The following is a 280,171-nucleotide window of genomic DNA, read 5'->3' as shown; positions in this document are numbered from 1 at the left end:
ATTTTCCACCATGGATTTTGTTTTTACAAAATTTTAAAATCAACTTTTCAAAGCTCTTCTGGCTTCAGGGTGGGATTTGGGATCGGTGATGGGGTTTGGGATTGGCGATGGGGATTTGGTATCGTGGGTGGGATTTGGGGTCGGCATTGGAATTTGGGATCCACAATGGGAATTTGGGATTCACGGTGGGATTTGGGATTCTCAATGCAATTTGGGATTCTCAATGGAGTTTGGGATCCGTGTTGGAATTTGGGATCGGCTGTGGGATTGCGGATCAGCGATGGAGTTTGGGATCTGCGGTGGAATTTGGGATCGGTGATGGGATTTGGGATTTGACATGGAATTTGGGATCAGAGTTGGAATTTGGAATCACTGTTGAAATTTGGGATCAGCGTTGGAATTTGGGATCTGTGATGGAATTTAGGATTGGCGGAGGGAATTTGGGATCGGAGATGGGATTTAGGATTTGACATGGAATTTGGGTTCGGCGGTGGAATTTGGGTTCGGTGGTGGAATTTGGGATTGGCGATGGGATTTGGGATCGGCGATGGGATTTGGGATCAGCGTTGGAATTTGGGATCAGCGTTGGGATTTGGGATCCGTGATGGAATTTGGGATGGGTGGAGGGGGGAATCCCGGTGATGCTGTTCCCTCTCGCCACCACGAGGTGGCAGCATTGAACTGCCCGAGCTCCAGCGCCGCCCGAACTGGGAGAAACTGGGATGAACTGGGATGAACTGGGATGAACTGGGAGCACCGAGATCTGTGCTAAGAGTGCCGCGGGCACGGGGAGGGGACAATAAATGGGGTGACACTGAGGTATTTTAGGGGACACCCCGTGCCGTGCCCTGCTGTGATCCCAAATCCGTCCCAGGATGCGGCACCGTCTCTTAGCGTTCCTAAATCCCGGTGGAATCCTCGCTGGCACCCCAAAACCGCCCTATCCCAATAATTTCTGTAATTCCCATGGCAGCTCCAGCCCTGGCAGCTGCTCAGGGAGAAGTCAGCTCTGCTGGCGTTACCTCGCACTGTGCACAATCCGTTTTTCCGCCTCTTCCCCCCCTCCAGTCTGGGAAGTCTCTTCCCCCTGCGGATCACATGGTTGGAAGGAGAACTTTTCCCTAAAGATGTCTGATTGTCCAAAAAAATCAAAAAATCCTCTTTGCTGGCAGCGGCTGCTGCGCGCAGACCCATCCCCGGCTTTCCAGGAGTTTGAAGTTTCCCAGGGATGGATGTGGGCAGTTGTTTTTCCTTTAATTTTAGTCCTGGAAAGCAAAGCAGGGCCGGGAGAAGGGAGGGGACTCTCCGGGGATAGAACGCGGCTGTGGGAAGGATTTTGGGGAGCAGAGCCAGACCGTGCCAGGCTGAGCATCCCAGAATCCACAAAATCCACATCGCAGAATCCGCAGAAAGCAGGGAAGGCAGAGCCGGGAGCTTGGGGGTGGCACCTGTTTATTTTGGGCTGGAATTCCAGCTGTGCCTCGGGGGTGGCAGGTCCCCAGGGAGCCCCTGGCACGGGCGGCGGCTCCCGCTGGCACCGGGAGCGGCTCTGCCGAGGATTTGGCACCGATTCCTTCCGAGACATCTCGGCACATCTTGAGCTGAGGCGGCATCTGAGGACACGGGGCCCCGCTGCCTCCCGGGCTTTGGGGTGGGTTTCTCCTCTGGCCTTCCCCAAAAATGCCTCCCCAGCTCTGCACAGCTGGGAATGATCCAGCTGCAGTGTCCAGAGTTCATTCTATATAGCCTTAAACCCCCTGTCTCTCCTCAATTTTGTTTATTTTTAATAGAAATATACAATTTTTTTACTCCCGAACCCCTAAGGATGCTTTGGGATAATCTTTTTCCCTCCTAAGCTCACCCTAAATTGAGTGGGAACAAGAGCTGCGGCATGAGAGTTGTTTTTATGCTTTATGTGGGTATTTCTAAACCCAGGAAATTTGATTATTCCTAATTTATTCCCAAATGGGAGCGGGAAAATTTGGCAAAGCGAGGAGATCTCCATCTCCCTGTGGTGCTCCAGTGATCCTGGATGGGGTGGGGAGGGCTGGCTGAAGGGCTGGAGATGCTTTTCCCATCCAAATCAGAAAATCTCGGGGTTTGAGGATGCAAACTTGTGTAGGAAGTGTCGGCTCTCTGTGGAACACTTTGTCTCTTCAAGAAAAACAACCACCAAAAAAGCCAAATGCGGAGTGTTTGTTTTTCTCTCTAGAAATATTTATCAGTTTTCTGAAAGGAGGAGGGGGGAATGGGAGGTCTCCCATTCTCGTCCCAGATATTTGGGATGGGTTTGGGGTCACCTTTGTGCCCAAGGTCCGTCCCTGCAGCTCCTCGGGGAAGGGAATATCGCTGGTTTGGGGTGAGGAGATGAAAGTGGGGTGGCATCTTGCAAATCTGAGCTCTGACGGCAGCAAAATCTGGCCTGGGGGACTTCAATGCATCACTTTAGGGTGGATTTGAATATTTTGTCATGTTTAAACATTGAGCTGTCAAACCCAGCTTTATCAAACATCAATTTACTGCACAAAAAAATGCATTTTGGGGCAGTTTTTAGTGCCATGAGGGCACCTGGTGTGTGTGGGGGCATTTCAGTGAGCAAAAGGCTCAGGGAAGGGAGTCAGGGATGCACTGCCAGGGGCAGGAGAGGGGTTGTGGATGGATGGATGGATACCCTGGAAAACCTTGAACTGCCCTGTGCTGGTGGGCAGAGATCTGGGAATGTCTCTCAGGAGATCAGCCCTGATGTTCAGGATGCTGAATCCATGGGAGATGCAACCTTCAGATGTTTGGGATGTTCCATCCATGGAAGATCAGCTCTGAGATGTTCAGGATGTTCAATGCATGGGAGAGCAGTTCTGAGATGTTCAGGATACTGAATCTATGGGAGATGCAACCCTCAGATGTTTGAGATGTTCAATCCATGGGAGATCAATCCATGGGAGATCAGTCCTGGGATGTTCAGGATACTGAATCTATGGGAAATGCAACCCTCAGATGTTCAGGATGTTCAATCCATGGGAGAACAGCCCTGGGATATTCAATCCATGGAAAATGCAGCCCTGGGATGTTCAAGATGCTGAATCCATGGGAGATCAGCTCTGGAATGTTCAGGATGTTCAATCCATGGGATATCAGCCCTGGGTTGTTTAGAATGTTCAGTCCATGGGAGATGCAACCCTGGGATGTTCAATCCATGGGAGATCAGCTCTAAGATGTTTGGGATGTTCAATAAATGGGAGATCAATCCTGGGATGTTCCATCCATGGGAGATCAGCCCTGGGATGTTCAGGATGTTTGATCTGTGGGAGATGCAGCCCTGGGATATTCAGGATGTTCAATCCATGGGACATCAGCCCTGGCATGTTTGGGATGCTCCATCCATGGGAGATCAGCCCTGGGATGTTCAGGATACTGAATCCATGGGAGATGCAACCCTCAGATATTTGAGATGTTCAATCCATGGAAAATGCAGCCCTGAGGTGTTCAGGATGTTCAGTCCATGGGAGATCAGTTCTGGAATGTTCAGGATGTTCAGCCCATGGAAAATGCAACCTTAGGATGTTCAGAATGTTCAATCCATGGGAGATCAATCCATGGGAGATCAGCCCTGGAATGTTCAGGATGTTCAATCCATGGGAGAGATCAGCTCTGGAATGTTCAGGATGTTTGATCTGTGGGAGATCAGCCCTGGGATGTTCAGGATGCTGAATCTATGGGAGATTAGTCCTGGGGTGTTCTATCCATGGAAGATCAGCTCTAGGATGTTTGGGATGTTCAATAAATGGGAGATGCAGCCCTGGATGTTTGGGATGCATCATCCATGGGAGATCAGCCCTGGGATGTTCAGGATGCTGAATCTATGGGAGATGCAACCCTCAGATGCTTGGGATGTTCAATCCATGGGAGGGAGATCAGCCCTGGGATGTTCAGGATGTTCAGCCCATGGGAGAGATCAGCTCTGGAATGTTCAGGATGTTCAGCCCATGGAAAATGCGACCTTGGGATGTTCAGGATGTTCAGTCTGTGGGAGATCAATCCATGGGAGATCAGTCCTGGAATGTTCAGGATGTTTGATCTGTGGGAGATCAGCCCTAGAATGTTCAGGATGTTCAGCCCATGGAAAATGCAGCCTTGGGATGTTCAGGATGTTCAATCTATGGGAGATCAGTCCATGGGAGATCAGCTCTGGGATGTTCAGGATGCTGAATCTATGGGAGATGCAACCCTCAGATGTTCAGGATGTTCAATCCATGGGAGAACAGCCCTGGGATATTCAGTCCATGGAAAATGCAGCCCTGGGATGTTGAGGATGTTTGATCTGGGGGAGATCAGCCCTGGGACGTTCAGGATGTTCAATCTGTGGGAGATCAATCCATGGGAGATCAGCTCTGGGATGTTCAGGATACTGAATCTATGGGAGATGTAACCCTCAGATGTTTGAGATGTTCAATCCATTGGAGATCAGCCCTGGAATGTTCAGGATGTTCAGCCCATGGAAAATGCAGCCTTGGGATGTTCAGGATGTTCAATCCATGGGAGATCAATCCATGGGAGATCAGCTCTGAGATGTTCAGGATGTTCAATCCATGGGAGATCAATCCATGGGAGATCAGCCCTGGGATGTTCAGGATACTGAATCTATGGGAGATGCAACCCTCAGATGTTCAGGATGTTCAATCCATGGGAGAACAGCCCTGGGATATTCAATCCATGGAAAATGCAGCCCTGGGATGTTGAGGATGTTTGATCCATGGGAGATGCCACCCTGGGATGTTCAATCTGTGGGAGATGAGCCCTGGAATGCCCAATCCTCACTGCAAAACTCTCCTGAGCACATCCCAATCGCCCTTTGGGTCCCACTGCCCAGACCTGACCTCCAAACCCCAAACACCCAAATTCCCAGAGCACCTCCCAAAACCCCAAACCCAGGAGCTGCCGGGGGCCCTTTCCCAGCCCAGGGAAGCAGGAGAACATCTGGGAGAACGGGAAACGCGTCCTCCTTGTCCTGCCTCGATATTGCTTCGCTCAAGCAAAAATAAATTGGAAAAGAAAATTGGCCCCTGCACCAATTTGGGGCAGTTTCTGGATTGTGCAGCGTGGCAAAGCCCCCGACGGTGATGGATCGCTGCATTAACCCAAAGCTGCGTCCCCTGATTCCCTTTTATTACCACTCGTGGTGGCAGACAGAAAAACAGATTACACTGGAGATCAAATCGATAGGAACTTTATTTACTGGCCTTTTAAAAACATATTTCTGGGCTTTATAAAAACATACGGCAGATGCCAGGGATGGGCCTTGTCTCCTTGTTAAAAAGCAATTTACCTGGGCTGGAGCTGCTACCTTTTACCTGCTCCTCCAGATTTGTTTTCATCCCAAGGTTTGACAACTTCCTTAGAGCCTTCTTTAGGCCGTGCCATCACTTTTTTAGGATACAGGAAGGAATTGGATTTTTTTTTTTTTTCACAACAAAGTCTAGAAATAAAGTGTTTTTCTCAGGGTTTCTACCCCAAACTCAACTTTTTAAAACTTGTTTTTGCAAAGCAGCCGATTTGCACATCCTTGAGCTCAGCTCCTTCTTGCTGCCCCTCAGCTTTTTGGGATGAGGGCATTTCCAAGCTGGGATGAAATAGGGAAGGGGAAAAGCCCCCGAAGCTGTGTAACCCATGGGATGGGACCTTCAGGGTTGGCTTTGAGCTTTTTGTGCCTAAAATTGTGGCCAGCACCCAGGGGTGGGGCTGTGGGGCTGGAGAGGTGCTGGGAATTGGAGCTGTGCCCTTGGGAATGGGAGCCCAGGGAGGGAAGAGCAGGAGGAGTTGTTTCTCTCAAGAACCCACAGAAAACCCACTCTGCTTCTTTTCCCCGATTCTCCCCCTTGTGTGAAGCACTTGGTGGCCTGGTTGGGGACAGGCCTGGCTTGGGACAAGCCTGATTCATAAAGAGTTTTGTGATCCCATTATTTGGGTGCTCATTTGTGTGAGGAAATTAATTTATTTGCACAAAGGCAAGTTCAGCTTTGTTCCATCCCCTCCCGGGACGTGCTGCAGGGGTGGCAGGAGGGGACGTGCAGCTGGCTGGGGAGGGACCTTTTTGTGGCACTCAGGTTCCATCCCCGCCTTGCTGGAGAAGATGGGTTGGAAGCAGAAGATTTCTGACAGTTTGTGTATCCCTGCTGGCTCATGGAGCCGTCTGGAGCTGAGGAGCCACCAGCGTGGTTTTCTCCCTCTCTCTCAATCCTGTCTGGGCTCCTCAGAAACAATGGCCCAGCATTCCTCCCCGCTGCTGTCAGCCGAGATTGCCGGGATTAGCCCAAGCCCCCGGTGATGAGCCCCTCCCTGCTGGGTCGGTTCCCATGCCCCGGGATCGCTCGGTGGCATTCCAGCACCCCCGACTTCACAGGGGGAATGGTGTGAGGGATCTGAGCTTCCACAGGGCCTCTCTGAGGGCTTTGGAGCGGGGTGGCAAAGCCAAAATGAATGTGTGTGCTGAGGGCTCTGCGTGCTGCCTCAGCCCTGTCCTCTGCTGACCCGCTGCTGCCGTTCCATGGGGGATTTATTGGGGTGTGACCCCTCTGAGCCAAGCACTGCTCAAATTTGGGGAGCAGGAAGGTTTTTCCCCTTGATGGGAATGGCTGGAGTGGTTCACCAACATCACAGGGGGTGTTGTTCCCCCTGCGTGCTGCCTCAGCCCTGTCCTCTCCCACCACCGCTCCCATGGGGGATTTATTGGGGTGTGACCCCAACCACTCAAGCACTGCTCAAATTGATCCTTTTGGGGAGCAGGAAGGATTTTCCCCTTGATGGGAATGGCTGGAGTGGTTCACCAACATCACAGGGGTGTTGTCCCCTGTGTGCTGAGGGCTCTGCATGCTGCCTCAGCCTTGTGCTCTGCTGACCCTCTGTCACCGTTCCATGGGGGATTTATTGGGGTGTGACCCCTCTGAGCCAAGCACTGCTCAGATTCCCATCCTTTTGGGGAGCAGGAAGGTTTTTTCTCCTTGATGGGAATGTCTGGAGTGGTTCAACATCACAGGGATATTGTCCCCTCTGTGTGCTGCCTCAGCCCTGTCCTCTCCCGCCATCGCTCCCATGGGGGATTTATTGGGATGTGACCCCTCCGAGCCAAGGTCTGCTCAAATTTGGGGAACAGGAAGGTTTTTCTCCAACGACGTTGGAGAAAATTTGAGTTTTTCACCCCAACCACTCAAGCACTGCTCAAATTGATCCTTTTGGGGAGCAGGAAGGATTTTCCCCTTGATGGGAATGGCTGGAGTCGTTCACCAACATCACAGGGGGTGTTGTCCCCCCTGTGTGCTGCCTCAGCCCTGTCCTCTCCCGCCACCGCTCCCATGGGGGATTTATTGGGGTGTGACCTCTCTGAGCCAAGCACTGCTCAAATTTGGGGAGCAGGAAGGTTTTTTCTCCTTGATGGGAATGGCTGGAGTGGTTCAACATCACAGAGGTGCTGTCCCCTGTGTGCTGAGGGCTCTGTGTGCTGCCTCAGCCCTGTCCTCTCCCACCACCATTTCCATGGGGGATTTATTGGGATGTGACCCCTCTGAGCCAAGCACTGCTCAGATTCCCATCCTTTTGGGGAGCAGGAAGGTTTTTTCTCCTTGATGGGAATGGCTGGAGTGGTTCAACATCACAGAGGTGCTGTCCCCTGTGTGCTGAGGGCTCTGCATGCTGCCTCAGCCTTGTGCTCTGCTGACCCTCTGTCACCGTTCCATGGGGGATTTATTGGGGTGTGACCCCAACGACTCAAGCACTGCTACAATTCCCATCCTTTTGAGGGGCAGGAAGGTTTTTTCTCCTTGATGGGAATGGCTGGAGTGGTTCACCAACATCACAGGGGATGTTGTTCCCCCTGTGTGCTGCCTCAGCCCTGTCCTCTCCCGCCACCCCTTCCATGGGGCATTTATTGGGGTGTGACCCCAACCACTCAAGCACTGCTCATATTCCCATCCTTTTGGGGAGCAGGAAGGATTTTCCCCTTGATGGGAATGGAGTGGTTCACCAACATCACAAGGGGTGTTGTTCCCCCTGCGTGCTGCCTCAGGCCTGTCCTCTCCCACCACCCATTCCATGGGGGATTTATTGGGATGTGACCCCAATCACTCAAGCATTGCTCAAATTGATCCTTTTGGGGAGCAGGAAGGTTTTTTCTCCTTGGTGGGAATGTCTGGAGTGGTTCAACATCACAGAGGTGTTGTCCCCTGTGTGCTGAGGGCTCTGCGTGCTGCCTCAGCCCTGTCCTCTCCCACCACCGCTCCCATGGGGGATTTATTGGGATGTGACCCCAACCACTCAAGCATTGCTCAAATTGATCCTTTTGGGGAGCAGGAAGGATTTTCCCCTTGATGGGAATGGCTGGAGTGGTTCACCAACATCACAGAGGTGTTGTCCCCTGTGTGTGCTGAGGGCTCTGGGTGCTGCCTCAGCCCTGTCCTCTCCCACCACCGCTCCCATGGGGGATTTATTGGGATGTGACCCCAACGACTCAAGCACTGCTCAAATTTCGGGAACAGGAAGGTTTTTCCCCTTGATGGGAATGGCTGGAGTGGTTCAACATCACAGGGATATTGTCCCCGGTGTGCTGAGGGCTCTGCATGCCGCCTCAGCCTTGTGCTCTGCTGACCCTCTGTCACTGTTCCATGGGGGATTTATTGGGATGTGACCCCAATGACTCAAGCAATGCTCAAATTCCCATCTTTCTGGGGAGCAGGAAGGTTTTTCCCCTTGATGGGAATGTCTGGAGTGGTTCACCAACATGTTGTCCCCCACCAGGCCCTGGTGCCACCGGAGGGGACCGGGGGGCAGCTGGTGCCACGCGCCAGGAGAGCCTCGTTCCATGAGCAATCCTGGCAGGAATGTCACTTCACATCCATCTCCTGACCTCCCCGTTCTCCGGACCTTTAACCACCCTGGACAAACATCATTTTCCCGAAGGCAGAGGCCGGGAAGCACCTCCAGGTCATCCCCGTGCCTCGGCATCCCCCGCTCGCTCCTCGTTTTCCGCAGCAAAAAAAAAAATGTTTGAAGGCGCCGCTGATTTTTCCCTTTGATCCCTGTAAACACTATACAGTAATCAAAGTTTAAGCTGCTTTGGGTGAAATAATTGCTTAACAATCATATAAGACAAAGTGATTCAACAAATGACAATTAGGACTTGTGATCTACAGAACAGATGCATTCAGTGTAGCATATTATAATGTGCTAATAGGAGATTGACAGCACAATAATAGGAGAGAACAGCCACTCAGCCTATAATTCCCAACCAAATGTGAGGCTGTCCACAGAGCTCAAATCCGAACAGGCTGTAAAATTAGAGGTAAGAAGGCACAAGTTTCACAAAGACTCATTAGCAGGTTGGCTGTGAATTTCCAAGGAAGGGGGGAAAATTCCTGCTGGAGGATTTACTCGCGAAAGGAAGGAAGGGGAGGGGGGGAACCTCAACCTCCGCACGTCTTTGCGCTGGGAATGAGTAACCTCGATCACACTGGGCTCCAACAGGCTGGAGCTGCTGCCGGATGCCAGCCAGGTTTGGGAGCAGAGGGCGGATGCACGGAGCAGACGCCGGTGTGAAGGACCAAACGAGATGAGGATTGATATGAGCACGGAGCTCCACCGGGCGTTCCCGACGGGAATTGGGCACTTCCCAAGCCTTAAATGATACTGATGGGTGACAGGGGCACCCTTTAGCCCTGTCCATGGCAATTAAGGCTTGTGCTTTCTCTCTGTGGGGACATGGAGGGATGGGGACGTGTGGGGAGTGGAGCTGTCAATCTCCACACGTGCGGAGGCAGGAGCTGGATCCATCCCTGAACCCCTCCACACCCTGGGACAGCATTCTCTGTGTGCTGCTCTCTGCTTCCTTCCAGAGAGATCAAAGGGACTTTAAATTCCCAGCTCTGGTGACAAAACAGATTTCAGCTCGTCTCTGGTCCTTCCCGCGCCCCGCGCACGTGTTCCACCAATGTGGAATTTGGCCATGTTTTATTATTAAATAAACATGCCAGAAAATGCACTTTTTGTGCATGGGGGAGGATGAGAAGGTTTGGTAATTAAAACTTCCATCCGTCAACGCTTTGCTCCCAGAGATAATTGTGTGGCTCCCGCAGATGTATGTTTTGTGTGGAATTAACCAGTGGGAATTGGGGCTGCTGTGGCTGAGGGGATGGGATGTGCCAGGGGCTGCCCAGGATTCCAGTGGGACATCCTGGGGAAGGTGTGATCGTGCTCTGGTTGGGAATTTGTTGGGAATTTTGCTTTTTGTCTCAGTTTATTGCACGGGCAAGTGCTTTAGATCCACTTTATTTTCACCTGCAAATCCCAAAACTGCAAGGATGCACCTGCCATAACAAATATAGATTTCACATGAATTTTATTAATTGCAGAGCCAAACTGGGTTGAAAAAACAGATAAATCTGTTGAAAATAATAAAATTTTTCTTTCCCCTTGCCCCATCCTTGGATTTTCCCAGCATGTTTCCATGGATTGTCCCAGCCTGTGATGTGCCAATGTGGGCGTCATGGGGCGCTTGGAATTTCAGAGCCTTTAGCCAAGGTGACGCCGGAGAAAAAGCTGCAAAGATCCCTCCCCTCATCCCAACTCCAGGATTTATTTTTGAGGAGACCCTTAGGAAGGGCTGCCCCCGCAGAGGCTGGAGCCCATCTGGGTGTCAGAGCTTCCACGGGGTGATCGATGGCAGATCAATGAGCCCCAAGGGGATCTGTCACCCTGGTGGTGTCTCCTGACATGCCCTGGACCCGCCTGGGCTTTTTCAAAAGGAATTAATGGCATTTGGGGTGGGCAGGAGGGTTTATAGCAGCAGGCAGGTTCCTCTCGATGCTTGAAAATGGAATTTGTGAGGTTTATAATTGTGTTTAATTACGGGGGAGCCAAGTATAGCTCCCCTTCATCTTCCTGGCATCCTCCTCGTTCTCCCCAGCTTATCCTGATTCCATGGAGCTTCCCTGTTCTGGTTGTGGACATTTTTGGGCTGGGAAAGGCCCCAGACTCTTCTGGGATATTTCAAAAGGAATTAATGGCATTTGGGGTGGGTATGAGGGTTTGTAGCAGCAGGCAGGTTCCTCTCGATGCTTGAAAGTTGAAACTGTGGGGTTTGGAATTGTGTTTAATTCTGGGGGAGTTGAGTATAGCTCCCCTTCATCTTCCTGGCATCCTCCTCGTTCTCCCCAGCTTATCCTGATTCCATGGAGCTTCCCTGTTCTGGTTGTGGACATTTTTGGGCTGGGAAAGGCCCCAGACTCTTCTGGGATATTTCAAAAGGAATTAATGGCATTTGGGGTGGGCAGGAGGGTTTATAGCAGCAGGCAGGTTCCTCTCGATGCTTGAAAATGGAATTTGTGGGGTTTGGAATTGTGTTTCATTATGGAGGAGATGAGTGTACCTCCACTTCATCTTCCTGGCAGCCTCCTTGTTCTCCTCAGCTTCTCCTGATTCCATGGAGCTTCCCTGCTCTGGCCTTGGACATTTTTTAGGCTGGGAAAGGCCCCAGACTCTTCTGGGATATTTCAAAAGGAATTAATGGCATTTGGGGTGGGTATGAGGGTTTATAGCAGCAGGCAGGTTCCTCCCGATGCTTCTGGTGCTTGAAAATTTAATTTGTGAGGTTTATAATTGTGTTTAATTAGTGGGGAGGTGGGCATGGCTCCCCTTCATCTTCCTGGCATCCTCCTCATTCTCCCCAGCTCCTCCTGACTCTGTGGAGCTTCCCTGCTCTGGCCTTGGACGTTTTTTGGGCTGGGAAAGGCCCCAGACTCGTCTGGACTTTTTCAAAAGCAATTAATGGCATTTGGGGTGGGCAGGAGGGTTTATAGGACATTTTTAGGGCTGGGAAAGGCTCCAGGACCTCTGGAATTCTGGGCTGGGTGTGCTGGGAGGGTCTTTGCTCCATCACTCTCCCCACTCCAGGCAGGTGTGGCTCTCCCTGATTTTCAGAGGGCTCTGGGAGCAGCCAGGCTCTGCTGGGTTTCTCTGGGGTGTGACAAGCTGCTGGATGGATGCACGGCTGAAAAATCAGGGAATTGGGAATTGCCGGGTGCTGGGTGGAGGGCAGCGAGGTGTGGGAGAGGCAAACACAGCCTGACCCGGCTGCCACCCTCCCCTGGGATTATCCAGGCATCTCCCAGCCCTGCTCTGGCATCTGGGACGCCTCGAGCCTGCTCGGAGCCCGAATTTTGGCAGCAGACGCCCTTGAGCAGCCCTTGCCAGGTCCCTTGCTGGCAGGGAATCCTGCTCCGTCCTGCTCTGCCGCTCCAGCTGCACTTCCCAAACATCACCTCCCACTGCAGGGAGCATCCCGGGGAGCTCAGCCTCAGCCCCGGGCTCGGAGCATCACTCCCGGAGCCTTCCTTCCCTCCTCCCCTGCAGCATCTTCCTTCCCCGCCAGCACAGGAGCCTTTTTTCCATGGATGAGTAATTCTTCCCAATTTGGGGGCTCCTTCCTGCGCTGTAACAACCCCGAGCTCGCCTGCCTCTTTCTTTTTCCAGCTGCCATCTCCAGCAGAAATTCCCCTTTTTTTTTCTTTTTTTTTTTCGCTTCTTTTTTTTTCCCCGGCAGGAGGGGAGGGGCGGGGGGGATCTCGGTTATACAATCCGGGGTTGGGGCGACTATTTTGGATCCCTCCTTCCTGCCTCCAAATTGCAGCTCCGAATGTGACAAGTTACAAAACACTTGAGTCATTTCTCTCTCTCTCTCTGTCGAGCGCGCTGCCTTTTTCCCCCATAAGGGTTTGGGTTGGTTTAAATGGAAAAAAAAAAAAAAAATTAAAAAAAAAAAAGAAAAAAGGAGGATGGGGATGAGGATGGGGATGATGGGGATGGGGAGGGGGGAAAAGGCGGATCCCAGCCCGGGGGGCTGCGGGCAGCCCCCACGCAGGGGAACTCGCGGGGCTGTTTATGTAAGATGCTCATGTTCTGCTGAGCTGCAGCGAGAGCTGTTGTCGATTCCCAGGAAAACCCACGGCTGCCCACGTAGGATCTCCCGAGCAGGGTTGTGTAACGGGGAGCCAGGCAGCCGGGAGGGAGGGGGGGGTCGGGAGATCCTGCCTGGGGAGGGGGGAAAAGCAGAGATGGCTGCGTTGGAAGGAGTGGGAAAAGTCCTTGGTGCAGAAAATGCGGCTGCTGGGATGTGAAAATGTGCTGCCAGGAGGTTTTGGGGTGCTCTGGGCTGCTCTCACCTCTCAGCACAGATTTGGAATTAATTGAGTCACTGGGTGACTTCCCAGCATCCCTGTTTCCTTTGGATTTCTTGGGAGGAAAGGGATTTTTGTGATGAGATTCAGTGTTGGAGTGGAAGAAAACAGCAGCGGTGGTTTGGTGGAGGAGGTGGCCTGATCCTGAGCGCTCCTGCAGCTCCTGGGATCGTCCCAAGGGGATTTCAGGTTGGATTTCAGCAGGAATTTCCCTATGGGAAGGGTTGTTAAACCTTGGAAGGGGAGGTTTGGAGTCCCCATCCCTGGGGGTGTCCAAGGAACACCCAGATGTGGCACTCAGTGACAAAGTGGGGATGGGGCACAGCTGGCACTCGGAGATCCTGCAGCTCTTTTCCAACCTGAATGATCCAAGGATTTGGGAAAAAATCCCTCATTTCCCAGTGGATCTGCACCAGCAGCCTCAAAACCTGAGGGAGGGGCTCCAAACCAGCTCTGCACCCCACCAAAATCACCATTTTAATGCTTTTTTTTTCCCCTTAAATCCCAAAAATCGGGGAATGCTGGTGGCTGGTGCTGCTCCAGCCCGTGAGGAGAGGAGCCCTGTCGAGGTGCTGGGATGGGAGCTGCGTGTGTTACATTTTTATCCCTATTTATTCATGCAGAGCCGAGGCGCGGGGCGAGGCGCCCTGCTCTCCATGAGAATGCTCCTTCATTTACATCCTCCCTCCTTCCCCACAACTGAACTTATCCGGGTTATTTTTATTCTTCATGTGTATTTTTTTTTCCCTTTTTTTAAAATTTTTTTTTTAAGAAAGATTGGGGGAAGGGGAGGAGAAAAAAAAAAAAAAAAAACAAACCAAAAAACCCAAGCATCACCACCCGTCTAAATTCACCTTATTTTTACTTCTATTAAAATTTCCCCTCTGGAATTTTGATAAACCAGAAAAAAATGAGGCACACGAGCGAGCTTCACCCGAGGGGAGAGCCGAGGCCCGGGGATGAGGGGGAGGAATGTGTTTTGGGGCAAAGAGTAAGTTTAGAAGTATTTTTCTCTTAACTGGAGCACTTAGCTGCACTGCAAGCCATTCATCTTGTGCTTTAATAACTCATTCTCCCTGCGAGATGGGATATCACAGCCCTGGATATTGCTTTTCTTGGGATCCAGGATCAAAGATGAATCTGCTTCCTCTAATAAAATACATTGGAATTTTATTGGAATTGGAATTGAAATAGTTTTCTGCACCCTGATTTTCCCCCTGTATTTTGGGGGTTGAGCTCTTCTTTGCCCCAGATCCCCCTTGCTGGCCTGGTATTTATTTATTTCCCTTCCCTAACGATGGAAATACAAATTCCCTCATTTCCCTGCATCCCTGGGGAGCTCCAAGTGCTGCCATTTGCTTCGGGCTGTCTCTAATTGATTGATAAATCAGATATTTATGATTTATAGAGGACATTTCACATCCTGGGGTATCCCTTGCTGTGGGAGCTGATGCGGTTTTGGGGTGCCATGTGGTTTGTGACCATTTTATCCTTTTCCTGCCACTTTTTAATCAACAATCCATCCCCCTGGAGCAAACATTTCCCTGTGCAGCAGCTTGTGCTTGTCCCCTGGGGGTGTGCCGAGTGTGCAGGGCCGGGGAAGGAGGTTGGGAGCTTTAGGAATCCTGGAAGGTTTTTTCTGGGAGCAGAGGGAGCTCTCGGCTCGCAACTCGGCCGCTTTTTGCCGGCGCCGCCTCGCCGGGATGAAAAATGAAAAAACCCTGGAACAAAACTTCTCCCTTTCATGTTGCCTTTCGGCCCGGCTGTCTCTTAACTACGCATTTGATCTCGGCATCTCGGCGAGAAGGTTCAGAGCCTGATCAGGAATTAATGGGAAGCAGGAATGAAGCAGCGGATCAAAGCGCGGCGGTGGCCGGGGGGGACGCGCTGTGGTGGCACTAAAGGGACACGGGGGACACGGCCAGGGGTTGTCACCTCCAGGGCTCCAGGGGCTCGTGGGTTTGTGTCTCCAGGGGTTTTCCAGGGTTTGGGAATGCTGGAGGCAGCAGCGCTTCCTGCACGGATGGGAATTCCCTCGTTAAATAAATATTTGGTGATGGGGAGAGGAAGGGAGGCAGCAGCGCTGCTGGGGCCCCCGAAATGCTGGGCTCCCCAAAATGCTGGGTTCCCCAAAATACTGAGCCCCTAAAATGCTGAGCCCACCAAAATGCTGGGGTCCCCAGAATGTTTTACTCCCCTAAATGCTGCACTGCCCCAAAATGCTGAGCCCCAAAAATGCTTAACTCCTCCAAAATGCTGGGTTCCCCAAAATGCTGGGGTCCCCAGAATGTTTTACTCCCCTAAATGCTGCACTGCCCCAAAATGCTGAGCCCCAAAAATGCTTCACTCCTCCAAAATGCTGGGTTCCCCAAAATGCTGAACTCCCAAAAATGCTGAGCCCCCAAAATGCTGCACTGTCTCAAAATGCTGAGCCCCCAAAATGCTGAACTCCCAAAAATGCTGAGCCCCCCAAATGCTGCAGAACCCCAAAATACTGAGCCCCCAAAATGCTGCTGAGCCCCAAAAATACTGAGCCCCCCAAAATGCTGAGCCCCCACAAAATGCTGCACCCCCTCCAAAGTGCTGAGCCCTCCAAAATGCTGCAGCTCCCCAAAATGCTGAGCCCCCACAAAATGCTGCAGACCCCCAAAATACTGAGCCTGTCAAAATGCTGAGGCCCCAAAATGATGGTCCCACAAAATGCTGCAGCTTCCCAAAATGCTGAGCCCCTAAATGTTGCAGACCCCCAAATGCCAAGCCCACTAAAATGCTGAGCCCCCTCAAAATGCTGAGCCCGTCAAAATGCTGAGCCCTCCAAAATTTTACAGAGTCCAAAATGCTGCAGTTCCTTGAGATACTTCAGCCCCCAAAATGCTGCAATCCCTTAGGATGCTGCAGCCCCCCAAGATGCTTCAGCCCCCCAAAATTCTGCACCCCCAAAAATTCTGCACCCTGTAAGATGCTCCTCAGCCCCTTCCCCATCACTCACAGCCCAGAGGAGGACAAGGACAGAGCCAGGATTGCCCTGGGGTGGCAGCAGTGTCTTGCACCCACCAGATTTGCAAAATCAGAGGTTTTCTCCACTAAAACTGTTAAATTCCTGCCTGGACCCTGCTGTTTTGGGGGGATAACCCTGGATGGGAACGGGGGGCACCTGTGGGGTCCGGATTGAGTTGGGACTTTGCCCTGGTTTGTGGGGCAGCTGCTGGACCTCGTCCTGTCCTCGCTGCTCCCGGGAGCTCTCCCTGCTCACAGAGGGACGGGTCACAGCAGCCTGCGGATTTGCCAAATTTCTTCCAGCTGGAGTGAAAAGCCTGGGAATTTGGGTGGAGAGCTGGCCATGAGGGAGATCAGGGCTCCTGGTGGCTGGGGACTGGAACAGCTTGGCTGCTGGGTTGTGGCCAGTTTGGCCTTTTCCTTTTCCTTTTCCTTTTCCTTTTCCTTTTCCTTTTCCTTTTCCTTTTCCTTTTCCTTTTCCTTTTCCTTTTCCTTTTCCTTTTCCTTTTCCTTTTCCTTTTCCTTTTCCTTTAAATCCTTTCCCTTTCTCTTTCCCTTTCTCTTTCCCTTTCCCTTTCCCTTTCCCTTTCCCTTTCCCTTTCCCTTTCCTTTAAATCCTTTCCCTTTCCCTTTCCCTTTCCCTTTCCCTTTCCCTTTCCCTTTCCCTTTCCCTTTCCCTTTCCCTTTCCCTTTCCCTTAAATCCTTTCCCTTTCCCTTTCCCTTTCCTTTAAATCCTTTTCCTTTCCTTTTCCCTTTCCCCTTTTCATGGGATATCCATGGTCCAGGAGAGGCTGCTGGCAGAGGGAGCTGCTGTCTGGCACCTTTCCCTTTGGAAAGTGAAGGAATGTTTGGCAAACAGGACTTTTGTTACCTTTTGGTCTTCTCTTGTTGGAATGTCACTGTGGGGACAGAGAAGATGAGCAAAGCCACTCTGGCTCCTGCAGTGACTGCAGCCTTCACATATGTGGTTTTCCCAGCAAAATGCAGTATTTGGGACAGAGATACCTGCAGGTGGATGGGATGATCCCTGTGGGGTCCCTACCTGAGCAATGCCACCCATATCCCACCCAGACACCTGGAGTTTAAACCCCAACAAAAGCTGTCTTTCCAGGAAAATCCTTTATAAACCCTGTAAACACCCACATCCAGGGCAGGAATTGCACTTTTCCCAAGGGCTTGAGGCCACAAGGCAGAGCTGTGGCCAAGGAAAAGCTCAGCCTCCTCTTTGCACACCTCAACACACCAAAAAACCTCCTCCACGAGGCCAAGCGTGCAATTAAAACCCCGCTACCCGCACACACAAGCCCGTGGCAGCCTCCAAAGAATGAATTAAATTACAATGAAAGGCAAATGCCAGCTCTGGCAAAACCCTAGGAAAGGAGCCATCAGCTCTCCGCGGCGTCCTGGGAATTTCAAACCACGCCAATGGAATTTGGCCGCTCCATTTCATTCGCTGTCAATCAGCGTCGCTGCTACTGATGCTTCCTCCTCGTTTGAGATCCCCCATTTCTTTTGGCCATGCCCAGAGCGCAGTTGTATCCCAGCCAGGCAGCCCTCATCACCAAGCGATTAAATCAGCGGGAAAAAACCCAGGAGAGACATCTCCTCTCAGACATAATAGTAAAAAGGGGGCGGCAGGGACGGGAGGGGGGCGACGGCTCGGGGTCTATTTCTGCTCTGATGTGTCCTGGCGCCGCCGGAGCCTTCCCCGGGTGCTGAGCTGTGATCACCAGCTGCAGGTGGCAAAGCAGGGTGTGCAGGGAAGGCTCCTGCACCAAGCTGGGTTTTCCTGGTGTTCCAAAGTCCCTAGGTTGGAGGTTGGTTCTGTTTTGGGGCCTGTTTTGGGTTCTGTCCTGCTGCAGCTGTGCTGGGTTTCTGTGGGTGCTGTCGCTGGTGGAGGGATTGGGGTGTTGGGGAATGTGAGCGTCACAGCAGGGCCTGAGCATTCTGACAGGCATGGGTCCTGATCCCTGAACATCCTGATATCTGAGGGTCCTGATCTCTGAACATCCTGATATCTGAGGGTCCTGATCCCTGAACATCCTGATATCTGAGGGTCCTGATCCCTGAACATCCTGATCCTTGGGCATCCTGATCCTTGGGCATCCTGATCTCTGAGCATCCCAACCCCTGAACATCCTGATCCCTGAGCATCCTGATCCTTGAGCATCCTGATCCTTGGACATCCTGATCTCTGAGCATCCTGATCCTTGGGCATCCCAACCCCTGAGCATCCTGATTTTTAGGCAACCTGATTCCTAAGCATCCTGATCCTTGGACATCCTGATCCTTGGGCATTCTGACCCCTAAACATCCTGATCACCAAGCATCCTGATCTCTGAGCATCCTGATCCTTGGGTATCCCAACCCGTCAACATCCTGATCCCTGAACATGCTGATCCCTGAGCACCTTGATCCCTGGGCACCCTGATCCTTAAGCATCCTGATCCCTGAACATCCTGATCCTTGGGCATCCTGATCCTTGGGCATCCCAACCCCTGAGCATCCTGATTTTTAGGCAACCTGATTCCTAAGCATCCTGATCCTTGGACATTCTGATCCTTGGGCATTCTGACCCCTAAACATCCTGATCCCCAAGCATCCTGATCATTTAGTATCCTGATCCTTGAGCATCCTGATCCTTGGACATCCTGATCTCTGAGCATCCTGATCCTTGGGTATCCCAACTAGTCAACATCCTGATCCCTGAACATGCTGATCCCTGAGCACCTTGATCCCTGGGCACCCTGATCCTTGGGCATCCTGATCCCTGAGCATCCTGATCCCTGGGCACCCTGATCCTTGGGCATCCCAACTCCTGAGCATCCTGATTTTTAGGCAACCTGATTCCTAAGCATCCTGATCCTTGAACATCCTGATCCTTGGGCATCCCAACCCCTGAACATCCTGATCCCTGAGCATCCTGATCCTTGGGCATCCTGATCCCTGAACACCTTGATCCCTGAGTATCCTGATCTCTGCACATCCTGATCCTTGGGCATCTCAACCCCTGAACATCCTTTTCCCTGAAGATGCAGACATCCGAGGGTCCTGATTCCTGAGCACCCTGACCCTTGAACATCCTGATCCCCAAGCATCCACTCCTCTGAGCATCCTGACCCCTGAGCAGCCTGGCTCTGAGCATCCTTCTCTGCAAGCATCCTGACCCCTGATCATCCCAACCCCCAACCATCCCAGCCTCTGAGCATCCTGACCTCTGAGCATCCTGACTCCCAAGCATTCCATCCCCAGCTGTTGAACATCCTGCCCCGGCAGCATCCTGCCTCCAAGCATCCCTGGCCCCGAGCATCCTGGCCCCATGCCTTCCTCGGGGGCAGCTTCCTCCCAGCCTCTAAAATCAAGTGCTTTAATAACAGGCTGTAAAAGGACTGTGGAGAGAGGGGGGAAATAATTGTGTGATCCAGGGTTATCAGTTCACCGAGTGTTTCCTGGCCTGGATTTGGCCATACCCAGGATAACATTGAGTCATGAGGGCTGCCCTAATGAGAATGTCTGTCCCTAGGAAACACCAGTGGGACCATTCCAACCCTGTTGTGTCCCAGTGTTCCTGAACCCCTTTTTCCTGCAGGAATTGGCAGCAGCAGCATGACCCTGGCTTTGTGTGTGTCAGTCCTGAGCTGTTGGAAGTTACTTTTATTTATTTTATTGTTGTTTTTATTTATTTTTTAGGATTATATGTTTAAACATAAAGATTTAGGAAATCCCACACTTCTCATCACATCCCTGGGGCAGCTCCAGCCACTGCCACCACACCTGGGCTCAGATCCCAGCTTTTCCCACACAAAACAAAACCTCTGGGGCTGGGAATCCAAAACTTGCCATCCCACAGGACCATCCACGAGTGGCTGCACATCCGGGCTGGGGAGTGACGGCTCTGGGGGGTTGTTTGTTTGGGAAACAGGATCAGAAACAAGCCCTGGAGTTGTGGTGTGGCCCCAGCACAGGGCTGGGCCAGCCACTGCTTTTCCATTCCAGAAATGTCACTGAGTCACGAATGACTCAGAATTATAATGGGAGACATTTCCAACCCTGTGCATGACTCGGAGACGTCTTCCAGGGATATTAGAGCTGTTTGTAAAGTCCAGGCCTTGCCCTGGCGCTGTCCCTCCCTCCCTGGCTGCTCGGTGTCCCCCCCTTGGCCAAGGTGACAGCCGGGATGTGGCTGAGGATGCTCCTCCGTGTCCTGCAGGATCAGGGGGACGTTCTGTGGGATCAGGGGGATGCATTAACGCTCCCCATCAGGTGGCAGGTGTCTATTAACGTGCCTCCCATCGCCGCTGCCTCCAGCCTGCCCTTGACCCGGGGCTGGCCCGGCAGACAGCTCCGTGTCACGCGTGACCCCCGTGGGTGACCCCAGGGGTTTTGGCTGCCAGAGGGGGGGATCTGTGTCTGAGCATCATCAGGGCTCACTCTGCCGCCCTTCCCTCCCCTTCCCACGCTGGGAAATTTCCCTCCTGCTCCTTGGGGACAGCTCTATGAGGTGTCCCCCCCTCACGGATGCGGCGGCACCGAGGGGCAGCGCTCCTCTCAGAGATCCCTCAGCGCCTCCTCTTCCCACAGCTCACCTCATCCCGGCCTCCAGAGCCAATTAATTAATCAGGGATGAATGGAGGGAGGCATTTGATCCAGTCAGACCAGTTCAGGGCTCTGGGTGGCCAGTGTGGGTTCCCAGTGCGATGCCGTGAGCCGCGCGCTTCCCTCCTCGCTGGAAATACTTTCTCACCAAATAGCATTAAATATTCCTGAGCTGTGAACATCTTGGACTGATTTTATTTTCCATAAATAAACTTGTTGGGAGATATTTGGAGATGGGCCTAAGCTGCAGAGCTTGGACTGGCTCCCAAATCTCGCTGCTGTTTGGGCTCGAGGGGTTGGTTCAGGATTGTTTCGAGCTTTATTTCGGTTTCGTAGAGTTGGGATTAAAGAGGTGCCCCCCTCAAACAGGACCTTTCCCAAAATCCCTGATCCCATCAAATGCTGTTGATGGCAGGAGAGGGGATCACAAGTGTCCCCTCCCCTCCAGACATGACTTTAGGGTTGTATCTATAGGTGTGGGCATTTTGGAAGTAGCATTTCCAGTGGGATCAGCTGGATTCTTCCCAAGGTACCAAATCCCAGTTTATTGGGCTGGGACCATGGATGCTCCATGTTTTAGGCCCTGTGGGGTTTTGGGGCACAAATCCATCCTCATCACACAGACAAGGTGCCCCTTGCTCAGCTGGAGATGCCTCCAGCCTATCCCAACTGGAAATTTGTTGCTTCCCAGATTGGACAAAGAAAAGCAGAAAAAGAGAGATTAAAAAAAAAAAAAGGAAAAAAAAAGCCCCATACAATGATGTTTATTTATTTTCCAATGGGGAAATGAAGTGGGAGAGCTGCAAGGACATGTTTGCAAACCTGCTCCTGGCACAGCTCACCCAGAGGAGGCCGGATCCGGATCCGTGGGGCAGGGAGGTTTAATTCCCATCCTTCCCAGCAGGGCCGAGCGTTTCCCTGTGCCTGATTAACAGTGACAAGGACAGGATTGCTCTTTTGGTGAGCGCACATGCTCCCCAAACCCCCGGCCATCCCTCATCCTCGCCTTCCCTTCTTCTCCCTCAATGCCCAGGTTTACTCCGGGGAAGAGGAGTCTAATCCGCCCTGTAAACTCTGTCACATCCTCATTAATTTGGCCATGTCTCCCTCGCTCGCCTTAGGGAAGCATCTCATTTTTAACGAGGCTCCGGGGGGGGCGAGGGCTTCATTTTGACAGCTGAGGTGGGAAAGGTGCAGCGTCAGGGCTCGGGCAGCTCCGGGGGCTGCGTTCCTTCGGCAGCTCCGGGAACGTGGAATTTCCTCCGGCTTCTCCCCTCACCTGGGCTGAGGCCGCTGCTCCCGAATTTCCTGGGGGGTTAAAGCTGAGATGGGCACAGCCCCAGAGCCCAGGGCTGCTGCTGGTTTTCCATGATTTTCCACTGCCATCCCAGTGTGAGGCACTTCCCAACCTTTGGGAGAACCCCATGGCTCAGGACCTGCTGCCCTGGCTAATTCTGGCCAATTCTGGCTTTTTCCCCTCCATTATTCCTAAATTCAAACATTTTGTAGTGAAATCTCATGGCATGGTCTTAATTCCAAAGAATATTGTGGATATATTCCAAATAATCTTACGTGCATGACATATATCCCCAACTATTTTTATACACATATTATATATATATATATATTCCTAATATTTTATATATATTATGTATTTTCCTAGTATTCCAGAGATATAATATATATCATGTATATTCCTGATAGATTATATATATAATGCATTTTTCCAATATTACAAATATATATAATATATATAATGTATGTTCCCAATATATTATATATATAATGTATTTTCCCAATATTCCAAATACATATTATATATATTATGTATATTCCCAATATATTATATATATTATGTATTTTCCCAATATTCCAAATATATAATATATATAATGTATATTCCTGATAGATTATATATATAATGCATTTTTCCAATATTACAAATATATATAATATATATAATGTATGTTCCCAATATATTATATATATAATGTATTTTCCCAATATTCCAAATACATATTATATATATTATGTATATTCCCAATATATTATATATATTATGTATTTTCCCAATATTCCAAATATATAAAATATATATAATGTATATTCCTGATATATTATATATATAATGCATTTTTCCAATATTACAATTATATATAATATATATAATGTATATTCCCAATATATTGTATATATCATCTATTTTCCCAATATTCCAAATCTATATATAATGTATATTCCTGATATTTTATAGATATTATGTATTTTCCCAGTATTCCAAATATATTAAATCTATATTATGTATATTTCCAATATTATATATATTATGTGGTTTTCCAATATTCCAAATATATTATATCTATATTTTGTATATTCCTGATATTTTATATATATTATTTTCCCTATTCATTATATATAATATTTATATTCTCAATATATTATATATATTCCAAATTTATTATATATAATACTTATATTCCCAATATATTCTATATATATATAATGTATTTTCCCTATTTATTATATATAATATTTATATTCCCAGTATATTATATATATTATATATATTCCAGATTTATTGCACATAATATTTATATCCCAAATATATTACATATATTATGTATTTTCCCAATTTATTATACATAGTATTTATATTCCCAATCTATCATATATAACACAGCTTTCCTATATATTTATTTTCTATTCCATCTATTTAATGCCGTATCTGGCCCTGCATCCCTGGGTGGTTTTATGCTCAGGGCAAGGATCCGTGGCTTTTCTGTGTAAGGCCAGTGGCTGATCCGTGGGGATCTTGCTCCATCCTGGGAGCTCTTCTAACCCATTCTAATGCAAATGTGCATTAGCTGATAATCGGAATGTTGAGTGGATTATTTCACCCCCAGACGAGCTGCTGCAAGGCACTTTTTTTTTTTCCCTTTTAATATATTAAACCAAAAGAGAAAAAAAAAAATCCAAACTAATCCACCCTGCCACAAAGAAACCCAATTTGGGATTAGGATTGATCCCCGGGGATCTGGGCAGGAATCAGGATCGCTCTTTTTCCCTCTGGAGGCCATAAATAAATGAAGAGCCACGACCTGGTGACACCCTCTAACAGCTTTATGGCGTGTGCACCGTAATTGCACCAGCAAACATTTGTGTTGTAATTAAAGCCAGGAGCCACCAAACCATGAGAAATCAATTAAAAGGAATCCTGCCTGTGGGAGCAGCATCCCAGCCCTCCTGCCTGTCCTGCTAAGATGCTGCTTCATCCTTTCTCTCCCCACCCCAAAATAATCCCACTGGATGGGTTGGTCGCCCTAAATGTGGATTTTTCCTCCCAATCTCCTGGATGCTGGAGCATCCCTGCCCTGTGGTGTCCCAGCCTCGCTGCTGGTGTTGATTTTGGTGGATTTTGGGAGTGGAGGGGTGGCCCTGGGTGTGTCCCAATGTCCACATGAGATGTGGGGATTTTTTGGGAGCAGCCACATGTTGGATGGTTGGGTAAAGATGCTGGGCTCAGCTCCTGCCAGGAGAAACGAGCAGGAAATGGGCATTTTATCCAGCAGGATTTGAATTTCGGGGTATAAACAGGGAAGGGAGATCAGCTCTTAGGAAGAGGCCTCTGCCATGAGATCTCAGTAAAAAATATTTATGGATGATGGGAGAAATCCATGATCACACAATCCCACACCCATCTATCCCCAGAAGGGGCTTTAGGATTTTTAGGGTTTGGGTATAAACAGAGAAGAGAGATCAACTCTTAGGAAGAGGACTCTGCCATGAAATCTCAGTAAAAAATGTTTAGGAATAATGGGAGAAATCTGCACCCATCTATCCCTAGAAAGGGCTTTAGGGTTTTTTAAGATTTGGGTATAAACAGGGAAAGGAGATCAGCCCTTGGAAACAGGACCCTGTCATGACATCTATCAAAAATTATTTAGGGATAATGGGAGAAATCTGCACCCATCTATCCCCAGAAAGGGCTTTGGGGTTTTTTGGGGTTTAGAATAAAAAGGGAAGGGAGATCAGCCCTTAGGAACAGGAGGACCCTGCCATGAGATCTCATTAAAAAATGTTTAGGGATAATGAGAGAAATCTACACCCATCTGTCCCCAGAATGGGCTTTGGGATTTTTTGGGGTTTAGTATAAAAAGGGAAGGGCCATCCCACTGCAGGAATCTTGGAATGCTGCTGTTGCCTCTGCTCCAACCCCTCAGCATCCTCCCCAAACCCCCTCTCACCCCAGGAGCAGCTTTTGGCTGAACCCATCATCCCAAAAAGCGAGATTTGGCTGAAAACTTCCATCCCCCCCATCCTGGGACACTCCACCCACAGAGATCCAACTCCCCCCATGCTCCAGGAGCCTGGAGGAAGGAGCTGAATCCACCAAAACAAACCCTTTCCCTGCACGTGTGGCTGCTTCCCCCGGGAGAGGCTGAGAGAGAGACTGAAGCGCATGTGACAGATGTTAATCGCATCATTTAATGCACTCCTGGAAGGCACTTGGATACAGGGATGGGGAGGAGCAGCAGAATGGAGCATTGTCTCCCATTTCCTGCAGCATCCCCCGGGAATGGATCACCCCAGGATGCACAGCTCACCCAGGGGAGCGAGGGAGGTGGGAATGGCAGCGAGGAAATTTGGGAGTTTTCTGGTGGATGTGCCTGTTTTGGTACAACAGAGTGGTAAAAAAAGGCAGAGAAATCGGTTTTGTTTGGTTTCCAAAGGGATGTTTGGGGAGAAAGTGGAGAGGGTGAAATTGGGATGGTGGGATCACTTCTGACCCACAGCCTGGACTAAACATGGATACAGGAAAGGGAAAAATGGGGATACAGGGATTGTGGCTGGCCCACACCTGAGCATCCCTGAGAAAACAGGGGATACAGGAGAGGGGAAATAGGGATGGAGGGATCACACCTGAGCATCCCTGGAGCAAGCAGGGAATACAGAAGAAGGGAAATAGGGATGGAGGGATCACTTCTGATCCACACCTGAACGTCCCTGGGAATTCAGGAGAAGGGAAAATAAGGATTGCACCTGATCCACACCTGAACATCCTTGAGGTACACAGGGAATACAGCAGAGGAGGAAATAGGGATGGAGGGATTTCACCTGATCCACACCTGGGTATCCCTGGAGCAAATAGTGATACAGGAGAGGAGGAAAGAAGGATGGAAAGATGGTGGGATCATGTCTGATCCATATCTGAGCATCCCTGGAGCAAATATGGATACAGGAGAAGGGAAATAGGGATGGAGGGATCATATTTGATGCACACCTGGGCATCCCTGGAGAAAACAGGTAATAGAGAAGAGGGGGAAATAGGGATGGAGAGATCACACTGATCCACGCCTGAGCATCTCTGGACTAGAATTGGATACAGGAGAAGGGAAAGAGGGATGGAGAGATCAGATCTGATTCACACCTGGGCATCCCTGGACTAGAATTGGATACAGGAAGGGGGAAAATAGGGATAGAAGGATCAGAGATGATCCACATCTGAGCATCCCTGGAGCAAATATGGATACAGGAGAAAGAAAGAGGGATTGAGGGATCAGATCTGATCCACACCTGGGCATCTCTAGCCCAAACACGGATACAGGAGAAGGGAGATAGGGATTGAGGGATCATGTCTGATCCACACCTGAGCATCCCTGTACAGAATGAGAGATACAAGAAGGGAAATTATTGTGAAAGGATCACTCCTGATGCGCACCTGAGCATCCCTGGAGCAAACACCTCCTGCTTGGCCTGGGGAAATGCTGAAACCCCACCTGATATCCATCGTGGGTGGGTTGGAGAGGGGAATTGCATTTCCAAGGCAGGAGCAGCATCCCATGGGCTGCTTCCCTGATTGAATTCCCCCTTGGTGACCCGGGAAGGTAATTGAGGCTCAGGGGAGCCGGGGCAGACGGCACCCCCTGGAAATCAGCACCTCCAGGCACCCCCCTGAGCCGGGCAGCAATTGAGGCCAGCCGACTTCAAGGTGCCTAAAAGTAATCAACTTATTGCCTAATAGATTTCTCAGTCATGAATTCCCCGTGCTCCAGATGCCCCCCAATCAGAGCAATTACGGATTTAAATGGAGCTGGAATCCGTGGTGCAGAAAATGCCCGTTTTAGCGGGAGATTGGCCAGAGGTGAGGGACCTGTAACACCCCTGGTAATGAAAGCTCTTCACAGCTTGCCGTGTTCCACCCGGGAATAATTGCTGCAGCCTGTGATACGGATCCGGCTGCGTTAATGATGCCCTGTTCCTTTTCACAGGACTCATTTCAGCTTTCCCCCTTTTTTTTTTTTGTTTTGTTTTGTTGGTTTTTTTGGGGGTTTTTGGGGTTTTTTTCCCCGGGATTTCAAAGCGCCGAGGCGAGGTGGGAATTAACGCGTTAACGCTGTTGTGGGGCTCGGGGTGATTCCAAATGTTGTTCCCGGGATCCATTCACAAAGTGCCGGGGATCAGGGAAAGGGTGGCTGGAGGGGAATGGAATGTGACACGGGTGTCATCCCTCTGTCCATCCCAGCTGGAATTTATTCGCCCTGACAGGATGGATTTATCAGAACAAAACATACATCAGGAATTCAAAAAAAAAAAAAAAAGAAAAGAAAATTAAAAAAAAAAATTGGATTGGAAATAAAACTCCCATTAACTTCCAAATGAAAACCACATCCAAGGGAGACAGTTGGCTTCTCCTCTGAGTTTATTATTAAATATTTTACCAGGGAGGGAAGTTCTGAGCTGAGCATCTTTTCCCTCCTGTTCCTGGCAAGAGCAGTTTGTGAGGAGGGAGGGTGAGCTCTTGGTTGTTTTCCCGAAGCTCTTTCTGGGGGTAGCTGGGTGTAGATTTCTCCCATTATTCCCACATTTAAACAGCTTTTTAATGAGATCCGAAGGCAGGGTCCTATTCCTAAGTAATATCGGGAATATATCTTCCAATATATCTCTGTCTATCTGGAATATAATCTATATTTCCTTACAGTGCATATACAATACAAGTGAACATTATATAGATAACACATAGAGAATATTCAGAGAATATATAGAGAATATGGTCTATATTTCCATGTAGAATATATTTTTAAATTCTAGAAATATTTATTAAAATATATAAATATATCTATTATAGATGGAAATATAGACACAATATTTATTCCAAATATATATTATATATTATGTGTTACATAGTATGTACAATGTATTATGTATGATATATGGTATGTGATATGTGATATATGATATAAAATATATAATATTTTATATCTATATATTATATATTTTATGTATATTGTAGGTATATATATAATATATACAATACATAATACATAATACATAATATATAATATATTATATACAATACATAATATATTATATACAATACATAATGCATAATGCATAATATATTATATATTATATATTATATATCATATATTACATTAACCATTATATAATATTATATATAATATTGTATGTATAATATTATATATTATATCTGTTTTATAAGTTATTTTATTTGGTGCTTGGGGGTGGGAGAAGGGCCCTGTCTGTTCTTTTGGTCACTCACAACTCAGCAGCAGCAAACTCCAAGCGCTGGGAGGGGGTTCCAGCAGGTAAATGATGCCGTGGGCGGGTCGGCGCCGCATCCCCAGGGATGGAGCCGGACCGAGCAGCTCCGGCCGCTCCTGAAACGCTTTAATTTCCCCCCAAATGGAACCGAGATGTGTTTTTTCCCTCCGTATCTTTGCTCCCAAGGGGCTCCGGGATTAATTTCCCGGGGTGACCCTGGGGGCCGCAGCCGCCTGACCCTGCCCGAGGGGCCGCGGGGTCGCGGCAGGGAGCGGGGGGACCCGCGGCCGCTGATGGGGAGCGGGGGGCGCTCCCAAAATGGCATTTCCACCTCATCCAGCCCCGGATTCAATTACCGGCCCCGGCAGCGCCGTCCCTGGGGACAGCAGTGTCACCGTCCCCCCGGCAGCCCGGGACCCCCGGTGGCCTCGGGGGCGGCCTCGGGTCCCTGCGGAGGGGTCGGGGTGTGCTGGGGAATGAGAATGAGCAGGGGGTTGTGGTGTTGTGAGGTCCCCAGGACGAGGTGAGAGATGAGAATTTGACTTCATGTTGTCAGAAGGCTGATTTAATATTTTATTTCATTATTTCATTTAATATTTTATTATTTTATTTCATTATATATATTATATTATGTATTATATTATTATATATTTCATTATATACTACATATATTTCATTATATATATTATACTATTATATATTTCATTATATATTATATATATTTCATTATATTATTATAATATATTATATGTATTACATGATATTATTAAAGGAAATGGTATACCAAAACTACACTAAAGAAAGAGAAAGGAGACATCAGAAGGCTGGAAAATAATGAATAATAAAAACCCGTGACTGACCAGAGTCTCAGCACAGCTGGACTGGGGTTGGTCATTAAGTTAAAACAATTCACATGCTGGATGAACAATTCTCCAAATCACATTCAGGAGAGTTGAAGCTTCCCAGCTTCCCAGGAGAAGAAATTCTGGTGAAGGGATTTTTCATGAGAGGGGATTGTAGGAATGGGGATTTATCCCTGTAAGGAATCAGGTTGTGGATTTTGTCTCGGAGCAGAGCTGGGGTTCGTTACCCTGAGGATGGTCCCGTGTCCCCCTGTCCACACAGGGCATGGGCAGAGCCATAGGCCCTCTCCATGTCTGGGTGATTTTAAGGCAGATCCCAGTGGAGGAGGGGATGGGAGAGAGACTGGGGAAAGCCAGGGAGGCTCCTCTCAGTGCCGGGTGCTGCTGTGAGATCCCTCACAAAGAGCACAGGGACATCTGCAGGGACAGTGGCCACGTTCCTGACCTGGGCCATGCTCAGGGCACCTGCATTTCCCTCAGCCAGGTCTGTCCTCATCCCCAGATCCTCCTCCCTCAGAACCACGGAATGGTTGAGGTTGGAAAGGCCTCTGGGATCGCTGAGTCCAACCTGTGCCCAATCCCCACCTTTCACTGAGTGCCACCTTCAGGTGACCCCTCCAGGGATGGGCACTCCAACCCTCCCTGGGCAGTTCCTGAGCCCCCTTTCCATGGGGAAATTCCTGCTGTGCCCACCCTGAGCTGCCCTGAGCCCCCTTTCCATGGGGAAATTCCTGCTGTGCCCACCCTGAGCCTGCCTGAGCCTCCTTTCTGGGAATTCTGCTGTCCCCTGAGCTGCCTGAGCCCCTTTCATGGGGAAATTCCTGCTGTGCCCACCCTGAGCTGCCCCCTTTCATGGGAAATTGCTGCTGCCACCTGACTCCTGAGCCCCTTTCATGGGGAAATTCTGCTGTCCACCTGACTGCCCTGAGCCCCTTCATGGGAAATCCTGCTGTGCCACCTGAGCTGCCCTGAGCCCCCTTTCCATGGGGAAATTCCTTCTGTGCCCACCCTGACCCTGCCTACCCCTTTCCAGGGAAATCTGCTGGCACCCTGACTGCCTGGCAGCTGGCCGTTCCCTCTGCTCCTGTCCCTGTGCCCTCCTGGCAGGAGCTGTGCAGAGCCACAAGGGCCCCCTGAGCCTCCTTTGCTCCAGGCTGAGCCCCTGCCCAGCTCCCTCAGCCCCTCCTGGGGCTCCAGCCCCGTCCCCAGCTCCGTTTCTCCTTTTGGGACAGTTTGGGACACTGTGCTGGGTGTTTGGCACCATCCACAGCCTCCATCCCAGCCAGGATTGTGACACTGGGATAATTCCGCTTGTGCTGGAGACTGTGAAAATGCTCTTTCTTTTCACAGAGCAGAATCTAATCCAGAAGAGAGGAAAACACTCATTATTTAATTTTCCTCAGTATTTTTGTGTGCTCATGGGATTTTAATGGTATTAATTATTATTTAATTTGCACTTTGGCAATTCATTTGTGCTGAGCTATTCTGGTATTTGAGAGCCAGCGATGCTCAATCCCTTTTGCATCTCCATTCATGCTGCTGCTCTCCAGCCCTTCTTCCCAGGCATCCATGCCTCCCTCAATCCCATCCACCTTCCTTCCAAGAACTCATCCTGTCCCATCCAAAGCATCTCCCCATTGTACACCTCTCCCTTTATTTGATTTTCTTTATGATCTCCAGCTACCAGACCCCAGCTGGGAAAATCTGAGCAAGGATCACCAGCCTGGAGTCACAGCGTGGAGGAGCTGGTGGCTCCTGGGTGTTCCTGGTGCAGAGCCCCATCCATGGGGCCAACACCCTGCTGTCTCCATGGAAACATCCCTCCAACCCCTCTCTAAATCCCCATCCCTTCACTTTCATGTGAGGATCCCTAAATCCCCATCTCTCCATCTCCGTGAGGATCCATCTCTCAATTCCCCTCTCTCCCTCTCCACACATTGCAAAATATTCTTCCACCCACATTCCACAACATTCTCCCATTCCATTCTTCCATTGACAGCATCCTTCCAGCCCTCCATCCCCATGAGAGAATCCTTCCATCTCCTCCATTCCCGTCCCCCCAGCTCCTCACGAGCATCCCTCCATGTCCACAGAAGAATTCCTCCATCTCCGTTAAGCATTCCACCGTTCCCATCCCTCCATCTCCATGTGAGGATTTCTCCGTTTTTAGCCCTCCATCTCCATTGAGCATTCCTCCATTTTTATCCCTCCATCTCCATGTGAGGATTCCTCCATTCCCATCCCTCCACCTCCATGTGAACATTCCTCCATTTCCTCCATCTCCATGTGAGATGCCTCCATCCCTCCATCTCCATGTGAGATTACTCCATTCCCATCCCTCCATGTGAGGATTTCTCCATCCCTCCAGCTCCACAGGAGCATCCCTTCGTCTCCATGTGAGCACTCCTCCTTTTCCATATGAACATCCTTTCATCTTCTCCATTTCCATGTGCACACATCTATTCATCCCCGGTGAAAGTCCCTCCATTCCTCTCCATTCCCCTCCATTCCCCTCCATTCCCATCCTTCCAGCTCCACAGGAGCATCTCTCTACCCCCAACCCTTCAATTTCTTTGTGAGCATCCTTTGATCCCATATGAAAATCTCTCATCCCCATCTCCATCTCTCCATTTCCGTGTGCCCATCCCTCCATCCCATTCCATCCTCCCTCCACTCCATTCCAGCCTCCTTCCATCCCATTCCAGCCTCTCAATTCTATTCCAACCTCCCTCCATCTCATTCCAGCCTCTCAATTCTATTCCAACCTACCTCCATCCCATTCCAGCTTCCCTCCATTCTATTCCAGCCTCTCTCCATCCCATTCCAGCCCCCTCCATCCTCATCCTCACATTTCCATGCCAGCATTCCTTTATCCCATTCCAACCTCCCTCCACCCCATTCCAGCCTCTCTCCACTCTATTCCAGCCCCCCTCCATCCCATTCCACCCCCCTCCATCCTCATCCTCACATTTCCAAGCCAGCCTCCCTCCATCCCATTCCATTCTCTCCCCATCCCATTCCATCCTCACTTCATCCCATTCCAGCCTCCCTCTATCCCATTCCAGCCTCTCTTCATCCCATTCTAGCCTCCCTCCATCCCATTCCACCCCATTCCAGCCTCCTCCACCCCATTCCAGCCCCCTCCATCCTCATCCTCACATTTCCAAGCCAGCCTCCCTCCATCCCCCTCCATCCCCGCCACTTCCCCAGATAATGAGAGCGAGTTTAAAAAACTTAAAGCCTCTTCCTGCCCGCGGTGAGTGACACAAATGGAGTTCATATTTAATCATCTGTTAACTCGTTGTCTATTATAGCTCTTTAATAGCACCAGAGATATTCTTAATGAAGCATGATTTAAGGTATTTACAGCTCTAGGACCGACAGACATCACTCACAGTGTGCAGGTAATGAGGCGTAAAACAGCTCTGGAAACCGTAAAAATGGGAGAGAGAGAGCGAGGAGGGAGAGAAAGCAGGCGAGGAGTTCGGAGCTGAATTGTTCCAGGGTTTGTTTTAAAATGTTTAGGCATTTAAAGTCATTTCAGCTTCGCCGAGGTGTCTGGTAGCACCGAGTTCAGCAATTCCCAGCGCTGAGAGCCCCTGCCTTGCCAGGAGGGGTCTGGCCCCCCGATGCTCCCGAGCTGTCTCAGGAATCATGGGAGGGAGCAGGGAAAAAGCTTTTGAGGGTCCCCAAGGGCCTTGTGGGTGCATGGGAGCAAAGCTTGGAATTTCTGGGTGCAGTTTCCCCTTGGTGGCACAGCTCACTGAGGGGACACCATGACCCTTCCCATTGCTGGCCTGCAAATGCCACCCCTGTGCAACGCTTTTATTTTCTTATTTTTTTTCCCCCAGAAAAAAAAATAAAAAAAAAATTTAAAAACCCATCAGAACCCAAGCCAAGTTTTGCAAAATAATTTGTGACGGAGGTGCCATTCTGCATCAAAATATTGTGTAGAAAATGTCAAATGTCACCAATCCATGTGTCCCCCCGCGTGATAGTAATTGGGCTGGAAGGCTGCGCTCTGCCACCGCGGCCGCTGGCCGCCTCCTCCTCCTCCTCCTCCTCACTCTGGGCTCGGGAGATGTGTCGCTTCCCGAGTCCGTCCCGGCTGCTCCGGCCGCGGTGTCCCCAGCCCGGGGACGAGTGCGTGGTGCTCATTAGGCTGCAGCGGTGACAAACAGCTCCCGGGGAAAAGGGGGGCAGCTGGAGCGGGCTGGAGCGGTTCTGGGGGTGTTGGTTCCCTCCTGGATTTGGGATGTGCGGCCCCATTCCCTGGTGTTTCCCCTTTTGAGGATTTTGGTGGATTCACGTCGATTTGGGGAACCCAAAGCAGAGTGGGGTCTCTGATTGAGGAATCACAGCCTGTTGCACCCCTCCCTCCTCAAAAGTGCTCCAGAGGCATCATCACCTGCATTTCCAGCACCACGGACCCTTTGGAATATTTATCCCACTTTGTGCCTGGTTGTGCTGGGTGTGTAGCACCCCCACTGCTGTTTTATTGCTGCTACGAGGGAAAACAAACTGTTCTTTCAGAGCAAATAATCCATTCCTTAAAGCATCCCAAGCCCTTAATCTGGGAACAGACCTTTCACACACACTCCTTAACCACCCTGGATGAATCAATCCTCATTAGGACATTAGGCTGCATAAATATTTGGCCGGTGAGGGAGCCCCAAGGGAGAGCAGAGGGATGGGGAGAGCTGCAGTTGGAAATTCAATGAAGTTCCCTTGGGCAGCGGGAGCCAGGCCTGGGAGAGTTGGGTCCAGCCTTCAGCAGGTGCCACTTGTCCCCTTGGGCAAGTCCTGCGGAGCAGGGTTAATTTTGCTGACCTGGTTTGTTTTGCCCGTGGAAGTGGCGAGGTGCAGGTGGGAAGGGAGGAGGTGAAATCCTGCAGCTCCTTCCCCGAGCCACAGCACAACTCGGGCACAAACAATTTCTCTGCCGCCGAGGAAGGAGCTGGAATTTGTCTCTGGCGAGGCAGCAGCAGCAGAATTGCGAAGCCGGTGCCTGTTATAGAAACTTTTTAGTACTGGGGACAAGCCAAGAAAAAAGCCCAGATTGATCTCAAATCTCAGCTGGTGCTGGCGGCGCTTCCACCTCAACTCCTGCTCTGGTGGGACGTGAGCTGGACCCTGCGAGCATCCCTGAGGAGAGCTGGGATGTTTCCCAGCGTTCTGGGTGCTCTTCCCAGCTCCCTGTCCTGCTCTGGAAAGTGATTTTGGGACAGATTGAGGTTTTTTTGTTTGTAATTCTGTAAACCCAGCTCTTCCCTGGCTCCATCTCCTGTCCCATCACACCAGTGGGACCAGCCTGGATCATCTCATGCCATCAAAATCCTCCCCAGCAGGATAATGCAGGCTGGGGCAATGCCAGGCTGCAGCTCCCAGGGAGGTGAAAGTTTTTTGGCTCAGATACCGTCACAACCTGTCCCGTGATTTCCATGATTTCCTTCAGCACCCAGGGAAATTCCTTAGGAGCTGTCAAGGTGGCAATGGGGCAGCTGGAAATTTCACCTCATCCCTTGAGAGGTGAGGGGCTGCTGCAGGGAACATCCTGTGCTGAGGGTGGGGTGAGCTGGGAGGATCCAGCCTGGATCCATCCAAACCTGTTCATTCCCATGCTGGGAAGAAGGCACTGGGGCTTGGCCCAGTTTTGGGATGGAATTCCTACAGCAAAGCTTGGGCACCATCCATCTCCCCTGCACAGAATAAAGCCCATTTTAATCCATTTTATCCCTGGATAAAGGGATGCCAACGGGACGGACACACCGACACAGCCACCCCTGGGCTCACCCAGCTCCATGCCCTGCCCAAGTTGGGGATCCCTGGCAGGGCAGAGCTGAAAACACCCGAGCCCTGCATGTGTGCTGCTTCCATGTGCGCTGGTTTCCAAGGAAACCGCTCGCTCTACATGTGTGTCACTTAACACCCTATTTGCTTTCATTTGGATAAGTCTTTAATTCCTGAGCAGCCCCGGCTCGGCGGGATCTGTTGAGCTCCGTGTGTATCCTCAGCGCACAAAATCCCTCTCCTGCCTCTTGGAAAAGTCGCTGCCTGCTCGGAGCGACTTCCCTAAACCTGTGCCTAATTGGAGCAGCTAATGCTTTCTGCAGGAATAACTGGATATTTTGCTGCTGCTTCCCCCTCTAGAAACAATTAGCAGGGAAATGCAGGGCTCTTGTCACCTGCCACCAGCTCTGCTGCTCCAGCTTGGTGGCAGGTGGAGGAGCAGGGTGAGGACGCTCCTTCCCAGGGGTGTGGGGGCAAAGCTGGGTGCTGCAGGTGTGGGTTTGAGTGCTTGGGAAGGCAGCAGCTCCTGTGAATGGTTAAATGTTGATTTTAAAGTGTCCTGGGGTGGGGAAGCAGGGAAGGGTGGCCATGGAAGGGTGACCCGGTTGGTGTCACACATCAGCCTGGAGAAGGGAAGGATCCAGGGAGAGCTCAGAGCCCCTTCGAGGGTTTAAAGGGGCTCCAGGAGAGCTGGAGAGGGACTGGGGACAAGGGATGGAGGGACAGGACACAGGGAATGGTCCAAACAGGGAAAAGTGAGATTGGGGTGGGATTTTTGGAAGGAATGAGCGTGGGGAGGGGCTGGGATGGAATTCCCAGAGAAGCTGTGGCTGCCCCTGCATCCCTGGAAGTGCCCAAGGGAGAAGAGAAAGTTCCAGAGAGAGCTCAGAGCTCATTCTAGAGCCTAAAAGGGCTCCAGGAGAGCTGGAGAGGGATTTGGACAAGGATGGAGGGACAGGACACAGGGAATGGCTCCCACTGCCAGAGAGATGGGATATTGGGAAGGAATTCCTGGCTAGGAGGACAAGAAAGGGCTGGGATGGAATCACCAGAGCAGCTGTGGCTGCCCCTGGATCCCTGGAAGTGTCCAAGGAGCAACCTGGGATGGTGAAAGGCGTCCCTGCCCAAGGGATGGAACTGGATGGAGTTCAAGTTCTCTTCCCAACCAGACCATTCCACAATCCCATGACACCGATAGGACACACTGGGTGCTGCTCTCCAGCAGCTCCTCCACGGCTTGGGCCAAGCAGGAATGAGCAACAAAGCTTTGGGGGTGTTTTTCTCCCCCAAATTTTCATTCCAAGCGGCTTTTTCTTCCCTCTCGCCCTTCCTCCCTTCCCTTTGCACAGCAAGATGCCTCCTGTTCCTGTGCACGGGAGGAATTTTCTGATCTAAAGCCACTTTCCTCCTCTCCCAAAATCCCTGGGGGTGGCTCATGCTTGTAAAGCCGAGCAGCTCCCGTGTCACTCGGGGCTGGCTCCCGTCTGCAGCCCTGACAGCAGCTAATGCTGTTAGCCCGTGTAGAGGAGGGATTTCAGCATCAAAACCCCCCAAAATCACCACACTCGGGCTGCTCTGCTGCTTGCAAGCAATTCAAAACCATCCCCCCGTGTTTGGGGTGCCTGGCATGGCCTAGGGTGGTCACACAGGGGGTTTTGGGGTGGCTTTGGGGGCTGCTGCAGCCTTGGAGCGGCGCAGGATGAGCAGCCTGGATTAACTCGGCTCGGGGAGGGCTTTGCTATCTTTAGGTGGAAGGTGAGGGATTGTGGCTCTTAGGGTGGCCGGCAGGTGAGGAGAGAGAAAAATCCCCCGGGGCCAGCCCTGCTCAGGGCCCTGACCCCAGCTCCTGTCCCCAGCGGGGTCTGCCCTGCCGGCCCCGGCCGCGTGCGCCGTCACCTTTCTAGGCCACAATCTGTCCCCAATTCCAAGCCTGCTGTTAGCTTCACTTGCACTCTATTCTCGTGTTTGCTGTTATTTTTTAACACTTTTTTTTTTCTCCTCCCCGTTTTTTTTTCCTTTTTTTTTTAATTTTTTTTTTTTTTTTTTTTTTTTTTTTTTTTGCATAAAAACACTATCCTCTCCCCAGAGCCTGCCTGGAGCGAAGGCATGGTCTGTACAACTGCAATTATTTCGAAGAACAGATGGAGTGAGGAGCAGAAAGTCTGTTAATAGTAATAGAAATGCTACATGTTAACCTGGACAGCACACGATGACAGTCCCATGACTACACGTTCTGTTCCCACCAGCTGGGCTCCGAGCGGAGCCGAGAGATTCAGAAACGCCGAGCTCGGCTCCGCACCCTCCCCAAAGTTAGAGCTCAAATTCCTTCACACTTCCAGCGTAGGGTTTTTGGGTTGTCGGGCTTCTTCTCCCCCTCCTCCTCCTTGCTATTAAGCGCTGATTTCGGCGCTGTTAAGGAATTTTGCTGCTTTTTTTTTGGTTTTTTTTCCCTCTCAGCCGGCTGCAGCTGTGGGAGCGTGGTGGGGATGGAGGTGGCGGCTCAGCCTCGAGGTCCTGACCTTCAGCCTTACATGGTGATGCCAGCACGGCCCCTTTCCCATGCTCACATCTGCAGCCTTGGTGTCATTCCCCCACCCTGGGTGATGCCAGGCTGGGGTTTGTGGATCAGAGCACTTCTGGGTGGGGTGGTTTGAGGGAGTTTGGATTTTTTCTGCAACTGTTGCCAGCTAAATGGGTTGAAATCCTCATTTTCTGGTTAAAAGTGGTGTTGTCTGTGGTCTTCAAGAGGTTTATATGAGATGTGTGGGATGCCAAGGGATGCCTCGAGGTCCTGACCTTCAGCCTCACGTGGTGACACCAGCACAGCCCCTTTCCCATGCTCACATCTGCAGCCTTGGTGTCATTCCCCCACCCTGGGTGATGCCAGGCTGAGGTTTGTGGAGCAGAGCAGTGGCACTTCTGGGTGGGGCGGTTTGAGGGAGTTTGGGATTTTCTCTGCAACTGTTTCCAGCTAAATGGGTTGGAATCCTCATTTTCTGGTTAAAAGTGGTGCTCCCTGTGCTCTTCAAGAGGTTTATGAGATGTGTGGGATGCCAAGGGGTGCCTCGAGGTCCTGACCTTCAGCTTTACATGGTGATGCCAGCACGGCCCCTTTCCCATGCTCACATCTGCAGCCTTGGTGTCATTCCCCCACCCTGGGTGATGCCAGGCTGGGATCTGTGGATTAGGGCAGCGGGTGGGGTGGTTTGAGGGAGTTTGGATTTTTTCTGCAACTGTTGCCAGCTAAATGGGTTGAAATCTGCATTTTCTGGTTAAAAGGGGTGCTCCCTGTGCTCTTCAAGAGGTTTATGAGATGTGTGGGATGCCAAGGGGTGCCTCGAGGTCCTGACCTTCAGCCTCACGTGGTGATGCCAGCACGGCCCCTTTCCCATGCTCACATCTGCAGCCTTGGTGTCATTCCCCCACCCTGGGTGATGCCAGGCTGGGGTTTGTGGATCAGGGCACTCCTGGGCGAGGCGCTTTGAGGGAGTTTGGGATTTTCTCTGCAACTGTTGCCAGCTAAATGGGTTGAAATCCTCATTTTCTGGTTAAAAGCGGTGTTGTCTGTGCTCTTCAAGAGGTTTATGAGACGTGTGGGATGTCAAGGGAGGGGGACACAGGTTATGGCAATACCTGAGGGGGGTTTTGCCTCCTTACCCCAGCCAGAGGTTGGGAAACAGCAAAAATATTGAGTCAGCCCCAAAAACCTCACTGTGCAAATCCCTGCCAGGTCTCCCAGGGCAGCCACAGAGCTCCAGCCAATTCCAGTGGGAATTGCAGGGCTGGATCCCAGGGCTGTTGGTGACAGCCCAGCCCCCGGGGCGGCTGGAGCAGAGCCTGGCTCCCTGACAGACGCACCTGGAGCTTTTATTCGGATATAGATCCCTTAATCTGCGTGCTTGGGGGATAATCTGGTGCCTGAGGTCCTGCCAAATCCCTGGAGATCAGCAGGTTTTCCTTTCAGAGGTCACTCGCAAGCCAGCTCCATCCTCAGCAGACCAAAATATCCACATGGGCTCTGTGCAGGTGGCACCTTTGGGTGCTGGGTACCCTCAGTGGGGGCTCTCAAGGTTTCCTGGGGGCTAAACCAGTGTTATCCACAAATCCCAGCTCTCTTTGCCCAATCCCATCACCCAGGAGTGTTGCCTGACCCCCAGGTGCTGCTTGTTGCAGCATCTCAGGAACACCTTTTGGTTATTTTGGGATGTTTGGGGCAGAATTTGGCTCCCCACAGCCACCCCCATGGAGGATGGGGTACCCAGCTTGTCCCCAGCCAACTCTGAATCCCAAAAATACCAGAGGGGCAGCAATCCTGTGCCTCAGGGGGATGTGGTGGGAAGCAGAGGGAATTCTCCTTTGAAGGAGACAGAACTTACATTGTTCCTTTGGAAAGATTTGGGATTAAATCATCCCCAGGTGATTTTTGGCTTCCCCTGGTGCCCATTCCTTGCTCACCTCTGGGGTGATACCACCAGAGCTGGGGAAGAGTGGAAAAATGTGGATTTGGAGGCTTTTTGCTGTCACCCCATGATCACAACATCTCCCTCTCCTCTCTTGCAGAACAAGAAATACGTCCTGGTGATGGTGGACCCCGACGCTCCCAACAGAGAGAACCCCCGGCTCCGCTTCTGGAGGCACTGGCTGGTCACCGACATCCCAGTGAGTCCATGGGGGCCGTTCCCAACATCCAGGGAGGGCTGGGATCCCATGGGATGCAAACTCCTCCTGGGATCACTCCCAAGCACGCAGAAAGGGCTGGAATCCCATGGGATGCAAACTCCTCGTGGAGAAACCCCGGAGGGGAGGACGAGTGTTTGCCAGAGAAATGTAAATGGTGCTGGGCGTGTAGGTAGGGAAGTGCTTCCTCAGGCTATAAAGAGCCAGGCTGGTCCAAAAATATTGCTGCTTGGGTTTTTTGGTTTTTTTTTTTTTTTCCCCTCCTTCTCCTAAGGAAATGCTGGAAAAAAAGCCCAAAAAACACTTTGCCAACTCCCCACCACCGGTTTTCTCTGCGGAGACAGCGCGTCCTTCCAAACAGCTCCTGCTGCTGGTTGAGTTTTGGGTTTAAAAAAGTGAGTTTGGTGAAAATCTCAGTTAGTTTTCTAGTTTTTGATACTTTTTTTGGATTAAAAATGGTTTGAATTCAGTGAGAAAACAAGGGGGGAAGTGAGTTTGGGATGAATTGTGGCACTTCCCAGCGCTGTGTCCTTCTCCCTGTCCCAGTGTGTCATGGCTTTGCTCCCAGAAATATCTTGGAAAAGCAGTTTTTTCCCCTTCCTGCTTGTTTTTATGTCTTCAAAAAATGAGATGTTGCAGCCCTAAATCAATCTAACTGATAATCTGGGTACTAAAGCCTAATTAAGATATCAATTAATTTGCAGCGTGCATTTAACAAGAAATATCGCGTCGTTCTCCTCTATTATTCTCTGAAATTACTGCTGAGGGCTCTTTGTACAGATACCTTAATTAGACTTTTTATTGTTAATGGGCATATTAAGCAAATTAAAACAGGATATTAATACTTTCCATGAATTCCATAATTGGCTGAAAAATAGGAAGCATCGGGAATAATTGCAGGAATTTGTGTACAGGGCTTGGGGGTTTTTTTTCATGTTGTTTTGTGTTTTTATCCTTCACAGAAACCCTTCTGCATTTCTAACAACAGGGTCCTGAAAGTCTCTCATTAATTTTAATATTTACCAAACGCAAAGGAGCCCAAGCTCCTGTGTTTCCTTCTGTACACAGATCCTTCGGAGCCGTTCCCTCTTGCTAATTATTGTGGTTTTCCTTTTTTTTTTTTTGGAGTGTAAAATCCTTTAAGCAAAGAAGGGAAATGTGGGATTCAAACCTCCAGCACAAATGGAAGGTGGGATTTTTTCCCCCTGGTGTTTGAGTGTGACCTCTAAGGTAAAATATTCTGTGGTAGGCCATGAAAGAGGGCAGGAAAAAGGAGATTTTGGGGAGGGAAAAGGGTTTTTCCCTATCTGCCAGGGATAGGGTGGATCCCAGCCCCAACAATTCCTTAAGCTTTCTTATCACGAGATAAATACATTTATAAATATAAACACACATATCCAAGCAGGGATTTGGCCTCGGTGCTCTTGATGGTCCCTTCCAACGTGAGATATTCACTGACTCCATGCAATATTCTATATAAAACCTAGATATTGATATGATCCCTATAATGATGGGATAAATATATCCCCTCCATCTCCCGTGGGTGTGTGTATATGTATCTCTCCTCTACACACACAGAAACGCTTATAAATCCCCCAAATCCCACAAATGCCCAATAAACCACCAAAAAATCCTCCCCTATCCCATGAGGACACCGGGACCAAACCCCCTCAGCTCGGTGCCCGTGGCTGGGGGTGCAGTGGGGGGGTCCTGGCGTGTCTGGGAGGAGTTTTCCCGATCCCCCAGCCCCAAATCCGGGTGCGGAGCCGGCGGGCTCAGCCACATGGTGTCTCGTTGAGATGCAGATCCTTGGGGGGATATGGAAGTCTTGGCTCCGAGGAGCTTCAGCTGACAGCCTTATTTGCACACTGGCTCTAAAATAACCGTGTAGGCTTTACATGACACCTTCTGTTGCTTTGGTGCAGAGAGGGGCTTGCAAGTGCCTTTCTCTGGGAGGGATGGGGCGGCCGGTGCCGTGCCGGGGGGCTGGAGGAGCCCCCGCGCCCGGCGGTGCCCCGGTGTCACCCCAGTGTCACCCAGCGTGATCCCAGTAGCACCCAGTGTCACCCCAGTATCACCCAGTGTCACCCAGAGTGACCCCAGTAGCACCCAGTGTCACCCCAGTATCGCCCAGTGTCACCCCAGTGTCGCCCAGTGTCACCCCAGTATCGCCCAGTGTCACCCCAGTGTTGCCCAGTGTCACCCCAGTGTCACCCAGCGTGATCTCAGTATCACCCAGTGTCACCCCAGTGTCGCCAGCATCACCCCAGTATCACCCAGTGTCACCCCAGTATCACCCAGCGTCACCCCAGCGTTGCCCAGTGTGACTCTAGTGTCGCCAGTGTCACCCCAGTGTTGCCCAGTGTCACCCCAGTGTCACCCAGCGTGATCCCAGTATCACCCAGTGTCACCCCAGTATCACCCAGCGTCACCCCAGCGTTGCCCAGTGTCATGCCAGTATCACCCAGTGTCACTCCAGGGTGCCCAGCAGTGCTTGGGTACCACTCCAGTATCCCCCAGTGTCACCCCAGTATCACCCAGTGTCATCTCAGTATTGCCCAGAGTGTTTGGTACCACCCCAGTATCACCCAGTAGTGCTTGGCTACCATCCCAGTATCACTCAGCATCACCCAGCAGTGATTGGTATCACTCCAATATCACCCAGTGTCACTTCAGCATCACCCAGCAGTGCTTGGGACTTCCCCAGTATCACCCCAGTATCACCCCAGTATCACCCCAGTATCATCCAGCATCACTCCAGTATCACCCAGCAGTGCTTGAATATCACCTCAGTGTCACCCCAGTGTTGCCCAGCACCATGAGGGTATCACCCCAGCATCACCCAGCATTGCCCAACATCACTCCAGCATCACCCAGCATCCCTTGGGTATCACCCCAGTATCACCCAGCATCACTCCAGTATCACCCAGCATCATCTCAGCATCACCCAGCATCCCTCCAGTATCACCCAGCATCATCTCAGCATCACCCAGCATCCCTTGGGTATCACCTCAGTACCATCCAGCATCACTTGGCCGTCCCCCCAGCATCACCCCAGTATCACCCAGCATCACCTGGGTATTGCCCTGGCTTTGCCCCAGCATCCCCCAGGAATCACTTGGGTGTCACCCCAGCCTCCCCCCAGCATCACTTGGACATTTTCCCAACATCACTCCAGCATCTCTTGGGTATCAGCCCTGGCATCCCTTTGGTACCACCCTGGCATCTCTTTGGTATCACCTTGGCATCTCTTGAGTATCAGCCCAGCACACCTTGGGTGCCACCCCAGCATCCCTTGAGTGTCACCCCAGTGTCCCTTGGATACTACCCCAGCATCTCTTGGGTACCACCCCAGCATCCCTTGGGTATCACCCAGCATCCCTTTGGTATCACTCTGGCATCCCTTGGGTATCACCCCAGCATCCCTTGGGTACCACCCCAGCATCCCTTTGGGTATCACTCCAGCATCTCTTGGGTACCACTCCAGCATCTCTTGTGTATCACCCCAGCATCCCTTGGATACCACCCCAGCATCCCTTTGGTACCACCCTAGCATTCCTTGGGTGCCACCCCAGAATCTCTTGGGTGTCACCCCAGCATCCCTTGGATGTCACCCTGGCATCTCTTGGGTACCACCCAGCATCCCTTGGGTACCACCCTGGCATCCCTTGGGTACTACCCTGGCATCTCTTGGGTACCACCCCAGCATCCCTTGGGTACAACCCTGGCATGCTTTGGGTACTACCTCACCATCCCTTGGGTGCCACCCCAGCCTCCCCCAGCATCCCTTGCGTATTGCCCTGGCATCCCTCCGGCATCACCCAGGCTTTGCCATCCCCCAGTTTGGAGGGAGGCAGCTCCAGCAGCACCAAATGCCACTCCTGGGTGCTGCAGTACTTTGGCATGCCACCAACTTTGGGGTTTGGCTGGGATTTGCTCTCCCAGGTGGGTTTTTGGGATGGAACCATCCCATCCCCTGGGCGCCGCTCGCCGTTCCTTATCAGCCGCTGCTCCGTCGCCGCTCCGATTGTCAAACACGAGAGATGCTTTCACTCCTATTCAAAATAATTTAAATAAAAATGTTGCTACAAAGTGGAATAATATCTTTTGATGAATGTTTTTAAAGCCCTTTAGGTTTTCATGGTAATTTGCAGTGTAAAATTATTTAGAGATAAGAGCCAAATTAGCTCTTATAGGCGGAGGTCGATATGTCCCGTTATCCATGGAAGCAGTGTTTAAATATAATCAGCCTTTACTCTAATGCAGCATAATTGTTCATTTGAAATAGCTTTTTTTTTCTCTCTTTTTTTTTTTTTTTTACTCCATTCAATGAGTCATTAAAATATTCAAAGGATAATGCAGTGAATTGGAAATGAATTTATCACATTATCCTGTACATACTGTAGAGCATCAGGTAACCAGGCAGAGTCGGAACCGGTTTACAGCGAATCCCCGGTAAACAAGGTTTTCCATTTTGTATTCAGTGGGGAAAGAAAAAGAAGGGAGAAAATACTGCCCTTCAAATGGAAAGCTTTCCATCTTTATTCCCCCTCCTCGGAGAGGAGGAAGGGGGAGGGCGAGAGCAGCGAATTTGTACTCCACTAAAGCCTCGCCGCTTTAACTTTATTTTTATCAAAATATGTTTGTAACAGAAAGTCGTTATGGAAACGGGTTCTGCCAGCCGGGAGAAATCCTGCGCCAGGATGGAACCGAGCGGGACCCGCCGGGCTCTGCTGCCACCAGCACCGCCTGGATCAGCCCTGAACCCTTCCCAGGGCAGGGCACTGGGGAAACTGAGGCACGGAGCTGCTCTGGGGTGGCACAGGGGAAGCGCATCCAATGGTTTTGATGGAGAACCATTCCCACCCATGGCTCACCCCGGCCTTCCCCTCCCTGTGGGTGCAGCTCCAGCCCCTCCTGTGGCTTTGTAGGGCAGATGGGGATGCCAGGGATGGGCACTGGCGCATTTGGGTGCCCCGGGATGGTGGCACCGCTGTTCCCAGAGGTGCTGGCAGCGCCGCTGGCCTTGCCCACCGTGTGTTCCCTGGTGGTGGCCGCGCTGTCACCGCGCGCGGCGGCGCCGCTGATAAACAGGCTCCGGGTTGCAAGTGTCACCATAGAAACAGGTGCTGTCTTAAGCAAACAAGGGCTTTATTAACCTTAAAAATTATGGGGTTTTTGCACGAGGGAAGGATGGAAGTGGAGCTGCAGGGCGCGGGCTGCTCGCCCATGCCCGTGGCTCTGTCCCCTGGCTCTGTCCCCATCCCAAAGGGACGAGTGCTCTGCGGGAAACTTTTCCTCTGTAGCACATGGAACTCAGCTCCAGCTTCTCCAGAGGGCTGGATTTATCAAAAATCAGAGAGATATCAAAAATCAGAGAGATATCAAAAATCAGAGAGAGTTAATTGCTGGATGCTGCCGTTCCAGCTCCTCAGCTGCTGGGTGAAGAGTTGTAGGGACACCTTGGGGACACTTTTGCCGAGCATTTGTGATCCTGCTGCATTCACCATCCCAGCAGGAGAAAAAAGTCAGGGCAAGGAATGATTTTAATCAATTTATGCTAAAGGAGGGAAATATCAGCTTTTGGGTACCCTGCAGACAGGGGGTTGCACATTTTGGAGGTGCTGGGGCAGCTTTCCTTGGCTGTGCCATGCAGCATCCATGGTTCCCATGGATCCCTGGAATTGTGGGATCTCTGATCCCCTCCTCCCTGGGGGGGAGAAGGGGCAGATGTAGGAGTTGGTGCCCTGCTATTGTTCCTCCTCGCTGGAGCCCTCTCGACTCTGCTTTTTGGTGATGGAACCGAGGGTTTGAAAGGGAAAGAACAGAGGGAAATGTTGGTTTAATTGATGACTTGGCTCCTCAGAATACTCAGTTCCCTGGTGTGAGTTTCTGTCGCTGCTCGTTAATGATGCTTTTATTAATAAAAGAAATTAAAGGAAAAAAAAAACCAACACAAAGTAAGTAAAGAGAGTGCAGCTCAGGGGGAAGTTTTCTTTGCTCTCCAAGTTCCTGTGGAAGGAGTTCTTCCCTGTGAGGGTGGTGAGGCCTTGGGATGGATTTCCCAGAGAAGCTGTGGCTGCCCCTGGATCCCTGGAAGTGTCCAAGGCCAGGCTGGACAGGATTTGGAGCAACCTGGGACAGTGAAAGGTGTCCTTGCCCATGGAACTGGATGAGATTTCAGGTCCCTTCCCACCCAAACCACTCCAGATTTCATGAATTTCCCATCCTGAGAGATGTTTGGAAGGAGATTCTGTGCCTGGAAGGAGGTTGTGGACTGACAGGGACCAGTTTCTTCCCCCAGGTATCAAATGACAGGACAGAAGTTGTGCCAGGAGAGGTTTAGGCTGGATTTTGGGAAGATTTTTTCCCTGTGAAGGTTTTCCAGCCCAGGGCAGTGTGGTGTCATTATTCAGCAGGGATTTTAAAGCCGTGTGGATGTGGCATTTGGGGACATGGTTTGGTGCTGGCTCTGGCAGTGTTGGGGGATTGAACTCGATGATCTCAGAGGGCTTTTCCAAGCCAAACAATTCCATAATTCCATGATTCCCTCAGTGCTGGGGTGCTCTGTCCAGAGGGAAGTTCTGTCCTGGGATGCTGCATTCCCACCCCACAGGAGCTGCTGGCTCAGCTGCCCTGCTCAGCTTTGTGCTCACCTAGAGTGTAATTAACACTGCCAGCTAATTGCACTCGCAAAGCCCCTGAGAGAGCTGGCACTGAGCAATTCCCACTGGCACAGCAGGAGCTGGGAGCTCTGCTGGATTTTGGGAATGGCCATCCCAGCAATGGCTCTGCTGGATTTTGGGAATGGCCATCCCAGCCATGGCTCTGCTGGATTTTGGGAATGGCCATCCCAGCAATGGCTCTGCTGGATTTTGGGAATGGCCATCCCAGCAATGGCTCTGCTGAATTTTGGGAATGGCCATCCCGGCAATGGCTCTGCTGGATTTTGGGAATGGCCATCCCAGCCATGGCTCTGCTGGATTTTGGGAATGGCCATCCCAGCAATGGCTCTGCTGGATTTTGGGAATGGCCATCCCAGCCATGGCTCTGCTGGATTTTGGGAATGGCCATTTTGGGAATGGCCATCCCAGCCATGGCTCTGCTGGATTTTGGGATTGGCCATCCCAGCCATGGCTCTGCTGAATTTTGGGAATGGCCATCCCAGCCATGGCTCTGCTGGATTTTGGGAATGGCCATCCCAGCCACGGCTCTGCTGGATTTTGGGATTGGCCATCCCAGCCATGGCTCTGCTGAATTTTGGGAATGGCCATCCCGGCAATGGCTCTGCTGGATTTTGGGAATGGCCATCCCACAGCAGGGCCAGGGAGGATGGAGAGCGTTGCTTGCACCCTTTGGGGAGTAGGAAAAGGGGGAAAACACCCCAAAATCTCTTTTCCTTCTGGTAGGGCTGGCCTGGGACAGCAGCCATGGCTTTGCTCCCAGCTCATCCCTTGGGAATTCTGCTCTCTCCTCAGCACAAATGTGCCTTTTAGGATAATTATCATGGATCCCTGACGAATGGGGTGTTAACGAGGCTCCCAGGTTTATCCTCACCCCAACCTTGTCCTGACCCTGCCATTCCCTTAGGATTGATTGAAGCCACAGCACCTTCCAGGTTTGGGGGTTATTTGGGATTTTTCCACACTGGCCAGGAGTTGCTCCCTTTGCTCCATGTCCACAGCAAGGATCGTTATCCACCTGGGAATTCAGTTTTTTTCCCCCTCATGCTTCTGTTTCATTTAACATGCAGAGGCTACTAATTTGTCACAATTCAATAAAGCCAAGGTTACAAACACCCTGGCTGCTGTTTATTTAAACGATGGTTTGTTAATTAGCTCCTCATAACGAGATGAGAATAAATCAGATAAAACCTACAAAAAAAAAAAAAAACGGCAGGGAGAGATTTTTCAGATTAATTTCATTTTCCAGCTGAGGTATTCCTGGCAGCCAAGCTCCCACTTCCATCCCAAGCTGTGTGAGGCCTTGGGATGATTCTTGGCCTTGCTTAGCAGGGGTACAAAAAGGACTTTTCTGGCTCTTTTCTGGCTCTTTTCTGGCTCTTTTCTAGCTCTTTTCTGGCTCTTTTCTGGCTTTTTTTCTGGCTCTTTTCTGGCTTTTTTCTGGCTCTTTTATGGCTCTTTTCTGGCTCTTTTCTGGCTCTTTTATGGCTCTTTTCTGGCTCTTTTATGGCTCTTTTCTGGCTTTTTTGTGGCTATTCTATGCTCTTTTCTGGCTCTTTTCTGGCTCTTTTCTAGCTCTCTTGTGGCTCTTTTTTGGCTCTTTTCTGGTTCTTTTCTGGCTCTTTTCTAGCTCTTTTATGGCTCTTTTCTGGCTCTTTTCTGGCTTTTTTGTGGTTATTTTCTGGCTCTTTTCTGCTGTTGGTTTCTATACCTCTAACATGGTCACGGTGGGGAGTGACCCTCTGCCCTTTCTGTTTAATCTGAGGAAGTTTGGGATGGGATCAAAACTCATATCCTGAATAAGTTGATGCAGTTGGGAGTTGAGGGAAGGTTTATCTTATCCGTCACCATCAGCAGCGCCCAGCTCCGACCCCATCGCTGGCTCCTGTCACCAACCCGTCCCACCAGCAGGAGAAAATTCCATTTACAGCCTGCAAATCCTGTCCCGGGGATGGGATTCCTTACAAACTCCCGCCTGTGTCGCCTCTTTGGGGACACTTGTGAGCATCCAGGGAGCTCAGGAGCATCCTGGTGGCCGGAGGAGAGCGCTGGGCGTACCTTGAGGAGGAGACACTGATCAATGATTAATCGGGCATGTGTGGTTGTGTGGGAGCGATTTGTGTTGGAGGAGGGAACTCCTACAGCACCCCGGTCATGAATCATTTGAAGAGCAAATTTGTGCAGTTACCAAGGGAACGGAAGAAAGGAAGGGACTTCCCTTGCCGAAATGACTCGCGCTCTGATGCGGCTGAGAAAATCGCTCCAAAAAAAAAAAAAAAAAAAGGGAAAGGGAAAGGGGAAAAAAAAAAAAGAGTCGAAGCTGTGACTAAGCAGCAGAAGTTATGTAAAGTGCTCGCTGGGAAGTGCAGGGGAGGGACAGCACATCCTGCCGCTGCCCACGGCGGTGGCGGGGGGCGGCCGCCGGCCCCTTCTCGCCTCCCCGGGGAGCGGGGGCGAAGCCGCGGCTGGGCCGGGCTCAGGCAGAGCTTGCGAGGGCTGGGGGAGAGCCCCGGTGTCCCCCTGGAGCGGGGCAGGGTCGCCAGGCTGGGACTGCCAAGTGTGTGCCACCCTCGGTGTCCCCCTGGAGCGGGGCAGGGTCGCCAGGCTGGGACCGACACGCGTGTGCCACCGTCGGTGTCACCCTCTGTCACTGTCCCCCAGAGAGTGTCCTGCCCCCTTTGGCAGTTTCGGGGTGCTCGGGGAGCTGGGTGTGTGGATTTGGGATTTTCCATAGGGAATGGATGTGGGATGCGATGTTTGCATGGGGCTCACGGTGATGATCTCGCGGTGGCCGATTTGTCACAGCTCAGTCAGGACTGGAGCGGTGCTGGAGAGGGGGATCCACCCTCGGTGTCACCGTCTGTCGCTGTCCCCAGGGAGTGTTCAGGGCAAGGGGGGCAGGTTTGGGGTGCTCGGGGTGCTGGGTGTGTGGATTTGGGATTTTCCTTAGGGAATGGGAGGATGTGGGAAGCGATATTTGATGGGGTTGGTTCATGGTGATGACCTCGTGGTGGCCAATTTGTCACAGTCAGGACTGGAGCGGTGGTTGAGAGTGGGATCCAACCTTGGTGTCACCCTCTGTCACTTGTCCTGGGCAAGGGGGGAGTTTTGGGGTCCCCTCATCCAGATCAGTGCGTGGATTTGGGATTTTCCATAGGGAATGGATGTGGGATGCGATGTTTGCATGGGGCTTACGGTGATGATCTCGCGGTGGCCGATTTGTCACAGCTCAGTCAGGACTGGAGCGGTGCTGGAGAGGGGGATCCACCCTCGGTGTCACCGTCTGTCGCTGTCCCCAGGGAATGTTCAGGGCAAGGGGGGCAGGTTTGGGGTGCTCGGGGTGCTGGGTGTGTGGATTTGGGATTTTCCTTAGGGAATGGGAGGATGTGGGAAGCGATATTTGACGGGGTTCATGGTGATGACCTCGTGTCACAGTCAGGACGGGAGCGGTGCTGGAGAGTGGGATCCAACCTTGGTGTCACCCTCTGTCACTTGTCCTGGGCAAGGGGGGAGTTTTGGGGTCCCCTCATCCAGATCAGTGCGTGGATTTGGGATTTTCCATAGGGAATGGATGTGGGAAGCGATGTTTGCATGGGGCTCCTTGCGGTGGCCAATTTGTCACATCTCAGTCAGGACAGGAGCAGTGGTCGAGGGTGGGATCCACCCTCAGTGTCACCCTCTGTCATTGTCCTACCCCTCTGGGCGGTTTTGGGGTGCTTGGGGCCCCTCTTTCACCCGTGTGTGTGGATTTGGGATTTTCCATAGGGAATGGATGTGGGAAGCGATGTTTGCATGGGGCTCACAGTGATGACCTCGTGGTGGCCGATTTGTCACATCTCAGGCAGGACTGGAGTGGTGGCTGAGGGTGCAATCCTCTGCAAGGGCCAAATACTCATTTTGGGGGTTCAACACCCAAACTGAACGACGCTCACCCAAATTTGAGGATGCTCAGCCAAATACTCCTTTTGGGGCTCAACACCCAAATTTGAGGATGCTCAGCCAAATACTCATTTGAGGGTTCAGCACCCCAATTTAACAGCTCTCCCCCAAATTTGAGGATGCTCGGCCAAATGCTCATTTTGGGGCTCAGCACCCAAACTTAATGACGCTCACCCAAATTTGAGGATGCTCAGCCAAATACTCACTTTGAGGCTCAGCAGCCAAATTTATCAGTGCTCACCCAAATTTGAGGATGCCTGGCCAAATACTCATTTTGAGGCTCAACATCCAAACTTAATGACGCTCACCCAAATTTGAGGATGCTCAGCCAAATACTCACTTTGAGGCTCAGCAGCCAAATTTGTCAGTGCTCACCCAAATTTGAGGATGCTCAGCCAAATACTCACTTTGGGGCTCAGCACCCAAACTTATCAGTGCTCACCCAAATTTGAGGATGCCTGGCCAAATACTCATTTTGAGGCTCAACATCCAAATTTGAGGATGCTCAGCCAAATAACTGATTTTGGGGGGCTCAGCACCCAAATTTAATGGTGCTCACCCAAATTTGAGGAGCTCGTCCAAAGGGCACCAAAGCACCAACCTCCCCTCCAGGGCAGGGGATGCGCGGGGCACCTCCAAACCCCAGGAATGTGCTTTTCCCTGGGAAAACAAAGTTCCCCTGGTGCTGTGCGAGGCAGAGCAGCGAAGGCTGCGGCAGCACAGAGATCCGCAGCAGCAGCGGCGGCATCGCCGGAAAGATGCTTGGGATCTTTCCAGCTTCCGCCCGGGAGCCCCCGAGCCCGGCGGGGAGCCGCGATCGCTCCCGAAAAGGGAATGCAGAGGCAGCTGCACGGTGAAGGAAAACCCTGTGCCTGCCCTCCCCTGGTGCCACAGACACCCGGTGTCTGAGCGATTAGTCACCGCCGAGGCTTCCCTCCTCCACAGCAGAGCCTGTCCCCCCACACAGGGAGCCAGCGGAATGCTTAATTGGAGTTCCTCACACCTACCCGGGGGTAGCCTGAAACTGAAGTGACAGCGCCGAGAGAAGCGCTGGAGTCAGACCCCGGAGCTGCGGGTTGCTATGGAGTCCCCGGGTTTGGATTTTAGGAGGAAAGGAAGGGAATTGTGGGGATGGGTGTAGGGGTGGTGGTCCCGGGGGATGGGGAAGGTGCAGGGCTCGTCCCTGAGGGGTTCGGCTCCTTGAGGGGATGCTCGGCCACAAAAAGGTGTTTTGTGACCCATAAATGTGTCGGGATTTGGGATTGATGGGAAACTGTGTCAGGATTCTGAATCCTGGGGATGGCAGGGCAGGGAAGCTCATCCTTGAATGCTGGGCATGGAAAGGGGCAGGGAAACTTTATCTCTGAATTCTGCGGATGGAAAGGGGTAGGGAAGCTCATCCTTGAATCCTGGGCATGGAAAGGGGCAGGGAAACTTTATCCCTGAATTCTGCGGATGGAAAGGGTTGGGAAACTTATCTCTGAATTCTGAGTATGGTAAGGGGCAGGGAAGTTCATCCCTGAATTCTGGGTATGGCAGGGCAGGGAAACTTATCCCTGAATCCTGTGTGGGGCAGGGAAGCTCATCTCTTAATCCTGGGTATGGGAAAGGCTAGGGAAACTCATCCCTCAATCCTGGGGAATGGAATGGGTTAGGAAAGCTCGACCCTGAATTCAGGGGATGGAGAGGGGTAGGAAAGCTCATCCCTGAATCCTGTGTAGGGCAGGGAAACTCATCCCTGAATCCTGGGTATGGAAAGGGTCAGGGAAACTTGTCCCTGAATCCTAGGGATGGCAAGGGGTAGGGAAACTGATCCCTGACTTCTGTGGATGGAAAGGGGTAAGGAAATTTATCCCTGATTTCTGGGCATGGAAAGGGGCAGGGAAGCTCATCCCTGAATCCTGTGTAGGGCAGGGGTAGGAAAGCTCATCCCTGAATCCTGGGGATGGAAAGGGGCAGGAAATCAGGTCCCTGATTCTCGTGTGTGTGAAGGGGTAAGAAAGCTCATTCCTTCACTCTGCAACATGGGAATGGGTCAGGAAAGCTCATCCCTGAATCCTGGGGATGGAGAAGGGTAGAAAAGCTCCTCTCTGCCTTCCATACACAAGGAAAAGGGCAGGAAAGCTGATCCCTGCATCCCATGCTTGGGAAGGAGTAGGAAAACTCATTCCTTCCCTCTGAAGTCTGGGAAGGGGGCAGGGATCCCTGCATCCTGTGGGGGGGAGGAGGTTGGGAAGCTCAGCATGGTTGGGAACATCCCACGGGATCCAGGCAAGGCTTTTCCTTCCCAATGAACTTTGGAACTCTCAGAGGCATCAGGAAAGTGCCTGGTGACCGAGTCCTGGGGTTGGGATGTCTGTCCTGGGGTTGGGATGTCTGTCCCAGGGTGAGATGTCGGTCCCAGGGATGGCAGGACAGTCCCCACACAGCCTGGGTCTGGAGGAGGCAGCAGGGCTGGAGTTGGACCACAGGATTCATTTTCCTGCCTGGAATTCCCAGTGAGGATTTTAAACCCTTTAAAATCAATTCCTCCTCCCAGCAGGGCCAAGCACCACGGTCTGGTTTGATCAGCCAAGGGGACAGAGCAGCGCTGGGACCCCCCCCCCTAAATGTCCCATCCTCCTCTCATAGCATCCCATCATTTCATCTTCCTCCAAAATATGTTTGGCTTCAACTTCTAGGCGGTTTTTAAATTTAAAATGTGGAGAGTGGGGTCCCAAAACCAGAGTCCCCCTCAGTGCCCCTCACCTGGGGGAGCCTGGATGTTTGCCTTCCCTCAGGAGGGGGAAATTACAGCTTCATTCCCGTCAGGAACAACTTCTTTTCCTCAAAACAGAGCAGGAAAACAGGATATCGTTTGTGGTTTCATGAAAAAGTCATCTTCTTCTTCTTCTTTTTTTTTTTATTCTCGTCACTTTAGGTTCTATTTAAAATTTGGGTATTCTGAGATGGAAAGTTATTTCAAAAGGGCAAAAACACGTCAAGCTCCAGAAAACGGTGAAATCAGCTCCATGGTGGCTTTTTTTTTTTTAATTTTTTATGGTTTTTTTGGAAACACAGTTCTCCCCCAAACTCCCCCAGTGCAGGATCCTGCATTTGTCCCAGTGCTGCTTAAGGAGCATCCTGGTACCAAAATGCCATTTTTCACCCCAATCTCTTACCCAGTTGATGGTCTGGGTGTATTCCTGTGGGATTTTAATGCCTCTGGAGTAAAATCATTTTTCACCCCAATCTCTCACCCAGCTGATGGTCTGGGGTGAGAAATTGGGGTGAAAAACGGCATTTTTCCCTCAGGAATTCCTGAGGGATTTGAATCCCTCTGGAGTAAAACCATTTTTCCCCCCAATCTCTCACCCCAATCTTTCACCCCAATCTCTCACCCAGCTGATGCTCTGGGTGTATTCCTGAGGGATTTTAATCCCTCTGGATTAAAATCATTTTTCACCCCAATTTCTCACCCAGAGGATGGTCTGGGTGTGTTCTTGAGGGATTTTAATGCCTCTGGAGTAAAATCATTTTTCACCCCAATCTCTCACCCCAATTTCTCACTCAGCTGATGGTCTGGGTGTATTCCGGAGGGATTTTCCTCCCTTTAGAGCCTTGAACCCGACCCCGAACCCGCGGGGGTGGCGAGGCACGATCGCTGCAGCCCCATCGATCTGGCTAAAGGGCCCCTCATCGATAAGGCATCGACTCTCACGGGGCATTCCCACCTTAAAAAGATCATCGAGAAGCGAGAGTTTTCGCTTCGCACTGATTAATTAGTGCCTTGTAAAGGGCTGGCGAAGGAGGTGGCCGGTAAATGCGAGAGCAATTAAATCCTCAGAGCCCCGACGCCTCCGAGCCCTCCCCGCCACATCGATCTCCCTCTGCCGCCTCTGGGGTGGGCAAAACCGGGGTCGCATCCCCCAGGAATGGGGGAAAAATGACTTTTCCCGGCCTGGGAAGTGCTGCTGGCTCTGGGTGCAGGAGCAGCGGCCGGCTCAGAGCTGGGTTCGTTCAGCGAGAGGGATGGAACAAGGTAGGAGAGCGAGGGAAAACCCTCCGCTGGCTTCCCTTGATGAACTGAGCTAATTTCTCTCTTAATGGTTAGCTCCGGAGCTGAATGTGAGGCTTTCCTCCTGCACAGCAAACCCTCTCCCACACACAGACAAATAGGCTGAATATTTAATTGGAATTCCTCACACCTACAGGGTAAAGCCTTGTCAGTAGAAATAGAGCCCATCGCCAGCTGGCATCCCCGCACGCCACCCACCTTCGCTCGGAAAAAGAAATCCCTCCCCGTCCTCCCCTCTTTCCCACACACCCACAGCACCCCCCGGCCACGCAGGAGCTGCCCCAGCTCCCGGGATCCCTCCCTGGCATGGGGATGCCCGGGCAGCGCCCAGATCCTGCCAGGAGGAGATTCCGGTGTCTCATTCCGTGGTCAGAGCAGCCCCATGGTAGAGCCCCCCATGGAAAGTGGGGACCACAGGCTGGTGGCAGGGGATGGGGAGCACCAGAGCAGTCCCATGGAGGTCCCCCAAAGAGCCCCCCATGAAAAGTGGGACCCCAGGGCAGGATGGGGGAGCACCAGAGGGCACTGCCGGGCCGTCCTCCCCTCTTTCCCACACACCCACAGCATCCCCTGGCCCCACAGGAGCTGCCCCAGCTCCCGGGATCCCTCCCTGTGTTGGGGATGCCCGGGCAGCACCCAAGTCCTGCCAGGAGAAAATTCCGGTGTTTTCCCCTGCCTGGCACTGCCCTGGTCAGAGCAGCCCCGTGGAGGTGCCCCAAAAGGCCCCCCATGGAAAGTGGGGACCCCAGGGCAGGGCCGGGCTGGTGGCAGGGGATGGAGAGCACCAGAGCAGCCCCGTGGGGGTGCCCCAAAGGGCCCCCCATGGAAAGTGGGCACCTCAGGGCAGGATGGGGAGCACCAGAGGGCACTGCTGGGTTGTCCCTCCGTGCCATCCCGGCCAGCCCAGAGCGCTGGGAGAAGCAAATCCCAGCCCTGGGGAGCACAGAGAGGGTGGTGGCTGGAGGGGGATGTGGAGTCCCCCTGTTTGCCAGCGCCGGGGTGGTAAAAGCACAGCTTTCACTCCCCAAAATGACTTTGCTTCCTGTCCCCGTGCTGTCCTGGCTGCTGTGGGATGTGATCCATGTGGGAGCATTGCCATGGAGTGCCGGACCTGCAGGTTCCCCTTTTGGGGCAGGTTCTGGGGTCTCCCTTGGGGCTGCAGGTGTGGGTGACCCAGCCCGGAGGAATCCTCCAGTTCAGATTTTCCAGGGATGGATGAAGTGGGAGGAGGAAGGAGTCACCCCATGTCCCCTCCTGTGCCAGGAGGGACCACCCAGAGCCAGGCAGAGCGTGGTTGTGCTGTCCCCATGGTGGCACTGTCCCCGTGGTGGCACTGTCCCCATGGTGGCATTGTCCCCGTGGTGGCACAGCACAGCCAGACCCTTCCCTTATCTCTGGGCAGGTCAGGGATGGGGCTGTGTGCTCCCAGCTGGATGCACAGCCAAGGCCTACAGGATTTGGGGTGGGATGATGGCAGTGCAGGGACAGGGATGTTCCATCCTGATCCTTTGGGACCCCTGGGATCACCAGGATGGAGGAGCTGCTGGGGACAGGGATGTTCCATCCTGATCCCTCCTGACCCTTGGGATCACCAGGATGGAGGAGCTGTTTGGGACAGGGATGCTCCATCCTGATCCTTTGGGACCCCTGGGATCACCAGGATGGAGGAGCTGTTTGGGACAGGGATGCTCCATCCTGATCCCTCCTGACCCTTGGGATCACCAGGATGGAGGAGCTGCTGGGGACAGGGATGCTCCATCCTGATCCTTTGGGACCCTTGGGATCACCAGGATGGAGGAGCTGTTGGGACAGGGATGCTCCATCCTGATCCTTTGGGACCCTTGGGATCACCAGGATGGAGGAGCTGCTGGGGACAGGGATGCTCCATCCTGATCCCTCCTGACCCTTGGGATCACCAGGATGGAGGAGCTGCTGGAAAGTGGAATGATCCCGGTGTCCTGGCCCTGCCCGTTGCCACCTCCATCCCATGGGGCAGTTCTGGCTCCAGAGCATCCCTGGGCAGGAGCTGGGTTTGCTCCTCTTCCGAGGAATGTGGAACATCCTGGAGGAGGAGGAAGGCATTGGGTGATGACCCCTGGGACACTCCAGCACCACACTCTGCCTTTTATGCTCTGGGCTGTGCCTGGGAGAGCAGCACTTGCATCCCCTCACCTCCCCAAATTCCCTTTGCTTTTCCCAAGAACTGCTCTTTTCTCATCCCCCTCTTTTCCTTTCCTGCTCCTCTTCCCTCTCTCCATCTCGTACCTCTCTCATCCCAGGTTTCAAAGACCCCCTCCCATCCATCCCCTGCAGGGACCTGCCACCATCTGTGGTTTTTCTTTTCCCTTTTATTTTTCCCCCTCTTTTGAAAGTTTCCCATGTCTTTGTCTTAACGAGCCAGGTTAAATATTCTGTAATCGGTGTAATAATACACCTGGACCCGCTCAGAGATATCTGCCTTTTGTACTGCGACAGGACATTAATAGTAATTATTCTGCTTTGTAATTGGAGCTTTAAATACTAATTCAAACAGCCAGAGGAAAACCAATTAGTGCTAATTTATCTCTATGTGTTTTGGAGAGCCTGTGTCTGTCATACTGTGAAGAAATAGGTTGGTAATTAGTACAGTTGGGTGGTAGATAGAAGTAATTATCAGATTCTTTCATGTTCTTTAAAGGAAGAGGAAAAAAAAAAAAAAAAGAAAAAACTCTAAAGGCTGCATGACTCTTCCTTTCCGAGGAAGTTTGAACCTCGAAGGAAGGGCCCAGCCAGCGCCGGCTCCAAGCGACGTTCCCGATGTTCCTGCACGGATCTGTGGGCACCTGGAGAGAGATTGAGCATGGATATGGGGGGTGTGGGCATGGACAGGGCACCCACGGCCTCGTGGGGTGCTTTGGGGTGGCCTTGGAGTGACACAGCAGTGACAAAGTGTGCGTGGCAGGAGGAGCTGCACCCTCAGGATGGACAGAGGGACGGTCCTGGGGCTGAATCCAGGGAATGGAACGGAGCTGGGAAGGGGCTGGAGCTCCAAGAGAGGCTGAGGGAGCTGGGCAGGGGCTCAGCCTGGAGCAAAGGAGGCTCAGGGGGCCCTTGTGGCTCTGCCCAGCTCCTGCCAGGAGGGCACAGGGACAGGAGCAGAGGGAACGGCCTCAGGCTGGGCCAGGGCAGCTCAGAGTGGGCACAGCAGAATTTCCCATGGAAAGGGGCAGGCAGCTCAGGGTGGGCACAGCAGGAATTTCCCCATGGAAAGGGGGCTCAGGGCAGCTCAAGGTGGGCACAGCAGGAATTTCCCCATGGAAAGGGGCTCAGGGCAGGCTCAGGTGGCACACAGGAATTTCCCCATGGAAAGGGGGCTCAGGAACTGCCCAGGGAGGGTTGGAGTGCCCATCCCTGGAGGGGGCACCTGGAGGTGGCACTCAGTGACAAAGTGGGGATTGGGCACAAGTTGGATTTGGTGACCTTGGAGGGTTTTTCCAAGTGGAACAATTCCATGATTCTGTAATTCTATGGCCTCTGCTTTTGAGCTGTGACCTCTGCATGTGAATCCAGCTCCATTTATTTGAGCCATAACTCCTGTTTGTGACTCCTACCCTGTGCTTTTGGGCCAGGCCCCAGCCAGCCCTGGGCATTCAGAATCCTTCAATCCCAGAATGGTTTGGGTGGGAAGGGACCTTAAATCCCATCCCATCTCATCCTATCCCACCCCTGCCATGGGCAGGGACACCTCCCACCATCCCAGGATGCTCCAGCCTGGCCTTGGGCACTTCCAGGAATGGGGCAGCCACAGCTCCTCTGGAAATTCCATCCCAGGGCCTCCCAGGGAAAATTCCTTCCATAAATCTGAGCTAAAATTCCCCTCTTTCCATTTGAATCCATTATTCCTTGTCCTGGCACGAAAATTTCGGATGAAAAATCCATCTCCCTCTTCCTTGGAGCCCCTTAAGACCCCCTGGAATGTGCTGGGAGGCAGCAAAGTTGCTATTGGAGGCAAATCCTCTGTGTTTGCGCCATTTCTCACAAATTTCAGCCACACCTCGTGCTTTTCAGCCAGACCTTGAGGGTTTGGGGGAATATTTATGGTCCAACAGCCCTCGTGCCCCTCATCTGTGTCCCCACCAGCTCTTCCCAGCTTTCCCATGGTTTCCCAGGAGGAAGCAGCAGGTTCCTTGAGGACACCCAGGCCTGTCACACGCTGCTCTTTTTATTTTTCCACTTCTTGGATGAGAAGATCGCGAGGTTTGAGGATTTATTTGTGGTTACTTCAATCTCCCCCCTCCGCCCAAGTTGTGCTATTAAAAAAATAAATAATTCATGGAGTAGTTGTTCCCCCCATCAGGAATTCTGGCCGAGCCAGACCAGGAGTGCAGCAGGATCTGCAGGAATTCATTAATGGCCCATTCTGTGTTTCCTTTCCCCTTTAAAACCCCAGTGGAGTTACCTTGGTAATAATAAAGTGCATGATTCCAGGAGGGAGGGAACAGGTTCTTATTTGGATTAAACGGATTTCTCCTCCTCCCCTCTTTTTACCCCTTTTTATTCCTGCCAATTTAAAAAAAAAAAATTGTTTAGGGGGAAGAAAAAAAAATTATAAGCAAATGTTAACGTTGGAAAGGAGAAAAAAAAAAAGCACATTTTTTTCCAGGGAGGGGTGAAAATGCTTTTGGAAGTGTTCTATGCAAAGAGATGCCGGGGGGCACAATATATCAAAGAAAATATAATACACCCAGGTTAAAACTAATGATTGCCATATAATTAGATGTGAAGCATTGTGCTATAAATGTGTATTCTTCAGCGTGCTGTGATTTTACTGTAAGAGAGAGAGAGAGAAAGAAAGACAGAAAAACACAGAACCCAGCAACATACTATAAAAAGCACTCTGTTGACTTTTCGGCTGTTTAGTATTCCTTGCCCGTACTCCCCCGGGAGTATGTAATTAGTGCTTTATGAAGAGTGCATTTAAAGCAGTTTAATATTCACCTCATTCAGTCTGAAACAATGTGATCACTGCTTAGACAAATCACTGCTCCTCACTGACATCCTCTGTCAGAACATTACCTCTGAAAAGACCTTTCAAGAGGCTCCGATGTTAATTAGTTGTCTGTCATGGATAAACAGAGCAGTGAGCAGAAGGGCTGCGCCAGGCCACAGACACACAGGGAAATACTGGGAATGCTCTGGGATTTTTTTTTTTTTCTTTTTCATCCTCTCTCTCTCTCCTCCTTTTTGTGAGAATTCCTGGCTTTCTCTCCCGGCTTCGCGGAGTTTGGCACGGCCTGGAGTGGAGCCTGGGTTTTCCCAGGGTTGGGTGAAATCCTTGGGATGCTGAGCCAGGTTGGCAGTGCCAGAGAGGTGCTGGCACATCCCAAACGGATCCAGGAGCATCCTGGGCACATCCCAAACGGATCCAGGAGCATCCTGTGCTCTGGTTGGGCACCTGCTGAGCTGCCCTGCTGTGGCCCAGAGTGGGAACATCCCAGGCAGCATTTCAGTGCCACAACCCAGAGATGTATCCCAGTGCCACATCCCAGTGCCACATCCCAGTGCCACATCCCAGTGCCATATCCCAGTGCCACATCCCAGTGCCAAATCCCAGATCTGTATCCCAGTAATATATCCCAGTGCCACATCCCTGTTCCATATCCCAGTGCCACATCCCAGTGCCAAATCCCAGATCTGTATCCCAGTAATATATCCCAGTGCCACATCCCAGTGCTATGTCCCAGTGCCAAATACCAGTGCCAATTCCCAGTTCCATATCCCAGTTCCCTATCCCAGTGCCAATTCCCAGTTCCATATCCCAGTGCCAATTCCCAGTTCCATATCCCAGTTCCCTGTCCCAGTGCCAATTCCCAGTTCCATATCCCAGTTCCATGTCCCAGTGCCAATTCCCAGTTCCATATCCCAGTGCCAATTCCCAGTTCCATATCCCAGTGCCAATTCCCAGTTCCATATCCCAGTTCCATGTCCCAGTGCCAATTCCCAGTTCCATACCCCTCTGCTGTATCCCCAGATCATATCCCAGTCCTGAATCCCAGCCCTACATCCCAGTCCTGGATCCCAGCCCTTCATCCCATCCTGTGTCCTCTGCTATATCCCATCCCTGCATCCTGGCCCTCATCCCAATATTGCATCCCAATGCAACATCCCAATATTTCATCTCCACTTTGCATCCCAGTGCTAAATCCTGGCCCCTCATCCCAACATTGCATCCCAACCCTGTACCCCAATGCTACATCCCAATCCCACCCCTGCATCCCAGCCCTACATCCCCTTTTTGAGGCCCAAAGTGGCTCTTTAGCCATTCCAAGGGACTCTTGCCACTTTCTGTTGTGTGTAAAATGTTGGATTATGTGGTCACCTCATCCCGGCTGCTCCTGGTGTTCATTTCTCAGGAAAACCCAGCAGGTCTGGGACAGTGCTCGCCCTGCCGTGCATCCCTCATCCCCATCCAGCCCCATCCCTGCAGGATGCTCCCCCTGCCAGCCCTGAAGCTGGAATTGCTCCTTCCCTGAGTCCTTCCCATGTCCCCCTGAGGGTTCCTGGTGTCCTCTTGAGGGTACAAGGTGGATTCAAGGCATGGTCCCAGGAGCTGCTCCTGGCTCTGCTCGTGGCTCCTTTGGGCTCCATGGTTGGCATGGAGGGTTTCAAACCACAGGAATTCCATTATCAGCCCCCACCTGGCAGCTCCCAGGATTTTGGGAGCCAAATCCAGCAAATCCAACACTTCCCAGGGATGAGGGAGCCACGAGCTCCTCGCTGAGGGGTTTAAGGGGCACACAAGTCCCAGCCCCATCCTTTCCCTCTGGGAAGGAGCAGACACAGAATTCTGCTCCCTCTGCTCCTGGGAATGACAGCCAAGGCTTGAAATGTGGGGTGGGAGCCCATGAGGGACTCCATCCCCATGCACATCCCATCCTGCAGCAGGAATGCATGGAGCATCCCCATGGGACACTTTCCTGAGCCTTCCCATCCTCCAAGCACCCTCCAGCTCAGGGTTTTTCCCCTTTTCCCTCCCTTTTCCAGCAGTTTGTTTCCCTGGCTCTCTTAGTCACGAAGGTGAGGCCCTGACAGAGACACAGACATCAAAAACAAGAGGTGATGAAACGCCAGGAATAATTAAGTTGCACTAAATCACCGGGCCTGGCGGAACGCTGCCAGGGAGCTCGGGAAAAGTGGAGCACCACGAGTTATTATTAATAACCACCCTGGTGAACAACAACCTATTTCACACCTCTTTTTTGGGAAGGGGTTGGGATGGGGGCAGAACCTCCAGCGTGGGGGGCAGCAGGGTGAGGTTTTGCCCACATCCCAGGATATTCCAGCCCAGATCTATACTGGGATATTCTGGCACGGTCTGGGCTGAGCCCAGAGCAAGTCTGCTCCCGCCAGGGCTCCTCCACGCAACCCCAGGCCTTACGTAAGGGCAGCTTTATCCTCCCTCATCGGGGCCCAGCCTGCAGCTCCCGTTCCCAGTGTGTGGGTGAGCCACTCGCCCCGGGCTGGGAATTGCACAGCTCCTGCACCCCTGCCTTGCTCCATGCATGCAATTCCTGATGGGCAGCTGATAGCAGGCCAGGCTAGATTTGTGGGGTGTTTGGGTTGTGTTTCCTTCACACTCTGTCAGGATTTATGCTTGGGAATGCTTGGGAAGGGGTTGTTGGATGTGCAGGATTTGCTGCACAGCTCCCGCACCTCTGCCTTGCTCCATGCATGCAAGGGCTGCAATTCCCAATGGGCAGCTGATAGCAGGCCTTGCTGCCAGCCCTGGATTTGTAGAGTGTTTGGGATGTGTTTCCTTCACCCTCCATCAGGATTTATGCTTGGGAATGGGTTGTTGGATGTGCAGGATTGGCTGCCCCACAGCCTCACCTTGGTTGTGTGGTTTAAGGTTCAGCCATCCCTGCTGGAGGTGCTGGTGGAAGCGGCGCTCCAGCTCCCAAAAATCTGGAATGCACCCCTGCCTTGCTCCATGCAAGGGCTGCAGTTCCCGATGGGCAGCTGAAAGCAAGCAGGCCAGGCTGCCAGCCCTGGGTTTGTTGGGTGTTTGGGATGTGTTTCCTTCACACTCTGTCAGGATTTATGCTTGGGAGTGCATGGGAAGGGGTTGTTGGATGTGCAGGATTTGCTGCACAGCTCCCGCACCTCTGCCTTGCTCCATGCATGCAAGGGCTGCAATTCCCAATGGGCAGCTGATAGCAGGCCAAGCTGCCAGCCCTGGATTTGTGGGGTGTTTGGGATGTGTTTCCCTCACATTCCATCAGGATTTATGCCTGAGAATGCTTGGGAAGGGGCTGTTGGATGTGCAGATTTGCTACCTCACAGCCTCACCTTGGTTGTGTGCTTTAAGGTCCAGCCATGGTTGCTGGAGGTGCTGGTGGAAGCGACGCTCCAGCTCCCAAAAATCTGGAATGCACCCCTGCCTTGCTCCATGCATGCAAGGGCTGCAATTCCCGATGGGCAGCTGAAAGCAAGCAGGCCAGGCTGCCAGCCCTGGGTTTGTAGGTTGTTTGGGTTGTGTTTCCTTCACACTCTGTCAGTATTTGTTCTTGGGAATGCATGGGAAGGTGTTGCTGGATGTGCAGGATTTGCTGCACAGCTCCTGCACCCCTGCCTTGCTCCATGCATGCAAGGGCTGCAATTACTGATGGGCAGCTGATAGCAGGCCAAGCTGCCAGCCCTGGATTTGTAGGGTGTTTGGGATGTGTTTCCCTCACATTCCATCAGGATTTATGCCTGGGAATGCTTGGGAAGGGGCTGTTGGATGTGCAGGATTTGCTGCCCCACAGCCTCACCTTGGTTGTGTGGTTTAAGTCCAGCCATCCCTGCTAGAGGTGCTGGTGGAAGCGACGCTCCAGCTCCCAAAAATCTGGAATGCACCCCTGCCTTGCTCCATGCATGCAAGGGCTGCAATTCCTGGTGGGCAGCTGATAGCCAGCCAGGCTGGATTTATAGAGTGTTTGGGATGTGTTTTCCTCACATTTCATCAGGAATTATGCTTGGGAATGCTTGGGAAGGGGCTGTTGGATGTGCAGGATTTGCTGCACAGCTCCTGCACCCCTGCCTTGCTCCATGCATGCAAGGGCTGCAATTCCCAATGGGCAGCTGATAGCAGGCCAGGCTGGATTTGTAGGGTGTTTGGGATGTGTTTCCTTCACCCTCCATCAGAATTTATGCTTGGGAAGGGGCTGTTGGATGTGCAGGATTTGCTGCCCCACAGCCTCACCTTGGCTTTGTGGTTTGAGGTTCAGCCATCACTGCTAGAGGTGATGGTGGGAGCGACGCTCCAACTCCCAAAAATCTGGAATGTACTTGCTCCACACATGCAAAGGCTGCAGTTCCCAATGGGCAGCTGACAGCAAGCCAGCCCTTGATTGTTGGGTGTTTGGGATGTGTTTCCCTCACACTCCATCAGGATTTATCCTTGGGAAGGGGCTGTTGGATGTGCAGGATTTGCTGCCCCACAAATGGTAGCAGGAGGAGTAGGGCGATTTCTGGGTCGCATAGGAGGAAGAGGATGGCTGCTGGGAAGAAGCAGATTGAGAGGGGGAGTCAAGCAGATCCCAGGAGGTCAAATCCACACTCATATGGGGATAGTTTTTCTGAGTCAGGAGTTATTTGGGTGAGTCAAAATTTTAGTGCAGTTAGGAGAATGCTTAGGGTCAGTATGAATAGGATTATGTTTATTACTCTTCTCTGGGCTTAAACCAGATTCTAAGGATTGGAAGTCAATTGTAATTAATATATTAGAACAGTGAGATCCTCCTCAGTAGATAGAAATGTAGAGGAATAATCACACGACGTCTACAAAGTGTCAGTATCAGGTGTCTCACCTTGGTTGTGTGGTTTAAGGTCCAGCAATCACTGCTGGAAGTGCTGGTGGAAGGGATGCTCCAACTCCCAAAAATCTGGGATGCCCCTGAGATTTTTGAGGAGAGAAAAGACATTTTAATGCAAAGATTCCTTCTGAAGCAATGCTTTATTTACCTCATGCAGCTTTAGGGTTTGATCCCTCTTGGCTCCATCTCTGCAAGAGCCCAGACAGGTTCAGGCTTTTGGGCTGATTTCGGGTGCCACGTGGCCGTGGGTTAAACCTCAGCCCCAATTCCCACCACCTTTGCCACCGGGTTTCATCAGGAAAACCATCCAGAGCTGGTCAAAATCCTCGCTGGCGGGGTAAAGCCGAGGGTGTCGAAATTTGGGAGAGTTGTAAATCTCGTGTGTTTGTAAAATCTTTAAGCCTCAGTCTGCAACGCGCAGGTAAACCTTTAATTCTCTGACAATGCCGAGCTAACTCCCAGCTAAATCCTTAATTCCCGTGCACCTTAGCCCTGTGGATTCTTCTGCTTGTCTGCAGCCCAGGTTTTGTCTGTACTATCCATCTTTGGGTGTGGAAAAATCCCCCAAAAATGTTCCCAAGGTTCTGGTGCTGGAAAAATTCCCCAAAATTGCTGTGCCTAAAGTTCTGGTGCTGGAAAAAATTCCCCAAAAATTGCTGTGCCCAAGGTTTTGGTGCTGCAAAATTCCCTCAAATTGCTGTGCCCAATTTCTGATGCAAAATGTGCTCAAGGTTCTGGTGCTGGAAAAATTTCCCAAAATTGCTGTGCCCAAAGTTCTGGTGCTGGAAAAAATTCCCCAAAAATTGCTGTGCCCAAGGTTTTGGTGCTGGAAAAATCCCCCCAAAAATAGTTGTGCCAAAGTTGTGGTGCTGGAAAAATCCCCCAAAAATTGCTGTGCCCAAAGTTCTGGTGCTGGAAAAATTCCCCACAAAATAGTTGTGCCCAAAGTTGTGGTGTTGGAAATAATCCCTCAAAAATTACTGTGCCCAAGGTTTTGGTGCTGGAAAAATCCCCAAAAATAGCTGTGCCCAAGGATCTAATGCTGGAAAAATCCCCCACAAATGTGCCCAAGGTTCTGGTGCCAGAAAAATTTCCCAAAATTTTTGTGCCCAAGGTTTTGATACTGTAAAAATCCCTCCAAAATTGTTGTGCCCAAGGTTCTGATACTGTAAAAAATCCCTCCAAAATTGCTGCACCCAAAGTTCTGGTGCTGCAAAAATTCCTCAGCTGTGCCCAAGATTCTGGTGCTGGAAAAATCCCCCAAAAATGTGCCCGATGTTCTGGTGCAGGAAAAATCCCCCCAAAATATCTATGTCAAAGGATCTATGCAGGAAAAGTCTCCCCAAAATTGCTGTGCCCAAGGTTCTGATACTGTAAAAAATCCCTCCAAAATTGCTGTGCCCAAGGTTCTGATACTGTAAAAATCTCTCCAAAATTGCTGTGCCCAAGGTTCTGATACTGTAAAAATCTCTCCAAAATTGCTGTGCTCAAGGTTCTGGTGCTGGAAGAATCCCCCACAAATGTGTCCAAGGTTCTGATGCTGGAAAAACCCCCCAAAATAGCTGTGCCCAAGGTTCTAGGGTTTTTGCTCTGTTGACCAAAACATCTAAAATGCTCTTACAACTCTTAAGATTGGGAACAATGACAGATCCTGCATCCCTGAGGTCACAACGAGCAGGAGGACGGGGAAAAGGCACCAATTTGGGGTTCCAGCCCTTCTGAGGGACACTGGCAGCGACACGTGGGAACGCGGGGATGATCCCATTGCTGCTGGGGTGGCACCACAGCTGCTGACAGACCTTCCCCCTGATGCAGCCAGCTCAGATCGCGGCACAGGGCGCAGCTGTGGGGCCCCGTGCAGGTGCAGGGGACACCGAGGAGCCCAACGGGTTTGGGAGCTCGTCGGTGCTGACAGCCAGGCTGGGATTGGGATTGCTCCATGCGGGTCCCCGCCGCTGGCAGGACATTTCCCAACCTGGAGGAACCTGTACACACGACCACCCTTTCTTAGGCAATTTTCCTGACTCAAGATCCCATCCCAAATCAGCAGGAGATGGATCTGTGCTGCCTCTTGCAACACAACTCCATCCAAACTGGTTTTCCCATTAATCCTTTCTCCAGTGATTTTTTTTCACTTTTTTTTTTTGGGTGACTGCAGGTGCTGTTGGCTCTTTAGGAGCGTTTTTGGTGATGGTTTTCCTCGGATAGAGATCTGAGCCCACCAAGCACAGATGAGCCAAAATTGTGTCTTTTAGGACGCAATTCCTGAGGCAGGAGGGAAGGGAATGATTCCTCTTGGAACTGGGCAGGTGACACAAGGGAGGGACTGTCCAGCAGCCTTTTTGTTAATATTAACGTCCCAAATATTGATCTGGAACAACCCAGAGGACAGCACCGTGTTCATCCCCTTGGATCCACAGCTGATTTCTGAAGGGTGAATATTTTTATAGAGGAGTGAGAAACTGCTGATTTATTTAAGTGCCCAGCAAACCACAGAAATGTGGAATAGCCTGAGCTGGAAGGGACCCACAAGGATCAAGGACAATGATCCCAGCGGGCTAAAAACTCTTAATTACACTTCCCAAATATATCTGGCAGCATCTATTGTGATCTCCACCTATAAATTAATTTTAGGGGTCTTGTGCACCACCTCACCTGGGTCCTGCCAGGTGCTGCGCCAGGTCCTGGCAGCTGAAGGGTTACTCAGCCCCATCTGCTCAGCTCCCCATTTCACAAGGGCGGGTTCGGAGTTTTACTACAAGTTTCAGACAATGAAGGTGTGTCTGCGCTCCGAGCCTCGTTTGCCCGTTGTGTAGGCGTCGGGTTCAGCGCCGTCTTGTCAACACTTGAATATGTTGAGCATCACTCACGGGGCATTCTGTAAGAAACCTATTAAGTTAATTACCGAGGCTGTGTGTGAGAGAGAGAGAGAGCGTGTGTGCTGCTCCTCCTGTAAAAAATTTGGCTTTCTTCGTTGCAAGACACTTGTGATGCAAGCCCCGGGCTCTCGGTGTGATGACATCTCGTCTGCTGCTGTAACTGAGCCGGGGCTCGGGCGAGCTGCCTGCCGGGGAGGGGGGGGTCAAGGGAGGACCCCCCCACTTTTCCTGGCTTGGGGACACCCACACAAACACTGGGATCTGCTGTGGTGTCCTCGGGTCCAGCCCCGGGGGGGGATTGGGGTGTAAATCCCAAATCTGTGGGGTTTGAGCTCAGAGAAGTGTGAGGGGAGTTTGAGCATCTCAGCTCCTGGTGATGTTTCTGCTTTTACGTTTTTGCTCCGTCCAAATTCCTGGGAAAACGCAGTTTCACAGGGTCCTGGAGTGGTTTGGGTTGGAAGGGACCTTAAAACTCATCTTACTCCATTCCACCAGCACAGGGTGTTCCAAACCCCGTCCGACCTGGCCTTGGATACTGCCCAGGCTGGGGCAGCCGCAGCTTCTCTGGGAGACCCCTTGCTTTGGGATCAGGGCTGGGAAAAATCCTCTTGCTCTTTTATATTTGCACCACCATCCTCAAAATAATCAGGGCTGGAATTGGGGGGGGGGGGCTATTTTGGGGTGCTGCAAGCTTGGTTTGGGAAGGGGATGGAGCAGGAGGAGGCTCCATGTGGGGACACCCCTTGTGCTTCTCCTCTCCCAGCCTTTCCACCAGGGTGGGGAAGGAGCTCTGGGTCTCCCGGAGGGCAGCAGGGATGTTGGAGCGATGCTGGAACTCCGTGAGGAGCAGCACGTGCTGCTCCAACCCCTCCATCCCTTCCCGGTTTTCCCCCACATCCCTTCCCAGCCCGGCTGGAACGGGGCCGCCCCCAAAATACCTTAAAAAAGAAGAAAAGGAAAATAAACTTTTTTTTTTTTTTACCCACTCCAGAGCCCGAGCCAGGGCAGGGAGCGGGGCGAGCGCTGCCTCCCGGCACCCGAGGAGGTTTTTTTGGGTTTTTTGGGTTTTATTTTTTTGGGAGGGGCTGCACAAACAGCCCCCGGCGCTCACACGCGCCCCAGGTAGGGCGGCTCAGCCCCCTCCCTCCCGAGCATCCCACGGGAGCCGCATCCGTTGGACTTTTATGGAAGAAAGGGAAGTCCGGGCACCGCCGGAGCGGCTTTTGGCAGGCGAGAGCGGCAGCAGCGCTCCCGTTAACCCCTCACCATCCTCCTCCTCCTGCTGCTGTTGCATTTTTAGGGGGGGATCAGCATCTCCGCGGGCCGTGGGATGCTCAGCCGCCAAAAAAAAAATCCAAATAAAAGCGAATTTGGCTCCTGTTTATTAAATAAATCCATGCAAAGCGCTGCTGAGCATCCCATCCTCCCCCAGCACCCCCTCCCCAGGCGGGAGGGAAAAGTGAGGAGGGAAATTTGTGCAGCTCGAGAAAGTTTCCGGTTGGAGTTTGTGCAGTCCCAAGGGCAGCTCTGGACTCTCCCTCGCAGCGCTGCCAATTGCAGCGGTCAGGAAGCGGCTTTGGGGGGGTTTTGGGTGGGAGGAGAGGCCGAGCCCGCCCGGATGCGCTGGCGGGGCCCGGGCAGAGCCGTCCCCTCCCGGCCCGGCCGGGGCGGCCATCGGCGGGGGCGAAAGGGAGAAATTTGAATTTTTGGCCGGCGGAAGGAAGTGAAAAGCAAAAAAAAAAAAAAAACACCTTAAAAAAACAGCCATAACAAAAAAAAAACCAACACCCCAAAAAAAAAAAAAAAAAAGACCCAAAAAACCCAGAACAAAAAATCCCCAAAAACAAACACCACCCTAAAAAAACCCCAAACCCCCCCAAAAAAAAACCAAAAAAACAAAACCCCAAAAACAAACAAAAAAAACCAAAAAAACCCCAAACAAACAAACAAACAAAAAAAACAGAACAAAAAAATCCCCAAAAACAAACACCCCCCCAAAAAAAAACCCAAAACCCCACCCAAAAAAACCCAAAAAAGCAAAACCCCAAAAACAAACAAAAAACCCAAAAAAAACCCAAACAAACAAACAAACAAAAAAACCCAAAACCCAAAACCAAACAAATTCCCCAAAAAAACCTAAAAAACAAAAAACCCAAAAAAAACAAAAAAAACCCCCCAAACTCAAAACCAAACAAATTCCCCCCCAAAAAAACAAAACAAAAAAACCACAAGAAAAGGCCACCAAAAAAACAAAGAAAAAAAACCCCAAAAACCTCAAAAACAAACAAAAAATCCCAAAACCCAAAAACAAACAAATTCCCCCCAAAAAACAAAAAAGCAAACAACAAAAAAACACATCAAAAAAGTCCACCAAAAAACCAAACAACCCCCCGAAAAACCGCAAAAACAAATAAAAAACCCCAAAAAGCCAATAAACCACCCGCCCCCCAAAAAGCAAACAAAAACGCCCCAAAAATACTAAAAACAAACAATATCCCCCCAAAAAACAAAAACAAAAAACCCAAACCCCCCAAAAAACTAAACAAAAAACCAAAGAAAAAAAAAAAAAACAAAAAAATCCAAAACCAAACAACCCCCCCAAAGAAACCAAAACAAAACAAAGCAAAAAAAAGAAACACAAAAGAAACCCCACAAAGAAACCAAACAAAAAGAAACCCAAAAAACCCAAAAACGAACAAAATACCTCAAAAATAACAAAAAAAAAAAAAAAGAAAAACCAAACCACCCCAAAAAAACATCAGAGGAACAAATGAGCCTCCCCAAGCCCAAGCTCCCTCTCCCATCAGATTAGGGAGCCGAAATCGCCAAATTGGCCCAGACGGGAGCAGGGCTGGCACGCGCGGCTTTGATCCTCCCCCGCGCCCGGGACGGGGCCTGGGATGGGGATCAGACACCCCAGGCTGGAGGAATTTGCAGGGGAGGGGTTTGAGAGCACCCCCGGAGCCCCCCAGGCCGGCTCTGGGGTGGGTTCGGTGTCCAGGTGGGGTCTGGGTGCGACCCCAAACCCCACCGGGATCTGTTGGGGGTCAGGGCTGGGTGCAAGCCCAAAATCACCCCAGCATGGCCAGAAAGGGCAGGGAGGGGATTCTGCCCCACTCTGGGCACACCCCAACTGCAGCTCGGGGTCCCCAACATCACAAGGACGTGGAGTTCCCAAAGGGGAGCACGGAGCTGCTCCAGGGCTGGAGCCAGGCTGGGAGAGCTGGGAATGCTCACCTGGAGCAGGGAAGGCTCCAGAGAGAGCTCAGAGCCCCTTGCAAGGTCAAAAAGGACTCCAGGAGAGCTGGAGAGGGACTGGGAAGGAGGGGATGGTGAGAGGGGAGCAGGGGAAACACAGGGGAAGAGGAAAAGAAACATCAAATTCTCAAAAAATCCCGCTGTTCTTGGGGTCTGGGGGCTGCCATTGGTAATGGAGAACCTGAACGGGACACGGTGCTGGAGCCAGGCTGAGAGAGCTGGGAATGCTCCAGGAGAGCTCAGAGCCCCTTCCAGGGCCTAAAGGGGCTCCAGAGAAACCTCAGAGTCCTTTTCAGGGCCTAAAGGGGCTCCAGGAGAGCTGGAGAGGGACTGGGGACAAAGTAAAAGCATCAAATTCCCAAAGGCAAAATCCCTCTGCTCCTTAGGGTTTGGGAGGTGCATTGGTAATGGAGAACCTGAATGGGACACGGTGACTTTGTGCCTGATCCATGGGCTGGAGCCAGGCTGAGAGAGCTGGGAATGCTCCAGGGAGAGCTCAGAGCCCCTTCCAGAGCCTAAAGGGGATCCAGGAGAGCTGGAGAGGGACTGGGGACAAAATAAAAGCATCAAATTCCCAAAAGTGGGAAAATCCCGGTGTTCCTTAGGGTTTGGAAGGTGCCATTGGAAATGGAGAACCTGAATGGGACACAGGGATTTTGTGCTGGAGACCCTCTGGAGCCAGGCTGAGAGCTGGGAACGCTCCAGGGAGAGCTCAGAGCCCCTTGCAGAGCCTGAAGGGGCTCCAGGAGAGGGACTGGGGACAAGGATGGAGGGACAGGACACAGGGAATGGCTTCAAACAGGGAAAAGTGAGATTGGGGTGGGATTTTTGGAAGGAATGAGTGTGGGGAGGGGCTGGGATGGAATTCCAGAGCAGCTGTGGCTGCCCCTGCATCCCTGGAAGTGCCCAAGGAAGAAAAGAAAGTTCCAGGGACACCTCAAAGCCTCTTCAGGCCCTGAAGGAGCTCCAGGAGAGCTGGAGAGGGGCTGGGGACAAGGGATGGAGGGACAGGACACAGGGAATGGCTCCCACTGCCAGAGGGCAGGGCTGGATGGGATTTTGGGCAGGAATTGTTCCCTGGGAGGGTGAGATGGAATTCCCAGAGCAGCTGTGGCTGCCCCTGCATCCCTGGCAGTGCCCAAGGCCAGGCTGGAGCCCCTGGGACAGCGGGAGGTGTCCCTGCCATGGCAGGGGTGGGCACTGGGTGGGTGCAAATCCCTTCCCACCAAACCACGGTGGGATCCCAGCTTGGCTGTGCCTCTCAGAGGGATGTGTGGCTCAGAGGCGCCCCAGGGCCGTGGTTGTGGCTGGTGACCACAGCCGGGCTGGTGGCAGCACTGGGAATGTGCCATCCCTGTCCCCAAAGGTGACACAGCAGCAGCTGAGCCTCCCAGGGATGCATCCCAAGGGGAGGTTCCAGAGCAGGCTCTGCTCTCATCCACACAGAATTCAGGCTAAGGGCCTTTAAATGACTGAATTAGGCAAAATTTGGTGTTTCTCCAAGAATCCTCCGGAAATCTGCTGCTGGAAAAGCAAACTCATCTTAAAGCTACACGCACACAGGGCGAGCAAGTTTTCCACTCTGGGATGGAAAAGAGCTTCCCAGTGCTACCCAGCCCTTTTCTCTGGCCAGGTCAAGCTTGTTCCTCCTGCTGCAGTCTCAGGGGCTTTGTGGAGACCTCGTGTAGTTCACCTTTTTTGGGAGCTCTTGTGGCATTTTGGGGATATCCCATCAGAACTGGGGGTGATGGAGGGGGACCCAAGGGAGCCCAGATCCATGGGGTGGGTGAAGGGAGATCCTGGTGTGTGAGAGCCGAAATGAGGGATGTGGGACTCCAGGCAGGTCTCCAAAATGCAGTTTATTGTACACAGAATGCAGTTTATTGTACACAGAATGCAGTTTATTGTATCCAAAATGCAGTTTATTGTATCTAAAATGCAGTTTATTGTACACAGAATGCAGTTTATTGTATACAGAATGCAGTCTATTTTATCCAAAATGCAGTTTATTGTATCCAAAATGTAGTTTATTGTATCCAAAATGCAGTTTATTCCATCCAAGAGGTCACAGCAGCCCAGGGCTGTGGGTGACAGAGCTGTGCCCACAGCTGTCAGCTCCAGCTGCAGGCAGGCCTGGACACCATTTGGGTTTGGTTACATTGCATTATTTACTTTTCTTTGATAGAACCAATCTATACCTTAACTATTACCTATAGCCTATCATAACTGCTGTAATTACCATATTCATGTTACTGTTCTCCAATCACTCAAAGTCAGTACATCACAGTTTAAGCTAGAAGTTGTGTTTCAGTTTTCTTGCAGTGGAAAATTCTGAGACTTTCTTTGCCACATTTGCTGCCTTGTTTGCCTGTGCTCTCTTCCTGCTTGGTAAAAACATCTTCTTGTTTGGGGTGGGTTTATCCTTTGCTCTAAGTCCTAAAAACTCTTTCTAACCAACACACTCTTTGCTTCTTTGGTTAGCCTGTGAGATTGGCTCAGCCATTCTTTTATTCTATATCAAAACTTGCTTCCATCTCTATTCCTTCATCAGACTCTACATTTAAAAATCTTTCTGCTAAGCATAGATATCGGTGAGAATTTCTCAAACTTTCATCCTTCCCAGCACTGGTGGAGCTCCTGGGAAGGGCTGGGCTGGTGACAAAGCCCAGGGCACCAAACGCAGGTGTGGTCTCAGCTGGGTGTCACAGGTGGCGTTTGAGCAGTGAGGGGCACAAAGCGCCCTTGTCTTTGTGCCTGAGCCATCCTCATCCTCCTCCTCCTCATCCTCTCCTCCTCCTCCAGATCCAGCACCCCTTCCCATCCCGCTGAGGATGCTCCAGGGGCTCCGGGCCGGATCCAGAGCCGGACAAACCCCAGCCCAGCCGTGCCCCGGCCGGGCCAGCCCCGGGTCAGGGTGATTCATGCCGCAGCCAGCTCGGCCGGGAGCTCGCCCGGAATTGCGACACCGTGGGGCTGCTGAAGGCAGCCAGCGCCGAGCCCGGCATGCAGGCGGCTTCCTAACACACCCCTGGGGTTGCTATCAACAGCCCTGTTGTTCTTAGCGATCGCATCCCTCATTTATCATGCCGGCTTTGCAGCGGCTGCCCAGGGGCCGGGGTGGGACCGTGCAGGGCTTTGGGGTGCAGCCAAATCCCCCCCAATGCCCGGGGTCCAGAGCAGGGCAAGCAGGGAGCGCACAGCGCTCTCCACAGCCTGGGGCAACCACCATTTTATTCCACCGTAATTTTATTCAACTTCCATTTTATTCCACCACCATTTGTTCAACTTCCATTTTATTCCACCATCATTTTATTCAACTTCCATTTTATTCCACCACCATTTGTTCAACCAACATTTTATCCAGTTTCCATTTTATTCCACCATCATTTTATTCAACTTCCATTTTATTCCACCACCATTTGTTCAACCAACATTTTATCCAGTTTCCATTTTATTCCACCATCATTTTATTCAACTTCCATTTTATTCCACCACCATTTGTTCAACCAACATTTTATTCAACTTCCATTTTATTCCACCACCATTTGTTCTACCTTCATTTTATCCAGTTTCCATTTTATTCCACCTTCATTTGTTCAACCATCATTTTATTCAACTTCCATTTTACTCCACCATGGTTGGTTCAACGTTCATTTTATTCAACTTCCATTTTATTCAACTTTTGTTTTTTGTTTTATTCAGCCATCGTTTGTTCAACCATCATTTTATTCAACTTCCGTTTTATTCCACCGTCATTTGTTCAACCTTCATTTTATTCAACTTGTGTTTTATTCCACCGTCATTTTATTCAGCCATTGTTGGTTCAACCTTCATTTTATCCAACTTCCATTTTATTTAACTTTGATTTTATTCAGCCTTTATCTCACTCAACTTTCTCACTTCAGCCAACTCCTGGTGCTTCCCTGCTGGGGTGCAGAGGAAGGGGTAGCAGGGAAATTGCTCCGTGAAGTTTCTTGGCAAAGCCACCAGCTTCAACTCCCAAATCCAGCATTCCAACCCATGCCAGGAGTGTCCTGGCAAAGCCACATCTCCCCTGCCCTGCTGCATTTTTGGGAAGGCAGCCCAACATCCTGCATCCCATCCTCACCCCCAGCTGCTCCACAATCCTGCAGGTGTTTTATATTAAAAAAAAATAACCAAACCAACAAAATCTCTGTGCTTTTCCAACACAAATGTTTTGTCTGAGGTTTCAAAACCTTCCTTGGTGTCATCACAGCCTCCTCCTCCTCCCCTCTGGCACGGACCCCTCACCTATATCCTGCAGGAAAGGTGCAGATGGGCACAGCAGCCTGAGCTCGGCTGGAAATGCACCCAGCAGAGCCTCCCTGGTTGCACAGGGCAATGCTGGCACTGGCAATGCCATCCTGGGGCTGCCAGGAGCCTGGCAAGGTCCCTGCCAGGGATGGTTCAGGTTATGGAGTGCAGGGGTTTATTTCTAGATTAAGGAAAGCTTGCAAAAGGCAGGCACGGAGGTGATTTATGTTTATTTTGCTCAGTTAATAACCCGTGGCACGTCCTCCCCTGCGGCGTTAGGGTGGATCAGACAAAGCTGCGTTTAAATTACGACCATGCCCGATATTTATTTTTTAATATAGTTTTATGGTCGCCTTCCCCATTTATTGTGAGCTAGAAAAAGGTCCAGGCTGTGCCAAGAGCTGCCTAAGGATCCTAAAGGCTGCAGGGGCAAATCCTTGGAGTTCAGACCTTGGAAAAGTGGGAGAGGCTTTTCAGATCTGTGTTTTAGAGGTGACATTCCTGAGCCTCCCAAGGGTGACAATGGGACCCCTCCTGCTCCTTGGGACCCTCAGCACATTTCCCCAGGAGCTGTGATGAGCCTCAGGGAATTTTTTGGGATGAGGGTGTGCAGTCAGTGTTGGTCAGTGCCTGCTGGGACAGGGTGTCCCAGCATGATTTTGGGGTTAAAGTCACCCAGTGATGGTGCTTGTGGTTGTGTCAGTCCTCAAACACACAAATCCAACTCACCCAGGTGTGGTTTCCTGAGATTCTGAATCTGCCCTAAAAAGAATTCCCTGTAGAAGGAAAAGTGCTTTCTCTACGTTTTTTCTGCCTGGATGTGGCACAGATCATGGTGGTTTGTAATTTTTCGGGTGCAGAGTGACAGGGAACAAGTCAAATATGGCTTGGAATGGTGAAATTCCATGAGCATAAAATGTAATAAATTAAAACGATGAGCTCTGGGTGAGGGGGTTGGCAGCTGGAGATGGGAGGATTCCATGTGTCCCACCCTCCTTGAGGAGCCTGTGAGAGGAGCAGGAGGCTCTGGAGAGAGGATGAATTCCTGTTCCTTACAAAGCATCTGGGCAGTGAGGGTCCAGGTGGGAAGTTTGGATGGATGTGTGGGGTGCAGGGAAATTCTGGGAACCGTTCCTGCCTCAGGCCTGGGGTGGCCTGGCCACGTCTCCATCCATGCCCAGAGAGTGAAACCAGCTGGGAGCACAAAGCCAGGCCCTGAGTCATGGCAGGATCCAGGAACTGGGGCTCTGGGGAAGCACCAGAGGAGAAGGTTTGGCTTGGGAAAGCTGGGCTGGCTCCAGCAGGAAGGGGAGGTTTCTCTGGAGCTGGGTGTGATGGGATCCAACCCCTGTGGGGTCTCCTCCCTGCCCTGGGAATGCTGTCAAAACACTTTGGAGTGATGGAGCAGCCAGGAGAGGCCATTCCCAATGAAACCTTCCCCCCATCCTGGTTCTTGCATGAAAACCTTTTCTGTGTTTCTCCGTATTTTTTCCTCTTTCTCCCAATTTCTTCCCGGACGGAGAGCCCACGCCAATCCAGCGGCACAGCAGGGCTGGCATAATGGGATGTGACATTTCCCATCACAAAAGGCCTCTCAGGCTCGGGGCTGACAGGCTCCTTCAGGCACCAAACCCCGGGAAAAGCGAGGCTGGGCTGAGAGCAGGAGGGTCGTGGGCGAGCCAGAGCCCCTTGGGAGCATCCCCTGGCCCAGATGCAGCACCAGGATCCCACTGGAAGCGAGCTGCTGCTCAAACAGGCGGCTGAGCTGGGAAATGCCAGAGTTTGGGAGTGCTGGGAGCTGCCCAGGCCCTGCCCTGCTCCGTGCTGGCCTCCCTGAGCGCGGGGATAATTGGAGGGAGAGTTTCTCTTGGATGGCTCCAAGCTCACATGCTTCTTGTTGGAAAGCAGGACGAGCCTGGATGTTTTTGGGAGCTGGGGGAGGAGTGGTCCTCCCCAGGGCTGCTGGCTTTGGTGGGGAGGAGGAAACCCCAAAATCTTCACCTTCCTCTGCAAGGACACGGTGGAACAGATCCAGATCCACCTGCAATTAGCATCTCATCCTTTTATTCCCCGTTCCAGCCTCGCAGGGAAGCTGGGTTGCCATCCCAGCGGCTCTGCCTTTGCCGGGATGCTGAGCCAATTCCTCCATCCTGACCTCATTGCAAAGATCACAGGAACGGAGGAGAACAAACCTGGGCTCCCGCTGGGCCGGCTTTGAAGCCGCTCAAACCCCTGCTCGTGAGGAGGGTGTTTGGGATCGGCTTCCCCCCGATAATCGCTGCTTAACGCCGGGCCCTTCCCATGGGACGCAGCCCCGCACCTGGCGGAGCCCCCTCGGTGTCCCGAGGTCCCCGGGCCGGGCTGGGACGCGCTCCCGCTCCAGGAGCAGCCCAGCCCTGCTCGGGTCCCATCCGTCATCTGTTTGTCCTGGTGCCCTGCCAGCGATTGTGCCGATTTCCCACACCCACTTTCCATAAAGCCTCGGTCCTCGCCCGGGCGAATCGCTGGCGAGAGCTCGCCACCCATCCCTTTCCCCTCCTCTGCGATGGGATCAGACACGTTCTGGAGAGGGGGAAGAAAGGGAAGGGGGTGAAAAGAAAACAAAAAAGATCAAGAGGAAAACACAAGGTGACTCACACTGCCTTTAATTTATTTGTGTTTATTTATTTATTCCCCCCCACCCTCGGCTGCGACGTGCAGGCAAACAGCGAGGGCTGCCCGGGGAGCTTCGCTCGGTGCCCAGGGCACCAGAAATGACAGGGATCAAATTCCCCACTCCTTTGGCCGAGGAAAAGATCGCGGAGAGCAGCTCCTGGCGCTCGAAATGTGTGGCACAGATTTTTCCAGCCTTCCCAGGTCTCTGCACGAGCATCCCGTGCCCCGCCACAGACCGGAGGGTGGGAATATCTAATTCCACCTCCTACACCGTGTCCTCGGCAGGGGAAAGAGAGAAAGAGGAGATAAAAGGCTGGGAAGCTCAAATGGTGTCATTAGGAACTATTAATGCTCTCATAAAAGGGCATTAATAAAGGCGGCAGCTCATCAGTGTCCATTAGCTCGGCTCGTGGCGGGGATCTTCGGGAGCTGCCGGAGTGTGATGCTCCCCTCGCCCTCACCGGCGTGTCAGCAAAGGGGAAAGGGGCTGGAGGGGGGGTTATTCCCCCGACAAACCATTCCCCGAGCAAAAAACAAGGAGAAAATGTCGCAGGGCGTCACTCTCCACCTCAATCCCTCCCGAATCCCCGCAGCCGTGCCCAGAGTTTGCTCCTTGCTCCCAGGATTGCTGTTTACTATCAAAGAAAAAAAAAAAAAAAAAAGGCAGGCAGGGTTTGGAGTGCTCATCGCGACTTTCTCCCTCCCGCCCTCTTCCTGTTCTTGCCTCTTAAAAAGGAGTTTTATCCTTTGACTCTCCCATGCCCGGGGCTAGCGAGGAAGCCGCAGCATCTCGGGGCGAGCCGGCAGCGCTCAGCGGCGGGCAGGGCACGGGGAGGAGGCTCGGCCCGGCCCGATGAGCCCCTGGCAAAGCCAGGAATAGCAGCGCGGTCCCCGCACGGCAGCGGTGCTGCCAGGGAAACCCGCAGTCCGTGCCTTTGATGAGCCGGGGCTGGCAACGGGCCCGGCCGCGCGGAGAGCTCGGGATGGGCTGGGATGAGCTTGGAATGAGCTCGGGATGAGTTTGGAATGGGCTCGGGATGGGCTCAGGATGGGCTGGGATGAACCCGGGATGGGCTCAGGATGAGGTCGGGGCAGGCTCGGGATGAGTTTGGAATGAGGTTGGGATGAGCTTGGAATGGGCTCAGGATGAGTTTGGGATGAGCTCTGGATGAGTTTGGGATGAGTTTGGGATGAGCTCGGGATGAGTTTGGGATGAGCTTGGAATGGGCTCGGGATGAGTTTGGGATGAGTTTGGGATGAGCTCGGGATGGGCTCAGGATGAGTTTGGAATAAGCTCAGGATAGGCTTAGGATGAGGTAGGGACGGGCTCGGGATGAGTTTGGAATGAGGTTGGGATGAGCTTGGAATGGGCTCAGGATGAGCTCAGGATGAGTTTGGAATGAGTTCAGGAAGAGTTTGGAATAAGCTCAGGATGGGCTCGAGATGGGCTCAGGATGAGTTTGGAATGAGTGCAGGAAGAGTTTGGAATAAGCTCAGGATGGGCTCGGGATGAGCTCGGGATGCACCGGCAGCTTCCCCCCCGCCCCTGTGGGCAGCAGCGGCACATCTGGGGGAGAGCAGGCACAGCTGGAGGGCTCGGGCACGTGCGCACATCTGGGTGGAGGAGGGGCGAGCCCGTGTGGGTGGGTGGGCTGGCGGGGCACATCTGGATGGGCGCTGCCGAGCATCTGGGCAGAGCCGGTGTGCGCATCTGGACGGAGCCGGTTTGCACATCTGGATGGCACGGGTTTGCACATCTGGGTGGAGCGGGTTTGCACATCTGGATGGCTCGCGTTTGCACATCTGGGCAGGGCCACAGCAGCCCCACGGCCCCGTGTGTCCCCTCAGGCACTTCCCAGGTGTTTCTCTCCTCACATCCCGCCCTGCCTTCCCCTCCCGCTGCCATCCCAGGCACCCGGACCTGCCCAGGTCCTCACTCATCACCTCCCTGCCACTGGGAGATTTCAGCTCCAGCCGAGCCAGAGCCAGAGAGCCGAAATCCCAGGATCTGAGGGAGCCCTTGGCTCCCTGGTGACCTTTGGGGCAGCTGGCAGGAGGCTGTCCCCGGCCGTGACTCAGGGCAGAGCAGTTTCCTTTGGAGGCAAAGGGAAGCTTTGATCGCAGGGAGCCGAGGCACCAAACCCTGCTCCCCACGTGCACCTTTGCTGGGAGTTATCTGAGGCATCTTTTTTTTTGGGATAATAACTCCCAGGGCAGGTTAGGACGGAGGAGGCCTGGCAGAGGAGCGTGTGTGGGCAGGACTGGAATAACGGGTGCTGTAGGAGAGGATTGACGAGCGCTGGGAGGTTGGGAATGGCCGGGAATAGCACAGCAGGTCAGGGGTGAGGTGGGATGTGCAGGGCCAGGATGGGGGTGCAGCTCCTGGTGTTGTCCCTTTGTCACCCATACAGGACGGTTGGTGTCCCAGGAATGGCTCCTTGCTCCCGGGAATCATCCCAGGATGGGGATGGAGAGCCAAGCCTGCAGTATTGTCCCTTTGTCACCCATGGAGTCCCCACAGGGTGCTCGGTGTCCCAGGAATGGCTCCTTGCTCCCGGGAATCATCCCAGGATGGGGATGGAGAGCCAAGCCTGCAGTATTGTCCCTTTGTCACCCATGGAGTCCCCACAGGGTGCTCAGTGTCCCAAGAAAGACTCCCTGCTCCCCATTCCAGGATGGGGATGGAGAGCCAAGCCTGCAGTATTGTCCCTTTGTCACCCATGGAGTCCCCACAGGGTGCTTGGTGTCCCGGGAATGGCTCCTGCTCCCCATTCCAGGATGGGGATGGAGAGCCAAGCCTGCAGTATTGTCCCTTTGTCACCCATGGAGTCCCCACAGGGTGCTTGGTGTCCCGGGAATGGCTCCCTGCTCCTGGGAAGCACCCCAGGACAGGGATGGAGATCCAAGCCTGCAGTGGGACAATCTCTGTGAGCAGGAGTTTGTTGAGAGCAAAGCCAAAGCTTTGCCATGGGAATGATGCTGGAAATGAGCTCAGTCCCACCTGGAATGGGCCAGATCTCCCAAATCCTCGTGTGCTGAGCGTTTGGCTTTTAAGGGAATTATTGTGGCTTTCCCAGGGTGCCACAGCCTGGATCCCCGGCCTGGATCTCCACACAGTCTCTGTGTGCAGGTGACAGCAGTGTCACCTGTGCCAGGGCATTGTGGATCAAGCCCCTAAATCCCAAAGAGCCGAAGAAAAGCCCTGGCACACCCACTTAAAGAAAATTCCCTTTACAAGGAAATGATGAGAGAATGATCTTCACAAGGCAAACACAGAAAATGTTGGGAAATGAATCCCTGGGGAGAAGTGGGCACAGGAGGGGTCCATCCCTCTGTGTGTTTCTCCTGAGGATTCCAGTTTCACCTAAAACCTCTTTTTGTCCTTTCAGGGCTCGGATCTGAGGGTTGGGAAGATCAAAGGGAAGGTCCTGACAGGTGAGTGCAGACCCCAAATGAGGGGATGGGGTCTCAGGATGGCAGTGCTGGCTGGGGTGGGCACACCAGGAGGGAACACAAGGAGCTCCCTAGGGCACAGCTGGGCACTGTCTGAAACAGGAGCCACTTTTTCTCTAATTTTTTCTAGAGGTAAAAGTGGTTTAAAAACACCCCAGCGGTTGGAAAGGCTCCAAACCAGTGTAAAAAAGAAGGGGGAGGGTTAAACCCAAAAGAAAAACAGAAGATAAAAGCGGGTGAATCCCAACAACTCCTGTGATGTTGCAGGAACAAAGACTTTCAGTTCAGAATGGGCCAGACATGGGCCAGGGGAGAGGGGCTGGGGGCTCACCTGGCTCCTGGTGCAGCTTCAGCCCCTTGGTGTCACATCCTCCTGTCCCTGATGGAAGCTGTGCATCCCATGGATGTCCCTTTGTCCACAGCAGCTGGCCATGCCCTGAGCCAGCTGTGGGCCCCACATCTGGGCACCTCCAGCCTGGAGCACAGCGGGGACCCCAAAACCCCCCTGGGGCAGCCCAAGGGGTGCTGGCCATGCCCTGCTGGGGGCTGGGGGTCCCAAGTTTGTCCCCCTGCCCAGGGGAGGCTGCAGACAGGAGAAGGGGATGGATGAGGAGGGGTCAGGGTGGTCCAGGGTGTGCTGAGGAGCTGTTTTGGTGGAACCCCTGAGCTGCTCCACAGTGAGGGGTCCCAGTGCAGGGAGCTGCATGGCAGAGCTGATCCCAGCCTGGAGCAGGGCGTGGATAACTGGTTCTGGTGGGGCTTTGAGCTCAGATGGACACTGAGCCCTTCTTTCTCTTGTGCACCCCAGAATACAGCCGGCCCAAGCCCGCCCGCTACAGCGGCTACCACCGCTACCAGTTCCGCCTGTACCGGCAGTCTCAGCACCAGACCATCTCCCTGAGCTCCGAGGAGCAGCAATCGCTGGGTAAGGACCCGCCTGGCCTCGATCCCCGCCCCGAGGGGCCGTTCCAGGGCTGCGGGGCTGGGGATGCCCCGCTCGGTGCAAAGGGATCCTCGCAGGGGGACGTGGGTGAGGTGTGAAATCCTTGCCAGGCAGCAGAAAAACCCTTGGGAAAGGTCTGGTAACGGCCTGGCTAGCGGGATCGGCAGCAGGCAGGGATGTGGGCTGTGAAATGCAGCCCTTGCTGGCACATCCCCCCAGCCACAGCAGTTGCATCACCTCGGAGCGGAGCGGAGGATAAGGATCAAGGATTGCTCAAACCGGGCTGACACAACGCCCGCCAACTCCCAGCTCCTCCCAAAACCTTCCACGGAAGGGATGGAGCAGCGAGACCCCCAAAACACCAAGGGAAGCGTTGTTGGTGCTCCGTGCTGGGGCCGCAGGAGCCGGGATGGGCAGGGATCCATCCAAGCGTGGGTTCCTCCCTGCCCTGCCTGGAACTCGGGGCTCGGAGCCTCGCGTGGCCTCCACAAGGGAAATTTCCAAACTTTCCCAGCTGGGACCACATGAGCAGGGCCGGACGGGCAGGTCAGGTCGGTGTGTCTGGGCTGCTCTGCCGTGCCTGACTCACGCCGTGCCCGGAGCGGGGGCTGCCCCGGGGGGCTCTCACACAGCCCCAGCCCATGGCCGGAGCGCGATGAGGCTGCCACGAGTCTCCCCGCGGGCTGTCCCTGCCCTTGGCTTCGCTTTCTGGCTCATTAGCTCCGCTTCTTAATGACCCCGCCGATGTCACCCCCCTGCCAGCCCCGCATGGCCGTGGCTCCGCGTTGTCCCCACATTCCCACCGCAGCATCCCGGAGCAGAACCCACCGAGGAGCTTTTTCCAGATAAATCCTCTTTCCAGCAGGATTTGCAGCTCCAGCCCCCCCAGATGTCCCCCCGGGAATGTCCCCCCGCTGTCCCCGAGGCGGGGGTGGCCGGGCATTCCCCACCCCATCTGCGCTCCCCAGCCCTTCCCGCGCTTCCTGGGAAAGACCCAGCGGATATTTGGGATATTTTTCCGCGGGATCCGATGCCTCAGCATCGTTTGTCAGGCAGCTGTGGGGCTCGTGTTTAAGGAGCCGGTTAAAGGTTATTTTTAACCCTTTCACTGCTGCATCACATCCTCGGCTTGGCCGGGGGATGCTGCTGGATTCAGACACTGCCAGCCCATCATCTTTATTCTCAGGGAATGAGCCCTAAAAGCAGCCAAAGGATGAGATTTTGGTGTCTCAGGGGTTTTAAATAAATCCATCCCCAAGGCAGTGGGATGCACGCCGATGGATCTGCTGGTGCATCCAGCCCTGTGGTGCACAGGGGAGGAGGAGCAGACACCTTGGCAGAAGGTGGGAACGAGGAGGGGGTGACCCCAATCCCAAAGGATCCCAAAGGATCCCAAAGGAGGAGAGCCCAGCCCGGGCTCTGCCTGGTTCCTCTCCTGCAGTAAAAGCAATGCAGGTTCTCCCGGCGATGCCGCAGGCACAGTTTGCATCCTAGCTCAGAATTTCCCATCTTATTTGGCCTCAAATGAACCCTTCTTGCTGCTTTCACTCTGTCCTGCATCTGGTGACAGCGACATCTGTGTCTCACCGGGGCTGGGGACACCCTTTGTCCCCATCCCTGGACAGGGAGTGGCACTGGCCGGGCACAGGGAGTGGCACTGCCCATGCCAGCCTGGGATGTGTCCAGCCTCCATCCCTGTGCTGGGCATCCCTCCCCCTGGCAGAGCTGAGCCCCAGCAGTTTCTGTTCATTCAGCTCCCAGGAAAATCCAATTCCCTGCTGGCCCTGGGTGTGTGGAGGCGGCCGGGCCAGGCCGGGCCGGGCCGGGGGAGGTGACAGTGCCAGGCGGGATGGCAGCAGCTCGGCCCGAGCCTCCAGAAGAGGGCACTAAAGCAGGACCTGCCCGCGTCGCCTGTCCCTGCTCCTGGAACAGATCCCTGGGAATTGAAAACGCGAGGGGACGGCGAGAGAGAAAAACAAATCCCGGTTTATTCTCCCTCCTTGCCTGGCTGTGCAGAGGGAGCGGGGACGTTTCCACCCATCCCGGCTGGGATGGCACTGATGGGCACAGGTGGGTGCTGGAAGGGCTGCAGGACCTGGACACGTCCCAGGTCACTCGTGACAATGTGGAAATCTGTTGTTTATGGCTGAAGTGTTTCTCCAAGGCAACTCTTGAGCAAAAATCTCATTTCACCAGAGAAAAATCCACCATGGTCCTTCCCCGTGAGTGTTTCTGATCAATCCCAGCATCAGCCAGCTCTGTGTGACCTCGGGCAAATAACTCAGAGCCTCAGTTTCTCCTCTGAGTCTGATTCACTTCAGTTTTTGGCCGTGCCACCAAATTATCACTGAGCAGCAGCTCTGTCCCCGCTCGGTACCGAAGGTGGGGATGTTTGGGGTGTCCCCACAGCTCTTCCTGCCGCTCACCCCACTTCCCTCGCAGCCAGGAGTGTCACAAGCCGAGCCTGTGTTTTGGGGAGATGCAAGATAATCATTTGTGGTCTGTGAAATGTCACAGCCGCCGTCGCATCCCGAGGCCACCACAGGATCCACGGGAAATCCCTCAGCTGGGGAATTCAGGCACCAACCAGACCCCGCCTGTGGTGCTGGGCAATGAAAGTTCCCCCACAGCTTTCATCGAGGGGGATCTTTAATTAGCACAAAATCTTGAGGCTTAATTGCACTTGGGTTCATCCTTGTGCTTCCACCTCCGGGAAGCTGGGGAGATGTTCCCACATTCCCAAAGCCTCTCCTGACCTGGAAAGATGTTTTAGAACCGGGAATGGGTTTTTTCCTCCCAGAAATTTTACCTCCGGGAGCAGGGATGGGATGATGAGCCCGGCCAGCCCGTGGCTCCATTCCTCTCCAGCTCTGGATCAGGATCGGGGCCACATTGACTCATGAGCCGACCTTGTGCGCCTCCAACCCGATCCACCCAGCTGGAAAATCGGGTTGGACTGGGCCCCGGCGGGGAGGGCAAGGCTGCGGCCGGGACGGGAGGCGGCCAAGGGCTGGGGGGAGAGCGCGGTGCCGGCCCCCGAGTCCCCGGGTGTCGCTTAATGGTGACCAGAGCCGCTGCCGGCCTCCCGCCCACCTCCGCCGGGACATCATTAATCTTGGCATGGAAGCGTCAGGGAGAACATCGCGGCTGATGAGGCTGATAAATTACAGCCGGGGGGCCGGGGGAGGTGGGCAGGAGGCGAGGGCAGCGCTGGCAAAGCTGTGGGATGGCGGGGATGCCGAGATCCCGGAGCCCAGCGCTCGCCCCGTGCCTCAGTTTCCCCATCGGGCGCTCCGGGCTCAGGCGGCCGCGCACGTGTGGGTGTCAGCGGGCACTCCTCTTCCTCCGGCGGGTGTGCAGATAAGAGCCAAGTGGGATGATTTAATCCTTTGGGAAACGAGCTTGAAAACGGACCAAGCCGCGGATGAAACGCAGTATTGTTGTGGCAGCGAGAGGGGACGGTGGCACCGCGACCTCGGCCGCCCCCCTGCCCCTTTCCCCGCTCCGTGATCGCAGTGACTCAGAGTCCCCAGCTGGGTGGTTTGGGATGGCTGGCACAGGGATTTGGTCATGCCAGGATGGGGCGCCCGCTGTGGGGATTTGGTTGGATTTGGTGTAGGGGGACCCCAAATCTGGCACCCCCCGGTGCATCTCCCCCACCCTGACCACACCCGCGCTGCCCCGGGGCTTTCCCTGGCCAGACCGGGCACAATGGGTGCCAGGGCAGGTAGGAAAGTAGGTCAGGAAAAACCCCGGCCCTGCAGCCCCGCCGAGGCTCTGCCTCCCCCGGCTCCTTTTCATCCTCCCCTGCGGGGGCTCCGCGCATCGGCGGCAGCTCGGGCACCCCTGGGACTCGGGGCTGCCGCGTCTCGCTCGCACCCCGGCCCCGCGGGGCACCCGCGCCTCTCCCGGGGGCTTTTGCGGAGCTTTGAAAGCTGCGGATGAAAGGCGCCCACAGGCACAGCGGGAGCGGCCCCCCGAGGCTCCTTCCCCCGGTGCCACCTTCGTGGGGACCCCAGCACGGAGGGGGCTGGGCTGAGACCCCCCAAGGGAGGAGCGGCCCCTCCTGCCGAGGTGGAATTCGGGGCTCTGTGGCCCGGCTGGAGGTGACCCCAGTGCGGTTTGTGTCCTCGGAGGGTGGCAGGGACGCCTGGGATCCTGCAGGAGCAGCCTGGTGCATTCCAACTCTCATCCCAGCCGGAGTGTGGGATGCAGGTCCTTCCTGAGCATCCTGCGAGCTCCTTCACTGGCTCTGGAGCATCCCAAAACTCATCCCAGCAGAATGTGGGCTGCAGATCCTTCCCGAGCATCCTGTGAGCTCCTTTCTGGCCCTGGAGCATCCAAAATCTCATCCCACCCCGAATGTGGGACACAGGTCTTTGCTGAGCATCCTGTCAGCTCCTTCCTGGCCCTGCAGCACCCCAAATCTCATCTCAGCAGAATGTGGGATGCAGGTCCTTGCTGAGCACCCTGTGAGCTCCTTCCCTGACCGTGGAGCATCCAAAATCTCATCCCAACCGGAATGTGGGCTGCAGATCCTTCCCGAGCATCCTGTGAGCTCCTTTCTGGCCCTGGAGCATCCAAAATCTCATCCCACCAGAATGTGGGACACAGGTCTTTGCTGAGCATCCTGTCAGCTCCTTCCTGGCCCTAGAGCACCCCAAATCTCATCCCAACTGGAATGTGGGATGCAGGTCCTTCCCGAGCATCCTGTGAGCTCCTTCCCTGACCGTGGAGCATCCCAAATCCCATCCCAACCTGAATGTGGGATGCAGGTCCTTCCCGAGCATCCTGTGAGCTGCTTCCCGGTCTTGGAGCATCCTGTCAGCTCCTTCCCGGTCCTGGAGCATCCTGTGAGCTCCTTTCTGGCCCTGCAGCACCCCAAATCTCATCCCAGCAGAATGTGGGATGCAGGTCCTCGCTGAGCACCCTGTGAGCTCCTTCCTGACCCTGGAGCATCCCGCAGCTCCAGGGCGCGCTGCCGTCACCAGAGAATCTCCAGAGCTTTTTTTGGAGCTCGGAGCCCGGGGTGAGGAGCAGGTGGGAGCTCCAGCAGCTCCCCCCAGCCATCAGCACCCCTTGGAGGTGATGCAGCAGCTCAGGTTTTGCTCAGCACTTTTGCAAGAGCAAAGGGGACGCTGTGCTCCGGTCGGGGCCGAGATGCGGCAGCAGATAAACCTGCCAGGCCGCCGCGTGACATTACAGAGCAGCCAGGAAGAGGAGAGGACAGGTTTCAGATAAACAACGGGCCCCTTTGCCCACAAGGAGGGGCAGCGTGAGCTCTTTGGGCGCCAGGGAAAGCCCCCCCCGGTCAGGGCAGGATGCTCGCACAGACACAGGCTGGGAGCCCGACCCCGGCAGGGCACAGGGGGATTTCTGCCCCACAGGGGCCGGTGTGAGGGAATCCCTGCTGCCTTTGGACCTGCAGAGAGTTTCCCTGCTGCCCACGTGGGATAAACCACAGCTGGAGCCGGCAGGAGCTGCCCCAGAGCTCGGCGGTGCTGGGGCAGCGGGGGAGGAGGGTCAGGAATGAGGAACCCCCTGGGCTCCAGCAGCCTGAGGAGCAGCAGCGCAGTGAATGCCACTCCGGGGGACGGGGGATCTCCTGTGACACCCCCAGCGGGATTTCCAGCCAGGCCACCCCCGGTGGGCTCGTAGGAGGGTTTGCTGCAAAGGTCAGGGGGCAGCAGAGGAGCTGGTACCCCCGGGATGCTGAGATTGGGGTTCCTGTGGCTCCTCCTGTCCCTGGGGCCTCCGGGGTGTGCAGGATGTGGTTTGGGGCAGAGCAGCAGCTGCTCGGGGCTGCTCCCCTCTCCAGCCCTGCTCACCCCCTTTTCCTCTCTCTCCCCAGGCACTTGGGACCTGAAGGATTTCGTGGAGGATTTTCACCTGGGCCACCCCGTGGCCGCCACCCAGTTCCTCACCAAAAACTGCAAGGATTAACTCCGGCCATCCCACCCATGCCCTGCACATCCCCACAGCCCAGAGCCACCCCTGCCTGGAGCAGAGGGGACCCCAGACCCACCGAGGATGAGCCCACCCTGCTCCCAGCCCACAGCCCCAACCCCTCCCCTGCCACAGCCAAGTTGTCTCTCCCTCTGGGGATCCTCCCAGCTCGCCTGGTTATCCCAGGAATTTTGGCATCTCCCCTTCTCCCCCCTTCACCCCGTTTCTGACTTGACCCCTTGCATGTCCCCCTGGCACTTTGGGGACTCGGAGTTTGGTGCCTGAATAAAGTTTGGATGGAGCACAGGGGGCTCTGTGGTGGCAGCGAGCGCGGGCAGGGGCAGTGCCAGGTGAGTCTGGCATTTGGGATCTGTGGGCAATGGGAGCAGGGGTGGCCTGCCAGACCCTCGTTTAGGTGAGCCCAGGGTCACCCAGGAGGGGACAGGGACAGTGATGCCAGTCCAGGGGTCCCTGGGTGGCACCGCATGGGAACGGGCACTGCCTGTGCCCTCAGCCCGTTTCTCTTGGAAAGCAAAACCCAAATTAAAGGCATAAATCAGCAGAGCTCTGCCTACTGGCCACTTAGCCGGACCTCCCCTTTAATTAGCTCCTTAATTAGGCTTTCATCTAAGACTCAGTTTTCTCCAAGGCTCAGATTCACCTGCCTGCAGCTCCTCCTTGGAGCACACCCCGGTGTCTGCGCTGTGACAAAGCCACCTCTGGCCTGCCCGTGGCCAGGAATAATGTTCCTCTTGGAGCAAACCATGGAGAGCAGGAGCCCAGGACATTCTGCAGGCAGGGGAAACTGAGGCAGGAGGGCTGGGCAGGGAGGCCTGGGGTCCTTCAGAGGGGTTGTGATGCTCTGGTTGTGATGCTGCACCTCAGAACAGAGCAACCTGATCCCAAAAAAAACATCTCTGTGCCATCCTGCTGTCACCTTCCCTGGGTCCCCAACAGTGACAGCAGATTTCAGTCCTCCCTGGGGGCTTGAACGTGGATTTCAGTCCTTCACTGGGGTGTTAAACATAGATTTCAGTCCTGAACTGGGGGGGTTAAATGTGAATTTTCAGTCCTGCATTGGGGGGTTAAATATGGATTTCAGTCCTGCACTGGGGGGTTAAATATGGATTTCCAGTCCTGCATTGGGGGGTTAAATATGGATTTTCAGTCTTGCACTGGGGGGTTAAATATGGATTTTCAGTCCTGCACTGGGGGTTAAATGTGAATTTCAGTCCTGCACTGGGGGGGTTAAACATGGATTTCAGTCCTGCACTGGGGGGTTAAATATGGATTTTCAGTCCTGGGGTGTTAAACATAGATTTCAGTCCTGCACTGGGGGTTAAATGTGAATTTCAGTCCTGCACTGGGAGGTTAAATGTGGGTTTCAGTCCTGCACTGAGGGGTTAAATATGGATTTTCAGTCCTGCACTGCGGGGTTAAACTTGGGTTTCAGTCCTGGGGTGTTAAACATAGATTTCAGTCCTGCACTGGGGGGTAAAATATGGATTTTCAGTCCTGCACTCGGGGGTTAAATACGGATTTTCAGTCCTGCACTGGGAGCTAAATGTGAATTTCAGTCCCGCATTGGGGGGTTAAACTTGGCCGGGACTTTCCCTGCAGGAAGTGGCTCTGTGCCTCGGAGGGGCTGAATCACACGGGGTCCTGCAGAGCTCCGTCCCCTCCGGGCAGGATCAGGGTGCCCGAGGGGGTGCAGGAGCAGGATCCAGCCTTGCCCTGGGCGCACAAGGCTGGGTGAAGCTGCAGGAGCTGGCGGGAAGGAAAGCAACAAAAAAAGGAAGCTGGGTAACACCACAAGGCAGGGAAAAAAAAACACGAACCCCGCTGCCACTGGCGCTAAGATTAGCAGCAGAGGAAATGACACTGAGATGTCATGGAAGTCTGCTAAAGTTGGATTTCTCCTTTTTCTCTCCTGCCCTCGGAGCAGGGTGTAATTGGCCCGGCAGATGGGAGAGAGGCTCGGTGTAAATGAGAGGTCAGGGCTGGGCTGACATCCTGAGCCCGGCCCCAGCAGCCTCCCCTCCCTGTCCTCGTGCCTGCCCTGGTTATTCTGGGGGCAGGAAAGGCAATGGGGGTTTGTCCTTCTAGGAAAGGATCACTGCGGTTCCTGGGCTTAACTGGGGATGGGACAAATTGAGCTGGGCTGGGATTGGGATCGCTGGGAGCCAGAGTGATCCATGGCGCTGTGGGATGGGATGGAGAATGGGAATGGGATGGGGAATGGAAATGGGAATGGAATGGGATGGGGAATGGGGATGGGATGGGATGGGATGGGATGGGATGGGATGGGATGGGATGGGATGGGATGGGATGGGGAATGGAAATGGGAATGGGATGGGAATGGAAATGGGAATGGGGATGGGATGGGATGGGATGGGATGGGATGGGATGGGATGGGATGGGATGGGATGGGATGGAGAATTGAAATGGGAATGGGGACAGAGGGGGAGAATGGGGATGGAGAATGGAAATGGAATGAGAATGGAATCGAGAATGGGGACAGATGGAGAATGGAAATGGGAATGGGGACAGAGATGGAGAATGGGGATGGGATGGGATGGAGAATGGAAATGGAATGAGAATGAGGTGGGATGGAGAATGGAAATAGTATGGAGAATGGAAATGGAATGAGAAGGGAAATGGGGATGGGATGGGATGGGATGGGATGGGATGGGATGGGATGGGATGGAGAATGGAAATGGGAATGGGAATGGGAATGGGATGGGATGGGATGGGATGGGATGGGATGGGATGGGATGGGATGGGATGGGATGGGATGGAGAATGGGAATGGTAATGGGGGCAGAGATGGAGAATGGGGATGAGGGGACAGATGGGGTGGAGATGGAAATGGATGTGGGGATGTGGATGGGACAGGTGGGAAATGGGATGGAGAACAAGGACTGGAGTGAGGTGAAGATGGAGAAGGAGAGGGGAGATGAGATTGGGGATGGGGGTGGGATGAAGATGGTGGAACATGAATGGAGATGAGGATGGGGATAAGATGGAGATGGAGATAAAATGGGATGGGATGGGGATTGAGAATGGGGATAGGGATTGAGAGTGGGAGCAGAGATGAGGATGGGGATGGAGAATGGAAACGGGGATGAGATGGAGAATGGGAATAGGGATGAGGATGAAGGTAGGCATGGAGATGGAGGTGGAGATGGAGATGGAGATGGAGACAGGAATGATCAGGTCAGGAATCTGCCCAGCTGGCTGCCATATCCCTGTGCTGGGATTGTCCCTGCCAGGACACAGCACCGTGGCCTTGTGGGGGCACTCAGGGCTGCAAACGCAGCAGCCCTGGCCAGCCCTGCACCACAAACTCTCACTGGGATTGCACACGAGGCCTCCACGGCGTGGAAAATATTAATTGTGGTTTTCTGGTTCACTTTTCGATTATTTAGAAAGAGTGAAGGAAAAAACTGCCAGGGAGGAAGCCACGTAGAGTCACTTGGTGCTGGTCCCACCCCCTTTATCTCTCCTTCCATTCGCTCACCATGGGCGCGAGAGAGAAAAGAGAAGCTGAGCCTCTCAGCTGCCTAAATGTAGAAAGTTTTGCTTCTAAATCAGTTTGTGATGGAAAGGAAACACGTCACGTCCCTGGGGAAGTGGCTGGTTTTGAGCAGCCACAACCCCAGCGCCGAGTGCTGCAATGGAACAGCCCAACACTGAAATAGCTCCACGCTCTGTTATTGTCACCCAGAGAAGTTTTTTTTTTCACTGTCTAGGTGTCATTTTTAGCCTCCAGAGGAAGTTTTATTTGTATTTGTTACCTCGACTTTCCACTGTCGTGGCTTCATGAGTTTTTTGTGTGAAGGGCTGAGAGAAAACAGAGTTGGGTGAGTTCAGGTGTGGGACCCACAGGACCAAGGGCACATCCCAGGAATTCCAGCATGGATTCTGCAGAGCCCAATGGATTCCAAGGCCACAAACCCACGAAAACACAGAATCCCAGGGATTTTGGGGGGCTGTGAGCTGAGCTGAGCCCAGGCATGGCTGTGGGATGGACACAGCTCCCCTTTGCTCACCCGGTTTGGGGCTCTGAGCTGGGTTTGGGTGCAATTCCAGCCCCTCCCCAAAGCAAACCCACCCACTCCATGGCATGACTGAGGGAGAAGAGGACGTGGAGTTTAAAAATTAACAATGAACTCGTGAAAATTGAGTGTTGCTGGTGAGGCACAGCAGCACCCAGCAGCACATGGGGGGTGTTCCTTGCCAAAACTGGGCTGGAGGCCAGGAGAAGCTCGTGCTGAACACGAGCCCTAAGCCAACAGGATAACAATTACCTGGTTTTAATAATCACTGAAATAATTAAGGGGAGAAAGTCTCAACCCCTGGGTCTGATGCAGAGGGCTCACACCAGGAAAACGCAGATTTAAGGCCAGAGCAGGTACTGGGGGACCCCCAAAGCCTCGGTGGCACCTGGGGATGGCACAGAGCTGGCAGGAGCTTGGCAGCAGCTCCCCCTCCGCCAGGGACTTGCTCAAGAAGGGATTAGCAGGATCAGCTGATGATGATCTAAGCGCATAACTATATCAACCTGCGAATTAATTCTGATATCTCACACCTCGGAGCTCCTCTATCTGCACATCTCCGCGCTCCCCAAGCGTTGCCTGAGCTCAGCCCGGCTGCACCCCCCGGGAAATAGGTCAGGAGGGATAATCCCCAAATCCCCACGTGCTGCTGCTGGGGCCGGGCAGCGCTGCCCGATTTGGGAGCCGACGTGGGAGAATCCCGCGGCCAGCTGAGCCCCACGGGATGCTGAGGCACCCGGATCGCACGTCAGCCAGGGGTGGGCGACGCTGGGATGATCCAGGGAGGAGCTCCAGCCTTCATCCCCGCGCTGGGCACTCACAGAGCCCCGGGCTGGGGGTCCCCTCCTGCGCTGGAGCTGCTGCTGGGCCTGGGCGGGCCCTGGGAGGGGCAGCTGGGCCGTGGCAGGAATTTAGGGCTCCTGAAGTAATAGGTGAGGCAGGAAAGGTGAGCACAGGGATGTGTCCCCACCTCTGTGTCCGTGCAGTGATGGTTTCATTAGTTTGCAATAATAAATTATTGTTGGGTTTCCAAAATGCTGTATAATATCAGAGGAGCTTTGTGGGGCTGAGCTGGTTTGGTTTTGGGGTCCTGGACCCCCATGCTGCTCACTGGGGCTGGTGCTGTCTCTGGCAGCACCCTGGGATGCAAATTCCAGCAGTTCCTGAGGGAAAGCAGCAGCTCAGCCGTGCCCAGAGGCGCTGCCAGGCATCCCGGGATGAGCATCCAAGGGATGCTCAGCGGGGAGAAACTCAGCGCAGGTTTTGTTTCCTCTTTCAGCTGCTCCCGAGTCGCTTTGAGCCGGGTTTGTCCGCGGCTGTGGGAGGCTCCCAGCCTCTCCCACTCCTCCGGGAGCCACGAGCACCCTCAGATGTGGTTTGCCTCAAAACGCTCCTCGGCAGAACAAAACCAACCAAAGTGTTTGTGATATGGGGGTCCCAGCCCAGGAGCTGCCGTGCCCCCATGCCTGGCACTGCCCGGTGTACCCCGGCGGGCTCTGCATGCCCAGGTGTGGTGGGAGGAGGCGATGCTGGCTCTCCCCTCCCCGGGCAGCTCGGACGGACTCGCCCCGCGGCCCCGGCCCGGCCTGTCCTCACTTGCCGGCTGCTCTCGCTTCCCATTCCCTGCTCCTCAGCCAGCAGCCTCCCATTTCCTCATTGCTAGGAAATGGCAAATTCCCCCCGGGCTGGTTTCAATGGCTCACGGATCCCTCGCCTTTGGCCTCTCCCCAGTTTCTCCTGGGCTGGTTGGAGCTCAGCCTTGGGGAGCAGGCTGAGCTTTTTCCCAGGCACGCAGCCCTTGGAATTCTCTGTCTGGGAGGACACCCCGCCCTCGGACCAGGCCGGATTCACCCCTCTGTGCTGACACAACACCAACACCGAGCCCTTTTTCCACTGGACGTGGTGGATTTGGGGGTTCTGACGTCCTCTGCTCCTCTCCGTGCTCACTGTCATGGCACAGCTCTGCGAGCTGCAATTCCAGGCTCCAGTTCCTCTTCTGTTTCTTGGTTTCACGTTAAAAACGCCTTTGTGGTCTCCCTCTGCAAACCCCTCGGGGGGTCACTCCAGGGCTCCTTCCTGGGGTCACCACGCTGAGATTACCACTGGTCCCATAAAATCACCCTTGGGTTTGCAGCCTGCTCTGCTCCTGATCCCTGGCTGGAATCCCATCCTTCCCGCCCTCGGGACCACTTTCACTGCGGGCCTGCTCTGCAGTTTCCCTGTTAATCAGCTGTCTCCTTATCTCCAGGTCACACCGCGCCAGCTGCCGCCGCTATTGTTCCCCAGCTGGATAATAACAGGAAGGGCTTGGAGAGCCAGACCTGTGTGGGACTGAGGCGACCCAGAGGTCCCAGCTCCTCCAGCAGCTCCTTGCTGGCACAGCCTGGAGCCCCCTCCAACCCCTGGGAGCAGCCAGGGTTGTGGGGTTGGAGTCCCTCAACCCAGAGTTGTGGGGCTGGAGTCCATCATCCCAGAGTTGGGGGATTGGAGTCCCCCACCAACCCCTGGGAGCAGTCAGAGTTGTGGGGCTGGAGTTCCCCACCTCAGAGTTGTGGGGTTGGAGTCCCCGACCCCCAGGAGCAGTGAGAGTTGTGGGGTTGGAGTCATCCACCCCAGAGTTGTGGGGTTGGAGTCTCTCACCTTTGGGAGCAGCAGGAGTTGTGGGGTTAGAGTCCTTCAACCCAGAGTTGTGGGATTGGAGTGACTCAACCCAGAATTGTGGGGTTGGAGTCATCCACCAGCCTTTGGGAGCAGTGAGAGTTGTGGGGTGAGAGTTCCCCACCCCAGAGTTGGGGGATTGGAGTCCCCCATTCCTCGGAACAGTGAGAGTTGTGGGGTTGGTGGGGGACTCCACAAGGATGAAGGCTGGGACCAGTGAGAGTTGTGGGGTTGGAGTCCTTCATCCTAGAGTTGTGGGGCTACAGTCCCAGAGTTGTGGGGCTGGAGTCCCCCAAGCCCTGGGAGCAGTGAGAGTCCCCCACCAACCCCTGGGAGCAGTGGAAAGTTGTGGGGTTGGAGTCCCCCACCCCAGAGTTGTGGGGTTGGAGTCATCCACCAACCCCTGAGAGCAGTGAGAGCTGTGGGTTGGAGTCCTTCATCCCAGAGTTGTGGGGTTGGAGTCCTCCATTTCTGGGAGCAGTGAGAGTTGTGGGGTTGGAGTTCCCCACCCCAGAGCTGTGGGCTTGGAGTTCTTCATCCCAGACTTGTGGGGTTGGAGTCCCCACCCCTAGGAGCAGCCAGAGTTCTGGAGTTGGAGTCCTTCTCCCAGGAGTTGTGGGGTTGGAGTCCCCCATTCCTGGGAACAGTGAGAGTTGTGGGGTTGGTGGGGGACTCCACAAGGATGAAGGCTGGGACCAGCCAGAGTTGTGGAGTTGGAGTCCCTCACCCCCAGGAGCAGTGACAGCTGTGGGGTTGGAGTCCCTCAGCCCAGAGCTGTGGGGTCGCAGTCCCCCATCCCCAGAATCAGCAGGAATTTGTGGGATGCTCTTTGGGAAGAGCCTCCCCCCCCGCCAGCAGCTCCCACCCTCCTGCAGGTGCATGCCTGGCCTCCAGCCACCTCCCAGGGCTGTTCCCTCCAGGAACCAAGCCTGGCCACCCAGAACCCATTTCCCAGCATCAGCAAGGTGTTTGGGGCTCTGCTCCAAAGGGCTTTTCCTCCCCATCCCAAGATTCTCATCCTGCTGCCACACAGGGTGAGGCAGGGCCGATCCCTGCCTTGCCACGGGGGAAACTGAGGCAGGAAATGGCTTCCCACAGCCACCCACAAGGCTCCCATAGCTGCCCCCAGCAGCCACCCTGGGGTTTGGCTTGTGGGGATCCATTCTTTGGGATCTACCCAGGGACACCCCAGGGCAGCAAGTTCTGCCTGTGGGTCCCCTGCAGGAGGAGGGAGATGCCAGGCTCCCTTTCCAAGAGGGAGATGCCCATCTCCTTTTCCATGAAGGAAATGCCCCTCTCCCTTTCCAAGAGAGAAATGCCCATCTCCCTTTCCTAGAGGGAAATGCCAGTCTCCTTTTCCAAGAGGGAGATGCCCATCTCCTTTTCCATGAGGGAAATGCCAGTCTCCTTTTCCAAGAGGGAAATGCCCATCTCCTTTTTCTAGAGGGAGATGCCAGTCTCCTTTTCCAAGAGGGAAATGCCCATCTCCTTTTCCAAGAGGGAAATGCCCATCTCCTTTTCCATGAGGGAGATGCCCATCTCCTTTTCCATGCATATTTCAGCTCGAGTGTTTCCAAATATTTCCGGAGGAGGAGGAGGAGGGTGTGGAGTTTTCACAGGCAAATCAGGAAAACCAAGGTGAGGCAGGAGAGCTGGGAGGGTGTTGCTCTGGGATCAGGAAGGCTGCCCAGCAGTTTCTCCTGGCTGAAGTTCCCTCAGTCAGAGTTTGGCCTGAAATGAGGATTTCCCTCACACAAAGTCTCTCCTCCCCCAGAAATTCCAGATTGCCCTGAATCCCATCCCTGCCAGTGCTGAGCATCTCTTTCATGCCAGGCCATGGAATGCCCAGAGAACAAACTGCTGCTGCTGCAGCCACATCTGGGCAGCTGTTGTTTGCCCTGAAGTGCCACAGCAGCTCAGCACCTGCAAACAAAACGAAACAAAACAAAACTAAACTCACACCCTGGCTTGATCAGACACCCCCGCGACGCCCACCCCGTGGTTCGGGGTGTGTTTTTTTGTGTTTTTTCCCTCTCCAAGCCGCTCGAGCGGAGTTTGCGCTGCCGACCATCCCGGCAGCCGCCCACACATCCCTGGCACAGCTGTCCCCCGGGGCAGGAGCCCGCTGACCTTTCGGGTCCCCAGCAGCCACACTCTGTTTACGGCTCCGCGACCTCACCAGCCCCGGATCTGCATCTGAACCCGAGGAGCGAAAGCTCCGGGTTCTGCTTTGTGCCTCGGGCTCCGAGCCTGAGCATCCTTTGTGATCCGGGATGAGGTGACAATGCCGGTGATCATCGCCATCGTTACAGATGATCCCTCTGTCGGGTTAAAAGCCTGAAACACAGAGCCCAGCCCCGTGTGGGGCTTCCCAGAGCTCCTGAGACCCCGAGCAGGAGCAGCCCGTGATGTCCTCCAGCCTTCACGGCTCAGCTCAGGTGAATTTTGGGGAGCGAGCAGCCCACCAGCCTGGCCACAAGGCAGGAAAACCGGGCTGGCCCTCCCTTCTCTGTAAGTACAATTAAGCTGCCGTTAATTAGGTGAAAAACCCTGACGAGTTCCCCTTTTCGGGGCCCGGGGGTCCCCCAGGATGTGCAGCCCGGGGCACCTGCAGGGTTCCCGCATGTGAATCAGGGCCCGGTGGGTCACAAGACCGAGAGGAGCGGGGAGATGTCGCCCGTCAGGTGACAGCACCCAGGGGGACAGCGGGACAGGTCCCGGTCCCACGGGGGCCAGCGGGGTTTTGGGGATGGGGTGGGGCTGCTCTGAGCCCCGAGGGAGGGTCGGGGTGGGAGTTGGGGGCTCTCGGTTCCTTCCCAGCGCTTGGGGAACAGGGCAGGGTGGGACATGGTTAAATAATGTCACCGTTTGTCACAACCCCTGCAGGGATGCTGGGAGGTGAGGGGGGATGGGGCAGCGCTGGTGTGGGGCACGGGATTGAGGAGGGAAGGCAGCGTTTCATGGAATTCTGGAATGGTTCGGCTGGGGAGGGACCTTAAAGCTCACCCAGTGCCACCCCTGCCATGGGCAGGGACACCTCCCGCTGTCCCAGGCTGCTCCAAGCCCTGTCCAGCCTGGCCTTGGGCACTGCCACAGATCCAGGGGCAGCCACAGCTGCTCCGGGAATTCCAAGCCAGCCCCTCACCACCCTCACAGCCAGGAATTCCTCCCCAATGTCCCATCCATCCCTGCCCTCTGGCAGTGGGAGCCATTCCCTGGCTCCTGTCCCTCCATCCCTTATCCAAAGTCTCTCCTGGAACCACTTCAGGCCCTGCAAGGGGCTCTGAGCCCTCCCTGGAGCCTTCTCCTGTCCAGGTGAGCACTCCCAGCTCTCCCAGCCTGGCTGCAGAGCAGAGGGGCTCCAGCCCTGGGGCAGCTCCATGTTCCCCTCTCCAGCTCCAGGTCCTCCCTGCGCTGCCGGGACCTGGATCCAGCACCGCCGGTGGGGCAGGGGGACCATCCATGGGCATGGAATGCCAGCAGCGATGATCCAGGTCACAGAAACACCTGGATCAGGACGGGGTTCACACGGGGCAGGTGTGTGGGATGACGAGAAAAAGAGTGAAACCTCTCGGCTGCAGACTCCATGCAGCCTGGGCTGTAATTTAAAACCATCCGGAGCCATCCCAGGTGAGTCTCTCTCTGTTTCCCTCCCTTGGGTGAAGAGCTGTGCTCGGGATGCTCTGACCCACTAAGCTGAGCTGTAACTAAGCCAGCCCAACCCCCATGGGCCGTTCCCGTGCCAGTCTGAGTCTGCCTCGGTTTATTTTGGCTCCGGGCCGTTCCCAATCAAACCGCTGTCAGTGCCTGACTGTCCCGCTCTCCCCAGCCGGGTTTAGCGGCAGGTCCCCGTGAGTCAGGAGCTTTAAACCCAGCCTAAACCCCGCTTTGGGGTGCACCCACAGCCCCGAGCGGGCGGGAGGCACTGCATTCCCAGCGGGCAGCAGGTGCCACTCCCGTGTCCCTGTCACCCTCGGGGGGCAGAAACCCACCCGGGCCGGTGGGGCTGGCACCCACCCGTGGGGATGCGGAGTTTTCCAGAGCAGGGCGAGGAGCAGGGATTCCCCACGGGACCCTCACCCGTGGGTGCCGATAAGGCTGAGCCAACCCGCACCCTCCGCTATGGACCGGGACGAACCGGGTGGTGATGTTGGTACCGGACAAAATTAAGGGTTGAGGAGGGGTGGTTTCATTTTGGGGGGGGTCCCTGCTCTGATCTACGGGGCCGGACCCGCAGCATCAACTGCAGGGTTGAGGAGGGTTGGTTTAATTTTGGGGGGGTCCCTGCTCTGATCTGCCCCGGACACGCAGCGGGGACCCCGCAGCATCAACCGCAGGGTTGAGGAGGGGTGGTTTAATTTTGGGGGGATCCCTGCTCTGATCTGCGGGGTCGCAGGGTTGAGGAGGGGTGGTTTAATTTTGGGGGGGGTCCCTGCTCTGATCTGCGGGGCCGGACACGCAGCGGGGCCCCCGCAGCATCCCCGGCGCTGCGGCTGCGGCCGCGCTCCCACCGTGGGAATGCGGTGTCGGGGGAGGACCCCCGGGGGCCGGGGGTGTCAGCGGGGACCCCTCCTCACCCCCGCGCCCCGGGGCGGTGCTGCCCGGGGGGGCGCGGGCCGTGCATCCCCCTCCGCGCCCCGCGCCCGCCCCGCGCCTCGGCAGCGCCGGGGGCGCCGGAACCGGCGGCCAAAGAAGGGAGCGGAGGCGGGGCCGGATCCAGGCCTTGTATGGCGCTTCCCCTCGGCCGCCCGCCCGCCGCCGCCCCGCGCTCCCCCCGCTCCCCTCCCGCCGCCGCCGCCGCCGCCGCCGCCGCCGCGCTCCCCCCGGGCCGCGCCGGGCCACGGGCGGGGGATGCGCTGGGCAGGGGGGGCGGCGGGAGGGGGCGAGGTGGGGTGAGAGACCGAGAGAGAGGGGGGAAAACAAGGAGAGTGTCCTGCCCAGGATGGGGGTGAAGAGGGTGCGAGGGAGGGGGGCTCTGTGCAGGATTTGGGGGTCTAATAAGGGTGGGGGGCTCTGCACAGCATGGGGGTCCTGTGCAAAGTGTGGGGGCTCTACAAAGGGTGGGTGCTCTGCACAGGATGGGGGTTCTGCACAGGAAGAGTGTAGGGGGAATTTCTAGTGGAAAGGGGGATCGGTGGATGCAGGGTCGAGGTTGCAGTGCCGGGGGGGCTGCAGTGAACGATCGGCCCTGGAGCGCACGGCGGCCCTGAAGTGAATGTGGGGGGCCCTGAAGTGAATGCGGGGCGCTCCGAAGTGAGTGGTGACCCTGAAGCTGGTGGAACACACACAGGCCCCTCCTCCCCCCGCGGTCACAAACAGCCCAAGCCGGGGCTCGCTGCCCCCCACCCAGCCCGCCCAGCCCGCCCCCAGCGGCTGCCGGTGCCCCTCCAGAGCCCCCGGTGCCCCGCGGCCCCGCGGCCATTGCCCGGTCCCCTCCCGTAGCCCGGATTTCACTCCCATGGCAAAGCCGGCCCTGCAGGAATTGGGTAAGTGGAGCTATTGCAACACAGCATTTTTCCATACATTTGCTATATAACTCGGAGGGTTTTAAAGATAGCATCAGTTGGCACACTTAGCACGAAACCACCTAATTACTGACGCCTTGGAAGTGCCAAACTTTTAAAGGGGGGAGGTGAGGTTAAAATCACAGGCGACCAACAAGTGTTACCTGTTTTTAAAGTATTCCAAGCTCTGTTCTCCACGGGAGATGGGACGTGGGGAGGGGGCGGCTCGGGGCAGAGCCATCCCCTCTGTCACCTCTGTCACCACTGCCACCACACCGAGGGGCTGGAGGCTTCTGCAGCCCCCCCACTCTGACCCTCTCCTTCCCACCAAACTCCACTGCCTGGCGCTGTGGCTTTCCCTGCGCAGCTCCCATCCCGTTCGTGTGCCAGCCCGGGCTGCGGGATGGGGTTTGCGGCCGGTCCTGGCCTCCACCGGAGGAAAAACCCCTCCCGGTAAGAGGCTGGCTGTGAGCAGCGCCGGGGGCGGCCGCAGGGTCGGGCCGGGCGGGGGCGGGCTGGCCCCGCGCCCCCGCTGCTTCCCGGGGGGACGATCCGGGCTGGAAGCGCTGGAGCCGCCGCCGCCCGCCCTGCGAACGGGGACGGCACCGCTCGGCGCGGGGGATGCAGCGCAGACGGGGAGACCCCGGCCCGGTGCGCTGTGCCCGGTGCCCCGTGCGGGGTGCCCCGTGCAGGGTGCCCGGTGCGGGATGCCTGATGCACGCCCGGTACCCCGGACTCGGTGACAAGTGCAGGATGCCCGGTGCCCGGTGCCCTACACAGTGTTCCTTCCTGGTGCCCACTGCCCGGTGCGGGCAGCCTGGTACCCCGTGCAGGATGCCCGGTGCTCGCTGCAGGCAGCCCGGTACCCCTTATCCGGTGCGGGATGCTCAGGTCCCGGTCCCCACTTCCCCATGCAGGATGCCCGGTACCGGGTACCCCTTCCCCGATGCCAGCATGCCTGCTGCCCGCTCCCCTTTGCCCGGCATCCGGTGCCCCGTCCCCCTTGCCCCGTTGCCGCTTCCCCCAGGCCGGTATCCGGTGCCCGGCTCCCCTTGGCCGGTGCAGGGTGCCCGGTTGCCCCGGTCCGCTCCCCTGTCCCCCGTCCCCGCGCTCGCCGGCCCCGCTTCCTGCTCTCCCCAACGTTCCATTGTGCGGAGCTTCCATTGTGACGTCTCGGCCTCGGCTCGGCTTTGTCTGTCCATATATGGGCAGCTACGTCACGGAGCGCTCCCGCATAAAGGCCCCGCGGAGTCCCCGGCGGAGCAGTCGGGCGGCAGAGAAGGAACCGGCGAGCGGAGCGGGGCCGAGCGCGGGGGAAGCGGGGCCGGGGCCGGGAGCCGGCGAGAGAGAGCGAGAGATTGAGAGAGAGCGAGAGAGGAGGGGTTAAATCCTCCCCCCCCCACCACCCCCCAGCTTCTACAACCACATCTGCCAGCCAGATCGCCCCCTCCCCCTCGAGGAAACACCACCAAGGGACCCACGGAGGACCGCGCCCCCCCCGCGCCCCCTCCTCCGCGGCCACCCCCAGCCCCCCCCCCGCCTCCTCCTCCTCCTCCCCCCCGCCGCCCCCGCCCCAACTTTTCTTCTTGCATGATTTCCCTCGCACGGATTTGCCACTCGGATGTTGTTTCCTCGGGAGCCGAGCTCGGAGCCACGTTGAACCAGCCTTTTCCTCCAGTGCTATGACAGGCAAACTACTGGAGAAGCTGCCGGGGACCATGAACACTTTGATGAACCAATTGCCTGACAATCTGTACCCAGAGGAGATCCCCAACTCTTTGAATATCTTCTCCAGCACCAGCGACTCGGTGGCTCACTACAACCAGATGGCTGCAGGTAAAGCGGGAGGGGAAGGAAAATGGGGAAAAAGCAGGAGCAGGGGGGGAGCCGGTGGGGCGAGGAGGAGGATGCTGTGGGTAGGGTGTCATGGAGCCTCGGAGGGAAGGGAAGAGCTGGGGCTGGGGAGCGTCCCCCCCCCGCACCCACCCACCCCTTTCCCTTTCCTCGCCGTGTCTCCGCGCGATCGCTGCAGGGCTCCGCCGAGCGCTGCCGCCGCCGAGCCGCCGCCGCAGGTACGGGGACGGCGGCCGCGCTCCATGGGGAGGAGAGCCCGGGTGGAAAAGCCGGAGGGCCGAGGGGACCAGGGGAAGGCCGGGCACCCCCGAGTCGCGCAGGGGCCGCCCGCCCGCGCCGGGATCCGCGCGGGTGCGGAGGCGCCGCGGACGCGCGTGGCCGTGGCAGCCGCCCCCCCACAGCCCGCAGCGGCGGCGGCGGCGGCAGCGTGGGCTCCCCGGGACGCGGCGCCGACTTTCCCGGAGCGCGGGGCTGGGGGAAACGGGGCGGGGGGGGGAACGGGAGAGAGGGAGGGTCTGATCTGGGGGGCACAGGTGAGCGCCGAGGGCGGCGGGGGCGGGTGCTCCCCGCGTGTCCCCGCTCCCACGCGGAGCCCCGCCAGGCTAAACCCCCCCTCCCCATCCCCATCCCCGTGTTTCTCCTCGCCGGGGCTCGGCGCAGGGAAGGCGGCGAGTTGGTAACGGCGTCGGCGGCCGCAGCCCCGGCTCCGCGGAGTGCCCAGCGCTGCCGGGGCTGGACGGGGAGGAAGCCTACCTGTAGCCGCAGGTACCTCCTTCCTCCGGCGGCGCGGCGGTGGGGTGTCCCCCCCATACACCCACCCACCCACCCACCCGGGGCAGCTCCTCGCGGGGGCGGCGCGGGCGGCCTCGCATCGTCGGGACCCCCGGCAGCCAGCGCCGCATATGCGGGGTGGAAGCGGCGAGGGGAAGGGGGGGAGCGAGGCGAGGGGGAACTGGCGCATCCCCGCTGCCCGGAGCATCCCCCGGAGCATCTCCCGGTGCATCCCCGGGCCCTCCCGGCTCACCCTGCCCCGCTTCTCTCGCACTTTGCAGATAATGTTATGGACATTGGCTTAGCGAACGAAAAGGCCGGTCAGGAATTGTCCTCCTACTCGGGCACTTTTCAACCCGCCCCGGGCAACAAGACTGTCACCTACCTGGGGAAATTCGCTTTTGACTCGCCCTCCAACTGGTGCCAGGACAACATCATCAGCCTGATGAGCGCCGGCATCCTGGGGGTGCCGCCGTCCTCGGGCGCGCTCACCAGCACGCAGAGCTCGGCGGGCAGCATGGGGCCGCCGCAGGGCGAGGTGGACCAGATGTACCCCGCGCTGCCGCCCTACTCCTCCTGCAGTGACCTCTACCCAGAGCCCGTCTCCTTCCACGACCCCCAGAGCAACCCCGGCCTCACCTACTCCCCCCAGGATTACCAGGCGGCCAAGCCCGCCTTGGACAGCAACCTCTTCCCCATGATCCCAGACTATAACCTCTACCACCACCCCAACGACATGGGCACCATCACGGAGCACAAACCCTTCCAGAGCTTGGACCCCATCCGCGTCAACCCGCCCCCCATCACCCCGCTGGAGACCATCAAGGCCTTCAAGGACAAGCAGATCCACCCGGGTTTCGGGGGGCTGCCGCAGCCGCCGCTCACGCTCAAGCCCATCCGACCCCGCAAGTATCCCAACCGGCCCAGCAAGACGCCGCTGCACGAGCGGCCCCACGCCTGCCCGGCCGAGGGCTGCGACCGCCGCTTCTCCCGCTCCGACGAGCTCACCCGTCACCTCCGCATCCACACGGGCCACAAGCCCTTCCAGTGCCGCATCTGCATGCGGAGCTTCAGCCGCAGCGACCACCTCACCACCCACATCCGCACCCACACCGGCGAGAAGCCCTTCGCCTGCGAGTTCTGCGGCCGCAAGTTCGCCCGCTCCGACGAGCGCAAGCGGCACGCCAAGATCCACCTCAAGCAGAAGGAGAAGAAGGCCGAGAAGGGCTCGGGGGTGCAGCCCCCCGCCGCGCCCCCCGCCGCCACCGCCACCACCTCGCCGCCCGTCGCCCTCGCCCCCGCCGTCACCACGTGCGCTTGAGGGATTGTGGGGGGCGGCGCGGTGGCACCCCTTCTCCTCCCCTTGCCCTCGGCACCGCTCCGGGGGGAACCCCACGGTGTTCAGGATACCGGGCTTGCGCTGCGACGGGTCCGCTCTGCCCGCACCCGGATTGACCGGGTCCAGGCTGCCCGCACCTGGATCCTGCCTGCACTTGGATCGATGGGACCCGCACCGCCCGCACCCGGATTGCCCGGACTCTGCGCTGCCCGCGCTGGGATTGCTCGCAGCACCTGGATCCCGGCTGCCTGCTCCTGCACCTTCCACATCCCGGCTGCTTCCACCTGCCCTGCCCGGGCCCGGGCCGCCCGCCCTGCCCGGATCCCGGCCGCCTGCTCCCGCACCTCCCGGATCCCGCCCGGGGCCGGGCCGTCCGCACCCTCCTTGCCCGGCTCTCCCGGCTCCTGGATTACTCGCACCGCCCGAATCCCGGCTGGATTGCCCCATCCCGGCCCTCACCCGGCACCTCCCGGCTCGGGGCTGCCCGGGCGGCCGATCCCGGGGATGCTCCCGGCTGACCCGGATCCCGGGGCTCGGTCCGGGTGGCTGCTCCAGGATCTGCCCCCATCCCGGTCCCGTCCTGCCCGGCTCCCCCGGGGCTGCGCGCTCCAGGATCCGTGAGGGGATGGATGGATGGATGGATGGATGGATGGATGGATGGATGGATGGATGATGGACTGATGGATGGATGGAGCTCATCTGGCTCCTCTCCTCGCTGGGCCTGGCGCTCCCGCTGCCCTCCCCAGCCCCGTGTCCCCCCCGTGTCCCCAAGCACCGGCTCCCCGTGCTGGAGGTAAGAGGGCTCAGCCCCCCGAGCCAGGCTGGGGGGGCGGGGGGCGGCTCTGCGGGTCCCCCCAACTCTGGGGAGCGATGTCCCGGCAGCAGCTTTTGGGTTTGTTTTCTTATTTTTGGTTTCTTTTCCTTTTTATTATTATTTTTTTTTTCTTTGTTTTCAGCAGAAGGGAAATTCTTTACAGAAATACAGGGAAAAAAAAAAAAGCACCCCAGTATTTTGCTGAATACTTTTTATAATGTGAGATATTTTTATTTTATTTTATTTGGTCACTTTAAAACAACCACCCAACTATGGAGGAGAAAAATCAATTAGTCCTCTATTTTATTATTATTTTTTTTTTTCTTTCTCCTTCTGGTATGTGCATGTCATTGCATGACTGCTCTGATTTTTTTCTTCTTTTGTTTTAATAAAACTGTGCTCAGACATTTAAGCTAAACTAAGCAAAAATAATAATGACTTAAAAAGAAAAAAAAATCTTTGTTGCCAAAAGGTCGTGCTATCCAGGTTTGATGTCTGCATGTGAAAAAAAAACACAAAAAAACACATTAAAAACGTACAAAAAATAAAGAGAAGAGGAAGAATGCAGTCTAATTTATGTGAACTGAAAGGAACAAAAAAAAAAAAAAAAAACAAACCACAATCAGGTTTAACCACACAAACCTAAGGGAATGATATTTTTTGAAAGACTTTTGTATAAAGTTGAGTACTTAGAGAAAAAAAATCATACCAGATGTAATATATTTTGTGGATGTTTTTATTTCTTGGATTTATAGTACCTTATACTAAGGTTAAAAAAAAATTATGCTTGATATTGTGAAAAGGTGATAATTTTCACACACATTTCATTTGCTCATTTGTCATGTTGTAATGCAAATATGATAGTTAATGCATACAGCATTTTTAAGGGAAAAAATCAGAAATATTGAACTGATGTATTGTTGTACCATTTGCACTGTGAGCAAATGCTAATGCAGTAAATATATTGTGTTTGCTGACAATCAAAATCTGTAGTAAATATCTTTATTTGCTTAAATTGATCTATATTGGTTTGGAAAGTAAAAAACACAAGGTTTTAATGTGTAAGGGGAGTGTAAAAAGGGCTGAAATGTGCAGGGAAGTGGGTGCTGTTTCTCTTTACGGGCGACTTTGAAACCTGTCTGTACAGAATTTTTTTTCCTAGTGCTGTATTTCCTTAAATATTATTTTTTGTATGATTTTTTTTAAAAAAAGTAACCCACTTTTTTTTCTCAGTCCCCCTCCCTCTGCTTCGGTTCTATCCACAGGACGGCACAGCGAGACCCGGCTGGGTGACCCCGACGGCGACCGGCTCCGTCCTCGCGTCCCGTCCTTCCCGGGATGGGGGCACCAGGCTGGGATGGGGGAACCCCACAGGGATGGGGGAACCCAAAATGGGGGAACTTAACTGGGATGGGGGAACCCCACCAGGACAGTGGAACCCCAACGGAATGGGGGAACCCAACTGGGACTGGGGGAACCCCACCAGGATTGGGGGAACCCAACCGGGATGAGGGAACCCAAACAGGATGGGGGAACCCAATCTGGATGGGGGCACCCAAACCAGGATGGGGATCACCTGACTGGGATGGGGAGAACCCCACTGGGATGGGGGAACCCCTCCAGGATGGGGGCACCCCATTGAGATGGTGGAACCCCACCAGGATGGGGGGAATCCAACCAGGATGGGGAAACCTGACCAGGATGGGGGAACCCAACCAGGATGGTGGAATCCCAGCAGGATTGGGGGAACCCAACCAGGATGGGGGCACCCCTCCAGGATGGGGGAGCCTAACTGGGATGGGGGCACCCCACCGGGATGGGGGGAACCCAACCAGGATGGGGGGAACCCAACCAGGATGGGGGAACCCAGCTAGGATGGGGGCACCCCATTGAGACAGGGGAACCCCATTGGGATGGGGGCACCAGACTGGGATGGGGGCACCCCACCAGGATAGGGGCACCCCACTGGGATGGGGGAACCCGACCTGGATGGGGGAACCCGACCAGGATAGGGGCACCCAACCTAGATGGGGGTCACCTGATTGGTATGGGTGCACCCAACTAGGATTGGGGCACCCGATCATCATGGGGGCACCCAACCAGCATGTGGGGCACCCACCTGGCATGGGGACACCCAACCAGCATGGGGGCACCCACCCTCTCCCCAAAAATCCGCCGTGTCCTTGCTTTGCCCTTGACCCCCCATCGTGTTTCTCCCCGCTCGTGCCGCCGCCGCCCTGACCCCGTCACCATTTTGCCGGGATAACTTTGGGCCACCAAAGAGGATCCAAAGAGGATCGCGCCGCTTCAGCCGGTAATGCCCCCGCGCCCTCCGCCGCCAAATCGCCCCGGGGACAGCGCCTGCAGGGGATTTTTTTCCCAGCCTGGATCGCTGGGGATAAAAATAAATCGCTGGGTTTCAGCGCTGGCGCTCGCACGGGCACGAGGAACGAGTGGGAGAAGGAGTTTGGAGGCGCTCGCATGTTTGGAGTGGTGGAGTGCGGTGGTTGGATCCTTCCCCAGGTTTGGGATGGAGCCGGAATTTCGGAGTTGGGATTGTGCTGGAGGATCCCAGACGGGGTCTGGGGGTCCCTCGGTGCTTTGCGTGACCGGTTGAGTGTCCCACAAGCGTCCCCTTCCCAGGGCCTTGCTGGCAGTGCTGCTGGCTGGCATTGGCACCGTGGTCTCTCCTGGTGTTCCCAGGGTATGAAAGTGTTGGCATTGTTGTCAGATTTCCTGATTTTGATTTGGATCCGCAGCCGGGCCTGGAAAAGCTGCTGTACTGGCCATTCCAGGGGGTCTGTTGAGCTCCCTGGCTTGGAAAGGCTTTAATTTTAGGGACAATCCAGGCTCTGATGGTGACTCAGGGCACAGCTGGCCCAGACAAGGGATGGCATCTCGTGCTGTTGAGGACTTGGCTTTGGTGCTGCACCAGATCTCTGTGATGATTGTTGGAGTGTTTGGTGGCCACGTGAGGCTGGATTGGGATGAGCTGGGATTGTCCTCCCCTGTGTGCTCTGGAGGTCCTGCAGCCAGCAGGGGCTGCGGGATGGTTTGGGAGCCATCGGTGTCCCCGTGGTGTCCCCACGTGTGGCTCAAGTGGGCAGGAACCAGAGCTGCCACACACAGGGAGAGCCACCAGGGCCCCCAGCACCACCTGAGGGTGCTGTGCTGGTGCTGGTGCTGCTGGAGGTGCCCATCTGCCCATCTCCACTTGTGGCTCATGCTGGAAAACGCTGGAGATGCTGGGAACGGGCACAGCAGAGGAGCTGCCCCAGTGAGGAACCACCCAACGTTCCACCAACGCTTTGGGCTCCTTCTGTGGGCGAGGAGCAGGGCAGGAGCCCAGCAGGCCCTGGGGACCCTCTGTGGCAGCCAGGCCTGGGCAGGACCCCCCTGGCACGGAGCAGGAAGGTGAGGAGCACCCTTGGGTGGCAAAGCGCGGGGAGTGCGTGCAGCACCTTGCACGAAAAATGTTGGTTGCTACGGAAACACGGCACTTTCCATCCCCGTTCTGGGCTATCTGTGTTCTGGGGAGGAGGGAAGGGCTTCCAGTCACGTACCAGCTCCACACAACTTGCTGCCTTCGCCTCTCAACGGGAGCAGCGGGGTCCTGAGGAGGCCACCAACACCTCGCTCCTCCCTGCTGAGGGTCCTCGGGGCTCTGCAGGATGTGGTTGGATCCAAGAGCTCTCCACGGGATGGGATTTGCTGCTCAGGAGGAGCACCAAGAGCTGGGACCCCGTCCCTGGGTCAGGAGTGAAGAGGACCCACAGCCAGAAGCTCCTGGTTTGCAGCTGGAGTACAGATGTTGGTGGGATCCTTCCCTGATCTTCTCACCTCTGGCTCAGCAGGAGACATCACCCACAGAAGGCCTGGATGGATCTGGATCGTCTGCCCTCATCTCCCGCCCCGTGGGACTGTGTGGATCCATCCCCATCCCCTCTGGAGGAAGGAGCCACACTCATCCTCCCCCTGGGACGGGGACAAACAGCAGAGCCTGCACAGAAGGTGCTCCCTGTGGCCACCAGGATGTCAGACCCAGGCTCGTCCCAGCTCTGTCTTGTCCCATGCCCGGTGACAGTGAGGGGCACCACGGTGGGGACAGACCCAGGAGCAACAACCTGGCCCAGCAGGCAGCAAAACCTTCCTGACCCCAGCCTTCCTCTTCCTCTTCCTCATCACTTGGATGGGATGTGGGGACTGTTGTGGCTGCCTCCCCTCGGGGTTTGCTCTGACAAACACCAGCACCCCAAAACCCATCCCTTCCCCTCAGCCCCCCTCCCAACGTCCCCTCTGCACCCACCCTGGCACAAAACGGGACAATGGTGGCAGTTGCCACCCTGGCATGGTGCCCACCCCGCCCGGATCTGCCCCCTCCCTGCTCCTTTTGGGCTAATCCCTGTCCTCAGCGGTGTCGGTAACACCTTCCCAGTTTAGCATCATCCTCCCTGCCTGTAATTACCGTGCTGTTTACCTCCACCTGCTAATTGATAAAGCCAGCCCTGGCGCCCGGCCCGGGGCCGCCGCCCCGTGCGCTGGCATGTGGCTGCTGTCACCAGCCCGGTGGCACCAGGGCTGTCCCCACCCCAGGATGGCACCCCGATCCTGGGGGGCTCTGCTGCATCCCGGGGTCATGGATGGATCCCGGGGCTGATGGGTCAGTGCTGAGGGCACGGTGGGTTTGTGGTCACCAAAAGGACTTTGCTGTCCCTCCCACCCCTGTCCAGCCTCCTCAAGATGGGTTTGGGGCGTTTCTGCCCAAAATTGGGGGCTCCTGCTCTTCCAGTTGGATTTTCCTGACTGAGGGAGTTCTGCTCCTCCCCCTGCCCTCGCCCACCCCAGGGTGTCCCTGGGCACCCCCTGCCCCCTGATCATCCCCTTCCCTGTGCCCTGGCCCACCCCAGGGTGCTCCTGGGCACCCCCTGCCCAAGCCTATCCAAGGAATTCCTTCCCTGTGCCCTGGCCCACCCCAGGGAATAACCCTGGGCACCCCCTGCCCATTCCCTTCCCTGTGCCCTTGCCCACCCCAGGGTGTCCCTGGGCACCCCCTGCCCATGCCCATCCCCTTCCCTGTGCCCTGGCCCACCCCAGGGAATGCTCCTGGGCACCCTCTCCGTGCCCTCATCCAGCTCAGGATGCTGCCAGGCAGTTCCTGACCCTCGCCCACCCCAGGAATGCTCCTGGGCATCCCGTCCCTGTGCCACTGCCAGACTGGGCTAGATCCAGGCAATTCCTTCTTGCCCACCCCAGGGATGATCCAGGCAATTCCATCTTGCCCATCCCAGGGATGATCCAGGCAATTCCTTCTCCTTGCCTATCCTGGGACTGACCCATTAAATTCCTTCTCCTTGCCCACCCTCGGGTTGATCCAGGCCATTCCTTCTTGCCCATCTTGGGGCTGATCCATGAAATTCCTTCTCCTTGACCATGCCAGGGCTGATCCAGGCAGTTCCTTCTCCCGGCCCACCCCGGGGACACTCCACAGCTCCCAGCGGTTTATCTCCACCCCCTCCCGCCCCATTTCCAGCCCTTTTCACCGAAACCGGGCGAATTTCGGGGTTTTCTCCCCGCGCGCCTTCCCCGTGACGTCACGCTCCCCCCGCCGTGTGACGTCACGCCCCCGCCACGTGGCGTCACCGCAGCGCGCGGCCCCGGCGGGTGAGCGCTGGCGGAAGGGGCGGGGCTAAAACCGGCGGCACTTCCGGGAGCGGCGCGGGGCGGAGGTGGAACATGAGCTGGTGAGTGCGGGGGGAACCCGGGGCACCGGAACGGGACCGGCGGGGAACCGGAACCGGGACCAGGAGCGGAGCTGGGCGGGGGAACGGGAGCGCCGGGAGCGGCTCCGGGAGGAGGAACCGGGACCAGCGGGACCGGGAGCGGGGCAGGGCAGGGGGAACGGGAGCGCCGGGACTGGGACCAGCGGAACCGGGACTGGGTCAGCGGAACCTGGGACCCCGACACGGCGGGGGAACGGGAGCGCCGGGACTGGGACGAGCGGGGCCGGGAGCGGGGCAGGGCAGGGGGAACGGGAGCGCCGCACCGGGACTGGGTCAGGACGGAGGAGCCGGGAGCGGTGCTGGGGGAACGGGAGCGCCGGGACCGGGTCAGGGCGGAGGAACCGGGACATGGAGCGGTGCAGGGCAGGGGAACGGGAGAGCCGGGACTGGGTCCGGGCGGAGGAACCGGAACCGGCACCGGGGCAGGGCGGGGGAACCGGAACCGCCTGCCCGGTCCCGGCTCCTCACCTTGGGCGCTGCGGGTGAGGAGGAGCCGGGGACGGGCCCGGGGCGGCCCCGGTGCTGAGCGGCTTTGGCCCGGTGGGAGCCCCGGTGCAGGCCCTGGAGCGGAGCCGGTGCGTTCACAGTGCTGGCCCGGTGCTGGCCCGGGAGTGGGTCCTGGTGCTGGCCAGGCTTGGCCCCACTGCTGGGCCTGGAGGGGCCCCGGTGCTGGTCAGGTTTGTCCCGGTGCCGGCCAAGTTTGTCCCAGTCCTCGCCAGGTTTATCCTGGTGCTGGCCCTGGTGGGATCCCCAGTCCTGGCCAGGTTGTCTGGTGGGATCCCAGTCTGGCCAGTTTGTCCTGCGCAGGCCCTGGTGGGTCCCAGTCCTGGTCAGGTTTGTCCCAGTGCTGGCCCTGGTGGGATGCCCAGTGCTGACCAGGTTTGCCCCAGTCCTGGCCAGGTTTGTTCTGGTGGGATCCCCAGTCCTGGTCAGGTTTGTCCCAGTGCAGGCCCTGGTGGGATGTCCAGTGCTGACCAAGTTTGCCCCAGTCCTGGCCAAGCTTGTCCCAGTCCTGCCCAGGTTTGTTCTGGTGGGGTCTCCAGTGCTGGCCCTGGTGGAGTCCTCAGTCCTGGCCAGGTTTGTCCCAGTCCTGGCCCTGGTGGGGTCCCCAGTGCTGACCAGATTTGTCCCAGTCCTGGCCAAGTTTGTCCTGATGCTGGCCCTGGTGAGGTCCCCATTGCTGAACAGGTTTGCCCCAGTGCTGGCCAAGTTTGTTCCAGTCCTGGCCAGGTTTGTCCTGGTGAGATCCCCAGTCCTGGCCAGACTTGTCCCTGCTGTCCCTGCAGTCACCCCCACAGGTGTGCACCCCTCCCACCCCTCACCTGTGACCCCACAGCCCCCCTGTCCCTGCCCAGGTGCTGCTGCAGGTGCATGGAGGGTCCCCAATGTCCTCATTGCCTCTTCAACTCCATGAAAGTAAAAGTTTTTCCTTCAAAAAAAGAGGAAAGAAGAATTCCCTTGTGTTTGAATCAAAACGATGAGGTCTCAGTATGGACACACTGGTGCTCATTTAATTGAATTGTATTAGAAATCAATAACATTAGAAATTAATAATATTAGAAATCAATCTGGACTGTTGTGTGTGATTTCTCACCCTGGGTAGTTCTGGAGATCGAGTGCTGTTGTGGGAGGCAAGGATGGGATGGATCAAGAGCTCAAAGGGCTTTTCCTTGCCTGGCAGGTTGAGTTCCACAGTGACAATGGAAAGTTTTTTGGGTTGGGAGCTGTGGAAGTTGTGGTTTGGAAATGTACTGCAAGAATGTAATGAGGCACACAGAGGTACTGATTAAAACCTGGCATTTGGGCTAAAAATACACATTTATCCACTGGAATGGCTCTGGACTCGTCTCAGAACAGCAACAATTATGGACAGCGTTGGCTAACAAGGTTTTGGAGCCAACTTTTCCCAGGGAATCTGAGGGAAGGGACTTTGGAAGGGACCCTCTGGTCCAGGAGGGGCTTCAGAGCCAAAATGTGAGGAATAAATCATCCCTTCATGTGGGGATGAAGGAATAATTTGGGTGCAGGGTGCTCACACTTCCCTGTGTCCGTCCATCCCCAGGGACTGTCCCTTGTCACCACAGCACACGTGGCTTTTTCTGGGAGCCTTTTCTTAGGGAAATTGGGTATTTTCACCTCTTTCTGGGGAGGAATCTGAGGTTGCTGCCTGCCAGGTTTTGGCTCTTTTTTTCTACCTCTGTTGAGGTCAGGATTGAGATGATAATTTAGACTCAGATGTTTATTATTTATTATCAGTTACAGTCTCACAGCAGTGAGTTTTGTAGCCTTTCATTAACAAGGCACAAAATGGTTAACTATCTCTTGGTACAAAGTCTTTTAAGGCTGAACTATGCAATTAAGAAATTACACCTAAACTATTTTCACTTTTAACCCAATAACTGATCACTTGAAATCCGCACTGAGGACTTTTCTGTTCAGTTACAAAATACCACCCAAACCCATGAAGATGAAGGTGAAGAAGAACAACCTGCCTCAGCCCTAAATCCCCCATCTTGCTCCATATTTATTCCTATATTCTAAAACCCCAAACTCTATCTTTCCACCCTGTGATATCACACACTTCTGACCAACTCCACACCTGTAATCCCAGTGTTATCAGTCAATTTTGGAAGCCTTTTCCACAGCCTGAGGTCAAATGCAGCGCTTCTCCTGGGAGTCAGAGTCTGTCTGTACAGAAAATCTGAAATTCTCAGCATCCAGAACTCCAACAGTTGCCTGGTGAGCGGAAGTTTGGAATATAGTTATATTGCAAATAGTTATATAGTTATATAGCTATATTCCAATATAGTTATATTCCAGATAGTTATATAGTTGTATTCCACTATAGTTCTATTCCAACTAGTTATACAGTTATATTCCAATATAGTTATATTCCAAATAGTTATATAGTTATATTCCAGATAATTATATAGTTATATTCCACTATAGTTATATTCCAAATAGTTATATACCAATATAGTTACAATCCAAATAGTTATATAGTTATATTCCAAATAGTTAATGTAGTTATATTCCAAATAGTTATATTGCCGATAATTAACCATTTTGTGCCTTGTTAATGAAAGACCACAAAAGCCTTCTCCACAGCCTCGGGTCAGACGCAGTGCTCTCCTGGGAGTCACAGTCTGTGTGTACAGAAAGTCTGACATTCTCAGCATCCAGAACTCCAAGAGTTGCCCAGCGAGCGGGGGGAACTCCGGGGGAATTCTGAGTCTCTTTCTTCTCTGGCTGCGTCACCCTCCGGAGCGCGGCTGACGCACGAGGGGCTCGGAGCCCGCGGGGTTCCAGTGTGGCAGCACAATTGTCCTCAGTGCAGCCTTGGGTGTGTGCCCTCAGTGCAGCCTTGGGTGTGTGCCCTCAGTCTAGCTCTGTCTGTGTGTGTGCCCTCAGTCCAGCCTGGGTGTGTGTGCCCTCAGTGCAGCCCTGTGTGTGTGTGTGCACCCTCAGTCCTGCCCTGCGTGTGTGTGTGCGCCTCATGCAGCCTTGTGAGTGTGTGCCTCAGTCATCCTGTGTGTGTGTGCCCTCAGTCCAGCCCTGTGTGTGTGTGTGCCCTCAGTCCAGGCCTAGGTGTGTGTGTGCCCTCAGTGCAGCCTTGTGTGTGTGCGCCCTCAATCCAGTCCTGTGTGTGTGCGCCCTCAGTGAAACCGTGTGTGTGTGTGTGTGTGCCCTCAGTCTGGCCCTGAGTGTGTGTGGTGGTGTGGTGTGTGCCCTCAGTGCAGCCCTGTGTGTGTGTGTGCCCTCAGTCCATCCCTGTGTGTGTGTACCCTCAGTCCAGCCCTGTGTGTGTGTACCCTCAGTGCAGCCATGGGTGTGTGTGTGCCCTCAGTCCAGCCCTGTGTGTGTGTGCCCTCAGTCCATCCCTGTGTGTGTGTACCCTCAGTGCAGCCCTGTGTGTGTGTACCCTCAGTGCAGCCATGGGTGTGTGTGTGCCCTCAGTGCAGCCTTGTGTGTGTGCACCTCATCAGTCCCTTGTGTGTGCCCTCAGTGAAATCGTGTGTGTGTGTGTGCCCTCAGTCTGCCCTGAGTGGTGTGTGTGTGTGTGTGCCCTCAGTCGGGCCCTGTGTGTGTGTGTGTGTGCCCTCAGTCTGGCCCTGAGTGTGTGTGTGCCCTCAGTGAAACCATGTGTGTGTGTGTGCCCTCAGTCGGGCCCTCTGTGTGTGTGTGTGTGTGTGCCCTCAGTCCAGCCCTGTGTGTGTGTGTGCCCTCAGTCCGGCCCTGTGTGTGTGTGTGTGTGTGTGTGCCCTCAGTCTGGCCCTGAGTGTGTGTGTGTGTGCCCTCAGTCTCGCCGCTCCCTCCCGGCTGCTCCGTCCTGGCTCTTCCCTCCCGGAGCTGCCCTCAGTCCAGCCGCCCCTTCCCGGGTCTGCCCTCCCGGCCGCTTCCTCTCGGGCCTGCCCTCCCGCAACTGCCCTCAGTGCAGCCGCTCCCTCCCGGCGCTGCCCTCCCGGTTGCTCTGTCCCGGGGCTCCGTCCCGGCCTCAATCGGGCCATTCACGGCTGCAGGGCCCGGCGTGGTGTCCATGACGTCCATGGCAGCGCTGACACACGTGGGGTCGTGCCCCACTGCTGAAATGTCACAGTTCCGGCCCTGGCATCGCTCCGGGGAGGGAGAGCTTTGTTCCAGGCCTGGCTGCTGTGGGAAGTGTTGGATCATGCATACATACATTATGTGAACTTTCTGTCAAGCTTTAAAAATGCTCTACAAATTCATTTCCTTCAGGGAAGAAGGGACTTTGCTCAGCTTCCATGTGTGTCTCTCTGTCTTTGGGTACCATTAGTCCTGGGTTGATCCCTCTTTTTCCAGGGTTTAGATGCTGCAGCTGAGGAAGAGGATGGAGCTTTGTCCTCAGCTTTGTCTTGCAGAGCTGGAAGTGGCACAAACTGCCACCATTTGAGCTCCTGGGCACTCATATCCTTAATTTATTTGTAAGGGAAATCCCCAGAGATTTTAGGGCTGTTGGCAGGTTGGTGCTTTGTTGAGTGGCGTGGAGTTAATCCTGGGCCATCCCACATTCCTTGTGAACTCTCTGTGCTGCATGAGGGCTGGGAATGCTCCCAGGAACACAGGGGATGCTCCCTAGAATAGGAGGACTGCTCCCTGGAACATGGGGATCACTCCCAGGAACACAGGGAATGCTTCTTGGAACATGGGGATCGCTCCTGGAACACAGAGAATTTTCCCTGGAACCCAGGAAATGCTCTCAGGAACACAGGGGATGCTCCCAGGAACATGGGGAGCACTCCTGGAACACAGGGAGCACTCCCTAGAACACAGGGATCACTCCAGAGGGCTCCAGCTGGTGACAGAGCCTGGATTAAACCCCCAAATTCCCAATTCCTGCACCCAGGCAGTGAGGCAGCTCTGCTTTTCTAACCTTGCATGGACAGCTGGGGTGTTTTTGGAATCTCAGCTGAGCTCCATGGCTTCCTTTGGGCTTTGGATTGGGGCATCCTCATGCCCCTCTTCTTCATGTGCAACCCAGTGATTCCCTTGGCCATCCCTCCTTCAAAAAATGAAGGGAGTGGAGTGCTGGATTTTACTGCCCTGAGTGCTCCATTTTTTATTTATAAAGTGTTTTTTAAGGTTTCTGAGACTGCATCAAACCAAACCTCATAACCAGACTCCCAAACATCCCCTGCTCCAGTTTCCCACTTTCCTCCAGGTGAATTCCCACAGGAAAAGGAGGTTTTCTTTGTTTCTCCCAGAGGATGGGAGGCTGGATTGGTTTGCACAGCCTCAAAAGTGGGGTTGTTGGTTATTCCTGGTGTTTTCTGTGCACAGGTTGTTGGTTATTCCTGGTGTTTTCCACGTTATGGATTTGCACAGGTTGTTGGTTCTTCCTGGTGTTTTCCCTGTCATGGATTTGCAGAGGTTGTTGGTTATTCCCAATGTTTTCCACGTTATGGATTTGCACAGGTTGTTGGTTATTCCTGGTGTTTTCCATGTTATGGATTTGCACAGGTTGTTGGTTATTCCTGGTGTTTTCCACGTTATGGATTTGCACAGGTTATTCCTGGTGATTTCTGTTAAGGATTTGCAGAGGTTGTTGGTTATTCCCAGTGATTTCTGTTATGGATTTGCACAGGTTGTTGGTTATTCCCGGTGTTTTCCCTGTTATGGATTTGCAGAGGTTGTTGGTTATTCCTGGTGTTTTCTGTTATGGATTTGCACAGGTTATTCCTGGTGATTTCTGTTATGGATTTGCACAGGTTGTTGGTTATTCCTGGTGTTTTCTGTTATGGATTTGCACAGGTTGTTGATTTTTCCTAGTGTTTTCCATGTTACAGATTTGCTCAGGTTGTTGGTTATTCCCGGTGTTTTCTATGCTATGGATTTGCACAGGTTGTTGGTTATTCCTGGTGTTTTCCACATTATGGATTTGCACAGGTTGTTGGTTATTCCCGGTATTTTCCCTGTTTTGGAGCCTTGGCCATGCTGGGCAGGTGCAAACCCAGCCCCAGGCTCTGTTTTCCTCCCTCTGAATCAATATTGATGTTTTTTGGAGCCCGACGTGGCCGATGGCACCGCTCCCCCTTCCCTGCAGGTTTCAGTGATACTGGGATCAGGAGATGAGCATGGATAAAATTACCTGGGATGAAGCAAGCGGATACCAGAGCAGTGAGTGAGGCTCCCAAACACCTCCCTGTTACCTGTGCAAGGTGCTTTGCACATCCCAAAGTTTTTATCATGGTGAAACTGGAGCGCCAGCCGGGCATTTCCCGGGGTGGAGCAGCTGGGAAGAGCCACCTGCCACCTCCCCTGCCACCATCACAGGCCTCAGAGTGCTTATTCCTTAATTGTTCATTTTTCCACCTGTTTTGTCCAGGTAGCTCCAAGCCAATGCTCTGGTTGAGCCACAACCGTGTTTCACAACCGTGCTTAAAATGGATATTTTTGTAGCATAGTCAGGGCCTAAAACAGCCCTGCAAAATTCTGCTCGCCCACGCGCCTGGCGTGAGTAATTTTCTTTTGATGGGTGAGTAAAATATCATTATTTTTTTCATGCTCCTCTTGGAATGGGTGGGAGAGAGGATTCTGACATTATTTTTGATTTGCTTAACACTGACACCGCGCCTGGCTCCGTGCAGGATGCAGAGGGACCCGTTCCCAGGAGCTCATCCCTCCGCTGCCAAACTTCAGCAAGGTGCCTTGTTTTCCCTGGCCTGACCTAAAATCCAGAAAATCGATGTTTACACCTCTTTTTTTGCCTCTTTTTACACCTCTCTTTCCCTTCTCCCCCGCTGCAGCGGCTCGCCCTGACATCCCTGCGTGCCTTAAACCTCCGAGTTCCCAGGGATGGGGCTGAAATCCAAAATCCAGGTGGGAGCACTCACCTGGTTCATCCCGAGGGATCCCATCCCCACATCCCTCCTCTCTCTCCCCACCCTGTGACCTCCCCTCTCATCTCCTCGAGGAGAGCACCCAAACGGGGATTTGGCGCAGAGTCTCCCTCGACAGAAGCTGTTTGTGATCCTTTGGAATAATTTTTTTTTTCCTTTTTTTTTTTTTTTTTTTTTTTTTGCCTCGGCGCTGTGTTTGGAGCGGTTGCCATGAGTTCCCGGGAGGGGGGAGCGGGGTGGGACGGTGCCTGCGGTTTCCATGGACACGCCTGGAGCACAGCGAGGAGGAATCCGGGAGATTCACGCCTAACCTGAGCCTGCCCTCCTGCCTGCCTCACCTGGGCACGGCTGCCATCCCCTCCTGGCCGGGAATTTGGGTGCTTTTAGGGAGCCCCAATCCAGGTTTCCAGGATTTTGTTGTGTTGCCTCTCTTTGTGCAGGCTGCCATGAGAAATGCTGCTCAGGAAAGGTCTCTCTGCTTTGCTTTGAACTTCCTATCATGGAAAAGTCCTTCCTTAACACCTCCATCCTCAGGGAAGCCTCACACAAGTGGAGAGGGAGAAGCTCAACCAAGTTCACTGTGTGGCAAAGTGGGAAAGTGAAGGTTCACATCCTTCCTGGAGTGCTCCCGACCTTCCTGTTGGAAGTGTTTGCAGGAACTCTTTGATCTCTCTGGGACAGAGCTGATCCCATGGCCAGGCAGCTTTTCTGGATGCAGCTGAATCCATTCCCAACCCAGCAGCTTCCAAAGGGAAGGACCCAATTCCTGTGCTAGCTTTGGGATGATTTTTGTCTGCACAGGTGTAAAGGGATGGCTTTGTAGAATCCCTCATCATCCCACGTGCCAAAATCCCTGGGAAAACCAAGCTTGGAGGGTCAGGGTCAGCCTGGCAGCACGGGAGGCTGGGTGTCATCCTCCTGCCTGCAGGCACTGAGAGGTTTCTTTCCGGTGAAGGAATTGAGATTTTTGGTGGAAATTCAAAGAGTGAGAAGCTCTGGCGGGCATCCAGGCTATGCTGGCGCTTGGGGTTTCAATGAGAGAGAGAGAAAAAGGGAAAAAAATCCCTGAAACTTTCCACGGGAAGCGGGCACTTCCCACAGAACGTGGATTTAGTCGGTGGTCTGGCAGTGGTACCAGTACAAACCAGTTTTGGCCACCAGTTCATACCAAAGTGGGACCTGTGGGTCCCCTGCAAACACCACTCGTGCCCACCTGGGGCAGGAATATTGAATTCAGAGGCTCAGTGTCACTTTTCCCAAATTAATTATCATCCAAACTGCCCCAGCCTCTGCTGTCCCCATCCCTGCCTGTCCATCTGTCTGTCCGTCCTTCCCTCCCTTCCCAACCCTGCCTGGCAGCTCAGCATCCCCAGGGAGAGCATTTTATCAAAAATATTTGGTGTTTATCCCTTGCTTATGTGCCAAGGGTCTTCTGGGGCCTGATTAGGGGTGGCAAAGCCGCGTTGAGCTGGAATGAGCTGGGAAAAGGAGCACATCCCACAGGGAATTTATCCCTCTGAGCTCCATCCCAGCTCCCCACAGCCAGGGGTGACGCCAAGGTTTGATGTCCACCCTAGCAAAGGAGCATTCCTCCCTAATTTAGCAGGGATTGAGTGATTCCTGCTGGCAATTCCTGCCTTCCAGGAATGCTGGGGAGAGGGAGCTCCACGTTTTAAGCCGCAGCTCCCCACAGACCTCATGGAGCTGCGTCCCCCCCCTCTGCCTGGGAGGTTTGTTTCCAACTCTCCTGTGCATCCAGAGGAGAATTAACTGCTTTGGTGTGTGTGGCCCTGCGTTTGCTCATGGAAAAGCCAAGTAAATAGATGAGATTGCTGGGGAAACTTCAGAGAAAAAATCAGCCACAGCTTCTCCCACCTTCCCCTCCCTGGGGTTCCTGAGCATCCCCGAGTAGAGCTCGCAGGATTCTCTCCACCCACACTTTTTTTTCCCTTACTTTGAGCTCTTCCCACCCTCTCCCTGCAGTGTTTCACCCTCCTCCCTCCCTCCCTTCCTCCCTTCCTCGCCCCTGAACCCTGCTGCTGTGCCGAGCTCCGGGTGCCCTGGCAGGGCCGTGAGGGGCCCACCTTCCCCTCCCTGGGGTTCCTGAGCATCCCCGAGTAGAGCTCGCAGGATTCTCTCCACCCACACTTTTTTTTCCCTTACTTTGAGCTCTTCCCACCCTCTCCCTGCAGTGTTTCACCCTCCTCCCTCCCTCCCTTCCTCCCTTCCTCGCCCCTGAACCCTGCTGCTGTGCCGAGCTCCGGGTGCCCTGGCAGGGCCGTGAGGGGCCGGGGCGCTCCCGCAGCCCCGCGGGCTGGGAACGCTCCGCCGGTGACTCAGCGCGCTCGGCTCTTCAGGAACGGGATTTCAAGGGATTTCACACCCCAAACACAACCCCAGCTTTCTCTCGCTCAGCAGAAACGAGACATCAGCAAAGAGGAAAAAAAAAAGAAAAAAAGCAGCACCGATTCTGGTTTTTCTTTAGTGTTTATAGAGCTTTGAAGGTACCAGGGAGATCCGTGGAATTCATGGCACTGATGGATATGGATCCATATGGATCCACCTTCCCCTCAGTTTATTTGTATTATGCCCATCATGCATTTTTTAACCTCTTGATTTTGAAGCAAATGGTTGTGATGGTGCTGTCTGAACTGCGCTTTGTCCCCCCACAATTTTGCAGGCAGGGACACAACTCCCAGAGGGACAAAACTTCGGTGCCAGCAGCGCTTTTGAGGCGTGGGGTGAATCCATTTGGTTTAAAAGCTCCAATAAAATCCATACCTTTCATTTTTTTTTTTTTCTTCCTTCTTTCCTGCTCATCCATCTTTTCCCCCCCACCCTCCCAGAGAATCATATTAAAAGGCAGTGATTTAAAAACCAGGAAAATTATGTAAAATTGTAAAATAGAACAAAAACCTCCAATAATTGAGGAACAGACCTGACTTGCACAGGGTTATTTTTTTAGAGGTTTTACTGAGACAGACATAATTACCAAGTGGCATCACGATGCTGATAGAGATATTTACTGCTGCACTGGAGATTTGCAGCACTCCATTGACTTCCCTTTGTTTCTGGGAGAAGAAAAGGGATTTTTGGGGTTCCTTGGTGGGGTGAGGATGGGGAATGGGATGGAGCAGCACCCCCTGTGCTCCCTCTGCCTTCCCTTCCCAGCTCTGATCCCCAACCAGTGGCTTTTCCTATCCCAAATTCCCTGGATTGAACCATTTTTCCGGTTTCAACACCACTTTGGGATGCTCTCTGTGCCCCCCACAGGGGCAGGTTGTGCACAGGTAATTCTTTAATCACCTTTTTAATTGTCCTTTCCCATTAGGAACCAACCAGGCTCCAGCTCCTTGCTTGTTCCCACCCTGCAAACTGGTTTTAAGTGGGATAACGCTCCCCTGAGTAAAATCCTCATTTTTTTTTTTATCCTTTCACCACCAAGTTGGTGCCATCACTTCCAAAAACATCAAGTGACAGAGAGGTGCCTCATTTTGGTTTATATTTGACCCACAGAGGAAAACACAAAGGAAAAAAAAAAATCCATATATTTTTGTTTTCTTCCTGTAAGGCACCACACCCCCGGTTATTGACAGGGAAATTATACAGCAGAGTGATGTTTGTTTATAAAAGAAGGGTGATTCACACTGCCACAGGAGCTGGAAAGGGTTAAACCCAAAATTGCACCGGTCCTGCTGGAGAACCATAAACAGGAAGTTCTCCTGAAAAAAAAAATTTAAATTTAAACCTGGTGACTCAGGTTGGCTCCAGAGCTGCTCACGGAGGGTCACAGGGGGTGCAGCCCTGGATTATTCCAGTGGGTAATTACAGCCTTGGCTTGAAAACACCGGGGAAAGTGGGAAGAGCAAGGGTTGGAGTTTGGATAATCAGGTTTTTTTGCTTCGTCCTGCCCCTTCTTCCACTACGAATTCCTTCTCACAGTTGGATTTTCCAGCAGGTTACACTGATAAAAATATTTCCTGGAGGTCAAACTGTTGTTTGGAGCAGTACTGGGGGCTTGGAAGTGGAGCTGGTGGGAAAAAAAATGGAAAACCAGCAGTGGGAAAAGCCAGACTGGGAGGCAGCAACACAAAATCCCCAAATCCATGGTTTTATCTCAAGTTTTGTGTAGCAGCATGAGAGTTTGGGCTGGTCCAGTCCAAATTCTCAGGAAGGGACTCAGACACTTTCCCAGGAGCTCCTGGTGCAGATTTGGGATGGGAAATTGGAAGTGGAAGATTCCATTGGAATGGAATGGGATGAAGCTGAGCTGTAGGTGAAACATCTTTGGCAAAAAAACACTTTAATGTCATTATGACCTCAATTTTTTCTATTTATTTAAAGCATCACAACCCAGAAAACATTGGGAGGTTTTGGCTGAGATGCTTTAACCAAGCAGCACCTCTTTAACTTAATTAAATCCATTGACAACAGCAGTTGAATTCCTGGATTTTCATTATACTGATAGGTGAAAGAAATCCAATTATTTTCAGGCTGCCTGCGTGGTTGCTCCCAGCTGACCCAGCCACCCTTACATATGTTGTGTAATTTATTTAGAGTACTCTTCTCATTCAGGTAACCCAGATTTTCCTGGGAATTAGGGATTTTAAGAATGAAGGCTGTGCTGGCAGGTGAGCCTCTCCTCCAGCTGTTGGAGCAGAGGAATCCTTTGAAGCAGCTCTCAGCAGCTCCAGACACCGGCTTGTTACTTTTTTTAATATCCTCTTTCTAAATATTTACAGGCTTTGTTTGGGATTTTTTTTTTTTTTTTTAGTATTATTTTATCCTCCCCAGCAGATTTGCTTTGAAACAGAGTGGGTTCTTCAGCTGCTTGTGGAGCATCCTTGCCTTGCTTTGGGGTGCAGGGAGGGTGTGTGGGGCTGACCCCAATCGAAGGGACCCACAAGGACCATCCAGATGCCCCAAAATCCCACCCTGGGGGCGTTGTTCAAGTGCTCCTGGAGCTGTGGCAGCCTCAGGGCTGTGCCCATTCCCTGCAGAGCTGTCCCAGTGCTCATCCCAGCCTTTGGGGGAAGAATCTTTCCCTAAAATCCAACCTGGCTCTCCCTTGGTGCAGCTCCAGCCTGGGTGCCGTTCCCTGGTTCTGTCGCTGTCACAGATCAGAGCTGCCCCTCTGCAATGCTGAGAGGTCTCCCCACAGTCTCTCCCACCTTTCTGGGGGTGCACAGTGCCCAGGATGAGGGGCTGCCAGCCCGGGACACCCCTGCTGCCCCCCAAAGCCACCCCCAGCCCCAGCGCTGCTCACACATCCCCTTCTCCTCTCTCTTTTGCAGGATCCCGTTCAAGATCGGGCAGCCCAAGAAACAGATTGTACCCAAGACAGTGAGTAAACCAGTTCCCCCTTTTTAGCTCCAGCCTTGGATCATGTGGCTGATGAGTCAAGCCAGCACTTTGACTCGTCCCATTTTGCAGCGTGTGGGAGGGAGCTGGAGCAGCAGAACCTGTTGCCGCGTGTGACCAGCGCTCGGCTCCTCGTGCGAGGAGCGAGGGGGAGCCCCATGCAGGCAGAATATTTTGGTTTGGGAGCTGTTGAAATTAGAATTTTTTCAATTTTTTTTTTTTTTTCAATTTTTTTGGGAGGGGTGTGAGTGTGTGCGGGGTAGGGGAAAAGAGCTCTCTTGGTCTGGCACAGTTTTCCTCGGAGATGGCTGAACGGGTTTGCTTCCTTCCTTCCTTCCTTCCTTCTTTCAGCAAAGGCTTGTTTGTTCATCCTTTCGGAGCAGATGGAGGAGGAGGAGTGGTTCAGATCGCTGAATATAACTGTTTCCAAAGAAAGGCTTATAAGCTGAGATGCTTAGTGCTCGGGCGTGAATTAATTTGTGCTGCACAGCATTTGCTTTAAAAGCAAATTAAAAAAGCATTTTGTATTCCCGTGGATTTGAGGCTCCTACCCCAAGTGCTGCTGCTTGCAGCTGGCTGTGGTATTTTCCCTTCTTAAGCAGCTTGGCTTTGCATTTGTCCCATGCCAAAAGAAAAGCTGTGGAACCTCCCAGGAGCTGGCCCTGCAAACTCACCTGGACACCTGCTCTAAAAAGGGAGCCCTGAGAGGCAGAGTGGGGCAGAGCTTGTCCCTCTGGTGGCACTGGTGCCCTAATCCCCTGCCCAGCCTGACATCCCTGATCCTTCCTCTCCGGGACACCCAGCTAATTCCGCAGCATGCGTGGGCACCCGTGTTTGTGGGGCAGTTTCTCCTTGGGACACGACATTTCCCTGGAGGCAGAGGGCTAATCCCACCACTCCCTTCAAGCCTTGATTGTCATGTTTTATTTTAAAGGATTTGGTGCTTGTCTGCTGCCGTGGAGCAGCAATTTTCTGTAACGGCTCCAAACTGTCAGTACAGAATTTAAGCCAGGCAAGCAACGAAGACGAGGACTGGTAAAATTCCTCTGTGGTTTTCCTGTGTTTTCAGCTGCCCTTTTCCAGGGGCTGGTGATCCACCAGCAAGGTGCTGCTGCCTGTGATCCCTCAGGTGAGGCAGCCCAGCCCCAGCCCTTCACAGCTCTCCCAGCTCGTGTCAGGAGCTCCCACATTCCTTGCCCTACAATATTTTGCTTTTTCCAGTGCTCCCAGTGCTGATTTCCTTCCAGGACTGGAGCAAAAAACCAACAGCTCTGCAGTTCTGGGTGTCTTGGCCAGCTCTGCTGGGCATCTCCAGCCCACCCATTCTCACATCCCAGTTTAATATATTCCATTTTCTTGCTGTTTCCTTCCCCTTTTAGAGGTTTTTCTCCCCTAAAATCAGCCATCTCTGTGCTCAGGCTCCCTGCAGATGAGTGGTGGCACCTCTGAGATCTTCCCTTCCCCGGAGCTGCTGGAATGTGCTGTTCTGAAGCAGTTGGCAGCCTTTGCTTATATATACATGTGTGTGTATTAAATAGAACAGCTCAGAATATCCGGCAGGCAGAGGTTCATTCAGCACCCAGAGCCTTTCCAGGCCTTTTCCTTTTCCTTCCTTCCTTCCTCAGCTCCCTAGGAACAAGGAACAAGATTCAATGTCAACAAAGTTGATTTCTAAAAGGCTTCCACTTGCCCTGGAATGATGATAATGATGATGATGATGATGGTGGTGGTGATGTTGCTCTCCAGGCACCAGATACAGGGAAAGCAGAAAACAGGAAGCCCAAAACCTTGGAACTTCACACCCAGTGTGGAGTGCAGCTCTTCAAAGGAGAACAAAGGGCAGGAAACCACGGATATCCCCCAGGATCAGGCATCCCATGTGCAGTGGTGTGCAAGGGATGGGGCTGCTTTGATGGTGTGCAAGGGATGGGGTTGCTTTGAGCTGCAGGGCCCCAAATTTACCTCCCAGTTGCAGGCTGAGCCACTCCATCTGTGCAGGCGTTGGGGAACAGCAGCAGCAGCAGCCAAGGGCTGGGATGCTCCAGATGTTGGGCTGCAGGAAGTGGGAAGGTGTGGCATCTCCAGGGCTGCATCCCAAGCCCATCAGAAGGGAAGTGGTTGTGGGGAGAGGATCTCCCACTCACAGAGACCGGACCACAAAAGAGGAGGTGAGGGGGAAGGATAAAAAAAAAAGCAGCATTTGTGAGGATGTAACTTCCTTGGCTCTCCATGAGGCCTGGGCTGCAGTCAGGAGCAGGGGGTGGCTTTGAGAGAGGCTCAGCGAGCCAGAGAGGCTTTTTTGTTGTCTCAGTGCTGGGGCTGGTGTCAGATCTAGGCCGGGAGTAGTCCTGAAAAGCAATTTGCCTGGGCTGCCGAGGAATTAGTCATGACTCGCTGTGCCCACTCGCCTGTGATCCTTTGGAGAAGGGCACGGTGTCAGGCACAGTTTAGCTCCAGAGGGAGAAGGAAACCCCGGTAAGAAAATATCAGCTGGTGAACTGAGGTGATCTCCCCCTCCCCAGACATGGCTGTGCTTTGTTTCCACCTTAACCTGGGCAAATCCAATTCCAGACAGCCTAATCTCTCCCCTCCTCTTGCCTGAAAAGAGCAGCTGTCACCGGGCTCGGGGAGCCGGGTGGGAGGATCTAATGCTCCGAGAGGACCTGCTGTCAGCAGGGCCACAGGCCCACAGCCCAATTAAACTAATGCCCAGTGATAGGAGTTAAACCTGTTAGAATTATATCTCTGCATGTTTATTGCTCAGCCACGAAGCCTCTTATGGCAGAGATGTTCTTCCCTCCCTCGGGACAGCTCCGCTCCCAGCAGAGGCTGCGCCGCCGTCGGAGCTGTCTCGTCTGCCCAGCTCTCCTGCAGCTGCTGCTGAAGTTCACCTGTGTCCCCCCAGGTTGTTCCCTGCCCTTCACCGGGGCTGGGATGATCCAAGCAGGCAGGAGCTGGCCCTGCATCCCCCGGTGAGGTTTTATCTCCCTCCCTGCTTCGCTCGGCCCTGCTCTGGCCTGGGCTGACTCAGAGCGCTCGCCCTCCTCCTCCTCCTTGCTGGCCTGAGTCAGCTTGGCAGGGAGTGGAGACCTGAGCTGCCAAACCTCCTTTCCTTGACTCATCCCAGCAGCTCTGCCTTCCCCAGGGGTGTCGGACAGAGGAGCCCTGTGAGCAGCAGGATTCCACTGCAGCCCTTTCCATTGGGCTCCAGCGGCGAGCTGGAAATCCCAACACAGTGGAGTGAATGTCATGGGAACGGTGGGGTGAATTCAAGTGATGCCACTTAAATAGTTTTGCTGGTTTTCCTTCAATCTATTCTGGCCAAATTGGTCTCTGCATTTGGGAGATGTCTCCTTTTTCCTTTTGCCACTTTTCTGGGAAGTTTCTTGCAGGATGGGGATGTGGAGATCTTGCTGGGTGGAGTCTGTGACATCCCAGATCCACCTGCACTCTGCAGCTCTGGCTCAGAATATTCACCCATGGCACTTACCTTGAAATTCTTGATGGGATGGCAGGAGCTCAGCAGAAAATCTTAGTTCTAATTTCTGTGGGTTTCACTTTTTTGGAGAAGAGGAAGAAGGAAACACTTCCCTCTTTTCCCCAAGATCCACAACGATGCTGAGACCACTGGGAGATGCAGAAATCAGCTCATCTTCCTCCTCCAGGGAAAAACATGAACCCCAGGGGGATAGGAAGGTTCCTCACAGTCCCTCATTTCCATCTCTTTGTAGTGTTGGCTTCAGCCTTGCTCCATTGCCTCATAACCAGGCTGGTGATGCTGATCCTGCCCTTCAAGCAGGAGGGATCTGATCACAGGTGGGAGGCCCAGTGTTTGCAAACAAAAAAAAAACAAAAAAAGAACTGGGTGAAGGAGAGAATGTTGTTTTATTTCAAAGCTTTCGAGAGCTCGTCGCTCTTGATGTAGATTTAAATAAAAACCCCGAGACGAGCGATTTTTGCATTACCCAGCCCCTGTGCCTGGAAGAAGAAAAAAAAAACCTTCAATACAGAAAGTGTGGTTTGATTTGGAGTTTTCAGAAAGAGGCTGCAGAGCAGTGGGATTATTTTAATAATACGGAAACTTCCCTTCAGGATATTGTAATTTTCTTGCCTGTACTTCTTGTTCTCGTTACTCTTAACGTGATAATCCTCTCCGCAGCCTCTGTCGGCTGCGTGTGACCGTGGAGAGCTGCTGGGAGTGGGAATTACTGTGTGCTCTGCAAAATGTTCCCAGCTTGTCCTCCTTGCAGCTGGGAGCACGTGAGAGCAGCTTTTCCCTGTGTTTTTGTGGGATAGCCGGGCTCCAGCCACGGCTGGGAGCCTCCCTGAGCTCGCAGACTGTGGGGACTGGGAGCCAGTTGCTGCCTGTGGGCGTGAAAAATAAGAGCAATCCTTGGGCAGCTGTCTCAGAGAGATGGGGCTGGGGATGTGAGTCAGGCTGGGCAGCTCAAGTGTGTCTGTGTGGAGTCACCTCGATGCCATGTGGATCCTGCTCCGGCACTGGGGTGGGGGCTTGGGGGAGCTGGGGAGGTTTGGGGGGTTCACAGCACCCCGAGGGTCGCAGGGTGGGGAGGTTTTGTCTCTGTGGAATGAATCCTAAAGTCCCAGAATGGTTGGGGTGGGAAGGGAGCGTTAAACTCATCTTGTTCCACCCCCTGCCATGTGCAGGGACACCTTCCACTGTGCCAGGGTGCTCCAAGCTGGCCTTGGGCACTGCCAGGGATGGAGCAGCCACAGCTTCTCTAGGAATTCCATCCCAGCCCCTTCCAGAAATCCCACCCCAATCTCACTTGTCCCAGTTTGAAGCCATTCCCTGTGTCCTCTCCCTCCATCCTTGTCCCCAGTCCCTCTCCAGCTCTCCTGGAGCCCCTTCAGGCCCTGCAAGCTGCTCCATATCCATTAAGGCACAGTGCCTTTTGCTTATTGCACAGAAACAGGCAAATCTGACAGCAAAAAAGGGCCAGAAACCCTGAATATTCACAGGTATTCCACAGCCAAAGCTTTTGGAGGAGCTGGTTGCTGAGCAGATCCTCCTAACCACAGAGAGGCAACAATAAAGGAACGACACCCCCAGCCTTTCAAAGGGGGGCACATTTTCGAGTCGTGGTTTGCAACCAAAACAATTCACACCTAAGGCCTATTTATAGAGTGCAATAGTCCCTGGGGGATTTTAGCAGCCGGAACAGGCACGGGGACGGAGGGTGAGCTTTACTATGTGCTGGTTACCTGACCTGCAGGGCGCCAGCTGCCGCGCATTTCTGCGCTCCCCGAACGCCAGGCACAAGTCGTGTGAGCTGCCCCCACACTGCTCCCTGGCTGTTCTCTCCAGCACCCAATTTTAGCAGCACGAAAAGGGAGCTGGAGCTCCTGGGAGGGTTTTTTGGAGCAGAGGGATGGGAGGGGGGAGAGAGAGAGAGAGCCCAGCTCGCATCCCCCGGATGGTGGGAGCGGATGGTGAGGACAGCTGGGAGCTGGGATGGGGCTGGAATGTGGCTGGGCACTGCCTGCCCTCAGATCAGGCTGCTGGAGTTCAAGTGCAGCCCAAAAAGATGTTTAAAGGAGGAGATTTTAAGAAAATCTCCATCTTTAACCCCCTCAAGCTTTTAGCAGCAATTCTCCTTGGAAAGCAAACATCCCCGTTAAATTGTGGTGCTGCATCAAGGCTGGGATTGAAATCTCAGGGCCAGCAGGAAGAATTGGAACAAACCTTTGGATCCTTCTAGTCCTGGCTGCTCCCAGCACTCTGCATTTCCTTAATAGCACGGGAGCTTGACAACACAAGTGAACCCAGCGCTGATCCCATGACAACAAACGCGCACGGATTTACTCTTGGCTGGTCAATTGAAATCCATTTGCTTCTCTGGTTGACGAGGTGTGGAATGAATGTTTTAAGTGTGTTAAAACAGTCAGCATGGAAAGAAAGTTCCTTAAAATATCTCCTATCACTGGAGGTTTGCTGCCAGCTAGCAAGTAGGAGGGAGCAGGCGCTGAGGTAGCATCGGGAGAAGGCTGTGCTGGAGCTCAGAGCTCGGAGCTCAGGGTTCCCCTCCCTTTTGGAGGTGTCACAGTGCACTGGGATTGTGCTCCAGCCCAAGAATCTCATGGGAGGGAGCTGCTGTAGGGGTAAGGAGTGTGTGTGGGGGGTAATGCAGAGGGAGAATTTCACCATCCTGATGAGGATGAGGAAGGAGGAAACAGCCAGACCCACCTCAACGGGGCTGGAGGAGCAGCAGCTCCCCTCAGTTTTTGGGGGAGAGCACAGGTTTGTCCCCCAGCACTGAGCCATGCTGGGTTGTGACCTCCCTGCTTTTCTAGCATTCCCATTTATTCCATCAGCTCCCAATCCCTGTCCTGGAGCACGTCCTTGGCTCGAGCTGTCATATTTGGTGCTGGCTCCAAGAGAGTCTGGTGCTCCAAATCCCCAAGACTTCCTTTACTTTTGAGGTGTAACTCCCATGAAAGCTGCAGCTTGTGCTGGGCTCAGCTCAGCATTTCCCAGGGACAGCTTTCCCTGCGTGCTCCAGGCTGCCCTGCAGTCCCCTGGAGCTGATTTCCATCTCTTCTTTCCACAGGTGGAGAGAGACTTTGAGAGGGAATATGGGAAGCTGCAGCAGTGAGTATCAACCACACTGGTCAGACAGGACTGGCCACATGCTTCCCTCCTCCCATTGCATCTTCCCAGGGAATTTTAGCCAGGGATGCTCTTCCCAGTGAGCAAATCCCTCACTGCCCTGTAATTTCCAATTCTTCAGGGTTTCTCTGACTGTTCAAAGGTGTCCTCAGAAGTATTTGCAGATTCTGGCAGCTTAAAAAAAAAAGAAAAAGTGTAAAATTGCCAGAAAACTGCGGGGTCCCTGTAGAGGCCAACAGCTCAGAGGACCAGGAGTGGCTTTGCCATCCTGCCTGTGTCACAGGAGCTCACAGGGATCATCTGGAAGCATTTGGCTTTACCATTTGTGCTAAGTGTGAGAACTTTCAGGAAATATGCGAACTATGAATAAGAGATCACCAACTTGAAAAGGTTAAAAACCATCTGAAAACAACCCGAAAGGGTTGAGCTGCTCTGAACTTCATCAAGCCTTGCCTGGATATTTTTAACTCCCACCAGAAGCCAGCATATTCAGCCCGTAAATGATTTGTTGCACGTATGATACACTTGGGTTTCTTTCTTTCCAAGATTCCGACTTTGCCTTCTTTCTCCCATCTTTCAGATTGGAAGATCAGACCAAAAAACTTCAGAAGGATATGAAGAAAAGCACAGATGCAGATTTGGGTAAGTGACTGGAGGATACATAGACTGTGAACTTGGCCACAGAGAGATGAAGTGACTTTTCTCGAGATCACATGAGTAATGTGTGACAAGTCTGGAAAACAAATCCAGAGCTCAGTCCCACTCAGTTTGCTTAGTTACAAGGCCATCTGCGAGAGGCAGCTCAGCCCAGGGAACACAGGGAGTGCTGTGGGCTCAGTCCCCCTCTCCTGAGCTCCATGGCCTTGGACAAATCCCTTCCTTTTGTTTGCCTCAGTTTGTGCCACTGAAAAACCCAGGAGTGGTTGTTCTGCCTCAGATTATCCAGCAGGAGCAGCTCCAGCTGAGCCCATTGTGCCAGCAGTGCTTTTTCACCTCCTTCAGTCCTCCTTTCACCTCCCTCTCTGGAGCCCCAGAAGGTCTGGGATGGGTCTGGGGGCACAGCTGGCCACATCTGGCCGTGTTTCCCGTGGGAAATGCTGACCTGGCAGCTCTCCTTTGGGAATAACCCAGCTCATTCCCTCGCTGCCTGCCTGTTTTGGCTTCCCCTCGTGGCAGTGGGCGATGGAGGAAGCAATAAACAGCTCTGCCTGCACGTTTGGGGTGACATCTGCCCTTTGCAGGTGTCCTGTGCCATGTCCCAGCTGCCTTCACATCCCTCTGGTTGGAGCCTGCTGTGCCCAGAGAGGGATCCAGCAGAGGGGAGCCGGCTTGGTTGGATGCTGGTTACTGAACCTGCAGGAGGGAGCTGTTCCAAACCCAGATGGTTTTTCCCTGTGTGGTTTGGAGCAGTCCCTGCCAGGCCCCCACAGCTCCGGAGCCAAGGCAGAGGCAGCAGCACAAACAGGTGTGGGCTGTGCTGGGCCAGCGCTCAGCCCGTGGGGTCACTGCAGGGCAGGGCAGGGGAAGGAGGCAGAGCTGGGGCTTTCTGTGCTCCAGGCTCCCACCTGTGTGTGAGTGTGAGTGTGAGTGTGTGTGTGTGTATATCTGTGTGAATATTGCCTGACACAAACACAGATCCAGCCTCTCACCTCTGGTTGTGTGTGTGTGTGTGTGTGTGTGTGTGTGTGAATATGTGTGACACAATATGCCGACACAAACACAATCAGGCTCTCACCTGTTGTGTGTGTGAAATGTGTGAGTGTGTGTGTGTGTTTTGTGGATATATCTGTGTGAATATTGCCTGACACAAACACAGATCCAGCCTCTCATCTCTGGTTGTGTGTGTGTGTGTGTGTCTGTGTGTCTGTGTGTGTGTATTATTGCCTGACACACACAAACACGATTCAGGCTCTCACCTCTGTGTGTGTGTGTGTAGTGTGGAGTATTGTGTGTGTTGTGTGTGTGTGAATATTGCCTGACACAAACACATATCCAGGCTCTCACATGTGGTGTGTTAGTGTTGTGTGTTGTGAATATTTTTTTGTGTGTGTGTGTGTCTGTGTTGATCTGTGTGAATATTCCTGACACAAACACAGATCCAGGCTCTCACCTTGTGTGTGTGTGTGTGTGTGAATATTGTGTGTACGTATGTGTGTGTCTGTGTCTCTGTGTGTGTCTGTGTGAATATTGCCTGACACAAACACAGATCCAGGCTCACCTCTGTGTGTGTGTCTGTCTGTATGAATGTGTGTGTATATTTGTGTGTTTGTGTGTGTGTGGATATTGCCTGACACAAACACAGATCCAGGCTCTCACCTGTGTTTGTGAATATTGTGTGTGCATGTGTGTGTGTGTGTCTGTGTGTGAATACTGTGTGTATGTGTGTGAATATTGCCTGACACAAACACCGATTCAGGCTCTCACCAGTGTGAGTGTGTGTGAATATTTTGTGTGTGTGTATATCTGTGTGAATATTGCCTGACACAAACACAGATCCAGCCTCTCATCTCTGGTTGTGTGTGTGTGTGTGTGTGAATATTGCCTGACGCAAACACAGCAAACACAGATCCAGGCTCTCACCTGTGTGTGTGTGTGTGTGTGTGTGTGTGTGTGAATATTGTGTGTACGTATGTGTGTGTCTGTGTCTCTGTGTGTGTCTGTGTGAATATTGCCTGACACAAACACAGATCCAGGCTGTTCCTCTGTGTGTGTGTCTGTGTCTGTGTGAATGTGTGTGTATATTTGTGTGTGAATATTGCCTGACACAAACACAGATCCAGGCTCACCTGTGTGTGTGTGTGAGTGTATGTATGTGTGTGTCTGTGTCTGTGTCTGTGTGTGTGGATATTGCCTGACACAAACCCAGATCCAGGCTCTCACCTGTGTGTGTCTGTGTGTGTGTCTGTGTGTGTGGATATTGCCTGACACAAACCCAGATCCAGGCTCTCACCTGTGTGTGTATGTATTTGTATTTGTATTTGTGTGTCTGTGTGTGTGGATATTGCCTGACACAAACCCAGATCCAGGCTCTCACCTCTGTGTGTTTGTATTTGTATTTGTATTTGTGTTTGTGTTTGTATTTGTATTTGTGTGTCTGTGTGTGTGGATATTGCCTGACACAAACACAAATCCAGGCTCTCACGTGTGTGTGTGTGATTGTGTGTATGTGTATTTGTATTTGTGTGTCTGTGTGTGTGGATATTCCCTGACACAAACCCAGATCCAGGCTCTCACCTGTGTGTGTGTGTGTGTGTGAATGTGTGATTGTGTGTGTGTATTTGTGTGTGTGGATATTCCCTGACACAAGCTCAGATCCAGGCCCTTCCCCTGCTCTCCCACCCTTCCCAGCCCGGGCAGAGGGCTGGGAGAAGCCCCAGCCACCCAGGACTCCTTTCCAGGGTGAGATCTGCCCTTCCTGAGGACTCTGGTCATTGTCAGGGATCCTTGGTAAGTTTTTCCTTGTTCAGGATTCCCCTCCCTCCCTTGCAGTGGGCGTTGTTTATATGGAGCATTTCAAGTCCCAGAGGAGCTGTGGGAGGACTTTCTTTTTCCGTTCTGTTCCATGGCAGAGTCACAAATGAGCCTTGGCCGGAGCCAGGATGATCTGATTTCTCATTTAAAGGCTTGAAATGGTGAGTGGAGGGAGAGGTACAGCACACAGCCTGCTCAGGGAGGGCTGGAGGAGAAGGAGCTGGATCACATCAATCCTGGCAGTGCCCATTCCCAACATCCAGCCCCCAAATCTGGTGAGGATGGCAGAGTTTTGCCCTCCTGTCTGGTTCCTCCAGGCTCAGGGGTTTGGTTGGTTCTTCACTCTCTGGCAAAGTGGGACTGGTGGCTCCAGTCTCCACCTTCTTCCCAAAAAGCTCAGTTCAGAACAGGAGAATTCCTGTGCACAGAAATATCCCAGGCAGGCTGCACCAGCAGCCAGGGAATGGGCTGATAGCAGCACTCCCTGCCCCAGGACTGGACAGCACTCACCCCTTCCCCACCGTCTTTCCAAACAAAATAGATCTTAAGAAGCAGGAGGATGTTCTTTGACTGGAGGTGAAAGCTCTCATTTGGAATAATTAATTGGAGTTACATCTCACATGTTTAATGAGCAAAAGAGCAGTGCAGACCCCCCTGAAGGCCACGCTGAGGGACAGGAGATCCTTTCTCCTCCTCCTCTTCCTCCTTCTCCTCCTTGTCCTTGTCCTTCTCTCTCCTGCCCTGGCACTCTCAGACCCCACTATTTCAGCTCTCTCAGGTGATCCCACTGATGCAGAGGAAATTCCTGCCCCAAATTGCCCCTGAATGCACCCAAACCCTCCCTAATTCCCAACCTCCCAGCGTGACCCTGCCACTCCCTCCCTCCATTCCCTTCCAATCCTTTCCTGTCAAGGAAGATTTCATTTTTCCTTCCAGCCAAAGGAGTTGTGCTGTTCTCAACTCCGTCCTGTTCTGGCACAAATCCCTGCTCAGATGTGGTCACACATATGGATTCTATCCCATCTGTTTCAAGGTTTAAATGCCCAAAGCCTTCATGTTTGGATAATAAATGGATACAGTGGCTTTGTTATCCCAGAGTGAGAGGCTTGTTCTGCACTGAGCTCCCCAGCTCTGCAGCTTCTGAGCTCTCTCTGGTATAATTGTGTGTAACCTTTCAATCAGAATGTTTAACCCCTTGATTTATGATCTTAAGCCCCATTATTGGGATGATTTTAACTTTTAATATCTAAGGGAGTCTTTCCAAAGCTCCTCCAAAGCACAGCTCAAGCATCTGGCTTTGTGATCTCCAACTGGAATAGCTTCCAGCACTGAGGAAAAAGAACATTTTTTTTTAGTACCTCTGGCCTTTTTTTTTTTTTCTTAGTCTATTTTATCCCTGTTTATATTTATGCTTTCCTTTTTATTAGTCTTTTTTTCCATTCTGTACCTTCCCTGATTTCTTGCTCATTTGTGTAGTGGCTCTGTCATTGAATTTTCCCTTTGCAGAGCAAGTGTTTGGATAAAGAGGGATGTGGCTGATGGAAAACAAGTGGAATGCTCAGTCAGAGCATGACCTGCTGCTTCTGGATTTCTTGGTGGCACTCCCAGGGCCTGTAGGGACTTCCTATTCCCCCTGGCTCCTTCTCCACAGGCAAAAAAATTCAGCTTATTGAGAGGGAAATACTTAACTTGTGTCCCTGCTCTTTGTGTTTGGAGAGGGAAAGAGAAACCTTCGTCTCCCAGTCCTGTCAGTCTGGTCCTTTCCCACTAAATCCACTTCAAATACATGGGGTTTTTTTTGTAAAGCCATTTGAAAGACTTAATGGACTGTGATTTTTCTCGTTGTGGAAGAGCTGTAGTGAGGCTGAGAGTGACACTTAATAGTCTGTCGAGAGAAGATGTATAAAAACCCCCATCTCTGGGTGTTTTTTTTTAAGAGAACAGTGCTTTTGTTAGTCTGGGATTATTTCTGGCAGCATCACAAGCCTCACATTGGAGTGCTTCAGGCTTAACTTATATAAAAACACTTCTCTGGCTGTTTACATGAATGAATTGGTGCCTTTTCCTTGCTTTTCTCTCATCCTCCACCGCCAGCTTGTGTGACCCCCTCCTGGCTGCCTCAGCTCCCTGATGTTTGCCCTCCTGGCAGTGGGAAATGTGACCCTGTCTGGTTTCTTTTCCACCAGCCATGTCCAAATCTGCAGTGAAGATCTCCTCAGACCTGCTGTCCAACCCCCTGTGTGAGCAGGAGCCCTCGTTCCTCGAGATGGTCACGGCCTTCGACACGGCCATGAAGAGGATGGACGCCTTCAACCAGGAGAAGGTGGATTGGCTTTGGCTGGAGATTGGGAGTGCTGGGAGTGTCCTGGAGGCTTGGAATGGTGGGAGGGTCCTGGAATCATGGGGTGGTTGGGGTTGGGGGGGATTTGAACCCATCTCATTTCACCCCTTGCCATGGGGAGTGTCCCAGGGGAGACTTTCTGAATTTCCACAATGTCCCAGGTTCCTCCAAGCTGGCCTTGGACATTTCCAGGGATGGAGCAGCCACAGCTCCTCTGGGAATTCCATCCCAGCCTCTCCTCACCCTCCTAGGGAAGGATTTCCTCCCAAAATCCCATTTAGGGATGGGGCAGCCTCAGCTTCTCTGGGAATTCCATCCCACCCTCCCAAGGAAGGATTTCTTCCCAAAATCCCATCTAGGGATGGAGCAGCCTCGGCTCCTCTGGGAATTCCATCCCACCCTCCCAGAAAAGGATTTCCTCCCAAAATTCCATCTAGAGATGGGGCAGCCTCAGCTCCTCTAGGAATTCCATCCCAGCCTCTCCTCACCCTCCTAGGGAAGGAATTCCTCCCAAAATCCCATTTAGGGATGGAGCAGCCTCAGCTCCTCTGGGAATTCCATCCCAGCTTCTCCCCACCCTCCCAGGGAAGGATTTCCTCCCAAAATCCCATCTGTGAATGAAGCAACCTCAGCTCCTCTGGGAATTCCATCTCACCCTCTCAAGGATGGATTTCCTCCCAAAATCCCATTTAGGGATGGAGCAGCCTCAGCTCCTCTGGGAATTCCATCCCAGCCTCTCCTCACCCTCCCAGGGAAGGATTTCCTCCCAAAATCCCATCTAGAGATGGAGCAGCCTCAGCTTCTCTGGGAATTCCATCCCACCCTCCCAAAGAAGGAATTCCTCCCAAAATCCCATCCAGGGCTGGGGCAACTACAGCTGCTCTGGGAATTCCATCCCAGCCTCTCCCCACCCTCCCAGGGAAGGATTTCCTCCCAAAATCCTATTTAGGGATGGAGCAGCCTCAGCTCCTCTGGGAATTCCATCCCACCCTCCCAAGGAAGGATTTCTTCCCAAAATCCCGTCTATGAATGGAGGCAGCCTCAGCTGCTCTGGGAATTCCATCCCAGCCTCTCCCCACCCTCTCAGGGAAGGATTTCGTCCCAAAATTCCATCTAGAGATGGGGCAGCCTCAGCTTCTCTGGGAATTCCATCCCACCCTCCCAGGGAAGGAATTCCTCCCAAAATCCCATCTCTGAATGGGGGCAGCCTCAGCTTCTCTGGGAATTCCATCTCACCCTCTCAGGGAAGGATTTCTTCCCAAAATCCCATCTATGAATGGAGAAACCTCAGCTTCTCTGGGAATTCCATCTCAGCCTCTCCTCACCCTCCTAGGGAAGGATTTCCTCCCAAAATCCCATTTAGGGATGGGGCAGCCTCAGCTTCTCTGGGAATTCCATCTCAGCCTCTCAGGGAAGGAATTCCTGCCAAAATCCCATCCAGGGCTGGGGCAACTACAGCTGCTCTGGGAATTCCATCCCAGCCTCTCCTCACCCTCTCAAGGATGGATTTCCTCCCCAAATCCCATCCATCCCTGCCCTCTGGCAGTGGGAAGCCATTCCCTGTGTCCTGCCACTCCCTGCCATGTCCAGATTCCTCATTTCTCACCTCTTTCCCTTTTTATCATCATCCCCAAGACTTTGCCCACAGGAATTTCTCTGAGCTCCCATGGGAGAAATTCCCTCTCTTTTGGTTAAAGGACTTGGTGGTTGTGCTCAGGGTCTCTCCCCAGCCTATGGTGGGATCCCTACAAACCCAAATGGGATTTTCCAACAATCCTGACATGCAATCCTCCCTTTTTTGCTTCCCACAGGTGAATCAGATCCAAAAGACAGTCATAGAGCCTTTGAAAAAGTGAGTACCAACCATCATCTCCTGGGGTTTGTCCTCATCTGGAGCTTTAGGGTTCTGGAGAGAGGCTGGAAATCATCCTCAAACAATCCTGCCCTGTCCTGCTGGCCACACTGCTTTTGGTACCTTCATTAATAATAATTTTAACCTTTTCTGCCACTTTGATCCACTGCTGCCTTCACCTGTAGCTTAAAGAACTCCTGAGATATAAAATCATGGAGCATCCTGGGCTAGAAGGGACCCCCAGAGGATGAATAATTCAATTTTCTCTGTTTATGTGTTGGTTTTTACCTCCAGCAAAGGAACAAAACCACCTGGAGATCATCCAGAGGGGTCAGAAATTGGCTGGTTGAACAAAAGTTTCTTTCATTTAGAAATTTTCCTAAATAAAAGAGGAGAAAGTGGAAGTTCCTGCATGTTTATAAATAATATTTATAAATAGTATTTATATTATTTGTTGGATAATGAGGGGTTGGAAATGAGGGGGAAAAGCCTAAATCCCACAGTTCTGTCACATCTAGCCTGCAAAATTTCCACCTTTCCCAGGGTCACAGCCTGTACCCCCAAACCTTTCAGGATAATTCAGTTCTCTCCCAAATATCCCCTTAAATCCCAAGATTTGCTGTTTTGTTACAGGAACAGAGCCAGCGAGCAAAAATAAAATGAAATTACTTTAATATGACAGTAAGTGTTGCAAATTGCTGAATAACAATTTCAGTTTAGGTTTGACACACACAGGGGTTGTCGTGGTTTAGTTGGTTTGGGTTTTTTTTTTTCCTCCTGAAGTTGTTGTTTCTGCCCAAATCTGAAAGTAAAATCTCATGGATCACTTAACACCTGAGGTTACAGCGTGTTCCTGTCTGGGGGATGTTTGGTGACTCAAGTTTTACCTTGGTCCTCTATCCACAAGCAGAAATTCCTGCTTATTTAAGGGAAAAAAAAAAAAAAAAGAAGAAAGAAAGAAAGAAAAAGGAAAAAAAAAATCCCAGCCTTTTGCTGTGGAATTGTGTTGCTTATTATCTAGATTGTCCTCATGAAAGATACATTAACTTTTTCTTCCAGCATTCTGTTAAAATTGGAAGAACTTGTGTTTCTGAGATATTCTGGGTTTTTTTTTTCCCCTCAGCTTGTGTTAGTTGATGAAATGAAAGACAAATCCCTTTCCCTGCAAACCAGCCTTGGGTTTGAAATCCTGGGGTGGTGAATTCAGGACAATAAATCCATTTCCATGTGCCCATGGGAGATGCTCCGAGGGCTGAAAATCTCCAATTTTGGAACAGGAACCTGCTGCAAGGCAAAGGGATGTCCTGGTCACCATGCCAGGAACCTGTTCCTTTGCATGGAGGACATGCCAGGGTGACCAGGACATTCTCATGGCCAAACCTCTCCAGTTTGGGATGTCCTGGTCAAAGGGATGTCCTGGTCACCATGCCAGGCTGGCCAGGACATTCCCATGGCCAAACCTTTCCAGTTTTGGGATGTCCTGGTCAAAGGGATGTCCAGATCACCATGTCAGGGTGACCAGGACGTTCTCATGGCCAAAACTAATCCAGTTTTGGGATGTTCTGGTTAAAGGGATGTCCTGGTCACCATGCCAGGCTGGCCAGGACATTCTCATGGCCAAACCTTTCCAGTTTGGGATGTCCTGGTCAAAGGGATGTCCTGGTCACCATGCCAGGCTGGCCAGGACATTCCCATCTCCAAACCTTCCCAGTTTGGGATGTCCTGGTCAAAGGGATGTCCTGGTCACCATGCCAGGCTGGCCAGGACATTCCCATGGCCAAACCTTTCCAGTTTTGGGATGTCCTGGTCAAAGGGATGTCCTGGTCACCATGCCAGGCTGGCCAGGACATTCTCATGGCCAAACCTTTCCAGTTTGGGATGTCCTGGTCAAAGGGATGTCCTGGTCACCATGCCAGGAACCTGCTCCTTTGCATGGAGGACATGCCAGGGTGACCAGGACGTTCTCATGGCCAAACCTCTCCAGTTTGGGATGTCCTGGTCAAAGGGATGTCCTGGTCACCATGTCAGGGTGACCAGGACATTCCCATGGCCAAAACCTTTCCTGTTTTGGAAAGAGGAAATGCTCCAAGTCAAAGGGATGTCCTGGTCATCATGTCAGGAATCTGCTCCAAGGCAAAGGGATGGTGGCATGCCAGGATGACCAGGACATTCCCATCTCCAAACCTTCCCAGTTTGGGATGTCCTGGTCAAAGGGATGTCCTGGTCACCACGCCAGGGTGACCAGGACGTTCTCATGGTCAAAACTAATCCAGTTTTGGGATGTTTTGGTCAAAGGGATGTCCTGGTCACCATGTCAGGGTGACCAGGACGTTCTCATGGCCAAAACTAATCCAGTTTTGGGATGTCCTGGTTAAAGGGATGTCCTGGTCACCATGCCAGGAACCTGCTCCTTTGCATGGAGGACATGCCAGGGTGACCAGGACGTTCTCATGGCCAAAACCTTTCCTGTTTTGGAAAGAGGAAACTGCTCCAAGTCAAAGAGATGTCCTGGTCATCACGCCAGGGTGACCAGGACGTTCTCATGACCAAAACTCTTCCAGTTTTAGGAACAGGACCTGCTCCAAGTCAAAGGGATGTCCTGGTCACCATGCCAGGCTGGCCAGGACATTCCCATGGTCAAAACTAATCCAGTTTTGGGATGTTCTGGTTAAAGGGATGTCCTGGTCATCATGCCAGGAACCTGCTCCAAGGCAAAGGGATGGTGCCATGCCAGGGTGAGCAGAACATTCCCATGGCCAAACCTCTCCAGTTTTGGGAGCAGGAACCTTCTCCAAGGCAAAGGGATGTCCAGATCACCATGCCAGGGTGACCAGGATATTCCCATGGCCAAACCTCTCGGGTTTTGGGATCTCCTGATCAAAGGGATGTCCTGGTCACCATGCCAGGAACCTGCTCCTTTGCATGGAGGACATTCCAGGGTGACCAGGACATTCCCATGGCCAAAACCTCTCCAATTTTGGAACAGGAACCCGCTCCAAGGCAAAGAGATGATACCATGCCAGGATGGCCAGGACATTCCCAATCTCCAATTTTGTGTGAGAGAGGAAAAGGCTCCAGGGAGACCTCACAGGGCCTGAAGGGGCTCCAGGAGAGCTGGAGAGGGACTGGGAACAAGGGATGGAGGGACAGGACACAGGGAATGGCTCCCACTGCCAGAGGGCAGGGGTGGATGGGATTTTGGGAAGGAATTCCTGTCTGGGAGGGTGAGGAGGGGCTGGGATGGGTTTCCACACATTTCTGGAAGTGTCTGAGGCGAGTTTGGATCCACCTGGGACTGTGGAAGGTGGGGAAGGGGGTGGATGTGGGTGATCCTTCAGATCCCTTCCCACCCAGCCCATTCCCTGTTTCCCTGACTCAGGACACTCCGTTATCTGCCCAGTCCTCAGTTCCACACCAGGGTGTTTACTCCAACCTCCTGGCTGCTTTCCATCCCAGCAATTCTCTCCAACTTTCTGAATTTCCACGATGAGAGGTTCATTTTTCCCCTTTTCCTGCCCTTTGGCACATGCAAAGCTTCACCCTGTGTGCCTTTAACCAGCTTATGTTCCATGCTGGGGGGGCTTCATCCCCACTCCAAGAACAAAACTGCTCCTTCCCTTCCCTCCTCCTTCCCTTTGTAGGTGCATCCCTGCCCAGGAACATTTCTGAGGAGCCCAAGGGTCCATTTTGAGGCTAATGAGATGCAGGAGAGAACTGCAGAGTTTGCACCTCCCTCCCTTTGTCCTGCTGGCAGATAAACCCCAGCACCAGTTCTGGCAGAAAAGTTCCAGATTAATGAAAGCTGCCTTGAGGAGCTCTTCTTATTTCCAGTTAGGTTTTCCTTCCCCTCTCTAAGGCAGCTCTCCCAAGCCTCTCCCAACTTTGCTCTGACCTAGAAAAAAAAAGGCTTTTTCAATTTCTTTTTTTTTTTTTTTTTTTTTTTTTTTTTTGCTCCAACAGCTGCACTTTATTACATCTTCACTGGTGGTCTTTTATAGTTTATTAGCCAAAGAAACAGATAAGTATAATCCAGACAATTATCATTAGTGGTAATATATTGTAATCAGAGGCACATGGGCAGTAAAATCTCCATTCAGTTGTCCAGGGATTGGAGTTTCCAGGCAAATATTGGGGAATTTGTTAAACCATGTTGAAAAAAAGCAGTAGTAGATTTAGTTGGGGGGGTGGAGGCTTTGTATTGTTTCAGTCCTTCTGCTTCTGGGCTCGTAGGGTTATTCACAATTTGGCTTTTTGAGCCCCAAGAAGCCTTTGGCTGCGAGTGACTCATTTATTTTCAGGGAAAGAGCAGAGCTCCAGTGAGAATATTGCATTTTTCAGGGGATGGGTTGGGCGAGGAGCTGGGCAGGAGGGATGGGCTCCTCTTTGGGAGCTGCCTGTGGAATCTCACACCAGAGCAGTGGGTTTGGGGCAGAAAGGGACAAAATCGGGTTTGGACTTCACTCTCCCAGCTCTTCCCAGTCAAGGCAGGGTCAGGGATTGGGGATGGAGTCTTAGTGTTCCATATTGTGTCCGTATTTAAGGAAGGAAGCGGCTTAAACGAGCCAGGTGGTTTGGAAATCCACAGGATTTAGGACCTTTCACGTTGGGAGAGGATTTCCAGGGCCACAGGTCTCAGTTTAACTGACTCTGTCTGACTCCATCAGAGCAAGGGGGTGACCTGGTCACCTTGGCTTGGTGCCATTCCCTCAGGGCATTGTCCTGCTCACAAATCCAGAAAGGTTTTGGCCATGGGAATGCCATGGTCACCTTGGCTTGGTGCCATTCCCTTGGAGCATTGTTCTGTTCCCAAAATTGGAGAGATTTGGCCAGGGGAATGTCATGGTCACCTGGAATTGGTGCCATTCCCTTGGAGCATTGTTCTGTTCCCAAAATTGGAGAGATTTGGCCATGGGAATGCCATGGTCACCTTGGCTTGGTGCCATTCCCTTGGAGCATGTTCCTGTTCCTAAAATTGGAGAAATTTTTGTCATGGGGATGTCCTGGTCACCCTGGCACAGAATCACCCCCTTGGAGCATTGTCCTTCTCCCAGAATTGGAGAGATTTGGCCATGGGGATATCATGGTCACCTTGGCTTGGTGCCATTCCCTCAGGGCATTGTCCTGCTCACAAATCCAGAAAGGTTTTGGCCATGGGAATGCCATGGTCACCTTGGCTTGGTGCCATCCCCTTGGAGCATTGTTCTGTTCCCAAAATTGGAGAGATTTGGCCATGGGAATGTCATGGTCACCTGGAATTGGTGCCATCCCCTTGGAACATGTTCCTGTTCCCAAAACTGGAGAATTTTTGGCCATGGGGATGTCCTGGTCACCCTGGCACAGGATCACCCCATTGGAACATTGTCCTTCTCCCAGAATTAGAGAGGTTTGGCCATGGGGATGTCATGGTCACCTTGGCTTGGTGCCATTCCCTTGGAGCATGTTCCTGTTCCTAAAATTCGAGAACTTTTGGCCATGGGAATGTTCTGGTTACCCTGGTACAGAATCACCCCCCTGGAGCATTGTCCTTGTCCCAAAATTGGAGAATTTTTGACCATGGGGATGTCCTGGTCACCTTGGTAGAGGATCACCCTATTGGAGCATTGTCCTTGTCCCAAAACTGGAGAATTTTTGGCCATGGAGACGTCCTGGTTACCCTGGCACAGGATCACCCCCTTGGAGCATTGTCCTTCTCCCAGAATTAGAGAGGTTTGGCCATGGGGATGTCATGGTCACCTTGGCTTGGTGCCATTCCCTTGGAGCATGTTCCTGTTCCTAAAATTGGAGAACTTCTGGCCATGGGAATGTCCCGGTCACCCTGATACAGAATCACCCCCCTGGAGCATTGTCCTTGTCCCAAAATTGGAGAATTTTTGACCATGGGGATGTCCTGGTCACCTTGGTAGAGGATCACCCTATTGGAGCATTGTCCTTGTCCCAAAATTGGGGAGATTTGGCCACAGGAATGTCATGGTCACCTGGAATTGGTGCCATCCCCTTGGAGCATTGTTCTTTTCCCAAAATTGGAGAATTTTTGGCCATGGGAATGTCATGGTCACCTGGAATTGGTGCAGTCCCCTTGGAGCATGTTGCTGTTCCTAAATTCTCCTAATTCTCCTAAAATTGGAGAATTTTTGGCCACGGGGATGTTCTGGTTACCCTGGCACAGGATCACCCCACTGGAGCATTGTCCTTTTCCCAGAATTGGAGAGATTTGGCCATGGGGATGTCATGGTCACCTTGGCTTGGTGCCATTCCCTTGGAGCATGTTCCTGTTCCCAAAACTGGAGAATTTTTGGCCATGGGAATGTCCTGGTACCAACCCTTTGACTTGGAGCATGTTCCTGCACCCAAAACTGGAGAGGCTTTGGCCATGGGGATGTTGTGGTCACCCTGGTACAGAATCACTTCACTGGAGCATTGTCCTTGTCCCAAAATTTTGAGAGTTTTGACCATGGAGATGTCCTGGTAACAACGCTTTGACTTGGAGCATGTTCCTGTTCCTAAAATTGGAGAATTTTTGGCCATGGGAATGTCTTGGTCACCTTGCCACAGGATCACTTCACTGGAGCATTGTCCTTGTCCCAAAATTGGAGAGGTTTGGCCATGGGGATGTCCTGGTCACCTTGGTAGAGGATCACCCTATTGGAGCATTGTCCTTGTCCCAAAATTGGGGAGATTTGGCCACAGGAATGTCATGGTCACCTGGAATTGGTGCCATCCCCTTGGAGCATTGTTTTTTTTTCCCAAAATTGGAGAATTTTTGGCCATGGGAATGTCTTGGTCACCTGGAATTGGTGCAGTCCCCTTGGAGCATGTTGCTGTTCCTAAATTCTCCTAATTCCCCTAAAATTGGAGAATTTTTGGCCATGGGGATGTTCTGGTTACCCTGGCACAGGATCACCCCCTTGGAGCATTGTCCTTGTCCCAAAACTGGAGAATTTTTGGCCATGGAGACGTCCTGGTTACCCTGGCACAGAATCACCCCCTTGGAGCATTGTCCTTGTCCCAGAATTGGAGATATTTGGCCATGGGGATGTCATGGTCACCTTGGCTTGGTGCCATTCCCTTGGAGCATGTTCCTGTTCCTAAAATTGGAGAACTTTTTGCCATGGGGATGTCCTGGTTACCCTGGTACAGAATCACTTCACTGGAGCATTGTTCTTGTCCCAAAATTTGAGAATTTTTGGCCGTGGGGATGTCCTGGTCACCTTGGTAGAGGATCACCCTATTGGAGCATTGTCCTTGTCACAAAATTGGGGAGATTTGGCCATTGGGATGTCCTGGTCACCTGGAATTGGTGCCATCCCCTTGGAGCATTGTTTTTTTCCAAAATTGGAGAATTTTTGGCCGTGGGAATGTCATGGTCACCTGGAATTGGTGCAGTCCCCTTGGAGCATGTTGCTGTTCCAAATTCTCCTAATTCTCCTAAAATTGGAGAATTTTTGGCCATGGGGATGTTCTGGTTACCTGGCACAGATCACCCCCTTGGAGCATTGTCCTTGTCCCAAAACTGGAGAATTTTTGGCTATGGAGACGTCCTGGTTACCCTGGCACAGGATCACCCCACTGGAGCATTGTCCTTTTCCCAGAATTGGAGAGATTTGGCCATGGGGATGTCCTGGTCACCTTGGCTTGGTTCCATTCCCTTGGGGCATGTTCCTGTTCCCAAAACTGGAGAATTTTTGGCCATGGGAATGTCCTGGTACCAACCCTTTGACTTGGAGCATGTTCCTGCACCCAAAACTGGAGAGGCTTTGGCCATGGGGATGTTGTGGTCACCCTGGTACAGAATCACTTCACTGGAGCATTGTCCTTGTCCCAAAATTTGAGAGGTTTTGGCCATGGAGATGTCCTGGTAACAACGCTTTGACTTGGAGCATGTTCCTGTTCCTAAAATTGGAGAATTATTTGCCATGGGAATGTATTGGTCACCTTGCCACAGGATCACTTCACTGGAGCATTGTCCTTGTTCCAGAATTGGAGATATTTGGCCATGGGGATGTCCTGGTCACCCTGGTGCAGAATCACCCCATTGGAGCATTGTCCTTGTCCCAAAATTGGAGATATTTGGCTATGGGGATGGCCTGGTCACCCTGGCACAGTACAGTCCCTTTGATGTTGAGCATTGTCCCACTCCCAAAGCTGGAACATTTGCCACAGGGATGTCCTGGTCACCCTGGCTTTGGCAGGGGTGGCACAGAGGGCGCTGCCACCGAGGTGCCACCACTCAGGAGTGGGTGTCAGACCTGTGGGACATCCCAGAGGTGCAATCCAGGAGCTGCTCAGAGCACTGAGGGATAAATCCCACCAGAGCTGCGTGTCACCAGCATCTGCCAGCAGCACAGCTGGGAGGAGTCACTGAGTGAGTGAGGATCCCTCACTCCATCCCTCCCACCATCCCACCATCCCCATGGTGCCTCAAGCTGCCAGGCAGAGGCAGCCCAGGCTGGCCAGGAGCAGCTCCAGGGGTGCAGGACCAGAAGCAGGGAAAGCCATGCTCTTCCTATGCTCAGGCTCCATCATTCACAGCCTAAATGGCGAGCAAGACATCCGAAAAATAGGAGGACTCCAAAAAATACTGCCCACAACCACTGCATGCCTCACCATCGGCAACCTCGCCCTAAAAGGAACACCATTCCTAGCAGGGTTCTGCTTAAAAGACCAAATCATTGAAAGCCTAAACACATCCTACCTAAACACCTGAGCCCTACTTCTGACCCTTCTGGCCACATCATTCACCACAGGGCACACGATCCACATGACTGTATTGGTACAGACCGGCTTCGTTTGAATTCCGCCCTTAACCCCAGTAAATGAAAGCAATCCTGCAGTAACTTCCCCCATCACTTGCACTAGGAAGTATCCTGGCAGGATTCCTCATCACCTCATTCATCAGCCCCACAAAAACCTCTCCAATAACCATGCCACTTTCCATTAAAATAACTGCCCTGATCGTAACAGCCCTAGGCATCGCTTTAGCCCTAGAAATTTCAAAAATAGCCCAAACACTCATCCTCACAAAACAAACTCCTCTCTCAAACTTCTCCACATCCCTTAAAGGATACTTTAAGCAGGGAGGAGTCACTCAGTGAGTGAGGATCCCTCACTCCATCCTTCCCACCATCCCCATGGTGCCTCAAGGCAGCCCAGGCTGGCCAGGAGCAGCTCCAGGGGTGCAGGACAGGAAGCAGGAAAAGCAGATTTCATGTCCTTAACGAGCCCTTAATGAGGATTTGGAGCAGCCACATGGCCCCCTAATCCCCCACGCTGCTTCCTCATCGCAGCCTCTCCATCCCTGCACCTTTTCCCTCCAGGAGGAGGGGCTGGGTTTAATTTCCCCCTTCCTGGTGGGTGGATGGGCCCCCACGGATGTGTGGGCACGAGCACAGGAATGGCAGGAATGCCCTTCCCTGCTCCTGCCTCTCCTGGTGCCTCTCCAAACTTCCCCCCTCCTCATCCACACTCCCTTCCTTTGGCATCTGATGCTTCCCACCTCTGTCATTCCTTTTTTCTTACCTGTCCATCACCAACTGCAGATCTTGTCCACTTTTATCCACTTCCTTTTGGTTTCTTATCCAAAATACCCCAAAAAGAGCCCTAGGGAAGAGCCACGTCTGTGCCAGCCAGGTCCAGCTCACAGGTGCCAGTGTTTGAGGGTGTTTGAGATGCTTGGGAACAAGGAGAATTAAAGATTTTACCATCTTTAAAGCTCCAGCAGCCCTTTGCCACTACAAAAGGGGCTGGAGGGAGCAGTGGGATGAGGATTTGGGATGGAGAGGGTGAGAAGACAGAGAAGTGACAGAATGTTCCCACTCCTCCTCGAGCATCCCCACCATCCCCAGGGCTTCCCAGCAGAGAGATGGGAAGGAATTTCCAATTTCCAAGCCCCAGATTTGTCAGCTGTGCTGAGTAAGAGGCAAATCTGGCAGCACCAGGAATCCTGGGGCACTTTTATCTCCCCAACCCCATCTTTCAATTACGGGGAGCTGAAGGGAGCCTGGCATGGACACAGGATGGGAACATGATTTGGAATGCAGGGAACAGGGTGATTTAGGTGTTTTTTCCAAGGATTTAGGTGTTTTTTTCCAACCTGTCATCCTGTGAGGAGTTCACCGCCAGGTTTCCCCTCTCCCCCCACAGCCACGAGCAGAGTAATTTGTGTTTTCTTTTCGTTATCCCTGCGGATCTCCCCTCACCTGCTCCTCCTAAGCTGCCTGGGCTGTAATCCCCTCTCAGAGCCTTCCCTGAAAAGTGACAGGGAACAACAGCAGCTTATTGCTCAAGCTGCTTTCGTGGCAGGCCCTCTAACAGCCCCTGTGCTGCTTCACCTGCACTTTGCCACCATTCCCACCACGTTTTCTTTGGAGTCGGCTTTGATTTTCTTGGCTTTGCATTAAAAAAGGAAGTCTTGGATTACAGAGGGTGGTGAGGGGGATTTGGGAGTGGTTTTGGCTGTCACAGCCCCTCATTCCCTGTGGAAGAGGATGGTGTTGGGATTATTGATATCCGAAATTAGGAATATTTTTTTCATGGTGAGAATTGTCAAACCCTGGCACAGTCTGTCAAGCCCAGGAGTCACCATCCCTGGAAATGCTCAGAAAATTCATGGATGTGGCACTTTTGGACTGGGTTTTAGGCTGTTTTCAGCCTTGCTGGTTCCATGATCTGTTACAAACCCCACAGCTCCTCTGGGGTTTTCCTCTGTGCATCTCACAGGGACAGGAATTGTTCCCTTGCCCCAAGTGTGAGGAATGGATGAGTGAAACATCCAGGATTTCCTTGTGGGGCTTCCCTGCTCTTTCCCCATGTCCTGAAATTCTCTGTGGACCAGACTCCATTTCCCAAGGGTTCCCTGGCTGCTGCTCCCCTCCCACTTGATCCCAGTTGCTGCCAGGAGGGGTTGGTGGTGCTTCTCCAAATCAGGAATATTTTTTTCATGGTGAGAATTATCAAACCCTGGCACAGTCTGTCAAACCCAGGAGTCGCCATCCTTGGAAATGCTCAGAAAATTCATGGATGTGGCACTTTTGGACTGGGTTTTAAGGCCACACTTGCCCCAGGGTTCACAGGGACAGGAATTGTTCCTTTGCTCCAAGTGCATGGAATGGATGAGTGAAACATCCAGGATTTGCTTGTGGGACTTCCCTGCTCTTTCCCCATGTCCTGAAATTCTCTGTGGACCAGGCTCCATTTCCCAAGGGTTCCTTGGCTGCTCCCCTCCCAGTTGATTCCGGTCCCTGCCAGGAGGGGTTGGTGATGCTTCTCCAAATCAGGAATATTAGGAATATTTTTTTCATGGTGAGAATTGTCAAACCCTGGCACAGTCTGTCAAGCCCAGGAGTCACCATCCCTGGAAATGCTCAGAAAATTCATGGATTTGACACTTTGTGGCTTAGAGGTGGTTGGACTGGGTTTTAGGGCCCTTTTCCAGCCTTGCTGGTTCCTTGATCTGTTACAAACCCCACACCTGCCCCAGGGTTCACAGGGACAGGAATTGTTCCCTTGCTCCAAGTGTGAGGAATGGATGAGTGAAACATCCAGGATTTGCTTGTGGGGCTTCCCTGCTCTTTCCCCATGTCCTGAAATTCTCTGTGGACCAGACTCCATTTCCCAAGGGTTCCTTGGCTGCTCCCCTCCCAGTTGATCCCAGTCCCTGCCAGGAGGGGTTGGTGCTGTTTCTCCAAAGGCTTTGGGAATCTCTCCTGCTCCTTGCAGGGGTGTTCTTGGAGGGCTTGGCTGTGCCTGTGGATGGCAGAGGCTCTGCAGAGCCTTGGTGCCAGGCTGTGCAGCAGCAGCATTTGTCAATAACGTGCATGAGATGGTTGTGGAGACACTGGGGCCACGTGTGGAGGCAGGAATTCCTCGGAATAACTTGGCACCGACAGGAGCCCAGCTCTCCCTCTCGCCCTGCACGGGTGTTTGGCACCCCTGGGATTGTGTTTCTGTCCACACAGGGAGAAAATCCTGGGCAGGACTTGAAACCCCTTCTCCTTGGATCCCAGGGCAGTTCAGAGCTGCTGGGCCCACGGGGAATTCAGGATTCCTTGGTTCCTTCAGGAGCCAGAGATCCAGAGCAGTCCAAGCAGGTCCTTCCCTGCCTGAGCTGAGCTGATCCTGCCTGGAAATGGAACCTGGGACAGTGTGGGAAGGGTTCAGTGGGCACAGGGAGGGCTCAGTGGGCACAGGGAGGGCTCGGTGGGCACAGGAAGAGTTCAGCTGGAATAGGGAGAGCTCAGTGGGCACAGGGAGAACTTGGCTGGCCCAAGGAAAGCTCCTTGGGCACAGGGAAATCTTGGTGGGCACAGAGAGAGCTCAGCTGAACTAGGGAGAGCTTGGTGGGCACAGGAAAAGCTTGGTGGGCACAGGGAGAGCTCAGCTGGAGCAGGGAGAGCTCAGTGGGCACAGGGAGGGCTCAGTGGGCACAAGGAAAGGTTGATGGGCAGAGGGAGGGCTTGGTGGGCACAGGGAAAGGTTGGTGGGCACAGAGAAGGCTCAGTGGGCACAAGAAGAGCTCAGCTGGAGCAGGGAGAGCTCAGTGGGTGCAGGGAGAGCTCAACTGGAGCAGGGAGAGCTTGGTGGGCACACCAAGAGCTTGGCTGGCCCAAGGAGAGCTCAGTGGGCACAGGGAGGGCTCAGCTGGAGCAGGGAGAGCTCCTTGGGCACAGGGAGAGATTGGTGGGCACAGGAAGAGCTCAGTTGGACTAGGGAAAGCTTGGTGGGCACAGGGAAAAGTTGGTGGGCACAGGGAGAGCTCCTTGGGCACAGGGAGGGCTTGGTGGGCACAGGGAGGGCTCGGTGGGCACAGGGAGGGCTTGGTGGGCACAGGGAGAGCTCCTTGGGCACAGGAAGAGCTCAGCTGGAATAGGGAGAGCTCAGTGGGCACAGGGTGAGCTTGGCTGGCCCAAGGAGAGCTCAGTGGGCACAGGGAGGGCTCAACTGGAGCAGGGAGAGCTCCTTGGGCACAGGGGAAGATTGGTGGGCACAGGGCGGGCTCAATGGGCACAGGGAGAGCTCAGCTGGAGCAAGGAGATCTCCCTGGGCACAGGAAAAGCTTGGTGGGCACAGAGAAAGATTGGTGGGCACAGGGTGAGCTCAGCTGGAGCAGGGAGAGCTCAGTGGGCACAGGGAGGGCTCAGTGGGCACAAGGAAAGGTTGATGGGCAGAGGGAGGGCTTGGTGGGCACAGGGAAAGCTTGGTGGGCACAGAGAAGGCTCAGTGGGCACAAGAAGAGCTCAACTGGAGCAGGGAGAGCTTGGTGGGCACACCAAGAGCTTGGCTGGCCCAAGGAGAGCTCAGTGGGCACAGGGAGGGCTCAGCTGGAGCAGGGAGAGCTCCTTGGGCACAGGGAGAGATTGGTGGGCACAGGGAAAGGTTGGTGGGCACAGGGAGAGCTCCTTGGGCACAGGAAGAGCTCAACTGGAGCAAGGAGAGCTCCCTGAGCACAGAGAGAGCTTGGTGGGCACAGGGAAAGGTTGGTGGGCACAGGGAGAGCTCAGCTGGCACAGAGAGGGCTTGGTGGGAACAGGGAGAGCTCAGTGGGCACAGGATGAGCTTGGCTGACCCAAGGAGAGCTCAGTGGGCGCAGGGAGAGCTCAGCTGGCACACAGAGAGAGCTCAGTGGGCACAGGGAGAGCTCCTTGGGCACAGGGAGAGCTCAGCCACAAATGACCCAACCCTTCCCTGCTGGAGGACAGCCACACTGAGGGAACCTCCAATAGTGATGGGGTTGGCTTTGAACTAAAAATGGGGAGATTTAAAGAGGATATTGGGGTGGAATTGTTCCCTGTGAGGATGGGGGTGGCACAGGTTGCCCAGAGAAGCCGGAAAACTCTTCCTCATCTCTGCAAGGCCAGATTGGATGGGGCTTGGAGCACCTGGGACAGTGGAAAGTGCCCTGCCCATGGCAGGGGGTGGACCAGGGTGATTGAAGGTCTCTGCCCAGGCAGGGCAGTGTGGGATTCCAGGGTTCCCAGTGGCCAGGCTGGAGCTCAGGGCACTCAGAGCTCCATGGCTGCGGCTCTGGGGAGCTGGGCCCCCCCTGCAATGGGAAATGCAGCGTATAATCTATGCATTAAAGTCCTTGTGAGACAGGAGCTGCTGTGCCTACACACTTCCAGCCTCTTCAGATCCAGCCCTGTAGATATTTTTTAAAGCTCTGCCTGAGCACAGTGTCCTTCCATTAGGGGCTGCGAAATTGCACCGAGTCGATACCGAGAATAAAAAAGGGTGAAAAAATATTAAAATAAAATTTTTCCTCTCTTTTTAAAGCCCAGATTTAACTTCAAAGTGAATGGAAACTGCGTTGCTGATTGTCTTGTGAGCCCTCCCTGGCTGCTTTTTCCAAGGGGAAGGGTTGGGGGTGGAATTCAGAGTCCCGTGGCTCTGTTCAGGCAGGAGCCCTGGGAAGTGCCAGGGAAAGGGCAGCAAAGCACCACAAACAGCTGGGTTTGGGTGCCAGCACGAGCCTCAGTGCTTTGGGGACGTCTCAGGAAGGTGCCCAGCAGGGAAGGGAGGATTTCCCAGCCTGGAATCTCCTCTGGCATTGCCATGCCTGCATTCCCAGCGTGGAGGAGCAGCTCAGCTCATCCCCGTGGTCTTTATTCCCTGCTTTAGGTTTTGTGTCCTTCCCAAACCTCCCCCAACCAGGGGAATAATATAATAATAATTAAAATTAACCAGGAAAGCCTCTGGGCTGATGGGATCCTCCTTCCCATCATTAATAACTGGGAGAAATTCCTGCAGGAGCTGCGACCTCGAGCTGCTGGCACTGTGTGTGTGCCATGTTGGGAAAGGCACAAAAACATCCCTGGCAGTGCCCCAGGCCGGGCTGGAGTGGCCTTGGAGCCTCCTGGGCCAGTGGAAGGTGTTTCTGCCCCAACTGGAGGGTCCTGAAGGTCCTTTCCAACCCAAACCATTCCCTGATCCTGTGAACCCAAACCTTGAGGCCTCTCAACCTGGCCACCCCTTCCTCCATCCCTATTTCCCTGCCCCTTCTCCTGGCAGGTTTTTGGACTTTACAGAGAGGTAGGAGAGATTTTAGCAGCCCAGGAGCTGGCGGGGCCGTGCCTGGAGCCTGCTGCATGCAGGACATGGCTCCCATTTAAATAGAATGGGATTGTGTGGGATGGTGCCCATAAAAAGCAATGTCAGGGCAGAGCATCTGATCCTCTCCGGGCAGCTGGAGCAGCTCCCTGATGACTTTTCCAGGTTGTTCCTCATCCCCAATCTGTTGCAACAGAGGGAGAATATCATGGGATATGTATTTATATTTATATTTATATTTACATGGATTTGTTCTGTGCCAGCCTCGGGGGATAGGCAGGATTGAAGGATCACATCCCCAGCTCAGGGATGCTCCAAAACCTCCATTCCAAACCCTTGGAATACAAAAATTCCCATTTCTCCCTGCTCCTGGCATTTGCCCTTTGCAAAATGAGGCTCAGGGATGAAAGTTTTCTCTCAGCACCCACCAGCCCAGCCCATCAGCACCCTCCAGAGCGAGCAGAAAATGGGATTTTAATAGGGCTGGAGTGGCTGGGAACACCCATGGTTCTGCCTGAACCCTGGATTTGGGTCACATCCAAAGCAAATGACACTTGTCAAGTGACATTTGTGTCTTTTCTTTTTGCTAATGGCCCCCCAAGTTGGATTTCTATTTCTATTTTGGTTTTTTTTCTCCATTTTAAGAGGTGGGAAAGCTGTTTGTTCCCTCATGGAAGTAAAATCCATCACCAGGCTGCTCAGAGAAAATTTTCACCACCAATTCTTGGCCTCAACCTCCCCAAAATCACCCTGGAATTGATGAATATTAAATTATTATCTCCAGAAGGAGCATCACCTTTTTGATCCCAACCCACAGCCCTGGTATCCCCTGGGATAATTTGATTTCCTGGAATTAAGAGGCAGGAGCAACGTTCCAGTTCCTGCTTTTCCCTTTTCTGTCACATTCAAAAATATTCTCCATCAGATGTTCATGTTTCCTCAATTTGTAACACATTTTAATAATAGGAATCTTTCCCATCGCCTGGGTAAATTGTTGGATGCTGTGAATCCTTCTGGGGAGGGCTCAGGGCTCCTCTTCAGCTGGGTTTGTGACCCAAAAAGAGCAAAAATTTGCTGAAAAAAGAACAAAAAATTAATCAGAAAAAGCAAAAAAATTAACCAAGAAAGCACAAAAAACTATAAAACAAACAAGGAAAAAATAATAGCCAAAAAGGAACAAAATGTGTAAAAATAATACAGTTAATATTTAATTATTAACTGTAAATGAACTGTATTAATTTAATCTGCAGTTAATATTTATTTTGCACTCATTGTTTATTTTTCCTGGACTTTTATTTCAACTTCTCTACCTCTCCTTTCCCTTTCCAACCAGGAATCACAACATTAATTAAGAATATTCAGAATTCTGGGATGGTTTGGCTTGGAAAAATCCCACCCAGTGCCACAGCAGGGAACTTCCTGCTGGACCAGGGTGCTCCACAATTTCCTTGGATGCTTCATCCACCCAAAATATCCCATCCCAAGCCTTTTAAATCTTTTTTTTTTCCAGGTTCAGCAGCGTTTTCCCGAGCCTGAACATGGCAGTGAAGCGCCGGGAGCAGACGCTGCAGGACTACAAACGCCTTCAATCCAAGGTGGAAAAATATGAGGAAAAGGAGAGAACTGGCCCTGTCCTGGCCAAGCTGCACCAGGTATTGAGGTGTCCCCAGAGCCACAATCCCGGCAGCATTCCTGGGAAAACTCAGCAAAAGCTTTTCCCTCCTCTCCGCCATCCGTGCCACGAATAGAACATTTTGGGAGGATGTCTTTTATCCGTGTAAAAATCACATTTTTTGACAGCACGACGCTGGTTTGGAGTGCTGGGTGAAGGGAAGGAGCTGCTTTTCTGAGAGAAAATGGAATTTTTTTTCCAAGAGAAAATGGAATCAGAGCCCTGGGAGCTCTGGGGGAGCTCGGAGGCAGCGCTGAGGTCGAGGTTCCCCCCGACCTCCGCGTCTGAGCGAGCAGCTGGATGGGGAAGGGAACAGATCCGAGCATTTCCCAGCTTTATGTTTGCCACCTGTTCCCCAAAAAATTCGCCTTGGAAAATTGCAGTAATTGGTTAACAGGAAGTTTTGCCAGATTCTTTTTGCTCTCTCCCGAATTTTAGCGAAATCGCGATGGGTTTGTTGGTTTTGTGGTTTTTTTATTTTTTTTAAATCAAATCTTCCCCGGCGTTTTTTCCCCAAAATCTGTCGCTCCAGCAGCACGTGGCTTGATCCTCCCAGGAACAATTGATTCTCAGAGTCAAAGAAAATGTGTTTTTCTGATGAATTTCCCCCCAAAAATGAAGTTTTGTGTTAAATAACAGCCTGAACAAAAGACACCTCTGGTTTAACAGTAAGCAGCTTATTTTGCTCAGCCTCAGCGACTAAAGCTGGGGCTGGAAAAATGGGAATTCTTTTGTCCTGGTGATTAAGCAGGGTTTAGTTATTTCATATATTTTTTCCTCTTAATGAACTTTTGATCTAATTCCCCCCTCCTAAAAAAAATAAATTTAACCAAATACTGAGTTTAAACACCTGTGAGAGGGAGCCTTGAGCAATCCTGAACCTGGGGTATCCAGAGGGTCTGGATTTGATGGGAAAGGGCCTCATCTCATCCAGTTATTTTTAATTATTGAGCTGCAAATTTACATCCATTGTTTGCTCCAGCTTTTCTGCTCTTCTGCCCTCTGTGAAGTCCATCCTGGGAGTTTCCCCTGTGAGCACCATCTAGGAAGGTTTTCCCCCATGAACTCCATCCCAGGAGTTTCCACCTGGCTCCGTCCCAGGAGTTTTCCCCATTAATTCCATCCTGGAAGTTTTTCCCATGAACTCCATCCCAGGAGTTCTCCTCTGGCTCCATCCCAAGAGTTTCCCCCATGAACTCTGTCCTTGGATTTTTCCCCCATGAACTCCATCCTGGGATTTCCCCCCCATGAACTCCATCCCAGGAGTTTCTCCCCATGAACTCCTTCCCAGAAGTTTTTCCCTGGAATTTTCCCCATGAGTTCCATCCTGGAAGTTTTCCCCATGAATTCCATCCTGGAAGTTTTTCCCCATGAACTCCATCCTGGGATTTTTCCCCCCATGAACTCCATCCCAGGAGTTTTCCCCATGAATTCCATCCCAGTGTTCCCCCAGGGGTTTCCTCCCATGAACTTCACGCCAGGAATTTTCCCCAATGAACTCCATCCCAAGAGTTTCCCCCATGAACTCTGTCCTTGGATTTTTTCCCCATGAACTCCATCCCAGGAGTTTCTCCCCATGAACTCCATCCCAGGAGTTTCCACCTGGCTCCGTCCCAGGAGTTTTCCCCATTAATTCCATCCTGGAAGTTTTTCCCATGAACTCCATCCCAGGAGTTCTCCTCTGGCTCCATCCCAAGAGTTTCCCCCATGAACTCTGTCCTTGGATTTTTTTCCCCATGAACTCCATCCTGGGATTTTCCCCTCCATGAACTCCATCCCAGGAATTTCTCCCCATGAACTCCTTCCCAGGAGTTTTTCCCTGGAATTTTCCCCATGAGTTCCATCCTGGAAGTTTTCCCCATGAATTTCATCCTGGAAGTTTTTCCCCATGAACTCCATCCTGGGATTTTTCCCCCCATGAACTCCATCCCAGGAGTTTTCCCCATGAATTCCATCCCAGTTTTCCCCCAGGGGTTTCCTCCCATGAACTCCACCCCAGGGATTTTCCCCAATGAACTCCATCCCAGGAGTTTTCCCCCATGAAGTCCATCGCAGGAATTTTCCCCATGAGTTCCATCCTGGAACTTCCATCCTGGAACTTTTCCCCATGAATTCCATCCTGGAAGTTTTCCCCCAGGATTTTTCCCCTGTGAACTCCATCCTGGAACTTTTCCCCATGAATTCCATCCTGGAAGTTTTTCCCATGAACTCCATCCGAGGAGTTTTCACCTGGTTCCATCCCAGGAGTTTTCACCTGGCTCCATCCCTGGAGTTTCCCCCATGAACTCCATCCTGGGAGTTTCCCCCCAGGAGTTTCACCCCATGAATTCCATCCCAGGAATTTTCCCCATGAATTCCATCCCAGTTTTCCCCCAGGGGTTTCCTCCTGTGAACTCCATCCCAGGAGTTTTCCCCTGGCTCCATCCCAGCAATTTTCCCCATGAGTTCTATCCTGGAACTTCCATCCTGAAAGTTTTCCCCATGAACTCCATCCTGGAAGTTCTTCCCATTAACTCCATCCTGGGAGTTTTCCCCCATGAACTCCATCCCAGGAGTTTCCCCCATGAACTCCACCCCAGAAGTTTTCCCCTGGCTCCATCTCAGGAGTTTTCCCCCATGAGTTCCACCCCATGAACTCCATCCTGGGAGTTTCCACACTCCCAGCCTCATGGCCAATGATGAATTTGCTCCTTTGCTGGGATGATTCCAGGCCTTTCCAGCCTGGAGCCCGGTCCATGCCATGCCCTGGCACGCTGTCCCTGTCCCCAGGGCCGGCGCCACGGCCGGGCCGGGCTCTCCCGCTCCCCCCTCCCGTTGGAATGGCACTGGGATTAAGTGGCAGACTTGAACTGGTCTAATATTTCACAGCCCACCCCCTCCTGCCCTTTTCCACACCATCCCAGAGACATTTCCCGTTCTCCCCACGCTCTGTTTAAAGGAGCCAGTTGGAAGCACCGAGCTGAAGGTCACGGTGACGGTGGGGCAGGATCCTGGAGCGCCGCTCCTGGGAATCGCAGCGTGAGGGGACGTGGATTTGGCCAGGGACGTTCTCCAGCCTGACTGAGCTCGGGGAATGGGTTTGGGCCGTGTGTTTCTGTAGGAGAGAGGGCACAATCTCTCTGGGTGTCCTGTGGCTTTCCAGGGTCAGAGCATGGGACCATTGGATAGTCCCATCAGGATCCATCAGCTGCTCACTTGGGCCCCACCAGGTTTTGTTGAGAGGTCACTTGGGTCCCACCAGGGTCTCTATTAACTGGTCAGCTTGGATTAACTGTTTAACTTGGATCCCACCAGGGTCCACTGAATGGTCTCTTAGATCCCACCAGGGTCCACTGAATGGTCACTTGAGTCCCACCAGGGTCCATTGAACGGTCTCTTGCATCTCACCAGGGTCCATTGAATGGTCACTTGAGTCCCACCAGGGTCCATTGAATGGTCACTTGAGTCCCACCAGGGTCCATTGAATGGTCTCTTGGATCCCACCAGGTTCCATTGAATGGTCCCTTGGATCCCACCAGAGTCCATTGAATGGTCACTTGGATCCCATCAGGTTCCATTGAATGGTCACTTGAGTCCCATCAGGTCCCTTGAATGGTCACTTGGGTCCCATCAGGTTCCATTGAATGGTCCCTTGGATCCCACCGGGTCCCACTGGATGGTCACTTGAGTTCCACCATTGAATGGTCTCATGGATCCCACCAGATTCCATTGGATGATCCCATGGGTCCCACCAGGCTGGTCACTGCTCGTCCCCACAACCAAGCAAAGCATCCCATTGTCCTGGAGTGGCCTCCATGCCAGGGGGACCCTTGTCCCAGGAGTGTGACCCGCTGTGTCCCTCCCCAGGCCCGCGAGGAGCTGCGCCCGGTCAAGGAGGACTTTGAAGCCAAGAACAAGCAGCTCCTGGAGGAGATGCCCAAGTTCTACAGCAGCCGCATCGATTACTTCAAACCCAGCTTCGAGTCGCTGGTCCGGGCACAGGTGAGACATTGTCCCTTCCTGCTGCCTGTGTCGTGTCCTGTCCCACATGTGCTTCATCCACTGGAATTCCATGGCCTTGTCCACCTGGCATTGCCATCTCCTTGAGTTTGGAGTCCTGAGCTCAGCGCTTGAGTAGGTTTGAGGTGTTTGGGCTCATCTTGTGGCTCCTGGGACATCTCCTCACCAAAGATCTGCAGGAAGAGATGCCCTGAATAACCCCCAGCTTTCATTTCCATCCTCCAGCTTCCTCCAGAACGTGCTGCCACTCCTCCTCCTCCTCCTCCTCCTTGGGCTGCCCAGGGGCAGGTTGGGATCTCCCCGAGCTTTGAGAACCTGCGGGCGGCTCCCGGCGCGGGCCGGCGGGCGGCACCGGGCGGTGCCCGCTCCGTGGGCGTTTCCTGCGGCATTTTTGGGGCCGGGAGCTGCCGCAGGGCCCCAGGTGCGCCACGGGGGGAGGCGCCGGGAGCACGTGTTCCATCTCACCTCCGACTTGGGGGGGCCTCTGCGCCGAGCTGCCAGCGAGTTGTCTGCAGGCTGATTCACCTAGCAGATGGTGCCGATGCTCCCTGCGCCGCAGGGTGGGTGCTGGGGATGCTGTTCCTGCTGTTCCCTTAGCAATCGGGCGCGGGGCTCCCTGTTCCAGCCCGGAATAACCACAATTCCCGCAGCCACCGCAGGGTCCTGCTGGCCCTGTCCTCCTGTGGACCCCCTCGGTGGGTGAGATCTTGGAACCTGAATGTTCTCTGCCCTTTTTGGGGTTTGTGATCCGTGAGTTTCCTCAGCTTCTCTGCCCTCTCCGGGGTTTGTGATCCGTGAGTTTCCTCAGCTTTTCCACTCTGGCTTCTTGCTCTGTTTGTGTCCCGATTCCCAAGAAATTTGGGGTGAGGAGGACGTTGGGATAGGTGTGTGCAGAATGGCCAGGGTGTCACTGCTGGGGCTGTTTGTGACACTCTCCATCCAAATCCCTCTTCTTCCTTGGGAATCCTGTGCTTTCTCTCTGCCCTGCCTCTCTTCAGGTGAGGAATTTGTTGGGAAAACCGAGCGAAATCCCGTCTTTAACACCCAAAAAGGCAGCGTCACAACAAAGCTGATGCATCCCCCGTAGGCTGGACTTAAAGCTGGTCCCAGATGGATGCAGCTCCTCACAAACCTCCCTCCCTCCCTGCCAGCCTCCATGGAGCTGCATCCCTCTTCCTTCCCAGCCCTGGCTGCATCCTTCCACCCCCAGGGAAGGAGGGCTTGGGATGTTTGTGCCCCCCTGGCTCCGGAGCTCTGTGAAGCGTTTTCCCACTGAATTAACTGAAATCGAGTGGGAAAGGGATGTGACTTGCCCAAGGTAATGAGTCAGTGGCAAGCCAGGAATAGCAGCCAGAGCCCTGAGTCAGCTCAGCACTGCTCACCTGCAGGCACCTGGCTGGGAAGGGCAGGCAGGAGCATCCCCATCCCAGCTGGAAATATTGCTCAGCTTTCCCTCCCTCTGTGCCTCCCTGAGCTGATTAACAGCTGGGGGGGGGGCCGTGTTCCTCGAGATAATTCCTATTTTCAGCCTTTTCTGCAGGTACCTCTTTAGGAGTGGGATGAGGCTGGAGGTGAATCCCACAAGGAAAGGCTGCATGGGGTGGGACTGGGATGCAGGGTGCTGTGACTTTGGGGTTGTTTCTCCTTGGGTCAAACCCACCATCCAAAGGCAAAAACCACATTATTTTCCTGATTTTTCAGGCCTGGAGGCAGCAAGACAAATGGTGTGACAGTGACACCATGCAGTGCCACGCTGGGCTGGGGAGGGAGCAGCTGCCTCTGGGGGCAGGGGAAGGACCCTGCTGCCGAGCACCTCCATGGCTGTGACCCAAGGAGACCCTGCCAGAGCCTCCCCAGGCTGTTCCCATGGCACAGCTGGCTGTGCTCCCGGGCCTGGGTGGCTCCTGACGCCGGGACATGTCCCGAGCTCGCAGGGCTGTAACATTCAACACCAAATTCTTCTCTCCACCCACGGGCCCGGGCCAAGCCAAGGGAGGCAAATATTTCCCTGGCTGGGGGCTTTGAAGTGGCCACATGGAGATGAAAGGGGGAGATTTTGGAGCTGTGGCTGGTGTGAGGCGTGAACAGCACTTCCTTCCCGCTCTGGGCTTTATTTTCCAGCTAGAAAACACGAGATTCCTTTGGGTTTGAATGGAATGGGGGGAAAGATGGGGCTGGCAGGCAGGGATGGTGCTGTGGGCAGGGGGAGCCCGGCCCTGGCAGCGCCCCTGGGTTTGTTTTGGGTAGGGCTGCCCCAAACAAGCAGCCACGGGGCCATTGTGGCCAGGATCTATAGAAAATCCACAGAACACAGCGTCCCCAAACAGAATTAGTTCAAGACAGGTGGACTCGGGGCCCTTGGCTCGGGCTCAAAGGCGAGCTGGAGCTGGGATTTGATGGGATGGGGACACAGCATATGGCATCCATAGCTGGAAAAGTACTGGGCTGGCAGAGCAGGTAGGGCAGGGGGAGCTGGCTGCCCCCTGGCACTGTCACCATTCTGGGGTGCATCCCCTCCCTGGGGGGTTTTCACCCCTGTTTAAACAAGAGAAAGCATGAGGGGGATCAGTGCCAGTGGGATTTTGCTGATGAAGCTCAGGAGACTCGGCTGGTAAAGCACTGGGTGGTGCCAACTGGTTCTGAACTGGGGCTGCTGGGGGAGAGGAGCGTCCCCAGGGACACCCACCAGGGTCTGGGGACACAGAGGGTCCCCAAGGACACCCACCAGGCCCTGGGGACACGGAGGGTCCCGGGAAACGGCTGGGGACATGGAGGGTGGAGGTGGGAAGGGGAGCCGGGCACCAAGCGGACGTTCAACCCTGGCTCTGGCATGGATGCAGGCACAGCTCTGGGGACTGGTGCCGGGACACACCCTGGGACAATCCTAGGAAACATCTGGGGGGAAACAACCGGCCGGGACAAGTCCTGGACTCCAATCCTGGGGACAATCCCAGGTCACACCAGTTGGGCACAATGTCTGGGGACAATCAGCTGGGATGGTCAATCCTGTGGCATGCAAGGATCTGGGGGACAATCCTGGGGGTCAGTCCACTGGGGACAATCCCAGGCTCAATCCATTGGGCACAATTCTGGGGGACAATCCTGGGCTCAATCCTGAGGAAAATCCTGGGGGACAATCCTGGGGGTCAGTCCATTGGGGATAATCCTAGGGGTCAATCTATTGGGGACAATCCTGGGCTCAGTCCTGAGGAAATCCTGAGGAAAATCCTGGGGTCAGTCCACTGGGGGCGATTCTGGGCTCAATCCTTAGGAAAATCCTAAGGCGCAATCCTGGTCCTGCAGGAATCCTCAGGGATTTCTGGATCCTGGTGGGGGAGGGAATTCTGGATCCAATCCTGGGGTACAATTGTCCCCAAATCCTAGGGAGCAATCCTGGAGGACAATCCTGGGACCAATCCTGAGGGACAGATGTCCCCCAAATCTTGGGGAACAGCCCTGGGGACAATCCTGGGGGCAGCATCTGCCTGCAGGCCTGCCACCCTGACAAGATTCAGCTTTTTCCGTGCTGGAGTTGGCAGTGCCACTTGGCCATATGTGCCTGAGCAGAGCCCAGCTGACTGCAGGCTGGGGACAAGGGACATGGAGGGCTGCTCCAGGGCTCTGGCACCCCCTTGGCACCCCTGCCCCCCAGATCCCTGCCCACCTGTGGCATTGCTGAAGGATTTCAGGTGTTTTTGGCATCTCTTCATGCAGGGGGGTTCAGAGGATGCTCGGGGTGACCCAGCTGTGGGTTGTGCTTTTGGGGGGCGTGCAGGGATTTTTGGGGAGCCCCTGCCAGCTCAGCCCTGTGTGGGGTTCGTTAGTCACTGTGTAAATGAGCATTGCTGTGACTCAGCCAGCCCTGCTGCGTGGGGAGCCCCGGCCACAGCGCAGCCCCCGAGCCCCCAGCATGGCCAGGCTGCCTAAGGGGGGTTCAGGCAGCCAGCACTGCAATGTGGGGCTCCACCAGACCCCCTCAGGCCTCCCAAAATCAGCATCGTTCTGAGCAGGATTAGGGGAGCTGTCTCCATGGAGACCGTGCATGTCTCAGCACCGGGGCTGCTGGAGATGCCGGGCCCTTGTGGGAAACGGGGACAGCGCTGGCACTGCCCAGCCTGGGGGGCTGCGTGCCCCAGTCCCTCCCTGAGGGCTGTGGGGGCACACCCAGGACAGGGGGCCCGGGGGTCCTGCAATGCAAGGAGCCAGAGGTTCTGTGGTTCTGGGGGTCTCACTGGCAGCACTGGGCTTCCTGCAGCACCACGAGTGCCCCAAGCAGCATTTGGGGGTCCCGCAGTCAGGGCTGGGAGTCCCTCAGCACTGAGGGTCCCACACTTGGGGGTCCCACAGTCAGGGCTGGGCACCCTCAGTGCTGGGGGTGCCACAGGCAGGGCTGGGGGTTCTGCAGCACCGAGGGTCCCACAACACTGGGTGGGGGATCCCACAGCCCCGAGGGTCCCACAGGCAGGGCTGGGGGTTCTGCAGCACCGAGGGTCCCACAACACTGGGTGGGGGTCCCACAGCCCCGAGGGTCCCACAGGCAGGGCTGGGGGTCCCTCAGCACTGAGGGTCCCACACTTGGGGGTGCCACAGTCAGGGCTGGGCACCCCCAATGCTGAGGCTCCCACAGGCAGGGCTGGGGGTCCCACAGGCAGCATCAAGGGTCCCACAGACAGCACCGAGGGTCCCGTGACACCGGGGGGAGGGGGGTCCCACAGCCCCGGGGTCCCTCAGCACCGAGGGTCCCACAGGCAGGGCTGGGGGTCCCAGTCCCGCACTTGGGGATCCCACAGTCAGGGCTGGGCACCCCCAATGCTGAGGCTCTCACAGTCAGGGCTGGGAGTCCCTCAGCACCGAGGGGGTCCCACAGCCCCGAGGGTCCCACAGGCAGGGCTGGGGGTCCCCACAGGCTGGCCCAGCTGGTCCCCGAGGGTCCCCAGGCAGCACAGGCCCACAGCAGCACCGGGGTCCCGTGACACCGGGGGGAGGGGGGTCCCACAGGCCCGGGGTCCCGCAGCAGCGAGGGTCCCACAGGCAGGGCTGGGGTCCCAGTCCCGCACTTGAGGTCCCACAGTCAGGGCTGGCACCCCCATGCTGAGGCTCCCACAGGCAGGGCTGGGGGTCCCTCAGCACCGAGGGGGTCCCACAGCCCCGGGGGTCCCGCAGGCAGGGCTGGGAGCCCCCCTGTCCCCGCTGGAGCAGCCACCCCGCTGCCATCTGCGTGCGCTGACCCACGGGCTCCCGCGCCGGCAAGCGCTGCTCGCTGCCGGAGATAATTGGCGGTGCTAATTAGCACGTTATTAACACACCCCTCCCTCCTCCTCCTCGCCGTGTTTCGCACGGGGCACGGCTCTCCCGGGCGTGCCCCCTTCACCGAGCCCAGCCAGCCCTGGCCGCGGGCAGCGTGGGCCGGCGGCTCGTGCCGGTGGCACCGGTGACAAAGGCGGGGACGGGAGGGTGGCGGGGCCGGTGGCAGCCCCGCACGCGCGGCTCGCAGATGGGAAGCGAGCGGAGAAGGGCAGCGCGTTATTAAAATGTGTTGAGTTGTAATAATCCGAGGGGGCGGCACGGCCAACGTGGGCGGGAGCTATTTCAGACACCAACGCCGCGGAGAGGGGCTGAGGGCACCCACGGGGGGGGGTGAGTGGGGAGGAGACCCCCCCAATCCCCTCCCTCCCCAATCCCCCCCCTTTTATCCAACAGGTTGTCTACTACACGGAGATGCACAAGATTTTTGGGGACCTGACGGCGCAGATCGACCGGCCCGGGCTGAGCGACGAGCAGCGCGAGCGCGAGAACGACGCCAAGCTCAGCGAGCTGCGCGCCCTCTCCATCGTGGCTGATGACTGAGGCCAGGCTGGGCACGGGGAGGGAGTAGGGATGGGGATCCCCCCGTTTTCAGCCCAGCTGCCCCTCCCAGGGATGGACTTGTGGGGCTGGAGCTGCTCCCGTCACCCCACGGCTCTGCGTCGTCTTTGTCAGTGCACGAATGAGTTTTGCCTTAAAGGTTGGGGTGTGGAGGAGCAGGAAGGGGAGCGATACTAAAGATGGGGAGTGGGATGGGGGGGGCTGGATTTTGCCAGGTTCCAGCCTCCCTTGGCACCCCCAGAGCCCAGAGGGTGAGACCCCCCACTCCTTCCCCTCATTTTGTGCCTTAGTAGCCCAGTGGGACTCTCAGGGGAGGGTAAAATCACTCAAATGCCATTTTTTGAGGTACAGGGAGAGGGGGATGCTTCTCATGGTGAGCATCCATCCCTCTTTTCCCAGGCTCCAAAGAGCCTGTGCCCCAGAGCTGGGGGTGCAGGGTGGGGACAGGGGACCCCAGACACCAGAGCAGGGACGGGTGGGGACATCCCTAAGGGAGACAACCCAGCCAGGAGCAAACCTATGGAAAACTGAGGGGCTTCAGCCCCTCCTCAGTGTGTGGGAAGGGCCGCAGGGACTCCATAGCGTGTCCCCAATAAAGTTTTCGGCAGCGTGGCCGGGGCTGTGTCGGTGCCACCACCGGGGCCGTGTCGGTGCCACCGCCAGGACTGTGCCGGTGTCGGTGTCGGGGCCGTGTCACTGTCACCACCGGGGCTGCATCACTGTCGGTGCCACCACCGGGGCTGTGCCGGTGCCACTGCTGGAGCCGTGCTGGTGTCAGTGTCGCTGTCACCGCCTGGGCCGTGTCGCTGTCGGTGCCGTGCCGGTGTCGCTGTCACCGCTGTCGCTGTCACCGTCACCGCCGTGCCGCTGTCGCCCTCTGCCGGCGCCCGGCCGCCACTGCAGGGGTTCGCGGGGGGCTCGGGGTGTCCCTGGAAAGGAAAACTGGGATGGAACATCGGCGCGGGAACGAAACGGCCTCAAATCACCACGAATGGAGAATTCCAGCACAATTTGGGCCTGTAAGGATAAGGAGAGGCCGCCTGCTGTGTCCTGGGGGGGAGCAGGTGCTGCTTGGGATCAGGGGTTGGGAGCCCACCCTGGAGAGGTTCTGGTGGAGATGATGAAGGTCCCTTCTCTGCCTTGGGGTGGCTCCTGCTGCTCCAGGTGAGGGCACACGGCTCCAAACACCAGGGAAACCATCACCACCTCTTCCTGCCAGGACCTGGGCTTGGCAAACCTGCACGAGACAGGGAACAGGGCTCGGGGTGTCCTGGGAAGCCCAGCAGAAAATGGGGATGGAACCCCTAAAAACCAAACCTTCCCTTGGTTTGGAGCCATGGGAATGCTGGTGGCTGTCCCCAGTGCAGGGACACAGCGAGGTCCCCCCCAAGATCATCCCGTGCCAAGGCTCCTCCCCAGCTCCCAGCATGGAGAACTTCATCCCTCCCTCTCCCCTTGGCTGTTCCTTCCCAACCACATCACATGCCAGGCCAGGTTTAAGCAAAATAAACCCGGTTGCCACGGTTACCCAGAGCAGGGATGCTAAATATACAGAATATAGATATTTTTATAGATATTTAACAGCCACGCACGGAGCCCGTGAGCCCGAGCAGGGGGCACGGGATCTGAGCCCTGCAGACCTCAGGGTGGGCAGAGATCCCTCTGTGGCCTGGAGGTGTTGATTCCTCCTCAGATTCAAGCCCACCTGGTGGCTTTGTCTGCATTAATGTCACCCTGTGTGGCACAGCCAGACCTCCCCAGCCACCTCATCCCCATCACCCCACCTGTCCTGCACTCAGAGCCCCCCAAATCCCAGCTCTGGTCCCTGCCACCAGCTCCTCCTGCCCTCCCAGCACTCAGCAGAGGGATGTCACCCATGGAAGCTCAAACCCAGGCGTTCCCAGGGATTCACTCTGCCTACTCTCCGCAGCGCTCGGGGAGGAGAATTCCATCTTTTGTAGTAAAAAGTGGATAATGAGCGGGTTTTGCACCGCCCACAAGGTGCCAGCGTTAATAGGGAGAGCTGGCAGGAGGGGAAAACTCACTCTACAATGAGGAACGTGCTGAGGCACCCCTGGGTGAGTTCATCAGCGCTCAGACCTCCAGGAGCAGAGGGGAGGGAAACACCACCCCAAAATGAGGGGCACTGGGGCCATCCCAGCATGGGGAGCATTCCCTGCTGATGGACAAATCTTCCTCCTTTTTCCTCCTCATCAGGAATTCCAGGTTAGCTCAGTGGCATTGCAGAAATCCCAGCTGTTCCCTTTCCTCCCCAAATCCCCTCAGGATGGGTTTAGCAGGTGCCAGCCCACCACCAATCCCAAGGATTTTCCTCACAACCCTCTCCAGGCCGGCCAGCACCGGCACACATCTGGATCCACACCTGGATTTTCCTTGTCAGGTATTCGGGAGCTTCCCCTCGTTCCAGGTGATTCAGGGGTGGCACAGAGAGGCTCGGAGCTCCTTCCTCCTCCTCACCTGGGCTCTGGAAGGAGAATCAGCGTCCCCTGCACCATCCTCAGCCATTTCCTGGGGATCAGCCATGGGGTCCCAATGAGGGGGAGGGTGGAGGTGGCAGAGGGGCAGCAGGGCAGGGGGTGCCCAGACCCCCCCACCCCCCAGCCATGCCCTTCCCCACCTTCCCGAGCCCCTCCCCATTGCTCCTCCCGCCGGGGGGCTCAGGAGAGCAGAGGGGGTTCCATGGGAAGGGTTTGATGCTGGAAAGGGAGGGACAATGATCAAACACTCCCCAGCCCCAGCTGTGCTCCGGAACCCCTTCAGCAGCCCGGGTCAGGCCGTGACCCAGCCGGGGGCACTGCCAGGGACCCCCTGTGCCCCCAGACCCTGCCGTGAGCGCGGGCACGGCGGGAGGAGCACTCGCGGTTCCGGGACGGAGCGCTGGGACGCGGGAGCTCCGGGATGTGCCCAGGGCGGGAGCGGTGCCGGGAAGGAAAAACCCCAAGTGACGGTAGGAAATCGGCAGGAGAGGGGGGAAAGGGAGGAGAACGGGGTACCTGATGGGAGAGCGCCTGGCCGCGGCTCGGGGCAGCATCTTCATCACCCGCGGCACAGGCAGCGTCTTCCTCAGCGTCCCGCGCAGAGCTGGCGACGCCAGGAGGGGCTCCAGCAGCGCCAAAACAGCATCGAGCGCCCTCCTCATCCTCACCCTCATCCTCCTCTGTCCCCCAAACTGGGGAGCCCCTCGCGAGAAAGCCGCGATGCTCCCGGGCAGCATCATCCCGGGACCCCCGGCGCCCCCTCCCCACCAACCCCGCGGAGCAGCTGGAGGGGCCCGGGGGGCTCCGGAGGGGAGGTTCGGGGGTCGAACGAGCATCACCTCCACCCCCCCAGGCAGCGGGACCCGAGCGGGGCTGAGCGGGGAGAGGGCTCGGGGGTACCCAGGGCAGGGGGAGATCAAGGGGATGCCCAGGGGAGGGGGCCCGGGAGCCGCTCGGGCCGTCCCCGGGTCCGGGCCCGGCGGGACAAAAGGGGCGGAAAAGCCGTCGGAAGTGATGCGGCGGTGACGCGCCCTCGCGTGACGTCACGCCGGGTTTAGGGACGTGACGTCACGGCGCGCCAGCAAGCACCTCGCTCAGAGCCGCCTGTTTGTGGGTGAAAATACTTTATTGAGGGAAAAACAAAAAACGTGAAGGGGTGCGCCAGGCCGGGGACCGGCCCCGTGCTGGCGTGACGTCATGGGGTGAGGTGTGACGTAGTTCCTCCATCCAGGTGTGGCGGTGGGACCCCCCCGGTCCTACCTGCAGCGGCTGCCGCGTAGGGAGCGGCGGGTCAGGCGGGTGAGCAGCACCTTCACCCGGCCCCAGTGCGAGCGGCCGTCCTGCGGGACAGGGGGGGATCAGAGGGGGCACCCAAGGGACCCCCCGGCACCCCCAAGGCTCCTTCACCCGGCCCCAGTGCGAGCACCCGTCCTGCAGGACAGGGGGGGATCAGCTGGGGGACACCCCAGGGACCCCCCCGGCACCCCCCGACCCTCCCCGGCCGTACCTTGTCCGGTGCCGGGCCAGCCGCGCCGCCCTCGGCGGGCTCCAGCAGGCTGGGGGAGCTGACCGAGTGTCCCCAGAGCCGCCGGCACGGCCCGGGCTCGGCTGCTGCGAGGGGGAACAGAGCTGGTCAGGCTTGGGGGGCCGGGGGGACATCGTGCTGCCATCATCACCTGGTGCCAGGTCCTGCCATCCCACCCCGCTCACCTGGCACCGGTGCTGCCATTCCCGCATCCCCCAGTGCCCACCTGGCCCCAGGTCCCGTCACTCCCGAGCCCACCCCGCTCACCTCGTGCCAGGTCTGGCCATGCCAGCCCATTCACCTGGCACCGGCGCTGCCATTCCTGCAGCTCCCAATGCTCACTTGGCACCGGTGCTGCCATTCCCGCATCCCCCGTGCTGACCTGGCCGCAGATCCTCATTCCCAGGCCCACCTGGCCCCAGATCCCATCATTCCCGAGCCCACCCCTCTCACCTGGCCCCAGGTCCCATCATTCCCGAGCCCATCCCGCTCACCTGGTGCCAGATTCTGCCATCCCAGCCCATTCACCTGGCACTGGTGCTTCCATTCCCGAGCCCACCCCTCTCACCTGGCCCCAGGTCCCGCCATCCCACCCCTCTCACCTGGCGCCTGGCTGTCGGAGCAGGAGCGCTGCCGGAACCCTTCACCCCTCCAGGTGCCCAAATCCCTCCTCGGGTGCTGCCGGCCGGGCTGGGGGCGAGCAGAGCACAGGCTGGGTGTGAGCTGGGACCCCCGCGCCCCCTCCCCGCCATCCCCCTCCCCGTGCCCTCACCAGGGTGGCCGTGCGGGCTCCGGCCGCCTGCTGCCGCAGGGCGCGGTTGTCCTGCTGCAGCCGCGCCAGGCGCTCCAGCATCTGGCACACGTGCTCCAGGTAGCGCAGCCCCTGCCCCGGCAGCTCGGGCACGGCCCGGGGGTCCCGAGGAGACCCCTCGGCCCTCTCGGGGTCCCGGGGGGGCTCGGCCAGGTCGGCGGCGCTGGCGCTGCGCCGGCTGAGCTGTCGCGGGCAGCGCTGCCTCCGGCTCCGCTGCGCTGCCTGCAGCAGCCTCCGGCTGCCCGGGCGGCTCTTGGGGGGCTGCTCCTCATCTCCGGGGGGCTGCTCCAACGAGAAACCATCCAGGGAGAAGCGGCTCTCGGAGCCCAGCGGGCTGCAGGGCGAGTGCTCGTTGCTGGTCGTCTCCACGCCGGAATCCTCGGACTCGGACTTGGGGGGTCTCCCTGCGGCCGGAGGGCTGCTGGGGGGTCCGCGGGTGCTCATTCCCCGCCGGGGCTGCCGCGGGCTCTCCTGCAGCCGGCGGTAGACGCTGGCGGAGGTGCGCACGATGCAGCTCTCGGCCGACTCGCAGGGACCATCTGCGGGGCAAGGGAGGATCGGGGGGCTCAGCTGGGGGGGTCCCGGGGCAGAAAACTGGGTGCCCACCACCCCTGCAACACCCTAGAGCAGCTCCAGCCGTGCCCAAGATTGCTCTCCCTCTGCCCACCAGTCCATACACTCCTACAACCCCAGTGTGTTGTCTCTGCTCCCCAAAAACACGGCCCTGGCCTCCACCATCCTCCTCCTCCTCCCAAGCTGAGCTGCTGGGGGGCACCCACGGCCCTGACCGTGTTTTGAGCCGGGCTCTTCCTCGATCCCGCTCGAGCTCGGTGCCAGCGACCCAGGACAGAGCACAGCCGTGGGATCCCGGATCTGGGATGGCTCCAGGGCCACCAGCTTGTCCCCATGGCGTGGGTGGCATCGCCAGCCGGGATGTGCCCCCAGCGCCCCGCGGTTCCAGGTGGGATTTTGCTGCATCCACGGCAATCTCGGCATTCCTCGCTCCCTTCCCCGCGGGCTCGGCGAGGTGACAGCGGAGCTTTGGCACCTCCTGCAGGCCGCCCACCCCCCAAATCCCGCTCAGCACCCCTCGCCCGCACTCACAGCAGCTGAACCTCCTCTTCCAGCCGGCGCGGGAGCTGCCCCACATCGCCGAGAGCCGGAGCCGGGCCCGCGTCCCGGCGCTCCCTTTTAAAGCCACCCCAGCCGGGCCCTGCACCCAGAGCGCCTCATTACAGGACCGGTTCCCAACTGGTTCCTCGCAGGGCTTGGGATGGGCGATACTGGCTGGGCCGGTGGTTAAGGAGTGGGGAGGAGAGAGGGTTTGGGCGCCGGCAGGCAGCCAGCGCCGCCTGCATCCCACCGGATTCCGCAAAACTCACTCGGGGCTCCGGCGTGGGCTGAATTCACCGCACGGGGGTCCCGGTGCTCCCAAACTCCTGCCCCTGCTGCAGCCTCAGCACTCACCGTGCATCCCTCGGGGGCTGGGGAGGCCGAGGGGAGCCGGGGAGCCCCGGGACAACCCGCATTCAGTGGGATTGAATCCCAGCCATGCCCGGAGCAGCCCGTCCGCCCCAGCACGATTGAATCCCAGGAATTCCGGGGGGCAGCCCCTCCAGCGCAGCTCCCTGGCCTCTGCCAGCAGCCCGGATCCCACACGCCGCAATTCCACAGGCTCCAGGAGCCCACGTGCCGAGGGGCACCACCACGGGGGTGGCACCGCAGCCCCACGGGCGTGGGGGTCCCATCAGCTCCTCCTGGGGTGCCCCCCGCGCTGGCAGCTCCAGCTCAGCCCCTGGTACCTCCCAGACGCTGCTGCTGTGTCCCGGCACACACGGAGGTGGGCCCTGGGTTTTGGGGATCCCCGCGCCGCATTTGGGGACACCAGCCCAAACATGAGAAGGGAAAACCTGAATTCCCAGCACAGCCGGTAGACTGAGCCCCTCCCAGCAGGGAGTGGGATGAAAACCAGAGCTCCGGGGACCCCCTTTAGCACAAACTGGGGGGTCCGGGGAACCCCCAGATCCTTCTCAAGCACAGACAACACAAACTGGGGTTCCACGGAGCCCAGGCTCCCTCTCCAGCAGAGACACCTCAAGGCAGAGATCCCTGAGGATCCAGCATGATCCGTGCAGGCTGGAGACCCCGAGGGACCCCCCCAGCCCAGCCAGACGCGTGGGGGGGCTCCACAGCCCCGGGGGCTCCGACTCACCGGGGTCAGCACGGAGCGGCTGCACCGCGAAGGCTCCGCGGCGGCGCAGCATCCTCGGGACGTACGGGGAATAGGACCGGGCCGGGAGCACCGGGAAAGCACCGGGAACGGGGCACGGAGCACCGGGGCTGCTCCTCCGCTGCTTTATGGGGCAGGGCCGGGGGGCGGCACAGCCCCGGGGCGGGGCGGGGGTGCGGGGCCGCCCCCTGCCCGCGCAGCCCCTTCGCCCCCAGCCTCAGCTGTGTTATCCCTGTAGGGCTCCGAGCGTTTATTCCTCTTTTTCCTGCGTGGAGAGGGCGGGAGGAGGGCAGGACCATCATCATCATCATCATAATCATCATCATCCTCCCTGCCTGGGTGTCACAGAGCCATGGAATGGTTGCGTGGGGACCTTAAAGCCCATCCAGTGCCACCCCTGCCATGGGGCACCTTGGACACTTCCAGGGGTCCAGCTGCTCTGGGATGATTAATTGGGAATTCCATGGTGGAATGATTAATTGAGGATTCGATGGTTGAATGATTAATTGGGAATTCGATGGTGGAATGATTAACTGGGAATTCGATGGTGGGATGATTGATTAATTGGGAGTTCGATGGTGGGGTGATTGATTAATTGGGAATTCGATGGTGGGGTGATTGGTTAATTGGGAATTCGATGGTGAGAGCTCCATGTCCGAGCCCGGGGTGCACGGGGGGCCGTGGCCCACCCCAAACGGTCCTGGCTGTCCCTGCTGCAGAGGGACAGGGGAAGGGACAGGGGAAGGGACAGGTCTCTCCCAGGCCGCTGATAACAGCGAATCTCAGATAACAGCAAAGCCCTGATAACAGCAAAGGCCAGATAACAGCAAAGCCATCTCCGTGCAGGCGGGCACGGAGGGCGGGGAGCGGCGATAAGAGCACCTGGAGCGGGACAAAGGCCTCGGCCAACAGCCCCCAATAAACCCGGACACCTCCCAGGGCCGCAGGGAGGGGCAGCCAGCCCTGAGGGCAGCCCTGACCTTCTGGGAGCAGCACAAGGAGCGGCACCGGAGCACCCGGACCCCACCCCGGGTACAGGCAGCAGCGCTGAGGGGTCTGGGGGTCCCTGTCTGCACCCCGGGTTTGGGTCTGGGGGGTCCCTGTCTGCACCCGGGGTTTGGGGGATCCCTGTCTGCACCCCAAGTTTGGGGCTGAGGGGTCTGGGGGTCCTTGTGTGCACCCCGAGTTTGAGGGGTCTGGGGGGTCCCTGTGTGCACCCCGGGTTTGGGTCTGGGGGCTCCCTGTCTGCACCCGGGGTTTGGGGCTGAGGGGTTTGGGGGATCCCTGTCTGCACCCCAAGTTTGGGGCTGAGGGGTCTGGGGGGTCCTTGTGTGCACCCCGGGTTTGGGGCTCAGGGGTCTGGGGGACCCCTGTCTGCACCCCGGGTTTGGGGCTGAGGGGTCTGGGGGTCCTTGTGTGCACCCCGAGTTTGAGGGGTCTGGGGGGTCCCTGTGTGCACCCCGGGTTTGGGTCTGGGGGATCCCTGTGTGCACCCCAAGTTTGGGTCTGGGGATCCCTGTCTGCACCCCGGGTTTGGGGCTGAAGGATCTGGGGGTCCCTGTGTGCACCCCGGGTTTGGGGCTGGGGGATCCCTGTGTGCACCCCAAGTTTGGGTCTGGGTGTCCCTGTGTGCACCCCGGGTTTGGGGCTGAGGGGTTTGGGGAATCCCTGTGTGCACCCCAAGTTTGGGTCTGGGGGATCCCTGTGTGCACCCCGGGTTTGGGACTGGGGGGTCCCTGTGTGCACCCCAAGTTTGGGTCTGGGGGTCCCTGTGTGCACCCCGGGTTTGGGGCTCAGGGATCTGGGGGTCCCTGTGTGCACCCCGGGTTTGGGGTCGAACCCCCTTCCCCCTGCCCTGGGGTCCCCGCACAGAGCAGACACGGCAGTGGAGCAAATATATATTATATTTAAAGAGAACCTGGTTTAATTCCTCGGAGAAGCCCTTTGCAGTCAGTGCACAAGCGGTGCCAGCCCCTCGCGGTCCCCACGTGCTCAAGCGACCCCTCCCCAATGTCCCAAGCTGAGAACTCACCCAGCTCCTCGCACACACCCACCAAGGGGTGAAGATGGGCGGTGGCGTCGCGTCCCCCCAAATCCCATCCATCCCTCAGCCCGGTGTGGTGGGACAGCCCTGGGGACATCGGGGTGACCCCACTCGCGGGGCTCAGGAGCGGGGGGACACCGAGGGGGACACGGGCGCCCCCGGGGGTCCCTGGTAGCGCAGCCGCGCGTGTTTCTCGCAGAACAGCTCGTCCCCCACCCAGAAGTGGCCGCGCATCTTGAGGCTGAGCCCGCAGTCGGCGCAGGTGTAGCAGGAGGGGTGGCGGTAGCGGCCGTCCTGGATCCGCACCGCCTGTGTCCTGCAGGGGGGGGACACGCGGTCAGCAGAGCCACCCCCGGTGTCCCCAGGGTCCCCTCCCAGCCGGGGTCAGGCGGGGGTGGATCCTGCCCTGACCCCGGGATCCTGACACCCCGGACCGACCCCATTTTCACCCTGAAGGAACAATGGCAAGGATGGATCCTGCCCTGGGACCCCGGGATCCTGACACCCCGGACCGACCCCATTTTCACCCTGAAGGAACAATGGCAGGGATGGATCCTGCCCTGGCCCTACGTACACCCCAGGACCGACCCCATTTTCACCCTGAAGGAGCAATGGCAAGGATGGAACCTGCCCTGGGACCACCCTGGCCCCACTCATACCCTGGGACTGCCCCTGTTTTCACCCTGAAGGAGCAATGGCAGGGACGCATCCTACCCTGGGACCACTCCCACCCCAGGACAGCCCCATTTTCACCCTAAAGGAGCAATGGTGAGGATGGATCCTACCCTGGCCCCACTCACACCCCGGAATCGCCCCATTTTCACCCTGGAGGAAGGATGGTGATGATGGATCCTGCCCTGGGACCACTCACACTCCGGGACCACCCCATTTTCAGCCTGAAGGAGCAATGGCAGGGATGGATCCTGCTCTGGGCCCCCAGTCCCATTCCCACCCCACAATCCGCCCCATTTTCACCCTGAAGGAACAATGGCAAGGATGGATCCTGCCCTGACCCCACTCACCCCGGGACCACTCCCATTTTCACCCTGAAGGAGTGACTGCAGGTATGGATCCTGCCCCGGGACCCCACTCAAAGCCCCATTTTTACCCTAAAGGAACAATGGCAGGGACGGATCCTGGCCTGGATCCATCCTCACACCCCAGGACAGTCCCATCTTCACCCCGAAGGAGCAATGGTAGGGATGGATCCTACCCTGGCCCCACTCACACCCCGGAATCGCCCCATTTTCACCCTGAAGGAGCAATGGCAGGGATGGATCCTGCCCTGGGACCACTCACACCCCAGGACATCCCCATTTTCACCCTGAAGGAGCAATGGCAAGGATGGATCCTGCTCTGGGCCCCCAGTCCCATTCCCACCCCACAATCCCCCCCATTTTCACCCCTCCGGCAGTGACAGCAGGGATGGATCCTACCCTGACCCCATTCACACCCCAGGACGGCCCCATTTTCACCCTAAAGGAACAATGGCAAGGATGGATCCTACCCTGGGACTGCCCTGACCCCACTCACACCCCAGGACTGCTCCCATTTTTAGCTTGAAGGAGCAATGGAGAGGATGGATCCTGCTCTGGAACCATCCTGACCCCACTCACACCCCGGGATGGCCCCATTTTACCCTGAAGGAGCAATGGCAGGGACGGATCCTGGCCTGGATCCATCCTCACACCTCAGGACATCCCCATTTTCACCTTGAAGGAGCAATGGCAAGGATGGATCCTGCTCTGGGCCCCCAGCCCCATTCCCACCCCACACTCAGCCCCATTTTCACCTTGAAGGAGCAATGGCAAGGATGGATCCTGCTCGGGGCCCCCAGCCCCATTTTCACCCCTCCGGCGGTGACAGCAGGGGTGGGTCCCGCCCCAGCCACACCCCGGATTATTTTATCCCTGCCGGGGGCAATGTCAGGGACAGCTCCTGCCCTGCCTGAGCGCAGCCCCTTTTTGGCTTTGCCAGGAGGGCTGGCAGGGACAGCCCCACCCCCGGGACGCCCCGGGACCCCCCGAGCCCCCAGCCCCACTCACGCGATGCTGCTCCCGCATTTCTCACAGACGTGCAGCTTCTGCACCCCGGCCACCGGCCTGCGGGCCCCGGCCGAGAGGCGGCTGGGGAAGGGGGCTGCGGGACCTGCTGGGGGGACACGAGGCCATCAGAGCCGTGCCACCCCCGTGCCAGCCCTGCCCGCGCCCCCCGTGCCCCCCTCACCTCCTTCCTCATCCTCCAGCGCCTCCTGCAGCAGGCGGAAGGTGCTGGATTGCCGCGGGGCCGCCCGCAGCTCCCGGTTCTCCTGCAGCATCTTGTAAACCTCCGAGTCCTCCTCCAAGCGCCTCATGGCCGGCTCCGAGCCTTGGCTGGGGGTGGGGAGATTTTGGGGGGGTTCCCAGCGCCCGAATTCCGGGATCCACCCCAGAGCCCGCCCGCCACCTGCTCCCTCCACCCCGGGAGCTGCCCCGGCCTGCCCGGCCCTCCCTCGGCCCCACCTGCCTGCAGGTGAGTTAACCCTTTCCCCGGGCTCCCTGAGCACCCACGGGTGACAAACCCGCGTGGGGACACGGGGCTGGGCCCCCAGAGCCCCCAGCCCGCTCCGTACCTGAGGCAGGCGCTGGAGGAGGGGGAGGAGAGGCGCCTCTCCCGGGGGGCTGCCCAGGGGCTGTGGGGGGCTCCGGGCTCCGGTGAGGGTGGCCGGGGAGGGGGAGGCAGGACGGGCCCCTGGGAGCTGCTCTGGCGGCTCGGGGGTCGCTCCTGGTGGGGGAGAAGGGAGGGATGTCATGAGGGGGGCACACAGAGCCTCCCTGTCCCCCCAGGCACCCCAAGGACACCCGGACAGCCCCAAGAGCTGCCCCCAGGCCACAGGGATGCTCCGTGGGGCTGCAGCTTCTCCTTCCCACCCCAAATGCGACCGGTGGGACCCCCAGAGGGGCCAGGGCAGCGCCCCCAGCCCATAACCCAGAGCCTGAGCCCGTCCCCTCCCCTCATCTGCTCCTGCTTAGCGGGCCGGGAAGCGGAGCCCTCCCCGGCTAAGTGGAAGCCGATGTTCCTCCTGTTCCCGATGTTTGTTCCCGATGTTCCCGGGAGCAGCTGCCCCGCAGATGGGAACGAACCCCCCGGGGTGGGCACAGGGCACGGGGACCCCCTGGCTGGACCCGCGGGGAGGGAGAGGGGAGCACCGAGGCTCTGTGGGATGAGTTAAAATGAGTTAAAATGAGTTAAAATGAGCTAAAATTAGGCATGGGGGGAACCGGGCCTCGTCCTCATCCAAGGCGAGGAGATGCGAGGAAGAGCGGGACGGACCCAAGGGCCGCCATCCCCTCACCATCCCTCGGGTACAGGGCATTGGGTGAGGGCTCCGGGCATGGCACCCTCGTGTCCCCAACCCTGCGGACCCTGCGGGGCAGGGAGGGACCCCTCGGAGCCGGCAGCGAAGCAAACAAGGAGCTGGAACGGGAGGAAGGAGGGAGCGGCGGCCGGAGCAGCCAAGGGGCGGCCGGGGCTGCGGCCAAAGGCAGCTGGGAAGGACCGCGCTGCTTCCCAATTTGGGCTTGAAAAACAAGAAAAAGAGAAAGCGGGGAGGGAGGAAAGGAGGGAGACGCCAAGGCCGGAGCCAGCGGCTGCCCGCAGGGAGGATGGGGCGGCCGAGGGCACCCTGGCACTGAGCTCGGGGCTGGAGGAGCCACTCGGGGCATCTCCATCCCCATCCCGGCGCATCCCGACCCCATCCCGGGGTGTCCCACGGGCCCGGGTCCCTGCCCGGCCAACACCCCAGAGCCCCGGGCTGGCGGCACCGGGGCTGGGCCCTCCCAAACTGGTTTGGCCTCCCCAGGCTGGCGCCGCTGCCAAGAGGAGCAAAACATCCCCGGGCAGGTGCGGCGGTGCCCGCGGGGCCGGGGGCGCTGCCAGCGCGGCGGGGAGGGGACACCCGCGACAGCCACCGCAGACGGGGACAGCGGGGACAGCGGGGACAGCGGGGACGGGGCCGTGGGGAGGCAGAGGGTGTTGGGGCAGAGGGGGTGGTTTAGGGGTAAGACAGTTTAGGGCGAGTATGGGGTCAGGGGGGGCTCGGGGGTTTGTGGTTAGGTTTTTTTGTTTGGCTCAAAGGAGGTTGGTTTAGGGGCTCAAAATGAGGTGATTTGGGGGCTCAAGGGGGGAAGGTTTAGCAGTGCAAAGGGGCAAGGTTTGGTGGTTTAAAGCAAGGAGGTTTGGGGCTTAAAATGGGGGTTCAGAGTGGGGTGGTTTTGGGGCTCAAAATGAGGTGGTTTAGGGGTTCAGTGGGGGAAGGTTTAGCATCTCAAAGGGGCAAGGTTTGGTGGTTCAAAGCAAGGAGGTTTGGGACTTAAAATGGGGGTTCACAGAGGGATGGTTTTCGGGTTCAAAGGGTTTTGGAGCACAGATGCTCCCCCAGCAGCTCTGCCTGGCCCCTGCAGCCCCCCCAGTTCAAGCTCACCTGGCTCAGGCCGGGACAGGTGAACTCCTGCTCCAAGGGCTGTGAGCTGGGGGACAGAACGGAGCCATCAGGGGGGTCCCTGGCCCTCCCCAGCCCCCTCCTCACCCCCAGCCCCTCACACAGCCCCGCGCAGCCGTACCTGGCACTGAGGGATGCCAGGCTGGGGTCGGGGCTCCTCAGGGCCCTTTGGCTCTCACTCGGCACCTGCAGCGTGTCCTGGGGAGGGGAGGGTGACACCAGCAGCTGCCACCAGCCCTGGCTGTGGGGCTGGAGCGTGCAGGGGCTCCCGGGGCTCACCTGGAAACGCGTGGCCAACCCCTCCAGCGAGGCGTCCCCGTTGGTGACGCTGGGAGATGGCACCGGGCACCTGAGAGAGCAGCAGGGTTTGGGATCTGCCCCAGGAGCCCCAAAACGCCGAGCACAGCACGGTGAGACCCTTCCTGCAGCCCCGGAGCTGCAGAAGCAGCAGCTCCATCCCCAATTGGCCTCAGGTAACCACTGCCAGCGCTGCCCGGCCTCGTTAGCACCCGACTCATTAATTAGAGAGCCAGGACGGGCTCTCATGGGGATGGCACCACCCCAAGAGTCACCGAGGGGGGGAACAAGTGACACACGCGTGGTTGGGGACCCCCAGACACCGCTGGCACCCGGGGCTGCCCCAGCACCCACCTCTGCACCTCCAGCCGCAGCTGCCCCGCGCTCCGCTTGATCTTGTTCTGCGCCTCCACGTTGAGCATCTCCGCCGTGCTCTCCCCGTTGATGGCGACAATGACATCCCCCGGGCGGAGGTCACCCGCGGCCGCCTTCCCGTGCTCCGTCACCTCCACCAAGGGGACAAGGGACAGTGACACACCGGTGCAGCGCAGCATGCCCCGAACCCCGCCCTGCTGCGATGGGATGTTCCCTCCCTCTGGAATGGCCAGGGCCTGCCAGAACAGCACCAGCCCCTCTGCCAGGAGGGGACCACGGCCTTGGGGACAACACCCGGGAATTTGGCACGGCCCGGCCCGGCCCAGGGGCTGCGGGAGCCGCTGGGGCCGTTCCTACGGAGCGGGATTCCCCAGGGATGGCGAACAGGATCCCCCAAACAGGATCCCCCAAACAGGATCCCCCAAACAGGATCTCCCAAGGACACCAAACAGGGTCCCCCAAACAGGATCCCCCAAACAGGATCCCCCAAGGATGGCAAACAGGATCCCCCAAACAGGATCCCCCAAGGACAGTGAACAGGATCCCCCAAACAGGATCCCCCAAGGACACCAAACAGGATCCCCCAAACAGGATCCCCCCAGGGACAGCAAACAGGATCCCCCAAGGACACCAAACAGGATCCGCTCCCCAGGCCAGCCCCGAGCCCCTCGGCTCTCCCCGGGCCGGGGGACACGGGGGGTTCCTACCTTGGAGACGGCGATGGGCTTCCCGAAATCTCTGCCCCCGCAGATGCGGAAGCCCCACGGGGCCGGGCCGGGCAGTGTCACTGTCGCTGTCGCTGTCACCGGCATGGCAGCGGCGGCTCTGGGCGGGCAGCAGCGAGGTGTCAGCGATGCCGGGTGCTGAGGGGATGAGGCAGAGGGACCCCCCCTCCTCCTACCCACAGACCACACAGCGAGGGCCTCCCTGTCCCCGCCGCACCCCGAGGGTGCTTTCCTTCCGGGGAGGGGACCCAGGTCCTCGCAGGGTGACAGCAGCCACCGCCGCTTCCTCCTGTCCCCAGCGCTGGCGCCTTCCTCCCCGGGCCCGGGGGGTCCCAGGCACCCGGCGGTGCAGCTGAGACAGCCAAGGTCGTTCCCAGGAGCTGCAGCAAGGCAGGAAATTGGTGAAGCCTTGGCAGCAAGGCCGGCGCTGTGGCCTGGCAGAGCTGAGCGGGGTTTGGAGGGGAGGATGTGGCAGCGAGGGACGGGTCCTGCTGCTCCACAGCAGCGCCCAGCGAGGACCGGCAGCGCCAGTCCTTCATCCCACAGCAAATGCACAGCGGTGAAGGACGCTGAGGGTCCCCGGGGGTGGCACAGGGTCCCCGTGGTGCCCCGGTGAGCGGCGCAGCCCTTGGATCCCATGGGATGGGTGGGAATGGGCAGCAGCATCCCCTAAATCCACCCCAGAGCCCATCCCACCCATGCCGGCACAGCCTGGGGGAGCTGGGCACCCCATCTGGGACCGGGCACCCCATCTGGGACCGGGCACCCCGGCCGCAGCCGCCGGGAATGTTAAAAATCCCAAGAGCACAAAGAGGGGCTTGAGAGGCTGCCCGGAAGAATTTCCTGGGCTGGGCTTCCAGCGCCGGGAGGAAACCCCAAACCCCAAACCCCCTCCCCATGCCCAGCCCCGCTCGGCATCCCTGGGCAGCCCGGGGACCCCCACACGCAGCTGGGCACCCCTCGACAGCCCTGAACCTCTTCTGTGGACCCTGCAGCCCTTCTTTAGACATTGCACCCCACCTCTCCCTTATGCTCCCCTTCCCCACCTTCTGCACCCCTTCTCCATCCCTGCACCCCTCCTCCAGTCCCAGCACCCCTTCTCCATCTCCGTCCCCAGCTCTCTCCGTGCTCCCCTCCTCGGTCCCCGCTCCCCACCTGTGTCCCCGCTGCCTCCGGGCTCTGTCCCCGCCGCACAGCGATGTCTTTGTGCCCGCCGTGTCTGGCGGTGCCGCCTGGCACCCGCGGGGCGAGCGGCGGGGACGGGCGATGCCAGGAGGCGCGGGGACCCGGGGACACGAGGACTTGGCACTGGCGAGGATCCGGGGACACAGTGGGGACCTGCCCGCGCACCGGGACCCCCGAGGGACGGACGGACGGACGGACGGACCCCCCCGCGCCCCCCGCGCACTCACCGGGGCGGCCGAGCCGGGCGGCCCCGCGGGGCTGCGGAGCCGAGCGCGGCCCCGGGACGGCGCCGCCTCCTCGGGAGGAGCCGGGCCGGGCTGCGGGCACAGCTCCCTCCCTTCCCCGACGGGGCGCACGGCGGCGCCGGGCCCGCCCCGGGCCCGCCCGTGGGCGTGGGGGGATCCCCGCGGCCCCAAGCAGCGCCCCCGCCCACGGCTCCGGTGGGACGGGTCCCGGAGCGGCTCCTCCCCAATCCCGGCACTCTCAGAGTGGCGATGAGCGGAGCTTTAATGACGGAAAAGAAGCGAAGGCGACTCCCGGACACGGACCCGCATGGCGGGGCGCGGCCGTCATGGTCAGGCCCGGCACCGGGCAGAGCCCGGGGCGATCCCGGGCCGGTGGCACCGGCAGCGGTGGGGAGGGGGCGCGTTAAGGCACTGGGGCGGGGGAGACACCCCGCGCTGGGGGATCCGTCCCTGTTAGAAGCAGCCCCATAGGGGCGGGAGGGAGCTGGAGGCGCTTCATCCCCGTGCGGGGACACGGCGGGGACACGGCGGGACACGGGGAAGCCCCCGCGGTCCCCACGGCCGCGGGTCACACCGGCGCCACGTAATTCCCGGGGAAAGTGCCGAATTTCTGCGTCCTCCTGGACACTCCTGCGGGTACAAAGACGCGGAGAGGCGGTGAGCGGTGAGGGGGGCACCTTGTCCTCATCCCTGTCCCCAAGGAGGTCGCCACGCACCCACGAACCAGCCGTCGTCGCATTGCTGCATGACATCCACCCTGTCCCCTTCCAGCAGCTCCAGCTCGTCGGCGTTTTGGGGCCGGTACTGGTACAGGGCCCGGTACCTGCGACACAAACCATGGGCAGAGCCCACCCCACGCATACGGGTGGGACCCTCGTGGGGACACCGCGCCCGGGGCCGCCCCTGGCTCTGCTTACGGAGTCCACCGGATCTCGGAGCCGTTGTAGGACGGGGCGGGCTCGGGCCGGGCGCTGCTCTGTGCCACCGCCGGGGTCGGGCGCTGTGGGGACACGGGGGGTCAGGGTGGCACCCGCAGCCCCAGCGGTGCCAGGGCGGGGGGCACAATGCCAGGGCAGGGGGCACAATACCAGGGCAAGGGGCACGGTGCCAGGGCGGGGGGCACAATGCCAGGGCGGGGGGCACTCACCTGCTCGGGGCTCCAGCCAGGACGCCGCGGCTCCGCAGGGTGTGGGGGGCTGGCAGAGGCCACCAAGGGGCTGGGGGTGCCAGCGTGGGGCAGCTTTGGGGAGGGGGGGAAGGTGGCACCGACGCCGGGACCCCGCTTGGCTTCCCGGGGGGACCCCGCGGGAGCCTGGGGGCTGCGGGGGCCGGGCGAGCGCTGCAGGGCCGGGGATCGGGGGCTGGCGGGGCCGGGGGAGGCGGGGATGTCCTCGGCCGTGGCTTTGACCCGCGGCTCCTTCAGCACCTGCACGTAGGTGGCGGGGAAGATGCCCTGGCGGCTGGTGCCCGAGATGCGCCCCTCGTACCAGTTCTCGTTCACCCGGCGCACCAGGCAGATCCGCTCGCCCTGCCGCGGGAGCAGAGGGTGCGTTAGCGCGGGATGGCCCGGGATGAACGACCCGGGATGGCACGGAACGGGCCGGGATGAACGGCCCGGGATGGCACAGCATGGCCCGGGATGGCATAGCACAGAGAGGCACGGAATGGCCCGGGATGAACGACCCGGGATGGCACGGAACGGGCCGGGATGAACGGCCCGGGATGGCACAGCATGGCCCGGGATGGCATAGCACAGAGAGGCATGGAACGGTCCAGGATGGCACAGCGCAGAGAGGCACGGAATGGCCCGGGATGAACGGCCCGGGATGGCATGGAACGGGCCGGGATGAACGGCCCGGGATGGCACAGCATGGCCCGGGATGGCACAGCACAGAGAGGCACGGAATGGCCCGGGATGGCCTGGAACGGCCCGGGATGGCCCAGAATGGCCTGGGATGGCACAGCACAGAGAGGCACAGCACGGCCCGGGATGGCCCAGCACGGAGCCGCCGTACCTTGCGAAAGGAGAGCTCCACGTGCACATCCCCTCGGAAGTTGTAGAGCGCCAGCGCCTCGCCGTATTCCAGCACCTGGAGCGTGGGAGCCTTGATGGGCTTGGGCACCTCGGTGGGCGGCAGGATCTGGGGGGCACACGCGGGTGAGGGGCAGCGCCAGCGCCCCCCGGCCCCGCTGCCCCCGCACGGCCCGCGCTCACCTCCACGTAGTTGGAGGGGAAGATGCCCACGCGGCCGTGGTGCTCCCCCTCCAGCCAGTTCCTGTCCACCTCCTTGTGGATGTACACGATGTCGCCCTTCTGCAGCGTCAGCTCCCTGCAAGGGACACTGTCACACCTGCCCGCGGGCACAGACCCGGCCCCGGCTCGGCTGGCAGTGCCAGGGCTCCCCCAGTCCCCCTCTGTCACCGAGGGACCCCAGGGGTGACCCCGGCGCTTACTTGGGAGACTCAGCCTGGAAGTTGAACTTGAGGCGAGCAGCTTTCATCTGGGGAGGGACAGGAGGGGTTACAGGGGACACCCCCAGTCCCACCACCCCAAACCCCCCATGGCACGGCACAGCCCAGCCTCACCTTCTTCTCCTCCCTCCTGACGGCCTCCAGGGGCTCCCCCAGGTCCGACAGGCTGGGCAGGGTCCCTGGCCTGAGGGTGTCTGTGAAGAGTGGGGTGTGGGGGTCTCAGGGAGGCTCAGGGGGGCTCAAAGGGGGCTCAAGGAGGGATCAAAGGGGGCTCAAGGGGGGTCTCACCTCTGCCAGGGCTCCGGTCACCGGCCAGCCCCAGCCCAGCCCGCTCCATGCTGGGGGTGGCAGCTGAGTGGTGGGTGCCAGGGGGGCTCCACAGCCGCTGGGGTGACAGGGGGCTCCTGAGGGGGGACAGTGGCTCAGGGCAGGGCCGTGAACCCTCCCTGCGCTGACCCTGCTGCCCTTAGGGGTGAGCAGGACCCCTGTGTCCCACAGAGCAGGACATCGGGGTCCTGTGCATTGCATGGACCAGCACATCAGGGACCCTCAGGATCCTGTATCTCATGAACCCCTGGGTCCACAGACCAGGAATTCGGGGTCCACCAGGATCCCTGAATTCCATCAACCAGGATATTGGGGTCCCCCAGCACCAGGACCCCAGGATCCCACGGCCCAGAACCACCGGGTACCCCAGTGTGAGAGCGCTGGGGTCCCCCAGAACCAGGACCCCGGCTCTGCTCTCTGCAGCGCTCCCGGGGCTCCTCCCGGGGCAGCCAAGCGGGACCGGTGCGAAGTTTTCCGGCAGCGCGGCCCCGCTGCGGCCGAGCAGGAAACGCCGGGGAGGGCTAATGAATAACCGCGCTCCGGGGGGCGCTGAAAGAGCCCAAATGCGCCCCCCAAAGCCGGAGGAGGGGCTGGGGAGGGGGGAGAACCCCCGCCCTGTGCGCCCCTGGGGGTTACGGTGGGTCCTACAAGCGGAGGGACTCGTTGGTTTGTTCGTTGTTTGTTTGTTTGTTGGTTTGTTGGTTTGTTTGTTTTGCTGGCGGGGCACAGAGGGGTCTGTGGGGACACCCTGGGGTACCCACCCCATCCCGGTGTGCCCACCCCATCCCGGCGTGCCCACCCCGGGGTGCTCCGGCACAGCTGTCCCCTCCCCGTGCCCGCGGGGACACAGCGGTGGGAATTGGGAACCCGAGCGCCGTCACCTCCCCTGGGACGGAGCCAAAGGCCGGGACACGACGTTCCCTGCTCGGGGCCGGGGGAAAGGCTGAGCCCCGCTCCGGCCCCGTCCCACCCTGCAGGCAGCCGGCCCGGCGCCGCTCCCACCCGTGCGGGGATCCCGTGGGGATTCCGGGGGGCTCCCACCCCGCGGGGCGCTGCAGGGACAGCCCGACCGCCACCCCCAGAGCGGGGTCCCGTCCCTCGCCCCCTCGGTTTGGGGGTGGGAGCGGCGCGGAACTCACCGAGCAGCCGGGGAGGCCGGAGCAGGGGAGCGAGCGGTGGGAGCAGCCGCCGCCGGGCTCTGCCGGGAGGAGCGGGAGGGGGTGGGAGAGAAAAATTAATCATCCAGGAGGCCGAGTCTCGGCGGGAAGCGAAGGAGTCCAGCTCGGCTGCGCCAATAAAGCGCCGGACGGACGGACGGACGGGCGGGCTGGGTCCTAAAGCCCCACGGCCGCGGCTGCAAGGGCTGCTGAGCAGCCGTGCGTGGGGCCAGATGTGCGCGGAGCCAGCCAGGCAGGCACCGGGGTGTGCGCACATCCAGATGTGCATGCAGCTCCGTGCAGGCATCCAGATGTGCAGGGCTCCAGCCGTGCACTCATCCATCCATCCAGTTGTGCACACATCCAGTTGTGCACACATCCAGCCGTGCATGCACCCAGATGTGCATGCACCCACCCGGGCATTAATCCAGATGTGCATCCCACCATGTGCGTGCCCAAGCCTTGCACAAAGCCAGCCCACACCTGGATGTGCTCACAGCTGGATGTGCCCACCGTTGAATGTGCCCACACCTGGATGTGGCCACAGCTGGATTTGCCACAGCTGGATGTGCCCACACCTGGATGTGCCCACACCTGGATGCCCTGGGGTGCCCAAGGGGCAGCAGGAGGGCCCGGGGGTACCTGGCGGGGTGCCCGGCGCGTCTCCATGTCCCTCATGTCCTTGTCCAGCTCCTCGCTGAGCTGCTCCAGCTCCTGCTCCAGCAGCACCTGCACGGCCAATTCGGGGCTGTGGCGGCCAGGCTGGCACTGCCCGCGGGCACCGGGCCCCGCTGCCACCCCCAGCTCCTCACCTCGATGGACTGAGCCCGCTTCGGCCGCGCTGCTGCCGGGCTCTGAAAGAGCAGGGGGGGCTCAGGGTGTGCCCACCTCGGGCCCACCCCTCACCCTGTGCCAGCCCTGCCTACCTGCTCCCGCGGACAGAACTCCCCTGGTTCGTAGTCAAAAATGCTGCCGGGCTCGGCGGTGGCAGCGGTGCCGCCCCAGCGGGTCCTGTGGAGGACGGGGGGGTTCAGCCAGCGCAGCCCCACTCACCCTGTGGGCACCCCCGTCCCTGTGCCAGGCTCACCAGTCCATCCCGTTGGGCATCCCGGGGGGTTCAGCCGGGGCCGAGCCCCTCCTGCGCGGCTTGGGGGGCGATGGAGGCGCCGTGGTGGGGCAGGAATGGGTGTCCCAGTCGGGCTCTGGGGATGGGGAGGTGAGCGGGGGCCGGGCCGTGCCAGCCCCTTTGTGTACCCCGCTCCGTGCCCACCCGCGCAGCCGGGCTCACCTGGCAGCTTGCGGTGGATCTGCCGGAACATGCTGCGGTACCAGTCCCGCGGGCTGTCCACGCTCTGGGGGGACACGGTGGGGTGGTGAGGGGGTGACAGCGGGGTGACACCCCCGCCCTGCGCCCCCACTCACCGAGCGAGAGGCCAGGGGCATCCCCGTCTCGTCCACGGGCCCGATGCCATCGTACTTCACCCAGCGCCGCTCCCGCCGCTTGCTGTCCTTGGTCCAGGTCGCCGACCAGCCCGGGGGCCGCGGGCAGGCGGGGGCGGCCCTGGGGCTGGGGCTGGGCTGGGCGGGCGCCTGGGGAATGGGGGCTTTGGGCTCCTTGGCTGGCCAGGTCTGGTACCACTCATTCACTGCGGACAAGGTGGGCACGGCTCAGGCGGGCACAGCCCGGGGGATGTCCCCAGGTGTCCCCAGGATGCTCGGGGCTCTCCGTACCTGAGCTCTTGGGAGCTCCCGGGCTGTTCTGGGCGGTGCCGCGGCTCTCCGGCTCGTGGAAGTGGAAGTTGAGGGTGTTGGAGCCGCGGTGGCGGATGACGGGCACCTGTGGCACAGGGAGGGGCTGGCACAAAGCATCGGGGGCTGCAGCCCCCCCGGATCCCCCAGCATGTGCCAGCCCCACTCACCCTGTGCTGCGGGGACACCTGCGGGGCCGGGAGGAGGCGGGGAACGTCCTCCACCCCCAGGGCCGGGCTGGTGTCGGGGGGCAGGAGCCGGCCCGCCATGGCCGGGGGGCGCGGGATGGTGCCCAGGGGATGCCCTGTGGGAAAAGCGGCTGTGGTGCTCATGGCGTCCCTGCTTTCTGGGCATTCCCAGGCTTTGGCGGAGAGATGGGAGCTCGGAGGAGCCGCAGCCGCCCCGCTGGGAGCGTCCCCGGTTATTCCGAGGCACAGGGGGTGACAACCGCGGTGGCAGCGTCCCCAGCTCAGCGAAGGGGCTGTTCCTGTTCAGAACCAGCCCTGGCACGGTCCCCACCTCATTCTCCATGCCAATCCAGACCCCCGCCCCTCGGCCTGCCCCGGCTGGGCAGGGATGGATCAGCCCGGAGCGGCTCGGGGGGCGATGGCAGCGCCGCGCTCCCATCCCATGCCGGGCATCCCGGAGCGCTGCCCTCCCGCCCGGGCACGTGGCGGCAGCAGCGTCGCCCGCCCGGGAGCGCTGCCAGCGCCGGGAACACGACAGGGCAGAAATATTTCCCCGCCCTGCAGCGCAAACAGAAAGGGAGAGGGGACGGAGGAACGGGGAGCCGGGAACGCGCGGCCGGGCTGTGACTCAGCGGGAAGGGGCCGGGGGGCGGCTGGGGGGGGACGGGACCCCCGGAGCCCCTCCCGACACCCCAGGGAAGGCTCCGGGGCCTTTGGGGGACACGCGTGCTCTGGGCTCCGTCCCCACCGCGGCACCGGCGCTCGCAGGTGCCAGACCCCGCCTCAAACGGGGGGTCCTGGGGGCTCCCGGGCGCCCTCTGTGTGTGTGGCACCCCCAAATCGGGCTGGCGACCCCTCGTTTCCCGCACCGCTGGAGGCTCGGCAGCCCCGAGGTTGTAATTAACGTTAATCACCTTCGTGGGGAAACTGAGGACCCGGGGCACACAAAGTGAGGTGCAGGCTCCCCTCCCCACAGGGCACCCCAAAACCTCCCCGCCATTCCCAGCGCAGCCCCACACGGGGCTCGGCCCCATCCTTCTCCTGTCCCCCCAAACCTATCCCGGGGGTCCCCTGGGGGTCCCCCATCCAGCTCTTACCTCGTGGGCGGTGCCAGCGGTGCCCCCCGAGAAGCTCCGGGGTTTTGGGGAGCCCCGGGGCGAGCGGGCCGGAGCTGCGAGCGGCACGGAGGGAAAACCCACGGCACGAACTTGGCCGGGAGAAGGAGCGGGGGGGCCCTCAGCTCATGGAACTCCAGGAGAGCCCCCCAGGAGCATCCCCCGGGAGGGTCGGGAGGCACCGGCTCCGTCCCGGCCGCCGCTGGGTCCCCGTGTGCCCCGGCCCCCCCCGGGGTGCGCTGCCCCCCCAGCTCTGGAGCGGGGCCGGCCCATTCAGAGTTTCCAGTGACATTTCCAGGGATGGGATCCAGGGAATGGGGCCAAGAGGCTGAACTCATCCCACGCCCCGCGCACGCGTTCCCGCGCACCCGGCCCCGCTTACGAAACGGGGCGAGCCCGGCGCCGCCGCCCCCCGGCGCGATGGAGACGCGGGCTCGGGGGGGTTTGGGGAAAGGACCGGGAGGGAATTCCGGGTGGAGGTCGGGACTGAGGGGAGGAGCGGGGTCTGTGCTCCTGAGCGCCTCCGAGAGCCGGGATGGGGCATGGGGAGAGCAGAGCCCCATCCCCGCTGCCGGCCGCTTTCCCACGGGTGACCCTGCATCCCCTGCATCCCTCCATCCCCTCCGTCCCCTCCATCCCTCCATCTCCTGCATTCCTCCATCCCTTCAATCTCTTCATCCCCCAGGGATTTGGGCGCTGGGGACCCCCATGTAAGCCCCCTGTGTCCCACTTCATCCCCTCCAGGGTCACCGGTTCCCCACGGATGGAGAAGGGGATTTTGGGGGATTTTTGGCAGAGGGTGAGGAGGGAAATGCTGAGAGGTGAGGGCTGAACAGGGGAGTGGGATCTGTGCTCCTGGGAGTGGGATCTGTGCTCCTGGGAGTGGGATCTGTGCTCCCGTGCCCACCCAAGCCCTGGTGTGGGGCACAGTCAGAGCAGAGCCCCCATCCCCACTGCACCATCCCCTCCGTCCGCCCATCCCTGAGGAACCCGGGCAGGGTCCCCCCCAGAACACCCCCGTGTCCCCCCGCACCCCCCACTCACCCGCCGGCCGCTTCCTGCTCCCCTAAAGTGCTGACACCCCCAAAACGGGGCCGCCCCAGCCCTTCCTCATCCCGTGAGCTCCCACGTGAGCTCCAAGGGCGATGGTGGCTCCGCTGCCACCCCTCGGTCCCCACCAGGCCACCGCCCCCCGCTGCTGCTGGGCACGATGGCAGAGCCCCGGCTGGCTGCGATCCTGCGCCCGGGGACACCGGGGACACGGGACACCGGGGACACGGGACACAGGGGACACAGGGGACACAGGGGACACGGGACACAGGGGACACAGGGGACAGGGTGTCCTCCCCCGCCCCAATGCCTGGGAATGAGGCAGCTCCTTGCTGCCAGCTGGGGACACCGTGGCGAGGACAAGGAGCTGATCCTGCTGGCAAATCGCGGGGTGACGAGGGCAGGGATGGCAGCGGGGCCGGGGAGGGTTAAACCCAGCGAGAGGGGACCCCGAGCCCATCCCTGCTGCCAAGGGGTGACGAATCCCCTCCAGCCCACCCAGTGACACCTCTCGATGTCGCAGCGATGCCAGGAGCGGCCCCCTCAGCCCAGCCCCCCTCGGGGTGCCCAAATCCCCGCTCACCTCCCGCTCCGCACGCAGCGCCCCCGTGCCCGGCCAGGAGCCTCCAGCGCCGGCCCTGCCTCGGTCCCTCCCTCCCTCCCCGCGGCTCCCAGCACCAGCCTCCGCTCACAGATAAATATTTAACGCGCAGCCCGGGCCGGGATTAACAAAGGGCGAGTGTTTCCTGTTTGCTCAGCGGCGATGCCAGCCGGGAACGCGCGGCCGGGCCTGGGGATGCTCCCAGGGATGCTGCCCTGGGCAGGGATGTGCCCGGAGCCCCCCGGTGCCCAGTGCGGGGGTCTGGGAGTGGTGCCGGGGCTTGGGGGCTCCCCGGTTTGGGTGGGAACACCCAGGAAAAGGGTGGGAGAGCCGGAGCGTCCTGGCCAGGGCGGGCCCTGGATGCATCCGGAGCGGGAATGCTGCAGGTGGGAAACGGGAGCACGTGGTGAGCTGAGCTCGAGGTGGCGCTGAATTCCCAAAGGAATTGGGATGATTGATTGGGATCACGCCCTGGAGTCCTCCAGAGCTCATCCTGAATATTCTGCTGGTACTTGGGAACAGGGGATGGATCCCAATGTAGAGGCAGAGTGGGAGCCACAGCAGCTCCCAGGGAATGATGCAGGAGGGGATCCCTGAGCAGGATCTGTGGAACTTTGGGGTTGGATCCACTGGGTGTTGAGTGTGGGGTCTGCCCGTGGTGCTGGGGCTTGGGGGCTCTCCAGTTTGGGTGGGAACACCCAGGAAAAGAAAGAGTGGGAGAGCTGGAGCATCCTGACCCAGGTGTGCCCTGGGAGCGGGAATGCTGCGGGGAGGAGCAGGTGGGAAAAGGGAGCACGTGGTGAGCTGAGCTCGAGGTGGCGCTGAATTCCCAAAGGAATTGGGATGATTGATTGGGATCACGCCCTGGAGTCCTCCAGAGTTCATCCTCAATATTTAGTTGATATTTGGGAAGAGGGGATGGATCCCAGGAGTGGAGGCAGAGTGGGAGCCACAGCAGCTCCCAGGGAATGATGCAGGAGGGGATCCCTGAGCAGGATCTGTGGAACTTTGGGGTTGGATCCATTGGGTGTTGAGTGCAGGGTCAGTGAGTGGTGCTGGGGCTTGGGGGCTCCCGGTTTGGGTGGGAACACCCAGGAAAAGAAAGGGTGGAGAAGCTGGAGCGTCCTGACCCAGGTGTGCCCTGGGAGCGGGAATGCTGCGGGGAAGAGCAGGTGGGAAACGGGAGCACATGGTGAGCTGAGCTCGAGGTGGCGCTGAATTCCCAAAGGAATTGGGATGATTGATTGGGATCACGGCCTGGAGTCCTCCAGAGCTCATCCTCAATATTCTGCTGCTCCTTGGGAAGAGGGGATGGATCCCAATGTGGAGGCAGAGTGGGAGCCACAGCAGCTCCCAGGGAATGATGCAGGAGGGGATCCCTGAGCAGGATCTGTGGAACTTTGGGGTTGGATCCATTGGGTGTTGAGTGCGGGGTCAGTGAGTGGTGCTGGGGCTTGGGGGCTCCCCAGTTTGGGTGGGAACACCCAGGAAAAGAAAGAGTGGGAGAGCTGGAGCGTCCTGGCCAGGGCGGGCCCTGGATGCATCCGGAGCGGGAATGCTGCAGGTGGGAAACAGGAGCACGTGGTGAGCTGAGCCTGAAGGAATTCCTACATGGGATGACAGCCTGGAGTCCTCCAGAGCTCATCCTGAATATTCTGCTGCTCCTTGGGAAGAGGGGATGGATCCCAATGTGGAGGCAGAGTGGGAGCCACAGCAGCTCCCTGGGAATGATGCAGGAGGGGATCCCTGAGCAGGATCTGTGGAACTTTGGGGTTGGATCCATTGGGTGTTGAGGGTTGGATCCATTGGGTCTTGAGTGCGGGGTCAGTGAGTGGTGCTGGGGCTTGGGGGCTCCCCAGTTTGGGTGGGAACACCCAGGAAAAGAAAGGGTGGGAGAGCTGGAACGTCCTGACCCAGGTGTGCCCTGGGAGCGGGAATGCTGCGGGGAAGAGCAGGTGGGAAACGGGAGCACATGGTGAGCTGAGCTCGAGGTGGCGCTGAATTCCCAAAGGAATTGGGATGATTGATTGGGATCACGGCCTGGAGTCCTCCAGAGCTCATCCTGAATATTCTGCTGCTCCTTGGGAAGAGGGGATGGATCCCAGGAGTGGAGGCAGAGTGGGAGCCACAGCAGCTCCCTGGGAATGATGCAGGAGGGGATCCCTGAGCAGGATCTGTGGAACTTTGGGGTTGGATCCATTGGGTGTTGAGTGCGGGGTCTGCCAGTGGTGCTGGGGCTTGGGGGCTCCCCAGTTTGGGTGGGAACACCCAGAAAAAGAAAGGGTGGGAGAGCTGGAGCGTCCTGGCCAGGGCGGGCCCTGGATGCATCCGGAGCGGGAATGCTGCAGGTGGGAAACAGGAGCACGTGGTGAGCTGAGCCCGAAGGAATTCCTGATTGGGATCATGCCCTGGAGTCCTCCTGAGCTCACCCTGAATATTCTGGGAAGAGGGGATGGATCCCAATGTGGAGGCAGAGTGGGAGCCACAGCAGCTCCCAGGGAATGATGCAGGAAGGGATCCCTGAGCAGGACCTGTGGAACTTTGGGGTTGGATCCACTGGGTGTAGAGTGCGGGGTCTGCCAGTGGTGCCAGGGCTTGGGGGGCTCCCCGGTTTGGGTGGGAACACCCAGGAAAAGAAAGAGTGGGAGAGCTGGAACGTCCTGGCCAGGGTGGGCCCTGGATGCATCCGGAGCGGGAATGCTGCAGGTGGGAAACGGGAGCACGTGGTGAGCTGAGCCCGAAGGAATTCCTGAATGGGATGACAGCCTGGAGTCCTCCAGAGCTCATCCTGAATATTCTGCTGCTCCTTGGGAACAGGGGATGGATCCCAATGTGGAGGCAGAGTGGGAGCCACAGCAGCTCCCAGGGAATGATGCAGGAGGGGATCCCTGAGCAGGACCTGAGGAATTTTCAGGATCCACCCAGATCCTGACCCCAGGGCTGCTCCCTGAATCCTCTCTGTGGAGGAAACACCCCCAGAAGGGACAAGGAAGGAGCTGGGGTGGAACAAGAGCTGGCACATCCCGTCCTGTCGCTGCTGGCACCGCGTTGTTTACCCAGGGAAGGACGAGGAGCAGGAGCTGAGAGCTCTCCAAATCTCCAAATGCCTCTGCTGGGGGCTGGGAGATGCCCTGGAGAGCCTCTAAAAGCCCCCAAATCCTCCCTTCTGACAGCAATGAACCCCCTCAGCCACCCAAAAAATCACAGTGGAGCGCAGTGACTGTGTCAATTTTTAACTTTTTTTTTCTTTTTTTTTTCCTCCTTAAAGATGACTCCGATTTACATCGAGACAGTTCTAACAAATTCATTCCTTGTTTCACAAAAAAAAAAAAAAAGAAATTATATTAAATAATTTCTGCCAATAAATAACATTTTCACCATTTTTTTTCTCCTTTCAACAGAACTAAAAAAAAAAAACAAAACAAAACAAAAAAAAAGCAAGAAATAAAAATAAAAATTAAAAAGGAGGCAGTCTCCAGGCAACGGGCGTATGATCCTTCAGCATCGAGAACCCTAAAATCACCATCACTGCACCCCTGGAGGGCTTCAGGTCCTCCCTGGCCGAGGTTTGGTGGGATCTGCATCCCTGCCAGCTCCCCTGGCCAGGTGGGATCTGTGCCAGAGGCAGCCAGAGGGGTTCTCCCAATCCCAAAAAAGAAAATTAAGCTTGAACTCAACCCACCACCCGCCCCATTGCCGACTCCCCTCCTTGGACATGCACCTTGCTAGAACATGCAAAAAAACCCAGGCTGCGGGGAGGTGGGGGCTTTCCCTGGATTTGGGGGCTCCCTCGGCTCGGGGGTCCCCTCAATCCCGGATGTCCAAGCTCCAGGTGGCAGCCGGGGAGGGGAAGGGACGGGCGGGAGCTCGGAGAGGAGGGGTCAGAGACAAGCCCAGCCCCGAGGCGCTGGATTTGGGGGGAAAAGGAGGAAAAGAGGGGGAGTTTGGGGGCGTTTCTGGATTGGTTTTTTTTTCTTTTTTTTTTGGTTTGCTGTGGTGGGGATCGGGGCAGGGAATTCTGCTCCCAAGTTGTCCCCAAAAGAGGGGAGGGGGGATCTCGGCTGGGGGCGGTGGCAGGGGAAGCCCGGCATGGAGAGGGGGCGTTAATTAATTGAGGGGGTAATTAGCACCCAGAGCCCCATCGCTGCTCCTCACCCCCTCGGGAAGTGCTTCAAAGGGAACAGGGGAGCTGGCAGTGTGACAGCCACACGTGTGGGTGCCACAGGGACACAGGGACGACACCCAGCCCTTGGCCACCGTCTCCAGGGTGGCACAGTGCAGCTCCAGGGATAAGGGGGGATAAAAATTCCACCCCTTGGCCACGTTCTCCAGGACCAGGACAATGAACATCCAGCCCTTTTCCAGAGCTGGGACACTGGGAAGCTGCAGTTCCACCAGCTCCAAGAATCATTAGGGGGTGGGATCTGAGCCCCCAAACCATGAAGCACAAAGACCAAAAAGATTTTGAGGAGGGGGAATTGGTGATGCCAGAGCAGGAGAAGAGGGTGGGGGGACAAACTGCCAGCAAAGCAAATCCCCCTGTGTGATGGGCAGGGCCCTGCTGACCCCCCCACGCTGGGAACAGGGGGGGTGCCAGGCTCGGGGTCCCGCAATTCCCATCCCAAATATCCCGACTAAAACCTGGCTGGCTTGGGTGAGATCCCAGCCTGGGTCAGCACAACACGCCCGAACATGCACGGGCAGCCCTGGGTACCACACACGGGCTCACCGCTCACAGGAGGCCCTGAAAGGACAAAGAAATACTCACAGACAAAAGGCAATTTGGCCCCACTCCTCGGACTGGGGGGAGAGAAGCTCGCTCCAAACATCTCGCAAAGCGGTGGGCGTGGAAAATAAAAAGGGATCAAAGGGAAAAAAAAAAAAAAAAGAAAAAAAGAAAAAGAATAAAAAAAAAAAGAGGGGAAAGTGGAGGCATGTGACTGAAAAGTGTGGAAACCCAGCGGTCTGCTCACAGAATCCTAAAGAGCCCCGTGGGATTAGGTGACATCTGATCCTAAGACAATTTGAAAGCTTCCTGGGAAGTTGCTGTTTTTCCTCTGGCGCTGGAACCGCGGAGGGAAGACGGCAACAAGCAGGGAAAGCCTTGGCAAAGATCCCCTGGAGAGGCTCAGCCCTGCCTGCAGAGAGCTCGGGACAAGGGGGACAGGGAAAGCTGGAGGGGGGGGCTCCAGGAGCTGCTGCCTCAGCTGCAGGCAATGGGCACGGCTGGGAAGGGAAGGGACCAATGGGAATCCCACAAAACACATGGGAATCCCATAAAACACATGGGAACTGAGCAATGGGAATCCCATAAAACACACGGGAACTGAGCAATGGGAATCCCATAAAACCCTTGGGAACTGAGCAATGGGAATCCCATAAAACACATGGGAACTGACCAATGGGAATCCCATAAAACACACGGGAACTGACCAATGGGAATCCCATAAAAACCTTCACAGCTCACAGGGAACTGAGCAATGGGAATCCCATAATACACATGGGAACCCCATAAAACAGATGGGAACTGAGCAATGGGAGTCCCATAATACACATGGGAACTGAGCAATGGGAATCCCATAAAACAAATGGGAATTGACAAATGGGAATCCCATAATACACATGGGAACTGAGCAATGGGAATCCCATAAAACAAATGGGAACTGAGCAATGGGAATCCCATAAAACAAATGGGAACTGACCAATGGGAATCCCATAAAACACATGGGAACTGAGCAATGGGAATCCCATAAAACAGATGGGAACTGATCAATGGGAGTCCCATAATACACATGGGAACTGAGCAATGGGAATCCCATAAAACACATGGGAACTGAGCAATGGGAATCCCATAAAACACCATGGGAACTGTGCAATGGGAATCCCATAAAACACACGGGAACTGAGCAATGGGAATCCCATAAAACCCTTGGAACTGAGCAATGGGAATCCCATAATACACATGGGAACTGATCAATGGGAATCCCATAATACACATGGGAACTGAGCAATGGGAATCCCATAAAACAAATGGGAATTGACAAATGGGAATCCCATAGAACACATGGGAACTGAGCAATGGGAATCCCATAAAACACAGGGGAACCCTACAAAATCTTTCACAGCTCATGTGGGAAGTCACCAGCAAGAATCCCACAAAACCCTGCACAACTCATGTGGGAAGTGACCAATGGGAATCCCACAAAAGCCTTCCCCAGCACTCCCAGTCTAAGTGAAGAATGCTCAGAGTGACAGAATGCTCAGCTCCCACTCCAAAATCCCTGACCACACCCAGGGGTGTCCCCTGGGAACCCCCAGGATCCCTGTCCAGAACTCCCTGCCAAAATTCCGCCACATCCACTCGGTTCTGCCTCCCAAGCCCTCCCTGCTCCCCAATCCAGGGGCTGTCCTGTCACCAGCACTCACCCACATCTCCCAGAACCAGCAGTGCCCAAATCTTATCCCAAACCTTTATCAGCCATCCCCTGCTCCAGCTGCTGGGAAAGGCAGAGCTGCCCATGGCTCCTCTGGAGCAGCCAGGGGTGGGTGATGCCCAAAGCCACACACCCTGGGGGGACAGGGGGGTGACACTGAGGGACCACCCTGTCCCCAACACCCCAAACTGCTCAGCAAGGGCTGATGGCAGAGCTGGGAATGGGGGAGCTGCAGCCTGCAGGGTGTAAATCACCCCCTTTTCCTTTAAAACTCTGCCCTGCAGCTTTCCCAGGGATCATCAGACAGCAGAGATAATTCCTCTGCTCTGAATCAGAGGGATTCCCAAGGGAATTCTGCTGCACAAACCAAGAGCCACAACAAGGGGCAGCACTTCCCCCACCTTCTCCCGGTTTTCCTTTGGGATAAAGCTGAAATCCTGAAGGAAAAGGGGCTGTGATTGGTGTTAATAACACTGGAGCTACCCCTGGCTGTCACCTTGGAAAAGAGGGATGGATCCCAGCAATCTGCCTCCCAGGGAATTGGTTGCTAAAGCAGCAGCTGCAGGTAGGGAAGAAGTGGAAGAAAACAACAGGGAAAAATCAGGGAAGAAAACAGGTGTGTAAAGGAAAACCAACCCAACCGTATCCTGAAGGGAAGGACCTGCTTTGGAAAGCTCAGGCTAAGTCCAAATTGTGCCAAAGCCAACGACCCAAGTTGCCTGGTTTGACTGATTTTTGTTTTTTAATCCAACACCCCCCAGCAGAGGTTTGGCCTCTCGGGGAGGGCAGCTGGACAGCACAACACTCCCGGGATGCTCTAGCAGTTGGATTGGTTTCTAACTCAAAAAAAAAAAAAAAGGACATTTTTATATATATTGAACATAAATTAAAAAAAAAAAAAAATTACAAAATGGTCGCTTTCTTACAGAACGGATGCGGACTGGATTTATGGACGTGCCTCCGGGTGAAGTCGGTTTCTCCCCCTGCCCCCACCCCACCCCGCTAATAAATAAATAAAATTCATGAAGTTTTGGATCCTCTGGCGTTACTGGGGTTTCTTGCCCGTGCCGTTCTTGTCCGCAGAGTTCGAGGTTACCAAGTTCACGGGGCCGTCCGCGTGCAGCGAATCCTTGCGCGGCGGCATGCGCTCGTTGATGCGGTCCAGCCCCCGCGCCTCCTCGAAGCTGCGGATCTTGTGCTGCGGGGAGAAGCCGCGGATGGCTGCGGAGGGAAGCGAGCACAGGGGGCAGGTGTGAGCATCAGGACGGAATTCACCCCGGAGGAACCCTCCAGCACACGCCAGACACCAACGGGGACAGGTGGAGGGGACAGAAAGCACCGGGCTGGGTTTGGGGAGGTTTTGGAGGTGCCAGTGCGTGTTCGGGAGCAGCTGGAGGCAAGGTTTGGGATTTGCTCTGCTCCCTAAGAGGAGGTTCTTTCATTTTGGGGAGGTTTAGGATTTGCTTTGTTCCCTAAGAGCTGGTGCTTTTTGGAGAGGTGTAGGATTTGCTCTGCTCCCTGAGAGCTGGTTCTTTTCGGGGAGGTTCAAGATTTGCTCTGCTCCCTAAGAGAAGGTTCTTCTTTTTAGGCAGGTTTAGGATTTGCTTTGCTCCCTGAGAGCTGGTTCTTTTTGGGCAGGTTTAGGATTTGCTCTGCTCCCTAAGAGCTGGTTCTTTTTAGGGCAGGTTGAGGATTTGCTCTGCTCCCTAAGAGGAGGTTCTTTCCTTTTAGGGAGGTTTAGGATTTTCTCTGCTCCCTAAAAGGTTTAGGATTTACTCTACTCCCTAAGAGGAGGTTCTTCTTTTTAGGTAGGTTTAGGATTTGCTTTGTTCCCTAAGGGCTGGTTCTTTTTAGGGGAGGTTTAGGATTTGCTCTGCTCCCTAAGAGCTGGTTCTTTTTGGAGAGGTTTAGGATTGGCTTTGCTCCCTAAGAGCTGGTGCTTTTTGAGGAGGTTTGGGATTTGCTTTGCTCCCTAAGAGCTGGTGCTTTTTGGGCAGGTTTAGGATTTGCTCTGCTCCATAAAAGGACATTCTTTCTTTTTAGGCAGATTTAGGATTTGCTCTGCTCCCTAAGAGCCGGTTCTTTTTGGAGAGGTGTAGGACTTGCTTTGCTCCCTAAGAGGTTCTTTTTGGAGAGATTTAGGATTTGCTCTGCTCCTTAAGAGCTGGTTCTTTTTGGAGAGGTTTAGGATTGGCTCTGCTCCCTAAGAGGAGGTTCTTTCTTTTTGGGGAGGTTTAGGATTGGCTCTGCTCCCTACAAGGTCTAGGATTTGCTCTGCTACCTGAGAGGAGGCTCGTTTTTTGAGAGGTTTAGGATATTCTCTGCTCCCTAACAGGTTTAGGATTTGCTATACTTCCTAAGAGGGGGTTCTTTTATTTTAGGGAGGTTTAGGATTGGCTTTGTCCCCTAAGAGGAGGCTCTTCTTTTTAGGGGGGGTTTAGGACTTGCTCTGTTCCCTAAGAGGTTTAGGATTTGGCCTACTCCCTAAGAGGAGGTTCTTTTTAGGTAGGTTTAGGTTTTGCTTTGTTCCCTAAGAGCTGGCTCTTTTTGGGGAGGTTCGGGATTTGCTCTGCTCCCTAAGAGGAGGTTCTTTCTTTTTGGGCAGGTTTAGGATTTGCTCTGCTCCCTAAGAGGTTCTTTTTGGAGAGATTTAGAATTTGCTCTGCTCCCTGAGAGCTGGTTCTTTTTGGGGAGGTTCGGGATTGGCTCTGCTCCCTAAGAGGTTTAGGATTGGCTCTGCTCCCTAAGAGCTGGTGCTTTTTGGGGAAGTTTGGGATTTGCTCTGCTCCCTAAGAGCTGGTTCTTTTTAGGCAGGTTTAGGATTTGCTTTGCTCCCTAAGAGGTTCTTTTTGGAGAGATTTAGAATTTGCTCTGCTCCCTGAGAGCTGGTGCTTTTTGGGCAGGTTTAGAATTTGCTCTGCTCCCTGAGAGCTGGTGCTTTTTGCAGAGGTTCAGGATTTGGTCTGCTCCACAAGAGGAGGTTCTTCTTTTTGGGGAGGTTTAGGATTTGCTCTGCTCCATAAAAGGACATTCTTTCTTTTTAGGGAGGTTTGGGATTTGCTCTGCTCCCTAAGAGAAAGTTCTTCTTTTTAGGCAGGTTTAGGATTTGCTCTGCTCCCTAAGAAGTTGCGGATTTGCTCTGCTCCCTTAGAGGAGATTCTTGTTTTTAGGGAGGTTTAGGATTTGTTCTACTTCCTAAGGGCTGGTTCTTTTTAGGGAGGTTTAGGATTTGCTCTGCTCCCTAAGAGGAGGTTCTTTTTGGAGAGGTTTAGGATTTGTTTTGTTCCCTAAGAGGTTCTTTTTCTTTAAGATAGGTTTAGGATTTTCTCTGCTCCCTAAGAGGAGGTTCTTTCCTTTTAGGGAGGTTTAGGATTTGCTCTACTCACTAAGAGCTGGTTCTTTTTCTTTAGGAGAGATTTAGGATTTTCTCTGCTCCCTAAAAGGAGGTTCTTTATCTTTAGGATTAGAGAGGTTTAGGATTTGCTCTGCTCCCCAAAAGGAGGTTCTTTTTAGGGAGGTTTAGGAATTTCTCTGCTCCCTAAGAGCTTTTCATGGAAGCATGGAATGGTTTGGGTTGGGAGATTAAAATCCTCCAGTTACATTATCCCAGGTTCAACCTTGGACACTTCCAGGGCAGCCACAGCTTTTCTGGAAATTCCATCCCACCACCCTTACAGGAATTTCCTTCCAATATCCCAAACTTCTCCCTATTTTAATAGTATAGGAGGAATTGATAAACCAGACAGGTGCTTGCTGTCCCCAGAGAGTGAAATCTCAGGAAAATTTCAAAGCTGAAAAACACGACACTAAAAAATAACAATTAAAAAGAAAATAAAAATTTAAAAAAAAAAAGGCAAAACCCAGAACAACAGAACAAAGACACCACCACAAGGCTCTGAACTCCGACACAAACCACACACTGCAACACCAGGAGAGGGAACAGCTAGTCCTTGGATCACAAAGGCAAAATTCTTGCATGACCAGGAGACACACGGGCAGATTTGGGAGGGATGAATCCCACGGAGGAATTTCATGTCCCTGTTCCATCACCGCGGGGACGAGCACGTCACCCTGGCCCCGATGACACGGACCAAATGAGAAACTCCTTTGTGCTACGGAGAATTTAAGGAAAAGGAGTCTGTGCCAAATCTTTTACAAGGACTTGGCTGGCTCACAAACAACTTCCCTCGGTAAGCAAAGCCTCTGTAGAGCTGCGTGACCCCGCTTGGCATCGAGGAAAAATCCTCATGGATCTGTCATTCCTACACCCTACAGGCAGAGAATTGCCTCTCCACCTTGGCCTACCTGTGGGGAAGGCAGGGATTACACCAGCACCACAAAATCCTGTTTTCTAAGGGTTTTGATGGTGCTGGCAGATTGCAGGACCTCAAGCCCAAGGTCTCGAGCGGCCGCAGCAGGAACCGCTTTGGCAACTCCAAATAAAGGTGTCCCACTAAGGAATAAACTGTTCAAGCTGCACAACAGCCTTGAACCAAACCCCTGGGTGTTTTTTCCTTCCCAGCAGGGCCTTGTCCTCCCCCACTTCTGGTGATGCAAGAGTAAAAAGCTTCCGTTAAGGGCTGGTAAAGCTCTTTAAAATGAGCGCACGCACACACGGAGATGATTTGAGTCTCTCGCCGGGTTCTAGCCATACCTTCCCGTGCCTCTACCGCTTCTACTGTGGCTGCAATACAGAAGAACAGTGGCATGCAGAAATGAAGACAGGGAAAAAAAAAAATAAATAAAACAAAACAAAAAAACCAAAACAAAACAGAAAAAATAAAAAAAAAAAAAGGAACAAAAACAGAGTGACAGTGAGTGATCCGACATCATGGCTGCGACGCAGAGCCCGCGGCCCCCCAGCCCCGGTGGTGCCAAACGAGTGGCGAGAGGGGAGAAAAAGGTGACAGGAGGTGGAGAGGAAAAGGGGAAGGGGACCCCCGAGGGCTCAGGGGGAGTCTCCTTTCCTCTGGGTTGATCTGATGGAAGGACAGAGAGCAGAGAGTGGGGGCTTCCTGCTGTGTGCACTGCACGGGGACACGCTCAGAGCAAGCTCTGCTCCCAGCTGGGTGGCTCCAGAACACCTCTGGGTGATCGGTTATGTGGGATTCACCCTGCACCACACAGAAGGGATCCCAGGGGATGCTGTGGAGCAGTGGGAAGGAGAGGAGCAGCCTGTTTTCCAGGGAAGGACAAGCAGCAGGTACTGGGCTGCTCCGCTCCCGCTGCCTTGAGTCGTAACAGAAAATCAGGCTCCAAATCCAGTCTGGCTTCAGCTCCACCTCCTGCAAGTGTTACCAAGCAACAGGGCACCACAGAGCTGAGCAATGTCCCCCTTCCTCAATCTGCTGCAGCAACATCCAAGGCTTGGTAGGCCCTGCCTCAACATCTGGAAGGACGCCCTTCCCTTGAGCAGATTCTCTGGATTTTAGCCTCAAAACTGCAGCTTTTTTCACTTTGGCCACAATGCAGAGGCCACGTGGTCCTGGGGAGGCCACGGAGGAAGGATGGAGCTGTGGCTGCACAGCTCTGCCCCAGATTCCGTGACTTTGTTCAGTTGATTTTGCCAAGCCCTGCTGTGAAAGGCTGGGGAGAGGCTCAGGAGGGCAGGGCCCCCCCTCACTGCAGCCCTGGCACCCCAAAAGGGGGGCACAGCCCCTCCTCCTCACCCAGCAGACGGGGCTCCCGTAAATTCACCGGGAGTGGGAAGGGATGTGCAAAACGGGAAAGGGTGGGAGGATGGGGAAAAGGGGGAGGGAAAAGGGTCAGGACAGGGAAAGGGAGGAGGAAAGGGGGAAGGACAGGGAAAGGAGGGTGAGAGAAGGAGGAAGGACAGGGGAAAGGAAAGGGGTCAGGACAGGGAAATGGGGTTTGGAGAAGGTGGAAGGACAGGGAAAGGAAGGTGGGAGAAGGGGAAGGACAAGGAAAAGGGGGAGGGAAAAGGGTAGGAGAGGGGAAAGGGGGAGAAAAGGGGAAGGACAGGGAAGGGAGGGGAGAAGGGGAAGGACAGGGAAGGGAGGTGGAGAAGGAGGAAGGAAAGGGAAAGAAGGGCAGAGGAAAGGGGGAAAGGGAGACAGGGAAAGGAGGGTGGAGAAGGAGGAAGGACAGGGAAAGGAGAATGGGAAAAGGGGAAGGACAGGGAAAGGGGGAAGGAAAGGGGTCAGGACAGGGAAAAGAGAATGGGAGAAGGGGAAGGACAGGGAAAAGGAGGGTGAGAGAAGGGGGAAGGACAGGGAAAAGGGGGAGGGAAAAGGGTCAGGACAGGGAAAAGAGAATGGGAGAAGGGGAAGGACAGGGAAAAGGGGGAAGGAAAGGGGTCAGGACAGGGAAAAGGGGAAGGAAAGGGGTCAGGACAGGGAAATGGGGTTGGGAGAAGGTGGAAGGACAGGGAAAGGAGAATGGGAAAAGGGGAAGGACAGGGAAAGGGGTCAGGACAGGGAAAAGAGAATGGGAGAAGGTGGAAGGACAGAGAAAAGGGGGAGGGAAAAGGCTCAGGACAGGGAGAGTGGGAGAAGGGGAAGGTTAGGGAAAAGGGAGAAGGAAAGGGGTCAGGACAGGGAAAAGGAGGGTGAGAGAAGGAGGAAGGACAGGGAAAGGAGAGAGGGAGAAGGAAGGGCAGGGAAATGGGGTGAGGAGGGCAGGAGAAGCCGGGAGATGCCGAGGGCAGCAGGGACAGCCTGCAGGCGCGGGCGGGGCGGGTAAGGCAGCAGCAAAGGCCCAGCTTGTTTGTTCTGTCCTGGGGAGAGGCTGATTTTGGGGGACAGGAGATCCCTGGTACCCCTGAGAGGGGAAGGAGCTGGAGAACGTCCCAGCATGACCCTGTGCTGTCGGGATACAGGGACAGAGCTGCTGCAGCAGCCACCTTCCCACTCAGGCTCTGTTCCCAGAACTGGGGCGACAGGGCTGTGATGGTTTCTATAAAAAAAGGGAAAAAATATCCATCCTGCTCTGTGGGCAGAGAAATCCATGAGCTTGGGAGCGCTGCTGCATCCTCCCTGGGAGCAGGCAGGGATATTGCCACGTTTCTGACTCGTGAGCTCTTTAATCCAGGCAAACCCCAGCCCCAGCCCGGGGAGAGCTGCAGGAAATCCCCGGTGCCCATGGAAGGGGGAAGCTGGGGAGGTGCCAGGCTTCAAAGGCCATGGCAGGGGAGGATTAACACACTGGATTACAGGATTCCCCCTGGGCTGGCTCATTCCCTGAGCACCAGCCAACCTCCTTGCCCTGGGAGGGGAAGGATCAGATCCTTTGCTTTCTGAGCTGCTGAGGGAGGCAGCAAATTTGGGAAGAAACCTCCACAACTACCTCAAAACCTGAGAGGAGACTTTTCTGAACCATCCAGCCCTGGAGGAACCTCGTTCCTTTGGCTGGACCTTCCTCCTGTTTGGGATTCATGACTTTGACAGGGGCAGATTGGGAGGGGGGTGGTTGAACGAAGAACAAACAAGCAGCTGTGTCACTGTCACATTCACACAGAGGCAGTGTCACTGTCACATTCACACAGAGGCTGTCACACAGCAGCAGCACAGCGAGGTGAGGCAGAGGATGTGCACCATGCAGCGTTAGAAGGGAAATCAAGGAGAAAAACTTGTTGCAGAAACAAACAATTAAGCACTAAACATGCTTTAGGCAGGGTGCTGTGGGTTTCCTTCCTCGAGGGTACACGGGGACAGCTTGGCATCTCTCCACACCCCCACCTACACCTCTGCTTGCTCCTGCTTGGCAATCCTTCCTCCCCAGGGGCCTGAACCCTGGCTGGGGTCCCCTGGCACCCTCCAGGCCGCCCGTGGGAGCTGCCCCAGGGGGTTTGGGGCAGGGGGATGCAGGGGCAGGGATACTCACCGGTCTGCAGGGTCTGCCTCCCCCCCGAGAGCACTCCCAGGGGCAGGGTACCTGTGGGGGTCAGGCCTTTGAGGGTCAGCACGCTCTCACTCTCCTCCCTGCAGGGAACAGCAGCAGTTACACACTGAGTTATGTGTTATGGGATCATGGATCATGAGAATCACGGGATCTTTAAGGCTGGAAAAGACTTGTAAGGTCACCCAGCAGCACCACTACCCACGTCCCCAAGTGCCACATCCACACATCTGTTCAACCTCTCAGCCCTGCACAGCCCATTCCAGTACCTGGCAACCCTTTCCATGCAGAAATTTCCCCTAATATCCAACCTGAATCTCCCCTGCTGTAGTCTGAGGTCATTTCCTCCCCTCTGTCATTTGTTATTTAGGAGAAAAGTCCAACCCCCACCTGGCTACAACTTTCCTTCAGGAAAATGTGTCCTGAAAGAGTCAGGACAAATCACCTGTTCTAGGAAGTTTTTCCCTACTTTTTTTCCTAACCAGTGTTCCCCACCACCCAGTCCCCAAATTAAACTCAGCCCCAAAATTATGTGCAGTCCCTGAATTAAACCTAGTTTCTGAATTAAGTCCAGTCCCCAATTTAAGCCCAGTCCCTAAATTAAGCCCAGTCTCAAAATTTAGCCCAGTCCCCAAATTATACTCAGTCCCCAATTAAGGCCCAGTCCCCAATTTAAGCCCAGTCCCAAAACTAAGCTCAGTCCCTGAATTAAACCCAGTTCCTGAATTAAGCCCAGTGCCCAAATTAAGTCTGGTCCCAGAATTTAGCCCAGTCCCCAGATTAAGCCCAGACCCCAAACCGTGCCCAGTACCCAAACTATGCCCAGTACCCAAAACTAAGTCGAGTCCCCAGTTTAAGCTGAGTCTCCACTTTAAGCCCAAACCCCAAATTAAACTCAGTCCCCAATTTAAGCCCAGACCCCAAATTAAGCCCAGACCCCAAACTAAGCCCAGTCCCCAAACTAAGCCCAGCCCCCAGTTTAAGCCCAGTGCCCAGCCCATCCTCACCGAAGGACTGAGAAGACCCGTGCCATCTTCCCAATGGCTCTGATCTTATTCCTGATGATCTCCTTGCGCACCGTTGTCCCACCTGAGGGACAGAAAAGAGCAGAGAGCAGCACGTTGGAGGCTTCCTGCTCTGCAGGGAGGGTCAGCATGAAGCCCCTGCCTGACTCCAGGAAAAGAAATCATGGCTTGTACAGAGTCACAGCTACACCGGAGAGAGAACGGTGCTGGAAAGGATGGCATCAGGATGGCACCAGGATGGCATCAGGATGGCACCAGGATGGCGGTGAGGAGGGCAACACCAACGAGATGGCACACACGGAACTCGAGAGGGCTGAAGAGAGTAGAACCACCACAGGACACGGGCTCGGGGAGGTGTGGCTGCCAGGGCACAGCTGGGCCCACACTGCACGGGATGGGACACAAATGACTCAGCCATGAGGACACGCTTGGCAAGGCAGAGCACGGAGGGGCTGATGGGCACCGCTGGGCTCGCCCGCAGCGGCACACAAGCATCAGCTTTGGCATCCAAGGAGCACAGGGAAGGGCTGGCCCGAGCCTGGCAGCTCTGCTCTGACCCCACACGGACACAACAGAACAAGGGGGAGCTCCCCTTCCGCTCTACGGACCCGACGGGAGAGAGAAACATAAAAAAAGCACAGAGGGAGCTGAAATCAAAGGGAAAATTCAGGTGGAAAGAGGGAACAAATCCATCTCCTCTCAGCTGAGATTCCTCACATGGCCCAGTACACATCAGGACAGGGAAGCCAAACCCAGGGCTAACATGCACCATGGCTCAGCCATGCACTACGTGGCTGCATTCAGAATCGGGTAGAAACGTGACCCCCGTTTCTCAGAGTTCCTGCAGGAACGCAGAAGGGTTAAAAAACACATGGAGCTTATGTTAAAACTGAAAGGGGATGAAGAGACTGCCCCACTAGTCAGCTCTGGAAATCCACTTCAAGGATCTGGTGGCACAGGCAGTGATAATTAAGCTCGTAGCAAATTCTAGCTGGGTACCTTTCGGATAGCTTGAAATGTAGTGATCTTCAGGGAGAGGAGACACCAAGAAACAAGTAGATGAAGACAGAGATAGAAGAAACAAATTTAATTTTCATGGGAGGGAGGAAAGAAAAAAACCAAAAAAGCAAAAAACAAAACGGAAATGCAATGGGATAAGCGGGTTAGAGTCTCCACCTGGGGCCGAGGCAGCTCAGGCCCCACTTCTGGCTGCCCCCCTCAGCTTCCTCAGGTCACCACCTCACTCCTGAGTCCCCCCAAAATCCAAACTGCTCATCAGCTCAACCACTGATTTGTCCCCTTCATGCACAGCTTAAAAGCAGGGCCAAACCCAGCGTTTTTGGGGAGAGGGTGACACGAGAAGCCACTTTACAGAGGAGTTCACTGCAACAGATGAGAGAAGATTGGGTGGATATTTTGGTGCAGAAAATTCTGAATTGGGGGAAAAAATAACCAGCAGCCTGTGTAAGGAGCAGGAAACCATTCCCAGAGTAGCTGGCAAGAAGTGTCTGTCGCAGTGAATGTCATTTCATTTCTCTGTGACTGAACAGCAAAGGAGGAAAAAAAAACCCCAAACATTCCCTACCCAAAACTGCAAAAAGAACTGGAGACCCTGGCTGGGAATCCAGCTATAAATCAAGTGCTGCTCAGGCATGAAAGACCATGCCCAGCCTTTCCCCCCGCTGCTCTCTGCTGCCAGCAGGGATATTTTACCTTCCAAGGTCTCGTCGCCATCCGAGATCAGCTCGTCGTCGGAGCAGATGTTGAGGATGTTCACGAGCATCTCGGTGACTGCAAGAGGCACAGACAGAGAGGTCAGAGAGGCCTGGCCGTGCAGAGGGATTTGGAGGGCCAGGGAAGGATTTCAAGGTCGTCTGTGCCTTGCAAGTGGGAGCCTAAAGACACTTTTAGGCACAGGCTGCTGGTGCCCGCAGCGGCGCCGGAGCAGACGACACACGCTGCAGCTTCTGCCAAGGAGGTGGATGCAGGCCAAGCACATCACAGAGGAACCAGACGTGGGGAAGGAGGTGCCAACATTCCTGCAGAACAGCCTGAGCTCCCTCAAGGTCCCCCCTCCCCATCCTCACCCACACCAAAGCCACCTGGCTCTGAGAAGGGCCAAATTTCGGGAGGGGGGGGATTCGACCTTTGGTGCCTCAAAGTCAAAAAATCCTTTGGGAGTGGTGAGGGTGAAGCTGCACCCCAAATATACGAGATTGGGGTGGAATTTAATCTCATCAGGAGAGGTGAAAATCCTTTTGGTGAAAAGCTGAGGCAAAGTCTTGGTCATATTTTAAGCTGCCTCGCCTTGTTCAGAATGAAATAAGCCTTGGATTGAAGTGAATGCTTCCTTTTTGGTGGGCCAGGAGCCAACAGGAATTTAAAATTCCTCTGCTGCAAACCGAGAGAAACATCTCCAAATTCTGAGGTGGGGCTACAGCACCCAAGAGCAGCCCCACCAGCAATGCAGGAAGAGCAAGAAAGGAGTGTTTTATTGGTAAAAGCTTTTTCAAACAGCTGGTTTTGCATGAATTTCACCCAGTAATGAAGATCTCCTTGAGCCTGAAGTGCTCTCCTCTGCTACCTGGAGCTGCAACACTCTCCCAGCAGTGTGGGACAGGTTTGTGACACTCAGGCTATGAGGAGCAGTCACTGGGAGTTTGGAACAGAACCCCAAATCTCTCTTACCCTTTTCCCCTACGAAAGGCAAGGACCATGTGAAGACATCCATGAAGTTTGGAAGCCAGTAGGGGTGAGGGGAACAGTTGAACTGCCTGATGTTCATGACGTTGTTTTCATATTTCAGTACAGCAGCTGCGGGACAAAAGGCAGAGAGAATAAATGTCCATGGGCACTTTCCACCTACAGAATCCTGGATTTGAAGGATCTTAAGGGCAGCAACACCTTCCACTATCCCAGGGTGCTCCAAGCCCTCCCAGCCTGGCCTTGGGCACTTCCAGGGATCCAGGGGCAGCCACAGAAAATCTGGGAATTCCATCAGCCCCTCACCACCCTCACAGAAGAAATTCCTGCTCAATCTCCCATCCAGCCCTGCCCTCTGGCAGTGGGAGCCATTCCCTGTGTGCTGTCCCTCCATCCCTTGTTCCCAGTCCCTCTCCAGCTCTCCTGGAGCCCCTGTAGGCTCTGAGCTCTCCCTGGAGCTTCTTCCTCTTTCACCTCCAGCTCTCCCAGCCTGGCTCCCTCTGCAAGTTTTATAAAACCTTCATTATCAACACTCTGTTACACTCCTGTGGCATCAAGCTACCAACTCTCCAAAATGAGAAGAGAAATTTTGGTTTCCTCAGGTTGGTTCTCAGCTTAGAACATTGAAACTCAAACAGAGCCAAGATTCAAAGTGAGGGGTGAAAACCCCACAGCTGGAGAAAATTCCACCATGATCCCCATGGTTTAGGGGCAGAGGGAAGTGGGAAACTTTCCTACACTATCAGCTCCTGTGGGATGGCAGCATCCATCAGAAGGGCTCCATTCTCCTGTGCTGGCAATGAAAGCTTCATTCCAGGCCTCAATGACTCCACAGTTAATTGCCACAGTAACACATTAAGTCAACCACTTCAGCTCAGCACACAAAGCTCTCTTTCATTCCAGGCACAAGAATGTGACTGGAGGAGAGGGTTTGTATCCAAAATAGGGTGGTTTTTGTATCAAAACCAGTGTGGTGGCAGCTGGAGCAGGACAGGGATTGTCCCTCTGTGCTGGGCACTGGGGAGGTGCCTCGAGGGCTGTGTCCAGTTCTGGTCCCCTCACTGAGACCTGGAGGGGCTGGGGGGGATCCAGGGAAGGGAACAGAGCTGGGGAAGGGGCTGGAGCACCAGAAAGGGCTGAGGGAGCTGGGCAGGGGCTCAGCCTGGAGCAAAGGAGGCTCAGGGGGCCCTTGTGGCTCTGCCCAGCTCCTGCCAGGAGGGCACAGGGACAGGAGCAGAGGGAACGGCCTCAGGCTGGGCCAGGGCAGCTCAGGGTGGGCACAGCAGGAATTTCCCCATGGAAAGGGGGCTCAGGAGTCAGGGTGGCACAGCAGGAATTTCCCCATGGAAAGGGGGCCAGGGCAGCTCAGGGTGGGCACAGCAGGAATTTCCCCATGGAAAGGGGGCTCAGGGCAGCTCAGGGTGGGCACAGCAGGAATTTCCCCATGGAAAGGGGGCTCAGGGCAGCTCAGGGTGGGCACAGCAGGAATTTCCCCATGGAAAGGGGCTCAGGGCAGCTCAGGGTGGGCACAGCAGGAATTTCCCATGCAAAGGGGGCTCAGGGACTCGGTGGAAGCAGAATCCGCAAAGGCCAGGCTGGATGCAGAGGTTGGAGTGCCCATCCCTGCAGGAGTCCAAGGAACAGCTGAAGTGACACTCAGTGAAAGGTGGGGATTGGGCACAGGTTGGACTCAATGGCTTGGAGCTCTTTTCCAATTAAATTATCCTGTGATTTTGGGAGGGCAGAGTGGGAGAGGGATTTCCTGACCCCCCCCCAAAAGCAGCAGAGCCTTAGCCTTACCCTTGTTGTTATAGACATCTAAGTAATTTGGTGCAGAGAAGATTGTGATTAACGAGGGAAAGCCCGTGGTCTGGCTCTTCCTGTACATTCGGTACCTGAAAAACAGAGCACGAGTTAAACCCGGTTTAACACAGCCCAAACCTGGTTTAGCACGGCCCAAACCCGGTTTAGCACGGCCCAAACCCGGCTCAGCACGGCCCAAACCCGGTTCAGCACGGCCCAAACCCGTTTAACAACAACGCCCAAAACCGGCCCAGCAACGGCCAAACCCGCTCAGCACGGCCCGAACCTGTTTAGCACCGCCCAAACCCCGCCCAGCACGCCGAAACCCGCTAAGCACACCCAAACCCGGCTCAGCACGGCCCAAACCCGGCTCAGCACGGCCCAAACCCCGCCCAGCCCAACCCAAACCCCGCCCAACCCAACCCAAACCCCGCCCAACCCAGCCCAAACCCCGCCCAACCCAACCCAAACCCCGCCCATCCCAGCCCAGCCCAACCCAAACCCCGCCCATCCCAACCCAAACCCCGCCCAGCCCAACCCAAACCCCGCCCAGCCCAGCCCAAACCCCGCCCAGCCCAACCCAAACCCCGCCCATCCCAGCCCAAACCCCGCCCATCCCAGCCCAAACCCCGCCCAGCCCAACCCAAACCCCGCCCATCCCAACCCAAACCCCGCCCAGCACAGCCCAAACCCCGCCCAGCCCCGGGGCTGCAGCACTCACCCAGCGTCCTGGGCTTCGTGAGCTCGGATTACGGATAACAAACTATTGTTCTGCAAAAATTCACACACTGCAGGATAACTGCAAAACAAAAAGGGAGGAGAACTCAGCTGAGAGCAAAGGAGAACTCAGAGCTCGGGTGGTCTTGGTTTCTGGGAGTGGCCACTTGTAGGAAACATCCAGTTTCTGTCCAGCACCAAATATATTTTATTCAAAAATTACTCAAATTATATATTTTTATTCAAAAATTCATTGCAAAGGGTTCTGTTAAACCTTTCCATAAGTGGACTATCAGCACAAATCCTTTTTTAGCAAGGAAGGAATACTTCCTAGAGATCCAAGTGCTGCAAACCACTCATAGAGCCAGTCCAAAGAAGCACCTCTGCTGCTGGAGATCCCAATTCTACAAAGTAACTTATCCAAAGACAAATCAAAATTCACATTTATCCAAAGACATCTCAATATTCAAATTTATTCAAAGACAGCTCAATATTCACAGAACCACAGAATAATGAGGTTGGAAGAGACCTCTAAGATCAAGTCCAACCTATGCCCTAACACCTCACCCAGACTATAGCACCCAGTGCCATGTCCAGGCTTTTTTTAAACACATCCAGAGATGGTGATTCTCCCTGGGAAGAGCATTCCAGTACTTTATTATAATTTTGGTGAAAATTTTTTTCCTAATATTCAACCTATACCTTCCCTGACGTAGCAAATACTTATCCGAAGACAGTTCAATATCCAAAGATAGCTCAATATTTAAACCTATACAAAGACACCTCAATGTCCAAAGACAGCTCAATATTTAAACTTATCCAAAGTCAGATCAATATCCAAAGACAGCTCAATATCCAAAGACAGCTCAATACTCAAACTTATACAAAGACAGCTTAATATTTAAACTTATCCAAAGACAATATTCAAAGAAGCAAAAAACAAAGAAGAATTTGTGTATCAGAGCCAAGTGAGGAGAATTTCACGTAGACTGCAAAGCCCCCCAGAGTGGCCTGAGCATGATTTTGGTGTGAGAGGAGAGAAATGTCCCCTGAACCAGCCCTCACCTGTAGAAATAGGAGCAGCCTCGGACAGTGTTGTGGGCAAAGTGCTCCAGGGTTTTCTCGTTGCCGTAATCCTCCGAGGGATCCGACCACAGCAGGTCACACATCGGACCAAAGGCTGGAGGCTCCTTGAACCTGTCTAACTGGAGAGGGGACACAACATCAGCAGGAGCTGGGGCAGGATTCCTCTTTTGTTCCTCTGTACATGTCCTGGATTGCCAAGCAAATTGTGTTCTATTCGCCATCTGCATGGCAGTTGTCTTCTGTTAAATGAGCAGTTTGCCTGATCTCTTCCACACCCACTCCTCCCTCTGGGAGACATCTGCTGATAAGAGGCCATTGAATGTCACTGCATGGCTGGTAAGAACTACAGCATCCCATTGGGAGATGTGAGCCCAGAGGGAGGAGCCGAGCATTCCTACCCGGATACGGAAATTCTGGAATCCAAGCATCACTGGATTCATCTGCATGGCATCCTGCCTGATAAATCTGGAGATTCGGGAACACCACCCAAGCATTCCTCCTGGATATAATCTGGGATCCTGGAACACCAGCCAAGCATTCCTGCCTGGATATAATCCGGAGATCTGGAACACCAGCCAAGCATTCCTGCCTGGATATAATCTGGGATTCTGGAACCCAGCCAAGCATTCCTCCTGGATATAACTGGGATCTGGAACACCAGCCAAGCATTCCTGCCTGGATATAATCTGGGATTCTGGAACACCAGCCAAGCATTCCTCCTGGATATAATCTGGGATTCTGGAACACCAGCCGGCTTCTGCACTGGTTCCCCAGAGGAGCAGCAGCTGCCTCTGCCCCTGGATCTCCAGAGGAGACTCCCCCCTTGTCCAGGATCCTGCTCCAGCAGAACCAGCCCTGACACTGCAGGAGGGCTGAGCCACAATTCCAATGGCACTGCTGCCAACACCCTGACCCACAGCGTGTCAGGCTGGGTTCTGACTCTGCATTGTCTATTTTATCCTTTTATTTTCTTCCCTATTAAAGAAGTTATTCTTGCTCCCATATTTTTTGCCTGAGAGCCCCTTAATTTAAAATTTATAGCAATTTGGAGGAAGGAGGGGATTTTACATTCTCCATTCCAGGGGAGGCTCCTGCCTTCCTTAGCAGACTCCTGGCTTTCCAAACCAAGACAGTACAAATCCCCAGTGGGATGGGACTGCTGTGGGACACCTCTTGAGCTGTTTTATTTTTCAGCATCAGCTTTATTATATTGTTATGACAATGGGAAGATTTAATCAGTTCACATTTTAGACAGCAGACAAGGAACTTAATGTTACAACTTGCTTTAAAAGTTTTTTGACCAATCACACAAAGCAAAAGCACATTGACAGTAGTTCCATCCAACCACTATAAGCACACCTACCTCTGGCTAAAACAATGCTTGCTTATTTCAAATACAATACCTGCTTGTGAACCTTAAAACACAATGTGCAGAGCTATATTATTAAGCTTAGAACTTCCTAATATCTTGTTAGATAGACTTTTCAGTAGCTTATGGATTTATTTTAGACAAGCATTAATACACAGACCATTGTTCTATTTGATTAATATATAGACTATTGTTCTATTTGTTTTAACTTTTCTACTTTTTACATAATTTTTCTGCTGACCAATCTCATGGCTACTGCTTAGCTCCAATCCCAATTCTGTTGTTTCTCAGGCCTGCCTTTTTTAGCTTTCTCCAAACCCTCTGATTTTATGGATTCCCACAGATTCCCACCCTCCCAGCCCCAAATCCACACAGGAGCGAACCCCAGTTGTCCGGTTTATCTCGGCTGTTTGAGGGGCCTGGAAAGGCCCAGGGGTGGCCTTGGGACAGCCCGCGTATCGAAGGACGAGAAGAGGCTTCAGTTCTTCTTTCGGTTTTTATGTTTATTAATTGTTTATCTAAAAGATGTTCTTTCAGCCGAACAGAGATCTGCTCAGCAGTCAGCTATGGGCACACTCTCTGCCCTCCCGGGCAGCCACGTATCTTTATACCCATTGTTACGTGTACAATATTTATCATTTTTCTCCAATACCATCTATTCTTATAACTCGGTGTACTCTCAGTAATAACCAATCTAAAGGTGCCACCGTGGCCAAAGAAGATGGAGGAGAAGAGGAAGAAGAAGGAGGACAGGACACGCCCCAATTCCTCCATCTTACTCCTCCAAACCCCCCTGTACATAAATCCTAAACCCTGTGTCTCACTCTCTAATTAACCAATCCCTTCACCATTCACCCTGTGAAGCCCTCATCCTTGTCGTCTCTTGTGCAGGACCAAAGTCCAGCCACCAGACACTTCTGGCAACATTCCAGGACTCCCGAGCCCCCCAAGGTGGTCTCGGAGGCTCAGCACCTCAGGACTGAGATCTTGAGATCCGACACCCAGTGAGCACAGGGAGGGAAGGGAAAAGCTCCTGGAGCTGACTTACTTTCCTAATGTCATCTAGACACGTGATTTCTGGAGACAGGCCCCCGTGGACACACAGGAATTGCTGGTTGAGGAGGGCAGCAAGAGGAAGACAGTCGAAGGTGTCCATGCACGCGTCGTACACTCGCTCCGAGTACTTGATTCGACCTGCAGGGAGGAATCAATCAAGCTCTGATGGCCTCAAGTGCCCATCAATAAACTCCAGGAACCCAGCTCCTACATCTAAATGGCTCACAAAGCAAACTTTGCACCTGGTAGTGAAAATACTGATTTGGAGTAAAACTCTGCACCAGTGTATTCGTGAAAATACTGATTTAAAATCAGCAGTGTATTCATGAAAATACTGATTTAGATTCAACTCTGCACCTGTGTATTTGTGAAAATACTGATTTAAAATCACCTGTGTATTGGTGAAAATACTGATTTAAAATCAAGAGCGTGTTCATGAAAATAATGATGTAGAATCAAACTTTGCACCTGTATACTGGTGAAAATACTAATTTAGATTAAAACTTTGCACCTGTGTATTCATGAAAATACTGATTTAGATTCAACTCTGCACCTTTTGTGAAAATACTGATTTAAAATCAGCAGTGTATTGGTGAAAATACTGATTTAGATTCAACTCTGCACCTGTGTATTGGTGAAAATACTGATTTAAAATCACCTGTGTATTTGTGAAAGTACTGATTTAGAATCAACTCTGCACCTGTGTATTGGTGAAAATACTGATTTAGAATCAAACTCTGCACCTGTGTATTTGCAAAAATAATGATTTGGATTAAAACTCTGCACCTCTGTATTTGTGAAAATACTGATTTAGAATCAAACTGTACCTGTGTATTCCTGAAAATACTGATTTAAAATCAACCCTGCACCTCTGTATTTGTGAAAATACTGATTTGAAATCACCTGTGTACTCATGAAAATGCTGATTTAGAATCAACTCTGCACCTTTTGTGAAAATACTGATTTAAAATCAACTCTGTGTATTGGTGAAAATAATGATTTAAAATCACCTGTGTATTGGTGAAAATACTGATCTGGAATCAACTCTGCACCTGTGCACTTGTGAAAATACTGATTTAGAATCAAACTCAGTACCTGTGTATTGGTAAAAATACTGATTTGAAATCTTCTGTGTATTTGTTAAAATAACGATTTAGAATCAAACTTTGCACTTGTGTATTCCTGAAAATACTGATTTGGAATCAACTCTGCACTTGTGTATTGGTGAAAATACTGATTTAAAATCACCTGTGTATTTGTGAAAATATTGATTGGGAATCAACTCTGTAGCTGGAATTAACTCTGCACCTCTTTATTTGTGAAAATACTGACTTGGAATCAAACTCTGCACCTGTGCATTTGTGAAAATACTGATTTAGAATCAACTCTGCACTTCTGTATTTGGGAAAATACTGATTTAGAAACAAACTGCACCAGTGCATTTGTGAAAATAGTGATTTAAAATCACTTGTGTATTCGTGAAAATACTGATTTAGATTAAAACTTTGCACCTCTGTATTTGTGAAAATGCTGATTTAAAATCAACTCTGCACCTGTGTATTCCTGAAAATGCTGATTTAGATTAAAACTCTGCACATGTGCATTTCTGAAAATAATGACTTAGAATCAAACTGCACATAAATAATTGTGAAAATACTGATTTAGATTAAAACTCTGCACCTGTGTATTCATGCTAATACTGATTTGGAATCAAACTTTGTATCTGTGCATTTGTGAAAATACTGATTTAGATTAAAACTCTGCACATGTGCATTTCTGAAAATAATGACTTAGAATCAAACTGCACATAAATAATTGTGAAAATACTGATTTAGATTAAAACTCTGCACCTGTGCATTCGTGCTAATACTGATTTGGAATCAAACTTTGTATCTGTGCATTTGTGAAAATACTGATTTAGATTAAAACTCTGCACCTGTGCATTTGTGAAAATATTGATTTGGACAATAATTGTTGGGTGTGTAAAAGAAAAGGTTTTTTTAAATCTCTAATTGGACAATATTAATGTCCCTTCAATTTGTTTTTCCACAACACCTGCACTGGGCTCAGCACAAAGGAGGTGAGGTGCTCCCAAATCATGAAAATTGGGATGATGAAATAAATTTGGGATGCTGCTGAAGCCCCCCCATCACTCCAGACTCATCCTGAGCTGCTGAATTTGGCACAGCAGCCTCACACAGCCATGGGGGCAGGAATTGCCCACTGATCCTCCAGGGCTGACAATTCCAGAGATGGAATTGTCTCTCACCCCAGCAGAGGGGAAGAGGATGTTCCCATACATAAATCACACTTTGGCTCTTACAGCAAGGCTCAAATCTGCTCAGAAATATCCTTTTTTTTCCAGAGACACTAACAGGGCTTCTCAGGCAAAGGGAAAAGCAGCACCTCCTGTTTTCCAAAGGGAAAAACCCAACCCCAGCTCCTGGTTCAGACTCAGCAGGAGCTCACCTGTTGCTGAAGTGAAGGGAGCGACCCACCTTTGTTGGTTCAGCATCTGACTCCAATTTATTGATCAACCAGGCACTTTTTATAACAGTGTTAATTCACTTCATGCATATTGCAAAACCTGAGCTCCCAACAGGCTGCAGAGAAAACTTCAGCTCCTCCTTTTGTTTACAACACCTGAAGTTTTTTTCTTGAAACCAAGATCAGTGTTCTCACCATGATATGAAAAGTTCTCAAAACCTTCATATCTGTTCTCAGAGCAGCCAAGGACAGAACGGTCTGAGAATTTTGTTGTTTATATAAAAGGTGGCTTAGAACCTTAATTATTGACAGAATCAAGCCTGGGAAAGGCTGTTTTTTCCCTTAGCTGAATCCCTTCATGGCCTCTTTCTTCAAGCCATGCTTGAACCAGGCTCTCCACAGCCTGTGTGCAGGTGAGGGCCAGAGCAGCCAGCACAGAGCTGGGAGCTGTTTCCCTGCTCATTCCTGAGTTAACAGAACAGGGGCTCATCCCCTCTGAGCCTTCCCCCATCCAGCACCACCCAGAGCTGATGGGATAAAGATTGGATTTGTGCCTTGCCCAGAATTATCTCTGGAGGTCGGGTCCTTGAGCAAGAATTCCCTAAAGGAGCTTTGCATTGAGTTCTCCACCTCTTTTATTCCTTGGAATGACAGACACCCATCGTTCCCCGACCTCCCCTCAGCACCGCTTTAAAAACATTGAGATGCTGTGCACAAACCCATCTTTTCACTGCAAAAACCATTTGAAAGGTAAATGATCCTCCCCAGTGCAAACAGGGAGGAGCAAATCCTTCCCCCACTGCAGCTCCAGTCACTGATCCCAGCTGCACAATCTGGAGCTGGAAGGCTTTTGGCACTGATTGCATGCTGGCAGTCAGGGAGGGGAGGATGTGTGTGCCTGCCTCACCAGGGGAGAAGTGTTCCCATTTCTTCCATCCACACTCAGCCTTTGAAACCAAAAAGGCCACATTTGGTGCTTAGCAGAACTTAAAGATTTGGGGTTTGGGGTATTTTTTATAGCAGGAAAACAAGACAACAGGTTTTTACAGCTCTGAGGCACAAAAATTGAAGCCCACGCCTTCTCACAACACCTTTTTTTTTTTTAAAAATATATTTTAAAATGTATTATTTAAATGGATTCAAATCCTTCTCCCACTGCTGATACTTACATTCCTGCTTGAAGGTGAAGTACTCTGTGAGGTGCCTGCACTCGTGGTTCCCTCGAAGGAGGAACAACGTTTTGGGATGATTTATCTTTAAACTCCATAAATACAGCACGCACTGCAAGAGAGGCAAACAGGCCATGTCATAAAATCCTTTCCCAGGGCACTCATCAGCCTCAGGCTGCACTAAGAGGTTCTGGGAAGACACCCAAAGTGGAACCCAGCTCCATAATGGGCAGTGCATCTTCTCCTGGCCAAGTGGGGAAAAGCCACCGGGATTTCTCTATATTAGGGCTGACTTGGAGAAGTGACAAATGAGGTCGTGGCCAACAGAAAGCAGCTCAGGGCTGGGTGGGGGCAGCTTTGCTTGCAGCACAAACCAAAGGATAAAAAAAACCCCTTTTGTAGAGCAGCAAAGCAGAAGCAGCTGTTTGCTCCAGATGTTCCACTGGGATGGAGACCAGCGAGAGGAGCAGGCAGATATTTGTCCACGAAACACCCAGAAAATTCAACTTCACCTTCCCCACTGATTTCCACCCCCACTGGGTTTTCTGCTTATGCTACAGTCATGTGAAGTTCAAGCTCAAAACAGGAAAAGCTGAGCCTAAAAAACAAGCTTAGCTTAGCAAAGCTGTCTGCCTTTGAAAAGGGTTTTCCACATCCCCTCTGTCAGCAGCAGCACCTGCAAAACAGAGCCTTTGATGAGGCACAGACCAAAGCCAGCCTGAAATGGGGTTTTAGCAGAAATATTTCATGCTGGCTTCCCCAAAAAAAGCCTGAGGGAAGGGCTGGGAGGGCTCACTCAGCCCGGTGTGCTCGGGCTGACAGCAGCAGGGCTGTTATCTCACACCGGGAAGTGTTATCACATTTCCCTCCTTGCTCTGGAGGGCTGGGAGGACAATCCATAAGGACAGCAAGCTCCAGGAGCTGGATTAAAGGCTCTAATAGGAGCTTACCCTGGAGGCTGACAGGCTGCAGGACACGCCTGGGAAACAGGAACCACCACAAGGGTGTTTTACACCCTCCAAAATTCCCCAGCTGGGGCACAGATCCCCAGGAACCAGCTGGGAACAACAGAATCTAAATTAACCCATTCCAAGTTGGTTCCCAGTACAGCCAGTTTAGATCTGGTGGTGCTGAAGCACTGAACCCTCCAATTTAAAATTCTCCATTTGGGGCACAGATCCCCAGGAACCAGCTGGGAACAACCAGAACCCAAATAAACCAGTTCCCAGTTGGTTCCCAGCACAGCCAGCTTAGATCTGGTGGTGTTGAAGCACTGAACTCTCCAATTTAAAATTCTCCATTTGGGCCACAGATCCCCAGGAACCAGCTGGAAACAACCAGAACCAAACTGAACCAGTTCCCAGTTGGTTCCCAGCACAGCCAGCTTAGATCTGGTGGTGTTGAAGAACTGAACCCTCCAATTTAAAATTTCCCATTTGGGCCACAGATCCCCAGGAACCAGCTGGAAACAACCAGAACCCAAATAAACCAGTTCCCACATTTGGTTCCCAGCACAACCAGCTTAGATCTGGTGGTGTTGAAACACTGAACCTGTCAAAGCACTGAACCCTCCAAAATTCCCCATTTGGGGCACAGATCCCTGGGAACCAGCTGGAAACAACCAGAACCCAAATGAAGCAGTTCCCAGTTGGTTTTCCCAGTACAGCCAGTTTACATCTGGTGGTGCTGAAGCACTGAACTTGTCGAAGCACTGAACCCTCCAATTTAAAATTCCCCATTTGGGCCACAGATCCCTGGGAACCAGCTGGAAACAACCACAATCTAAATTAACCCGTTCCCAGTTGGTTCCCAGCACAGCCAGCTGAACCCTCCAATTTAAAATTCCCCATTTGGGCCACAGATCCCAGGAACCAGCTGGGAACAACCAGCAGAACCCAAATGAAGCAGTTCCCAGTACAGCCAGTTTAGATCTGGTGGTGTTGAAGAACTGAACCCTCCAATTTAAAATTCCCCATTTGGGGCACAGATCCCTGGGAACCAGCTGGAAACAACCAGAATCTAAATTAACCTGTTCCCAGTTGGTTCCCAGTACAGCCAGCTTAGATCTGGTGGTGCTGAAGCACTGAACCCTCCAAAATTCCCCAGCTGGGGCACAGATCCCCTGGAACCAGCTGGGAACAACCAGAATCTAAATTAACCAGTTCCCAGTTGGTTCCCAGTACAGCCAGCTTAGATCTGGTGGTGTTGAAGCACTGAACCCTCCAATTTAAAATTCCCCATTTGGGGCACAGATCCCAGGAACCAGCTGGGAACAACCACAATCTAAATTAACCTGTTCCCAGTTGGTTCCCAGCACAGCCAGTTTGGATCTGGTGCTGCTGGAGGCCTGAAGCTGCAAGGTAAACTCTGCAGGAATCATCCCAGCTGATCCCAAAAACCCTGAGGAGCTGTAAAGCACTGCCTGTGTCTCACTTGGAATTCAAGCCCACATTAACAACTTGATTAATTGGGAATTCCAAACGAGAACGGGGCCAAGGCCGGTAGCAAAATCATGTTTTATTGCATCTGTTACCAGGAGGAACGCTCCCAACAAAACCATTTATAATTATTCTGGGATTTAAAGCTTTAACCTCCCTGTGCTTGCAAGAGAAATGTCACTTTTCTGGGCTGCCAGGAGAGCTCTGAGGCTGCTATAAATGAACCAAATGACTTGGAGGAAGAAGCAGCCCTGGCATCAAAGCAAGGCAGAGATGCAGCATCAATAGGGGAGGGTTTGGGATGCATTTTTAAAAAAGCAGAGATTTTTAAAACACATTTGAAGGGGTTTAAAGGGAAATGGGGTTGAATTTGGCATCACAATTCTTCCTGGACAGGGCAGGGAGGTGGAGAGAGAGCATTCCCTGGGGTGGAGGCACTTCCCAAGGATGTGGGGACTTTGGACATTGGAGAGCCCTCGAGGGCTCCAGAGGGGCTGGAATGAGGAATGAGGGAATTTCTACACTTGCATGCCTCAGATGCTTCCTGGTGTTTTGCACAGATCCCTTTTCCAGGAATTGATTCCTGCCTGTTTGCAATAGCCAAGCAGCAAATCCAGGCAGTCACAGCTTTTTGGGTTTAAATAATTTTAAATAATCCCCTTCTTTTCTTATTCTGCCTCTCAGTGTGAATCCCAAAGCCAAGGGTTTGATCCACTTGGGAAGTGAAAGCTCAGCAGGACACAGGGAGGGAATTCCAAGAGGAATTGGGACTTTCAACCCTAAAAATGCCAGAGGGTGCCAAACCTGGACCTCTCTCACCATTCCCAAAACCTGGCAATTGTAAGGAAATTCTGCACATGGAGCTTGCCAGAGTGGGAACAGAGGGAAAACTCCCAAATCCAACCCAAAAATCCACCTTGACTCCCACTTTACAGGGCTGACTGGATCTCTTTTACATTACTCTGGATCTCTTTCATATTATTCTGGATAAAAAGTGCATTAAATCAAGATTAACATATAATTCTATAATTAGCAATCATGTGTCCCATCATAACTGGATTGGAAAAACTGGTCAGAGAAAGGTGTTTGATATTATCACACCCCTTTTCCTGATAAATTCCCTCTTTCCATGGATTCTGTTCCTGGCCATAACAATTCACTTTCTAATTTAACAAAATCATTCTATTCATTATATTCCATCTCTGTCACCATTCCCAAAACCATCTGTAAGGAAGTTTTACACACTGAGCTTGCCAGGGTGGGAACAGAGGGAAAAAACTCCCAAATCCAACCCAAAAATCCACCTTGACTCCCACTTTACAGGGCTGACTGGATCTCTTTGACATTATTCTGGATCTCTTTCATATTATTCTGGTTAAAAAGTGCATTAAATCAAGATTAACATATAATTCCTTAATTAGCAATCACATGTCCCATCATAACTGGATTGGAAAAACTGGTCAGAGAAAGGTGTTTGATATTATCCCATCCTTTTCCTGATAAATTCCCTCTTTCCATGGATTCTGTTCCTGGCCATAACAATTCACCTTTTAATTTAACAAAATCATTCTATTCATTGTATTCCATCTCTGTCACCATTCCCAAAACCATCTGTAAGGAAGTTTTACACACTGAGCTTGCCAGGGTGGGAACAGAGGGAAAAAACTCCCAAATCCAACCCAAAAATCCACCTTGACTCCCACTTTACAGGCCTGACTGGATCTCTTTTATGTTACTCTGGATCTCTTTAATATTATTCTGGATAAAAAGTGCATTAAATCAAGATTAACATATAATTCTATAATTAGACAGCAATCATGTATCCCATCATAACTGGATTGGAAAAACTGGTCAGAGAAAGGTGTTTGATATTATCCCATCCTTTTCCTGATAAATTCCCTCTTTCCATGGATTCTGTTCCTGGCCATAACAATTCACCTTCTAATTTAACAAAATCATTCTATTCATTATATTCCATCTTTGATCTCTGTCACCATTCCCAAAACCATCTGTAAGGAAATTCTGCACACTGAGCTTGCCAAAGTGGGAACAGAGGGAAAAACTCCCAAATCCAACCCAAAAATCCACCTTCACTTCCCCTTTACAGGCCTGACTGCATCTCTTTTACATTACTCTGGATCTCTTTAATATTATTCTGGATAAAAAGTGCATTTTAAATCTAGATTAACATATAATTCTATAATTAGCAATCATGTATCCCATCATAACTGGATTGGAAAAACTGGTCAGAGAAAGGTGTTTGATATTATCCCATCCTTTTCCTGATAAATTCCCTCTTTCCATGGATTCTGTTCCTGGCCATAACAATTCACCTTTTAATTTAACAAAATCATTCTCTTCATTGTATTCCATCTCTGTCACCACTCCCAAAACCATCTGTAAGGAAATTCTACACATGGAGCTTCCCACAGTGGGAACAGAGGGAAAAAACTTCCAAATTCAGCCCAAAAATCCCCCATCACTCCCACTTTACAGGCCTGACTGGTGTTACTCTGGATCTCTTTAATATTATTCTGGATAAAAAGTGCATTTTAAATCTAGATTAACATATAATTCTATAATTAGCAATCATGTATCCCATCATAACTGGATTGGAAAAACTGGTCAGGGAAAGGTGTTTGACATTATCCCATCCCTTTTCCTGATAAATTTCCTGTTTCCATGGATTCTGTTCCTGGCCATAACAATTCACTTTCTAATTTAACAAAATCATTCTATTCATTATATTCCATCTCTGTCACCATTCCCAAAACCATCTGTAAGGAAGTTTTAAACATGGAGCTTGCCTGGGTGGGAACAGAGGGAAAAATCTCCCAAATCCAACCGAAAAATCCACCTTGACTCCCACTTTACAGGGCTGACTGCATCTCTTTTATATTACTCTGGATCTCTTTCATATTATTCTGGATAAAAAGTGCATTAAATCAAGATTAACATACAATTCTATAATTAGACAGCAATCATGTATCCCATCATAACTGGATTGGAAAAACTGGTCAGAGAAAGGTGCTTGCCATGATCACACCCCTTTTCCTGATAAATTTCCTGTTTCCATGGATTCTGTTCCTGGCCGTAACAATTCACTTTCTAATTTAACAAAATCATTCTATTCATTATATTCCATCTTTGATCTCTGTCACCATTCCCAAAACCATCTGTAAGGAAATTCTGCACATGGAGCTTGCCAGAGTGGGAACAGAGGGAAAAAACTCCCAAATCCAACCCAAAAATCCACCTTCACTCCCACTTTACAGGGCTGACTGGATCTCTTTTATGTTACTCTGGATCTCTTTAATATTACTCTGGATAAAAAGTGCATTTTAAATCTAGATTAACATATAATTCTATAATTAGACAGCAATCATGTATCCCATCATAACTGGATTGGAAAAACTGGTCTGGGAAAGGTGGTTTGATATTATCTCATCCTTTTCCTGATAAATTCCCTCTTTCCATGGATTCTGTTCCTGGCCATAACAATTCACCTTTTAATTTAACAAAATCATTCTATTCATTGTATTCCAGCTTTGTGGATGGGATGATCCTTCCCTACCACGAGCACAGACTTTTTGTGTATATACAAAGATTAACATATAATTCCATAATTAGTAATCACATGTCCCATCATAACTGGATTGGAAAAACTGGTCTGGGAAAGGTGGTTTGATATTATCCCATCCTTTTCCTGATAAATTCCCTCTTTCCATGGATTCTGTTCCTGGCCATAACAATTCACTTTCTAATTTAACAAAATCATTCTATTCATTGTATTCCAGCTTTGTGGATGGGATGATCCTTCCCCACCTCCTGTGCCACTCTGGGATTTGGCACTAAAAGCTGAATGAAAGGAGCATTTTTCCCACAGGGGATCCTTCAGCAGGGCCCTGCCTCATCAGCATTTCCCAAAAATGGGGGAATTTCCATGGGAAATCAGGGAGTTCATCCTGATTTCCATGCTGCACTCTGGAGCTGGGATCTGTGGCCAGCAAACCCTTCCAGCAGCATTCCAGCTTTCACACGCTTCTCCCCTCCCCTCTCCCCTCACAATTCTTTTCTTTCAAAAGAAAACCACCAAGCCATCAACCAATCCACTCCCTGTGGCCTCATTACGCTGGGAATTCATGTTTTTAAATGAGAATTTCCCTAAGCCAGAGGCCCAGCAAGAATTTGTTGAATGATTTGTTGCTGATTTCCAGCTGAGCTGATGAACTGAGAGCCCTGGGGAGGGGCTGGGGGTTTGGAAGGTTTTGTGTGAGCCACAAATTCCCCCTTGTACCTGGCCAAGCAAACACCTGGAGCCACAGGGAGCACCTGGAAGGGAAATTTGGCCCTTGCACCTCCTTGGCCCCCAGTCTGGCATCATTTCCTGCAATTAAACCTTCCCCTCCTGCTCCACTCTGTTAAAGGTCACTGTTAAGGAATATCCTGAGCTGGAAGGAATCCACAGGGACGCCAAGGCCTGGCTGTGTTCAGATCATCCCAGCTTGGTGTGTGTCGGATCTCAAGATCTCAGTCCTGAGATGCTGAGCCTCCGAGACCCTGGGGGGGCTCGGGAGTCCTGGAATGTTCCAGAAGTGTCTGGTAGCTGGACTTTAACCCTACACAGGAGACGACAAGGATGAGGGCTTCACAGGGTGAATGGTGAAGAGATTAGTTAATTAGAGAGTGAGACACAAGGTTTAGGATTTATGTACAGGGGGGTTTAGAGGAGTAAGATGGAGGAATTGGGGTGTGTCCTGTCCTTCTTCTTCTTCCTCCTCTCCTCCATCTTCTTTGGCCACGGTGGCACCTTTGGATTGGTTATTATTGAGAGTACACCGAGTTATAAGAATAGATGGTATTGGGGAAAAATGATAAATATTGTACACGTCACAATGGGTATAAAGATAGGTGCCTGCCCCGGAGGGCAGCACAGTGTGCCCATGGCTGACTGCTGAGCAGATCTTTGTTAGGCTGAAAGAAAATCTTTTAGATAAACAATTAATAAACATAAAACCGAAAGAAGAACTGAAGCCTCTTCTCGTCCTTCGATACGCGGGCTGCCCCAAGGTCACCCCGGGCCTTTCCAGGCCCCTCAAACAGCCGAGATAAACTGGACAGTTTCCTGCAATTAAACCTTCCCCTCCTGCTTCACTCTGTTAAAGGTCACTGTTAAGGAATATCCTGAGCTGGGAGGAATCCACAGGGACTCCAAGGCCTGGCTCTGCCCAGACCATCCCAGCTTGGTGTGGTGACTCCTGAGGTGCTGCTGCTGCTCCAAACCCTCCCAGAGGTCACAGCACAGGGAAAACCTGGATGTTTTTCCATCTGGGATACCCCAAACCTGCTGCTGTTCTACTACAGAAAGCTGAATTTGTGCATTCAGGTGGGAATCTCTTCCAGCACAGTGGGTGTGCAGCATTCACATTCTCTAAAATGTCAATCTGAATATTTTGCCCAGGATTTTTCTCTTGGGGAGCTGAGAAGCCTCAGAGAAAAGGAAAACAATTCTTATTTCATTTGCTTCTCCTGTGTTTTGCTGCTTTGGAATGTGTTTGGAGATTGTTTATGATTGTTTCATTGGATTCTGCTGGGAGTTATTTTAACTTTTTGGCCAATCAGAGCCAAGCTTTGTCAGGACTCTGGAAAGAGTCACAAGTTTTCATTATTATCTTTTTTAACATTTACTAAGTCTCCTTTCTGTATTCTTTAGTATAATATAGTATAGCATAATATAGTATAATATAATATAGTATAATATAGTATAATATAGTATAATATAGTATAGTATAATATAGTAAAATATAGTATAGTATAATATAGTACAGTATGATATAGTATAGTATAGTATAGTATAATATAATATAATATAATATAATATAATATAAGTATAGTAAATATATGTATAATATAGTAAAATATAGTATAGTATAATATAGTACAATATAGTATAGTATAGTATAGTATAATATAATATAATATAATATAATATAATATAATATAATATAATATAATATAATATAATATAATATAATATAATATAATATAATATAATATAATAATAAATTATTCTGAGAACATAGAATCAGATTCATCATTCCTGCCTGTGTCAGGGCATTTCCCAACAAATACAACAGGAGGTGGAAGGGAATGAAAACTTCTGGATTCTGCCTTATCCCGATGTTTGGGGTGTTTGCTGTGCCCATCAAAGCCCACCCTGAGCTGTGGGATCAGAGGGGAATTTGTGGAATTCCTGCTGCAAAAGGGGGGGAAAGGGAAGGAGGAAATAAAAGCTAAAATAACTTTTTTTTGTCCCAATACATCAGTTCTCCAAGGCCATGCATCCTCTTGGAATTATTCCATATTATCACAGGCAGAGAGGACAAGGGGGATTTGAACTCAAAGGGGATTTGGATGGGAATTGGGAAGAATTTGTTCCCTGTGAGCATGGGGAGGGCTTGGCACAGGAAAGAGTTCCTGATCCAAGGCCAGGTGGGACAGGGTTGGAGCAACCTGGGATGGTGGAAGGTGTCTCTTACAGGATGGGATTTAAGGTTCTTTCCAACCCAAATCCAAACCCAAACCATTCCATGATTCTGTGATAGAGAGATCAGATCAGCACTTGTGGAGTTCTGAGAGTAAAACCTGGGCTAAGAGCAGAGAGTGGGAGCAGGACTTTTCCACCCTGGATCTACACAAACCCACCCAACACCTCTCATTTGAAGGCTCAAAAAACATTTTAAAAATCCACCTTTTCTCTCAGAAGGAGCTGCTGCTCTGGAATTTAATCCCTTTTCCAGGTGAACGCTGCACACACAGTGGGATGTGTCCTTCCCCTTCCTCCCTGGGGGCTCCTGCTGCCAGCACCACCCAAACCCCCCAAACCCCCAAATCCCCCAAATCCCAGATCCCAGCTCTGCCTCTGTGTCCCTGCTCCCTGTCTGTCCGGTTTTCGGCTGTTTGGAGGGCCTGGAAAGGCCCGGGGTGGCCTTGGGGCAGCCACGTATCAAAGGACCAGAAGAGGCTTCAGTTCTTTTCTCGGTCTCGGTGTTTATTAATTGTTTATCTAAAAGATTTTCTCTCGGCCCGACAGAGCTCTGCTCAGCAGCCAGCCATGAGCACACTGTCCCCCCTCCGGGCGGTCACCTATCTTTATACCCAAAGTTACGTGTACAATATTTATCATTTTTCCCCAATACCTTTCACCCTTATTGACCAGTGCACTTTTAGTAATGACCAATCTCAAAGTGCCACCATCACCACAGAAGATGGAGGAGAAGAAGAAGAAGGACAGGACACGCCCCAATTCCTCCATCTTACTTCTCTAAACCCCCCTGTACAGAAATCCTAAACCCTGTGTCTCACCCTCTAATTAACCAATCCCTTCACCATTCACCCCGGTGAAACCCTCCTATCCTCATACAGGTGTCGTCTCCTGTGTGGGATCAAAGTCCAGCCACCAGACACTTCTGGAACATTCCAGGACTCCCGAGCCCCCCAAGGGTGCTCTCGGTGACACCTCAGTGCTGAGGTGCTGAGATCCCACACCTGTCAGCATTCCAGAGCCTGGGGCTGCTGGAGCTCAAGCTGGCAGCCCTGCTCTCCCCAAATCCTGGGCAGGATCCTTCCAAGATTCCCCTGCACTCATCCCTTCCCAAGATTCCCCTGCAGAGCCACAGGCTCAGCTGCTCCTGCTGCCTCTTTTTTCCACTCCCTCGGTTATTCCAGCTGATTTCTGCCACATTTCAGCCCCCTGCTCCCCCAAAAGCTTTTCCTTACATTGCTGCACTTGCACTCAGCCCTGCCTCTGTGAATCCAGCTGGCTGCACTCACATCCCCTCCATTGAGAATTTTCAGTCCAGGACATTGAGTGATCAGCCAGGGATCAACTCCCCAAGTGTTTCTCCATAAATATCCATTCCCCAGTATCCATCCCTTAAATTCATTTATTGGTTTGTCACCCAGGATGGGCTCTGCAGGGCGAGCTGAGGCCCTGCCCAGCACCCTAGTGTTGTAATGTGCTTTTATATTTTATAATAATTTGTAATAGTTTTGTTCTTCTATCCCATTTTGTGTCCCCTCCCTTTACCTGTGCAATCCCTCTTTTGCTGGAATATCCCCAAATCCCACCCTGGCTCTGTCACTCACATCCCATCCCCTCCACTGAGAATTTTCAGTCCAGGACATTGAGTGATCAGCCAGTCCTAAATGTCCATTCCTTAGTATCCATCCCTTAAATTCATTTATTGGTTTGTCACCCAGGATGGGCTCTGCAGGGCGAGCTGAGACCTTGGGATTTGTGGCATTTTGCTGAGAGCTGTCCCTTCCTGTCCCATCCCAGCACTGAGCCTGCAGCAGCCACAATCCTTTGTATTCCCAATTTCTTGCCCATGGAATTCCTGTCACAGCCCAGGTGGATTCTGCTCCTCTCTCCTGACCCCATCCCAAGGTTTTAGAAGGAAGCAGTGACTCAGGCTCGTGGCTCTTTCTCCTCCTGCTCCATCCTCAATTCTGCAGCTTTTCCAACATTTCCTTCCCCACTGCCTGCTGGGATCCTGCTGGAACCCTGGATACTGAGAATTTTCAATTTTCAGCAAACAGACTCACAAGAGTCACTACATTAGTGACTCACAAGTCACTACATTTGACCTAAGAGACTTCCAAAATTAACTGATAACACAAAGATTATAGATGTGTAATTAGGTAGAAGTGTGTGATATCACAGAGTAGAAAACTTATATAGATGTGTAATTAGTTAGAAGTGTGTGATATCACTGAGTAGAAAACTTAAGAGTTTTAGAATATACAAAATTTTAGAATTTTTTTTTAGAATTTAGAATATTGAGTTTTAGAAATAAACAAAAAGCAAGACAGAAGTTTTAAGGCAGAGGCAGCTTGTTCTTCTCTACCTTCTTCTTCCCTCTTTTCCATGGGTTTGGGTGGTATTTTGTAATTAGGAAAGTCCACATTACAAGCTTTGACAGATCAGTTATTAAGTTAAAAAGGAAAATAATCCTTCAACTTTCAGCACAGACTCACAAGAGACCACTACATTTGACCTAAGAGACTTCCAAAATTAACTGATAACACAAAGATTATAGATGTGTAATTAGTTAGAAGTGTGTGATATCACAGAGTAGAAAACTTATATAGATGTGTAATTAGCTAGAAGTGTGTGATATCACAGAGTAGAAAACTTAAAGAGTTTTAGAATATACAAAATTTTAGAATTTTTTTTTTAGAATTTAGAATATTGAGTTTTAGAAATAAACAAAAAGCAAGACAGAAGTTTTAAGGCTTCTTCTTTACCTTCTTCCCTCTTTTCCATGGGTTTGGGTGGTATTTTGTAATTAGGAAAGTCCACATTACAAGCTTTGACAGATCAGTTATTAAGTTAAAAAGGAAAATAATCCTTCAACTTTCAGCACAGACTCACAAGAGACCACTACATTTGACCTAAGAGACTTCCAAAATTAACTGATAACACAAAGATTATAGATGTGTAATTAGTTAGAAGTGTGTGATATCACAGAGTAGAAAACTTATATAGATGTGTAATTAGCTAGAAGTGTGTGGTATCACAGAGTAGAAAACTTAAGAGTTTTAGAATATACAAAATTTTAGACATTTTTTTTAGAATTTAGAATGTTGACTTTTAGAATTCAACAAAAAGCAAGACAGAAGTTTTAAGGCAGAGGCAGCTTGTTCTTCTTTACCTTCTTCCCTCTTTTCCATGGGTTTGGGTGGTATTTTGTAATTAGAAAAATCCACATTACAAGCTTTGACAGATCAGTTATTAAGTTAAAAAGGAAAATAATCCTTCAACTTTCAGCACAGACTCACAAGAGACCACTACATTTGACCTAAGAGACTTCCAAAATTAACTGATAACACAAAGATTATAGATGTGTAATTAGTTAGAAGTGTGTGATATCACAGAGTAGAAAACTTATATAGATGTGTAATTAGTTAGAAGTGTGTGGTATCACAGAGTAGAAAACTTAAAAGAGTTTTAGAATATACAAAATTTTAGACATTTTTTTTTTAGAATTTAGAATATTGAGTTTTAGAAAGAAACAAAAAGCAAGACAGAAGTTTTAAGGCAGAGGCAGCTTGTTCTTCTTTACCTTCTTCCCTCTTCTCCATGGGTTTGGGTGGTATTTTGTAATTAGAAAAATCCACATTACAAGCTTTGACAGATCAGTTATTAAGTTAAAAAGGAAAATAATCCTTCAACTTTCAGCACAGACTCACAAGTCACTACATTTGACCTAAGAGACTCCCAAAATTAATTGATAACACAAAGATTATAGATGTGTAATTAGTTAGAAGTGTGTGATATCACAGAGTAGAAAACTTATATAGATGTGTAATTAGTTAGAAGTGTGTGATATCACAGAGTAGAAAACTTAAGAGTTTTAGAATATACAAAATTTTAGACATTTTTTTTTAGAATTTAGAATATTGAGTTTTAGAAATAAACAAAAAGCAAGACAGAAGTTTTAAGGCAGAGGCAGCTTGTTCTTCTTTACCTTCTTCTTCCCTCTTTTCCATGGGTTTGGGTGGTATTTTGTAATTAGAAAAGTCCACATTACAAGCTTTGACAGATCAGTTATTAAGTTAAAAAGGAAAATAATCTAAGTGTCATTTCTTAATTAGATAGTTTAGCCTTAAAAGAAGAGTTAGCCATTTTGTGCCTTCCTAATCAAAAGCTACAAAACTCAGAGTTGTAGGACTACATCAGTGATAAAAAATAATAAACATTTAAGAGCAAACATGAGCTACAAACTCAAATTCCTTCAATCCCAAGCTCCAGAACCCACAGGATCTGCAGCAGCACCATCAAATGTCCCTTGCTGTCCCCAAGTGCCATTAAATCCAGCCCAGAAGGCAGAGGTCAGGCTTTAACCCCTTCACTGCCACTTCCCTGCCACTGGTGAGGATCCAAAGGTGGGGACAAAGATTCCCTGCCCAAAATCCCACTGGGAATGATCAGCATTGCCCTCACCCCAGGCAGAATTCACTGCAAGGGAAATCCAGCATGAGAGATCTGGGGTTGGTGTTTGGGCTGATCCTGAGCTGGATTTCAACTCATTCTGGGCTGAATTTTACTGATTTGGAGCTGTATTTAACTGATTCTGAGCTGCATTTTATTGAGCTACATTTGAACTGATTCCAAGCTGCATTTAATTGATTCTAAGCTGAATTTTACTGATTTTGAGCCATATTTTACTGATTCTGAGCTGTATTTAACTGATTCTGAGCTGTATTTTATTGAGCTACATTTGAACTTATTCTGAATTGAATTTTACTGATTTGGAGCTGTATTTTATTGAGCTACATTTGAACTCATTCTGAGCTGAATTTTACTCATTTGCAGCTGTTCTGAGCTGTATTTAATTGATTCTGAGCTGTATTTTATTGAGCTACATTTGAACTTATTCTGAATTGAATTTTACTCATTTGGAGCTGAATTTTACTGATTTGGAGTTGTATTTAATTGATTCTGAGCTGTATTTTATTGAGCTACATTTGAACTTATTCTGAATTGAATTTTACTGATTTGGAGCTGTATTTAACTGATTGTGAGCTGTATTTAACTGATTCTGAGCTGTATTTTATTGAGCTACATTTGAACTTATTCTGAATTGAATTTTACTGATTTGGAGCTGTATTTAATTGATTCTGAGCTGCATTTTATTGAGCTACATTTGAACTTATTCTGAATTGAATTTTACTGATTTGCAGCTGTATTTTAGTGATTTGGAGCTGTATTTAATTGATTCTGAGCTGTATTTTATTGAGCTACATTTGAACTGATTCCAAGCTGCATTTAATTGATTCTAAGCTGAATTTTACTGATTTGGAGCTGTATTTAACTGATTCTGAGCTGTATTTTATTGTGCTGCATTTGAACTGATTCTGAATTGAATTTTACTGATTCTGAGCTGTATTTAATTGATTCTGAGCTGTATTTTATTGAGCTACATTTGAACTGATTCTGAATTGAATTTTACTGATTTGGAGCTGTATTTAACTGATTATGAGTTGTATTTAACTGATTCTGAACTGAATTTTTACTGAGCTGCATTTTACTGTTTCTTAGCTGAATTTTACTGATTCTGAGCTGTATTTTTGCTGCATTTGAGCTGGTTTTAACTGATTTTAGCTTCATTTGACTGAGGAGTATTTTACTGATTCTGAGCTGCACTTGAACTGATTCTGAGCTGCATTTTAGTGATTCTGAACTGAATTTGAACTGGTTTTACCTGGTTTTAACTGATTTTAACTGCATTTTACTGAGCTGCATTTTACTGATTCTGAGCTGAATTTGAACTGATTATGAGCTGTATTTAACTGATTCTGAGCTGAATTTTACTGAGCTGCATTTGAACTGATTCTTAGTTGAATTTTACTGATTCTGAGCTGCATTTTAGTGATTCTGAGCCAAATTTGAGCTGATTTTGAGCTGGTTTTAACTGATTTTAGCTGCATTTTACTGAGCTGCATTTTACTGATTCTGAGCTGCACTTGAACTGATTCTGAGCTGAATTTGAACTGGTTTCACCTGGTTTTAGCTGATTTTAGCTGCATTTTACTGAGCTGCATTTTACTGATTCTGAACTGAATTTCAACTGGTTTTAACTGATTCTGAACTGGTTTGAACTGATTTTTACTGCATTTTACTGAGCTGCATTTTACTGATTCTGAGCTGCATTTAACTGATTCTGAGCTGAATTTTACTGAGCTGCATTTTACTGCTTCTTAGTTGAATTTTACTGATTCTGAGCTGTATTTTTGCTGCATTTGAACTGATTTTGAGCTGGTTTTAACTGATTTTAGCTGCATTTGACTGAGCTGCATTTTACTGATTCTGAGCTGCATTTTAGTGATTCTGAACTGAATTTGAACTGGCTTTACCTGGTTTTAGCTGATTTTAACTGCATTTTACTGAGCTGCATTTTAGTGATTCTGAACTGAATTTTACTGATTCTGAGCTGCATTTGAACAGGTTTTAACTGGTTTTAACTGATTCTGAACTGGTTTTAACTGATTTTAACTGCATTTTACTGAGCTGCATTTTACTGATTCTGAGCTGCACTTTACTGATTCTGAGCTGAATTTGAACTGGTTTTAACTGATTTTAGCTGCATTTTACTGAGCTGCACTTGAACTGATTCTGAGCTGCATTTTAGTGATTCTGAGCTGCATTTTAGTGATTCTGAACTGAATTTCAACTGGTTTTAACTCATTCTTACTGCATTTTACTGAGCTGCACTTTACTGATTCTGAGCCAAATTTGAGCTGATTTTGAGCTGGTTTTAGCCTGAGCTCTGTTTTTAACCAAAATTCGCCCCTTTGTGTTCCTCCAGCCCCAGCCGCCCGCAGTGGTCACCTCTATACTGAAGTAGCCTCTGTCCACGTAGTCCCCCAGGAAGAGGTAGCGGGTGTTGTTGGGTGATCCTCCCACCTCAAAGAGCTTCATCAGGTCAAAGAACTGCCCATGGATGTCACCACACACTGGGGGAGCAAAAACAGCACAAAAGAGGGATTTATTTATATATAAGAATTACCAGCTAAGAAAAAGCAAAGGTCACGGCAGCAGCAAGGAGCAGCAAAATTTTCTCTTGTGAGAGCTCAGCAGAGTTAAAAAAAACCCTTCAGGTGGAAGGAATAGGGCAAAAAAAACCTGCTGGGGTTGTCCAGGGTGTTATTGAGGGATTGAGGGATGAGCTCTAGGGGAATATGGGGCTCCTCTCCAGGTCTCATAAGCTCTTCAAGATTTATTTCACATCCAAGGTAGCTTTATATCCAGAAGGTATAAAATCAGCAGGATGGATTCTGGGGTAGTGTTGGAAACAAAAAGGTTTTAATAAAAGGCAAAATAACAAAACTCTGTATTTACAGAGAAAAACTGAGGTCCTTGCCCCTGGTAAAACACCTGACAAAAGTGATTAATTTCTTTGTTCTCTTCTTTTTCTAGTAAATTGCTCTGGGGGAACTTTTTCCACCTTAAGTTTGAGGTGAAGTCCCCCAGGTCCTGTGAGATGTCTTTTCACCTAACTGAGGAGAGAAAATTCTAAGTTTATTTCCTTTTTAAGAGGACAAAACATAGTTCTGTCACTCTGTCAACAGAGAGCCCATTCCTATGTGAAAAACGCCAATCCCTTGTTTTTAAAATTTTAAAAGTTTAATAGTAATAAAATGGTTATAAAAATAGGAATATAATTAGAGTAATAAAAATTGGGACAATTTGGATTAGGACAACATGAGACAATAAAACCAAAGAGTTAAAGACAGTCTGGGTACCTCTTTCTGGGCAAAATGAGCCTGAAAAAAAGGACACGTTAACAGAGGATTAACCCTTAAAAGCAATAACCTGTTGCATATTCAGACACCTCATACATGGTGCATAAATTCCATTCAAACACAGGATTCTGTCTGGGCAGTGTCAGCTTCTTCCTCTGAATCCTAACCTGAGTGAGGTGGGAAGAAGTTTAAGGTGGGAAGAAGTTTGTTTATTCTGATAATGGAGCAATAAATTCTCTTTCTCTGAAAGACTGAGGTGTCCTGTGGCTGCTGTCTTGGTGTGAGCACCTCATTCCTCTCTTTAAAAAAACATCCCAAAAAAACCAGAATAGCTTCTGTTTTAACCACAAAAGTTCGATTTTAACGACAAAACCACATTTCCCCAGTGTTGCTGTGTTTTTCTACTTTGTAATAATTTCTAATAGTTTTGTTTTGTATTTTTCCCAAATGGTTTATCCCAGATTTACCCCCTCCCTCTACCTGTGCAATCCCTCTCCATTGCTGAAATATCCCCAAATCCCCCCCTGGCTCTGTCACTCACTCACATCCCATCCCCTCCATCCAGAACTTTCAGTCCAGGACATTGAGTGATCAGCCAGGGGTCAACCCCCCAAATATTACCCCATAAACTGTCCTAAATGTCCATTCCAGTATCCATCTCTTAAATTCATTTATTGGTTTGTCACCCCAGGATGGGCTCTGCAGGGCGAGCTGAGACCCTGCCCAGCACCCCAGTTTTATATTTTATATAAATAAATATATATATATATGTTTTATAATACTTTGTAATAGTTTTGGTTTTCTATCCCATTTTGTGTCCCCTCCCTCTACCTTTGCAATCCGTCTTTTGCTGAAATATCCCCAAATCCCCCCCTGGCTCTGTCACTCACTCACATCCCATCCCCTCTATCCAGAACAGCCAGGGATCAACCCCCCAAGTGTTTCTCCATAAATGTCCATTCCCCAGGATCCATCCCTTAAATTCATTTATTGGTTTGTCACCCCAGGATGGGCTCTGCAGGGCGAGCTGAGACCCTGCCCAGCACCCCAGTGTTGTGGTGTATTTTTATACTTTGTAATAGTTTTGGTTTTCTATCCCATTTTGTGTCCCCTCCCTCTACCTGTGCAATCCCTCTCCTTTGCTGAAATATCCCCAAATCCCCCCTGGCTCTGTCACTCACTCACATCCCCTCCATTGAGAATTTTCAGTCCAGGACATTGAGTGATCAGCCAGGGGTCAACCCCCCAAATATTACCCCATGCACTGTCCTAAATGTCCATGCCCCAGTATCCATCCCTTAAAAAAACATCCCAAAAAAACCAGAATAATTTCTGTTTTAACCACAAAAGTTCGATTTTAACGACAAAACCACATTTCCCCTCCTATTAAAAAGTTACCACACAACATAACATACAAACAGTAAATATCTGTGTCGAGCCATGTAATTTGCACTTTTCACACCTGTGATGGGAGCCTCCACCTCGATCATGGTTTTCTCGTGCCTCAGGATGGCGGCGCCGTCGTTGATGATTTTCAGCGCCGCGTCCTCCTCCAGCCTCCCCTCCTTCACCAGGTGGCTCTTGAGGACGTCGAGCCTGGGTTTGCCATCCTCAAACACCTCCTTGAGCGTGAGCCGCTGCGTGGGAGGGAACGGCACGGCTGCAAAGGCAAGGCAAGGCTGTTGGAGTGTGTTGTTAAGTTTCTTGTGTTATTCCCCCAATTTATGTATTGTTCCCCCCTATTATGTGTAAAATGGTTTCGTCCCCCCAGTTTTTCCCGCCAGCTAAGTTGCTATGGTAACCGCTATTCATAGTTGCCGATATGTAATTGCTCCTGCCCTGGTTTCCCTTATAAGTGAAAGTTGTCTCCTCCCTGGGCCCAGTCAATCACTCCCTTTCTCCTCCCAGGTTTCGAGAACCTTCTCCTCTCTGGAGATGGTGGCTGGCTGGGGTCCCAGGACACCTGTGCGGGGGCATGAACGGCCCTGGGATCCGGTATCTGGTGAGGGGCGAAGGCCAGGGCCCCTGCACGTCTGAAGGCAGCCCCCCTCGGCGTCTTGGCCTCGGGCTGAGCTGGGGGATAGCTCGGAGCAGCGCGGTGAGAGACGAATTAGGAGGCGACCACTTGCTGGGGGTAAACTCCAGAAGAACCAACAAGGAGGGGAAACACCCAGCAAATGGCCCTGAACAGGGGGCGGGAAAGGGTTTTAAGGGAAAAGGGGGCAAGAAGGCAGGGAAACCCAGCTATCCAATAGAAATACATATTTGGAGGTACGAAACATAACTGATATACTAAAGTAACCAACTGTTATAAATCATAGGAGGGGCTCCGGGGCTACAGCCAACCATAACTCCCAGAGAAAAGAAAATTCTCGAAACCTGGGAGGAGAAAAGGGGTGATTGACTGAGCCCAAGGAGGAGACAACTTTCACTTTATAAGAGAAACCAGGGAAGGAGCAGTTTCATTTCCATAGTAACCTAACTGACAGGGTCCTGGGAAAGGAAGAAACCATTTAATACAGAAAATGGGGGAGCAAACTAACAAACTTAAGAACACACCACAGCACTCCTCCCCTGGTTTCCCTTATAAGTGAAAGTTGTTTCCTCCCTGGGCCCAGTCAATCACTCCCTTTCTCCTCCCAGGTTTCGAGAACCTTCTCCTCTCTGGAGATGGTGGCTGGCTGGGGTCCCAGGACACCTCCTTTACCTTTTGATTATTGGTCTCCATGGAGTGTCAGTTCTGTGAAGTTCATCCCCTCACCTTTCCCGATTGGTTCCGCCTGTACCCACCCCCCTCCTTTATAATCCTGTTTTACCCCCTATGGAAAAACTTTTTCCCGGTTGGTTTCCCCGCGTTTGGATCCCACAACACCTTCAATAAACCGATGTTTAACCCCCGGGAAATGGTCAGCTCCGTTCCTCCCCTATACCAGCGGTGTGAGGCACAGCCCGAGGCCCTCAGACGCCGAAGGGCGCTGGCCAGGAATTGCAGAGGGGCGTCGGCCTTTCGCCCTCAGCTAGCTGGACTCTAAACTTCGAGCCACATATGCCCCCCTCTGCACCCCTCCTTTATAATCCTGTTTCACCCCCTATTGGAAAAACTTCTTCCCGGTTGGTTTCCCGCGTTTGGATCCCGCAACACCTTCAATAAACCAATATTTAACCCCCGGGAAATGGTCAGCTCCGTTCCTCCCCAATACCAGCGGTGTGAGGCACAGCCTGAGGCCCTCAGACGCTGAAGGGCGCTGGCCAGGAATTGCAGAGGGGCGTCGGCCTTTCGCCCTCAGCGAGCCGGACTCTAAACTTCGAGCCACATATGCCCCCCTCTGCACAAGGCAAGGAGTCAGCTTCTGGTGGAGAGGGAGTGACAGGCGCTGCTTCTTTTAAGGAATTTAACCCACAGACACCACAGGTTTGTTGTTGTACTGTGGTTTTGTGGTTTATAATGGTTTGGTCTTTGTATCGCCTTGTTTTCCCCAAATAATCCCTCTCCTTTGCTGAGATCAGGATGATGAGTGATCAGCCAGGGGTCAACCCCCCAAGTGTTTCTCCATAAATGTCCATTCCCCAGAATCCATCCCTTAAATTCATTTATTGGTTTGTCACCCCAGGATGGGCTCTGCAGGGCGAGCTGAGACCCTGCCCAGCACCCCATTGTTGCTGTGTTTTTATATTTCATAATACTTTGTAATAGTTTTGGTTTTCTGTCCCAGATTTACCCCCTCTCTCTACCTGTGCAATCCCTCTCCATTACTGAAATATCCCCAAATCCCCCCCCTGGCTCTGTCACTCACATCCCATCCCCTCCATGGAGAATTTTCAGTCCAGGACATTGAGTGATCAGCCAGGGTCAACTCCCCAAATATTACCCCATAAACTGTCCTAAATGTCCATTCCAGTATCCATCCCTTAAATTCATTTATTGGTTTGTCACCCAGGATGGGCTCTGCAGAGTGAGCTCAGGCCATTCCCAGCACCCCAACATTGTAGTGCGTTTTTCTACTTTGTAATAATTTCTAATAGTTTTGTTTTGTATTTTTCCCAAATGGTTTATCCAGATTTACCCCTCCTCTACCTGTGCAAGAAAAGAGAATTCCTGCTTTAACAGGAAAAGAGAATTCCTGTTTCAACAGGAAAATGCAATTCCTGCTCCACCAGAAAAGAGAATTCCTGCTTTAACAGGAAAATGCAATTCCTGTTTCACCAGAAAAGAGAATTCCTGTTTCACCAGAAAAGAGAATTCCTGCTTTAACAGGAAAATACAATTCCTGCTTCACCAGAAAATAGAATTCCTGCTCCACCAGAAAAGAGAATTCCTGTTTCACCAAAAAACACAATTCCTGTTTCACCAGAAAAGAGAATTCCTGCTCCACCACCAGGACATTGCTGAGGCCCCTCCACACCAAAGGACACAAAAGCAAGAGAAGTTGGAGGTGAGAAATGGATGAAAAGCTCAGCTGTGCTCAAGGGAAAACCAAAAGGAAATGAAAAGGGAAATCAAAGGGATTTCTTTGGCAAGATTCCATTTCCTGCTAAATTTACATGGATTTTATTTCTTTTATGAGCAACAGTGTGAGAGGACATAAATAGTTAAATATGGGAGAATTTGGGAGAATTTGGATTTTATTTATTTCATGAGCAAGAGGGTATTTGCAACACTGTGAGAGGACATAAATAGTTAAATTTGGGAGAATTTGGATTTTATTTATTTCATGAGCAACAGGGTATTTGCAACACTTTGACAGGACATAAATAGTTAAATATGGGAGAATTTGGGAAAATTTAGATTTTATTTATTTCATGAGCAAGAGGGTATTTGCAACACTGTGAGAGGACATAAATAGTTAAATATGGGAGAATTTGGGAGAATTTGGATTTTATTTATTTCATGAGCAACAGGGTATTTGCAACACTGTGACAGGACATAAATAGTTAAATATGGGAGAATTTGGATTTTATTTATTTCATGAGCAAGAGGGTATTTGCAACAGTGTGAGAGGACATAGATAGTTAAATATGGGAGAATTTGGGAAAAAGCTGCTTTTCCACCACCAGCAGCACTCATCCCCTCAGTGCCAGATAAAAATCCCACAGGAAAAAAAATAAAATCCCATTCCTCCTTATCTCAGTCCTTAAAATACACTAAAATTCAGCTTTACCAGGGCTGCCCCGTGCCCACATAGAGAGGAGTGAGCCACAAATGATTGTTTATTTTGTGTTGTTTATAAATCCCAGAGTCCCTGGGCTGCCCCAGGCGGATTCATGACTGAAAAAGGAGCAGCAGCTCCGGGCCTGGATGGGCAGGGCTGGGCAAAGACTGCAGGGAAAAGGGAGCCCCAAAATCCCCCCAAAATAACCCAAAAAGGGGCAAAATTCACTAAAACAAACTGGAAAAGGGATCCCCAAAATCCCCCCAAAATAACCCCAAAAGGTGCAAAATTCACAAAATCAAATTGGAAAAGGGATCCCCAAAATCAGCCCAAAATGTGCAAAATTCACAAAAACAAACTGGAAAAGGGATCCCCAAAATAACCCCAAAATAACCCCAAAAGGGGGCAAAATTCACTAAAACAAATTGGAAAAGGGATCCCCAAAATCCCCCCAAAATGGGCAAAATTCACAAAATCAAACTGGAAAAAGAATCCCCTCAATCCCCCCAAAATAACCCCAAAAAGGGGCAAAACTCACTAAAACAAACTGGAAAGGGATCCCCAAAATCAGCCCAAAATAACCCAAAAAGGTAAAAATTCACAAAAACAAAAAATTGGAAAAGGGATCCCCAAAATACCCCAAAAATACCCAAAAGGGCAAAATCCCCTAAAACAAACTGGAAAAGATCCCTAAAATCCCAATAACCCAAAAAGGGGGCAAAATTCATAAAATCAAATTGGAAAAGGGATCCCCAAAATCCCCCCAAAAATAACCCAAAAAGGGGCAAAATTCACAAAAACAAACTGGAAAAGGGATCCCCAAAATCCCCCCAAAATAACCCCAAAATGTGCAAAATTCACTAAATCAAACTGGAAAAGGGATCCCCTCAATCCCCCAAAATGGGGCAAAATTCACAAAATCAAACTGGAAAAAGAATCCCCTAAATCCCCCCAAAATGGGGCAAAATTCACATAAACAAACTGGAAATGGGAGCCCCAAAATCCCCCCAAAAATCCCCCCAAAATATGCAAAATTCACAAAAACCAACTGGAAAAAGGATCCCCAAAATAACCCCAAAAATAACCCCAAAAGGGCTCAAAATTCCCTAAATAAAACAAATAAATAAATCTATAAAACCAACCAGAGAGAGGATTCCCTCTCTGGGAATAGAGAATCCCAACAAAGCCCCTTCCCTGCTTGTTCCTCAGCACAGAGCAGATTTGGAGAGCAAAAAAAGCAAATTTTTGGGGCAAAACTGAGGATTTGGACATTGAGGAGGTTGAATGGGGTGGCAAATGTAGAAATATTCCAATAAAATCCACCCAAATCCCTGTAAAAATGAGAATTTCCAGAATTTCTGGAGAATTTCCAGAACTGGGCACTGCAGGGTGAGGTTTTATTTTCCCAATTTCCTACCTAAAATGTTATTTTTATCCCAGATTTTATTCCCATTCACACCTAACCTACATTCATCTATTCAAAATGAGTCACAGGGAATAATGTGGAGAAATCCAGCACAAAAAATTGCATTTTTTTAATGGGAAAAAGGTGGATTTTCAGCTTTTAGAGTTATTAATAAGGAACAAACCCTTGGAGGAAAAGCCATAAATTCCAAATTTTGTGAGGAATTCCCAGCTCAGAGCAATGAGTGGAGGCTCAGGCAATAATAATGCTAATAATGATAATAATAATGTTATTATTATATTATTCTTATTGCCATTTCCATCTGTTTTCCCCAAAATTTCTGAATTTTTCAATCCTTCTATTTTGCTCTGGGGAAGGAACCTCCAGATTTCCGAAGAGGAAATAATAATAATAATAATAATAATAATAATAATAATAATAATAATAATAATAATAATAATAATAATAATAATAGTAATAATAATAGTAATATATTATTATAGCAATTTAGCATTATATAGTAAGTATTATTAATAGTAATAGTAATATTATTTATTATTATTATTATTATTATTATTATTATTATTATTATCATCATCATCATCATTATTATTATTATTATTATTATTATTATTGCCATTTCCATCTGTTTTCCCCAAAATTTCTGAATTTTTCAATCCTTCTATTTTTGCTCTGGGGAAGGAACCTCCAGATTTCCGAAGAGGAAATAATAATAATAATAATAATAATAATAATAATAATAATAATAACAATAACAATAATAATAATAATAATAATAATAATAATAATAATAATAGTAATATATTATTATAATAATTTAGCATTATATAGTAAGTATTATTAATAGTAATATTATTTATTATTTATTATTGTTGTTATTGTTGTTATTATTATTATTATTATTATTATCATAATAATATTGCCATTTCCATCTGTTTTCCCCCACATTTTGCATTGTTTCAACCTTTCTATTTTTGCTCCGGGGAAGGAACCTCCAGATTTCAGAAGAGGAAATAATAATAATAATAATAAATTAATTATTAATTAATTATTATATTATTAATATAATTGCATTTCCATCATAATTTCCCAAATTATTGCATGTTCCAACTTTTATTTTTGCTCTGGAAGAACTCAGATTTCAGAAAGGAAATAATATATAATAATAATTAATTAATTATATTATTATTATTATTATTATTATTATTATTATTATTATTATTATTATTATTATTACTATTACTATTACTATTATTGCCATTTCCATCTGTTTTCCCCCAAATTTTTTGCATGTTCCAACCTTTCTATTTTTGCTCTGGGGGATGGAATATCCAGAAATAAAGAGAAATAAATTCCATTTTATAACGTCCCAGTTTTCAGCATTGTCCTCCAGGTTTGCAGAGCTCTGATCCTCACCTGCAGCCACAGATTCCTTTTGTAGCACAGAATTATCCCCTCACAAAAACCCTGAAAATCCCGGAATGGCAGGAGATGGATGAAGGATTTTCTTTGAAGGGGACGGAGCTGGGATGGAGCAGCAAATCTGCAGCTTTGAGCAGAAACACCCCAAAATTTGAGCAGACCCCAAGTGCATTTAAAGTTAAAAAAAAATCAGGTGAGAGTTTTGGGGATGGAAATGAAAACACAAAACACAACCACAGCCCAGCCCTGGGCTCCCACAGAAACCTGCGCTGGCAAAAGGCTCCAAACCCACCCAGACCTCAGGCCAAGCAAGGAAATATCCCAGAATTCCAGAATGGAATATCCAGAATTCCACATTTGGGTGGGAAGGGATTCAAGATAATCTCGTTTCAGCACAACTTCCACTAGGTCAGGTTGCTCCAAGGTGGATTTGGCCATTTCCAGGGATGGAGGCTGTGGGATCTCAGCACCTCAGCACTGAGGTGTCACCCAGAGCACCCTTGGGGGGCTCGGGAGTCCTGGAATGTTCCAGAAGTGTCTGGTGGCTGCACTTTGATCCTACACAGGAGACGACACCTGTAGAGGAAGGAGGGTTTCACCGGGTGAATGGTGAAGGGATTGGTTAATTAGAGAGTGAAACACAGGGTTTAGGATTTCTGTAAGAGAAGTAAGATGGAGGAATTGGGGCGTGTCCTGTCCTTCTCTTCTTCTTCTTTCTCCTCCATCTTCTGTGGTGATGGTGGCACTTTGGGATTGGTCTTACTAAAAGTGCACGGGCAATAAGGGTGAAAGGTATTGGGGAAAAATGATAAATATTTTACGTATGGGTATAAAGATAGGTGACCGCCCTATGAGTGTGCTCATGGCTGGCTGCTGAGCAGAGCTCTGTCGGGCTGAGAGAAAATCTTTTAGATAAACAATTAATAAACACCGAGACTGTGGGATCTCAGCAGCTCAGTCCTGAGATGCCGGGCCACCGAGAGCACCCTTGGGGGGCTCGGGAGTCCTGGAATGTTCCAGAAGTGTCTGGGGCTGGACTTTGATCCTACACAGGAGACGACACCTGTATGAGGACAGGAGGGTTTCACCGGGGTGAATGGTGAAGGGATTGGTTAATTAGAGAGTGAAACACAGGGTTTAGGATTTCTGTACAGGGGGGTTTAGAGAAGTAAGATGGAGGAATTGGGGCGTGTCCTGTCCTTCTTCTTCTTCTTCTTCTCCTCCATCTTCTGTGGTGATGGTGGCACTTTGGGATTGGTCATTACTAAAAGTGCACGGGTAATAAGAATAAAGGTATTGGGGAAAAATGATAAATATTGTACACGTAACTTTGGGTATAAAGATAGGAGAGTGTGCTCATGGCTGGCTGCTGAGCAGAGCTCTGTCGGGCCAGAGAAAATCTTTTAGATAAACAATTAATAAACACCAAGACCGAGAAAAGAACTGAAGCCTCTTCTCGTCCTTTGAAACGCGGCTGCCCCAAGGCCACCCCGGGCCTTTCCAGGCCCTCCAAACAGCCGAAAACCGGACAAGGGACATTCAAGGTAATCTCATTTCAGCACAGCTTCCACTAGGTCAGGTTGCTCCAAGGTGGACTTGGCCATTTCCAGGGATGCAGGCAGAGGAAAATCATCCCAGAGCCTCACCAGCCTCTGGAACCTCACAGCTCCAGGAAATCTTTGGGATAGCAGTGATTATCCTGGTTTTGCAGGGAATTTGGCCAACAGTGAGGCCAGGAGCAAGCAAGGTGCCTTTGCTGAGGAGGATTCCCCAGGCCAGGTCAGGTTGCTCCAAGCTGGACTTGGCCATTTCCAGGGATGGGACAGGCAGAGGAAAATCATCCCAGTGCCTCACCAGCCTCTGAAACCTCACAGCTCCCTGAAATCTTTGGGATAGCAGTGATTATCCTGGTTTTGCTGGGAATTTGGCCAGTAAAGAGTGAGGCCAGGAGCAAGCAAGGCCTTTGCTGAGGAGGATTCCACAGTCTAGGTCAGCTTACTCCAAGCTGGACTTGGCCATTTCCAGGGATGCAGGCAGAGATTTGCTGGGAAATCCATCCCAGTGCCTCACCAGCCTCTGGAACCTCACAGCTCCCTGAAATCTTTGGGATAGCAGTGATTATCCTGGTTTTGCTGGGAATTTGGCCAGCAAACGAGGCCAGGAGCAAGCAAGGCCTTTGCTGAGGAGGATTCCCCAGCAGAGCTCAGGGCTGAGGTTTTGCCAGGGCTGGTCCCAGCAGGTGGAGCTGGAACTCTGCTCCAGGCAGGATGAAACCCAGGAGGGTTTCATTAAAGCAGAGGTGATTTAAGCTCCCAAACCCTCCTGGCATGTAGAAATATCCCAATAAAAGTCCTCAATGAAGCTGAACCCAGAGCTGCATCCACGGTGTTGGTTTGGTTCCTGCTCCTGCCAAAGCTCCCCAAGGATCAGAGACCTCAAAATACTCTCAGTGGGCACCCTCAGGTGATAAAATCCACATTTGCTTGCAAGTTCCCAGCTCAGATTTGGCTCCTGATGCGGATTTTCCTGGGATTGTCATTGAGCCAATGAGTCCAGAGCAGGGACATCACCGAGTGCAGAGCCCAAAACTCTGCAATTCCAGCCTGGAAAAACTCTCTCTTGGAGAGCCTGCAGCTCTACAAACTTCCCAGAGGTTAAAAATCAATGTATGCCCAGAAAATCATCACTCAACAAAGGCAGTGGCTGCCTCTCATTGGTGGGATTGCAGGGAGTCACTGCAAAGATTGAGGGGAAAAAGGAGGAGGAAAAAAGGAAAAAAGCAGGAGGAGGAAAAGGAGGAAGAGGAGGAAAAAAGGAGGAGGAAAACATGAAAGAGGAAAAAAGGAGGAGGAAAGGAAAAGGAGGAGGAAAAAAGGAGGAGGGAAAAAGGAGGAGAAAAAAAGGAGGGAGGGGAAAAGAGGAGGAGGGAAAAAGGAAGAGGAGAAAAAAGGAGGAGGAGAAAAAAAGGAGGAGGAGGAGGAAAAAGGGACGAGGAAAAGGAGGGGGAAAAAAGGAGGAGAAAAAAGGAGAGGGGGAAAAAGGAGGAGGGAAAAGGAAGAGGAAAAAAGGAGGAGAAAAGGAAAAGGAGGAGGAAAAAGGAGGGGGAAAAAAGGAGGAGGAAAAAGGAGGAGGAAAAAAGGAGGAGGAAAAAGGAAGAGGAAAACATTAAGGAGGAAAAATGGAAGGGGAAAAGGAAAAGGAGGAAGAAAGGAAAAGGAGGAGGAGAAAGGAGGAAAGGAAAAGGAGGAGGAAAAGAAAGGGAGGAGGAAAAAAGGAGGAGGAAAGGGAGGGGAAAAAGTAGGAGGGAAAAAGAAAAGGAAAAAAAGGAGGAGAAAAGGAAAAGGAAAGGAAGGGAAAAAGAGAGGAAAGGGAAAAAAGCAGGGAGGAAAAAGGAGAGGAAAAGGAGGAGGAGGAGGAAAAGAGAGGAAAAAGGAGGGGAAAAAAAGGAGAAAAGGAGGAGGAAGGAAAAAGGAGGAAAAAGGAGGGAAAAGAAAGGAGGAGGAAAAAAAGGAGGAGAAAAGGAGAGGAAAAGGAAAAAGGAGGAGGAAAAAAGGAGGAGGAAAAAAGAGAGGAGGGGAAAAAAGGAGGAGAAAAGAGAAAAAAGGAGGAAAAGGAAAAGGAGGAGGAGGAAAAAGGAGGGAGGGGAAAAAAGGAGGGGGAAAAAGGAGGAGGAAAGAAGGAAGAAAAAAGGAGGAGGAAAAAAATTAGGGAGGAAAAATTAAGGAGGAGGAAAAAAGGAGAAGGAGGAGGAAAGGAGGTGGAGGAAAAGAAAGGGAGGGAGAAAAGGAGGAGGAAAAAGGAGGAAGTGAAAAAAACAGGGGAGGGGGAAAAAGGTGGAGGAAAGGAAAAGGAGGAGGAAAAAATTAAGGAGGAATAAAGAGGAAGAAAAAAGAAGGGGAAAAAAGGAGGAGGAAAAAGAGGAGGGGAAAAGGAGGAGGAGGAAAGGAAAAGGAGGAGGAAAAAAAGGAGGGGGAAAAAGAGAGGAGGGAAAAGGAAAAGGAGGAGGAAAAAGGAAGAGGAAAACATAAGGAGAAAAATGGAAGGGGAAAAGAAAGGAGGAAGAAAAGGAAAAGGAGGAAAGGAAAAGGAGGAAAAAAAGGAGGAGGAAAAGGAGGAGGAAAAAGGAGGAGGAAAAAGAGAGAAAAAAGGAGGAGAAAGGAAAAGGAGAAGGAAAAGGGAAAAAAGGAGGAGGAAAAAAAGGAGGAGAAAAAATTAAGGAGATAAAAGGAAGGGAAAAAGGAGGAGGAAAAAGGAGGGGAGGAAAAAGGAGGAAAAGGAAAGGAGGAGAAAAGAAGGAGGAGGAAAAGAAAAGGAGGAGAAAAAAAGGAGGAAAAAAAGGAGGAGAAAAGGAGGGAAAAAGGAGGGAGAAAAGGAGAAAAGAAGGGAGGAAAAAAAAAGAAAAGAAAAAACAGGAGGAGGAAAAAAGGAGAAGGAGGAGGAGGAAGAAAAAACAGGAGGAGGACAGGAAAAGGAGGAGGAAATGGAGGAAGTTCAGAGCAAACAGCTGCAGCTACTTTAAAAAAAAAGCGATCTCCCCAAGGAGCAGGGAGGGATTCCTGGAGGGCAGCAGGAAATTCAGCACCTGCCTGCCAAGGTTCAGCCTGGCCACTCACAGCTCATCCATGGAGGCCCAGCGGGGCCTGCTGGGAAAGGCAAATCCCGGGAATGTGAACCCGACCCTGCCACGGCTCCCAAGCGCTTCTGGAGCCCATTTCAAACCTGTCCAAGCAAACACAACTCTGTGTCCTTCCAAGATCTGTGCTCCAGGGAACAGGCTGATCCACCAGGGAATCCTGCACAGAGCAACCCTCAGGAAAATTCCTGCTGGAGCAGCCAAAAGTGCTCACGGCATGGAGAAACGGGAAATGGGAGCACAAAATGATGAATTTGGACACAAGCTGGGCCTTGGTTTCTCTTCTCTCTTCTCTTCCCCTCCCTTCTCCCTTCCCTTTTCCCTTCCCTTCCTTTCCTTTCCCTTCCCTTCTCCCTCTCCCTTCTCTTTCTCTTCTCTTCTCTCCTCCCTCTCCCTCTTTCTCTCCTTCCCTCTCTTCTTCTTTCTCTTCTCTTCTCCCTTCTCCTTCCCTTCTTTCCTTTCCTTTCCTTCTTCCTTTCCTTTCCTTTCCTTTCCTTTCCTTTCCTTTCCTTTCCTTTCCTTTCCTTTCCTTTCCTTTCCTTTCCTTTCCTTTCCTTTCCTTTCCTTTTCCTTTCTCTTCCTCTCCTTTCCTTCTCCTTCCTTTTTCCTTTCCCTTCTCCTTTCCTTTCCTTTCCTTTCCCTTTCTCCTCTTTCTCTTCCCCTCTCTTCTCTTCTCTTCCCTTTCTCTTCTCTTCTCTTCTCTTTCTCTTCCCTCTTCTTCTTCTCTTCTCTTCTCTTCTCTTCTCTTCTCTTCTCTTCTCTTCTCTTCTCTTCTCTTCTCTTCTCTTCTCTTCTCTTCTCTCTTCTCTTCTCCTTCCTCTCTTCTCTTCTCTTCTTCTCTTCCTTCTCTTCCTTTTCCCTTCCTTCCCTTCCTCTCTCCTTCTCTTCTCTTTTCCTTCTCCTCCTTCCCTTCCCTTCTCCTCTCCTTCTCCCTTCCCTTCCCTCCCCTCTCCCTCCCTTCCCTTCCTTCTTCTCCCTTCCCTTCCCTTCCCTTCCCTTCCCTTCCCTTCCCTTCCCTTCCCTTCCCTTCCCTTCCCTTCCCTTCCCTTCCCTTCCCTTCCCTTCCCTTCCCTTTTCCCATCTCAGGCCTCAAACTCTCACTCTCAGTTGGATCCTCATTGGATTCAACTGCTCTGGATAAAATATTCCTTGTGAGGTGTTTACTCCCAGCTTTGGGAATATCTATAACCAAGGTGCTGATGGTCCAATGGGAGCTGCAAAGAATCCAAATCTTCCTGGTTGGACAGAACAGGCCCCAAAAATTGGGATCAATCAGTCCCAGAGCAGATTCCCAGAGCTGCACATGGCAGGGATGGGCAGGATGAGAGGAGCCTCCAGCTCCTGCTGAATCAGCAATTCCAGTGCCCTGTTCCCTCTTCCTCCAGGAAAACCTCGTGGGATTTTTCCAGGACATCACCTTTGGGATAATATTCTGGTTGAGAAGCCATTTTACCACGTTTTGCTATGCTCAGCAGCTGATAAAAGGGAATATTTTCTGCAGCAATCTGGGTTGACAGCACTTCCTCGTGTTCTCCTGAAATTCACCCTGAACCACTTGGGAAATTCATCCTGGGAAATTCTCCTTGGAGAAATTAAACTCTTATTTGAAAACCCTTATTCTTTTGGCTCATCATGCCAAAAGGAACCTCCAGGTGGAAAATTGGTGAATTTTGGAGAAAAAAAACCCCTTGAGCTCCTCAGGATCCCAACCAGAGGAGATCCCAGTGATCCTCAATGGAAACTGGGGCAGTGGGATCTGAGAATGGGATCTGAAATCCCAGAATCCCAAAAAGATTTGGGTTGGAAGGATCATTAAGGATCATTTGGACATTAAGGATCACCTGGTCCCAGAAAATCAGCACTCAGCTGGTGCTCCCACCAGGCAGCAGCGAGGCTTTGCTTCAGAGGCTGGAAAATTCCTGGACAGCCCAAAAATTCCTCCTGCAGCCAGGAAAATCCTTAAAATCTGCACTGAGATTTCCTTTTCTTTAGAGCACCCACTCTCCATCCTTCACCTCACTCTGCCCCATGCATCCTGAGGGGTTTCCCAGGATATTTTCAGATTCCTGAAAGTCTCCAAGGCCAGGCTGGATGGGGATTACAGCAATGTGGGATAGTGCAAGGTGCAATGAGATGAGCTTTAAAATCCTTTTCCAACCCAAACCATTCCAGGATTCCACACCTGACCCTGGGCAGGGCAATCCTGACCTCCAGGAGCCCCTGGGAACCCCTGAGAGCCAAACCCTGCATTATGGGATCACTCTGCCCCTTCCCTCATTCCTGCCCTTTATTGATGTCACATTCCATCAGGATCTGAGCCATCCCCAGCCCTGCACACGGGCAGGGAATACCTGGCAAAGCGGCCAAGCTGGGCAGGATCCCAGCCAAATATAGATCCCCAAGGAGTATCTTTAGATTAGCAGGCAGCTCTGCCCCCACTGAGACCCCAGGATTTACCTAAATAGCTCCTTCAGCACAGCCCAGTGCTCAGAGCTATTTTAAGCCAGCACCCTGCCCTACTTCCTAAGGAACAGCCTTCCCTGCTCTGTGCAGCCAGAGCAGCCCTGAGCCACTGCTCTCGCCACTCTGACACCTTCCATGAAATAGAAAAATACACTTTTGGCACGGGATCTAATTAATCTGGGCTCATTTATTGCCACAAGGCCCTTCATGGCCTGGAGCAGGGTAAATGGGATTAACTTTTGCAGGGTTGATAGGCAGGAAAATAAAATTAAACAGGGGAATCCTGAGGGGCACAACCTGCACACCCAGCTGAGGCTGCTGCCCATCCAGTGCCACCCCTGCCATGGCAGGAACAACTTTTACCATCCAAACCTGTTCCAACCTGGCCTTGGGCACTTCCAGGGGCAGCCACAGCTTCTCTGGGAATCCATTCCCAATATCCCATCCAAACCTTGCCCTCTTTCCTCTTGGGATTGATGGATCCACATCCTACAAAATCCACATTATTCCAGTTGTTCCTGCCATGGCAGGGGTGGCACTGGATGGGCAGTGGGGAAGGCAAAATAGAAGAAGGTCTTGGGCACTTCCAGGGGCACTTCTCTGGGAATTCCTTCCCAATATCCCATCCAAACCTTGCCCTCCCTCATCTCGAATTGCTAGACACAGACCATTGTGTCTGTTCTGCATTCCCCACTGCCCATCCAGTGCCACCCCTGCCATGACAGGAACAACTGGAATAATGTGGATTTTGTAGGATGTGGATCCATCAATCCCAAGATGAAGGAGGGCAAGGTTTAGACGGGATATTGGGAAGGGATTCCTGGCTGGGATGGAAGTGCCCAAGGCCAGCTTGGAACAACTTTGGATGGGCACTGGATGGGCAGCAGCCTCAGGAGCGTGGGCAGGGGGGAAGGCAAAATAGAAGAAGACCTTGGGCACTTCCAGGGGCACTTCCAGGGAATTCCTTCCCAATATCCCATCCAAACCTTGTCCTCCTTCATCTCCAAGTGGCAGACAAAGACCAGCGTGTCTGTTTTGCCTTCCCCACTGCCCATCCAGTGCCACCCCTGCCATGGCAGGAACAACTTTTACCATCCAAACCTGTTCCAACCTGGTCTTGGGCACTTCCAGGGGCAGCCACAGCTTCTCTGGGAATCCATTCCCAATATCCCATCCAAACCTTGCCCTCCCTCATCTCCAAGTGGCAGACACAGACCATCGTGTCTGTTCTGCATTCCCCACTGCCCATCCAGTGCCACCCCTGCCATGGCAGGAACAACTGGAATAATGTGGATTTTGTAGGATGTGGATCCATCAATCCCAAGAGGAAAGAGGACAAGGTTTAGATGGGATATTGGGAAGGGATTCCCTGGAAGTGCCCCTGGAAGTGCCCAAGACCAGCTTCTATTTTGCCTTCCCCTCTGCCCACGCTCCTGAGGCTGCTGCCCATCCAGTGCCCATCCAAAGTTGTTCCAAGCTGGCCTTGGGCACTTCCATCCCAGCCAGGAATCCCTTCCCAATATCCCATCCAAACCTTGCCCTCTTTCCTCTTGGGATTGATGGATCCACATCCTACAAAATCCACATTATTCCAGTTGTTCCTGCCATGGCAGGGGTGCCACTGGATGGGCAGCAGCCTCAGGAGCGTGGGCAGTGGGGAAGGCAAAATAGAAGCTGGCCTTGGGCACTTCCAGGGAATTCCTTCCCAGTATCCCATCCAAACCTTGCCCTCCCTCATCTCCAATTGACAGACACAGACCATTGTGTCTGTTCTGCCTTCCCCACTGCCCATCCAGTGCCACCCCTGCCATGGCAAGAACAACTGGAATAATGTGGATTTTGTAGGATGTGGATCCATCAATCCAAGAGGAAAGAGGGCAAGGTTTGGATGGGATATTGGGAAGGAATTCCCTGGAAGTGCCCCTGGAAGTGCCCAAGGCCAGCTTCTGTTTTGCCTTCCCCACTGCCCACGCTCCTGAGGCTGCTGCCCATCCAGTGCCACCCCTGCCATGGCAGGAACAACTTTAACCATCCAAACCTGTTCCAACCTGGTCTTGGGCACTTCCAGGGGCAGCCACAGCTTCTCTGGGAATCCATTCCCAATATGCCATCCAAACCTTGTCCTCCTTCATCTCCAAGTGCCACACACAGACCATCATGTCTGTTCTGCCTTCCCCAATGCCCACGCTCCTGAGGCTGCTGCCCATCCAGTGCCCATCCAGAGTTGTTCCAAGCTGGCCTTGGGCACTTCCATCCCAACCAGGAATCCCTTCCCAATATCCCATCTAAACCTTGCCCTCTTTCATCTTGTGATTGATGGATCCACATCCTACAAAATCCACATTATTCCAGCTGTTCCTGCCATGGCAGGGGTGGCACTGGATGGGCAGTGGGGAATGCAGAACAGACACGCTGGTCTGTGTCTAGCACTTGGAGATGAAGGAGGGCAAGGTTTGGATGGGATATTGGGAATGGATTCCCAGAGAAGCTGTGGCTGCCCCTGGAAGTGCCCAAGTCCAGGTTGGAAGAAGTTTGGATGGTAGAAGTTGTTCCTGCCATGGCAGGGGTGGCACTGGATGGGCAGTGGGGAAGGCAAAATAGAAGAAGGACTTGGGCACTTCCAGGGGCAGCCACAGCTTCTCTGGGAATTCCTTCCCAATATCCCATATAAACCTTGCCCTCTTTCCTCTTGGGATTGATGGATCCACATCCTACAAAATCCACATTATTCCAGTTGTTCCTGCCATGGCAGGGGTGGCACTGGATGGGCAGTGGGGAAGGCAAAATAGAAGAAGGCCTTGGGCACTTCCAGGGAATTCCTTCCCAATATCCCATCCAAACCTTGTCCTCCTTCATCTCGAATTGCTAGACACAGACCATTGTGTCTGTTCTGTATTCCCCACTGCCCTGCACACCCAGCTGAGGCTGCTGCCCATCCAGTGCCACCCCTGCCATGGCAGGAACAACTGGAATAATGTGGATTTTGTAGGATGTGGATCCATCAATCACAAGATGAAAGAGGGCAAGGTTTAGATGGGATATTGGGAAGGGATTCCTGGTTGGGATGGAAGTGCCCAAGGCCAGCTTGGAACAACTTTGGGTGGGCACTGGATGGGCAGCAGCCTCAGGAGCGTGGGCAGGGGGAAGGCAAAATAGAAGAAGGTCTTGGGCACTTCCAGGGGCACTTCCAGGGAATTCCTTCCCAATATCCCATCCAAACCTTGTCCAAGTGCCACACACAGACCATCGTGTCTATTTTCCCTTCCCCACTGCACACCCACCAGAGGGAAGGGAAAAATCCCAATCCCCGTGCCCTGATGCTTTATCACTGATCCCCAATGGTGTTTTGAGCCCAAGGCTGTGTTTGGGGTTTGCCACCAGCATTTTTGGTAATTAGAACGTTCATTAGGATGTTTATTAGCAAGCAGAGCATCCCTGGATCCCAGCACGCAGACATCTGGAGGTTGGAGCCCCAAATGAAGCAGCTCTGACACAGTTTGTGCCATCCCCAAATATTCATCTCTGGGTTAATTTTGGGATGAAATGCCACAAAATCAGCCCCAAACCAGCCCCTTTCCCCAGCACATCCCATTTAGGGATAATACAGCCTCTTTCCTGTTTATACATAACAATAATAAGAATATTGGAATTACTTGGATAAGTTTTGGTTTGTTTTTTTTTTCTGGAAACCCCCCCCAAAATATCAGGTTCCCAAGATGCTTTATCACTGATCCCCAATGGTGTTTTGAGCCCAAGGCTGTGTTTGGGCATTTTTGGTAATTAGAGCGTTCATTAGGATGTTTATTAGCAAGCAGAGCATCCCTGGATCCCAGCATGCAGACATCTGAAAGTCTGAGCCCAGAATGAAGCAGCTCTGACACAGTTTGTGTCATCCCCAAATATTCACCTCTGGGTTAATTTTTGGGATGAAATGCCACAAAATCAGCCCCAAACCAGCCCCTTTCCCCAGCACATCCCATTTAGGGATAATGCAGCATCTTTCCTGTTTATACATAACAATAATAAGAATATTGGAATTACTTGGATGAGTTTTGGGTTTTTTTCTGGAAACCCCCCCAAAATATCAGGTTCCCAAGATGCTTTATCACTGATGCCCAATGGTGTTTTGAGCCCAAGGCTGTGTTTGGCGTTTGCCACCAGCATTTTTGGTAATTAGAACGTTCATTAGGATGTTTATTAGCAAGCAGAGCATCCCTGGATCCCAGCATGCAGACATCTGAAAGTCTGAGCCCAGAATGAAGCAGCTCTGACACAGTTTGTGTCATCCCCAAATATTCACCTTTGGATTAATTTTTGGGATGAAATGCCACAAAATCAGCCCCAAACCAGCCCCTTTCCCCAGCACATCCCATTTAGGGATAATGATCTTTCCTGTTTATACATAACAATAATAAGAATATTGGAATTACTTGGATGACTTTTGGGTTTTTTTTTTTTTTCTGGAAACCCCCCCAAACTATCAGGTTCCCAAGATGCTTTATCACTGATGCCCAATGGTGTTTTGAGCCCAAGGCTGTGTTTGGGGTTTGCCACCAGCATTTTTGGTAATTAGAATATTCATTAGGATGTTTGTTAGCAAGCAGAGCATCCCTGGATCCCAGCATCTGGAAGTTTGAGCCCAAAATGAAGCAGCTCTGACACAGTTTGTGTCATCCCCAAATATTCACCTCTGGGTTAATTTTTGGGATGAAATGCCACAAAATCAGCCCCAAACCAGCCCCTTTCCCCAGCACATCCCATTTAGGGATAATGATCTTTCCTGTTTATACATAATAAGAATATTGGAATTACTTGGATGACTTTTGGGGTTTTTTTTTTTTTCTGGAAACCCCCCCAAACTATCAGGTTCCCAAGTAATTGAATTCCATGGGATCCCAGTTTATACCCCACAGCTCCCTGAGCTCTGGCCAGCCAAGTTGCTGCATTATGACACAATTTGCTGTTTAGGGATCCCCTCCATGCCCTGACCCTGCTGGCATTCACACTTTTCCCTTGGCATCCCAAGGTCTGAGCACATGCACCTTGCCCTTTATTCCATTTTTAGCCATTTTCAGAGCTCCTTTTCCCTCTAATTCCTGCAAGACATCAACACTAAACCAACCAGCGAGTTTAAAACCCCACAATCTCTTTTCATTTAAGATTTTCCTCAATTAAAAAACAACTTTGACTTTCCTATCGGCGCTTGCTCCGTGATGAAAATTCCCAAACCTGGAGAATATCCAACACTCGAGCTCTCAGAGTTGTAGATGATATTCAAAACAAGGTGGGAAGAAAGCAGAAAATACTTCAGGAATCCCAGCCAGGAATTCCATTCCCAATATTCCATTTATCCACCCCTTGTCCCAAATTCCTCTCCCTGCTGAAACACATCCCGCACCAAGTGGACACTGAAATTTCAGTTTAAAATTCCCACCCACATTTTTAAATGTCTTCCATTTGGGAAAAAAAACCAGATTGGACATGGAGAAAGGTGCCTGAAAGTTATTAAGAAAGGACAACAAAGGGAAAATCCACTCAATTCCAGGATATCTTTGGCTACAGCCCCAGCTTTGCACAATTCCTGGGATTTAACCCCTCAGAAAAGCAGGAAAGCACTTCAGGAATTCCATTCCCAAGATCCCATTTATCATCCACCCCTTATCCCAAATCCCTCTCCCTGCTGAAACACATCCCACACCAAGTGGACACTGAAATTTCAGTTTAAAATTCCCAGAAATTAAGTTTAAAATTTCAGTTTAAAATTCCCACACACACTTTCAGTATCTTCAATTTGGGAAAAAACCAGATTGGACATGGAGAAAGGTGCCTGAAAGTTATTAAGAAAGGACAGCAAAGCAGAAATTGGGAAAATCCACTCAATTCCAGGATATCTTTGGAAACAACCCCAGCTTTGCACAATTCCTGGGATTCTTAAATTTCAGATTTTCCTCAATAAAAAGCTCGAAAGGAAACACTTCAGGAATTCCATTCCCAATATCCCATTTATCCACCCCTTATTCCAAATTCCTCTTCCTGCTGAAACACATCCCAAGCAAAGTGGACACTGAAATTTCAGTTTAAAATTCCCAGTTAATTCCCAGAAATTCAGTTTAAAATTTCAGTTTAAAATTCCCACACACATTTTTAAATGTCTTCCATTTGGGAAAAAAAACCACATTGACCATGGAGAAAGGTGCCTGAAAGTTATTAAGAAAGGACAGCAAAGCACAAATTGGGAAAATCCACTCAATTCCAGGATATCTTTGGAAACAGCCCCAGCTTTGCACAATTCCTGGGATTTAACCCCTCAGAAAAGCAGAAAACACTTCAGGAATTCCAGCCAGGAATTCCATTCCCAATATTCCATTTATCATCCACCCCTTGTCCCAAATCCCTCTCCCTGCTGAAACACATCCCACACCAAGTGGACACTGAAATTTCAGTTTAAAATTCCCAGTTAATTCCCAGAAATTCAGTTTAAAATTTCAGTTTAAAATTCCCACACACACTTTCAGTGTCTTCAATTTGGGAAAAAAAACCACATTGGACATGGAGAAAGGTGCCTGAAAGTTATTAAGAAAGGACAGCAAAGCACAAATTGGGAAAATCCACTCAATTCCAGGATATCTTTGGAAACAGCCCCAGCTTTACACCACAATTCCTGGGATTTCCTTTAAATTTCAGATTTTCCTCAATTAAAAAGCCTCAGAAAAGCAGGAAAGCACTTCAGGAATCCCAGCCAGGAATTAGGGATGAGAACAGAGAGCACTGGATCCCAGCCCAACACTTTGTCCATGATACACAAAATAATAATAATAATAATAATAATAATAATAATAATAATAATAATAATAATAATAATAACAACACATAGATAGAGAAAAATCCCAGTGGATTATTTGCTCTGGTGTCTAAATAGCAATAGCTGAGGTTTTTAAAGGATTTGTCATGGATGCAACCGGACACAGCTCTGCTTCCCAGAGGATTTGACACTTTCTGGCAGGAAGAATGGAGCAGGTGCACTAAATTCAACAAAAAAAAAATAACCACAAAATTTAACCAAATATGACCATAAAATTCAACCAAAAAATGACCACAAAATTCAACCTAATATTATCACAAAATTCAACCAAATATGATCACAAAATTCAACCAAAAAATGACAAAATTCAACCTAATATGACCAAAAAATTCAACCAAATATGATCACAAAATTCAACCAAAAATGACCACAAAATTCAACCAAAAATGAAATACTTTCACAAATTCACAAATTCCACAAAAAATGACCACAAAATTCAACCTAATATGACCACAAAATTCAACCAAAAAATGACCACAAAATTCAACCAAATATGACCACAAAATTCAACCAAATATGACCACAAAATTCAACCAAAAAATGACAAAATTCAACCAAATATGACCACAAAATTCAACCAAAAATGACCACAAAATTCAACCAAAATGACAATCACAATGACCACAAAATTCAAAACCAAATTAACCAAATGACCACAAAATTCAACCAAATATGACCACAAAATTCAACCAAATATGACCACAAAATTCAACCAAATATGACCAAAAAATTCAACCAAAAAATGACCACAAAATTCAACCAAATATGACCACAAAATTCAACCAAATATGACCAAAAAATTCAACCAAATATGACCACAAAATTCAACCAAATATGACCAAAAATTCAACCAAATACGACCACAAAATTCAACCAAATATGATCACAAAATTCAACCAAATATGACCACAAAATTCAACCAAATATGACCAAAAATTCAACCTAATATTATCACAAAATTCAACCTAATATGACCACAAAATTCAACCAAAAAATGACCATAAAATTCAAGCTAATATTATCACAAAATTCAAGCTAATATTATCACAAAATTCAACCTAATATGACCAAAAAATTCAACCAAAAATGACCACAAATTTCAACCAAATATGACCAAAAATTCAACCAAAAATGATGACAAAATTCAACCAAATATGACCAAAAAATTCAACCAAAAAATGACCATAAAATTCAACCAAATATGACCAAAAAATTCAACCAAAAATGATGATAAAATTCAACCTAATATGACCAAAAAAAGCTCTGCAGGTTTCTTTTAACCACCCTGAGCTCCAGGATTGCAGCAGCACCATTCCCACCTGCCTGAATAATGTGGATTTTGTAGGATGTGGATCCATCAATCCCATGGATCCACCAGGTAATTCAAGCCCAATTTTGGGATAATTCAGACAACCAGACTTCCTAATCCTTCAGATTTCCAGCAGAATCTTCCCAAGTGCTCTTTAGAGATCAAAATTTGGACATTATTCTCCATCACCATCAGCTTCCTGCTAAAACTGTGCTACAAAGAGCAATTATTGCCTTAAAATTTTAAATATTAATAAAAAGGACAAAAACAAAACACAAATTTTGTTTTTCTGACAAAACCCAAAATGAGATTTAAAAAGAAGCAGTTCCTGACCTACCCCAAAAGCCAAGATTTTAATAAAAAAAGTTTCCTGAAGCACACAAAATTGGGAGATTTTATAAAAAGCAATTGATGGCCTACCCCAAAATTCAAGATTTTCATAAAAAATCCATTCTTGACACACCCCAAAATTTGTGATTTTAATAATGAAGCTCCCCCAGTACAAATTTTAGCCCAAAACTCTATTTCCCCTGACTAAAGGTAATTACAGTTCAGCTGCTCTGCAGGGCCCAGGAGATGTAAATATATAGGTTAAACATAGTTAAAATTCCACATCCTACTTAATTGCAGGCATTTTCCACGGAACAAAATGAGCTTTTATCTTCACTTTTTAATTATTAATAACCACGAACAATGTCACCACCTTTCAACAATAACCCTGGCCCGAGAAGGAGAGATTTCTCCCCAAATTTCCACAGGCACTGAGGCAACAAGAAGCAATTTTGGGAGGATTTTGGGGCGATTTTGGGGCGATTTTGGGGCGAGCAGGCCCTGAGCCCCCAAATTTCCACAGGCACTGAAGCAACAAAAAGCAATTTTGGGAGGATTTTGGGATGATTTTGAGGCGATTTTGGGAGGATTTTGGAGTGAGCAGGCCCTGAGCCCCCAAATTTCCACAGGCACTGAGGCAACAAGAAGCAATTTTGGGAGGATTTTGGGGTGATTTTGGGGCGATTTTGGGGCGATTTTGGGGCTATTTCAGGGCGATTTTGGGGTGAGCAAGCCCTGAGCCCCCAAATTTCCACAGGCACTGAGGCAACAAGGAGCAATTTTGGGGCGATTTTGGGGCGATTTTGGAGCGAGCAGGCCCTGAGCCCCCAAATTTCCACAGGCACTGAGGCAACAAGGAGCAATTTTGGGAGGATTTTGGGGCGATTTTGGGGCGATTTTGGAGCGAGCAGGCCCTGAGCCCCCAAATTTCCACAGGCACTGAAGCAACAAGAAGCAATTTTGGGATGATTTTGGGGCGATTTTGGGGCGAGCAGGCCCTGAGCCCCCAAATTTCCACAGGCACTGAGGCAACAAGAAGCAATTTTGGGAGGATTTTGGGGCGATTTTGGGGTGATTTTGGGGCGATTTTGGGGCGAGCAGGCCCTGAGCCCCCAAATTTCCACAGGCACTGAAGCAACAAGGAGCAATTTTGGGGTGATTTTGAGGCGATTTTGGAGCGATTTTGGGGCGAGTGGGCCCTGAGCCCCCAAATTTCCACAGGCACTGAAGCAACAAGGAGCAATTTTGGGAGGATTTTGGGGCGATTTTGGGGTGATTTTGGGGCGATTTTGGAGCGAGCAGGCCCTGAACCCCCAAATTTCCGCATGCACTGAGGCAACAAGGAGCAATTTTGGGAGGATTTCGGGGAGATTTTGGGGTGATTTTGGGGCGATTTTGGGGCGATTTTGGAGCGAGCAGGCCCTGAACCCCCAAATTTCCACAGGCAGTGAGGCAACAAGAAGCAATTTTGGGGTGATTTTGGGGCGATTTTGGGGTGATTTTGGAGCGAGCAGGCCCTGAGCCCCCAAATTTCCACAGGCACTGAAGCAACAAGGAGCAATTTTGGGGTGATTTTGGGGCGATTTTGGGCGATTTCGAGGTGATTTTGGGGCGATTTTGGGGCGATTTTGGGGCGAGCAGGCCCTGAGCCCCCAAATTTCCACAGGCACTGAGGCAACAAGAAGCGATTTTGGGGTGATTTCGGGGCGATTTTGGGGTGATTTTGGGGCGATTTTGGGGTGATTTTGGGGCGATTTTGGGGCGAGCAGGCCCTGAACCCCCAAATTTCCACAGGCACTGAGGCAACAAGAAGCAATTTTGGGAGGATTTTGGGGCGATTTTGGGGCGATTTTGGAGCGAGCAGGCCCTGAGCCCCCAAATTTCCACAGGCACTGAGGCAACAAGAAGCAATTTTGGGAGGATTTTGGGGTGATTTTGAGGCGATTTCGGGCGATTATGGAGCGAGCAGGCCCTGAGCCACCAAATTTCCGCAGGCACTGAGGCAACAAGAAGCAATCTTGGGAGGATTTTGGGCGATTTTGAGGCGATTTTGGGGCGATTTTGGGGCGATTTTGGAGCGAGCAGGCCCTGAGCCTCCACCCTACCTGGACAGGGATTAATGGCAGCAATTAGCAGGATTTTTTGTGGGGTTGCCAAAGCGCTGAGAGGGAGCAGCAGGATCCCTGAGAGGGATTCCCAGGATCTGGAAGCCCCAGGAAGAGGGAGAACGCCGGGATCCGGCCGACTCAGCTGAATCATAATGGCTGCATTGCCATTACCTTTCCCGAACAAGGCCAACCTAAACACAGGCAGCTGCCTGGGATTTAGCAGGAGATTTACAGACAGCACCGGCCACTCCGGCTGCCTGGAGACCTACAAATCACCACGGCGCATGCAGGGCTCCGGGAACACCCCGGATCCCCCCCAAAATCTGGGAGCACTTTGGGATTATTCCCATTAAAAGCAAAACCCCTCCCACCGTGGAGCTTCCCCGAGCCTGAGGGGCCTCCACGCTCCGGATCCCCTTTCCCTGGGTTTGAGGTTATTAACATCAAACATGTGATCGGCCACATGACAGGCTAAAGGCTAAAAAGGAAAAAAAAAATAAAATAAATATATAAATGAAGAAATAAATAAAAAAAACCGGCTTGGACACACATCCAGAGGGGAAGGGAGGGATGGCAGCGTGGTGGGTACAGCTCCATGGCCGGGGATTACAAGCATTGCTGGGAAATCTGCTGCTTTCCAGCGGCCCGGAATGATGGAAGCCATGGCGGGAGGAGGTTTAATAACGGGGTGATTGTGTAACTTGGAGCCTCCCGGCGAAAGTTGAGGCACCCAGTGGATGTTCCTGGTGCATGGGGACGAGGATGGCACCGGATCAATTAGGGCAGCGAAATGTGCATCCCCCCCCCAGCCTCCTCCTCCTCCTCCTCCTCCCGATCCAGGAGTTTCTCCGCTAACGTATTTCTCTCCTCATTAACTGCTTCGGTGTCTTCTGCTCTTTCCAAAATAGTACCTACTATAACGGGGCCGCAGAGGGGGCCAGCTGGCACCGGCCGCAGGGCATCCGGGCACGGAGCAGGGATTTGGGGGAGGAAAGGCACGGGGGGCTGCCTGGATCAGGGCAGGGAGGGCTCTCAGCCCCCTGTTCCCCCGGATCCTCGGGGGAACCCCAGTTCCACCCAAAGCACCCCAATCTTGGGGGGGTGATGAGGCCCAGGCCAGGATGGGGATTCCCCCCATGCCACAAAAGGGATGTCCCCTGCTGTCACCCCCCCTCCTTGTCACTGCTGTGCCCCCATCCCACAGAATGGAGGGAGGGGGCTGCATCCTCTTGGAACAGGGGGGGCTAAAAATGCCTCCCTCGCCCCTCAGTGCAGGTGTCCCCCGCAAACCAGAGATGCCCCCCAGCTCCTCTGCAGAGGTTTCTGACTGAACAGGGGGTGTCCCCCCAGCCCGACCCCCCCATCAGGGCTCCCCTTTATGGGGGTTGCTCCAGGCCTCCCTCTGCGCTCTCTCTTGGGGATGACCCCCCAAACCAGCTCTCCCCCTGATTTTCCAGCCTCCCCACAATCTCCTCCCACTCAGGGGATGATCCCCCCCAAACCACAGTCATCCCCAATAAGGGGTCACCCATCAGAACACCCCCTCCTCACCGCTCCAGGCATCCCTGCCCCCCCAGCCCCCAGGGCCCTCCTTTACCGGGGTGCCCCTCCAGCATACCCCCCCACAATCACGCTGCCCTCGCCCTACCTCGGTTCCCCCCCACCCTGGGGACCCCCCCTTAAACCAGGCTCTCCCTCCATTAAAGGCTCCCCTCACCCAAACCAGGCTCTCCCTCCATTAAAGGCTCCCCTCACCCAAACCAGGCATCCCCCTCCCTTTCTCCGGGTTTCCCCAGCCGGGGGGGCTCCGCTAAGCTGGGGACCCCTCCCAAAACCAGGCATACCCCCCATATTTCTGGGGAATATCGCCCTAAACCAGGCTCCCCCTCCTCCCATACCACGATCCCTCCGTCTCCTTTCTCCGGGCTCCTCCAACCTGGGGACCCCCAAAATGAACCTCCCTCCCTTTCTCCGGGCTCCCCCACTTTGGAGGAACCCCTCTTTAACCACGCTCCCTCCCATAAAATCACTCTTCAACCCCCCCCTTTTTTCCGGCCTCCCCCAAACCATGACCCCCCCATAAAGCAGGCAGATTCCCCTCCCCTTTCTCGGGGCTCCCCCAGCTTGGGGACCCCCCCAAACCTCGCTCGCCCCCCGTTTCTCGCGGCCCCCTCCGCCGAGCCCCCCCGCGCCCCCCGCGCAGGCAGGGGGCGCCCTCGCCGCCCCCTCACCCTTGACGATGCGCTCGGTGGTCGGCAGCTTGTTGTGGCCGCGCCCGGACATGGTGGCGGTGGCGGCGGCGGCACCGCTGCCCGCCGTGCCCCGCTCCGCTCCCGTCACCCGGAGCGGGGGCCGCGCGGGTGCTCCCGGCGGACCCGCTGGGCTGCCCCGGCAGCGGCGGCTCCGCGGCGCTGCGCTCCCCCCGTCCCGCCCCCGCCGCCGCCGCCCCACCGCCCTCCGCCCTCTGCCCCCCCCCACGCCCGCGCCTGCGCCACGCCCGCCCCGCCCCGCCCGCCATCTTGGAAGGGAAGGGGGCGTTGCTAAGCAACGGGGGGGCAACATGGCGGCGGCGCTGAGGGTGCTTGGCACTGCCCTCGGGCACAGCTTTGCTGGGGAATATCCCCTAAACCAGGCTCCCTTCGCTGGGAGGGACTGTGAGGATCAGCCAGTGCCGCCCCTGCTGTGGGCAGGGGCACCATACACTATCCCAGCCTGGCCTTAGACACTTCCAGGGATCCGGGGCAGCCACAGCTTCTCTGGAGATTTTATCCCATCCTCACAGCCAAGAATTCCTCCCCAGTATCCCATCCATCCTTTCCCTCTGGCAGTGGGAGTCCCAAGTTTCCTCCTGAAACACATCCAAGAGGTTCCCACACAAAGCGGACACTGACATTTCAGGGGTGTAAAATTCCCACAGGCTTTTTCAATGTCTTCCATTTGAGAAAAAAAAAAAAAAAAAAACAGACTGGAGATGGAGAAAGGTGCCTGAAAGTCCTTAAGAAAGGACTTTTCCTTCCCAAAATCCCATCCATTCCTGTCCTTGGCAGTGGGAAGCCATTCCCTGTCCTGTCCCTCCATCCTTGTCCCCAGTCCCTCTTCCAGCTCTCCTGGAGCCCCTTCAGGGCCTGTGAGGGGCTCTGAGCTCTCTCTGGAGCTTTCTCTTCTCCCTTGGGCACTTCCAGGGATGGAGCAGCTACAGCTCCTCTGGAATTCCATCCCAGCCCCTCCCCACACTCATTCCTTCCAAAAATCCCACCCCAATCTCACTTTTCCCAGTTTGAAGCCATTCCCTGTGTCCTGTCCCTCCATCCCTTGTCCCCAGCCCCTCTCCTGGAGCCCCTTCAGGCCCTGGCAGGAGCTCTGAGCTCTCCTGGATCCTTCCCTTCCCCAGCTGAACACCCCCAGCTCTCCCAGCCTGGCTCCAGACAGAAAATTTCTGAGGGAAAGGCAAAACAGACACGATGGTCTGTGTCTACCACCTGAAGATGAAGGAGGACACGTTTAGATGGGATATTGGGAAGGAATTCCTGGCTGGGATGGAATTCCCAGAGAAGCTGTGGCTGCCCCTGGATCCCTGAGGCCAGATTGGAGCAACTTTGGATGGTAAAATTGTCCCAGGGGTGGCACTGGATGGGCTTTAACCAACCCAAACCATTCCAGGAATTCCATTACCCCATCCTGCAGTGTTTTCTGAGGTAACAGCTCAGAATTCAGCAAAGAAAAAAAAAGGATTTTGCAGCAGAAAAGAGCCCACCCAAAGCCCTCCTGGAAGTGCTGATGGGCAGGAACAAGTCCAATGCTCACTGTGATCTTCCTTGCTTAATAAAACATTTTTTTTTAAATAAAATGCCTCAGAATATCAAGATTTGGTTTCTTTAGCTGCAACAAGCTTTCTAAAAATTGAGTTTGCTGCTCAGAGCTGGCAGATGGAGGGGAAATGATGAAGAAAAAGGCAAAAAAAGGAGAAGTAAAAAGCAAAGTTCGCCTTTTTTTCCCCCTAATGGAGGGTAAGAAAACAAGGACACCAACACTGCCAGGAGCCTGGCTAGTGTGAGCTGGGGACAAATCCAGCATCCCACACCTCCCAGCCAAACCAGGGTTTGGAAATATATTTCAGAAAAATAAAAAAAAAAAAAAATAAGCATATATATAAATAATGAAGGGTTTTTGGAGCCGCAAAGGCCGTGCCATGCGGGCAGGCTGGGGGTTGTCAGTGCCACCTTCTGTCAACCGCGCCGCACTGCACAGCCAGGGAAATCCAGCTGGAAAAGCGGGATTGCATCACCCAGCCCCGCTCCAAACCTTCCCCTTGGAAAAATCCTGAGCCAGCAGCGCTCCCACCCCTCTGTGAAAAATGCATGTATTTTATGATTGGCTTTTCGCAAATATTAAAATGAATATTATATGTGTTGTGTTCGAAAGCAATGCTGCATTAATTTTCTTAAGTACTGTGGTAAATATAGTTTTAGGTTATAAAAATTGTTAAAATAGAAACTGTGCTGTGTAAGATGCTTTGCTTAAAAGAAAGGACTTGCAGCGAGATAACAGCCACAGGACACGTAAATCTTTCAGAGAAAAAGAATTTTTGGCCTTCTTATCAGAAGAAACGAACTTCTTCCCAGACCAGACAGAATCCTGTGTTTGAATGGAATTTATGCATCATGTATGCGGTGTATGAATATTTAACAGGCTATTGTTCTTAAGGGTTAATCCTTTGTTAGCTGGGTCCTTTTTCGGGCTCATGCTGCCCAGAAAAGGTACCCGGACGTCCATAACTCTTTGTTTTTATTGTCTCATATTGTCTTAATTCAATTTGTCCAAATTGTTATTACTCGAATTGTGTTGCTATTTTTATAACTATTTTATTACTATTAAACTTTTAAAAATTTTAAAAACAAGTGATTGGTATTTTTCATACCTCCAACCCCAGCAGCGAGAGGATTTCACTGCCCAGCACGCCTGGGACCCTCCGTCATTACAGAATATATTTTATTTATGGAATTTTACAAATATCTGTACAATTCACGTGACATTTAAGTTAACGCTCTTTGTTTCTCTCCTACAACACCTGAGTTATAATTTGAAATACTGAGATGGAACTCGAGGGGAAGGAGACACGGATGAAAATCCACGAGGGGCTGGGTTTGGGTGGGTTCCCATCCCTTTCCCACTGGCAGTGCCAGCCTGCCCAGGGGGAACAGGAGCTCTTTCCTTGGTGGCAGCCTCAGTTCTCACCCCAAATAATCCCAAATTTCTGGGTTTTCTGCCCAGAGGTAACAGGAGCTCTCCCTTGGTGGCAGCCTCGATTTTCCCCATAATCCCAAATTTCTGGGGTGCCTGCCCAGGAGGAACAGGAGCTCTCCTTGGTGGCAGGGCAGCCTCGATTCTCACCCCAAATAATCCCAAATTTTTGGGTTTTCTGCCCAGAGGGAACAGGAGCTCTCCTTGGTGGCAGCCTCAATTCTCACCCCAAATAATCCCAAATTTCTGGGGTGCCTGCCCAGGGGGAACAGGAGCTCTCCTTGGTGGCAGGGCAGCCTCAATTCTCACCCCATAATCCCAAATCTCTGGGTTTTCTGCCCAGAGGGAACAGGAGCTCTCCTTGGTGGCAGGTCAGCCTTAATTCTTCCCCAAATCCCAAATCTTTGGGTTGCCTGCCCAAGGGGAACAGGAGCTCTCTCTCCTTGGTGGCAGCCTCAATTCTCACCCCAAATAATCCCAAATTTCTGGGTTTTCTGCCCAGGGGGAACAGGAGCTCTCTCTCCTTGGTGGCAGCCTCGATTTTCACCCCATAATCCCAAATTTCTGGGGTGCCTGCCCAGGAGGAACAGGAGCTCTTTCCTTGGTGGCAGCCTCAATTCTCACCCCATAATCCCAAATCTCTGGGTTTTCTGCCCAGAGGGAACAGGAGCTCTCTCTCCCTGGTGGCAGCCTCAATTCTCACCCCCAAATCCTGGGTGCCTGCCCAGGGGGAACAGGAGCTCTTTCCTTGGTGGCAGTCTCAATTCTCACCCCAATCCCAAATCCTGGGGTGCCTGCCCAGGGGGAACAGGAGCTCTCCTTGGTAGCAGCCTCGATTTTCACCCCAAATAATCCCAAATTTTTGGGTTTTCTGCCCAGAGGGAACAGGAGCTCTCCTTGGTGGCAGCCTTGATTCTCCCCTAAATCCCAAATCTTTGGGTTGCCTGCCCAGGGGGAACAGGAGCTCTCTCTCCTTGGTGGCAGCCCCAATTCTCACCCCAAATAATCCCAAATTTCTGGGGTGCCTGCCCAGGGGGAACAGGAGCTCTCCTTGGTGGCAGGGCAGCCTCAATTCTCACCCCAAATAATCCCAAATTTCTGGGGTGCCTGCCCAGGGGGAACAGGAGCTCTCTCTCCTTGGTGGCAGCCCCAATTCTCACCCCAAATAATCCCAAATTTTTGGATTTTCTGCCCAGAGGGAACAGGAGCTCTCTCTCCTTGGTGGCAGCCTTGATTCTCCCCTAAATCCCAAATCTTTGGGGTGCCTGCCCAGGGGGAACAGGAGCTCTCCTTGGTGGCAGGGCAGCCTCAATTCTCACTCCAATCCCAAATTTCTGGATTTCCTGCCCAGGGGGAACAGGAGCTCTCCTTGGTGGCAGCCTCAATTCTCACCCCAATCCCAAATTTCTGGGGTGCCTGCCCAGGGGGAACAGGAGCTCTCCTTGGTGGCAGCCTCGATTCTCACCCCAAATAATCCCAAATTTCTGGGTTTTCTGCCCAGGGGGAAGAAGAGCTCGCTCTCCCTGGTGGCAGCCTCAATTCTCACCCCAATCCCAAATCTCTGCGTTGCAGATTCCTCAGGAAACAGGGATAAACTCCAAACGAGGAGATGGCAGAGTTGTGATCCCCACAGTGAATCCTGCCGGCTCTGAGGACACCAAGGCCTGCTCTGTGCCACCTCCCAGCTCTTGTCCAGAGGGGACAAACCCCCCATTGCCCCCTGTCCTCCCCCACAGAGGCTTTTCCAGCAGCTCTGCCAGCCCCATGGTGTTTATGGTGTTTTCCAAGTGCTTCCTTGAGAGAGAGCAGAGGGCAGCGGTGCCAGTGGAAGGACTCAGATTTTCCACATCGACTCACTCAGCTGGGGCTGCTGCTCTCTCAAGCAAGGAAAAAGTGTTTCCAATGGCCCTTTGGTGCTGGAACCTGCAGCACAGGGAATGCCTGCCAGGTGATGAATGACTGCCCCAGGCAGCACAGGCCACGCTGCTCTGCTCCAGTGGGAAAAGTGACTTTTGGGGACAATCCACAAGGGACACCACAGGGGACAAAGCAGAGCCTGTCTCTCCTTGAGGGAATCACCCAAGGACTGTGTGACACCTTCAGGTCATCCCAAAAAGGCTCCCTCCAGAACTGATGTTTATGTTTTGGGGTGCAGGACAAAGCCAAAATCCAGGGGTGCTGAGGGGACAAATGCCCAGACTAGAAAAGCCACCGAGTGCAGGTGATGATCCACGAGGATCCTGGCAGTGCCACAGGGCACGGGCTCGGTGACAGCTGTTGGGAGTTTAGGAACAACATCACCCAGCTGGGAACTACAGGAATTCAGGGATTACAGGGATCCAGCCAGGGCACAACGCTGCCAGGGGTGCTGAGCCTGTGCCAGGGCCCTGTGTCTGAGATGGGCAGGAATAACACCTGGCACAGCCTCAGGTTTGCTTTCCTCACGGGGCAAAGGGAAGGTGTGGGAGCCTCAGCTCCAGCACGGTGCCACCACTCTGTCACACCCCACACACCTGCACAGGTGGGCAGAGAAGGAAAACACTTCACCATCACCTGCACCTCTCCTCCATCCCAATCCAGCCCCAAACCACGAGGGACTCCCCTGAATCCACACGGCCACAAGCTTACACCAGGTACAGGACGAGGGGGAAAAAGGGGTGTGAGGGAACCTCAAGCAACACAGGTGGGGTGGACAACCTTATCAATATGATAATAAGTAATTCACCTAGTGAATCTGGAACGCCAGCCCGGAGGCAGAGCTGGGAGGTGCCTGGAACACCCTTCTCTGGCTACTCCCTAAGGCTGGGAACACACAACCTGAAGAGGTTCACAGTCTGATTTTGCTTTTAAAAACACCCCCCACCCCCACCCTGAACCTTAGCACTGTTTAAAAAACTGGTGGCTGTTCCTGGGTGTCACCATGAGCTTGGACACAGCCTGAGGAGAAACCCCTGGGCTGGAGCCTGCGGCCGGGCAGGGCTCTGCTCTCATCCCCTTCTGAGAGGAGGAGCTGGGATTTGCCCCTCATTCCAGCTGCACGGACTGAAGGGAGGGTCAGGGCACCCTGGCAGGCTTCTCCCAGCAGCCCAAGTGTCACTCCAAGCCAGTTTGGTGTGCTCTGCTCTGGGCACTGACACCCAAAATGTGCTTTGAAACCCCTGCCCTCTTCACCCCACTCGTGCCAGGGCGTTGTCCGGGCTGAAACGGAGCAAAAGCAGTTGGATGATGGTGACATCCTCCTCATCCTCAGCGAGCACAGCTGTGGGGAACGCTCTGAGAAGGGTCTGTCCCTGTCTGTCCCCATCACACACCCCCAGAGGGGTCAGGACAGCCTCATGTGCCATGGGAACGCTCCAAGCACCACGGCTGGAGCAGCTCCTGTCTCCCCGTTCCATCCTTCCTGGGAGAGGCGAGGAGAGAAGGGAAATGACACTGGACAAAGTCAGGTCAGTCCTATGGGAAGGGGAATTCCACTCCCCTCAGCCTTAAACCAGAAGAAAATCCAGGTAATAGCTTTCAAAGCAATGTCTCTCCTGTAGTGTGACGTCAGTGCCCGCACAGGTACCGTCGGATGTTTGCAGCAGGGAAAGGAAAGAAAAATAACAAAAAAAAAAAAAAAAAAAAGAAAAAACCATCCCCCCCCCAAAAAAAAAAAAAATGGAAAAATTGGATCAGGGCTGCAGCTCAGGCTGGTCCTACCCTATCTGGATCTGCCCCGAGTACATGGTGAGCAGCACCATGATGGTGAAGCCCGTGAGCAGCCCCGCGTTCTGGATGGCGAAGGTGATCAGGGCGCTGCCGTTCTGCTCATCCTCCCGGCTCACCTCGTTCATCTCAGGGAACTGCAGGGGCAAACATTGGGGTGGAGGGCTCAGTGACAGCCCCATCCTTCCTCAGCAAGCACCCACCAGCCTCCCATCCCGGGGATTTCAGCCAAAGCAGAGATATCTGCATGTGCCAAGAGGACAGAGCAAACCCTGTTCCCTTGGCAGGCTGAGAGCAAGCAGAGCTTTTCCTAGGATAAAATCCCAGGGCTCAGCATTCCAGGCTCAGGATTGGGGGCTCAGGATTTACCATGTCAGCCAGTGCTATGTACAGGAACATCCCTCCAGCCAGAGCAAAGATCCAGTTGGCAGAGAAGTGGCTGCCGGCCACGATGCCGAAGGCCAGGCCCACGTAGCAGCAGCAGGCAGAGATGAAGTTGAAGAAAAGTGCCTGGCGAATGGTCATGCCAGCATTGAGCAGGATCACAAAGTCCCCTGAGGGAGAAGAAGGTGGGAGGATGAGGAGGGAAGGGCCATCAGCAGCACTGGGACAGCACCGACTTGAACTCACAGAAACCCGGAATATCCCGAGTTGGAAAGGACACAGAGGATCAGAGTCCAACCCCTGGAGCTCACACAACACCCCAAACATCACAGATGTGCCAGCTCAAGTGTGGGCTCCCTGTGGCTGCTGGCACTGACCATCACACTGCCCCTAAATTTGGACATTTACACCCAAACCTGCCTCTCCTTCACTGACCATTCCACTGCTCCTAAATTCAGCCATTCACAGCCCAACCTGCCTCTCCTTCACTGATCTCTCCACTGCTCCTGAATTCAGCCATTCACATCCAAACCCACCTCCCTCCTCATCTGCCCCTAAATTTGGACATTCACACCCAAACTTGCCTCCCACTCACTGACCACAGCTCTGTCCCTAAACCCACACACTCACACCCAAACCCCCTTCCCCTCCACTGACCACTCCAAATTCAGACATTCCCACCCAAACCCCCTGTGACCTCTCCAAATTCAGACATTCCCACCCAAACCCACCTCTGACCTCTCCAAATTCAGACATTCCCACCCAAACCCCCCTGTGACCTCTCCAAATTCAGACATTCCCACCCAAATCCCCTCTGACCTCTCCAAATTCAGACATTCCCACCCAAATCCCCTTCCCCTTCATTGACCACTCCAAATTCAGACATTCCCACCCAAATCCCCTTCCCCTCCACTGACCACTCCAAATTCAGACATTCCCACCCAAACCCCCTTCCCCTTCATTGACCACTCCAAATTCAGACATTCCCACCCAAACCCCCCTGTGACCTCTCCAAATTCAGACATTCCCACCTAAATCCCCCTCTGACCTCTCCAAATTCAAACACTCCCACCCAAACCCACCACTGACCACTCCAAATTCAGACATTCCCATCCAAATCCCCCTGTGACCGCTCCAAATTCAGACATTCCCACCTGAACCCCCCTCCCCTCCACTGACCACTCCAAATTCAGACATTACCACCCAAATCCCCCTCTGACCTCTCCAAATTCAGACATTCCCACCCAAATCCCCCTGTGACCTCTCCAAATTCAGACATTTCCACCCGAACCCACCTCCCCTCCACTGACCACTCCAAATTCAGACATTCCCACCCAAACCCCCTTCCCCTTCACTGACCTCTCCAAATTCAGACATTCCCACCCAAACCCCCCTCTGACCTCTCCAAATTCAGACATTCCCACCCAAACCCACCTCTGACCTCTCCAAATTCAGACATTCCCACCCAAACCCCCTTCCCCTTCATCGACCACTCCAAATTCAGACATTCCCACCTGAACCCCCCTCTGACCACTCCAAATTCAGACATTCCCACCCAAATCCCCCTCTGACCACTCCAAATTCAGACATTCCCACCCAAACCCCCCCCTCTGACCACTCCAAATTCAGACATTCCCACCCAAATCCCCTTCCCCTTCATTGACCACTCCAAATTCAGACATTCCCACCCAAACCCCCTCTGACCTCTCCAAATTCAGACATTCCACCCAAATCCCCCTCTGACCTCTCCAAATTCAGACATTCCCACCCAAATCCCCCTCCCCTCCACTGACCTCTCCAATTCAGACATTCCCAAATCCCTTGACACTCCAATCGACCACCAAATCCCCCTCTGACCACTCCAAATTCAGACATTCCCACCCAAATCCCCCTGTGACCTCTCCAAATTCAGACATTCCCACCCAAACCCGCCTCCCCCCTCCCAAACCAACGAGGTGTTGAGGGTTTTTTTTTTTTTTTTGTCTTCAGATGCCTCCATCTAAATTTAAATCTCAGACATCATATTACCTCGTTATTTTTAGAGCGGCGATTACTCAGAGCAGTTTACAGCCCTCCCTCTCCCCCCTCTCAGCAGCATCACTGTTCATTCCACCCCAAATCTGCTTTTCTGGATGGACAAAGGACAGACTCCAGAGGGAGCAGGAGCAGGGGCAGCCCCGAGGAGTCACATACCCAGCTCGTGTGGGAACTCCTCACACAGGATGGCCACGGAGGTGCTGATCCCTTGGAAAACCGACACGGTGAAGGAGGCGCCGATGGCCAGGCCGTCGATGAAGTTGTGGAGGCCGTCACTGAGCGTGATCATCCAGGCCAGAGTGCCAATGTCCGAGTACCTGACCTCCTTCAGCCAGTAGCACGCGCTCTGGGAGGCCTGCAGGTCCTGCCACAGCCCCCCAAAACGGGGATCAGCACCCAAATCCCTCCTCCAGATGGGAAAACCACCCCGTTAATCATTAAACCGGCACAGCGGAGCTGTTTGGTCCTGTCACAGATATCTTTTATGAAAAATCCTTTCCTTAGGATTTTTCCTCCTGAGAGGCCTCAGGAACAAAATGTAAGCAATGGTTATCTGCTGCTGTGGAATGCAACAGGTGCATCTGGGATTGGTCTCATGTGGTTGTTTTTAATTAATGGCCAATCACAGTCAGCTGGCTCGGACAGAGAATCTGAGCCACAAACCTTTGTTATCATTCTTTGCTATTCTATTCTTAGCCAGCCTTCTGATGAAACCTTTTCTTCTATTCTTTTAGTATAGTTTTAATGTAATATATATCATAAAATAATAAATCAAGCCTTCTGAAACCTGGAGTCAGATCCTCCTCTCTTCCCTCATCCTCAGAGCCCTGTGAGCACCGTCACAGGTCCCACCACACACAGAGAATTTGGGCTGCAGGACTGCTTTTAACTGATTTGGTCACGATGCCACGGCATGAGGCGCTCACCTGGACAGACAGGGAGCCCACCACGGCCTTGTCATCCCCCGAGGGGGGCTTGCACTCCAGGTCACTGGTGATGTGTGGGATCATGTGGTCCAGGTCCCCGTTCTGCAGCTTTTCTGTGACCCCCTCCTCCCGGTCCTTCTTGGAGGGCAGAGCCTCGGGGCCGTAGTGGCTGTGGCCATGGTGGTGCTGTGGGATCAGGGCTGTCACTCATCCTGGTATTCCTGCTCTTTCCCACCCTGCCATGCTGATATTCCTGCTCTTTCCTGCCCCACTACCCTGAAATTCCTGCTCTCTCCCACCCTGCCACCTCAATATCCCTGCTGTTTCCCACCCCTCCATCCCGTTATCCCTGCTCTTTCCAACTCAGCCATCCCGTTATCCCTGTGGTTTCCCACCACACCATCCCAAAATTCCTGCTGTTTCCCAACCCTCCATCCTGAAATTCCTGCTGTTTCCCACCCTTCCATCACAAAATTCCTCCTGTTTCACACCCTTCCATCCCAATTTCCCTGCTGTTCCCATCCCACCATCCCAAAATTCCTGCTGTTTCTCACCCCACCATCCCTGCTCTTTCCAACCCAGCCATCCCAAAATTCCTGCTGTTTCCCACCCCACCATCTCCTGCTGCCCCTCACCTGGTCCTTCTGCTTCAGGAGCATCTTCAGGATCTTCTCCGTGAAGAAGAAGAGGTAGAAGCCCCCGAACACCACAGCGGATTTGGAGACGTAATAATCTTCCTGAGGGTTGAATCCAAACGCCTGCAGGCAGGAGGGGAGCCAGGAGAGGATGAGGAGCAGGCCCTGGCAGTGCCCTTCATCTGCCTTTGCCCCTGGGGTGACACTGGAGGGGTGGCACAGCTCTGAGCTCCCTCTGAGGAGCAGCTGCTTTGGGGACAAGCTCAGGACGCACCTTTGTGCACCTTTAATCTCCCTCACTCCCTCCCTGAGGCATTGCATCCAGCACCTGCCAAAACCACTCGGGGACCTACCTCCAGGGCTAGAAAAAGCCAGAAAAGGCAACAAAACAAACCAGGGATCTCCCTGGAGCCATTCCCTTCCAAACTCCAGCTCCGAGGGGCTTCCAGCCCTCCATACCTCGCTCTGGGCTCCCTTCCGACGCCGCCTTCCCCTTGTCCAGCCAGAGAGAGCCAGAAACAGCCCCAGAGAGAGAGAGAGAAAAGCACAGACCCGCCAGTCCTCTCCCTACCTCGGGAATGAGCTGGAAGAGGGCGTTGGAGTAGAGAGTTCCAATCGCCAGAGCTATGAAGTAGAGGAGCAGCCGCTTGTAAAATGTCTTCTTCATGAAGGGCACCACGCTGGCTCCCACCAGCGAGCACAGGGAGATGACGGAGACGCAGAGGAAACCGTAACCCCACACTGGCAGAGCCAAACCCACCCCAGGAGATGGGAGATGGGAAGGGATGAGATCAACGTGGGGTTATGGGCAGGGGGAGGAATCCACAGCGACAGCACAGAGAGAGGAGGGAGGGAGGGAGAGAAGAGGACATTCATTAGTGATTGTTGTTCATCTGGCGCCACCTCCACAGGGCGAACCCGGCGCTCGGCGGCTTTGGGAATCTCAGCTGAGCTTTGGCAGCCAGGCTGTGTCCCAGCCAGCCCCCAGCTGTGCTCCAGGAGCCATTCCCAAGCCACAGAGTGCCAGGTCCCCCCAGCACCTCGTACACTCCAGCCCCGTCCTGCAGCCACGGCGCTCCGGGTGCTGGCAGGGCTGGAGGGTACCCCTGGCATTTCAATTCCTGGCAGATCAGGAATTAGAGGCGCTTGGTTTTTATGTCCAGCAAATAAAAGTTGCAGTTCTGGAGCTGAAAAGCTTGGAGAAACATCCCACTGCCAGCACGGATGAGGTGCTCGCTGCCCGACAGCAAACAGGCAACGCCAGGGGGAAAAACCCACTGGGAATTTTAAGGATTTTAAGGTTGGATGTGCCAAATCCAGCTCATGCTCTGAGGAGGCACTTGGACCACGTTCAAAGGTTTCCAATCCGGGTGGATTTATTCAGCTCCAGAACTGCGCAATTACAACACAATTAATTTGCGATATTTCTGTCGGTCCCATCAGAGCACCAGGATACCTCATGGAAGGCAGAACCCTTGTGGGAACACTGGGCTGGGAAATCAGGTAAGGGGAAAAAAAAAAGGCAATTAAAGGATTTGTAAAAGTTGGCTGATTCCAGAGGAAGCCAGGCTGTTCTCTGTGCTTTTATATGGATATTTGATCATATTTTCATGGATATTTCACATTTTTTTCCCTGAAATGTGGCTGAGCACGGATGAACTCATGCATGCCCAAAGCAGAAGCAAACAGCTTCTCCCAGCACATTCCCACTCCTTAGACGTGGCACGGAGGACACTGAGGGTTTCCTGGTGCTCAGAGGGGTGAGAAAAGCCCTGTGCAGCCCCTTGAGCCAAGCCCTGAGCCTCGGGTGACGAGGGGTCGGATCGATTCGGCGGGGTGGAGGCAGAGAGGAGGCGCCCCCGGAGACGGGAGAGAGGCAGGGACGTTCTACCGCACCTCTGGGATGAGCTGGAAGAGCGCGTTAGAGAGCAGCGTGCCGATGGAGAGCGCGATGAAAAACAGCAGCACCCGGCTGAAAAAGGCCTTCTGGGAGCACGGCACGATGAGGACTCCGAGCAGGGAGGCCACGTTAATCATGGACACACTGAGAAAACCAAAGCCCCACACTGCGGAACGAGAAGAAACGAGGGCCAGACATTACCGAGGCTCTCGGAGAGCCCGGACCCGGGCGGCTGGGAAAGGCTCCGGGGCTGCTCCGGGTGCTCCAGCTGCGACAAAACCATCCTGGTTGGTGCAGGGAAGGTGGGAATGAAGCCAGGGGTTGCTCAGAGAAGGTTTTGCCCAGCCAGCCCCAGCGTGGGAGAAGCCGAGCTGTGCTCAGGGACGCTGATCCAAGACCTTGGGCAGCGTTGGCACAGGGGTGGGTGGGAGCTGGCTGAGCATCCACCGGCAGCTGGAGGCCAGCAGGTCCCTCCAGGTAACCCCCTCCCACCCAGGGAACCCCACAGCAGAGTCCCCTCCTCATCCAGCTATCCTGGAGGCACAGAGGTTATCCCAGAAAACCACAGCGAGGAAAACTCGGTCAGGCCTGCCAGCTGCTGGAGGAGGGAACTCCCAGGAGTGAGAGCTGTCTGCTCCTCATGTCCCCAAGCTCCAGAACCAGGCAGTGCCTGTAGCCCCCCCCCCCAGCACCCCAATTACCTTCAGCTGAGCTGGGCCTGCTCTCCTCTGTCTGCTCGTTCTCCTCGTTTTCCAGGTTTTCCGAGGCGCACGCCCCCGACTCCAGCTGCTGCAGGATGGTGGGGCAGAACTCCTTGAACTCGCTGTGCCCCACAGGGGAGCCCTCGCTCAGGTTGTGGATGGCAAAAAGCTCCACAGAGCTGAAGCACTGGGGGAGGGAAGGGACAGAAATGAGCCTTGAGATCCCCACAGCTCCGCAGGGAGATCTCAGGGAAGTTTTGGGGGAGGTTTTGGGGGGTCCCCTCCTTACACGGGAGAGGTTGAGGCGCTGCTGAGGTGTTTGGGAGACATTGGCGTGTCCCACTCCCACATCCAGGCGGTTCAGCAGGGCCTTGAGCTGCTTCAGGCTCAAGGTCTGGCTCTCCCCGTAGCGCTGGAGCAGATCCTGCAGGAAGGAGGCAGCCGAGACGCCGGGGCCGTCCCTGCCCGCCCGGACCTGCGGGCAGGGGAGGAGGCAGAGCAGCAGGAGCAGGCAGCAGCTCCGGGGGCCCACGCTGGGGATCATGGTGCCTCTGGGATGCTGGGAGAGAAACCACACTGCTGTTGGCTTTGGCATTCCCAGCGCTCCGACCGCGGCTGCTCCACCCCACCGATGGATTTATCCTCGGGGAGAGGGGGAATGGCACTGCAAACACCCGGATCCTACGGAGGGCTCAGCATTTTTCCACAACCTTTCCATGCAAAACCACCCCCTCCTCCTCCACCCTGAGCCACCCCAAGCCCCTCACTCACCCTGGGGGGCTGCCGGCACACGGCTCCTGGGGGCTCTCCAGCTCCGCAGCGCCTCGGGCACCCTGGGAAGAGCAGGATGGTTGGGAAGCGGGCAGGGCTGTGCCAACAGCCAGCTGTGCCAGCTCTGGAGGGGGGTGAGGAGTCACCCTCCAGGCCTGGCCACGCGTGGGTCCCCTCGGTGTCACCAACGCCGCAATGCCAGCGCTCGGAGGGACACGGCAGCCCCGGGGACAGAGGTGGCCTGTTGATGAGGTTATAATTTAACCAGGATAATTACCATGAACCGAGTGAGCTTCCCCGCTCTAACTGTAGGTGCCTTTATAGTGTTTGCCCAGAATCAATCCTTGCCCTCTCCGTCCCTTTCATTTGTGCCGGGAATTGATAAAAGAGGGGTGGCACAGCCGCGGGGTGCAAAGGAAGGGGCGCAGGGAGAGGAGGGGACGCCAGGCACGACCTGCACGTCCACCTTGGGAGGCTCCCAGGGGCCTGGAGCTCAGGCTGCCTTCCTGGGAAAGCTCCCCTGAAAGGTGGAGAGCAAATTTAGGAGAAAATAAAAATGCAGCAGCCATCCCAGTCCCAGTGTGGGGCTCCAGGTGCACCTCCTGATCCCCCTGGAGGGGCTCCCGACCCAGCCCTGGGCACCCCACAGCGCCTGGCCTGTGCTGACAGCTCACAGGCTCCAGGCTCTTCCAAAAACCAGGACATTTTTGAGGCCTGGCCAAGCAATTGTTCCAAAAATAACCTGAGGCCAGGATTTCCACGCCGAGGGGCTGCAGGGAACCCGCAGGACCCCGCTCCCCATGCAGGACCCCAGTGCCCCTGAAGGCTCCCACATTCCCACAGGTTTTACCAGCTTACCACCACTTTGTGAGCTTTGTTCTCCGGGAGCTTTTAGCCTTCTCCTGCCAGGGCTTAGCTCGGATGCTTTGACTTAACCCCTCTCCTCCCAAAACGAGGGAGGGAGCTCATCCAGAGCCGTGCTGGGAACACTCTGCTGGGTGGGGGGAACCGAGGGACCCAGCGAGCCCAGACCCTTCCTCTGCCTCCCTATCCCAACCCACCCTTCCAGGTGGGACATCCAGGCTGCCGGTGACACCCACAGGTGCTGGCACACAGCCCAACGTGCCAAAGGTTTGTCCCGCTGGCTGCCCTTTCCAGCCGGGTGCTCCCCAAATCCCCGGTGCCACCGGGAGCCCTCGGAGCACACCGAGTGCCAAGGCACGCAGCTTTCCGCTGCCAAAACCCCTCCCGGGGGTTTCTCCCGAAGCCGGGCTCAGCCGGATACATCCAGGCTGGAAAACCGGACCTCAACTTTCCCCTCGCTGCCAAAGGAAAGGCAGGAAGGGCAGAGCCGGCCACAGGCTGCACAGGCTCGCTCCGTTTTAGGGCAAAACGAGGTGGAGGAGCCGCCCCTGAGGAAGAGAAGCGCCCAAAGAGGCACATCCCGGGGGGCTCCGACCTGCTGCAGTCCCGGGGCAAAGCAGCACACCCAGCCCAACATCCCGGGACAAACCCAAAGAACAGCGAGCCTCGCCATCCCCACCGCCAGCTGCGACCCCCGCGGAGCCCCCCGGCCTCCTGCCCGCTACCTTCAAGGGCGTTCTCGCACCGGGATGCGCTCCCGGAGCACGGAGCCAGCGCCTGACCTATTTTATTTATCGGGCTGGGGCACGGACAGAGCGCTGCCACGCCGAGGGACGGCTGCCCGGGAGGGATGTGCCCGGGAGCGATGCCACGACAGCAGCACGCAGCTGCCGAGGCCGGGCAAACCCTTCCCATCCCATCCCATCTGCCCGGAGCTCAGCGGTGCCGGCCGCAATCCGCGCATCCCCCAGGGTGACGCCGGGAACGGGAACCGCTGGCACGGCCGAGCATGACCCCGCCGACGTCAGCCCCGAAATCTGCGCAGGGATTGCCGCAAACCATGGGGGGACAGGGCCAGCGGGACCCCGAGTTCCAGCCCCGGAGCCGTCCCGGTGCTGCCGGCGCTCGGAGCCCGCGGGGCCTTCCGGGGCAGCCGCGCTCCACGTGTCCTGCGGCACGGAGGGCTCCGGAGGTTTTCCGTGTCCTGCGGCTGTCCCGGGGCTGGCAGCGGAGCCGTTCCTGGGTCACCGACACCCTGGAGCCTCCGCACGCAGTCCTGTCCTTTCCTTGCCCGTGATCGCAGCCCCGGGCGGGCAGAGGGGCAGCGGGACCGGGACATCCCCCGGGCATCGCACCCCACAGGGACCCCCCAGTCCTGCCCAGTGCCCCCCGGGCCGGAGCTGCTGCTGCCGCCCGCTCCCTGCCCCATCCCAGGCTCTCCCCATCCCACCGCCGCTGCCTGGTCCCAGAGCTTCCACTGGTGGTGCCAGACCCCATACCTGGGCCCTGCACCCCAAAATTGAGTCCTGCACCCCATAACAGGGTCCTGCACCTCTGACCCCACCTCCACCTGCACCCTCCCCTGCTCCAGACCGCACGGGCTGCCCCAAAACGAGCTCCCATGGCTGCCCCAAGGACCGGCCCCAAACCCCAAACAGCCGCTCCCTGCATCCTTCATCCCTCCCTGCATCCCCCATCCCCATCCGGGGCTCGGGGCCGGCCGCAGCCCGCTCCCCCCGCTCTGCTGCCTCCGTCCCCGCGGGGCTCGTCCCCGCAGCCGGTTCCCCGTCACACGGCAGGGCTGCCGTGCCTGTCCCGTGCCTGTCCCGTGCCTGTCCCGGTCCATCCCGGTCCTACCTCCGCTCCCGCTCCCGCCGCCGCCGCCGCTCGGGGCCGCGCAGCGCGCACGCGCGGCCGCCGGCACGGGGAGCGCTCCCATTGGCTGCCCCCGCCCCGGCCACGCCCCCTCCGCCTGAGGCCCCGCTCCCTCAGCGGCGCCGCGCCGGGACCCCAAAAACCCCACCTGGGAACCCCCAAAAATCCCACCCGGGAACCCAAAAATCCCACCCGGGACCCCAAGAATCTCACCCAGGACAACCCAAAAATCTCACCCGGGAACCCAAAAATCCCACCCAGAGTCCCAAAAATCCCACACGGGACCCCAAGAATCTCACCCAGGACAACCCAAAATCTCCCCCGGGAACCCAAAAATCCCACCCAGAGTCCCAAAAATCTCACCCGGGACACCAAATACTTCATCCAGGAACCCCCAAAAATCTCACCCAGGACCCCCTAAAAAAAATCCCACCCGGGAACTCCCAAAAATCTCACCCAGAACCCCAAAAATCCGATCCGGGACTCCAAAAACCTCATCCGGGATCCCCAAAAATGCCATCCAGGAACCCCCAAAAACCTCACCCGGGACCCCCTAAAAAACCCTATGCAGAACCCCCAAAAACCTCACCCAGGACCCCAAAAATCCTACCCAGGACACCAAAAACCTCACCCGGGGCCCCAAAAATCCCACCCGGGAACCCCAAAAATTCCACCTGAAAACTCCCAAAAATCTCACCTGGGACCCACTAAAAAAATCCTACCCAGAACCCCCAAAAATCTTACCCGGGATCCCCAAAATTTTCACCCAGACTCCCCTAAAAATCCCACATGGGAACCCCCAAAAATCTCATCCAGGATTTCAAAAATCCCACTCCAGAACTCCCAAAAATCTCACTCAGGAACCCCAAAATTTTTACCCAAACCCCCCTAAAAAATCCCACCTGGGAATCCCCAAAATCTCACACAGGACCCCCAAAAAAATCCCACTTGAGACCCCCTAAAAAATCCCACCCAGGAACCCCCAAGAACCTCAGCTGGGACCCCAAAAATCTCATCTAGAACCCCAAAAATCCCACTTGGCACCCCCTAAAAAATCCTACCCAGAACCCCCCAAAATCTTACCCAGGATCCCCAAAATTTTCACTCAAAATCCCCTAAAAAATCCCACTTAGGAAACCCCACAAATCCCACTCAAGACCTTAAAAATCCCAGTCGGGAACTCCCAAAAATCTCACCCAGGATCCCCAAAATTTTCTCCCAGAACCCCCTAAAAAATCCCACATGGGAACCCCTAAAAATCTCACCCAGGATCCCTCAAAAACCCACCCAGTACCCCCTAAAAAAATCCCACTCAGGAACCCCAAAACCCTGTCTGGGACTCCTTAATAAATCCCACCTGGGAGCCCCCAAAATTTTCACTCAAAATCCCCTAATAAATCCCACCTGGGAACCCCAAAAATCCCACCTGGAACCCCAAAACCCCATCCAGGACCCCCTAAAAAATCCCACCTGAGATCCCAAAGCTGCTCCAACCCCCTTCTCTTGGGCACTGGGACCCCCAAACACACCCCAGGAACACCAAGACCCCCAAAAATCCCACCTGGGACCCCCCAGATTGCCCCAAAACATCCCTTGGGATCACCCCCAAACACCCACCCTGAGGCACTGGGACCCCCAAACACACCCCAGGAACACCAAAACCCCCAAAAATCTCACCTGGGAACCCCAAAAATCCCACCTGGAACCCCAAAACCCCACCCAGGACCCCCTAAAAAATCCACCCGAAATCCCCAAGCTGCTCCAACCCCTTTCTCTTGGGCACTGGGTCCCCCAAACACACCCCAGGAACACCAAGACCCCCAAAAATCCCACCTGGAACCCCAAAAACCCCATCCAGGACCCCCTAAAAAATCCCACCCGATATCCCCAAGCTGCTCCAACCC

General features: G+C 53.3%; 8 protein-coding genes and 1 long non-coding RNA gene across 21 annotated transcripts in view; 3 read left to right on the top strand and 6 right to left on the bottom strand.

The window, feature by feature from the left end:
- Positions 1-87,932, top strand: part of PEBP4 (phosphatidylethanolamine binding protein 4) — a 93,998-nt gene extending 6,066 nt beyond the window's left edge. Inside the window, exons 4-7 of the mRNA XM_064731145.1 lie at positions 39,588-39,686; positions 80,676-80,721; positions 81,548-81,664; positions 87,534-87,932. Coding sequence (XP_064587215.1) covers positions 39,588-39,686; positions 80,676-80,721; positions 81,548-81,664; positions 87,534-87,625 — 354 coding nt within the window. The 3' untranslated portion in view covers positions 87,626-87,932. The remainder of the gene's footprint in view (positions 1-39,587; positions 39,687-80,675; positions 80,722-81,547; positions 81,665-87,533) is intronic.
- A 13,482-nt stretch (positions 87,933-101,414) lies between these two features.
- On the top strand, positions 101,415-105,837 carry EGR3 (early growth response 3). Of its 3 annotated transcripts, none has more exons than XM_064731279.1 (2): positions 101,415-101,683; positions 102,754-105,837. In XM_064731279.1, the coding sequence occupies exons 1-2, from the start codon at positions 101,530-101,532 to the stop codon at positions 103,791-103,793; spliced, it is 1,194 nt and encodes a 397-aa protein (XP_064587349.1). In that variant the 5' UTR covers positions 101,415-101,529; the 3' UTR covers positions 103,794-105,837. The 3 variants fall into 3 exon arrangements, with proteins under 3 accessions (XP_064587349.1, XP_064587351.1, XP_064587350.1); XM_064731281.1 differs by lacking the exon at positions 101,415-101,683 and adding an exon at positions 101,887-101,919 and having other exon boundaries at positions 102,754-105,836; XM_064731280.1 differs by lacking the exon at positions 101,415-101,683 and adding an exon at positions 102,335-102,466 and having other exon boundaries at positions 102,754-105,836.
- A 4,453-nt stretch (positions 105,838-110,290) lies between these two features.
- Positions 110,291-164,609, top strand: BIN3 (bridging integrator 3). The gene is made up of 9 exons (XM_064731162.1): positions 110,291-110,366; positions 123,058-123,106; positions 129,697-129,737; positions 130,336-130,397; positions 135,413-135,549; positions 137,379-137,419; positions 153,972-154,113; positions 157,980-158,114; positions 163,833-164,609. The coding sequence occupies exons 1-9, from the start codon at positions 110,359-110,361 to the stop codon at positions 163,977-163,979; spliced, it is 762 nt and encodes a 253-aa protein (XP_064587232.1). The 5' UTR covers positions 110,291-110,358; the 3' UTR covers positions 163,980-164,609.
- Positions 164,610-167,602: 2,993 nt separating this feature from the next.
- C22H8orf58 (chromosome 22 C8orf58 homolog) lies at positions 167,603-171,274 on the bottom strand. 2 transcript variants are annotated; one of them, XM_064731161.1, is made up of 5 exons: positions 171,044-171,274; positions 168,793-169,370; positions 168,623-168,710; positions 168,003-168,103; positions 167,603-167,835 (listed from the first exon to the last, which is right to left on the bottom strand). In XM_064731161.1, the coding sequence occupies exons 1-5, from the start codon at positions 171,093-171,095 to the stop codon at positions 167,752-167,754; spliced, it is 903 nt and encodes a 300-aa protein (XP_064587231.1). In that variant the 5' UTR covers positions 171,096-171,274; the 3' UTR covers positions 167,603-167,751. The 2 variants fall into 2 exon arrangements, with proteins under 2 accessions (XP_064587231.1, XP_064587230.1); XM_064731160.1 differs by having other exon boundaries at positions 168,003-168,106; positions 171,044-171,270.
- A 1,826-nt stretch (positions 171,275-173,100) lies between these two features.
- PDLIM2 (PDZ and LIM domain 2) lies at positions 173,101-180,849 on the bottom strand. Of its 5 annotated transcripts, none has more exons than XM_064731023.1 (10): positions 180,395-180,849; positions 178,965-179,082; positions 178,237-178,388; positions 177,865-177,934; positions 177,707-177,783; positions 177,568-177,613; positions 175,717-175,868; positions 175,332-175,477; positions 175,151-175,256; positions 173,101-173,421 (listed from the first exon to the last, which is right to left on the bottom strand). In XM_064731023.1, the coding sequence occupies exons 2-10, from the start codon at positions 179,067-179,069 to the stop codon at positions 173,226-173,228; spliced, it is 1,050 nt and encodes a 349-aa protein (XP_064587093.1). In that variant the 5' UTR covers positions 179,070-179,082; positions 180,395-180,849; the 3' UTR covers positions 173,101-173,225. The 5 variants fall into 5 exon arrangements, with proteins under 5 accessions (XP_064587093.1, XP_064587094.1, XP_064587096.1 ...); XM_064731024.1 differs by having other exon boundaries at positions 178,965-179,362; positions 180,395-180,468; XM_064731026.1 differs by lacking the exon at positions 180,395-180,849 and adding an exon at positions 180,138-180,379.
- A 52-nt stretch (positions 180,850-180,901) lies between these two features.
- SORBS3 (sorbin and SH3 domain containing 3) lies at positions 180,902-189,119 on the bottom strand. The gene is made up of 19 exons (XM_064731027.1): positions 189,054-189,119; positions 186,288-186,421; positions 186,100-186,205; positions 185,791-186,014; positions 185,657-185,720; positions 185,456-185,570; positions 185,295-185,379; positions 185,181-185,222; positions 185,011-185,097; positions 184,351-184,409; positions 183,173-183,288; positions 182,999-183,078; positions 182,867-182,913; positions 182,628-182,742; positions 182,428-182,553; positions 181,560-181,940; positions 181,330-181,412; positions 181,129-181,235; positions 180,902-181,042 (listed from the first exon to the last, which is right to left on the bottom strand). Exons 2-19 carry the CDS (start codon positions 186,384-186,386, stop codon positions 180,981-180,983), a joined length of 1,998 nt encoding a protein of 665 aa, XP_064587097.1. The 5' UTR covers positions 186,387-186,421; positions 189,054-189,119; the 3' UTR covers positions 180,902-180,980.
- A 3,169-nt stretch (positions 189,120-192,288) lies between these two features.
- Positions 192,289-261,648, bottom strand: PPP3CC (protein phosphatase 3 catalytic subunit gamma). 6 transcript variants are annotated; one of them, XM_064731014.1, is made up of 15 exons: positions 261,460-261,648; positions 234,988-235,185; positions 232,612-232,736; positions 216,778-216,889; positions 213,114-213,259; positions 210,676-210,815; positions 209,615-209,692; positions 208,891-208,985; positions 207,076-207,201; positions 206,101-206,178; positions 205,387-205,413; positions 204,370-204,451; positions 203,348-203,445; positions 200,118-200,189; positions 192,289-196,726 (listed from the first exon to the last, which is right to left on the bottom strand). In XM_064731014.1, the coding sequence occupies exons 1-15, from the start codon at positions 261,509-261,511 to the stop codon at positions 196,551-196,553; spliced, it is 1,605 nt and encodes a 534-aa protein (XP_064587084.1). In that variant the 5' UTR covers positions 261,512-261,648; the 3' UTR covers positions 192,289-196,550. The 6 variants fall into 6 exon arrangements, with proteins under 6 accessions (XP_064587084.1, XP_064587086.1, XP_064587088.1 ...); XM_064731016.1 differs by having other exon boundaries at positions 200,160-200,189; XM_064731018.1 differs by lacking the exon at positions 200,118-200,189.
- A 2,551-nt stretch (positions 261,649-264,199) lies between these two features.
- LOC135456960 (uncharacterized) lies at positions 264,200-265,705 on the bottom strand. The gene is made up of 2 exons (XR_010442638.1): positions 265,414-265,705; positions 264,200-265,042 (listed from the first exon to the last, which is right to left on the bottom strand). It is a non-coding gene; the product is annotated as an uncharacterized LOC135456960 (long non-coding RNA).
- A 68-nt stretch (positions 265,706-265,773) lies between these two features.
- Positions 265,774-278,290, bottom strand: SLC39A14 (solute carrier family 39 member 14). Its single transcript, XM_064731207.1, has 10 exons — positions 278,250-278,290; positions 275,529-275,590; positions 275,047-275,316; positions 274,758-274,944; positions 272,728-272,897; positions 272,157-272,279; positions 271,522-271,707; positions 270,752-270,959; positions 268,544-268,728; positions 265,774-268,311 (listed from the first exon to the last, which is right to left on the bottom strand). Exons 3-10 carry the CDS (start codon positions 275,299-275,301, stop codon positions 268,165-268,167), a joined length of 1,461 nt encoding a protein of 486 aa, XP_064587277.1. The 5' UTR covers positions 275,302-275,316; positions 275,529-275,590; positions 278,250-278,290; the 3' UTR covers positions 265,774-268,164.
- Between the last annotated feature and the right edge of the window lie 1,881 nt (positions 278,291-280,171).

Source organism: Zonotrichia leucophrys, chromosome 22 (assembly GCF_028769735.1).
Source record: "Zonotrichia leucophrys gambelii isolate GWCS_2022_RI chromosome 22, RI_Zleu_2.0, whole genome shotgun sequence".
Classification (NCBI taxonomy): Eukaryota; Metazoa; Chordata; class Aves; order Passeriformes; family Passerellidae; genus Zonotrichia; species Zonotrichia leucophrys.
Note: the sequence above shows the minus strand (reverse complement) of the source record. Positions and strands in the feature narration are given on the sequence as shown.

Excerpts from the sequence above, each read along its gene's own strand:
- EGR3 (XM_064731279.1), top strand. The coding sequence starts at position 101,530 with ATGACAGGCAAACTACTGGAGAAGCTGCCGGGGACCATGAACACTTTG. Across the intron at positions 101,684-102,753 it reads CTACAACCAGATGGCTGCAG|ATAATGTTATGGACATTGGC; the intron begins GTAAAGCGGGAG and ends CGCACTTTGCAG.
- PPP3CC (XM_064731014.1), bottom strand. The coding sequence starts at position 261,511 with ATGTCCGGGCGCGGCCACAACAAGCTGCCGACCACCGAGCGCATCGTC. Across the intron at positions 235,186-261,459 it reads CACCGAGCGCATCGTCAAGG|CCGTGCCGTTCCCTCCCACG; the intron begins GTGAGGGGGCGG and ends TTGCCTTTGCAG. Across the intron at positions 213,260-216,777 it reads CTTCACCTTCAAGCAGGAAT|GTCGAATCAAGTACTCGGAG; the intron begins GTAAGTATCAGC and ends TCCTCCCTGCAG.
- SORBS3 (XM_064731027.1), bottom strand. The coding sequence starts at position 186,386 with ATGGCGGGCCGGCTCCTGCCCCCCGACACCAGCCCGGCCCTGGGGGTG. Across the intron at positions 185,380-185,455 it reads ATGCCCAACGGGATGGACTG|GACCCGCTGGGGCGGCACCG; the intron begins GTGAGCCTGGCA and ends CGTCCTCCACAG. Across the intron at positions 182,914-182,998 it reads TCAGGAGGGAGGAGAAGAAG|ATGAAAGCTGCTCGCCTCAA; the intron begins GTGAGGCTGGGC and ends GTCCCTCCCCAG.
- C22H8orf58 (XM_064731160.1), bottom strand. The coding sequence starts at position 171,095 with ATGCTGCGCCGCCGCGGAGCCTTCGCGGTGCAGCCGCTCCGTGCTGAC. Across the intron at positions 169,371-171,043 it reads GCCGCTCCGTGCTGACCCCG|ATGGTCCCTGCGAGTCGGCC; the intron begins GTGAGTCGGAGC and ends CTTGCCCCGCAG. Across the intron at positions 167,836-168,002 it reads CTGGCCCGGCACCGGACAAG|GACGGCCGCTCGCACTGGGG; the intron begins GTACGGCCGGGG and ends CCTGTCCCGCAG.
- BIN3 (XM_064731162.1), top strand. Across the intron at positions 135,550-137,378 it reads ACGCCTTCAACCAGGAGAAG|GTGAATCAGATCCAAAAGAC; the intron begins GTGGATTGGCTT and ends TGCTTCCCACAG. Across the intron at positions 137,420-153,971 it reads GTCATAGAGCCTTTGAAAAA|GTTCAGCAGCGTTTTCCCGA; the intron begins GTGAGTACCAAC and ends TTTTTTTTCCAG.
- PDLIM2 (XM_064731021.1), bottom strand. The coding sequence starts at position 179,648 with ATGCTGCTGCCCATTCCCACCCATCCCATGGGATCCAAGGGCTGCGCC. Across the intron at positions 178,389-178,964 it reads AGCCCATCGCCGTCTCCAAG|GTGACGGAGCACGGGAAGGC; the intron begins GTAGGAACCCCC and ends CCCTTGGTGGAG. Across the intron at positions 173,422-175,150 it reads AAATGCGGGAGCAGCATCGC|GACACAGGCGGTGCGGATCC; the intron begins GTGAGTGGGGCT and ends CCCCCCCTGCAG.
- SLC39A14 (XM_064731207.1), bottom strand. The coding sequence starts at position 275,301 with ATGATCCCCAGCGTGGGCCCCCGGAGCTGCTGCCTGCTCCTGCTGCTC. Across the intron at positions 271,708-272,156 it reads TCCTGAAGCAGAAGGACCAG|CACCACCATGGCCACAGCCA; the intron begins GTGAGGGGCAGC and ends CTGATCCCACAG. Across the intron at positions 268,729-270,751 it reads GGAGTTCCCACACGAGCTGG|GGGACTTTGTGATCCTGCTC; the intron begins GTATGTGACTCC and ends CTTCTCCCTCAG.